The sequence below is a fragment of the Coenobita brevimanus genome, chromosome 61 (assembly GCF_032717465.1).
Source record: "Coenobita brevimanus isolate Jiangsu-jjx chromosome 61, ASM3271746v2, whole genome shotgun sequence".
In the NCBI taxonomy this organism is placed as follows: domain Eukaryota; kingdom Metazoa; phylum Arthropoda; class Malacostraca; order Decapoda; family Coenobitidae; genus Coenobita; species Coenobita brevimanus.
Genome location: NC_137014.1, coordinates 12,147,758 through 12,436,115, shown reverse-complemented (window position 1 = coordinate 12,436,115; position 288,358 = coordinate 12,147,758). Strand labels below are relative to the sequence as shown.

The 288,358-nt window shown below is 41.9% G+C and overlaps 1 non-coding gene and 1 pseudogene across 1 annotated transcript; both read left to right on the top strand.

The window, feature by feature from the left end:
• Positions 1–9,513: 9,513 nt before the first annotated feature.
• On the top strand, positions 9,514–9,632 carry LOC145403884 (5S ribosomal RNA). Its single transcript, XR_013898077.1, has one exon. It is a non-coding gene; the product is annotated as a 5S ribosomal RNA (ribosomal RNA).
• A 132,639-nt stretch (positions 9,633–142,271) lies between these two features.
• LOC145403690 (uncharacterized) lies at positions 142,272–144,213 on the top strand (annotated as a pseudogene).
• The last annotated feature ends 144,145 nt before the right edge of the window (positions 144,214–288,358 follow it).

The window sequence follows — 288,358 nt, the reverse complement described above, 5'->3', positions numbered from 1 at the left end:
GACCAGGAGTCTGAAAGGTAGGTGAGAAGATCGCCAGTGGAGCGTCCCTGACGGAACCCATACTGACGATCAGAAAGAAGGTTGTGATAGGAAAGATGCTTTAAATTTGTTTTTGTTAAGAGTAGACTCGAAAACTTTTGAGACAGGATGTTAAAGCAATTGGGCGATTATCAGAGGGTTGGGAATGGTCACCCTTCTTTGGAATTGGCTGAATAAGAGCAAACTTCAGCAAGAACGAAAGGTACAAGTTGACAGACAAAGCCGAAAGAGTTTACCTAGCAGGGTGTAAGCACAGAAGCACAGTTCTTGAGGACAACAGGAGGGACCCCAACATGTCTTGTTAGAAATTTTATCCAAGTGAGAGCATATATGGGAGTGTTATACTGCCGTTATTAACATCTGTTTTATTATATTTTAGCTTCTGCCAGGTTGACAGAATGTGAGCCAGAAGCAGTCCATTCAGGTGGGAACAAAGAGAGAGAGAGAGAGAGTTACCAGGGCACTCTCCTCGTCTAAATAATATTCTTCTGGTATTAGCCAGATTAAGATGTGTAAGACGTAACCATAGTGACGAAGTTGAGAGGAAATACTTGAAGGTAGATAAGAGATGAAGGAAGGGAGGCAGATAAGAGATGAAGGAAGAGAGGTAAATAAGAGATGAAGGAAGAGAGGTAGATAGGAGATGAAGGAAGAGAGGTAGATAAGAGATGAAGGAAGAGAGGTAGATAAGAGATGAAGGAAGAGAGGTAGATAGGAGATGAAGGAAGGGAGGCAGATGAGAGATGAAGGAAGAGAGGTAGATAGATGAAGGAAGAGAGGTAGATAGGAGATGAAGGAAGAGAGGTAGATAAGAGATGAAGGGAGGCAGATAAGAGATGAAGGAAGGGAGGCAGATAAGAGATGAAGGAATGGAGGTTAGGTGATATAACTATACTACATACGTAAATAATGAGAGTTTTTCACACAGCGCCCAAGATGTGCCCGTTAAAGGCAAGTAGAGTTAAAAGATGTGGAGTCAAGGGAGAGTGAGAGACTGACTAGAAAAGTATGTGTGTGTGAGGTGGAAGGGGAGAGGAGGAGGGGGTGACCAAGAATGAGATGGAGGGAGAATGAGAGACTGACTAGAAGAGTAAATGTGATTGAGATGGATTGGGAGAGGAGGAGGGAGTGACCAAGGATGAGATGGAGGGAGAATGAAAGACTGACCAGAAGAGTATGTGTGTGTGAGGTGGAGGGGGAGAGAAGGAGGGGATGACCAAGGATGAGATGGAGGGAGAATGAGAGACTGACTAGAAGAGTATGTGTGTGTGAGGTGGAGGGGGTGAGGCGGAGGGGGTGACCGAGAATGAGATGGAGGAAGAATGAGAGATTAACTAGAAGAGTATATCTGTGTGAGATGGAGGGGGAAAGGAGGAGGGAGAAACCGGGGATGAGATGGAGGGATGGAGTAAAGAGATATTAGGAAGGGGTGTGTGAGCTGGGGGGAGGACATCCAAGTAGCAGGGGACAGAATGACATGGAGAGGATTTATTTGTGGCCACCCTTTCCGGGATTAAGGCGTCTGGCAATAGATAGATAAATAGATAGACAGATAGATAGACGGATAGATAAACAGATAAATAGACAGACAGATAGACAGACATACAGGCAGACAGACAGATAGATAGATAGTCCATTCCCTCACTCACCTATGGGGTTGGCGTCCATCTCCATCACTCCCAACGCTGCTAGTCTGAAATAAAAAACTGAAATGTCGTAAATCCTCTCCCTTAGCGATTTAGTCTACTAATGAATAAAACTGTGTCGATATTTGACTTCCACAGGTAACGTACATACTGAGACGTGAAGTGGAGAATAAATAAATAAATAAATAAACAAATAAATCACTATGGAGGAAGTGCTAAAGGTTTTCCGTGACTAGACCTGAGAAATGATTTTTTTTTTTTTTTTACAGTACGGTATCCTGATTCACAAACTTATGATGAATTTCCTCTCGTAACTCAGATTATTGATTGCAGGAAGGACAAGGAGACTAGAATCTCTCTCTCTCTCTCTCTCTCTCAACAAACCTCACCCGACAGCAGTTATTTTAATGCTGTTAAATACTGATTCGGCTCAGCCATTTAGTGTCAGTAAACCAGTAAAGTCGCAACTAACTTCCGTTTCATCTTGCCCTGTGAAACTAGTAATTAAAGTCTACGGTAATGGCGCAACTAATTTCACATTCAAGACCTCGACCTCAGAAACTCCTTGAAATTGCATTTCACCTTTCAAACTTGAAGACATTACCTCTCAAGTTAAATCAGCTCCTTTTGGGACCAGTGCCCACATATCCTGAAAGTTTCACGTAATTTTATTCAGTCTTTTTTCCGAAATGTTGCTAACAAAGAAAACAAACTCGACCAAAAACAATACCTCGCCGAACTCCGTCCGGGCGAGGTAAATATCAAAAGTCGTTTTCTGTTGTTTGCAGATGATACTGTGTTGTTGAGTGAAGATGAAGGGGAGCTGCAAGGCTTGGTGAATGAGTTTGGGAGAGTCTGTAAGAAACGGAATCTAAAGGTGAATGTAGGGAAGAGTAAAGTGATGGTCTTTGAGAGAGGTGAAGTCAGTGAATGTACAGCGAGGTTGGATGATGAGGAATTGGAAAATGTGAGTACGTTTAAGTACTTGGGTAGTGTGATGAGTAAGGATGGAGGTTTGGAGGGTGAAGTGCTTGAAAGGGTACAGCAGGGAAGAAAAGCTGCTGGTTCTTTGAAAGCAGTGATAAGAAACAGGGAAGTGAGCATGGAAGTGAAAAAGTTACTACATGACAGTATTGTGATACCAACTCTAACGTATGGACGTGAAGCTTGGACGTTGTTGGAAGGACACAAGTCAAGAGTGAGAGCAGTGGAAATGAGTTATTTAAGAGGAGCCTGTGGAGTCACATGGAGAGACAGGCTGACGAATGAGGATATAAAGGAGCGTTGTGCTGTGGATGTGGATGTGATAGGAAGCGTTATGAGGAACACACTGAGGTGGTTTGGCCATGTGGAGAGGATGGAGGGTGAAAGACTGACGAAGAGGGTGTATGTGAGTGAGGTGGAGGGGGGAAGAGGGAGGGGGAGGCCGAGGATGAGATGGAGGGATGGGGTGGAGAGGTATATGAGAGAGGGGAGTGTGAGTTGGGAGCAGGGCAGTGGAATGGCGGGGGACAGGGCGACTTGGAGGCGATTTGTTTGTGGCCACCCCAAACGGGATTGAGGCGTCTGGCAATAGATAGATAGATAGTTTTCTGTTTTGGCGGGAAGGACATGAGGGGAAGCTTAAAGAAACTTTCTATAGCTGCTAGTTCTTCCTACAAATAAAAAATACGAGGTCCGAGAGGGATTATGTAATACTTCTTGGAAAATCCCCCCCATACCAGCAGGAAGGAGTGGATGAAGTGTTGGCAACGTTTACTCACAGCAGCAGCATTGCCAGCGTCTTGCGCATGGTGGTGGTCTCTTGTTCCCGCGTCCTGTTGTCATTTTCCCGCCAAGAGTCCTCTTATATATACCCCTTCAGTCTTGCTTGATGTCACAGTCCACGGCACTTTCGTTTGCTGTAATTGGCCTGTTTGAATAAGTAATTGGTCCACCTTTGCATTCTGGTCACGATGTTTTGTCTGTATACACGCCACAAGAATTCAGACACTTAAGTAAATGATGATGTATTTCGAAAGCCGCATTCTCACTCATGAAATCTTGTGGTTTCTGACGATAAGGGGAAAAAAAAAACAGCAACAAGCAGTAAATTGGCGACGAGAGGTTTTCTAACAGCAAAACATTTTAACACACACACACACACACACACACACACACACACACACACACACACACACGCACGCACGCACGCACGCACGCGCGCGAGCGCGCGCGAGGAAAACGCTAGGAAACATTTTAAATCACTAATTTTCGGCAATACTGAAGCCCTAGTAAGTCGGCATGTAAAGTGTGTGCGTTTTCTGAGTGACGTTACTGAGAGCATATAAGAGCATTTTAACACAACAGCTGTTTCTTGACGTTACATATAGTTTTTTTTTTTTTTTTTTTTTTTTTTAAGTACAGAGCATTCAAGAATAAATTAGCTACACCACAGAAGCTTTTGTGTCACAGTATCCACACAAACATTAAATATCCACACAAACGTTAAATATCCCTTTCGGGACTTTGGCGAAAGCTTTGCCATTGCACTTGACATCTCAAAGACTTTCGATCGAGTCTGGCATAAATCTTTAATTTCCAAACTGCCCTCCTACGGTTTCTATCCTTCTGTCTGTGCCTTCATCGCTAGTTTCCTTTCTGGTCGTTCTATAGCCGCTGTTGTAGACGGCCATCGTTCTTCTCCTAGATCTATCAACAGTGGTGTTCCTCAGGGCTCTGTCCTATCACCAACTCTCTTCCTTTTATTCATCAATGATCTTCTAAGGTGTACATCTAACCCTATCCACTCATATGCTGATGACTCCACCCTTCACCTTTCCATTCGGTTCCCGCAACGCCCATCTCAACAGTTACTTCAACAAACAAGGGATGAGGCTATGGCACACCTAATGTCTGACTTGGCTCGTATCTCTGACTGGGGTAAAAATAATATGGTTGTCTTTAATGCATCTAAGACTCAGTTCTTACACCTATCAACCTGACAAAATCTTCCACAGGTATACCCACTAATGTTTAATAATATTCAGCTTAATCCTGCATCATCCTTGAACATGCTTGGGGTTTCATTTACTCGGGACTTATCTTGGAAAAATCATATTACATCTCTTGTAAAATCTGCTTCCAAGAGATTGGGTGTGCTAAGCCGACTCCGCTCTTTCTTCACCCCTGCACAATTGTTGACTCTATACAGGGGTTTTATCCGCCCCTGTGTGGAGTACAACTCTCATGTGTGAGGAGGCTCCCCACATACAGCTCTTCTCAATAGGGTGGAGTCAAAGGCTTTTCGTCTCATTAACTCTCCTCCTCTTACTGACTCCCTTCAACCTCTGTCTCTTCGCCGCTCTGTTGCATCTTTATCTCTTTTCTATCGCTACATTAATGGTCACTGCTCCTCTGAACTGTCTGCTTGCATTCCTCCACCTCTACGACGGGCGCGTAGCACCCGTCTGGCAGCAAACTCTCATCCCTTTTCTGTCCAACTCTCTAATGCAAGAATTAACCGTTACTCCCAGTCTTTCATTTATGCAACAGGTCAGCTCTGGAACTGTCTCCCTCTGTCTGTATTTCCTGCTTCCTATGATCTCCAGTCTTTCAAACGCAGTGTGTCCAGGCATCTCAAAATGATCGGATCTTGAATTTGGCTCTCTATTGTATTTTGTTTTTCTCTTGGAGGGAACTATTACTGAGGGCTCATGGCCTTTGGTTCCTTCTTCCTCGCATAAAAAAAAAAACACACACAAACATTAATTATCCACACAAACATTAAATATCCACACAAACATTACACAAACATTAATTATACACACCAACATTAAATATCCACACAAACAGTAAATATCCACACAGATATTAAAAACCCACACAAACATTAAACATCCACACAGTATTAATTATCCACACAAATATTAAATATCCACACAAACATTAAATACCCACACAAACATTAAATATCCACACAAACATTAAATATCCACACAAACATTAATTATCCACACAAATATTAAAAATCCACACAAATATTAAATATCCACACAAACATTAAATATCCACACAAACATTACACAAACATTAATTATCCACACAAACATTAAATATCCACACAAACAGTAAATATCCACACAAATATTAAATACCCACACAAACATTAAACATCCACACAGTATTAATTATCCACACAAATATTAAATATCCACAAACATTAAATAGCCACACAAACATTAAATATCCACACAAACATTAAATATCCACACAAACATTAATTATCCACACAAATATTAAAAATCCACACAAATATTAAATATCCACACAAACATTAAATATCCACATAAACATTAAATATCCACACTAATGTTAATTATCCACAGACATTAAATATCCACACAAATGTTAAGTATCCACACAAACATTAAATATCCACACAAACATTCAATATCCACGCAGACATTAAATATCCACACAAACACTAAATATCCACACAAATATTAAATATCCACACAATATTAATTATCCACAAAAACAATTATTCACAAACATTAATTATCCACACAATATTAATTATCCACACAAACTTTAATTATCCACACAAACATTAAGTATCCACACAAACATTCAATATCCACGCAGACATTAAATATCCACACAAATGTTAATTATCCACACAAACATTAAATATCCACACAAATGTTAATTATCCACACAAACATTAAATATCCGGCGCCCTCTTGTGGTAAACAACGCCTCCCCAGGGTCACCTTCACTATGGAGAGGTGGTGGGAAGTATGATGAAGTTTGCCTTATGGGTGGACGCCGCTGATGCTTCGTTCCACCCATTGTACACAGCACTAACACGTTTTGGCTCCTCCTCAGCACCATTGACTGAGGTAAATGACGAAAGAGATCTAGGAGTCATTATTATTTCTTTACACAGTGGGTGACAGCAAATAACAAGGCTAATAAGATAGTTTAGTCGCAGTGAACTTTGATTTAAAAAAAAAAAAAAAAAAAAAAAATCCGCACAGAATATTGTGTACAGAACAAGTCCCTGAACCGTATTAAATCGAAAACTGGGAAGAGAACAGCGAAGTCTTTAAATGTGAAAAATAAAAATTTTCATATCTGTATTTCAAGGAGTTAGATAATGCAGCTGCCTCTTTGACCAGCCTAACCTTTAGTTGTTAGGGTGATACTGTACAAGGTAAGAATTCATCACCCTTATTTCATAATTACAAAACAATTTTAAGCATCAGACTGGTGCTCGTGACTGTGTAGTCTCATACCAGGGCGGCAAGCTGCTGACACAGCTGTTTCTTCACCACCACACACAGCTGCTCTGTGTTCCTTCTCATATCTCACAATTTCCAGAGCAGATATCACTTTCAAAACATTACTAGTATAGGTCTAAAACGATCAAAATACCTTTTAGGGGATTAGAAGTCGATGCACCAACTCATAATGGGGCTAGGAGAAGAAAAGCTCCAGGCTGGTGGACATGACCTTGCCCATGAGAAATCAAACCAGTGCGAGTGAGCGTCTCCCCTCACAAAGCGCTCAACCTCCCCTTAGAAACCCTATGATAAAACTCGTAAACATATGACATTTCCTTTCAGTAATGTGGATAAATATCACAAAATAAATAGGAACTCTGGTAATATATCAGTTTCAGTTGTCATCGTTCAACTGGAAAAAAAAAATACTAAATCAACGTAAAGAACACACATCATCATGGTAAAAATATATAAAACAATGGTATATTACAGAGTAAGGCGTAGAAATATTACTGGCATTTATTTTCAACCTGTACACAATTGAAAAAAATAGAGTTCACAATCAGCTGAGGTTACAACACAATATATATGCTGGAGAGGGACCCAATGACAAAATGACAACTAAGTATCTATATATCTATATCTATATCCATCTATCTATCTATCTATCTATCTATCTATATCTATATCTATCTATCTATCTATATCTTTATCTATCTATATCTATCTATCTATATATATATATATATATATATATATATATATATATATATATATATATATATATATATTAAATAGGAATACAAATTATAAAATATTAAAAGGAATATAAATATGGTTGTAAGGGGGTATATAAAAGCCCGCGTTGCTAAGAGACAAAGCGGGGATCCTCTATTTGGCTCAGTGGTAACGTGCACGCCTATGAAGCGCAAGGGTCTGAGATCCAATCTCGGCCAGGACAGTGTGATAAATTTGTTAAGTTTCGGTTCGGTCATTACATTGGGTGGCAGCGTAGTGGGATGTGAGGCGAGGCTTGGAGGGAAAGGATGTTGTTGACAGCATCTTAAGCCTTACATCCCGGGGGTGAGCTGTCCAGTGTGGTCCGCAGCGCCCCCAATGGTGGCCTCCAATGCTGCACTACCACGTGTGTTCGAAATTGCCCAAATTAATCACCAAGGGAAGAAAGCGTGATGTGATGTAACAGGGTGTATAAAAGCCCGTGTTGCTAAGAGCCAAACTGGGGATTCTCTCTTTGGCTCAGTGATAACGTGCACGCCTATGAAGTGCAACGGCCTGAGATTGAATCTCAACCGGGACAGTGTGATTAATTTGTTAAGTTTCATTCCGTCATTACATGGTGATATGAATACTAAGTATACAGTACTACTTTTTGCAGGTATATGCACAGATGACACGAAACAAGACTTTAATATGTGTTATATATATATATATATATATATATATATATATATATATATATATATATATATAATATATATATATATATATATATATATATATATATATATATATATATATATATATATATATATAGCCAGACGCCTCAATCCCGTTCGAGGTGGCCACAAACAAATCGCCTCCACGTCGCCCTTTCCCCCGCTATTTCACTGCCCTGCTCCCAACTCACACCCCCCTCTCTCATATACCTCTCCACCCCATCCCTCCATCTCATCCTCGGCCTTTAGGTTCTTTAATCACCATTCAGTACAAGCCCCAACAACTGGGGAACATTGTTGCTGAAGGCCAAGCAAAGAAGGGCGCGTGAGAGCAAAGGGTTGTGGCATAAAAGTTATAGAAGTATTATCATTAGAAGCACAGTAATGAACAGAGATACCATTACACATTCACGGTATAAATTTGTTGCAGTAATTATCATTACAGGTTTAGGAATGAGCAAATGTATACACCGACACACACTGGATAGCTCACCCCCGGGATGTAAGGCTTAAGACGCTGTCAACAACATCCTTTCCCTCCAAGCCTCGCCTCACACCCCACTACACTGCCACCCAATGTAATGACCGAACCGAAACTTAAATTAATCACACTGTCCTGGCCGAGATTGGATCTCAGACCCTTGCGCTTCATAGGCGCGCACGTTACCACTGAGCCAAAGAGAGGATCCCCGCTTTGTCTCTTAGCAGCGCGGGCTATTATACATCCCATTAGATGTAGCCATAGACATACTCTATGTACAGGATTGGTATGCATGTATAAGGGTATGGGTATGTGTACAGACGTGCATACATATATATATGCTACATGTACACCCTCTAAAAAATTTTTCGGCACCATTTGCTCTGATACCTTTCGCAACGATCACTGTTACAGACGGCGAGAATATGTGGTATGGTTGATACCCCTGTACCTCTCTCACTCTCCCACTGGATTTCATCATTAGCGGACGAAGTAACACACACCAGCAACACAGGGCCATGGATACCAAGCACACACCGAAATTCAGGAGATGATTCAGAATGCTTCGTGTGGTGTATCATAATGTATCGTGTCGTAAGGGTGCCGAAACTTTTTTTATAGCCTGTAACGGCCATGCCACGTTGAGTACACCGCTTCCCATCCGATCAGCGAAGTTAAGCAACGTTGGGTCTGGTTAGTACTTGGATGGGTGACCGCCTGGGAACACCAGATGCTGTTGGCATCTCTACGTCGTGGGGTTGGTGGAGGATTAGTGCCCCTCCCTGTAAAACAATTAACTCTGAGCCGTTGGCCACCCCATTTGGGATACATGGCGTCTGGCAATGGATGGATGGATGGACATATTCATACAGTGGTAGAGTGTGTCTCCACGCTGGTGGACTCCGGTTCGCCTCACGCCAGAGTTGTAAAAACTTTGGGAAGCGTTCACTGAGCCACTGACAGTTTTGGCGGACATAAAGGGTGCTGTGGTTGAACCAATGTTACATACTAGTATGCTTGCGCCCATTCGGCTTAAGGCGGGCCGATTACACTTGGTTCACAGACTACACACACATCCAAAGCCACTCCAACATGAGAATTACACTCACAAGCACTTCTCATCCTACTGTACATACAGTCTCTACCAGACAGCCTAAGCCACTGGGTAGACATATTTTGGCTGTACGAAGTATCGTTCCTGCTTCGGGAGGGATAGGCCGGTTCTGCAGTGGACCTCAACGGCTGATGATGACGATATATATATATATATATATATATATATATATATATATATATATATATATATATGGTACTCCAAATAGATATATATACATAGTCACAAACACAGGTAGATGAATAGACAGAAACGATACACATTATTATATGATCTTTTGATTCAAAATCCTTGCACAAGGACAATACATGCACATGCACCTTACGTATACGTGTGGACAAAACACACACACACACACACACACACACACACACACACACACACGCAAAAGTGAAACGTGGGAGAGGGCAGACCTGTCACTGTGCTCTGCTCAGCTGCATCAAATACCTAAGTGTATCAAAAAATTAGTCAAGCTCTGTACTAAGCTAAATTATAGATAATTTAATATTGTACAGCAAGTAAAAGTCAAAAAGTGAAGTCCAAAGAAAGTATACTGTTACATCCCCGTCCCACACTGCTACAGGCTCCAACAGCAATAGTTAGGTATAGGAGGGACGTTGCCCCGTGAGTTGTTCTTATGGTCAACCTTTCGGTGTGCAACAACGAGATCAGCTCAGGCGTTGTAAATAAACACTGGCTTCTTAAGTTCGCTGTCTTTTTTTCCAAAAATTACACTTAATGCTTGCCAAATTCACTTCACTGTTTTCACGGGTACTGGAGCTATACAATCTACACTAGCACTGGACTGACACTGAACTAAACTCAAATTGAACTGAAGCTCCTCTAGTCCCTTCCCGATCCTTATATAAGCTCGCATTTCATCAGATCTTCTAGTTGTTGTCGTTGGTGTTGAGATTCTCTTCCCGTGGGAGGACCGGGCCAGTTTTTGGGCCCGTCAGAGTATTTCTAGTCGGTTGAGGGGGGCTCAAAATGAGTTTACGTAAGGTTCAGTGGAACTGTCCACTTGTGTGGTTTGAAAGTGTTGTTTGTTGAGGTGGGTGGCGCTAGTGAGGTGGTGGGTAGGCTGAAACTATGTCAAGGAGGGCTGAGGTAGAAGTAGGGGCAATGATCTCTGCAGCTGTTGCGGAGGGAGAGATTCTTCTGACTAATCTGCACCCTAAGGTGGTGCAAAGGGCGGCGGTGGAAGGGCAGTCAAGTAAACAGTGGAGGATCTAGTTTACTCTAGCACCTACAGTTACCAAATCAGAGACACTCAAAACATGCCAGAGTTTTCTTAAATCACATAACACCCTAAATGCTTTTCCATACAAACTGAAATAAAATTACATTATTTCACAATCACATAGATAAAAACATTATAGAGAAAAAGAGCATAAAATTTAATGCATAATTTATAAAATACCCCTGCTCACAAATAGCAGGATAACTGGCAACTCTCACTTGTAACTAAAAAATACGAGAAATACTGAGAACCTTCCAGTACTTCCTAACCAGCATATCCTGCTTCTCAGCACTACCCCCTCCCTTGTCCTTTGTTGTCCCAACAAAACTACACAATGTATACAAACGTAATCCTTATCCAAACTACGCATTTAATTATACATAAATTAATCCTTCAACTTATCAAGTCTTCTATGCAGCTTCCAACAACGTCCCTGCTCCTCCACACAGTCCACTCCTTCTGGAATGTCTTGGTCCTCTGCCTGATGCACTTCTCTTGGGAAACTGTCACCATCCTCTTCTACTTCAGGTCCTCGGTCCTCAATATCCTCGGTTGTGGGAGAGCACGATTCCTCGGAGATGTCCCAGCTGTACTGTCCTGGACCATAGTACTGCCACAGACGATTCACGTGTACCACCTTTGGTCATGACTTCCTGCCTCCTCGAATCCAGTATGTTACATCTGATAGGAGGTCCAACACAGTGTAAGACCCGTCCCACGGGCTCTGCAGTTCCGGTGACTGTCCCTTCTTCCACTGAGGATTGTATAACTAAACTTTGTCACCATCCTTGAAGCTCAACTCATTTGCCCTGACATCATACTTCTTGCACTTTCATCACTTCGCCTGATAACTTCAAAGTTTCTTACAGTTGATGTAGGCAGCTCTCCACCAAATGGTCTTCCCATTAACAAGACGATGGGTAAATGTAACTCGTGGCCCACCATCAGTCTTGCAGGGGTGTAGCCAGTAAACCCGTGGGATGCAGACCGATATGCCATCAGCAATGCAAGTAGTTTCTGGTCCCATTCCGTCTGTCCCTTTACGTAGTACGTGTCTCAGGGTCCAGTTGAATTTCTCCACCATTCCATCTGACTGTGGCTTCAGTGGGGTTGTCCTGGTCTTCTTGATCCCCAGTAACTTGCAGTACTCAAGGAATACAGCAGACTCAAAGTTTCTACCCTGGTCTGTATGTAGCTCTTGTGGCATACCAAATGACAGAAGAACTGGTCAACCAACATCTAAGCAACAGTTGCAGCCTCTTGATCTGGGATGCCAGGGGCTTCTGGCCACTTTGTGAAGTAGTCCATGATGACTCATATGTACTGGTTTCTTCTTTCAGTGAGTGGCAGAGGCCCAGCAATGTTCACTGCGACTCTTTTCATTGGTGTACCCACTTGGTACTGCTGAAGAGGAGTGCAATCACGTTTCTTGGGTCTCTTCTTGGCACAGCATACATTGCAGGCCCAACACCACTCTTCAACATCCTGCCGCTTGTCAGTCCAGTAGAACCTCTGTTGCAGCTAACTTAGAGTTTTCTTCACTCCCAGGTGCCTACTAGTGATTTGGTTATAAGACTCGTCCAAGATCTCCGCCCTCATTTTCTTCAGAACCACCAGTTGCCAATACTTGCTGAAGTTATTGGATATCTCCCACTGACACTCCAGCAATCCGTTGTTCAAACGAAGAAGGTCCCATTGACTCCAGTAGCTCTTAGTCACAGGGCTGAACCAGGAAACCTCTTCTCAAGATGGTCGCATTGTGCTCAGCTGCAGCAACTCTAGCACTGGTTGTAAATCTGCATCCTCCATCTGCATCCTCTTCCGTTCTTCTTCAGCTGACTCTGGCCCTGTCACCGCAGTATGGCTGCATATGTTGCTACAATCTTCTTTTTTATTGTGCTGCCAGCACTCTGGGTCACAAGGCTGATGACTCAGGCTGTCAGCATTGCCATGTACCCGTGCAGGACGGTGCTGCACCTCATAGTTGTGCAGGTTTAGCTTCCCAGGCTAGCGTGAGAGTTGTCGTTCCGGATTCTTTAATGTCTTCAGCCACTTGAGCGCTGAATGGTCTGTACTGATAATGAAGTAGTACCCACAGAAGTTGGGATAGAAGAAATCAAAGGTCTTCATCGCTGCCAAGAGCTCATTATGGGTCACACTGTGGTTCCGCTCCAGTGGGCTGAGCTTCTTGCTGTAATACGCCACCACATACTCTTTTTCATCCTTCTGTGACAGGATTCCACAAATACCATGGTCACTAGCATCACAGTCCAGGATGAAGGGCTGGCTCTGATCTGAGTATGGCAGGACTAGAGAGCTTGCCAATGCATGCTTCAGTTCATCGAAGGCCTTCTGAGTCACTGCAGTCGAGGTAAACTTCTGCCTTTTCCCCAACAACTTGTGTAGAGGTGCAGCTATCATTGCAAAGTCCTTGACAAAACACCGGTAGTAGGTATATAAACCTGGGAAACCCGTAGGTTCTTCAAACAAGTTGGAACCGACTAGTTTTTCACAGCTGCCACCTTCTCTGGATCAGTATGTACTCGCCCTCGCCTACAATGTGTCCCAGGTACGTAACTTCCTTCTAAAACAAGTAGCACTTCTTAGGGTTCAGCTTGAGGTGTGCTGCTTGGATTCTGTTAAACACCTCCGACAGCCTCTCTGGCTCCTGGTCGAAAGTCCGTCCAAACACAATTACATTGTCCAGATAGATGAGAGCTTTCTGCCAGTGCAGGCCTTCCAGTACACAATCAATGCGATGCTCAAAAGTAGCTGGGGCACTGCATACTGTAGGACAAATGGCATCACTTTAGACTGCCATAAACCCTGCCCATACAAAAAGGCTGTTTTCTCCTTGTCCTTCTCTGTAACTTTGACCTGGTGGTATCCTTCGTTCATATATAGGATGAAGAACCATTTGGCACCTGACAGAACATCCAGCGTGTCATCAGTCCTTGGTAAGGGGTATGCATCCTTCACTGTTACTTCATACAGGGTTCAGTAATCTACACAACACCTTATTGAGCCATCCTTCTTCCTTACAAGAACCAATGCTGATGCCCAAGGACTGCTAGACTTTTCTTTCACTCCTTGACTTTGGAGATACTCCATCAACTTCTCCATTTCTTGCCGCTGAACTGGCATCATCCTCTGCACTAGCTGTTTAATTGGGCTGATCCCTGTTATCTATACAATGCTCCACCAGATCAGTGCACCCCAGGTCTGGGTCTTCGGTGGGAATGACATCAGCAAACTTTGTGAGCGGCTGCTTCAACTTCAGCACTTGTGAGTCATCCAGGCATTGGCAACTCCTTGAACACAGGTCTTGCAAGTGGTCTGGCAGATACCCATCCTCTTTGACTACACTCCGTTTACAGGCTTTTCTCTGATACAACATAGGGTCCACCATCTGGCACAGTCCTACAAGTTATCCCTCGTTCATCTTCTGTGGCTTACATGAGAAATTGGCCACCACAACCAGCACTTCACCTGCACCTGTTTCCACCAAAGTTCTCCCCACCATCACTCCGCCCTTCGTCTTGCACTGTACACCCGGCTTCACCACCCCTAGACAGCTGTCAAAAGAGCCACTCACCTTACACTGGAGAAGTAGTTCTGATTTTGGAGGGTATCACTGTAGTGCGCAGCCCCCTCACCACATCACCAGAACTGGTACGTCTCACTGCTGTGACGGGAACCGACTTTCCTCGGACCTTGAGTCTCATGGAGCAGAAATTCAGCTCACATCCCATGGAAATCAGACAGTCCAGGCCAAGAAGGCAAGGATCCTCCATGTCGGCTATGTAAACTGGAAGCATAGCCTCTTGCTCTGCACTTCAATCCGGACTTCCAAGGGTCCCTTCAGTTCTGCACAGTTCCCAGTTAGGCCAACCAGTTGTTCTGATGACTCAAGCAGATACAGATGAGGTAACACATCAGGCCTCACAAAAGTCTGCTCTGAAGCTGAATCAATCACCTGGGAACACCTCTTGCTGTCTATTCTTCTGTGTACTCGCACACTGCAAATCGCAGTTCTCTTGCATTGTCTGTTTCTTTCCTGTCTTCTGCAGCCTTCTTCTTGTCCTCCTTTTTCTTCTTAGGACACTCAGAACTGAAGTGTCCCACATCACTACATGTCCAATACACTTTTATTACAGTTGTAGATTTCCTTGCACTGCTCTGATGTTGCTCTTCTTCCATTTTAACAATCCTCCTTTTTGTGTCCTGGCTTCCCACAGCACCAAAACCTCCTCTGGTCTTCTGTTCCCTCTTGCCCTTGTAGCAGTCCTCTTTCCTATGTCCTGGCTTTTCACATTACCAGCAACATCCTTCATATTTTTCCGCTTCATGTTCCTGCCCCTTTCTTGCCTTGAATCCCGCACTACAACCTGCCTGAAAAGTGAATGTACTGGATCTGACGTAGTACTCAAATTCCAGAGCCCTGGCTAGTGCATCTTGCATGTGTCTGTGTTGTGCCTGCTTCACTTGCTCTTGCATCTCTGTACTCACAAGAGCATTGATGAACTGGTCCCTCAGAAGAATAGCCAGCAGGTTAGGTGCTGCTCCTTGTATTCCATACTCTCCAGGTCATGAGCAAGCTGCCGCAAGGATTCGTCTCGAGCCTGTATGTCAGGACACTAAAATGTCATAACACACTACATAGTGGCTAGTGACGTATATATGTAAGACAGAGGTTAGAAGAAAGTCGTGCCTAAGCGAGAGGGTTAGAGGAAATAACGTTCGCACATTCGCTAGTTAGGAGTTTAACACACATCACAGCGTGATGTCTGATGGAAACTCCCCAGGCTTGGAAAGTTCCACACATCCGTGCCCTTACGCGTGACACAACCAGTCATATACAGGGGAAATGAGAGAGACAGGGCAGATGGGGTTAGGAGAGAGAAGAGAGACGGTAAGGGGAGGCAGGAAGGAGCGTGTGAAGTTAGCAAGCATAAAACCACTCTCACCTCAGTACTGCTCTTGCGAGACACTCCCTCTGAAGAAATTCTCTGAAATCAACCCCCAGAATCATCTTTATCTTTCTCCTGCCGTCTACAAGTACAACGAACATTCTCTACTTCTTAAAATCCCTTCAATTTAACACTTTATTATACACGATATTATATTTGGTGGCAGTAAGCCTACGAACTACGTCTACAATTCTACAGTTGAGTCTATTGTACATTATCAACACGGGGAAAAAAAAAAAAAACACCACAAGTTCGAGCCATACGAGGCCTCACAACTTTATACTGGCAGTGATTTGACGATGTCCAATTACAACCAACCTGTCAATCTCTTTCTACCTGCAACTGCGTATTGACATGGGGGGCAAGCAGCGAACCAAAGAACCACATTACAATCTACGCCTCACGATTTTATCAACATTCATCATTCAGCTACGACAATTCTGTTCAGCTGCGAGCTTCAGTTCTACGAATCACGGTAAACTACAAATATCTACCATTGCCAGGAAACAAGCTCTACAAACAACGTTGATCATGCAAACCAACCTACGCTGGAGAGAGTGAGGAGGCGCTGCTTCAGTGGTGACGGGAGACACAATGCATCAACTACCAGAACCAGCCCTGACCCACCACTCACCTCACTCACCATTGCTCACCGCTGATCCATCACTACGGCACTGAGTCTCCGAGGGTCACATCATTCTACATTTGCTAAGTGGGTGTATATACTTTGACTTTATTTTTACCAGAGAGCTTAAGCATACAATCCCTTTTTTTGTTTACAACTTCACAAATGAATATCACTACTGTCCTATAGTAGTGATATTCATAGTATTGCTAATACAAGAGTGATAAGTAAACACTTTGCACAAGATATGCAATACAATTATCGTATTTACAACAATCAAACTAAGTAACAGTTAACATAGAGTTATTGAGGATAACAGGGGTAGGACAAAAAAAAAAAAAAGGAAAAAAAAAAGACAAACAGTGAGTGACGTTACGACCTGAGGTAGCCTTTCACACGCCATTTAATTCTTTATTTTTTCTTACCACATTTTACTATTTTTAGTAAGAAACACCACTTCATCTATACACAGACTTATGTACACAGACCTTCTTCAGTTATCTATATTAAGTCTAATACTAATTACTAATACCAACAGTAACGATTATATATATATATATATATATATATATATATATATATATATATATATATATATATATATATATATATCCATCATCCAATCCTACGTTGCCCCATGAGAAGCGTAGGAGCCCGGGGCTAGGCAGTTGGTCCCTGACATTTAAGATGAGAGTGACCAGCCTCACTCATCCCTGAGTGGCATTACGTGAGCAATAAACCCCAACCACCCCTTAGATATAAACCTTCACCGGCTCAATCCGATTGGAGCACAATAATTACCAACTAAACCACCAGGCGCCAATATTTGGTTATATGGTTACCACCCAGCGTAGTAAATGGTTTCCTGGTATATATATATATATATATATATATATATATATATATATATATATATATATATATACAGAGAGAGAGAGAGAGAGAGAGAGAGAGAGAGAGAGCATTCATTTATTCCTAATCGTTGTCGTTATCTATACAGTCAACACATACATAAAATAAGTGTTTCATGACAACATTCTTTAGCAAAATGTGCCTCTTGATTAGTGATTAGTGCTATACGGGATGTTCTCAACACCTCCAATTTTATTGCCAGAGGAGACAGCATCTGAATTACCCAATGACGATTCACAGTTAGTAGAACGACAGGAAAACGTAACATAGCCTAGTTCTCCACGAACAAAAGGTCAAGAAACAAACACATCTGTGAGAGGAATTGAGGATACTGACGCCTCTTGGACAGTTTTCTCTGATGTAGAAAGCGAAGATTATAGATCTGGCATACACACCTATGAAAACTTACTCAATAGGGCATATAGGTCCGGAAATATATACTCAATATTTCCTTCCCATAATGACAAGGGACTTCAATTGAATCTGACCAAACAAACAACCACCATGGTTAGCGGATCTAACACCACAGCTTCAACTTCCCCACATCAGGTGTTTGTGTACCATGAGGATAAATATCTCACAAAATTCTCAGGCACAGACAAGGACCGCATCAATATCATGTCCCATATAAATCAGTGTGAGCAACTTTTTGTTAAAAGACATTTAACAGATGAGAGTGAAAAAATAGCTGTTTTTTCATCATGGATTAACCAAGAAAGATTCGCAGCTGGTAATCTGCTTAGATCTGATAAGCTCTTACGAATTCAGACATATGATGAGTTTAAGACAGAATTCCTAAAGAAATTTTCTGGAGGTATACATTTTTTGTCAGGTGTAATTCCAGAATTAGGCTACATAGGATCATGGATCTTATGAGACAACATACCACAAACCCTGTCTTAGGTGAAATAACAGCAGATATGTCCACAGTTAAGAGAACATTTAGCCACTATAGAGAACTCATTTTGGGTAACAGCTGATGGGCAGATGTCACCAGTGCATGTCGTGGACATCCATGGTTATGTAGTTGCACTGTGTAAATTACCTGATAGGGTTTTAAGATAGCAAAAACAGTTGCCTATACCCCTGGAATGTGTTTGTTAGATTTTATGAACCAGGTAGAGATGAATTGCAGCAAAGCAGGGGTGAGTGAATAACACAACCCAGTACAACCAGTATGAGAATTACAGTCACTGTGGCAGCCATGAAAACATCTAGCACAAACACAGAACAAAAACGATCACGCCTCGAGAAAGACAAACCAGACAACAGCTGACATCGAGGCAGCGATCGCAAACACCAGGCCAAAGGCATCGTCAAAAATTTGCACGTAGTCCAAACAGAAACCGTGCAACAGAAAAAAACAAAATATGGAAAGTCATCTCGTGGGTCACATTCGGGAGATACAGGTAGGTCTACTGTATGTTATTATTGTGCGAATCCTGGTCACATGATCTGAATGTTATATTAAACTTTGGGAAGACAGAGATAAAGAAAAAGGGATGCAACCATATTGCAGAAAGCATAAAAACACAAGACACTGGACGTCACATTGCAAAACAGTTGAAAGGTTAGTATTTGTTTTTAAGTTGGGGGAAGGGCATGGCATGACAAAAAACGACCATTCATAGAGAAAAACAAGCCTGGCGTGCACATAGGAAGCATACTCGGAAACGAGTGTATCTTGGTGTCCGCTTCCTGCGAAGATCAAAAGATTTCATTATTCTTGGATTCAGGTTCTACAGTGAATTTAATAAAACAAGAGGAAATAGAGAGGATTTTTAGAAATAAGAAGAAAGTAACCTTCGTGGAGGACTCTGATTTAGACATATGTGCTGTAGATGGCAAACAAATAACCGTAAAGGGCATGATACAGTTATAGACATCATTTTACAGAGGCTACGAGACCAATCCCTGCTTATTTCTATGTAGGGGAGGGCGGTGAAGTGGGATGGTTCGGACTGTGCATTCCCTGAGAAACGTATGGGACCTAGGGCAGCGTGGTCTTGCGTGAAAGTGGGAGAGTTTGTTAACTTCGACCACACGGAACCTCCAAGCTAGAAGCCCCTCACTTTTTGATGCAGGTCAGATTTTATGTTTTTTTTGCATCTCCTATGTAATAATATGAGTGTATATCGTAAGCTCCACCTTTATGAATATGTCAGGCATCGAACTGTGCATTATCAGGGCGAATCTGTGTTGCATGTTTTTTTTTTTTTTTTTTTTTTTAATCCGACTCTGGGCAAAGGCTTCAGGGCCTATATCTTAGGGGCAGTAGCCTATCCCAAGGCCCAGTAATCCTCCTACACCTCCACATGTCACCACTTCGGCGCTAACACCCACCGTCCTTATTGAATACATGCTAGGGCTGCCTCATACAGGAATGGTGTATTGGTATTAGCGGGGGTTCTTCTATGACATGTCGGCGGGTCGTCTGGTAGATCAGGAAAGTCTGCTTTTATGAAATTCAAATCCTTAAACTGTTCCCTGCCCCAGCCAGGATTCGAACCTGGGTCCATAGAACATATTGCTATGAAAAACGAATGTTAAACTCTCTCGGGTGAAACTTGAGAGTACTCGTCAATTAATTACACAGGTTCGGGATGATTCGGACGGTTGAGAAGGGGGATGGTTCGGACAACTGAACTATCCCTCCACTACTACCAGGTCATGACCTTTTCAAATGATAACGCTACTTTTGATCATTTATATTCGAACACATAGAAAAACATAATTCTTCATAGTTATCAGGGAATATATGTTTATAGTTTCGTTTATATAATTCCTAGAAAGTGAAAAGTGAAGTCAATAGTCCAGAGAGAGAGAGAGAGAGAGAGAGAGAGAGAGAGAGAGAGAGAGAGAGAGATGGCCAATTATGCATAATTTTGAAGCAGAAAGTAAGAGGTTAAGCGAGTTATTAATAAATCTGGTGAAGATCATTTCAGTTATATTAGTTTTTTTTTTTTTTTTTTCAAATATCAAGTGGTTCATTTAGATTCTGAAGTTTGATATTGTACTTTAGGAAACTGAAATGTCTTTGAATTAATAAATGTTTGTTTTTATCCAGGTAGGATGGGACTGGAGTGTATTGGTGTTGTGATGAGGAGAGGTAGATTGAGATGGTTTGGACATGTGGAGAGGATGGGGGATGATAATTGGGTGAGGAAGGTGAGAAGTGTTAAGATTGGGGGTGGGGGATATGAGGGGTAGACCGAGAAAGACATAGGACGAGGTCATTAAGTGTGACCTCAGGGTGAAGGGACTGAACAGGGAGGTTGCAATGGATCGTTCAGCATGGAGAGCCGCCATTAGGTGACCAAGGCCGACACATGCAAGCATGTTGGAGCCTTTAAAAACTAAAACGAAAACAATCCAATTCACATAATTTTAAGAATATGCCGAGTAATACATATAGCCGAACCATCCCACTCTTCTGTCCGAACCATCATCACTGGTAGGGATGGTACGATTTAGTCACTTGTGTTTCGTTAAGTATAGCTTAAAGCTGAAGAGAGCTAAGAACTTCATATTATCAGCCTAAGGAGCGAAATGATGTGCCAACATTTTAACATAAGCCAGATTACTCTCATGCTTAAACCTGAATTTTTATAAATATATATTTTTTTAATGTGTCCGAACCATCACCGCCCTCCCCTAGTAAAGAACTTAGCAATAAGAGCTAACATGTTATTGGGTTTGAGAACTATGAGGAAAGAGAATAAACTATTACTTCCACACATGAATGGGATACAATACGATAACGATTTCATAGAGGAAATTTCACCAGAATAGGCACCCAACAATGGTAGAAGACCGAACGGAGTTGGAACGATCAAACACCTTAGCAGAATGATTCAGTCTGACGAGGGTACACATGCACTCACACCATCCCTCCCATCCCCCCCATCCCCTTTGCCCCGGGACCGAGGTGACAGTAAACTCCCAACATTATTCCCCACACATCTCACCAACGATTTAGTTATTCCGCCTAAATTCATATATGAAAGTCACCATAAAGATTAAATTGAAAAATGGTACTGTTCTTATCTTAGAATCATGTAAAGTGAAAGGACTCTCGGTGGTAAACGCCTTATGTCAGGTGAATAACGACGGGGAAACTTATGTGTTCCTAATAAATCAGATGAATGGAGAAGTGCAGATCAAAAGGGGGACTATATGCACTTTAGAGACTTGTCCTGCTCCTTTAGCTGGAACTTCAAGTATGATAAAATCGACCGACAAAGAGTACATAAAGGAGAATTTGATTCACTCAGGATATTTTGATGTGGAAAATGATCTACTGGATTTATTATAAAAACACTGACAGACTGTTGCATTACCTGGAGAACAATTAGGGTGTACTAACTTGATTAAACACAAGATTAACGTACACCAGGACACACAACCAATATGTGTACCAGCCTATAGAACGGCACACTCACAACTTACCCTTGCAAATCAATATGTCGATGAAATGTTAAAAATGGGTCTTAATGAGCCATCACTCTCCCCATGGAATGCCCCATTATTTTTCGTGCCCAAATGAAATGGGGAAATGTGTGCGGTAGTCGATTCCTGTAAATTAAACCAACATACAATCCCAGACCAGTTTCCAATGCCATTGTTAAGTGACGTCTTGCAAAATATTGGACCAAAAAACAATGTATTTTCCACAATCGATTTGCTTAATGGCTGCTATCAAATTTCACTCGATCAGGAGTCATGCAGATAAACTGCTTTCTCCACAAATACAGGACATTACCAATATAAAAGAATGCCGATGAGGTTAAGGACAGCACCAGGCACATTCCAACGATTAATGAATTGTGTGCTATCTGTAATGTTAGGAAATGGTATATTTGTATACCTTGACAACATCATAATTGCAACACACACAATAGATGAACATCTACAGAAACTGGACCAGCTCCTACACAAGTTAACCAATGCTGGTTTGAAAATTAAGCTGTCTAAATGGATCTCTTGCTTTCAGGAAATAAAATTCTTAGGCCACAGACTAGATGCAGAGGGGATCCACACATCTCACGACAAAATACAAGCAGTAAGGGATTTCCCTGAACTCACAAATGTGGATGAAGTAAGACAATTTTTAGGTCTGGCAGGCTACTACAGATCTTTCATACAACAATTATCTCACATAGCAGAAGCATTATTCCACCTATTGAAAAAAACAATTTGTATTGCACTGGGAAGAGGAACAAAAATTAGCATTTAATGAATTAAAAGATAAACTTACATGTGTACCTTGCTTGGCCTATCCCAATTTCTCAAAATCATTTATAAGTTGCACAGATGCATCTCTTAAAGGATTCGGGGCCGTATTGATGCAAGAAGATATGCGTGGAAAAAATCAACCAATTGCATTCGCTAGCAAACAAATAAAAGGTGCTGAGAAAAATTATTGCACTAAAGACCAAAAGGCACTTGCAGTGGTCTTTGCAATACAAAGTTTCGAGATTAAGTACGTGGTTGCAAAATGCACCAATTCACCGACCATAAACCACATGTGGACATGTTCCAAGAATATCTCCTCTCTGGGAGGAGAGCAAGATGGAAATGTACGGTTGAAAATTGTGATGTAAATATTCACTACATCCAGGGCAAAATAAATTTAGCCGCTGATGCACTATCTAGGAACCCGACGACAGTTCAGATTGCGACAGGTCTAAAAGAAAGCATACCAAATCATGATGAAATCTCGAAAGCACAGAGACTTGTTCCAACTTGGTCTAAAGTTATATACCTACAAGTTGGAATGTGGCGAGAACATGCAATTACCCAAGCTACATTATACTGTAATGCTAGGTGTTTAAGGCTCGACTTCCCGTTCCTAAAACACCTAACGTGTAGCGGGGTCCTCTTTCAAGACCGGGGCTTAGAACAAATAAGAGAGAGGCAGGACACAAAAACTCCAGGCAATAACCTTTACACGTGTGTTACTCAGTCAGACAAGGGACAACAGCAGATATTACAACACAATATTTGGTTAATCACAAACACTTATATCTAGATAATCAGTATCTCACAGGATACGATGGGAGAATGCACTTAAAATAACACTCGAGGCGGAGTATGCAGAATTAGTACAGTCCAAGGTCTCTGAGTGCGTGGAGGAGTTAGAGATGAGGCTCACTAGAGGAGGGTGTAAGGCACTGGGGTCTAATTGTGATTATGGTAGTATGAGGCGGAGTTTACTGATAGTGTGTTCACTTTACTATTTTCTGAGAGCAAGGGACTTTTGGTTAATTATTAATACAAACTCCATGGCTTGGGTGTTTCTCTTACTATAATATGAAGGGTCTTGCACATGGGTCTTATTCAGTATCACCTTGATTCTGCATGGGTTATTCACTGTTCCGCCTTGTTGTATATTAGACCATTATTATTCCAATTTCACTTAAACACTTGGTTTGGTACTACGAATGCACTTTATCGCCTCGCCACTGTTTTACTACACTAGGGGTGCAGTCACTGTCTTATGGGTCACTGGGTGGCGGGTGCGGCAGGGAGACACGCCAGCTACAGCTCTGCTGGGGGAGGGGCACCACCAGGGGAGGCCGTGTCGAGAGGGCATGGGATCACGAGCAGGGGTGTCTTCTCTCGTCCGGGGCTACAGGTGGCGAAGGGGCCCGTACTTTCCGGGCTGGGGACAGGAGTGTGGCCCTCAGGACTGGGGCCAAACAATTGCCTGAACCTCTCGTTCAGGTTCCTTTCAGAGGTAGAGGTCCTCCGCCATCGGGGCGTAGAGAGGTCCAGCCCAGGCGTTCTGGGGAGGGCCTGGGGTTCCTGAGGGCTGCGGCCCCCGGAGCTTGGCGCCACCATCAGGGAGGGGCTGCGGCACCGGTCTGCATCAGGGTCCGTCAGGTGGGTCTTCTCCAGGGCCAGTCGTAGGGAGCAGAGACCAGGGGAGGCTATAGGGCCTCTCCAGTACTCCTCTACGTCCTCTGCGTCGGGGGTCAGGAAACTCGTCTCATGCTGGGGCGGTGGGGCTGCTGTCTGCTGCTTCCAGCTGCGGGGCCCGGCTACTGGCCGTGGCTTCCCAAGGGCGTGACCACAAGGCACCAAGGCCCGGCTACTGGCCGTGGCTTCCCAAGGGCGCGACCACAAGGCGCCAAGGCCCGGCTACTGGCCATGGCCGGAGAGGGTGAATGGCTACCAACGAACCCAGGGACACCTTCGGAGCAGCTACCGGCCGTCTGACGAAGGCAGGAGCGGCTACAGGCAGACTCCTGCAGGAGCGGTTTGGTGCAGCTACAGACCGACTTGAGGGCAACACCTTCGGAGTGGCTACCTGCCGTCTAACAAAGGCGGGAGCGGCTGCAGGCTGACTCCTTCAGCAGGAACGAGGAGCGGCTACAGGCCGACTCAGGGGCAATGCCTTTGGAGCGGCTACCGGCCGTCTGACGAAAGTGGGAGCGGCTACAGGCCAACTCCTTCAGGAGTGGGTGTGGAGCGACTACAGGCCGTCTCCGGAAGGACACCTTCTGACGAAGGCGGGGGCGACTACAGGCTGTCTCCTTATTACCCGCAGGTCGGCTACTGGCCGATTCCTTAGCGAGGGGCGGGCGGCTACCAGCCGTCCCAAGAGGAAAGACACCTTTGGAGAGGCTACTGGCCGACTCCTGAAGAAGGTGGGAGTGGCTACAGGCCAACTCCTTAGGGGTGCTGGTAGGAGCTGGAGAGACAGCTCCACCCCGAGATTGGTTGGTGGAAACTCGCCCAGAAGGTAGTGCAGGATTCCTGCTATGGCGACGGCGGGAGGGCTCCGAGTCATAGGGGCGTACGGCCCGGGCTGACTTGTGCCGTTGTCGCGCCGAGTCTCGGTGCACCGCTGCTGCTCCTCCGTGGGGTCCTTGTGGGGGTGTCTGGGAGTTTACGGGGGCACTATGCTGAATCCCTGGTGGAGGTGGTTGGGCGTTCCAAGGGACACTATGCTGTATTTCATATACCACTCGAACATTCCACAATAATCAACAATGCCTTGTATAGGATCAACCCGGGACAACCAAATCATAGAAGATATAACGAACAACTATACTCATTTTTTTTTTTTTTTAAATCGAAGCGAAGATGCACTTGACAGATTGGTGATGACTGGCTGAATGCAAAACTACTTCATAATCTCTTTATTGTTATTTGAGAACATATATCTGATGGGGAAATTTGGGTTAGTAAATGTTATTCGGACATGTTGCATTCAGCCAATCGTCACCAACGTATCAAGAGCATCTTCGCCTCAATAAAAAAAAACTGAGTATACTGGCACCTAATGAAATGATACCGCACGTATGAGGGATGATACACGATAGTCCACATGCAGGGCATCCTGACATAGACAGGACGGTCAGACAAGCCAGGATGTTATTTTACTGGCCATCATTACGAAAAGATATATATACAATCATATAGACAGATGCGAGTCATGTGCAAGACACAAAGGCTACACGTTAATACCTGCACCTATAGGGAAATATCCTGTACTTAACCAACTGTGGGACGTTGTCCTGGTTGACTTACAAGTCTGTAGGAGACACACCACATTTCATTGTCTACGGGACAGACAAAGAATTACCGTATGAAATTCTGGAAGGTGAAAATTTGCCTATATAGAATTATGACGATTATCCTAAACTCCGTTTGCGTGAATTCCAGGAGATACACAAAAGGGTGAAGAAACAGTTATCGATGTGCAATGAAGAAATGACGGAGTCATTCAATAAAAAGGCAAAAGAGTCAACTACCTGCTTAGGAGACATTGTCTATATTATCGTTCACACTGGAGACAAAAGACTATCACCGAAATTTGAAGGCCCATACAGAGTAATTAAGAATACAGCCAACAAGGTAGTAATTAAGTCACTGTCGAGTGATGAAGAAAAGCAAATTCATGTTGATAATTTAAAAAGGGTCTCAAGGAATTTTGTCAGCAATTATGCAACCTCGGATGCCACCGAAAAATGAACACAAACGATGAAAATAAACTAGAAGAAATCAATACATACAAAAATAAATTAAAATCGTACAACAAACAAACAAAAGTAGGTGCAACTGTTGCTACAAATGCCACAATAGATCTTTTCCATGTGACGTCACGAGTCATATGACTTGTTTACAGCGCCACATTGGACAGCAAATTATCGGAAGTCTAGAGAGGGAGAGAACTGCAGATTCCACAATGGTATTCCACTGCTGTGACTTCGGCTGTAAGACAAGGCAGAAAACTGGAAGTGGGATACACTCCTACCGGTTTCCAGCCATTGGGTATAGGCGACATAAGTGGATAGGTGCTGTGAAGAGGGAGAATTGGCAGCCGACGGCCTACACCCGGCTCTGTAGCAAGCATTTTATATGTAGTGAGCTGATGATTTGTAAGTAGATACGGGCATATTTATCATGCTTTGCAGCTGCAGTTGTAATGGGATATCCTAACTATGTTAATATCACAGAGTGCAAGACCCACATGGCCATGTGTTGTGGGGGGGAAAAGAGAGGGAGGGTCCATGTCACAGGCCTTGTTTTGGTATTATTCCCGAGTTTCACCCAAACGAAATCGGACCTAATATATATTCTCCATAGTGATGATCAAGAATGTTAGATGCGTAAGTAAAACTGATTAACTTACAGGTTAGGTCACACTGAAGGTTAGGTTAGGTTAGGTAAGATTAGGTTAGGTTAGATTAGGTTAAAACTTAAATTTTTATTTTTTCAATGTTTTTCAGTGTGATTCATTTGAAACTGATATTTGTGTCATGGTGGATCACTTTAACAGTAGTGCAGTACAGAACACTATTGAAAACGTCAGTGTAAACCTGTAATATACCACTGTGGGTCTGTATGCTACACTACAGTATGTTTCAGTTACATGATCATCATCATCATCATCCGGACCTCCTTTCCCACCCAAGGGCAGGGTGAGGAGCAGCAATGTCCAGGTAACACAAACTTGCCCAGAACAATAGGCCACGCTTCCATTCACTCATCATTCAAGCCCCCGGAATCCTGGCTCTACCGGATACGCCAAAAAACATTCACCACATTGTGTAGCTTCACACAACGTATCCGATTGAGTCAATCCGGACGTTGCCACGCTCACAAGGGGTGCCAAAATCCCTGATCATGCACTTCTCCTCACAACATTCATCCAGTCAGCTCAATCTCTTCTCAGTTCCCTAGCCTCACCGACTTCCAAACCTCTCTTCCTCAAACACTCATCCATCATAGCTCTCCACCTTCTCCTTGGCCTACCTCACCTCCTCCCTCCTTCAAATCCGCTCAGATATACCTTTTTCACCACTCTATTGTTATCCATTCTTTCCACATGACCGTACCACATCATGACACTCTCTTTGATTCTGGTGTCCACCGATTTCCTCACTCCACACCTTTCACGAATCACATTATTTCGTATCCTATCCACCCTCTGTACTCCACATACATTCCTCAGCAGTCCCATGTCCACTGCTGTTACTCTTGACTCTTCATTTTCATGCCACGCCATAGTCTCACACCCATATGTTAAAGCTGGCACTAAAACTCCGTCATGTAAGCTTCGTGCAGGTGCAACACTCAAGCCTCAGTTTTTTATCAAGGCCTTCATTGCACCAACTACTTTTCTTCCTTATGTCACTCTAATTTCAACTTTTGCACATTTTCCTCCCTCTTCCATCACTGTACCCAAGTATTTGAACTCTCTCACCATTTCCAGTTTCTCTCCATTCACTGTGACATCACACTGGGAGTCACCTTCTCTCTCAGTAACCATCACTTTACTGCTCTCTACATTTACTGTCAACGCACGACGCTCACAGACATCAGCAAAACTCTGCACTAGCCTACCAAGTTCTTGTCCGGTACTTGCATGCAGTACTGCATCATCAGCATACAACAAATTCGAGATATTCCATCCATCACCATTCATTACCAACGCCATCCCTCTCCCCATTACTCGTGTTTTTACTTCTCTCATCACCCCATCCATATACATATTAAACAACCATGGGGACATCATACAACCTTGTCGCACGCTCACACCGATCGTGAACCATTCACTTAGGTGCCCATTAACCCTTACACAAGCTTCGCTACCATCATAAAAACTCTTGACATCACCTAGCAGCTTACCATCTACACCTTACATGCGCAAAACTTTCCACAATCCCTCTCTGTCTACTTTGTCGTATACTTTTTCCAGATCCATGAATGCCATAAACACCTTATGGTCTTTCTCACAAGCCTTCTCTGCTATCTGTCTCACTGCAAATACTTGATCAACACATCCTCTGCCACTCCTAAAGCCACCCTGTTCATCACTCACTAGGACCTCTGATATCTCTCTTACTTTCTCTATAATAATTCTTCCATATACCTTCCCTACCGCACTCAACAAACTTACGCCACGAAAATTCTTGCACTCATTTCGCTCACCTTTATTTTTGTACAGGGGTACAATCACAGCCTTTTTCCACTCTGCAGGCACAGTTTCACTCATCCATGCCTTCTTACATATCTCCAACAAGCACTTCATTCCACTCTCTCCACTACACTTAAATTAAGCATCATTGCATACACCTCATCAACCCCAGCCGCTTTCCCATTTTTCAGCCGCTTCAAAGCACTCTTCACCTGTGCGAGTGTCACGTCTCCTGGCACTGCATTTCTTCTCTGCACAGCCCCAAAACCAATCATGTTTACAGTTACTATGCTCTCTCTATTCCCATTCATCAGGCTTTCAAAATATTCTTTCCATCTGGTCCTTACTTCATATCCATTGGCTAATAATCTTTCATCTGCATCCTTCACAACATCACATATCTTTCCACTTTCACATCTACATTTCTGCACATCTTTCCAGAACAACTTCCTATTTTCAGAGTAGTTCACATTCATTTTTCTTCCCAGATCATCATTTACCTCCTTCTTTTTCCTCTTCACTAGTCTCTTTACGTGCTTCTTGCTCTCAACATACTCAGTTCTTATTTCAACTGAACCCCTATCCTATAACCACTTTAGCCACTTCTTCCTCTTTTCCTTCACCGCTCTCTTAACCTCCTCACCCCACCATGCCGTACCTTTCTTTTTTGTTGATACTCTTGCCACACCACACACCGCTTTAGCATTCCGAACTAAGCAATCCCTATGTGCATTCCACAGGCTGTCCAGATCCAATTCATTCCAGTTCACTGATTCTAACTCGTCCTCTACTTTGGTCCTGTAATCATCTGCCATTTCTTTGATCCTCAGCTTCTCAACTTTCAGTCTTTCTCCTTGATTGCTCCTCTCTCTCTTGGTCCACCTCACTCCTCTCAGCTTGATCTTGCATACCACAATCATATGATCCGACAGACCTCCACATCGTCCTCTCATGGCCCTCGTATCAGCAACCATTCCCATCATCGACCCCTCTACAAGTACGTAATCAATCAGGCTTCTTTCAACACGATCCCCGTTCCCTCTATACCATGCATATTTATATGCATCTTTGTATTTGATATACGAATTACAAATGCACAACCTCCTCTCTTGACACATCTCCTTTAGTCGCTTCCCATTATCATTTTCTCCTGGTACTCCATAACAACCCATTATGTCATCCTCAGGACCAGTGCCTACTCGTCCATTCATATCCCCCATCACGAACACTTCATAGCTCCTGGGCATTTCTCCCACAACTTCACCCAGCTCATCCCAAAACCTGTCTTTCTCTCTCTCACTCCTATCCTCACACGGTGCATACGCTACAATGACTGCCACTTTCACCTCCTAAAACTTGAACTTGACATACATACACCTCGAGCTGACACATTTGTAGTCTCTCATTCTACTCTGCCACACCTCATTCATCAACAAAGCAACTCCTTCCTTACATTTTCCTCTCCCATTCATTCCCGATCTTACACATTTCACACCCTCCCACTTCTCCACTTCGCACCCTTTCATCTTCGTTTCACACAATGTCATCACAGCATATCTCGCACTCTTGAACGCATTCACCACTTCCACCCTCTTGGTCTTCTCATTCACACCTCTCACATTCCACATGGCCACGCGGGTCTGCCCATTTGGTTGGGGCCCTGGGCAGGTATTGGGCCCTCCGAGGCTCTCTGAAGCGACTGCCATGATTAAGTGACTTTGGAAAGAGGAATCTGGTGGACACTTAACCCTGCCAGAAACCCCGGTTATATGGTTACCACCCAGCGTAGTAAATGGTTTCCTGGTACAGGAAACCATTTGGCTTGTCACTCGTGTAGAGCTCATATGGCATCACTCTACACTGAGTGAGTGGATGATAGGAGCCCCCACCTACAACTAAAGCATAAATACTAGTACTACTATGTACGATTTTCAGTTTTATTGCTCCACTGAATGCCAAACTGCCAATACAAGCTCCAGTTAAATATACATTTTTCACAGTACAAAAATACTTTAATCACAAATAAGACAGAAGTGAAGTCAGTGAATGTACAGTGAGGCTGGATGAGGAGGAAATGGAAAATGTGAGTGCATTTAAGTACTTGGGTAGTGTGATGAGTAAGGATGGAAGTTTGGAGGGTGAAGTGCATGAAAGGGTGCAACAGGGAAGAAAGATTGCTGGTTCCTTGAAAGCAGTGGTAAGAAACAGGGAAGTGAGCATGGAGGTGAAAAAGCTACTACATGACAGTATTGTGATACCAACTCTAACGTATGGAAGTGAAGCTTGGACCTTGTTGGAGGGACACAAGTCAAGAGAGCAGTGGAAATGAGTTATTTGAGAGGAGCCTGTGGAGTCGCATGGAGAGATAGACAAATGAGGAAGTGAAGGAGTGTTATGGTGTGGATGTGGATGTGATAGGATGCGTTAGGAGAAACACATTGAGTTGGTTTGGCCATGTGGAGAGAATGGAGAGTGAAAGACTGACGAGGAGAGCGTATGCGAGTGAGGTGGAGGGGGGGAGAGGGAGGGGGAGACCAAGGATGAGATGGAGGGATGGAGTGGAGAAGTATATGAGAAAGGGGTGTGTGAGTTGGAAGCAGGACAATGAAATGGCGAGGAACATGGAGGCCATTTATTTGTGGCCACCCCTTACGGGATTAAGGCGTCTTGCAATAGATAGATAGATAGAGACAATTGAGAGGATAAATACTGTACTTATATCTACAGCCCTTTATATTTATCTTTACCAGGTATGTACTATGACTTTCTTGTGAATGTAAAATGTAAAATCATAAAAATTATATTGTTGAAGTCTTAAAGTTTTATGTTGTATTCATCATCATGAAATATATGACCTTAATTCAAATTTGCGCCAGTGTTATGTTTCAGGTGCAATGTAAAAGTTAACGACAGTTTTGACATATACTGTCAGTTGTGCATTTTATGTTACACTATTTTAAACATATATATATATATATATATATATATATATATATATATATATATATATATATATATATATATATATATATATATATATAGGCGTGTGTGTGTATCTAGGCCTTTAAATGCTGAAATTTCCAAAACAGGCAATTTTTTGGCAGATTTCGAGAATTATACCCAACTCACACTGAAGCTTAAAATTTTCATTCTTCAGTGTTTTATAGTGTGATCAATATCAATCTAATATTCATTTCTGTCGGAAATTACTTTTTTTTTTTTTTTTTTTACACCAAACCAAGCTAACCCAACCAACCTAACCTAACCTAACCCAACATTGGACCTAACTTGAAGATAAGAAGAGAGAATAACTGCATTACGCCAATAGGCCTATGCTAGACATCTCCCAGAAAAGTGTGACTTATCTACCCTTCCTACAATAGCCCATGCAGGCCCATGCCAGGCAGCTCTCACAGGAGTGTGACCACAAATTTTATATGCAACCTATACCTGCCATATGCTTATCTAGCCTATGCTTGAAACTTTCTAGAGAAGGGGCAGCAACTACGTCACTGGATAACCTATTCCATTCACCAACCACCCGATTCACAGTCAATGTATACAATCCCTTCCCCCTTGGCCCCCAAAATGTACTGATTACCAAGATAATTTACATGTATGTACTCTATGTCAATTGCAGCTAGCTATATTACACATATGCAGTGTGACATGTCTATTTACCTTGAGGGATGCCCCGGTGAACTTTGACGGGGTGTTCACCAAATAGTGATAAAGATCGCCATATCTGAGATCTGGTTTCGGTCCCCAGTCCTTGAAACTGGTGAATTTCTCACTACATATGGTGTAAGGATCCAGCTCCAAACACTGTATCTTGTTCCTGTACCAGATTTCTGCATATATCTGACAGTTCAATGTCTGACAGCCCTGTCTGGACAGCCACTACTGCGAGGAGTTTGCTGTCCAATGTGGAGTCGTAAACAAAACCATGTGATTTCTGTGACGTCACTGGAAAAGGTCTATACAGCATTTACATGATTTAGGTATCGATCTAAATTCCCTCTATAAGTGAAACAACGAGCAAAGTTATTGTTCTCCAAAAGCCTGTTATTAATTTAATGTGCATCATCACTATCATCGACCTCAGCATGACTGGATTAGTTAACTAATAGATTTTTTTTTTTTTTTCGGTAGGTAACGATGAGGAGACTTATACCATGGATTCTCATCTGTATAGCAAAAGGATGAGCTCACTTAGACCCTCAACATGTAATAAAGCAAGGATGCCTCATAGCCCCAGCAGCCTCGACAACAATCGTGAAAGATATCATGAGTACTGAAATTACTGTAGTTTAGACATCTTATGAATTACCGGTACTGTTGGAGAACATTGCTAAACCACTGAGGACACTGGAAACAATGATAATAAGTTCTGCTTTAGAAGCTCATAACACAAAGGAAGTGACTGAATTCATGAACTTGGCAAAATGGAAATTAGATCAAGCAAAAGCTACCATGCTCATCATGATCCAAGATATCCCATCTCGTGGAACGGAGGCATTTAGGGACATGAACATCACACATACTGTACACGTGAGAGGCGCGGTTTGTTAGACCTGGGTGGTGCAATTCCAGTGAATGTTTTTGGATTGGCTACAGAAAATCTTCAAGAAATAAACAACAAATTTAATAAGATAGCTCAGGTATTATATCAACAGAAGCTAGTTGACAATCAAAACATGACAATGATGATGATTGTGAATAATCTCAGAAAGGCAGAAAGGATAAGTCACCAGAGTGTTGACAAAATAAATGGAATGAAAGGAAATATGACACTTTTTTAACACTTCTCAATAATCAATGAACATATCGACATAAAAATACTCCAGTTAGACAACACTAGAGCTCGTTATCAAGCTTTGATGAAAAGTATTGCGAATGCTGGTAATGGCAAGATTACCATTAACTTACTTCCAGTTCACGATCTACGTCAAATAATCAGTCAAGGCATACATAAACATGGTTTTAAGCCTTTGTTTCAGGACAGGAATCTCATTCTATACCATCCAAACTTAGAAGCGACTCTAACACCAACATCAGTAATAGTTCATGTACCATTCACAACAGATAATCTGTTCACAGTCTATCAAATATACCCTTTTCCTTCTAAGAATAATGACAACATGGTCATCATCAACATCATCACCAACACCGAACTCCTCATGATCTCCAAGAGACAGGACACTTGGTTTTGCTAGTGAATCAACGATTGAACGAGAGTGCCGTACATCCTTACATGCTGTTCACCTTTGTCCTGCTTACATTTTCACGTTTCAGCCAACTGGAACAGTCCCTTGTGAAATGGCTATCATAAGAAATCATGACATTCATCAGCACTGCAACTTCACATTTGCTCCAGATAAACTTACCCTCCATCAACGCATCGGGCATTCACAGTTTTTGTACTTTACTCATAGCACATCAGTTTTCGTAATTTGTCCAGATACTCCACCATCTCATACTTCAGCATCAGAACTATACATAGTACCTGACTGTTGTGCTGTTCTTACACCACCTTTGTCCACCTTAGCTACAAACAATCACTAGGCCATCGTTAATCACACACACAAATACATCCAACCACTTCCTGAGATGGATTTAAACATGAGCACAAATATTAAGTTGACTTCACCTAAGTTTGAAACTAAGCAATTTATCAATCAAACAATGAAACCCTGGGAAAAACTGAGTATAAGTATGTTCAATCCATGTTATGTGTATAGCCCAGCTCCAGTTGTCTTTATAATCTTCTCCGTTGTATTTAGTATATTAGTACTGGCTGTGCAAAGAATTCAAGCATGGATTGCAAACTTAGAGTCAGTATTTAGGGGAGGAAGACTAAACATTCAAGTGAGACCCGCTGAGTGAAATGTGTACAATATGTAAATAGAGTAAATTATATATACAAAGAAAAAATAGAAAAATGAAGGAAATCTGGGGTAACGTATTAAATAATAATAATCTAATCATGCATGAATGGTAAACTGATATATGGTACATGTATCCATTTCATAAAACAATATTAATTTATATACAGATATATATATATATATATATATATATATATATATATATATATATATATATACAGTTTATTAATTTCATATAACAATATATATATAAATATATATATATATAATTTATATATATATATATATATATATATATATATATATATATATATATATATATATATCAATCAATCAATTTATCTATCTATCTATATATGTCTACATTTATTAATTCATGTGGGGAAGAAGGAACCAAAGGCAATGAGCCCGCAAAACTGTTCCTTCCAAAAGAAAAACAAAATACAAGAGAGAGACAAATTCAAGATCCATTCATTTCGAGATGCCTGGACACACTGCGTTTGAAAGACTGGAGATCATAGGAAGCAGGAAATACAGACAGAGGGAGACAGTTCCAGAGTTGACCTGTTGCATAAATGAAGGACTGGGAGTAACGGTTAATTCTTGCATTAGAGAGTTGGACAGAAAAGGGGTGAGAGTTTGCTGCTAGACGGGTGCTACGCGCCCGTCGTAGAAGTGGAGGAATGCATGCAGACAGTTCAGAGGAACAGTGACCATTGAAGTAGCGATAGAAAAGAGATAAAGATGCAAATTGCGCCGAAGAGACAGAGGTTGAAGGGAGTCAGTAAGAGGGGGAGAGTTGATGAGACGAAAAGCCTTTGACTCCACCCTATTGAGAAGAGCTGTATGTGGGGAGCCTCCCCACACATGAGAGTTGTATTCCACACAGGGGCGGATAAAACCCCTGCATAGAGTCAACAATTGTGCAGGGGCAAAGAAGGAACGGAGTCGGCTTAGCACACATTTGCGCCACTGTATTACTACATATGCGCCACTGTATTACTACATATGTTATACAATATTCTAAATTCAATTTTACAACCACGTATTTACTCCATTACATATACATACAATATATTACTACAATGTGTTATGCTCCTACAATATTATTGCGTCTACAATATTGAGATAAATACCATGTATTAGTAGGTTATAACAGATATGTAGTATGTTACTACACGCCGTCGTAAGTACGCCAGCTAGGCTTGACCGAGCATTGTCAGGACTCTAAAATATCATAACACACTACATAATAGCTAGCAACGTATATATTTAAGACAGAGGTTAGAAGAAAGTCGTGCCTAAGCGAGAGGGTTAGAGGAAATAATGTTTGCGTATTCTCTAGTTAGGAATTTAGCACACAGCACAGTGTGATGCCTGATGGAAACTCCCCAGGCTTGGAAAGTTCCACACACCCGTGCCCTTACACGTGACACAACCAGTCATATACAGGGGAAATGGGAGAGACAGGGCAGAAGGGGTTAGGCGAGAGAAGTGTGACGGTTAGGAGAGGCAGGAACGAGTGCACGGAGTTAGCAATCATAAAACTGCTCTCACCTCAGTACTGCTTTTGTGAGACACACTAAATGCATTAGCATACAAACTGAAATAAACTTACATAATTTAACAATCACAAAAATAAAATCATTGAGAAAAAAAAAAAATCATAAAAATTAATGCATAACTTTACAAAATACCCTCGCTCACGAACAGCAGGCTAATGGCAACTCTGACTCGTAACTGAAAAAATATGAGGAATACTGAGAACCTTCCCCTACTTCCAAACTAGCAAATCCCGCTTCTCAACAGTAGCCCTAAGGAATTTGCGGTCTTAGCAGATAGGCGCCGTGCAGGGTATCACAACAGACAGGTGCCGGGTAAATGCCAACACTGACATAATGGAGAAGCTAAACTAAGTAGAAAGTATACTGTATTTCTATAAGATGGCGTACTTTCAAGAAGTGCATCTAGGTAGGAGGAAGGGAAACAGTAAGAAACCAAATGAGCACTATACAGACCTGGTGGAAATAGACACATTTAATATAAATTAGCAGAGAAAGTTAATAAACTGGAGGAAACTTTCAATCTGGAATTGGATGAAATAAGGAAGGAACTGTACCATCTATCTATCTATCTTTATACCTAGGCTGCTTCCCCCAAGGAAAGGAAAAAAAATGAGGAACTGGTAAAGGAATTAAACAGAAAAGATGCAACAATAGATGAGCTACAAGCTGAGGTAGATATTCTGAAGAAAATGAACGAAATGGGAAATATAGACACCACCCACGAGAGAATTTTGAAGGAATTCAATAATGATAAAGACATAAACACACAAGCAGGCAATCTGATGGAACAAAGCAGAGACATCGATGAGAAGACAACTCAGGTAAATGAAACGATGAGAAATTACACAGAAGTACAAAATACATGGGCAGAAGTGGCAAAAGAAAGTCAAGATCTAAAAAACAAGGCTGAAGTAAAAGACATGACAAGAAAAGTGAAAGACTTCATAAGAAAAAAACCCAAGGCTGATAAAGGAAACAGCTGGGATTAACAAATCTATAGCCATCAATGGTAAAGATGAAGGAGAAATAAGAAATAGAATCACCATAGATAACAATGAGATGGTAAATATAATGAACATATTGAAAGCAGTATCAGAGGAAATCTATGAGAAAGATGTCGAGGAATTTAAGAGATTAGGGAAATATGAAAGAAAGAAGTCAAGGCCCCTAAAAGTAACCTTCGAAAGTGTGAACACTGTGGAAGAGGTATTCACAAATGCCGACAAACTTATGGAATCAGAGGAATACAAAGAAGTGTGGATAAAAAGGTACCTATCTCAAGAAGAATGGGGACTGCTAAAGGAAAAATGGGAAGAAGCAAAACGGAAGAATGATGCAAGGTCAGATGAAGGGAGATTTTTTTTTTTTTTTTTTTTTTTTTTACAAAGTAGTAGGACTGCACGTAACAAAATGGCACCTAAACAGCAAGGACTAATTAAAAGTAAGATAGCAGACTCAATCAATGTCAAATATGTGAACAATAAGGCAAAGTTGATGTATTCAAATGTAGTTGGAATGGTATCCAAATTATTAGAGATAAAATACTGCATGAGCCTCATATTATTTATCTAACAGAAACAAAATAACCCCAAGGATATCAAGTGACCCTTTAAATTTGGATGAGTTCAATATTTGGCGCAGAGACAGAAATTAGAAGAAAGGAGGAGGAGTTCTGATCCTAACAGAGAAAAGATTCCAAGTAAAAGAGATAGAAATAGACATACCTTCACAAATAGAATTAATTGCAGTAGAGATCAGAGTACATCAGAAGGGAATATAACTGTGGCAAATTTATTTATAATATGTCACCCAAGACAAACACATGGGATTGAGGCGAATTTGAAGACCTGGCAGAAGAGACAGTTTAGAGTTCAATAATCCTACTATACTGTACAGAATGGAAGAAAAATCTGAATTATAGCAATGGGAGATTTTAACACAAATATAAACTGGAATGCTTTAGATGTAAGAAACTATATAAGTTGTTGGGATCAAAAGCCCCTGGATCTTATAAAGGAGTTTTTTTCAAACACAACGTGTAATAGAGAACACCAGAAAAAGAGGACCAGATTTCCCCTCATTATTAGATCTCTTATTTACAAGGCTAAAAATGAAATTGGCAATACAGTATAATCTGCTGCCACCGCCCCATTTGGCAAAAGCAACCATGTAGTATTAGATTACAATTTCAGGATAGCATATGATATAGAGATGATGACCTTAAGAAGTACTTTAAGGATATTAATTGGGAAAAGGAGCTAAGAGGACAAGATCTAATGTTGTATATAAAAAATTCTGTGAATATAATAAAACAGGAGTCCAGAATGTTTTCTCACAGCACAAAAAAAAAAAAAATGGAAATAAAGATAAAGAATTGGTTTAATACTGTCTGTAAAAAAGCAAAAGAGAAAAGAGATTTGCTGTGGATCAGATACAGACGACATAAAAGTAAAAGAGCATATAACAACTACAAACAGGCAAGAAATTATTAAACAAGGATAAATTTAACAATCTTTCAAAATACTCTGCCCATCTCTTCCTTACTGCATCCATCTCAATTAACATCCTTCCATCCTCTGCTTTTACTCGTTCTTCCTTCCCAGACTCTCCCTTTCGCACCCTTTTCACCTCCTTCCAAAACATTTTCTTATTCTGTTGAAAATTCTCTGTCAGCCGCCTACCCCACCTCTCTTATTGGTGGTATTGGCCATTTTTAGAGTATCAGCAACGTTGGGTCTGGTTAGTACTTCGATGAGTGACCGCCTGGGAACACCAGATGCTGTTGGCATAACGTTCTCCCTACGTGTCGAGTGGGGTTGGTGGAGGATTAGTGCCTCCCTGTAAAACAATTAACTCTAAGCCCTTGGCCACCCCGTTTGGGATACATGGCGTCTGGCAATGAATGAATGAAAATAAGAGGAGGAGCTCAAAGGCAAATTGAGGAAGTCATTATAAATAAAAGTACTGAGCAGCTTATTTTACAGCTGCATACGAAGCAAAACAAAAATCAAATATAAAATACAGTCCATCATGGATGAGGGGAAAATCTATATTAATGAAGAAGATATTTGTGAAGTACTAAACAAAAATTTCCAGCCAGTTTTTACTGAAGAAAGTATTTTGCGAGAGAGAAAAACAAGGAAGAAACCCACACATATTAACAAATATACTTATACCGAAACAAGAGGTCCAGGAAGAGATGAGGAAATCAAACAGAGGAAAAGCTAATGGCCCTGACGAGATTTTGTGTTGGATATTATAGGGATGTGCAAAAGGGCCAAGCAGTCCATTACATTTAATATTCAGGGAATCCCTAAGACAAGGTACTCTATCTGGTATATGGAGGAAAGTAAACATTGTGCCCCTTTTCAAGGAAGGAAATAGACAAAAGGTCACCTAAATACCGACCAGTATCACTGACCAGCATCGTAAGCAAGATTTTCGAAAAACTGATACGAATAATTTAGGTAAATCACCTTGAAAAACACAATATGATAGCAGAAAGACAATTTGGTTTTAGAAAGGGAAAATCATGTTACTAACCTATTAAGCTACATGATAGAGTTGCAGATATGCTACAGAAAAGAGATGGCTGGGTAGACAGCATATATTTGGATTTCAAGAGGGCATTTGGCAGAGTATCACACGAAAGACTTTTATGGAAACTGTACCATCAAGGAGGAATCCAAGGTAATCTGTATGCTGGATGCAATATTTTCTCAGTAAAAGAGAAATAAGAACAGTGCTAGGAGGAAATTACTCATCATGGAGAGAAATGACTACACGGCTCGGTGCTGGCACCAATTTTGGATTTGGTATATATTAATGACATAGACAGCAACACTGGAAATGGAAGCTATCTAAATATGTTTACTGATGATGCAGAAATACAAAGGAAAATTACAAACACAGGCTCTTGCATAGAGCTACAAGAGGAACTAAATAAGCTTCATGAATGGAGCAACAGATAGCAAATGGAATTCAGTGTGGACAAATGTCATGAAATAAAATTTGGTAAAAGTGAAAAAAGACCAGACTGGGACTCTAAGTTAGGAAGTTCAACCCAACACACTTCAGAAAAAGAAATGGATTAAAGAGTGATTATCAATAAGAGACAATCACCGGCTGACCACATAAATGAAAAAGTAAGTAGCATGTACTGTATACACTGCTTGCTAATATGAGGGTAGCATTCACGTTTACAAATGAAGACATGCTAAGAAAGATCATTACATCATTCATCAGACCAACTCTGGAGTATGCATCAGTAGCCTGGAATCCACATCTCAAAAAACACATAGATAAGACTGAAAAAATAAAAAAAGGGCCGCTACAAGATGGGCGCCAAGCTTAAGGGATCTAGCTATAAAGAAAGACTCGAAAAATTAAACCTGCCAACATTACAGGAGAGAAGGAAAAGAGGAGACATGATTATATTATATAAATGCATTACAGGAAAAGAGCAAATAGACGTAAATAACTACATAACCTATGGGGACGCAACATCAAGAGGACACTGCAAAAAAACTGTAGAAAGAAAGAGAAATGATAAAGACGTAAGGAAATTCAGTTTCCCAAACAGAGCAATTGATTAATGGAATAACAGCGATAACATGAGGGTTGTGAAGGCGTGGCATTTACGAAGGTACAGGGGGGTAAGATCATACCAGAGGTCGGGAAGGGGGGGGGGCCTCTCCTTCCCATACAACAATGGCACGGTTGATGGATTCGCCCAGAGTTGTACAGGCTCCGTGCCCGCTCGACACCTGGTACCAGATATGTTGTATATGACAGTTACAGAACAGTCAGCTGCCAGGCATCTGAGTAGGTACTCTGGTAGTTTTTTTTGGGGCGAAGAAGAGCATCATGAAGCACAAATCTGACTCCATAAAGCCCCTCAGTTGTTAGGATTTAGATAAGATCGGGATACTTTCTGTCGACGTGGATGTTAGTAGGTGCAGGAGACCTAAGGCGAACAGCTTCAGGGTGTTGAGTGATGAGGTGGTGGGCGGATGCACGCTGGCGCCAGGCACGGTGAACAGCAAGTGTGCATGTGGAGGGTATTGCCAGGCACGCAAACTGGTCTTGTGGTATGACGAGAGGGAGCCGGGGCCGGGGAGGGGGATACGGGGCCACAGGAGGGGTGCTGGTGATGAGGGCAGAGGCAGGGTCATCAGGGCTGGAGGGGTGTAAATTTATGGTGGAGAGTCATTCTGGGTGGTTGGCACTCGGCGCCAGGATGTTGGGGTTGGTGACCGCCAGTTCAGCACGCTCCCTTGTTGGGAAGCATGAGGCACTATCATCATCATCATTACCACGAGCACCATCGAGCTTGAGGGTGCGACGAAATACCGAATCGGCAACGAATCGGTATTCTTAATTGGAAAATATTACCATTTTTATGACCAAATAGGTTCAAACACACCTAATTACTGGAAATCCGGTAAAAACTTTGTGTTTCATTTAACTATTAATTTTTAAAAATCAGGATTTAGAGCGTAACCGTGCTAAAGTTAGCAGAAGTTTCACCTTCAGCTCACCTACTTGCTGTGGCAGACTTCTATTTTGCATAAATACTGCTTTGAAATGAAAATCAATGTATTTGTGAGCGTATTTTAAAACATTTATAAATATTTTTGTAATTATCCACACATATTATCCAATATAAATTTTTCGGAATTTCCGTGGGGAGGTTTGGGCTATATTTAGAGGAGTAGTGCGATCTCTGGGCTATTTTTTGGTGTCCGGAATATACTCCGGCATTAGTGTAGATGATGTTCTTTGAACCATTTAGAGAGTTTCTTTTACTTAAACTGGGCGTAGAGCAGGTAAAGAGAGTACATTTAGTGGTGGTTGGGAGACGGGCCGAGGTGAAACTAAAAATTTGTCCTTTAATTGGAGTCTCCTGAGATTTGTCTCACGACACCTCACGTCTCTCTCTCTCTCTCTCTCTCTCTCTCTCTCTCTCTCTCTCTCAGAAAATATACTACAGTATGTGTTAATGCAGTCTGTATCCTTTACAACAAAAAACATTTCATTTCATCAGTATTTGTTGCAGTTTTTATGATCCTAAGTAAATCACACTCCAATCAATGCTGCACTATTTTTCCTCGTGGATATCTCTGTGGTAAAGGCACTTTCATTTGGACATTACAACAAGTATACGAAAGCATTGGAAGCATAGGAGGCCAGAACGATGATATATATATATATATATATATACATATATATATATATATATATATATATATATATATATATATATATATATGGAGCCTCAGTGGTACAGTGTGCGTTTCGCACGCTGGTGAGCGCGGGTTCGCCTCCCGCCAGAGTTGTAAACATTTTGGGAAACGTTCACCAAGCCACTTGCTACTTTGGCGGACACCAGGGGTGCTGTGGTTGAACCAGTGTCGCATACTAGTATGCTTGCACCCAATCGGCTTAAGGCGGACTGATTACACTTGGTTCACAGACTACACACACATCCAAAGCCACTACAACACTACAATCACACTCACAAGCACTTCTCACCCTTCATACAGTCTCTACCAGACAGCCTAAGCCACTGGGAAAAGATACATTGGCTGTATCGTCCCTGCTTCGGTAGGGATAGGCCGGTCCTGCAGTGGACCTCAAATGGCTGATGATGATGATGATATATATGTCTATATCTATCTATCTATCTGTATATATACACATATATAGCTTTGTGATGTGTGTGTGTGTGTCTGCTAATAGACCTTTTCCAGTGACGTCACAGAAATCACGTGGTTTTGGAGTAAGTGATTTTGTTTATGACTCCATACTGGATGTCAAACTCTTCGCGGTAATGGCTGTCCAGACAGGGATGTCAGAGATGGAAATGTCAGATATATGCAGAAATCTGGATCAATGCCACTAAGATCTGTACAGGAACAAGATATAAAGTGTCTGGGGCTTTATCTTTACACGACATCTAGAAAGAAATTCACCATTTTAAAAAATTAGGGACCAAAACATGATCTCAGATATGGCGATATTTATCACTATTTGGTGAACACTCCGTCAAAGTTCACCGTGACATCCATCAAGGTAAATAGACATGTCATACTGTATATGTGTAATGTAGCTAGCTGGAATTGACATACAGTACATGTAAGTCGTCTTACTACTCAGTAAATTATTGCCGTGAGGCCAAGGGGGAAGGGATTGTATGCACTGACTGGGAATCGAGTAGCTGATGAATGGAATGGCCTACCACTGACGTAGTTGCTGCCCTCTCTTTGAAAAGTTTCAAGCATAGGCTAGGTAATGGGTTCCACGTAATATTTGTCTTTCTTGTAGTCACACTCCTGTGAAGAGCTGCCTAGCATAAGCCTGCATGGACTATTGTACGCAGGGTGAATTAGTCACACTCTTGTGGGTGCTGTCTAACATGGGCCTATTGGCCTACTTCAGTTATCCTCTCTTCTTAACCTTCAAGTTAGGTCCTATGTTAGGTTAGGTTAGGTTAGTTGGGTTAACTTGGTTTAGTATAAATAATTTGCTACAGAAATTAATATCAGAGTCACGTTAATCACAGTACCGTTTGAAACACTGAAAAATGAAAATTTTAAAGTTCAATGTTAGTTGAGTGTAATTCTGGAAAATTACCACAGAATTTACATAATTTGGATATTATCAGTAATTATAGGTCTAAATACATACACACAGCCTATATATAAAGTACTTTTACTAAAATGCATACTTGACAGTATTACTGTTGAAGTTAACTTTTACAACTGGAACATAACATTGGCACAAATATAAATCAAGGTCATTTATTTCATGCTGTTGAATACACAACATAAAACTTAGACTTAAACAATATAGTTTTAATGATTTTACATTTTAAATTAACAAAAGTCTTATCACATACCTAGTAATGGGTAAATGTAAAGGGCAGTTAATTTAAGTACAGTATTTATCCCTTCATTTGTAATTAAAGTATTTTTGTGCCCAGTGAAAAATTTATTTTTAACTGGAGCATGTATTGACAGTTTGGCTTTTAGTTGAGTAACATTTGTTTTTAAATAAAACACAAAGTTATACAGACCAGCACTAGTAATATTATGCTTCAGTTGTAGCTACTGTACTTGAAACATAGTTTAGCACACAGTTTCACAGTGTTATACTGAAGTGTTGAATAGTATTCTCTACTGCAGTACTATCAAAATAATCCACCATGACACAAATATCAGTTTCAATAAAATAACACAGAAAAACATTGAACAAGTATAAATTTCAGCTTTGACCTAACCTAACCCAGTCTAACCTTACCTAACCTAACCTAACAATAAGTACGGTATGACCTAACCTGTAATTTAATCAATTTTATTTATACACCTAACATTCTTGATCATCACTGATTTGGAGAATATGCCGTAATTTATGTCCGACTTCGTTTGGGTGAAACTCGGGAATAATGCCAAGACAAAGCCTGCGCAGGCAAGTAATTTTCAACACATTTCTGGGGAGGCTAGACAAAATGTATAGGGCTAGTCAAAATTTATATACCTCCGTACTAGAAACTTATAATTAAATCGAAATGCTTAAGTTTGCAGACCATCCGATATTTTTCAGTTTGATTCTGCCTAAAAGTTGATGATTAATGATGCTTGTATGTTTAGTGATGGAGCTGGGTGTGTAAATAAAAGGCTTCACTTTCTGCCAGTCTGAACTTTCAGCTCAGACTGTGACTAAGTTTAATAATTTGGCCATTGTACATTTTTGGTGTAGTATGCTGCACCCTTATCAATATTGTTCCTACACGCGTGCGGTAGGATTCAGGCTGAAAAATACCGCCCTGCCTATATTCTTTTCGAAACGGTAAGATAATCCAAAACTAAGTACTATTATGATTTAGCTTATGATCAGTTTGGATCAAATTTGGAAATATTCGATCAAACACACGTAGAATTGTTTGCATTTTCAACAAAACCACTCCAAGTTTTTCTATCTTTTTATTTTTATGTTCAGCCTTAAAAGCCCAACGTTGTTTTCTGTCATATTAAAGGTCACTCAGCGTCCATAACATAACATGTATTTGTCCCCCTCCATCCTACACACACACATTTGCATTCCATCATAAAAACCTTGATCTTAAAATATACAGATTCCAGCATACGGTGTGCACAAAATATAAACATTTGTTCAACATGTTAGACAGGAGCAAACATGCTGTTCTTCTCTCAGTCGTGTCAATAATTTCGTTCAGAACCGCCTCCAGATCAAGTCTGTCATGTCTCGTAGAGTGAACACAGCATGTGGTTTAGCAGGTTGTGGGTCATTGTGCTCCTCAAGCAAGTATCTCAGTCTCTAGATAGAGTTACGATAACAAAACATAGAAGTATAATTAAACACATTAGAGAGAAAATAAATTCACAGGCCAGAAGGCGACAGAGAGCTATTGACAACGCTTGGCGAAGGACAAGAACAGCATTGCCACGCTACGTAAACATTGAAAAGCATATAACACTACCAAGGTGCGTCTCCAATAGTTGTGCCAGCAAGATTTAAGATAATATTCGACATATAGTATCATATTTTACTTACGAACTTGATCATTTTCACGAGTTGTTATTCAACCTTCAATCTTAGTTGAAGTTTTGACTAATTAATATACAAAAAAACACTGGGGAGGCTATAGCCCCCCTAGCCCCCGGGAAATTACGGCCCTGCCTGTGACATGGACCCTCCCCCTCTTTTCCTACTCACACTTATGGCCATGTGGGTCTTGTACTCTGTGACATTAACATAAGATATCCCAATACATCTGCAACTGCCAAGAATTATAAATGTGCCCGTATCTACTCACAAATCATCGGCTCACTTGATATAAAATGCTTGCCACAGACCCGGGTGTAGGCCGTCAGCTGCCAATATTCCCTCTCCACGGCAGCTATGCACTTCTGTCGCCTTTCCTTGTTGGCTGGAAACCGGTAGGAGTGTACCGCACTTCTAGTTTCTGCCTTATCTTACAACCGAATGCACAACAATGGAATACCACTGTGGAATCTGCAATTCTCTCTCTCAAAACGTCCGACAATTTGCTGTTCAATGTGGCGTTGTAAACAAAAGTCGCATGACTCATGACGTCACGTGGGAAAGATCTATAGTGTCATTGAACGCGCATCTGTGTGTGTGTGTGTGTGTGTGTGTGTGTGTTTTGGTGGGTTTGCTTTAAGGACTTTTGCCCTACGGGGCTTTTGTCCTATTGATCTTTGTCCAACACGAGAGAGAGAGAGAGAGAGAGAGAGAGAGAGAGAGAGAGAGAGAGAGAGAGAGAGAGAGAGAGAGAGAGAGAGAGAGAGAGAGAGAGAGCGGAGTGCACCTTTTGTAATTATAGGATCAAGGATAAATATGGTATCACTGGGTGGAACAGGTGTGCTTACTGAAGGGTGTAAATCCCAGCACATTGGTGTTAATGATGCTGGCCAGTAAGGAATGAAGGAATGGGTTTCACACACACACACACACACACACACACACACACGATAACCACCAGGCGGTGGCTCAATATATATATATATATATATATATATATATATATATATATATATATATATATATATATATATATATATATATATCCTATTGGATCCCAGGGGTGCTGGGCGAGGCATTGCACTGGGAGGGTGCTAAGTGTACCGCCCTCCGCCTATGGGCTCATAGTCGCGAAGCTCATAGGTCCCTACCAGGGGGTTCCCTACTTTATAAAGACTTGAAGAATCCCAGTTCTGTCCAATATCCCGGACACTGGGCTCCAATGGGTTTTATATATATATATATATATATATATATATATATATATATATATATATATATATATATATATATATATATATTATATATATATATATATATATATATATATATATATATGTATGGAGCCTCTGTGGTACAGTGGTAAAGTGTGCATTTTCATACACGGATAAACTAGGGTTCACGCCCCGCTAGGGTAGTAAACTTTGGGAGTGTTCTTCTGGCCACGTACTGCTTTGGTGGACATAAGGGGTGGACATAAGGGTGGTTGACCCAGTGTCACATACTATAAAGTATGCTTGCACCCAGTCGGCTTGCACGAGCCGATTACACTTGGTTCACAGACTACACACATCCAGAGCCACTCCAACACTACAATTACACTTACAGGCACTTCTCACCCTACATACAATATCTACCAGACAGCCTATACCACTTGGAAGAGATACATAGGGATTATCGTCCCAACTTCGGTCGGGATAGGCCGGTCCTGCAGTGGACACTCTGATGAGTATATATATATATATATATATATATATATATATATATATATATATATATATATACTGTATATATATATATATATATATATATATATATATATATATATATATATATATATATATATATCTATATATATATATATATATATATATATATATATATCTATACATATCCTCGTGCTGGCCTTCTATGCTTGTCAGATTTGGCTCGAAATGTCTGACTGCAAGTTGCAAATGTCCAAGTGAAAGTGTCTTTGCCACAGTGATAGCCACCAGGAAAAATAGTGCAGCACTGACTGGAGTGTGATTTACTTAGGATCATATAAATTGCAAAAAATATTGATGGATGCATCATCACGTAGTAGGTTATATTTTCAGAGAGAGAGAGAGAGAGAGAGAGAGAGAGAGGACGTTAGGTGTAAGACAAGTCTTTGGAGACTCCAAAGGACAACTTTTTAGTTTCACCTCTACCCGTCTCACAACCACCATTAAATGTACTCTCGTTACCTGCTCTACACCCAGTTTTAGTAAAATGAACTATCTAAATAGTTCAAAGAACATCATCTGCTTGCATGCCACAATATTGTCTAGACACAAAAAAATAGGCCAGAGATCGCACTACTGCTCTAAATATAGCCCAAACCTCCCCATGGAAATTCTAAAAAAAATTTACATTGGATGACAATTGTGTTAAAATATGCCCCCAGATAAATTACTTTTCATTTCAAATTAAAATGCCGGGAACAGCGACTGAGAGCAACTCAACACCCCCAGGAGGAGCCTACGGAGGGGCAGACAGAGCACGACCCGACCCTGGGCTACTGGGACATATGTCTGCCCGTGCTGCGAACCCCTACGACCCGGAACTCGCCCGCCACCATCATAGCAGGAATAGGAGACTACCTTGTGGGCGAGCTGACCCTCGACAGGATCGGGATGGAGCTATTACTCTAGCTCCAGGCAGCACCCCAGCGACGGCCTGTAGCCGTTCCCTTTTTGAGATGGCCTGCAGCCGCTCAACCCTTCTTCAGGAGACGGCCAGTAGCCGCTTCCGCCTTCACCAGGAGACAGCTGGTAGCCGCTCCAAAGGTGCCCTAGAGACAGCCGGTAGCCACTCACCCCTCTTTCATGAGACGGCTGGTAGCCGGTTCGAAGGTGCCCCTGAGATGGCCAGTAGCTGCTCACCCCTCCCTCAGGAGACGGCTGGTAGCTGCTCCCGTCTTCGTCAGGAGATGGCCAGTAGCTGCTCACCCCGCCCTCAAGAGACGGCCGGTAGCCGCTCCTAAGGTGCCCCTGAGATGGCTGATAGTCGTTCACCCCTCCCTCAGGGGATGGCTGGTAGCTGCTTCTGCCTTCGTCAGGAGACGGCCAGTAGCCACTCCGAAGGTGCCCCTGAGAGGGCCGGTAGCCACTCACCCCTCCTTCAGGAGACGGCCAGTAGCCAATCCCCCGCACGGGCCACGGCCAGTAGCCGGACCCTAGTGATGGTTGGAAGCCGTGCCCCTAAAAGGCCACGGCCAGTAGCCAGGCCCTACGGCAGGAGACGGCCAGCAGCCGCTCCTCCATCAGGTTCTGCCACACCCTAACGACGTGACATCCTCCAGGAGGAGGGTCCCAGCCCCGAGGACCTGTGAAGAGGCCCTGTCCTATCCCCAGGGTTGTACTCTGCCCAGCCGGCTCCAGAGGGACCCTATCTGACAGACTCCGACGACGACCGACGCTGCAGCTCACTCCTGACAGCATCCCCGACAGCAGGAGGCTGCACCCACAGGGCCCTCGAGGCTGCCCCCAGGACCCCCAAGTGAGGTCTCCTCCTACCTCGACACAGACGACCCTTGTCCTCCATCAGGCGCCTAAGTTCGCGCTTCAGGAGGCTGTTTGGCCCCAGCCCTGAGGGCTGCTCTCCGACTCCCAGTCCTGCTGCCCCCAGCCCCGGACGAGAGAGGACGCCCCTACGAGTGATTCCGTGGCCGCTGGATACAGAGGCCACAGGCGGGACTCAGCCCCCATCAGGAGTCGGGCTGTGAGTCCTCTCGCCGCCCCCCACTGATCACCCCGCCGTCCCACTGACCATGAGTGATAGTGAAGAGTGCAATGACAGTGTAATAGTGACCGGAATATCGGGCAGTATATTATCCAAGGGAACATAAGTACAAGGCCTAGTAATGTGTGATAATTGTGATTTGGGCAAACAGTGACATAGGAGAGTAAGGAGAGAACTAATAACAGCGCTGTGATTTCAGTGAACAACAGACTCGGCCTTCATAGTGTAATTCCTCTGCACTGCAAGACCAGTGAAATACTTGCCCAGCCTAAATACCGTTTATATTCCCCTCCAAGTGACAGTGATCTCTTCCCCTGGCCGAAATATTACAAACACTATTTATTGTGCCATTCACCTGCTATCCTGAACATTTTCTAAATAGTATCCTGTGTGATACTTCGATACTAATACATGACTTATAATTACCCAGATTCCTGTTGTTGTGACATCTACCTGTTCCACATATAGAATTAGTCAATACACGCGTAAGGTTGTCGCCTTGAGTTTTTGTGTCCTGCCTCTCTCTTATTTGTCTAAGCTCCGGTCTAGAAAGAGAACCCAGCTGCACACTTGGCATTCAAGGGACAGGAAGCTGACCCTTAAACACCTAGCATAACACTGGTGGAGAGCGGTGGTTCTTGACCCAGACATACGAGAGAGGCATTCAGGAAATACCGGCAAAATGGCAACCAAACCACACGTGCAACTGCCTAAATTTGACCCAGAACAGTATGATCTCCACACGTATCTGGCGATTATTAAGCCATTGCTAGATATTGGGTTTGAGGATGACAAACAAAAAATAGCAGTAACACTCCCACTACTGGGCAAAGCGGCAGCAAATATCACACCAAAAATGTCCTGGGGCTCACATGGCAAATCTTGATGAAGCTCATGATCCAAGCCATCACACCCTCACTAGGAAAAGTAATGGCACTATCCCAGTTGGACAGCTTGACATACAATGGCAATCTTGATGATACTTCAATCCAGGCCAGACGCCTGGTTACTGCTGCCTACCCAGAGGTGGATGACAAAACCCGGGAACAACACATCTTCAACACCCTCCTCAGAGACCTTCCCAGCATGGTCAAGGAACACTTCACAATCCACTACCCAACAGGAGACCTGGACAGGGACATCCAACTTATACAATGCCTTCTGACCTCCCGCCCTACCCCCAACAAGTCATCTTGGTGAATAAGTTCCCCACCAACAAACTTACACCTCCAGTCAAGCCTAGTCCACCTATGCCGCACACCAGCCCCACCCCAACTCCCATTGCGCACCCCACACACAGACGCCCCAGCCACACGGAGAACCCTAACCTCATCCTGATTAATCCCTGGGAGTTCTTGGTGTACAGCTCCAGGTGCCCACTCCACGACATCAGGGACCAACTTAAGGCTGCTAGATGCAAGCCAACCACCCCAGGTTGACGTAAAGTCTCCTCCTTAGAAAACAAGGAGTCAGCTGACCAACCTGCACCCACGGAGGAAGCCGAATATGGAACCAGAAGAGGAAGAAGGCGGTCTTCGACAGTTGGATTTTTAGGATTGTCCCCGCACCTCCCCACGGTGGTGGGGTCCACTTCCCCCAACTATCGCTCCCAGTCTACAACAATATGAGGCTGAACAGGATGAAAGCCTGACTTCTGGTCGACACAGGAGTGGCCAGATCCTGCTTGTACAGTCATTTTTACTCCCGTCACAAGTCAACCTTTGGCCCTCTTTTCCCGACATCAACTCATCTTGTATTCGCAGGGGATAGCCCCCTGCCTATCTGTGGGGAAAGTCGGGCCCTTCGTGTCAACACCCACCAACCTGCATTGACACAACACAAATTCATCATATTCGACTCCACCTGTCGCAACTATGATGGATGTCTGGGCTGAACCTGTTACAGAAATTAAAAACTACCATCAATTGCCACAACAGACAGCTCCAGTTCCGGAAGTCCCCTGACCCTTCCCCCCCAGCAGTGTGCACTTGCATGCCCCGACCCCAGCCGAAACCCCCCTTCTCTCTCTCTCTCCCCCTTCCCTCCAACGTTCCCCGCCATCACCTCCTCCACAGTGAGTTCAAATCCTGCTGGGGCAGGGAACAGTTTAAGGATTTGAAAATCATAAATATCAGACTTTACTGATCTACCAAAAGACCCGCCGACATGTCGTAAAAATACCCCCGCTAATACTAATACACCAGTCCTGTATGAGACAGCCCTTGCATGTATTCAGTATGGATGGTGTGTGTTAGCGCTGAAGTGGTGACATGTAGAGGTGTGCGGTACATAGGAGGACTACTGGGTCCTGAAAGCAGGCTGTGAAGCCTATGCCCAGAGTCAGTCACATAAAAAAACAACAACAACAACAACAACAATTTCCCCCCACCACGAAATCTGGTTGCCCCTGAACAGGCCCACGGGTATGTCCATCCTGTTCTCCCCCCATCCGCCAATCGGGACCCTTTCGGCCTGCCTTTTGTCTCCCACTTTTCTCCCTCCTCATGTCGCAGCAGTCCGGATTGCTAACCTTGCTCCCTCCCCCCTAACACTACCCAAAGGGCTTGTAATAGGAGAAATGGAAGAAGCCGAGCCTTGCTCCTCCCTCCCCAGCTCCCCCTCCCCCCATCCCCGACCATCTCTCCCCCCACCAATCCGACACCCTCTGCCGCCTTCTCCTGGACTTCCAGGACCTGTTCGTGGTGTGACACACCGACATTGGGCATACCACCTATCTCGCTCACGAAATTCACATGACAGGTCCACTGATCCGTCAGCCATCCCGGCGAAAGAATCCCAAGCAATGGGAGGAAGAAGACTGCCAGGTCCAGGAAATGATTGAGGCCAGAGTCGTTTCCCCTTCCACCAGCCCCTGGTCCTACCCCGTCGTGCTCATGAAGAGGAAGGATGGCACCATGCAGTTCAGCGTCGATTATCGCCGGCTCAAAGACGCCACCATCAAGGACGCCACCCCATTCCCCAGGATAGACGACTCCCTTGACTCCTTATATGGCACCTCTTGGTTCTCCACCCTTGATCTCCAATTGGGGTACTGGCAGGTACCAGTGCGGCCAGAAGACAGAGGCGAAACTGCTTTCTCTACCAGCAATGGAAAGCACTATGAGTTTTAACGTCCTGCCCTTCGGCCTCTGTAATGCCCCTGCCACCTTCTCGTGATTGATGGAGTCTGTCCTCAGTGGCCTCACCTAGGAGATCTGTTTGACCTACTTAGATGACATTATTGTGTTCAGCAGGACCTGGGCCAACTACCTCCAGTGCCTCCGAAAAGTCTTTTCCCCCATCCGACAAGCTGGCCTCAAATTACGGCCCTCTAAGTGCATCCTAGCCACCAGAACCATCTCCTTCCTAGGGCACGTCATCTCCCAGGATGGCAACTCCCCCGACCCAGACAAGCTCCGTGTCATTGTGGACATCCCCTCTCCACAAGACGTCCACGGAGTCCGAGCCTTCCTCTGCCTGACCTCCTATTACCTACGCTTCGTGAAGGGATTCGCCCACATTGCCAAGCCATTCCATGACCTTACCCGGAAGGGAGAACCTTTCCTCTGGACGGATGAGAAACGAGCCGCCTTTCAACAACTAAAGGGCAAACTCGTCTCTGCCTCAATTGTGGCCTTCCCCGACAACTCCTTTCCATTCCATTTCTACACCGACATCTCCCTGATAGCAATAGGCGCTGTGCTAGCCCAAGTCCAAGAGGGCTGTGAACACATCATCGCCTGTGTCAGCCACACCCTCAACCAGGCGAAGAAGAACTATGCCACCACGAAGAGGGAATACCTGGGCATTGTCTGGGCTTTGGACCACTTCCGGGCATACCTGTCGGGGACCCAAGTTACCATCATTACCAACCACCAATCCCTCCAATGGCTGCAGCAGTCCAACACCCACAACTCCCAGCTCATCAGATGGCGCAAAACACTGGAGGAGTTTTCCTACGAGATCTCCTACTGCTCCGGGAAACTTCACACAAAAACGGATGCTCTCTCCCGGCTTCCCATCGATGCTGTACAGCCCAAGCCCGATCTCCTCCGACAGTGGCAGTATAAGGAAAGACCCCCCTTGGATCCCCCAGCACCTCTTCCAAAAATTACACCACCAGGGCGACCACCTGTTCATCCGGTTGGGGCACATAGTCCTTGCCCCTGACACCGCCCTCGATGCCCTCCGACACCTACATACCCACAGCGGGATCCACCTGGGCACGAAGAAGCTCCTGCAGCCTTTCACTGATGCATAATGGACCCCCAACCCATTCACCCTTGCCAAGGATATTGTCCAGTCCTGCCAGGCGTTTGCCCTAGGAAAAGACATCACCCTCACTGCCTGCCCGTCAGGCCACATCACTGCCCACAAGCCCTGGCAGTTACTATACATAGATATAGTGGGGCCCCTGCCACCAAAATCAGGATATCTGTATGTCATCACTTCTGTCGATACATACTCAAAATTCCTCGTCACCTGCCCAGCAAAGGAACATCATGCTATTGCAGTTGCTGACGCAATGATCCGTCATGTTTTCCAATATTTTGGCATCCCCTAGGCTATCCACTCCGACAACGCCCCGGAGTTCACAAATAAAATCTGCCAGGAGTTAGCTCAACTCTTTGGTTATCACATCTCCCACTCGTCCCCCTACTGGCCACAGGGCAATGCCATTTGCGAACTAAGCCATCGCACATTAATGAACCAGCTCCGCACCCAGATAGAAGAAACAAAGTATGACAACTGGCCTGCACACGTCAAGATCGTGCAATGGGGCATAAACTCTTGCCTACAAGAAGATGGCATATCACCCTATGAACGAGCATTTGGGGAAGCGCCTCTCCTCCTACCAATACAGCGACACCTACAACCCCCCGCAACCTCCCCCACATCTGACCCCCTTCAACCATCTTAAAAGGCGGCTTTCTCACCTGCATAGTAGCTTGGACCTCCAACCTGACACTGCCTTCAGCCCGTACAAGCCGGGTGACACAGTCATGATAGCACAGCTTCCTACACCCCACAAGCTTGCACCTCACTTCACAGGACCCTACACCATCACCAACATCCCCAACCCCTACCAAATGACGGTTGATTATCATAACACACCCTGCACACTCAGGAATTGCCATGTGGACCCATTCCGTGCCCATGCTCCCCCAAACCCCACCCCGTGCCCCACGCCACCCTCCAAGCCCACCCTACCTTCCCCTACCCCCTACAAATGCTACATATTCCCCTCGCCCTCCCTCTCAGCCACCCCCTCCCCGTCCTCTACTACCCCTCCCCCCATCACGCTGCATCACACCTCACCTGCAGACTCACCAATGCCGCAAATTCCCGACCTCTCCCCCACCCCTTCCCCGCTGTCCTCCCCATCCCCCACACCTGCTACCACCTGTCCCACCCATGTGCCTGTCTGTCCACCCAGCCTTCACCCCACCCACCACCCATTCCCACCACCAGCCCTGTCGCCGTCCCTCCACGCTAACGTTCCCCAGCTGCCTCCCCATCCCCCACGCCCATCACCACATGTCCCACCCATGGACCAACCTCTCCTCCACCTGCCCACAGTGCACCCCACCCACTGCCCATCACCACTCCCAGCTCCGCCACTGCACCACCGCCATCACACAAAATGCCCACCGCCCCACCACCCTCAACTCCACCACACTGCCCGCACATACCCAACTCACCACCCACACCCACCCTAAAAACCACCATCACACGATTCGGTCACCTTTCCCGCCCACCCGTCCGATATGCCCCCACCCCTACACCACCCACCTCACCACAACACCACACTCCCCCTCCTAACACAGTCATGCTACACCAGGCCCAAATCCCAGCCACCACCACTCCCCAGAGAAAACCCCCCGCATTGCCCTGTCATAAAACCCCATGCTCCACGGCAATCTCCAGCATTCAGTGCAGCTCGCTACAGGAGACAAGACCTACCAACAAGAGAATCTGACGAGCCACATGGGTGCCGCCCTCTGGACACAACCATCGCATCCGTGGCCCCCTCCACCTCCTGCGACTCCTCCGCACCACCACCGACACGTCCACCCTTTTCATCACCTGTGACACCCAGATGGATGAAAACCCAGCCACCACAGCATGGAAAGCCCTTCTTCAACACCTCCAACCCGTGCACCACACCAACACCACCAAAATCTATCACCTCCAGTCACGGGGACGTGACTTTCTCCCTGACAATGGTGGTAAAATGCAGGGTATAGTGACAGAGGGCAACTCAACACCCCCAGGAGGAGCCTACGGAGGGGCAGGCAGAGTGCTACCCGGCCACGGGTGGCAGGGACATAAGTCCGCCCAGGCCGTTTGCCCCTACGACCTGGAACTCTCCCGCTGCCACCATAACAGGAAAAGGAGGCTACTTTGCAGGTGACCTGACCCTCGACAGGATCAGGGTGGAGCTACTACTCTAGCTCCAGGCAGCACCCCACCGACGGCCTGTAGCCGCGCCCTTTTGAGATGGCCTGCAGCTGCTCACCCCTTCTTCAGGAGATGGCCAGTAGCCGCTCCCGTCTTTGTCAGGAGATGGCCGGTAGCCACTCCGAAGGTGCCCTAGAGATGGCCGGTAGCCGCTCACCCCTTTCAGGTGACGGCCGGTAGCCGCTCTGAAGGTGCCCTTGAGACAGCCAGTAGCCGCTCACCCCTCCCTCAGGAGACGGCCAGTAGCCGCTCCCGCCTTCATCAGGAGACGGCTGGTAGCCGCTCCGAAGGTGCCCCTGAGACGGCCGGTAGCTGCTCACCCTTCCCTCAGGAGACTGCCGGTAGCCGCTCCTGCCTTCATCAGGAGATGGCTGGTAGTAACTCTGAAGGTGCCCCTGAGACGGCTGGTAGCCGCTCACCCCTCCCTCAGGAGACGGCCAGTAGCCGCTCCCATCTTCATCAGATGGCCGGTAGCCACTCCGAAGGTGCCCCTGAGACGACTGGTAGCTGCTCACCTCTCCCTCAGGAGACAGCTGGTAGCAGCTCCCACCTTCGTCAGGAGACGGCCGGCAGCCACTCTGAAAATGCCCCTGAGACGCCCAGTAGCCGCTCACCCCTCCTTCAGGAGACGATTGGTAGCTGCTCCCTCACACGGGCCACAGCCAGTAGCCGGGCCCCAGTGATGGCCGGAAGCCGCGCCCCTAAAAGGCCACGACCAGTAGCTGGGCCCTACAGCAGGAGATGGCCAGCAGCCACTCTGTCAGGTGCTGCCACACCTCCACGACGTGACATCCTCCAGGAGGAGGGTCCCAGTCCCGAGGACCTGTGATATCCACAGGGTTGTAGTCTGTCCAGCCGGCTCCAGAGGGACCCTACCTGATGGACTCCGACGGTGACCGATGCTGCAGCTCACTCCTGGTGGCGTCCCCGACGGTAGGAGGCCGCACCCACAGGGCCCCTGAGGCTGCCTCCAGGACCCCCAGGCGAGGCCTTTCCCCAGCCTGATGCAGGCGACCCTCGTCCTCCATCAGGAGCCTAAGTGCGCGTTTCAGGAGGCTGTTCAGCCCCAGCCCTGAGGGCGCACTCCGACTCCCAGCGCTGACAGTGCAGGGCCCTTTGCCGCCCCCAGCCCCGGACGAGAGAGGACACCCCTACGAGTGATCCCGTGTCTGCTGGATACAGAGGCCACAGGCGGGACTCAGCCTCCATCAGGAGTCGGGCTGTGAGTCCTCTCGCCGCCCCCCACTGACCAAGCTGCCGTCCCACCGACCGTGAGTGACAGTGAAGAGTGCAATGACAGTGTAATAGTGACCGGAATAACGGGCAGTGTATTATCCAAGAGAACATAAGTACAAGGCCTAGTAATGTGTGATAATTGTGATTTGGGCAAACAGTGACATAGGAGAGTAAGAAGAGAGATCTAATAAGAGTGCAATGATTTCAGTGAACAACAGACTCGGCCTTCATAGTGTAATTCCTCTGCACTGCAAGACCAGTGAAATACTTGCCCAGCCTAAATACCGTTTATATTCCCCTCCAAGTGACAGTGATCTCTTCCCCTGCCCGAAATATTACAAACACTATTTATTGTGCCATTCACCTGCTATCCTGAACATTTTCTAAATAGTATCCTGTGTGATACTTCGATACTAATACATGACTTATAATTACCCAGATTCCTGTTGTTGTGACATCTACCTGTTCCACATATAGAATTAGTCAATACATGCGTAATGTTGTTGCCTTGAGTTTTTGTGTCCTGCCTCTCTCTTATTTGTCTAAGCTCCGGTCTAGAAAGAGAACCCAGCTGCACACTTGGCGTTCAAGGAACTGGAAGCTGACCCTTAAACACCTAGCATAACACAATCAATTTCTATGCAAAATAGAAGTCTGTCAAAAGGGAGTTGGCGAGCTGAATGTAAAACATTTCCGCTAACTTTAGCACGGTTACGCTCAAAATCCTGTTGTTTTTAAATAATTAAATGAAACAAAACTTTTACCGGATTTCCAATAATTAGGTGTGTATGAACCTATGAGGTCGTAAAAATGTTGATTTTTTTTCCAATTAAAAGTGCCGATTCAGTGGTGATTTGGTGCGAATTGATAATGGCCGCCGATGCGTTTAATTGTTCCAGTAGTAGGTTCGTTGGATGGAACAGGATCACCAACAGCCGGGGCTGAAGTGTGCGAGGGCATCAGTGTTTCGAGGGGAGTGTGTGCGACCGTGTACTGAACTCAGGGGAGCAACACTGGTTGTAGTAGCAGTTTGTGTTGTGGAACTGGGGGGGCGGGGGTTGGCACCCCACTTAAGTTTTTGCTTTGCGTTTCCCCTTACGCATAACCCTGGCCTTACCGGGTATTAATATTACTAACAATGCACAACGAGTAGGGAGGATAGCCAAGAATGCCACATTAATGTCCGTGGTAGGGGGCACACACGTCTGCGCGCCACCAAAGCAGGGCAAAGACTGCACACACCATTCATATTTTTTTATTAAGGTTCTTTATTTACCATTCAGTACAAGCCCCAACACTATGGGGAACACTGTCACTGAACGCCAAAAAGGGAAGGGTGCATGAGAGCAGGGAGGGGGGGGGGGAAGAAAGAGAGAAATCGGTATCTTTAGGGCATTCCTTTTTTATTTATTTATTTATTTTTTTATTTAGGTTATTTATTTACCATTCAGTACAAGCCCCAGCACTCTGGGGAACACTGTCCCTGAAGGCCAAGCAGGGAGGGGTGCATGAGGAAAACAAAATCGGTATCACAGGGCATAGAAGGTACAGAAGGAATTATCATTACAAGCACAATAATGAACAAAGACAGTGATACATACATGGTACAAGGTTGTCACGGTAATTATCATTGCATGTTTTTAATATGAGCAAGGTGGTATATAGATACACACGTATGTACATTCATGTGCTGACTGAGAGGCACATATGGACACATACGTATATATCTTTACATATATATATATTGTTACATAGCCTATGATTTCATCATCCTTTGTGTAATTTTAACGCACAGTATGCTGCATGTTTGATCACGAGCGTGTTCTGCCTCAGTCCCCCCCTTCTACCGTTATAGTAGAGTAAGTCGTCCTTTCTGTTGTTCAGTGCGGGATTTTCATCTCTTTGTCCCCATGGCTTCATTTGCGCGTCCTTCTTACAAGTTGTATCAAGCTCTGCTGGCCCCTATATAATGAGCTCAGTCTCTGCATCATTGCCACTTAGATCTGCTCCTCATTTTGTTCACATCTCTGTCCTCCCCTGTACAGTTATTATTATTGTGAATTTCTCAGGAAGTCTCCAACCATCTAGCAGCTGTGTGATTTGAGTATAAGTGTTATTGCATTTTGTTCTTGTACTGTATAGCATAAGGTTAATTCTTAGGCCTGGAAAGTTTTTTGTAAATTGTGTAGAATTCATTTTGTCAGCCAGTGGTAATAATAGTTTGTATCTGTAATTATTTATCTTGCATTAACTGAGCATTACCCAGTGTTTTTCATTTCATCAGGGCTGACTTAGATAAATTTACTCATGCTAATTTCGTGTTAATAGAGGCTATTGCAGTTAACCATATATTTAACCTGTTTTTGCCATTACATCATCCTTATGAGTCCTGAATGTTTTGTTGTTAGTTTGAGCATTAAACTTTAACTTGTAATTTTACCTAACTCTTTTGTTTTGAACCTGGAACTTTACGGGACAGTAGTGATTTTTTTAGTATTCTCACTTAAAGTGTACATTATCTTTCTCTGTTCCGTAACATAAATTTGGCGACCTCATATCAGGATATTCAGGATATTTTCATAAGGATATTGCTTGATATTTTGTGACTGTTACTTATTCATGGTGTCTACTATTACTACACTTGATGAAGCCAAAGATTTTTTGTCAAATGTGCAAACAGTGTGTGATATAGAAAACAGAACAAAGAATGAACTTAAGCTCGTTGCTCAACAGTTGGAAATTGCTGTTCGCTCTCATCATTCTAAAGATCAAATTGTTGACATGATTAATGAAAGCTTGTTTAATGTAACTCCTCCAAATGAGCAAACGCAGATTGAATTAGCTAAGTTACAGCTAGCCCTGCAGGAGGCTCGTGTGAAGGAAGCTGAATTTCAAGCACGTGCTAAGGAGGCTGATGTTAAGGAGGCAAATGCTCGTATTCAAGAGGCACAGGTACAGGCTCAGGTACAAATTGAACTTGCTAGGATTCAGGCAGACCATGAGTATCGCATGAAACAAGGTGGAACTGGATCATCTAGCTCTGATGATTTTGATGTGGCTAAAAATGTTAAACTTGTCCCTCCTTTTAATGAATCTGATTTAACTAAGTATTTTCAGTTGTTTGAGAGGGTAGCTACAGGTTTTAATTGGCCCAAGGAGTATTGGCCGGTACTCCTTCAAACTGTTCTCACCGGTAAAGCTCAAGTAACTTATGCATCTTTGCCTCAGGATCAATCTGATAATTATGATGTAGTTAAGAGCTTGATTCTTAAGGCCTATGAGCTTGTTCCTGAAGCCTATAGGGTAAAATATAGGACAACTTACAAGCAAGATAAGCAATCCCATGTTGAGTATGCAAAAATCAAAGAAGATCTGTTAGAGCAGTGGTTAAATTCTAAGAATGTGGATTCTGATTTTGGTAAATTTAAGCAGATGATTTTGCTGGAGGACTTCAAGAGGTGTATTTATAAAGATGTAAGCCTATATCTTGATGAGAAAAGAATAGATAATTTGTCTGATACTGCAGTTTTAGCTGATGAATATGTTCTTACTCACAAGAGATATTCTAGAGGAAAAAGGAAAGCTGAGAGTAAGTACGTTGCCTCTACTCAGAGTACAGGTAACAGGAAAGAGAATAAAGATGATGTTTCTCAGGAAGTAAATACCAGCTTCACCTCTAGATTTCAGAAAAGTAAATGTACTTATTGTAGTAAGCTTGGTCATACTACGGAGAAATGTTTCAGGAGACAGCGTGATGTGAACAAAAAGGAGTCTTTAAATATTCAGTCAATTGGTCTAGTGTCCACCCTTGAGAGTTCCCAGAATTCTTTAACTGAGTTAACTGAACCTGCTTTGAGGGGTAACTTAAATTCTCATGATGGAGCTCCTCTTTTGAGCAGTAACGTGGGTGACACTCTCAAGAGTTCATGTGCTAATTTCCTGTCTGATGGTTTTGTCAGTCCTCTGGGCAGTAATGACAGGAAATCAGTAAAAATATATCGTGATACAGGTGCTTGCCAATCCCTTATGCTGACCAGTGTTCTAGGCTCTAATGTTAACTCCTCTGATGAAACTGTAATCTTACAAGGTGTAGGGAATAATTACTTCTCTGTCCCTCTGTGCAGAGTGAATTTAGAGTCTGGTTTTGTTAATGGTTCCGTTATGGTTGGGTTGGTTGAGACACTCCCAATGTCAGGTGTAACTTTCTTACTTGGAAATGATATTGGTGGAAGTCAAGTGTGTCCAGCTCCTCAGTTGTCTAGTGAGCCAGTGGCTGCGTCCCAGGATTGTGATGTCCCTGATGTGTTCCTGCATGTGCTGTCACTAGGGCTAAGTCTAAAGTTACTGGTGATTTAGAGGATAATGATGATGATGATGTTATCCTAGCTGACACTTTTCTTGCTAATTTGGACCACTCACCAGATGAGGCAGTACCCCGTAGTGTTGATAATTTGTCTCGTCAAGAGTTGGTTGAGTTGCAGGTTGCTGACCCTGAGTTGAAAGGTCTAGCTAACTCTGCTTACAGTGAAGAAGAGTCAGCCGGTGCTTCTACTTGTTATTATGTAAAGTCAGGAGTACTTATGAGGAAGTGGAGACCCCCAACAGCATCAGCCGACTGTGAATGGGAGGTTGTACATCAAGTTGTCATCCCTCGTGTTTGTAGGCAGGATATCATTAGAGTGGCTCATGATTCCAGTTTGGCAGGACACCTTGGAGTGAGGAAGACTGTGGCACGCATTTTGAAACACTTCTACTGGCCAGGTATCTTCAGGGATGTTTCCTGGTATTGTAAGTCTTGTCACACCTGTCAAGTTGTGGGGAAGTGTAATCAGACCGAAAAGGTTGCACCTCTAGTTCCCATTCCTCCTTTTGAGGCGCCTTTCACCCGTGTGTTGGTGGATATTGTGGGCCCTCTTCCTAAGACTTCTTCAGGATTTTCTTGTGTTGACCCTGATTAATATGGCTACTCGTTATCCTGAAGCCATTCCACTTAGAAATATCTCAGCAAAGAACGTGGTTAAGGAAATGTTAGGGTTCTTCACAAAGTTTGGTCTGCCCAAGGAGGTACAGTCAGACCGGGGAAGTAATTTCATGTCAAATGTTTTCAAGCAGTCTCTGAAAGAGTTGGGCATCTCCCAGATCACGTCTTCAGCTTACCATCCCCAGACCCAAGGAGCGTTGGAGAGATATCATCAAACACTCAAATCGATGCTCAAGAAATACTGTTTGGAACATCAGAAAGACTGGGATAAAGGTCTTCCATTTGTTGTATTTGCCGCAAGAGAATCTCCAAATGAATCACTGGGCTTCTCACCTTTTGAACTACTGTTTGGCCATGAAGTAAGAGGACCCCTTAAGTTACTCAAGGAATGCTGGCTGTCGGAGGAAGATGACGTCAACCTGCTGGAGTATGTGATGAAGTTCAAAGAATGGCTGTCCACTGCTTTACAGCTGGCGAGAGAGAATTTAGGAGCTGCTCAGGAGAAGATGAAGACTTGGTATGATAAGAAGTCCAGGTTACGCCACTTTCAGCCAGGAGATCAAGTTTTCATTCTGCTACCAGTACATGGGCAACCTCTTCAAGCCAAGTTTAGTGGTCCTTATTTCGTGGAGAAGAAACTCAGTGATGTCAACTATGTCATCGCCACACCAGATCGTAGAAAGAACAAGCAACTATGTCACATCAACATGCTAAAGTTATATCACAGGCGGGACGAAAATAATCCAGTCTGCACTGTAGCTGTTCCACCCGAGTCTGCAAGTGAAGCTCTCCCATGCAGCATGAGCCTGAGTGATAGTTTGGGGAAGAATCCTGATATCATGAATGATCTCCAGACTAAGCTTTCTCATCTACCTCCCGAGGAAAGGCAGGAGTTTTCGGCATTACTGCAGAAGTACCCACAAGTGTTCCGTGCCACTCCAGGAAGAACCATTGTGTTGATGCATGATGTCGATGTTGGAGACGCAAAGCCAATTAAACTGCCTCCTTACCGTGTGAACCCAGTGAAAGTTCCTCTCATCCAGAAGGAGCTTGGCTACCTGTTGGACCACAAGATGATTGAGCCCTGTCAGAGCGAGTGGAGTTCTCCTGTCACTCTAGTCCCTAAGCCAGGTGGGTAACAGCGTCTTTGCATTGACTACAGACGTGTTAATCAGATAACCAAAACAGACACTTACCCTCTCCCTCGCGTGGAAGATTGCATAGACAAGATCGGAAAGGCTAGGTACATAAGTAAGTTTGATTTGTTAAAGGGATACTGGCAAGTACCTATGACTGAACGTGCTAGGGAGATCTCATGTTTTGTAACACTAGGAAAGACTTTTGCATGTTCTGTAATGCCATATGGCATGAAGAATGCACCAGCCACATTTCAGAAGCTCATGAATGTTGTAACAGAGGGTTTGGCAGGGTGTGTTGTTTATATTGATGATGTATTAATCTTCAGTGACAACTGGAAAGATCACCTATGCCATGTCAGTAAATTTCTTGAGCGTTTGGTTCATGCTAATCTTGTAGCTAATTTATCAAAGTGTGAGTTTGGTCAAGCTAAAGTTCAGTACCTTGGGTACGTAATTGGTGATGGACATGTTGCACCACCAGCAGCTAAGGTTCAGGTTATAAGTGATCTTCCCAGACCTAAAAGTAGGAAAGAGCTACAAAGATTTTGGGAATGGTAGGTTATTACAGGAGATTTGTTCTTAACTTTTCTATTCTTGTATCACCACTTACAGACCTACTGAAAAAGGGAGTTAAATTTGTCTGGACCGATAACTGTGAATCCTCTTTCAACAAACTTAAAGCTATTCTATTAAGTCAGCCAGTGCTCACTACTCCAAATTTTGCTAAGCCTTTTAAGATGGCTGTTGATGCAAGTGATACAGGAGCTGGGGCTGTTTTGTTGCAAGAGGATGATCAGGGTATTGAACATCCTGTATCTTATTACAGTAAGAAGTTCACTCCACCTCAAAAGAACTACTCAACTATTGAGAAAGAGCTTTTGGCCTTGATTTTGGGTTTACAGCATTTTTCATTTTATTTGTGTTCTGGTTTTGACCCCATAGTCATTTATACCGATCATAACCCACTGAAATTCCTTAGTAAGTTTAAAGATAAAAATCAGAGATTGACAAGATGGAGTCTACTTCTTCAGGAGTATTCATTAGACATACAACATGTCAAGGGGAAAGAAAATGTTATTGCAGATTGTTTATCTAGACTTTAGACAGATTGTTTTAGAGTAATAAGAAATTTCCTTTGTAAATTTCTTTTTCTTTGTGAGGAGAGGTGTTACATAGCCTATGATTTCATCATCCTTTGTGTAATTTTAACGCACAGTATGCTGCATGTTTGATCACGAGCGTGTTCTGCCTCAGTCCCCCCCTTCTACCGTTATAGTAGAGTAAGTCGTCCTTTCTGTTGTTCAGTGCGGGATTTTCATCTCTTTGTCCCCATGGCTTCATTTGCGCGTCCTTCTTACAAGTTGTATCAAGCTCTGCTGGCCCCTATATAATGAGCTCAGTCTCTGCATCATTGCCACTTAGATCTGCTCCTCATTTTGTTCACATCTCTGTCCTCCTCTGTACAGTTATTATTATTGTGAATTTCTCAGGAAGTCTCCAACCATCTAGCAGCTGTGTGATTTGAGTATAAGTGTTATTGCATTTTGTTCTTGTACTGTATAGCATAAGGTTAATTCTTAGGCCTGGAAAGTTTTTTGTAAATTGTGTAGAATTCATTTTGTCAGCCAGTGGTAATAATAGTTTGTATCTGTAATTATTTATCTTGCATTAACTGAGCATTACCCAGTGTTTTTCATTTCATCAGGGCTGACTTAGATAAATTTACTCATGCTAATTTCGTGTTAATAGAGGCTATTGCAGTTAACCATATATTTAACCTGTTTTTGCCATTACATTATCCTTATGAGTCCTGAATGTTTTGTTGTTAGTTTGAGCATTAAACTTTAATTTGTAATTTTACCTAACTCTTTTGTTTTGAACCTGGAACTTTACGGGACAGTAGTGATTTTTTTTAGTATTCCCACTTAAAGTGTACATTATCTTTCTCTGTTCCGTAACAATATTCACGCACATGTAGCCATAGACATACTGCATGTACAGGATAGGTACACATGTATAGAAATATGGGTATGTGTACAGGTGTGCATACATATGCATATGCAACACACACACACACACACACACACACACACATATATATATATATATATATATATATATATATATATATATATATATATATATATATATGTGACTGTATATGTATCTACTTAGGGTGTATATATATATATATATATATATATATATATATATATATATATATATATATATATATATATATATATATATATATATATATATAGACAGGGAGACATATATATACATATACACCCTAAGTAGATACATATACATAGTCACATACACAGGTAGGTAGATAGAAACACACACACACACACACACACACACACACACACACACACACACACACACACACACACACACACACACACACACGATATGCATTAGAAAATTACTTCTTGATTCAAAATCCCAGGACTAGGACGATACAAGCACATGACCTGATGTGTGCGTGTGCGCGTGTGCGTGGACAACACACACACACACACACACACACACACACACACACCAAAAGTCCGATCATTGTCCTAGTGCCAGACCATTACAATGAAAGGAAGTCGGGGTGAAGAGTGAGAATGTTTTCGAGTACATCAAGATATGTGATGAAGTAGGTACACAAAGCAGAAAACAAGAGTCCAGAGGGTCTGAAGGGGGCAATAACTGGGAAGTTAACGATATGATGTGATAATGCTTCATCCATTGGACTGTGACAGTTTACATGGCGGGTTGGCGATCGGTCGTCCTGTGATTTCCTGGGGAGAGATACCCCAGGCTAATGCGGGCGACGGCCACATCACAGCGGCGGGTGAGGGTGGGATGCTTGCCGAAGGTGTGTCTCACGCTACGGTGGGTGTCATAGTGCTGGATGGTGACACTAGTGGGACGTTTAGCATCGGTACGCAGGGCTAGGTCCTCCATGGACTCCTCGAGAAGGATTCTCCGGACAATTGTCGTGGACACTGGGAGGCGGATGGCATGTCATTTTTTTTATCTTTTTATTTAGGTTCTTTATTTACCATTCAGTACAAGCCCCAACACTCTGGGGAACACTGTCCCTGAAGGCCAAGCAGGGAGGGGTGCATGAGGAAAACAAAATCGGTATCACAGGGCATAGAAGGTACAGAAGGAATTATCATTACAAGCACAATAATGAACAAAGGCATACAATGATACATACATGGTACAAAGTTGGCACAGTAATTATCATTACATGTTTTGATATGAGTGAAGTGGTACATAGATACACACGTATGTACATACATACAGTACGCAGAGAGAGGCACATATGCACACATACATATACGTATATATCTATACATATATGTATATATTCATGCACATGTAGCAAAAGACATACTGCATGTATGGGATAGGTACGTATATATAAAGATATGGGTATGTGTACAGGCATGCATATATATACATATGCAACATGGACATGTATATGATATATTCATATTGTTATGAAGGGGGATTTGCCAGTTAGGTAGTCTCGTACCTTCGAGACGTTTCTGGTACCGTAAGTTTCGGTACGAGTCGTCAGAGTTGCCAGTTAGCCTGCTGTTTGTGAGCGTAGTTATTTCGCAGGTTGTACATTAATTTCTGTGCTCTTTTTCTTTATAATGTTTTATTTAAATGCTTGCTTGTTAAATTATGTAATTCAAGTTCGTATGGTAAATGATTTAGAGTGTTATGTTATGTAAGACAACTCTAGCATGTTTTGATGTCTCGTAGTTGGTAACTGTTGTTGCTAGGGGCTGATGCAAGACAGTATGTCCTAGAATGTTGGAGAAGTGGACGTTTCTAGAACAATGCAAGCTTATATAAGGATGGGGAAGAGCTTAGTTAGTCAGTCAGTTTGGAGTTTAGTCGGGTTTCAGGTCAGTTTGTGTGAAGTGCAGTCAGTGTCAGTGAAGATTGTATATTTTGGTACTTGTGAAAACAGTGGCAAACAGTGATGGGTTATTGAAGTTTGTATATCAGTGGAACTTGAGAAGACAGTGAAGTGTATTAAGTGTAATTACCGTCAATGAAGATTATTTTCAGTACTTGTGTAATAAGTGAAGTGTTAGCAAGCGTTAAGTGTACTAACTGTGAAGTGTTGTTAAGCAATAAGTATAATAGCAGTTAGTAAAGTGTGTATACTGTAGCTCCAGTGCTTGTGAGAACAGTGAAGTTGAAAAGCATTAAGTGGAATTATTTGGAAAATAAAGACAGTGAACTTTAAGGAGCCAGTGTTTATTTTCGCCTCAGCTGATCTTGTGTACTGCACACCTAAAGGCTGACCATAAGAACAACTCACTGGGCAACGTCCTTCCTATACTGTACTACTGCTGTTGGAGCCTGTGGCAGTGTGGGGACTGGGACGTAACACTGGTGTCAGGAGTGTGATTATTATTTAGGGCTGCAGTGAGTCTAATCTTTAACATGGAGCAAGAAGGTGTCCAGACAAGAGGCCGAGCAGGGCAGGAAGACAAGCAGACATTAGTTGCAATCATGAAGCTATTGGAAGCACGAAGTGTCCAACTACTGGCAATGATTGAAGGAGAGAAAGAACTCAAAGAACTAATAGAGGCACGAACTCTACTAGTGAAGGCACAAAGGGAACAACTAGAGGCACAATGTGAAGAACAAAAAGAACGATATGAACAACTTCAAGAGGCATCAGAAGAACAACAGAAGAAAGTACAACCAAGGATGCAAGAGCAGCTAGATGCATTCATGGGGGAAATCAAAGAAGAACAGCAGCAGCTTGAGGAGGAAGTAGATTCCGAGCTAGAGCAGTAGAAGTATGAGGTAAGCAATAATGTGACAGAGTGTAAACAGCATGTAGATGAACAACTGAAGACAGTTAATGAGGAAATAGTGACGGAGTGCAAACAGCATGTGGAAAACCAGCTGAAAATTAGTGAGGGAATAGCGACAGAGTGCAGACAGGATGTGGACAACCAGCTGAAGGTTAGTGAGGGAATAGTGGCGGAGTGCAGACAGCATGTAGACGACCAGTTGAAGTCAATTAGTGAGGAAATAGTGACGGAGCGCAGACGGCATGAAGATAACCAGTTGAAGCATGTAGTCGATCATGAGAAGATAATTAGTAAAAATATGGAGGCTGCAGAGAAATCTTTCACTGCTGAGCCTCAGTTTAGTGTACAGAGAGCATATGAAAGGAGTGGATAGTGTATGGTGAATCTTGGCGAATCCCAGGCATCTGATGATGGCATTGCAGGGTTGAATAATCAGAATGTTGGAGTTCAAGTCCTGGACTTAATTATTATGCCTCAGTTATTAGGCCCCAAATCAGTGAAGTGCATGGCTATAATGGGGATCCAGTTAAGAAGAAACCTCAAGAAAGTGATGGTAGTGTATCTTGGGAAGCTTACTGTGCACAGTTTGAGTTACTTGCAGATCAGAATGGTTGGGATGATAAGAAGAAGGGTGCAGAAGACCCACCATTGAAGAAATGCGAGAGAACCTTGATGAATAGTGTGCGAGAAGACAGGACAGATGACATGCAGTGTAGCAGGAATGGGAATCATAGGAAGAAATGCAGCTGTACTGTAGTGACGGGGCTGGCGTCAGACGAAGAAGACCTGGGTAGGATGCAGATGGAGGGTGCAGATTTGCAACCGGTGCTGGAGTGGCTGCAGCGGAGTGCAGTGCGACCATCATGGGGAGGAGTTTCCGAGTTAGGCCCTGCGACCAGAAGCTGCTGGAGTCAGTGGGACCTTCTTCGTTGCAACGGACTACTGGAGCATCAGTGGGAGAAGCCCAGTGGCCTCAGCGAGTGTTGGCAACTGGTGGTTCCGAAGAAGATGAGGCCTGAGATCTTGGATAAGTTCCATAACCAGATCACTAGTGGACACCTGGGAAGCCGGCTGTGACACAAGTTCTACTGGATTGGCATGCGTCAGGATGTTGAAGAGTGGTGTCGGACCTGTGATGTGTGCTGTGTCAAAAAGAGGACCAAGACCTTCCTGGAGGAGTGGACTGTGCAGAAGAGCAAGGACATCGTCAGAAACGGCATAGAAGACCTGATAAGTTGAAAGATTATCTTGTGTATTGTTAAATGTTTCATTAGAATTAGGGTTTATGTTTATGTTTGTGTATACTGTGTAGTTTTGTCGGGACGACAAAGAACTAGGGAGGGGGTAGTGTTATGAAGGGGGATTTGCCAGTTAGGTAGTCTCGTACCTTCGAGACGTTTCTGGTACCGTAAGTTTCGGTACGAATCGTCAGAGTTGCCAGTTTGCCTGCTGTTTGTGAGCGTAGTTATTTCGCAGGTCGTACATTGATTTTTGTGCTCTTTTTCTTTATAATGTTTTATTTAAGTGCTTGCTTGTTAAATTATGTAATTCAAGTTCGTATGGTAAATGATTTAGAGTGTTATGTAATGTAAGACAACTCTAGCATGTTTTGATGTCTCGTAGTTGGTAACTGTTGTTGCTAGGGGCTGATGCAAGACAGTATGTCCTAGAATGTTGGAGAAGTGGACGTTTCTAGAACAATGCAAGCTTATATAAGGATGGGGAAGAGCTTAGTTAGTCAGTCAGTTTGGAGTTTAGTCGGGTTTCAGGTCAGTTTTTGTGAAGTGCAGTCGGTGTCAGTGAAGATTGTATATTTTTGGTACTTGTGAAAACAGTGGCAAACAGTGACGGGTTATTGAAGTTTGTATATCAGTGGAACTTGAGAAGACAGTGAAGTGTATTAAGTGTAATTACTGTCAGTGAAGATTATTTTCAGTACTTGTGTAATAAGTGAAGTGTTATCAAGCATTAAGTGTACTAACTGTGAAGTGTTGTTAAGCATTAAGTGTAATAGCAGTTAGTAAAGTGTGTATACTGTAGCTCCAATGCTTGTGAGAACAGTGAAGTTGAAAAGCATCAAGTGGAATTATTTGGAAAATAAAGACAGTGAACTTTAAGGAGCCAGTGTTTATTTTCGCCTCAGCTGATCTTGTGTACTGCACACCTAAAGGCTGACTATATGAAGAACAACTCACTGGGCAACGTCCTTCCTGTACTGTACCACTGCTGTTGGAGCCTGTGGCAGTGTGGGGACTGGGACGCAACAATATTTATATAGAGACAGAGATATATATATATATATATATAGATATATATATATATATATATATATATATATAGATATATATATATATATATATATATATACACCCTAAGTAGATACATATACATAGTCACATACACAGGTGGGTAGAGAGAGAGAGAGAGAGAGAGAGAGAGAGAGAGAGAGAGAGAGAAAAAAAAAACACGATATGCATTATAAAATAACCTCCTGATTCAAAAGCCTTAATCTGAAAATAAAATAGTTTGGGATAAAATGCACGGCGCATGGATTAAGCTTCGTTAGAGAAAACAAATTTTTGTGGGCTAACTATAGTAAATGAGAAAATTAACAAGCCCCTCTCTCCTTCTGTGTGTGTGTGTTTGTGTGTATCCACACACGTACCCATCAGGTGCATGTGCATGTACTGTCCTTGTGCTGGGATTTATAATCAATAGGTAATTTCATAATGCATATCTTTTTGTCTATCTATCTACCTGTATGTGACTATGTATATATATCTATTTAGGGTGTATATGTGTATATATACTTCCCTGTCTATGTAGCCTGTATATCATACAGTATATCTGTGCATGTAGCATATGTACTGTATACAGTATGTATGCATGTCTGTACACATACACATATCGTTATACATGCTTACCTATCGTGTACATAAAGTATGTCTTTGGTTACATGTGCGTGAATATATACATATATGCATAGATATATACGTATATGTATGTGTGCATATGTGTCCCTCTCTGCATACGTCGCTCGTGTTCTTGCTGGGATAGATTAAAAACTGCCTGTCACTTGCCGAGTTGCTCGGGGCGAGCAAGAATCCTAATGTGTTGTGATTGAAATATATCCTCCCATAATGGATTTACCTAGTTTGTCAAAAAATTCAGATAACTCAGCCTTTATTACACCAAGGTGTAGTGGGAACAGTGCCTGACTTTCATAAAGAAGTCTCGGGTTCCATTCTCGGTCAGGAGTGTAAAAAACATTATTTTGTAAACACGCGTGTAATGTGTGTCTCTCCAACATATAAAGACGCTCGTGTTGTGGCTGATAGAGATTAAAAACTGCTCTGTCACTTACGGAGTTGCGTGGGGTTGAGCAATAGTTTGTGACTGAAATATATCCTCCCATAATGGATTATCCTGGTTCGTCAAAAAATTCAGGTAGCTCAGCTTTTATCACGCCGTGGTGTAGTGGTCAGGAGAGTAAAAAATGGTTGTACACACGCATGTAATGTATGTCTCTCCAAAGTATGTCCATATGTGTGTATCAGTGTATCACTTTTCCCATCCCTAAACTTGTAATGATAATTTCTGCAACAACTTTGTACCATGTATGTGTCATTGTATGTCTTTGTTCATTATTGTGCTTGTAACGATAATCACTTCTATAACTTCCATGCCCTAAGGTCTACCTATCTATCTATCTATTGCCAGACGCCTTAATCCTATACGGGGTGGGCACAAACAAATCGCCTCCACGTCGCCCTGTACCCCGTCATTTCACTGCCCTGCTCCCAGCTCACACCCCCCCCTCTCTCATCTACCTCTCTACTCCATCCCTCCATCTCATCCTTGGACTCTCTCTCCCTGTCTCCCCCTCCACCTCGCTCACATACACTCTCCTTGTCAGTCTCTTCACTCTCCATCCTCTCCACATGGCCAAATCACCTCAGTGTGTTTCTCCTAACGCTTCCTATCACATCCACATCCACACCACAACGCTCCTTTACATTCTCATTTGTCAGTCTGTCTCTCCATGTGACTCCACAAGCTCCTCTCAAATAACTCATTCCCACTGCTCCCACTCTTGACCTGTATCCCTCCAACAAGGTCCAAGCTTCACTTCCATACGTTAGAGTTGATATCACAATACTGTCATGTAGTAACTTTTTCACTTCCATGCTCACTTCCATGTTTCTTATCACTGCCTTCAAGGAACCAGCAACCTTTCTTCCTTGTTGTACCCTTTCAAGCACTTCATCCTCCAAACTTCCATCCTTACTCATCACACTATCCAGGTACTTAAATGTACTCACATTTTCCATTTCTTCATCATCCAACCTCACTGTACATTCAGTGACTTCATTCCTCTCGAAGACCATAACTTTACTTTTCCCTACATTCACCTTTAGATTCCGTTTCCTACACACGCTCCCAAACTCATTCACCAAGCCTTGCAGCTCCCCTTCGTCATCTCTTAACAACACAGTATCATCTGAAGACAACAGTACAGGGAGTTTCCAAACACTGCCCTCTCTCACTAGGGCCACTCCAACATCCACTGCCATACCTTGTATCCTTTTTATAACCCCATCCATGTACAGATTGAACAACCATGGAGATGACTCATCCCTGTTTCAACTCAACCTTCAAGTAGAAAAATTCGCTCACTTCACTATCCACACGCACTGCAGCCTTAACACCATCATACATACTCTTCACAGCATTCAGCAACTTCCCATCTACTCCATATATTCTTAATACTTTCCTCAATCCTTGTCTATCCACCCTGTCATATGCTTTCTCCAAATCCATGAAGGCCGCATACAACTTCTTTCCCTTCTCTAGAAACTTTTCCACTAAAGATCTAAGAATGAATATCTGATCTACACAACCTCTTCCCTTCGTAAAGCCTCCCTGTTCTTCTCCAACTAATTCCTCTGTTATTTCCCTAACTCTGTCAGTAAGTAACCTATCGTATACTTTTCCTGTTACACTAAGAAGACAAATGCCCCTATGATTACCACACACTTCTTTTTCCCCTTTCCCTTTGTACAAAGGAATAATTATACCTGATTTCCTACTGCCCTAAAGTACAGATGTATTTATTTATTTATTTATATTTTTTCATGCACTCTTCCCTGTTTAGCCCTCAGGGACAATGTTACCCAGAGTGTTGGGGCTTGTACTGAATGGTAAATAAAGAACCTAAACAAAAATAATTATCTTTTTAATTCCCAATCAAATTTGCTTCCAGACCATAGGTCCGTAGCCAACTGGGGGGGTGAGTCGAGGCGGTCGGACGACCCCACACCCCAACCTGAGGAAAGGTTCATTTTCTCAGGATGTGTGTGTGTGTGTGTGTGTGTGTGTGTGTGTGTGTGTGTGTTTAAATATCAGAGCCAAAAGGGTCACTCTCCATTGTTCAGAAGTTTTGTGTTGCTTCTCAGTGTCGCTTATGCATACATTCAGATCCCCATGGCAAACATGCAGGAGACCTTTGACCAGCCGGCTGCTATGCAAGTCCAGATTAAGCAGAATACGACCTCTACCCTCTCGAAAAGTCTGGCTACGGGCCTGAACCACGAATTTAAACTAACATTAAACGTATGTGGGTGCCAGGTACAAGTGTAGTACGAGTATAAGCTAAAGAATGTTGGAGTAACTAACCAGAATATGTCGGGTTGAATCTTGAATTTCTTGATGTGCTCACTACTCTTCTCTATAGACCTATAGGGCAGGGCTATTCAACTACTGAAGTAGGGCCGAATTATGAAACTCTTATTAACAAAAGAGCCATACATTATTTTACTTGTATTTTTTCCCTCTGTCTAAACACTTGCACACAGAAAGAAATGAGAAATTCATTTATTATTTGCGTTTACATTTTCCGGTAAGTACACAAATAAAATGAAAACCGCAAAACTTTCTGTTTGATACTTGTTTATGTGTTTATTTTCATTCTTCTGAGTCGGTCAAAGGACCTAACGAAAACGGCTCAGGGGCCGGATTTGGCCTGCTGGCCGCCAGTTGAATGGCCATGCGATAGGGTCTCTATAGATACAGCACTACCATATCACCACCAGGAAAAAAAAAAAAATCACACACACACACACACACACAAAATCCTTGTTAGAATTCACACATCAGGAGACTGATGAAGTTGTCACCAACCCTCCTCAGGAACACCTAAGGTCTGTGTACACCTCAGGAACACCTAAGGTCTGTGTACACCTCAGGAACACATGGGTCTGTCAGACCCAGGCATATAAAAATGCTGTTTTTGCACACACGTTTCATTTAATGAATTCTTGAATATCTTATCATTTATAAGGTCTTATCAATTACAAAATTAAGCAAATAAGTTTAGATTTACTTTACATATTTTTACGTTATTTCTTTGGAAAACCATTGCCTCTCTCTCTCTCTCTCTCTCTCTCTCCCCCTAAAGTTTAGATTCACTTAACTCTACATATTTTTGTTATTTCTTTGGAAAACCATTGACTATATATATATATATATATATATATATATATATATATATATATATATATATATATATATATATAGGCGCCTGGTGGTTTAGTGGGTAATTATTGCGTTCCAATCGGATTGAGCCGGTGAAAGTTTATATCCAAGGGTTGGTTGGGGTTGACTGCTCATGTAATGCCACTCAGGGATGAGTGAGGCTGGTCACTCTCATCTTAAATGTCGGGACCAAGTGCCTAGCCCCGGGCTCCTACGCTTCTCATGGGGCAATGTAGGATTGGATGATGGATGGATATATATATATATATATATATATATATATATATATATATATATATATATATATATATATATATATATATATTCGTTCATGAGTTTATGAAACTGCATTTATGAATTGCCTCGCGAGCCTGATCAAATGGTCTTGCGGGCCTTATACGGCCCGGAGGCCGGATGTTCCCCACCTCTGAACTAGAGCATGGACAAGTTGACCAGGTCTATCAGACCCTGGTGTTCCTGAGGAGGGATGACGATAAATACAGGAATACAGGTGATGTTAGTAGAATCCAGAGACAGAAGTCCTCAGCACAGCAATACAAAAGCAGTTATCACACTAAACACTGTCTTGTTGTACAACAGGAACAGGCAATGTCTCAGGTGCAAAATGTGTGATTTCTAGAAGAATGCTGCGATTCCTTGTTACGAATCCCACGAGCTTTCCACTAATATTTAGCAGGTTGGTTATTAGTGAAGTCAGTACACAGGTTTGCCATAATGTATGATGAAATAATGCACTGTTATGAACATTTACTATACGCATAATTATTAAGAATGAATATTTGCATAAGAAATGGGTTTTATACATTAGGATCAATATAGCTCTTTCGGATACCTCAGCCAATCACAGCAGCTTTATGAAAATACACTTAGGAAGTGTCTGCCAGTCACGAAACTGCATTTGGTATTAGCTGCCGGAGGTAAGCAAAACATCAATTGAGGGTGCAACGCAGTAGTCCTGACTAATTTCCGCTTTCGTAGTGATATTTCGTGGGACTGGCGAATACACATTAGCTTGGATTCGATCTCACTGACTTGAAACCTCTATGCGAGACCCATAACTCATTGGATAAAAGGATACTGTGTATCCATGTGAGTACAGTCATGGTCATAAATAATCACCTGTCCTCCGGTACCCCGTGCCACAGGCTGGCTCCTTTATGCGTGGCTAGACACAGTGGAGTGAGAGGGGCTGAGAGGAAGGGACCAGCAAGAGAAGGGAATTGGGTGGGGGGACGAGCGATGGTGCGGGGGTGGTGTGAGGGAGGAGAGGGAGGGAGAATGAAATGCAAAGTGGTGATGACATTATTTGCCTATTTTCTTTCATTCAGGGCATAATACAAAGGAGTTAATATTTGATATATAATGCTGTATTACGCCTTGTATAGTGACGTCATATATCAAGCATTTGAGTCGTCATAATTATCAAGGGCTGGCTCGAGCATTTCAGTTTTCAGTCCAAATTTTCCTTGACTTTGTTTGTCGTGTAGTTTATGGGCCCATCTACAACATCAGGTCTGTCACATTGTATGCATAATATTTTCATAATACTGTCATAGATGATTTACAATAATTAGGTTGTTAGTTTAGGTTGGGTTCAGTTGGTATAACCAAGGAGGAATTTGGAGAGTAAATTTGTACTTTTGGACAAATCCTAACATAACCTATCCTAACTTAACCTGCCAGTATCCTAAACTGACCTAACCTATCATAACCTTGGCTATCCAGATCTAACCTATCGTTATCAAAGCATATTGTTAGGAAGGCCTTCATGGACGGATTTTCCGCTGCTGCATGTTAGTGTAGGTGGCCTTTGTACATGCAGGTAAGGTGCCACGCCCTTAGCTTAAAGTTGAATGGATAATAATGGGAAAAAGTGACTGACCATCTAAAAAATCATATATGCTAACGACACCAAAGTTAGACAGCCATAATCTTCATTCCTGACCACATACTTTACAATACTCACGTAGCAACCTGTAATGTTACAGGAAATCTGTGAAAATAGTAATTTTGTGAAATCTCTAGTCGGTCTGCGAAATGAATTTTATTTAGATCGGGATGATTTGGGTTAGATTTTCCTAAAACTCGCGTTAGGTCTGATTAATTGCGGCTGTTTGATTAGACCCGAATAATCTAGATTATGCTCTGTCTAAGTTATCACAAATTAGTCATAACCGTTATTAAACAAACCTATACCAGCTAGACCAATCATTATTCTAACAGTACCTGGCCCAACCCTGTTTATATAAATAATACTGTTTATTAACCTCACCTACTGCCACCTTCATTTATGCTATAACCGAGATCAACGCAACGGAAGTTAAATTAAATCCATTTCACAAATCGAGTAGGGATTTCATAAAATGACAGATTTGACAGGTTCCCTGTGATGTTAAATTATACTTCTGAATGGGCAATCCAACTTACTTCAAGATATCAGTAAGTATAAGGGTAAAAACGATTGCATCTACAATTAACTTAAGTACTGTACAATAGTGATGATCTGAATATTCGCCTTTGCATTCGCAAATATTTGCATATTATTTCGATATTTGCATTCGCATGTTGTCATGCAAATATTTTGAGAATATTAATAATGTAACTTTATTTATAAAGTGGGTAGAAAATCAAATAAAAGAGTTAAAAGCATGAGTTGAGTGAGTGTTCCAGGCTAGTGTTGCTAACCAAGCAGCTATGCCAAGCTAGCTAGGGCTGCTTGCGGCATCATGCAATGTTGCTAAATTTTCAGAATCTCTCATTAAAAAGTGGGTAATCTCCAGATTTTTAGCTTATAACAAGAAAAATACTCTAAATCTCAAAAATTTCAGAGAAAGAGAGAGAGAGAGTGAGAACGCTTATCTGACGTGTTCTGTTCTGGGTCCGTTTGAAGTTCGTCGAAGACGCGTCTGATACTCCCGGGGGCCTCATCCCGCATCCTGGTAACATAGGAAGTTGATAGAAATTTATACATTCAATTTTCTGAGGCTGAAACTCTTACAGTGAAATTAATGGGTACCAAAAATATGAATATCTCAAGTTTCTATATCATCAAACAGATTATTCGCATTTGTATTCGCTAATATTGAAAATTCATATTCGCATTCGCAATCGTGAATGTTGAAAAACATACATTTGGACCATCTCTACTGCAGTATACCTCTAGCTTAAAGTGGTGGATTCGACTTAGAATAAGAGTGACTGATCCAACAAAAATTACATTGATTTGTTCATATATCGCTGAATATATTAACTATATGTATTGAACAAACAACTGTATCGTTAGACACACATCGGTGAGGAATGAATTACCATATTAAAGCTACATGTATTCAAGAAGCAGAAATCAACAGCGAGTGCCTCTACTGCTGAGTTGGCTACTTCCAGATGCCATACATATTTCCCCATTTACTTCATTATTACTAGTATATGATATCATGCTACCCAATAACTACTTTTGACGCAAACCGACACAGTAGTGAGGCAGTAATTCATATAAATACGAGCAAGGAGCAACACGCATATTATCCACGAGTTGTTGTTGTGCATCAAAGGCGCCATTCCACCGCTAGGGCAGCTCCGACCCATCTTTCCTCAAAGGCACTAAAGTTGACTTTTCAAAGATGGCCACGGCCAGTGGGGCTTCTGAGTGAGAGCCTTTCGAGAAAAGGTGACATGCAAAGGTGTCTTTGGCACAGGTGCCTTCAAATGCTTTGAGTATTGGGCAACAGATTGAGTGTGAAGGCCATCAATTAATACTAAATAGCCTAAATGGTTCAGTTTCTTCTGGATGGCACTTACTTCTTCATTGGATCAAAGATGACCATTCAGAACCTGCATTGACAAAAGAACCTTGGCCACTCTCTGAACGTCACCAATGAGGAAGAATGGATGCATGACACGTCCTGAACTGATCAATGAGCCACTTTGCTCACACTTAGTTCATTGATGTTGTTGTTTATTAATTAAAAGTAGACGACTTGATAGTTATACCTGCTACCGATAACGCAGACTGACGTTCATACATGCACAATGGTTAGCCTACTGTATGTCGGCATGACAGGTACATGGTCCGCGAACGCGCCTGTTCCTGAACACTCCTATCTTTGTTCCACCTTTAACGAGAACGTAAATCCTTACCACATTAAGTCATCATCCATCATAATTTTACCCATGCACTAATAATGAAGATTACCAGTCTTAAATATACGCCTAACCATATACTTGTCGACTGATCACTTTGGCAATTTACTGTGATTAACTCCACACGATTTTATTTTACTGAGGAATAATCCTTCACTAAGCTAATGTACTATTCTGTATCGTTCTCAACATAAGTTTCCTGGCCAGTAAGACAGAAACTAACAGTGTCACACAATATGTACTGTATAATTATACCCGTCGACGAGACACCAACTCTGTGACTGGGGGAACGAATAAGCTTATTTTGCAAGATTGAAATTTAAAATGACATTCCGGTGCTTTTGTTTAAAAAAAAAAACTACGTACAACATACCCTCATAACTGCCCTGGTGAAAAACAAACGCGCTACACGTATTCGCGGATCTGAAAAATGAAAATAAATATACTAAGGTATATAAGAAAAAAGGAATCCCTGCTGGGAAAGTTTGAATTAACCGAGAGAGAGAGAGAGAGAGAGAGAGAGAGAGAGAGAGAGAGAGAGAGAGACGCAACACTCGGTCCTCTTTTGCTACTCCAACAGTGCAATATATATATATAGTTTTTTGGCCTATCGACCATTGGGGCCAAAGACCCTGGTCATTAATGGCATATATATATATATATATATATATATATATATATATATATATATATATATATATATATATATACAAACTAACCACAGGAGAAATGAAAGGAGCGACAGTAAGTACTTTCGTATATTAGACCTTCAGACAGAGTGAGACAGAAACATAAAGGGTAGAGGTCTTTTATACACACCCGGAGCAGGTAGTGGCACACAGAACAATGGATGACCTGAATTTTTACCTGCGGCTTAACTTATGGTCACCTGCAGCAGGGAGTGGAACACAACAAAGGATTACCTAAATCTAAAAATGCACGTGACAAAGGAGGAGGGAGTAGGAGGAGACGAAAGGGGAGTGGGAGGGAGGGGGAAGGGGGAGGGGAGGAGGGGAAGGGGGAAGGGGAGAGGGGGGAGGGAGGAAGGGATAACTACTGCTGATTAACTTAAGACCTAGAGGACTAATGCTAGGTGTGTCCCACACAGGTGTGACTACACTACCAGGAGACGACAGGGAATAGTCAGTTGTTAGTCTGGGGGATACTGCTTTAAAATTAATTCAGTTAACAATTTATCACACTTAAAATGACCATAGGTCATGTTTACATGCTTTTCATATGTGCCAGAAATTAGACAAGATTCTATTACATTTCCTTCATCTAAGCTTTTTGATCTTGCTAGAATCTTGGAGCCTGTCCAGTCAATATGGTGATCACTGCATATATATATATATATATATATATATATATATATATATATATATATATATATATATATATATATATATATATATATATATATACTGTATATACGTACACACATACACACACATCCTTGCATATATATACATACACACTTTCATACACACATGCATACGTACCCCATATATATATATATATATATATATATATATATATATATATATATATATATATATATATATATATATATATATATATATATATATATAATACTTTTTAGACCTTACTTTACTTATTATAAAAAAAAAGATAAGATCCTAAAACTAAGAACCTAACAGACAGATCGCTAATCTATACTAAATCCTAAAGAGAAATAGCTAAACCTACAGTATTGGTAAAATACCTCGACCAAGAGAACAGCATCGACTGCAGATATGTAATGCCTTTCTACATTGCATACCTTCACTCATCACCTGGTGACTGTCAGTCAAGGCACAACCCAATATAGGGGATATCGATATATGAAAGGGAACCAGACGAGTCAAGAACACTTCCACATACGTCAGCTGTTGGCCCTAATTAGGACAACTTAAACAAGATGGTATATTTACATAATGTGTACAAAACGTGAAGTACCTCGCCCAGCAGACCACCATCGACTGAAAATGCCCAATACCTTTCTATATTGTACACTTGTATTCATCAGCTGGTGACTGAGGCGTGGAACGGGGTTTAATGTAGGGGACATCAATATTACAAATAGAGCAGTCGTAAGCAGGAACTATTTAAAGTCCGTCAACTGTCAATCCTAATTAATAGTACAATATATACTGTACATATTTACAGTCGATAAAAACCATAACCATATAGTAAAAAGGTCACGTCACACTGATCAGTCCGGTCTCTCTCAAGAAAGCCATCAATTTATTAGTCATAACAATATCCCCATCACCAAGGATGGTGGAAAGGGTGAAGGGGACATCTGCTGCGCCGCAGTAATTTATAAGTGAGGCATGTTCATGAATTAATCGCCGACAGCGCAGAATGATATGACTAATAGATAACACCGTATTACAGATGTCTCAGTGCTGTGGGAATGGTCTCTCTATATACGGTTTCATATGAGTTAAAACGGTGACATTAAGGCCCCTAAAGCGCGGCCGTCGACAGCCGACCCCCCCGTGTGGCGGGGTTGTATCGCGGTCGAGTACCTGTAGGAAAATATTTGCCAAAAATCAGAGATTAATCCTAGAACATTATAATTTTCATGGCAGATAGTACTTACATTCAGCTTTCTCCAGAGAGAGGTGTTGAGCCTTCGTGGACTACCCAAGGACTTGTGGAGACTTGCAAAGTTGGGTAACAAAATCTTCACTTTCACACGTCCAGCAACCCGGTTTCCCCTCTACCACAGCCTCAGTCTGTCACAGTACACTTTATACTACAACTTAAAGGTAGTTTGGAATCCGTATTTGTACAATAAGCACTGAAAATAAGGCTAAAATCAACGGAGCGTACGGCCGACATGCAGCGCGGCGGCGGTCTTCCCGTCACTGAACAAACATTTCCCTTTTCACAGCTAAAAACACGTATACTACATTATTTTCCATCATAGTACTTCCCAAAGGCTTGGATGTCACTATTACGGCCATAAAAATCACTGTCACTGCCAGTATTGTGAAGCGGGAATGAGAAAGATCACCGCGGCGCGATTTTATTCTGCCTTACGCCAGTCACTTTATTCTCGTTCCTGTGGGCCACTCGCACTTCATTTCTATAGCTCACTTTCACTCTCGCTGTCAGTTTAGTGCCTTATTCATCACTGTCACTGTCATTACTTATAAAAATAATATTTCCGACACACCAAACTGTCACTGTCATAACATAGAATAGAAGAAAATGCTTTCAACTTCTTACACTGGAGTGACTGTCACTCTCAATACTTATATTATTACTATGTACAATAATTTACACTGAAATCACTGTCACTGTCAGTGCTTTTACAACTACATACACTAAATTACACTCAACTAACTGTCACTGTCAGTACGTACAAGAAAACTAAGCACTAGTATCACTGTCACTCTCAGTATTATTTACATATTTCCACCCTTATTTTCAATATCTACTCAGGCTGTGGTAGTCAAAGAAACACGGGTAAGCGCACAGGGGAATCTGAAACTCTTTGCACTGCAAGGAGGTGCGTCTAAAACTTCGTTCTTGCCGGTTGGTGTGGCTGGAAACATAGCACCTCCTCAGTGCTTTCCCCCCTCTTGGCAGTGCTAGGCAGTGGCTCGGGGCGGTGTCGCTGAAGGTAGTCCTGGCACTGTAGGCGGTCTGGACGTGTCTGTGAGTGGCGCCTGGGACCTGATGGCAGTACCTGTCCAAAACGCTGAAGCAGCTGGTAGACACAAGTCTTTGAAAACCGCCTGAGAGAGTAATTAGCTGGCTTCCTGTTCTTGATCTTATACAGGATGAAGGCGTTCAGCATACACATATCAAGCAAGTGCAAGAACACCTTCCTGTACCAGCGCCGGTTCCTCCTCAGGCAGTCAATCTCTCCGATCATCATATCGGACTTGTCCACCAGCCGCATATTGACGTTGTTGTCAATTACAGCACCAGGCTTCATCACAGGCTCGCCAGTCCTTCTGTCGACCTTCCCTGTGGCTTGGATTTCCCCCTTGTGTACTGTGGTGAGTATATTGACGATCCTCTTGTCGTGCCACCATATCGCCAGCATCTTCTCCGATTTCTTCAGGTGCACGTCTCCCCACTTTGATCTTGCAGCCTCGGGGAAGGCAGGGTAATGTACCCTATTGCTCCTGACAGTGCCACAGGAGCCGACGCCGTGCTCTGAAAGGTACTTGGCGAGTTTCGGTGCTGTATGATAATTGTCAGTATACAAGACATGATTCCCGCCGAAGTACTTTTCCAGAAGCACTTTCACCACAGAGCCAGAGAATCCAAGGGGGTCGGTCTTGTCGAAGTCCACACTGCTGGCGGTGTAGATGACGAAGTCTAGGATGAACCCCGTCTTGCAGTCGCACAGCACGAAAAACTTTATTCCAAAACAGTGGCGTTTGTTAGGAATATACTGCACGAACCGAAGACGGCCCCTGAACAAAACCAAGGACTCGTCGATCACTACTTTCTTGAAGGGCCGAAGGAACGTCATAAACTTGTCCTTGATCATGTTCAGGATTTCCCTCACTTTCCATAGGGGGTCAGTCTGGGAAGGCTCATCGTTGTTTGCGAAGTGCAGGTACGTCATGAGTTGCCTGAAACGATCCCGAGTCATGTACTTGTTGAAGATGGGTGTGGGGCACAGGCCGTCAGCACTCCAGTACTCCTCGAGCTTGTGCTTCCAGTTATGTGGCATGAGAAGCATCAAGCCGATGAATACAAATAGTTCCCGGATCGTCACAGGAACCCATGCTGCCATCCGCGACGTGGATGGCGTTGCACCTTCACCTTCACGAACTGCAGCATATTGTCCTTCGTACCTGTTGGTCTCGGTACAAATATGCTGCATGACTTCATCATCCAGGAAGGCCAACAAGTAGTCCAAACATTCACCACCCTCGGGGACAGGGAAGTCAGCCTGGATCCCACACCCAGTTGAATCAAAGGGCAGATCCTCTGGCACAAAATCAGAGCCCTCAGACCACACGAAGGCGTCCAGAGTGCCCTGCCTAGGCTGGGAGTGGGTGGGTGCGTCGGAGGGTGAGGCAGGCCGTGTGGCAGTGGGTGAGGCAGGCGGTGAGGCAGTGGGTGAGGCAGGCCGTGTGGCAGTGGGTGAGGTAGGTCAGGAATGTGCGGTTGTGGTGGTGGTGGGGAGAGTGGGAGAAGGTTCAAGGTCACTCACAGTAGGCTGGGTGGTGAGTTGCCTAGTGCGATAAACCTTACCACTAATTTTAGCACTAGGAGACACTTTCCTACTCATGCCAGCACGAACACGGGGCCTACGGAAACCTCTACGACTACCAGACTGCCTACTTCCCTTCCGAGGTGGTGAAGGAGACTCCGAAGACTCTGGAGAAATCACAGCAGATGATGATGACGAGAGAATGGGGCTGGGGGTGCGAGGCGGTATGGCGGCGGCCTGACCTGAGGTTGGGGACAATGGCCGGCCTGCGGAGAACAATGACTGGGAACCGGGGTCACCACTTCGCTTTCTCTTTGCCCCCTTGCCATACGCCACTCCCTTCTGCTGTGGAACCTTGCCTGACGAGGTACTAGGCACAGCAATTGCCTCTTCCTGCACCTCAGACTCAGCACTCGATGATAAAGTGTCTGATACTGCAAGGCTCGACCACTCACCAACATCACTACCGTAGTCCATAGAGGCTTTCAGTAGTTCTGGGCCTATAGCAGACTCACTCAGGCCCTTTGCACTCCCTAGTAAGGGTTTAGAAGGGGTAGAGGTCACAAAGCCCTTTTTCGGAGGGCTGGAAGGCACTGACTCGGAAGAGCTAGAATTCACCATAATGTCACCTTGAAAGCCTGCAGTAAACTGACGCTAAACAGGGGAAAACCGCGCGAAAAGAAGCTAGTGTGACAACTGGGGAAACAAGCGTTTCCAATTAGCATAAACTGCTTGCAAGAGGAAAGCGCAGATTGACATTTCTGAGCAGTCAGCGCGCTGCCATATACCACAGCCAGGGTGGCCGGGCCGCGGTGGGGGGGTGGGTAAAAAAAGCAATACTTGGCAACAACGGAGGTCAGTAGTACAAAGGTCAAGTATGCTAATAGTAGCTAAAGGGTGGCGGTACTGATAGACAATACCAGCTTGAACCTGCTTGCCCGCGTTTATTCAAAATTAACTCGAATCGCAAACGCGACGATCTGCCATTATGTCCTTTTCGGCGAGCGTCGCAAATGCGATGACCCGTGTTTTAGGGGTTAAGCCGTAATCTTGCCAGTACTTCTTCCTCAAGGCGACTGGGACGATTGACAGTATCCTAGTCGCCCAGGTACAGCTCACATGTTGGAATATTAAGTCTGGTCCATTGACCTTGCCACAGAAGACTTATTGATTTCCTTCCGAGAGAGAGACTCGACTGTAGATCACGAGGAACGTCCCAAGTCACCTCGAGCTCCACAGCCGACTTTGCAAGTAAGTCAGCCTGCTCATTGCCGTAGATACGACAAAGACCAGGAACCCAGATCAGCGTGAAGGACTTGTCGCACGAATGCAATTTATTAATAATGCGGCCCTGGATCTCATTAGAATCCGTAGTACATAAAGCAATTGCTGAAGGACTGATTTGGAATCAGAAAATATTACAAACGAGTTATGCCTTGAATTTTGAGCATAGTCTATGGCCTTGTCAATAGCAAAAAGTTCGGAGGTAAACACAGATGTATGATTCAGCAGCCGATACTTGCAGAAACATTCAGTTGACCATTCACTTGCATCCACACATTCACTCGACTTAGAGCAGTCGGTGTACAATTGGTGGGACCCCAAGTGACGAACTATGATGTTATGAAACAAGTGGTGGACCTATGCCTCCAGTGCCTTGGTCGTAGGTGCTGGGAGCCATTAAACATCAACATTAAAGCCAGGTGGTTCCCAAGGCGCTATATTTTTTGACACCAACTTGTCACAGTCACTGAGGTCCACACAAAGCTCCTGAGTCAGTAAGTGGAGGCGAATGGCAAGTGGCCAATGGACCCCCCGCATAAGATGATGGTATTGACACAGAGGGGTACAGGCCACATTGCCAATATTACACTTTCTTGATGTTCTCAACACGGAGGGGAGGCAAATTCGCCTCCACTTCCATTTGAGCTACACATGTACACCGGACGGCTCCAAGACACATTCGCAAATATTTGTTCTGTAACACATCCAACCTTCTCAGTGTCGCATCGGATGACGAGCCATACACCTGTGTGCCATAGTCTAGCTTGGATCTAATAAGGGACTTATACATCATTAATAAAGATTTTCTGTCGGCACCCCATGTAGTACCTGCTAGGTACTTGAGGATATATAACAGTTTATCGCAACGAGCAAGCAAGTTATTAACATGAAGTTTAAAATCTAATCTGCGATCAGAGAGGAGGCCCCAAAACTTTACAGAATTTTGAAAAGGTACCACTTGATTATCCAAAAATAAACGCTAATCAGGGACATTACGATTAGTGAAAACTACAGCGGCACACTTAGGGATGGAAAATTTATATCCCCACTGCAAGGCGCATTGGTGGACAGAGTCAAGGGCTACTTGAATCCGCCCAGCCGAAAATTGTGCATTACGGGAGGAGTGCCATACTGCACAACTGTCAGCACAGAGCGAGTATTTAACCCGCCACGAGCCGGTGCCGTTTGAAAACGGTCTGACATAATTCCGCGGCCAGTGCCAGTGCCGTTTTAAAATGGTTACTGTGACTGCATTTTTCAAGATTCACGGGAAAAAATTGGCAGGCATGTAAGGTAACTGTTCCTCTACCATCGCCGAGGCTGTCAAGGCCATACACTCCCTTGCTCCCCCCCTCACGCTCGCTCTGCCTCACTCTGCCTGTGTGCCTCACCCAGTGCTGTACATAGTTAAGGCATTTTGTAAATATTTTCATGTAAGTGTAAGTTGTAAATATTTTCTTGTAAGTGTAAGGACTATATAGTGAAGTCAAGTTGTAAATACCTTCTTGTAAGTGCCAGGACTGTACGTAATGAAGTCAGGTTGTACCTATCTTCAAGTAAGTGTAAGATAATGCATTCACAGTGAGAAAGACGTGCAAATTGTGATAGATGCTGAAGTAATTAGTAATCAGAAAAGTGTACTGAACATTGCTATACCTTCCCAGCATAAATACCTTACATAGAAAACGGCTTTCTCTCACGTACAGTTGGAGAAATTTCCGCACGGGACACTGTGTAGATGGCAGCAACAGCGATAGACAGAAATGATCTGGTAACAGTGCTGGGGGTGAAGCAGGGGGTGGGAGTTGCGGGGAAGATGAATGTTGGGGGAGAGGGGTGGTGGTGGTGGGGGTAGGTGAGTTTTAGGGAGAGGTTAAGTAGCCATTAATTGTGTCAATAAATTCTGCGTAGATAATCATTCCAATACGATTTTTCTGTTAATTATAAAAAGTAGTGGCAACAAGCTGCTAATGATGGTTCAGTATTTGATGGAATAAGTTCAGTACCTAAGCAAACAGGTATCGCCAATACGTAACCTTATTTTATTTTTCGCCTCCGTCATTCGTATCCTTATCGGAAAGCTTTCTATTGTTGACTGAGAATTTACAAATATTTTGAATTGACTTCAGCTGCTTCTCATGCAAGTCGCTTAACAAAGATACTGTAACTTGCATGGGAACTAGTACTGAATACCGAATCTAACATCCTGTAATAGTCCAATCTATATTGTATAAGTCAACTACTGTTAACTTAAGACCGAACGCTGGCAGAATAAGGAAAATACATCCTTTAGACTGACGGCATAATTTGTAATCCTTTCATAGTCGTGTAGGCACTTACCTGGCTTACAGATGGTTGAGCCTGGCCTTCATACAGACTATAAATTCCAGTCAGCACTTTCTTAGAGCCAATTCCTCATAGCTTAATAGGCCTATATAACTTCATGCTTTAGTGCATGGCTGTGTGATTATACGAGTATTAAACGTGCATAATCTCTCTCTCTCTCTCTGACACACGCACTAGATTACCTTATAGACAGTCACATTGGTAACCTTCAGGTTGACAGGAATTAGATACAATCAGTCTATCTTTCAGTTGTCATCTAAAGTGAATACAGACGTAATTCCGCTATTAAAAGATGGTGATATATTTGACAACATACACACGACACTCACAAAATTACCAGCACTATGTAAGATTTGCACTGCAACAAACTGTGCATGCACCTAACGTTTTACGAAATCGTCGTAATGTGATATCTACAAATGTGCTAGCCCAGCCTCTAAACACACACACACACACACACACACACACACACACACACACACACACACACACACACACACACACAACTGACGTAGTGGTAATGTTTTCGCCTGCCATCTAGTAGGACGGGGGTTCGCGCCGGATCGGGTGCAAAAAGTTTCACGAACGAAGTGGGAGGTTACTGTTCCTCTTGAGGGAGGGAGTGGTTGTGTGTGTGTGTGTGAGGGTCACAGCCTTGCTCTACATCGGACTATATGAGCCCTCAGCTCTCTTCCTGGAGGGTAATGAACTTATGATCACGCCCATCACGTTATCCTGACCGACCCGGTGAATTACACACACTCACCCAAACGCATTAAATTTTGGCAGGCAGTTCTCCTCTCTGCCCACTCCTTCCACACACACTAAGAGATAATATCATATTCTTATTGTCTCATACAACTCACAGTTGAGGAGAATATAGCTGAATAATGTTTTTTTCTGGGAATTAGGTCGAAGGAAGGACTTATTTGTCCCATTCCATTTAAACAAGAAGTGTTTCTCAACCCAACTATTCTGTTTTACTCAGTTTCTGATAAACTTCATGCACTACGCGTTCTAACATTTGTCTGGATAAACAAATGTTATTAACTGAACCAAGAGCAAAAAAACATCACTTATGGAAAGTATTAGTACCAATGACTGTGTTGGGTTAGCACTCGGTTGGCAATGTTCTATCAATAGTGGTGTTCCTCAGGGCTCTGTCCTATCACCAACTCTCTTCCTTTTATTCATCAATGATCTTCTAAGCTGTACATCTATTCCTATCCACTCATACGCTGATGACTCCACCCTTCACCTTTCCATTCGGTTCCCGCAACGCCCATCTCAACAATTACTTCAACAAACAAGGGATGAGGCTATGGCACACCTAATATCTGACTTGGCTCGTATCTCTGACTGGGATAATAATAATATGGTTGTTTTTAATGCATCTAAGACTCAGTTCTTACACCTATCAACCCGACAAAATCTTCCACAGGTATACCCACTAATGTTTAATAATATTCAGCTTAATCCTGCATCATCCTTGAACATGCTTGGGGTTTCATTTACTCGGGACTTAACTTGGAAAGATCATATTACATCTCTAGTAAAATCTGCTTCCAAGAGATTGGGTGTGCTAAGCCGACTCCTCTCTTTCTTTACCCCTGCACAATTGTTGACTCTATACAGGGGTTTTATCTGCCCCTGTGTGGAGTACAACTCTCATGTGTGGGGAGGCTCCCCACATACAGCTCTTCTCAATAGGGTGGAGTCAAAGGCTTTTCGTCTCATTAACTCTCCTTCTCTTACTGACTCCCTTCAACCTCTGTCTCTTCGCCGCACTGTTGCATCTTTATCTCTTTTCTATCGCTACTTTAATGGTCACTGCTCCTCTGAACTGTCTGCTTGCATTCCTCCACCTTTACGACGGGCGCGTAGCACCCGTCTGGCAACAAACTCTCATCCCTTTTCTGTCCAAATCTCTAATGCAAGAGTTAACCGTTACTCCCAGTCTTTCATTTATGCAACAGGTCAGCTCTGGAACTGTCTCCCTCTGTCTGTATTTCCTGCTGCCTATGATCTCCAGTCTTTCAAACGCAGTGTGTCCAGGCATCTCAAAATGATCGGATCTTGAATTTGGCTCTCTATTGTATTTTGTTTTTCTCTTGGAGAGGACTGTTACTGCTGGCTCATGGCCTTTGGTTCCTTCTTCCTCGCATAAAAAAAAAAAAAGTGCTTTCTAAACTGGGGAACGCGCCCCCCTTTGGGGTGTGTGAGGTAGATGGAGGAATGACCTGAAGCCATCTTCCAAAAGTTGCTATTATATTGCTGTATGGCACAGAAGCCTGCGCGTTGAGGAAGAATGAAGAGAAACAGCTGGAAAGGACAGAGATGAGGATGCTGCGATGACTGATGGGAGTGTCACAGACAGAGGAGTAGGAATGATGACATCAGAGCAGAGGCAGGAGTTGTGCCAGTTGTGGAGAAGGCAAGAGAGACACGTTTGAGGTGGTATGGGCATGTGACTAGGATGGAGGAAGTATATCCTGTGACGGTGGCATGGAGGAGTCAGGTGGAAGGGAGAAGAACGACGGGAAGACAAGGGATTAGACAGAGAGATGGAACTGAGAAAGAAATGAGGCAGTTAGGCCTGGAAGACGAGGACAGAAGTTACTGATGACAACATATAAGCGCGGCCGACTCCACCAGGGACTAAGGCAACGAGTATATGTATGTATGTATCTATCTATCTATATCTATCTAACTATCTATCTATCTACCTACCTATCTATCTGTCTATCTATCTATCTATCTATCTATCTATCCATCTATCTATCTATCTATCTATCTATCTATATCTATATCTATCTATCTATCTATCTATATCTATCTATCTATCTATATCTATCTATCTATCTATCTATCTATCTATCTATCTATATATATATATATATATATATACATATATATATATATATATATATATATATATATATATCCCAACCACAACCAATTAAGCAGTATATAATTCACTATGATCTGATGGATATTATGACTTTAAATATTATTACAGGTTGAAGAAGCTATAATACCCAGGGAATTTCAAAGTATATGCCGTATAATTAAACAAAAAGTAGGAATATGCACTGACGCTCATAAATGGCAAGAATATGCATTTGCATATGCACATATGCAAATGCATGATTATTCTAAGCCTACTTATGAGTCTCTCTGAGATAAACTGAGAGAGTTAGACAGGGAGAGACCCAGTATTATACACTGCACAACACACACACACACACACACACACACACACACACACACACACACACACAGACGCTATTGATTGACCTGAAAAGGTCTAGGTCTGGTTTATGCTTAAATTAGTTTGTGCCATGCAGCCAGCATGTGCTTACAATTTAGGAAATATTTCAAATTCACATTGACAGCTAACAAAGATGAATTTGTCGTAAAATCTGACATACTTTAATGCCTTCTGGGGTAATAAATTCTAATGGTTGACTGAAACAAAGAAGGGATGGAATATTATAATTGTGTACTTTATTTTCCATACACTACATATCTACGTTACAATCAATAATGTATGAGCAACCTTTCTTAGCCGTATCTGAGGTAAACGTCTGATATTAGTCTGTGTTACAATACGAATGTTATAGATACTGAAGGGGGGCGAGTCATTATATAAGGTTACTTGTTAGTGATGTCTGTGTGTTATATCACCCTTGCATGATCACTGAACTGACCCTTTTTCATCATGTCACGAACCATCATTTTACAGTTTGTTGCTACTTCGTGTGTTGCCCTATCATAAAAACACGTTCATTTAAAATCAAAGCAAATTATGTTACGACATTAAATGGCTACTAAGCCTCTCCCCAACACTCCGCTACCCCTACTCTCATCCCTCCCACCACACAGCTACCCCCACTACCCTCCCAAACCCTCACCTACCCCGCACGTTCCACTCCTCCTTTACCCCCAACACTGTTACCGGATAAAATTATTTGCCGCTCCTGTTGTCTTCTACGCGGTGTCCCGCGCGGAAATTTCTCCAACTGTACGTGGTGAGCGTGAGAGAATGGCTATACCTGTACACGAGTATGCAGAACTCAATAAAACTCATTTCCGAGCCTCGGTGAGCATTTTAATGGTGAAATTCGTTGTTTCCACATCAAAATCTCTCATTTTAGCCCCCCCCCCAAAAAAAAAGTGTCGAAAAATGGCCGGCACTAGGGTGACCCATAGGGCTAAAAATAGCCGGCATGCGGCGGGTTAAGATTCCTCAGGATGGGAGCTGATGATAGAGTATCATTGATCATAATACTAAATGAGGTGGGACTAAGAACACTTCCCTGCAGCACCCCGTTTTCCTGGGTAAATATATCCGATGTTCCGTTATGGAGCAATTTGCCAGAGAAAGTCCTATCCCTTAGGAACTTTGAAGTAAAAAGAGGCAAATTTCCTCTTAAACCATAAGCACAGAGCTTCATTAGTATACCGTGTCGCCATGTCATGTCATAGGCTTTATGGGTGTCCAAGAACAGCCCTATCATGAATTCTTTATTGGCAATTGCCTCTGAAATACAATGCTCCAAATTCATTAAATGATTTAGTGAACTTCAGTATTTACGGAAGCCACATTGTTGATCACTTAACAAATTCTTTGACTCTAAAATAAAAAGAAGCCTATTGTTTACCATTCGTTCCATGACCTTACATAGACAAGAAGTCAACATAATAGGTCGAAATGAAGTGGGATTCATAAGATGACCAGCCTCTTTGGGTATCGATATGACGTGCGTAAAGTGCCATGAGTTTGGGAACATTCGAGATGCCCAAATCTCATTGTACAATGCTAACATCTTAATCAGGCTGTCCTGATTAAGATGCTGGATCATACCGTACGTGATGGTGTCTGGTCCAGGGCTGGAGTCTTTACAGGATTTAAGGGCAAGGAGCAGTTCACGTAGGGTAAACTCTTGGTGGTATGGAGTCTACATCTTCTGTGGCAAAGTCTAATATCTGTAGCTCAGCCGTGCATTTATGATGTTGAAAACGCCGATCGTAATTGGCTGAGCTACGTACTGTACATGGGAAAAACTCTTGGCGAGGATGTTAGCAACGTCCATGGGATCGTCATATATGATGTTCACCTGCAAGGTGGTCACAGGGATATATGGGCATTTATTGTTTAATATTCTAGTTGTGGACCAGACTTTAATGAGTGGAGTAGTTCGAGTCACCGTGGACACAAAATTCCGCCAGGAATCACGTTTGGCCCTATTTATAATTCTCCTTGCCTCAGCCCTGTTTGTATGCAATGGAATTTTCCTCAGTAGGCTGACTATCAAAAATCCTGTATCTCCTATTGCGTTTCCTTAATGCTTGTTGGTAATCCGTTGTCCACCAATGCTATGCTTTGCATGAACTGTAGAAGTCTTGGGAATAGCAGCCTTAGCCACGTGTATGATGGAATTAGTTACATTTTCGACTTTAACATCTATGGTCTCCCCAGATATATCTAAATTGGGAGTCCTTGAGAAGGATCCCCAATCTGCTTTCTTATAGTTAAATTTTGGGGGTGGAGGGTCCGAAACAATGTCGCGTGAATGAGAAAGACAGATGGGTAAATGGTCACTTCCCAAGGAGTCGTCATAGGGATCCCACGAGAAATCTTGATGTATACCTGGGGAGGCCAGAGACAAGTCAATGGCCGAAAAGGTACCAGTATGATCATACACAGGGGTCGCTCTACCATCGTTCAGAAGACAGAAGTTGGACTGTAGTATTTCGTCGGCTATTTGCTCCCCACGACCATCGATCCTCAAGCTACCCCATTGATAGTGATGGGTATTAAAGTCGTCCAAGACTAATTTATTCCCTGAAAGATGTTCAAATAGCGAATTCAAAGCATCACTATCAGTAGGGCCGTGTGGAGGACAATAGAGAGATCAAATAGACAGATACATGTTATTAAATTTTACTCCACACGTGACAGCTTCCAAAGTAGAATTTAAAATCACTTCCATTTGTGGGTGTGACTTGTGTGTGTATATGGCAACTCCGTGACTTTCGTATCTTCTATACAAGTGGTAATGTTTGAACTGGGGAGGATCAGGGTGATCCATTAAGCGCATCTTCTGTAAACAAATTATGTCTGGCCTGTGCATGGAAAGCAAGATTTCTATGTTATGTAATTTATTCCCAAGAGTCCTACAGTTCCACTGTAACACAGTGAATGCGACGGTTTAAGATTTACGAGGGTGGCCAGTGCCCTTCATTTTTATTATGCGGCCGCCAACGGGCGAGCAACTACCAGGGGACCTATCCCGGTGCTTGCTGTCGAAACTTCCATATTTTCGTCAATAACTAGGCTCCCAGATTCCACCGGGGAAGAGCTACCCTTTCTCTCCCTCGCTGGACCAGGAACAGGAAGAACATGAGGACGTGACTGTTTTGTGAGGGTGGTGATAATACTCTTACATGAGTTGTCTGGCTTCGTTTTAGGCTTGACTGACTGAGAGGCAGCAGCAGCCTGGGAGTAGGAAGTTGCAACAGGGACGTCAGTTTGAGAGCTGGATCAGACAGGAGGCTGAGATGGAGAGGTAGAGTGCGTGGCAAGAGGAACAGGTTCAGAGTCAGTCTGTGTTTCAACAGAGCATATCACGGGACGGGACATCATCGCCGAAGCATAGTACCTATTCGGCGTGGTAGTTGCATGCAACTCCTTCACCTTTTTCCTAGCTTCGTAGAAGGAAATGCCCTCTGTTGCTTTCACCGTGCAGACCTCCTTCTCCTCCTTCCACTTGGGACAATCCCTAGAGGAAGTGAAGTGTGTGCCCTTGCAGTGAAAACAACGTCTCCGATGTGCAGTGTTCAGCATCATATCCCTGTGTTGCACATTTGCCACACACTGACTGGGAGGCCCGAATTGGTGCCCATATAATTGACACTTTAAACAGTAAAGTGGATTAGGGATGTATGGCCTTACGTTCGTAGCCAGTTTTGAAATGGGCTGGAAGTGAAACTTTGCCAAAGGTCAAGACAGTAGTGGCAGTCTTCGTCCTCAAGCCTTCGGAATATCTAGTAATAAAATGGGCATCGATTACGTCCTGCTGAGCAAGTTCCCGTATGATCTCGTCCTCTTCCATAACCATGAGATCCCTGCAGGTGATGACACCTTTGCAGGAATTCATGGCGTGCAGGATCCTCAGCTCGACATTATATTTGTGGAACTTACGCAGTTTCATTAAGTCATTTACCTGGGAGAAGTTGACAGTTTTTACCAAGAGATCCCCATTTGCAAGTTTTTTAACTTGTTCCACCTCCCCAGCCCAGCCACCAATCACCTTGACGAAAGGATTGAGGCTGGTAAGGGAGTGGAACCTAGAGCATGTAGGGTTACAAATTGAGCGTTATGTACAGGGATGTCCATTGGGGTACGTGTCAGGGTCCGTTCAGTCTGGAGGCGGTCAGTCCGTCTATTGGTAGGGGTTTCGTCAAGACCACCTTCCCCCCTGAAAGGGAGAGGGGAGGCGGCAGGGGCGTCCGCCATAGCAACCACCGTCCCCTACCGGGGGAAGTGGGAAGAAGGAGAAAAGACGAGCAAGGGACAAACAACCCGGGACCAAACACCTAAGGCTGAAATTGCACCCTCAAACCACTCCAGGGAGGTCCATCGGTGTTAATTCACGCCCCAGAGCAATGAGTTGAGGGGAACCTCTGCAGGCAGCAAGTAATCTCAGTGTATAGGAACAGACACCTACTGTTCCAAACTAATGGGGAAGGGAGGTAAATGAGTACTAACTACCCTATCGTCACCAGAAGGGTGAAAAAAAAAAAAAAATAATGCCGGTTAGGAAGCCCTACAAAGCTAGAGGAGAGAGCACAGTGAAACACGTCTACATCCTCCGCGACCATGCATCAAAGGCCCAGTGCAATATTTTTTCTTTTCTTTTTTGCCTATCCACCATTGGGGCCGAAGCCCCTGGTGATTAAGGCAAACATTTATATGTACACACACACACACACACACACACATATATATATATATATATATATATATACACTTTCATACACACATACATACGTACATATATACATAATAATTTTTATTTTATTTTACTTTTTGGTATTTTTATATTTTATTATTTTTATTTTTTAATGTTTTTTGTTTTGTTTTTGTAGACCTTACATTATTTATCAGAAAAACAAGATGCCTAATCTAAAGACCCTAAAACTATTAACCTAACAGCCAAATCGCTAATCTATACGAAATCCTAAAGAGACAAATAGCTAATCCTACACTAATGGTAAAAATACCTTGACCAAGAGAACATCATCAACTGCAGATACGTAATGCCTTTCTACATTACATACATGCACTCATCACCTGCTGACTGTCAGTCGAGGCAGAAAGTAATGTAGGGGACATCGATATATGAAAGAGAACCTGAGGAGTTAGCAACTATTCTATATACGTCAGCTGTCAACCCTAATTAAGATAGCTTATTCAAGATGATGGAATTCATTTACACATGTACAGAAAGTGTAGTACCTCGCCCAACAAAACACCATCGACTGAAAATGCCCAATACCTTTCTCTATTGGACACTTGCACTCATCAACTGGTGACTCTCAAGAAGGAACGTGGACATTAATATTAGAAATAGAGCAGTCAGAAGTTGGAGCTATTTCCAATGCGTCAACTGTTAACCCTAATTAATAATACAATATATACATATATACATTAGATAAAAACCATAACCATATAGTAAAAAAGTCACATCACTCTGATCAGTACGGTCTCTCTCAAGAAAGCCATGAATTTATTAGTTAAAACAATATCCCCATCACCCAGGATGGTGGAAAGGGTGAAGGGGACGTTTGCTGTGCCGCAGTAATTTATAAGTGAAGTATGTTCATGAATAAATCGCCGACAGCGCAGTACGATATGACTGATAGATAACACCGCATTACAGATGTCACAGTGCGGTGGGAATCGTCTTTCCATGTATGGTTTCATGTGTGTTATGACCGTGGCGTTAAGCCGTAAACGCGCCAACACTTTTTCTTCCAGGCGACTGGAACTGTTGGCAGTATCCCAGTCGCCCTGGTATGGTTTACACGTTGGTATATTTAGCCTTGTCCACTGACATTGCCACAAAAGATTTATTGATTTCTTTCCAAGAAAGAGACTCGACCGTAGATCACGAGGAACGTCCCAAGTCTCCTCGAGCTCTACAGCCGACTTTGCAAGTAAGTCAGCCTGCTCATTGCCGTAGATACGACAATGACCAGGCACCCAGATCAGCGTGAATGACTTGTTGCATCAATGCAGTTTATTAACAATGCGGTCCTGGATCTCATTAGAATCCGTAGTGCAAGAAGCAATCGCCTGAAGGGCTCATTTGGAATCTGAATATATGACAAATGAGTCATGTCTAGAACTGAGAGCACAGTCTATGGCTTTGTCAATAGCAAAAAGTTCGGAGGTAAATACAAACGTTTGATTCGGCAGCCGATACCTGAGGGCACATTCGGTCGACCATACACTTGCACCCACACATTCACTCGACTTGGAGCCATCAGTGTACAGTTGGTGGGCCCCCAAGTGACAAACTATGATGTTACGAAACAAGTGGTGGACCTTGGCCTTTGGTGCTGGGAACCATGAAACATCCACGGTAAAGCTGGGTGGCTCCCAAGGTGCTATATTTTCTGACACCAGCTTGTCATAGTCACTGAGGTCCACACCAAGCTCCTGAGACAGTAAGTGGAGGCGAATGGCTAGTGGCCGACAAACCCCCTGCATAAGATGGTGGTACTGAGACAGGGAGTAACAGGCCATGTTGCCGATATTACTTTTCCTAGTTGTTATTACTCCATAGGACAATGCAAGATGGTTTTGGCGAATACAGAGGGGAGGCACATTCGTCTCCACTTCCATACGAACTACACGGGTACACCGGATGGCTCCAAGACATATTTGCAAACATATATTCTGCAATACATCCAACCTACTCAGTGTGGCATCGGATGCCGAGTCATACACCTGTGTGCCACAGTCTAGCTTGGATCTAATAAGGGACTTATACACCATTGATAAAGATTTTCTGTCGGCACCCCATGTAGTAAATGTTAGGTACTTGAGGACATTTAATGGTTTATCACAATGAGTGAGAAAATTATTAATATGCAGTTTAAAATTCAATCTGCTATCAAAGTGGAGGCCCAAAAACTTTACAGAATTTTGACAAGGTACCGCTTGATTATCCAAAATAAACGCAAATTGGGGACGTTACAATTAGTGAAAACTTCAGTGGCACACTTAGGGAAGGAAAACTTATATCTCCACTGCAAGGTCCATTGGTGGACGGAGTCAAGGGCTGCTTGATTCTGCCCAGCCGAAAATTGTGCATTACGGGAAGAGTGCCATATTGCACAATCGTCCGCGCAGAGCGAGTATTTAAGATTCCTCAGGATGGGAGCTGATGACTGAATATCATTGATCATAATACAGTACTAAATAAGGTGGGACTAAGAACACTTCCCTGCAGCATCCCGTTTTCCTGGATAAATATATCTGATGTTACGTTTTGGGGCAATTTGCCAGAGAAAGTCCTATCCCTTAAGAAATTTGAAATAAAAATAGGCAAATTTCCTCTAAAACCACAAGCATAGAGCTTCATCAGTATACCGTGTCGCCATGTCATGTCATAGGCTTTATGGATGTCCAAGAACAACCCTATCATGAATTCTTTATTGGCAATTGCCTCTGAAATACAATGCTTCAAATTCATTAAATGATTTAGTGAACTTCTGTATTTACGGAAGCCACATTGTTGATCACAACAAATTCTTTGACTCTAAAATAAAAAGAAGCCTATTGTTTACCATTCGTTCCATGACCTTACATAGACAAGAAGTCAAGAATAATTGGTCGAAATGAAGTGGGATTCATAAGACGACCAGCCTCTTTGCGTATTGATATGAAGTGCGTAAAGTGCCATGAGTTTGGGAACATTCGAGATGCCCAAATCTCATTGTACAATGCTAACATCTTAATCAGGCTGTCCTGATTAAGATGCTGGATCATACCGTACGTGATGGTGTCTGGTCCAGGGCTGGTGTCTTTACAGGATTTAAAGACAAGGAGCAGTTCACTTAGGGTAAACTCTTGGTTGTACGGTGAGTCTACGTCTTCTGTGGCAAAGTCTAATATTCGTATCTCAGCCATGCGTTTATGATGGAAATGCGGGTCATAATTGGCTGAGCTACTTATACGAGAAAAACTCCTTGCAAGGATGTTAGCAACGTCCACGTGATCGTCATAGTTATGATTGACCTGCAGTGTGGTCCCAGGGAAGTATGGGCCTTTATTATTTAATATTCTTATCGTGTACCAGACTTTAGTTAATGGTGTTGTACGAGTCACCGTGGACACAAAGGACCGCCAGGAGTCACGTTTGGCTCTTCTTATTATTCTCTTTGCCTCAGCCCGTGCCTTTTTGTATGCAATAAAATTTTTATCCGTAGGCTAACTATAAAAAATCCTGTATCTCCTATTGTGTTTCCTTAATGCTTGTTGGTAATTCGGCGTCCACCAATGTGCTCTATGCTTCGCATGAACTGTAGAAGTCTTGGGAATAGCAGCCTCAGCTGCGTGTAATATGGAATTGGTTAGATTTTTTACCTTAACATCTTCTGTCTCCCCAGATATATCTCAATTGGGAGTCCTTGAGAAGGATCCACAATCTGCTTTCTTATAGTTAAATTTTGGGGGTGGAGGGTCCGAACAATGTCACGTTTATAAGAAAGACAGATGGGTAAATGGTCACATCCCAATGAGTCGTCACAAGGATCCCACGAGAAATCGTGATGTATACCTGGGGAGGCCAGAGACAAGTCAATGGCCGAAAAGTTACCAGTATGATCATCTACATGAGTCACTCTGTCATCGTTCAGAAGACAGAGGTTGGATTGTAGTATTTGGTCTGCTACTTGCTCACCATGATCATCGATCCTCAAGCTACCCCACTGATAGTGATGGGCGTTAAAGTCACCCAACACTAACTTCTTCCCTAGAAGATGTTCAAATAATGAATTCAAAGCATCACTATCAATGGGGCCATGTGGTGGACAGTAGAGCCAGCAAGTAAGACAGATACATGTTATTAAATTTTACTCCACACGCAACAGCTTCCAAAGTAGAACTTAGAATCCTTTCCGTTTGTTGGTGTGATTTGTACGTGTATGCCTATATGGTAACTCCGTGACCCTCATATCTTGTATACAAGTGGTAGTGTCTAAGCTGAAATCAGAGTGATCCATCAAGCGTGTCTCCTGTGAACATATTACATCTGGCCTGTGTATAGAAAGCAAGATTGCTATATTATGTTGTTTATTCCCAAGAGTCCTACGATTCCATTGTAATATAGTGAATGTGATGGTTTAAGATTTACGTTTGGGGTCAGTGTGCTTAGTCTTTTTGTGCTGCCCGCCAGCAGGTGAGCGACTACTGAGGGACCTATCCCGGTGCTTGTTGGCAGAAACCTCCATATTTTCATCAATAACTCCCAGACTCCACCGAGGAAGAGCTACCTTTTCTCTCCCTCACTGGAGTAGAAGCTGGAAGAACATGGGGACGTGACTGTTTTGTGAGGGTGGTCATGTTACTCTTAATAGATTTGTCAGACTTCGGTTTAGGGTGCCCTGATGGAGGGGCAGCAGCAGCCTGAGAATATGTTGAAGCCTTAGGGATGTCAGTGAGAGAGTTGGAGCGGATAGGAGGCTGAGATGGAGAGGTACAGTGAGTGGCAGTAGGGAGAAGGACAAGGTCAGTTTGTGTCTCGACAGAGCACATCACAGGACGGGACATTACCGCCGAAGCACAGGACCCATTCGGTGAGGGAGTTGCATGCAACTCCTTCACCCTTTTCCTAGCTTCATAGTAGGAAATACCTTCAGTTGCCTTCACCGTGCAGACCTCCTTCTCCTTCTTCCACTTGGGACAGTTCTTAGAGGAAGTGGGGCGAGTACCCTTGCAGTGATAGCGGCATACAGTCTCGGATGTGCAATGTTCTGCATCATGACCCTGGCTTGCACACTTGCCGCACACTGGCTGGGAAGCCCAACAAGCTTTGTCACTATGCCCATACAGCTGGCATTTCAAGCAACGTAGAGGGTTAGGGATGTACTGCCTTATGTTAACAATTTCGTATCCAACTTTGACATGACTAGGAAGAGAAACTTTGCCAAACATCAAGGTAATAGTTGTTGTCTTCGTCCTTGTGCCTTCCGAGTGACAAGTATTGAATCTAGCGTCAATTACGTCTTGCTGCTCCAATTCACGTACGATTTCGTCCTCGCTCATCACCATGAGATCCCTGCAAGTGAAAACACCCATGCAAGAATTCATGGAGATTGGGATTCTCGGCTCGACATCGCAACTGTGGAATTTACGCAGTGTCAGCAAATCTATCACCTGTGACGAGTTAACAGTTTTGACCAGGAGATCTCCGTTCGCAAGTTTTTTTACTTGTTCGACCTTTCCCACACAGTTGTAAATCACCTTCTTGATAAGGAAGGGATTAAGACTGGACAGGGAAGTGGAACCTAGAGCATGGATTGTCACATAGGTGGCATTCCCTATTGGAACATCGAGTGGGGATCGAGTCTGGCGTCCATCAGTCTGGAGGCAGTCAGTCCCGTCAATTCTATTGTCGGCAGGACCACCTCACCCCCTGAAGGTCGGGGAGGCAGCAGGGACGTCCACCATAGTAACCGAAAGAGAAAAACGAGCAAGGGACAAAGTACCCGGGGAAGACACACCTAGTCTGAGATTACCCTCTCAAACCACTCTTGGGAGGATGTGCCTGTGTGTAACTCACACCCCAGAGTGATTAGTGGGGGGTACACTTCGGTGGCGAGTGAGCAAAGACAATCTCAGAAAGCAGATATAGACACCTACTATATCTCTAACAGGGCTGGGAGGAATATGAGAACTAGCTAACCTAACTTTATTAACTCTATGTACAAAACTAATGCCGGTGAGGCAGCCCTAGAACGCTAGAGGAGAGATCAGCGAATACTCGTCTGCACTCTCCACGGCCATTCATCAAAGTCCATATCAGTGCAATAAGTACAGCCAACCGCATTTATAACACGTACATAAATGAGACTGAGAAAATGATTGCTGGAAATCCTTCACAATACACCCCCCCCTTCCCTCCCTCCCATCCCAACTCTAAGAGAAGGACTCACTGTTTCGGTCGAATGTAGGAAGCAAGAACTCATCCTTCCCACCACCCCTCTCACTCTCTCTCTCCCTCTCTCGAGTTCGGGTCAAGCCACGGTGGCAAATAGACGGCCCCGACCACCTCTCCCACAAACTTTGTCTTGCCTTGCCTTGCTCTTCGCTTCTGATGCTGGTGACAGGTACAAGGCACTATGGAGTACTCGGGCCCAGCTTCCCTTTCTGTTTTGGAGGAGGACCTTGTGCTGAGTGATGACGAGGATGATGACACAGCCAACAACCACTGGCCCCCTGTTTGCCTCATTCAACTGCAACGGGGCCGTCAACCACTCCTGTACTTCCCGACCCGCCCTCTATACCACCTCCTGGCTGTGTCCCTAAGACTGCCTCCTCCTCCAAGTGATCCGTGGATGACTTTCTCAACAGTAGTGGGGAGCATTTATCGCCTATCTCTAAAGTCTCAAGGTGGAGGGAAGATATGGACTTTGAGTGCAGTGATTACCGTGACACCATACCCCCTCCCAGGCTGCTGCCTCCACACCCTCCTCCCTACTTTCCAGCCTTTGCACCCTGGAATGAGTACATCAAACTCATGATTGAGGACAACCCATCGGTTGATGTCAAGTTGCGATGGCTGGCGGAAGTGAATCATGCATACCACCTGGAGCGCACCCTGGCTGAGGTCAAGATGTCAGCAGTGACTTCTCGTTTTGTATACATCTCTAGTAAACATTTGGACATTGTGCAGAGTGCAAAGCGTGGTGATTTTCTTGCTCTTAAACTTACCCAGCAAGACTCTTCTGACAGGCCTCGCAAACTACCGACCTACCTTGTTACTCGTTACCCCGTTGGTGTTGACCCCTCCCTCAGTAAGGAAATGGATGGTGTTTACTCTGCACGTCGCTTCTTTCAAGACGGTAAGTCCATTAACAGGATAGTAGTGGTTTGGACTCTCCAGGACCCACCACCGTCATCTTTTGCTTTTAGTTTCCTGCCGTGTCTCCCGCCCTGTGGGGTACATCAGGTGGATAATGACAAGCCATCGTGTTACAAGTGCTGGGGTATTGGACACATATCCCGCTACTGCTCAGCCCCAGAAAGGTGTGCATATTGTTCTGGGGGTCATGACTCCCGCACCTGCCCCCACCTCGCCCCACCACCCCCACCCACAGATGCAGAGGACCCCACCTCAAGGCCCCCACCACCACCTGAGGTCACTAAACACTGGAGGTGCCCTCGTTGCCAGCAGCCGGGAGTGAGTGTCTGGCATGGTTGTGCTAGACGTAAGGCCACTTCTACATTGTTGCGCACCTCGCCACCACCACTACCACCTCAGCCACGCATCACCGTGTCATCGTCACCTACTCCTGCAACTCCTTCTCTGCAGGTCCTAGCTCTTCGCACCACTGTAGACAAGCTTATGACTAGGTGTGCCTCCCTTGAATCACAGCTTGACAACATTGAGGCCCACATGGCTAGCTTGACTGCCAGCCAGGCCAACACTGAGGCCACCCTCAACACCCTCGTGGAGACACAGCAAGCCATGATCGACTCAGTCACGTCACTCACAGAGAAATTGGACATTTTCACCTCACTCTGAGATGAAGTAAGTGACCAAGCACCCTCTTCTCACAAACCAGTTCGTTTGGCAGGTTCGTCCACACCTAGTTCATGCACTTCGAGGAAACATCCCATTCAGTGATATGGCCAAGCAATTACATGTCGTTCATGGAATGCTTGTGGTATCACGGCATTTGACAAACTTGCTTCCCTTCAGTCATATGTGTACAGTCATCATCCTCTAGTGGTCCTCATTCAAGAAGCTTTTGTTGGCCCCCTTCAACACCTTGATGCCCCCATGCTTAAAGGATATATTTCTTATGTTAATCATGTACGAAATGGTCTCATTACATACATTCACCCTTCCTTGCAGCACCAATTTCTTCGCAACCCCGATGATCAAGACACCACCTACCAGCTGTTTGAGGCAAATGTGGTCAGCAGCAGCATCCAGGTATGCAACGTATACTGTGCCCCCGGTAAGTTAGATATGGGTGTCCTTCCTCCTCCAACAGACCAAGGTATTCTGTACATGGGGGATTTCAATGCTCATCATCCAGACCTGGGAGACCTGTCTACGATGAACCGAAATGGGCTCCACCTTCTACAATACATTCAACGCAACCACCTTACTTGCTGGAACATGGGAGGGGCTACTCACTCTTGCAGAGGGACGCTGGACCACATCGTCATAGCCAGTCTGGTTGCAGCCCACGTCAGGAGTAACTCCATCCCGGCTCTCTTCTCCGATCATGTGGCTGTCTGCTTCCAGTACTTACTCCCAAACAGACACCCCCCCACTCGTCCATGTGTCCGCATTGCTATTCCTTCTAAGTATTGTCCTAACTACATTGCCTACATGACCACCCTTTTCCCTACTTTTGATCTGGTGTCACCTGAGGCATTGTATTCCTCTTTAGTTTCTGCAACACATGATTTCTATCCTAGATATGTTTCCAGGCCACACATACAACACAGAGAGGGTGTGTATTCATGGACTCTCGACCGCCGCATCTGGCAAGCCAAGAGGACAGCATTGGAGGCTGGCCTTCTCTTTCAAGTGGACCCTACTGCTGACCATCTTCACCGATACCAAGCCTTGAGGAATGAACTAATACAAATACAGGGCTGCGTGAGGACCGAGTCTTGGCAATATTTCACAGACAAAATCAACCAACAAATAAGTGTGGGGACCATGTGGCAGATGATACGAACTGTAACAAGAAGGAAGCCCGCCACTGCCCTCCACCACAGCCCTGGTGTGTATGCCCAAAGCTTAGCTGATGAGTGGGTCAGACGGTTGCAAGTAGACAGTCTCCCTGGGCATGTTCAAGTGGTACTGTCGGGAGGTGCCGGTCATCGTGCACTACGGTTGATGAAGGCGCTGCTTGAGGAGGATGTTGAGGACACCACAGCCATCACAGAGGATGAACTGCGATGGGCTCTTGCTCAAGGTAAGTCTACTGCTCCAGGGGATGACGGGATAACATACTCTGTTCTCCGACAGCTTCAGCGAATACCAGGTGACCCTTTACTTCACCTGTTCAACCTTTGCTACAAACTTGGTCACGTGCCTACCGCTTGGAGTTGCAGCACCAATATACCCATCCCCAAGCCTGGCACAGACGAGTTTAGGCCTAACCTCTTGTTTCAGCAAGGTTATTGCTCACTCGTCTCATGTTCAGGCTATAATCCGTGTTGTCTCACAGACTTTTTGGCTTCCTCCCACAGTGCTACACACACCACTGCCTCCTAGAATTATACTCCCGCCTCTCCCCAAACAGTGTGGTTGCCTTCATTGATCTGAAGAGCGCCTTTGATGTTGCCAATAGGGACATTATCCTTGATCAGTTGGTGGACTTCGGCATCAGAGGACGACTATTGAAGTGGGTACGAGGATATCTCACCAACAGGTCCTCCCGGGTCCTTTTCAAGGGTACGTACATCTCTACAAAAGCCTTCAATTTAGGAACTCCTCAGGGTGGTGTTCTTAGTCCCTTCTTATTCAATGTTTTAATGCACCGACTACTCTCAAGGTTACCTGACATCCCTGGTACCACCATCACCTGCTATGCTGATGACATATGTATACACTCTACATCCCCACACAATCTCCAGCAGTTACTCACCTCCTTTTCTACGTCTGCCTCTGACTGTGGTTTGATTATATCAACAGAAAAAAGCAGACTCTTTACACTCCGGAACCCGAGGCTGCTTCCAGTGTTCACTGTTGGTGACTGCATTGTGCCTCTTTGCAGACAGTACCTCTACCTGAGTGCACTGGTCTTCATCCCCTGCGCCACTCGGGCACAGCGCACTCATCCCATCGTTCAGGATCTTTTGCATAGGCTACAAAAGCGTCTCTCTCCTCTCACGTGGCTCGTCAACAACACTACTGGAATCTCCATCCCTGTGGGTAGAACCATTTATAGTACCTTCATGCGTTCTGTTATAGATTACCTCTCTCCTACCTTAATTCAGCTTCCCCTGTCATCCCTGCAACCCCTTGAGATGTTTCAAAATAAAGTAATGAGAGTAATTTTGGGCTGTCCAATGTCTACAAGGATTGTCAATATGCAAACTGAACTGAATTTGCCATCCATTATAGACAGAATTTATTCAACAGTTACACGTGTCACTCTTAAATGTCTCCATTACCCTCAAGTTGTCCCCCACTATTCCACTATAATTAGAAATCCCTTGCAGCCCTGCCTACATGTACCTCCCCTTCGGGCTGGCAGCCATGTCCTCATTAAGGCTGTCTCTTCTCTCATTCAGAGGCTAAACATCGACATTCCAGAGGCTGAAGTTTTTCCTTGTCTCCCACCGTGGATGATTCCCGCCCCGTCAGTTCACTACACCCCCACCTCCAAGATGGCTCTGCCTGCTCTACAAAGACAGCTGGTGTTGGAGGCCATTGCTATGGCGTTGTCCTCGGACCCACACTGAACCACTTCTACACAGATGGGTCCCTGCAGCCAGATGGTGCAGCAGGATGTGCTGTCTTCTCCTCTGATGTCGCTCTGCCACCAGGGGGATGGGTAGGTCGCAGACTCCCAGCCCCCGCCAGTTCCACTTACTGTGAGTTGTGTGGCATACTGGATGCAGTCAGTCTCCTCTGTCAACGTGGTCTTAATGGTTTGGTGATTTGTGACTCTAAGTCTGCCCTTCAGGCTCTTTCCTCCCCTAAACCGAAAGACATTGTTGTGCATAGAATATTGTCCTTTTTGGCCCTAGTCCTTCAACGTGCACTGACAGTAAAGTTTTTGTGGATTCCCTCCCATATAGGCATTATTCACAGTAAGAGTGTTGATAACTTAGCGAAAGCTGCCTGTAGACTACCTCCCCATGGTGCTGGTCCTTCACCTTCACTCTCCTGCTACCTATCCAGGGTCCGTGCTCATACCTTCAATTCTATCAGCCATCACAGAGACCATCAGAGAGCCAACAGCGTCTCCATCCAACATTATGACACATTCCTCCACCACTGCTACAAGTCCCGTCGTCGGGGACTCAGGGTGAGGAGGCACAACGTGATGGCTGCCAGGTTATGCCTCGGCTACAGGCCAGTGTGGCAAGTCGCAGCGTGGAGGATGCGCCCCACTTCACCTCGTGCCTCCTGTGTCACTCCCCCAACAGTAATACGCTGGAACACTACTGTCTGCACTGCCCTCAAGTCGAAGGTTTGCTGCCCTGAGTATGCCCACTGGTGGATATCTGTCGGTATCTGCTGTTGGGCGACAACTTGGATGACCTTCTCGCTCGATACCCACGTTTTGGTGGGTGCTGAGGATGCTGCCATGCTGGCTGGCCCTGCCTCACATTATTTACTGTACATACATATTTTTGCCATAATCCTCTAATGTGTTACTGTTAACTTTTTTTTTTCTATTGCTACTTTTGACTAATTGATTCTGATGTTATTAACGTCAATTTGTCGATGCATTGTACATTGTACATTGTACATTGGACTGACGCCTTTGGCGTATTAAATTAATTTAAAAAAATCTCTCTTTCTCTCTCTCTCTCTCTCTCTCTCTCTCTCTCTCTCTCAGACACACGCAAGTTTAAATGAGACAGTCATTACTTGAAGCCAATCAATCTGTGGAATGCAAACAGTGGATGCAATATATATAACCGTCTAGACTGGCCTAGGAAAGGAGCCGGCATGAATCCCATCGACAACCTCATGGGTTCAGTTGTGAACACGTGAGAACCAGCTTGGGAGAGGTCGAGGGTGAAGCTAATGGAACACAGTTGTGGAAGATTTTCCGCGGCAAGCCGGACATGGTTCAAAACTAGGCCGAGAACAAGAGCGATCGACTACAGGCCGTCATAGAAAAGGAGGGTGGATGGACAGGTTACCAAATAAAGTGTGATAAGAAATGTGTCATTTTATATCCCTTTTAATTTGTTTCTATATTTTACTCTAAGATACCGTAATAATTACACCTAACTTATCTTAAACTTGCGAAATATTATTATTCGCGGCAAATTTCGTGATTTCTTTACATTACGAACAATATGAGCAAATGGCTCAAACTCTTACATGGAACGATTAAATTCTATTCATGGTGTATGTTATTTGTTTTAAACCCCGTATGACTGAAAATTATTAGAAGAGCTACATTACGTATCACAAAACTAAACCATTTTACCATTATTTATGAGTTCCTTTTGCCTAGGTATAACAAGCGCTGAAAGAGAAATATATAATACCTGCCTATTTCATCTGACATAGTCGATCATCGAGTAACTGAATTATTTCAAACAGAAAACTTAGTAAACTGTATCATAGGTTGTGATTCTAATATCCCTTGATGATCACTGCGTGCTCCATTCACCGTTAGTAGTAGTAGTATTACTAGTGTTAAGTTAATAATACTTTTAAGCGGGAGTTTTGGGAATAGGTTCAGAATATGGTTTCATACAAATAATGTTACTGTAGAGTTTAATGTATCATCATCATCATCATCATCGTCATCATCATCATTAGTAGTAGTAGTAGTAGTAGTATAAATCGCTAGGTGGGGCTGGAAGAATGCAAACATTATAAGATCCTGGCGGCAACACCAGCAGATCATAACATTAATTCTTAACGTGTATGGGAGACTGTTTTGACCATGCCACAACATTTTTTTTTTTTTTTTCATCTTAACGTGGTGCACTATATATCTAGTTGCATATCTTAACACGGCGACTATTATGCACATTATGTAGAAACTTTCCAACCATTTTGTTCCGCAGTGATTCTTATTTACTGTACACCATCTATGGCGCATTCCTGCGGCGCTCGTCTCCGACACCTCACCTCTGGAGCCTGTGGTAACTCCCCCAATGCAGGGGTGCTACAGTATATTTCAAGGGTTACCACAGTTTGTCACCCCAGATGGGACATCACAACCATACATTTATACCACACTGCTGTTTCACTGCTAGCTGAACAGAGGCATTTGGGTGTGAAGAGACTGTCCATCAATCTCGCCCCGCGCGGGACTGAACCCTCGACTTTATGAATTTGGGTTCACTACACCACGGGTCACCATCTACAGATCTCCCTCATAATTATATTAATACAACAACCCTGTTGTAACATTACAATTTACAATAACAGAAAATAAGTAAAATAAGTTTAAATACATTTATAATCAATATTCCTATTCCTCCTCTCCTCCCTCTCTGTCCCTCTATTACTCGGTAATCTCTCTTCTCAGACATTCACCTTTGTCACCCTAGAGTAGCGTGGCAAATCCAGAAACAATATATTAGGCAACAACAGTATTTCAAACATTCAGTTCATATGTAAATTTTACGAAACTGCAACATTAGGTTTGGTATGGTTTTGCATTTTTTCCCATTGATTTTGAACCTTGTTGGCAATGGGGTGCTTTCAAAGCTAGTATTCCGGTAGATGTCCACCCTTTGAGACAAACACATCCCCGCGTTATTTATAAGGCATATTTTCCTTTGTTAAATATCTACACTGTTGTGTGAAACTGTGAATCATTATAATGTTATATACCGTAATATAAATAATACAAATAGAACACGTATATATAACGTAGCGTGAATTGTTTATATTTATCATAAACGGACATTAAAATATCATTGATGGCACGTGATGGCAACTCGCCATTTCAGTGGTCCTATATTATTTAATTTCTGCTGCATTTAGTGGAAGTTAGGTTCTTAAAGCATAGTTTGTCCAGACTGTAAATTACGCCTAGTGGGTATCTTGACTCATTCAGTCTCTATGTGGGCAGAAATTTAATGTTGAGTAAATACTGGGACTCAACATTTTGCTCACTCCCTTCACGCATGCGCACAAGACAGTCCAATGTTTAAGTTTTTTTTTTTTTTCACAACTGATTTGTTTTCAAAACAAACGCATGAGGATTAATGCTTAAAATTAAACAATTTAGACTACTTGTGGTCTAGTTGGGTTAGATAAAGTAAGGTACTGTAATTGCTTTGGAGGATCTGAGGGGGGCAACACCACGACCTTTTCAAACCGTGGCAAAACGGGTCTTGTGGTGTGTATGGGTTAAGGGAATGAGCAAAATGTTGAGTCCCAGTATTTACTCAACATTAAATTTCTGCCCACATAGAGACTGAATGAGTCACGATACCTACCAGGCGTAATTTACAGTCTGAACAAACTATGCATTAAGAACCTAACTTGCACGAAATGTAGCAGAAGTTAAATAATATAGGACCACTGAAATGGCGAGTTGCCATCACGTGCCATCAATGATATTTTAATGTCCGTTTATGATAAATATAAACAATTCACGCTACGTTATATATACGTGTTCTATTTGTTTTATTTATATTACGGTATATAACATTACCATGATTCACAGTTTCACACAACAGTGTAGATATTTAACAAAGAAAAATATGCTGTTTAAACAGTGCGGGGATGTGTTTGTCTCAAAGGGCGGTGACATCTACCGGAATACTAGTCTAGGCTTTTCAGAAGCACCCCATTCCCTGCCCTTGGGTGGGAAAGGAGGTGCGGATGATGATGATAATGTGACCAAGAAAATTAGTTGTATGCATTATTTTATCATATTTAATGTAACCTATTACAATTTTAATGGCCAAATATTGTAACAGGCCTATCAAATCATTTCAGAATAGGATCTGTATACAGTATTTAAGGTAAAAATTTGCAAATTTATCCTATCAGTTGTTTCTAATTTGCCTGCTTTACTCATAATAAAAAAGGTTGATCATAATAACACACACGCATACTATCTACTCATCTGTCTATATCTAGATAGATAGACATATATAGATAACTAGATATATAAGTAGATATAGATATATAGATAGATACAGAGACGGAGAGGGAGAAATAGGTAGTTGAATATATATTTATATTGTGTGTGTGTGTGTGTGTGTGTGTGTGTGTGTGTGTGTGTATAAACAAGCTTGAGAGAGAGAGCGAAAGAAGGAGTCTCGGTTCATACTCGAACCAGCGACTACTTAGTGGAATGGGTGTGAAGGGTGGGGGGAAGTAGAGGAGTTTTTAGACTTGCCAGTAAATATTTTTTGCTCTGACTTGTACGCGTTATGTGTGCGGTCGGCTGTGCCTTTGGTAGTGTTGGTACATTGATTTTTGTTAAATTGAAACATCTGCCACTTATCTGACCTAACCACGGTATCCTTCAGAGTTATAGGAAGATAAAAAGTTAATTAGCTTTTACACAAGTTTCCGATGCATTCAGGTTATCAGGACACTGTGGCTATAATATCGCATATAATTGGCCCAAAGTGGAGGCATGATGGGCGGAGTCTTCTGAGCCGCACGGCCCTGAGTTGAATCCAGCCTTCCTCACGTCGGCATGGGGTATGTACCACACAGACCACTATGATATAAGCACTGATTCTACATTTTGCCTGTAAACTCGCTGATAACATCCCCTTACATTAAATGAAATTATTATCATAATTTCAGTCATTTATTATTTATTAATAGGATGCTGAAACTATGTTTCATACATACTACTGCATATTCCACGAAACAATACCAGCTTACGAGTATTCATGGTAGTTTTATTCTTCAACAGCTTTGAGATGTATTTCGTGCTGTGAAATGTCTGCATGTATATCACCTGTAAATAGGCTTCAGCCATTGTTTTGATCAGAGGTGCAAGAAGGTTGTGCAGAGGACTTTCAACATATGACTTGCTAAACCTGAAAATAGTTTTTCTTCTGGGACTATGACAGTTTTTTTTTGGCAAGTATATGATGATACTTTTGAGTAAATGTGCATTTCATTGCCAAGAAAAACTTTTTGCCTTGAATTTTATTTTCACAAGATATACAGTGATATCTTTAGAGGAAAAAGATAGACTCCCTTTGCCTTTCGCAACGAAAAATGCATATCATGAAAATTATGACTGCAACATGCTTCACAGTTCAAAGACGTCAGTTTCATACAAACTATCTATCTACCTATCTATTGCCAGACACCTCAATCCCGTTTGGGGTGGCCACAAACAAATCGCCTCCAAGTCGCCCTGTCCCCCACCATTTCACTGCCCTGCTTCCAACTCACACCCCTCTCTCTCATATACCTCTCCACCCCATCCCTTCATCTCATCCTCGGCCTCCCCCTCCCTCTTCCCCCCTCCACCTCACTCACATACACTCTCTTCGTCAGTCTTTCACCCCCTCATCCTCTCCACATGGCCAAACCCCCTCAGTGGTTTTCAGCACAAAGGGATATCACACTGCCTGAAAGAAAGTTTTCATTTCTCTGAAAACACATCACACTTCTCTCCCTTATCAGTGTCATCATGCTGTAGGACCTGCTTGTATCAGTGGTGGAGTTAACGACATTAGTAGCTGGAACAGTTGCACTAGAAGCCTGTAAACAATAACTAGAGGCTGTTATCATAGGAACTGATTCCAAATGTAAACACTTTCCGCGAGTTATTTCTTTAATTTCATTGTGAGTTAGCATCTTTCTGTCGGCAGCAGAAAATTGCTGTGCTCACAATTTGCTGCTAAACTCCCCCAGTACTTCTATTATTGCTACTGCATTGTTTTGTATGGTCTTTACTCATCCTGTAAGTTAAGAGTCTTAAGCTGGTTTTGTTGGAACAATTAGCATTTCACTTCGTACTTACAGACTTGGGCAACAAATGAGTAATCCAGTCAATTCTGTGTTTCTTCTGGATTTAACAAGAGGCACATCATCAGGTGGTAATGTTAAAGAAACAAAATATTGCTGCGCACTTGCAATGAATGTCATTACATCTGCAGTGTTGTAAAGGGCGCTTCCAACCATTGCTACACAAATTCCGTGAATTCATGATATCAAATAATGCACTGAGGGTACAAATGAATCTTACTGTCCCTAGGTAATTCTGAAATCCAGGTATATTCTGGTCCAAACAAACTGAAGGGTGTCAGCAACTAGTCCATAAACACTCATAACTGACTTGGATATGGGAGTTTGGGTAGAAATTTAGGGGAGAGAACACCAGGTTACTTGACCTTGATAGCGGCATTGTCAGGTCAGTGGCTTCAACCTCTCAGGCTCAGGACGACTGCATCCTTCCTACCTTCATGGTATATGCCAATTAAAACATAATTATGTTCTTTCATTAGGTCACAATAAGAACAGCCTGTAATTTACACGATAATGGACATAGTCTTGGTAGCCTATCAGTTCCTTTACTGGGAGAGGTTTTATGTTTATCTTATATACGAGTATATATTACGGTAAGATGAGTATGCTCTCGGATAGCGTATTCTTGGGGGTATTAATAATGTATGTGCGCAAAATATTTGAGTATATTGCACCTATTTTTATAATGGCCAGATCACCACTTAAAGCAAAAAGAATGTATAGTAAAACCCTGGAACTGCAAATGATTCCGAATTGTGCTCATATCTCATCTGAATGCGAACCCTGTGGACTACAGGCTTGTTACCCCCACCCCCTTCCTGCATTCACCTCCCTTTTTGGGGGGGCCAAGGACTTGCTGAGGGACGTTTGCATAACCAGGCATCAGAGCAGCTGGGCTCTATCCGTTCCACTGGGTGAAAGAGTTCCTCTCCAGCACCTGAGTGCAAGCACAAAGCAGTTTTATGGAGCGCATGCAATGATGACACAAGCAGATAATCCCGTACCACGAATTCTCACTTCCCATGTTCATAATCTAAAATACCATGCATCTTCTTTTACTCCCTAAATCCCATACACATGACAGTTATGTTTCGAAGGAAATATTACCATAAACCGTTGTTGTAATAGGTAGGAAAAAAGTACCTGCCACCTGTCTCCATGTTTGGAAACTGCGATGTATGCCTGGTAGTTCTGAAACATCGAACAATATGAGCTAACATTTGATGATGAAAAATGGACCACTATAACATGTCCAGAATTATATGAAAAATGTATTAATACAGAAATAACTCATTAGGAAATCTAGTGTAACGTTTAGTAAACACATTTTGCGATAAATGGATTTTGCCTAACTTAAGAAAGTGGCATGAATATTTCTCATCAGCTGTTCATCCCCAGTGAATTTGTGTGTCAGCATCCAAGCTCTCCTTATAGCTCGGTGTTGGTGTGGGGACATGTGTGAGGGTGGGTGACAGCAGCAGCAGTTGGGTTGGCGAATATATGCATAAGTGATTGGGTGAGGTGTGGAGGTAGGTTTGGTGGGTAGGTACGTGAGGTTCGTTGGGAGACACTGTAGGATTGGCGGGTAATTAGTGAGGGTCGTTGGCAGGTACAGAGGTAAGGTTGACGGGTAACGTGTGAAGACTGGTGGCAGACACAGAGGTAGGATTATTGGTGGGTAATGTGTGAGGGATGGTGACAGACACAGATGTAAGGAGCGTGGGCAGCTGAGCGAGCAATAGTAGGAGACACAGTGTTGGAGTCAGCGTATGGTTGCGTGAGGGTTGGTACCAGACACAAAAAACCTAAGTCTACTAATACCAAGTCGGATCACTTCCATCTAAAACGGGTCCAAGCTGGCGCAGGGGGCGGAGCATCGGGTTGACGTCAGCTGGCACGAAATCCAAGTTCGGTTGACGCCTGACCGTGGTGGTGAGTGGATGTATGCTGGACTCTCCAGATCATGACACATTTTCAGTCGGAAGAGAGGGAAGGGACTGAAATGTGCGAGGGAAGGTATGAGGGTGTGAGGGAAGGCGTAGGGGTGTGAGGGAACCTACTGCTATGTTATACGGTTAAATGAGTCCGCACTTCTTCCCTTTCTTCGTTTTCCCTTATTATAAATGTTTAATTTGAGTCTGCCCTTTTATACATTTTCTGTTCCTTAAGCCAACTGACGTCACACACAAGCCATGCCTCCCTGCGCCCTGAGGGAAAGTGAACCGACATGGTATTAGTAGACTTATAGTAGCCGCAGCGAGAAATGAACGCTGTGGTGGGGCAGCCGGGACGACCCGGGATTCCCCCACTGTAGCCATATTTACATGTCACCGACCATCGGCCACCGCTGCAGCCCCGCTCCATGATCCTTACCCTGTGTCTCTGGCCTTCTCTTTCTCTCTCGGTTTCTATATAAACTGCTGTATTTCCGAAACTAATTATGAAATTATTATGACTTTTGTTCCACACCACCTTTGAGGTAAAAATCAAGGAGAGTTTTCTGTATAAAGGTTTCCCCCCCCTCCTAAATGTGGCATATGAGCGGGGGAGTGCGGCCTTGCCGATACCTCTGCCTGACCTATAATTATACACTCGCCAGAACTGACCTGCCCTCAGACAAGGGGGGGGAAACCTTTATACAGAAAACTCTCCTTGATTTTTACCTCAGTGGTGGTGTGGAACAAAAGTCATAATAATTTCATAATTAGTTTCGGAAATACAGCAGTTTATATAGAAACCGAGAGAGAAAGAGAAAGCCAGAGACACAGGGTAAGGATCATGGAGCGGGGCTGCAGCGGTGGCCGATGGTCGGTGACATCCTACCTCTATGGTCAGTGACATGAGGATATGGCTACAGTGGGGGAATCCCCGGATGACCGGCTGCCCCACCACAGCGTTCATTTCTCGCTGCGGCTACTATAGCAAAAAACACTATTAGAATACAAACGGGGGAATGTAAATATATTAGTATCGATATGTATTATTTTGACTTTTTCTCCTGTTATCAATTTTCCTGCAGTGTCTCATATATTTTCCAAGCTGATAATTGTTTGAGTCATTATATTCTGTCTAAACCCAAATGCTTTGTTCTCATGATGAATGAATTTGTTGATATGATAAATTGAAAGCTTGTGTAGATTATATGTTCCATATCTGAATAACACTTATTTTTCTTAATGATCCATTTTCGTATTATTAGCGTAGAAAAAAAAGATTATGTTGATGCAACAGAAATACTTCTGGGACTGACACAGTTCATAACTTGGCTAGTGTTCGCCTTACATAATGTCTACCAGCTTCATGAAGAGAGCACGCTTATATTCAAGTAGAGGGAAAAATGCCTCATGGGCAATGACCTTGACCTTGAGTGCAATGACCTCTGTGCTTTATACCCAATGACCATTGACCTTTATGCCACCGACCTTTGACCGTTTTATTAATGATCATCAACGGCTGAAACGTACCAAAAGTTTGAGTTATCCAAGCCCCAATCATATGCGGTTGTACTGCCCCCTCCCCATACTCCACCCATTCATAACCGGAAGTGTGCTTTCATGCAGGAATGTGTTGAATGAATTCGGTTGTAACATACACCGAGAAGTTTGAAAACGGGACAGAGGGTCAATGTCCTGTGTGAAATATCGCATCACGTTTGTTAATGCTTGTGGTAGGTGGTGGCGACCATCATCCACTCACTTGATGTAGTGCTGCCTACTTCTTCCTTAGCCTTTATCATTCGTTTTCTGTGCCTGTCCTCCTCTCTTCCTATTTCTCCCATCTTTCCTGTCACTTCTTATTGCTTTTCTTTCCTTTACAGGTGGCTTTACATTGAGTGACAAGCCAAATGGTTTCTTGTAAGCTAGGAAACCATTTACAACGCTGGGTGGTAACCATATAACCAAACCATACGTGCTCCCTACGTGTCAACAAGTGGGTTGGTGGAGGGTTAGTGCCCCTCCCCGTAAAACAAATACCTCAAAGTCAAATGGCCACCCCTTACGGGATTATGGCGTCTGGCAATAGATAGATAGATCGTTTGTTAATGCACCGTGGGGTTGGGGAGTGGGAAGGACTCCCCATTCAAATGTATGAAAACAAATGTTCCAGTGTGGTACAATTACATAGTTTATGTCACATCCCCATTCAGTAACGTACAGGCAGAATTTGAATACAATTTATAACTGATAATATATTCTCAGACAGAAGAAAACTTTGCATCTGTGGTATAGGGGATCATGATAACGTACTTCCCATGAATTTGACTGGAGATATTGCATCATGGTGTTGTAAATAATAAATTCTTCAGTCCACGAGTGGAGGTGGGCACAATGACAGGAAAAGAAGAGGGACAAAGTTAAGATATTACGTGATGTTTAACACACGTTGGGGTCGGAGCATGTGTTAACGTATCAGGACATGTGTTTTCTTGTTACTGGTAGTTGGTATATAAATAAAAAGTCACATGGCTTTTTGCATCCCAACTAGCAAATTTGGGTTGGGTCTGACCCTGATCTTGAGTGAATCCAGCCTGGCCCATTATACCCGCAGGGAACCATACGCGTCAGTATTACCTGGGCAAGGTCTGTCCCCACAGCGGCTAATGTGAAGAATAGTGAGAGGGTTTTGCGTATCAAATCTAGGACTCTGTATTTGAAACCAGTCCACAGAAGCTGTTGTAGTCACCACCACCTCCAGTGTAGGAAGGGGGACTACATTCAGTTAGTCAAGTGACGTGAAAACTTTACATTACCATTGTTGGCGATGCTGATAAATACGGTTGCCAATAATTAACTGTTTGTTTTCCTGTGTTCAATGTAATCGTTGAAGGAAGCAATACATACGGCAGTGTATCTATGTTGTCACCAAGTGTTATTCTGTATACTAGCGTATGTGATACTTTGTAAAAGAAAAAATTCAAAGTTGGGGGGAGGGTAGTCAAATGGTGGGTGACAGCGACTTGGAGGCGTTTTGTCTGCGGCCACCCTTTGCGGGATTAGGGCGTCGGGCTATAGATAGATAGATAGATATATTTCTCCATCCACCGCAAAATTCTGGGTAAAATATTCCGTCCTCCAACCTTTGGCTTCTGTAGCACCTGTATTGTAAAATATAAGTAAATGTGTGTAAAACCTGCAAGAAAAGAAAAATACATGTGTCTGACCTTTCACCCTAGCACCGAATTTATTCATTTTATCCCCAACTGTAGAGGAAAATATATACTTCACTAGGGTGTATGTTGCGGCTTCATGGCTTCATGATACCGACTACTTAACTACTTAACCCCATATCTCTCCCCCTTTTCCTTGGCTTACCTCGCCTCCTTCCTCCTTCAAATTCGCTCAGTTATACCTTTTTCACAACTCTATTGTTATCCATTCTCTCCACATGACCATACCATCTCAGTACACTCTCTTCGATTCTGGTGTCCACCGACTTCCTCACTCCACATATTTCACGAATCACATTATTTCGCATTCTATCCATCCCCCGTACTCCACATACATTCCTCAGCAGTCCCATCTCCACTGCTCTTACTCTTGACTTTTCATTTTCATGCCACACCATAGTCTCACATCCATATGTTAAAGTTGGCACTAACACTCCTTCATGTAAGCCTCGTACAGCTGCAACATTCAAGCCTCTTGCTCATCAAGGCCTTCATTGCACCAGTTACTTTTCGTCCTTGTGCCACTCTACTTTCAACTTCTTTTGCACATTTTCCTCTCTTTTCTATCACAGTACTCAGGTATTTGAACTCTCCCACCAATCCCAGTCTCTCTCCATTCACTGTAACATCACACTGGGAGTCATTTTCTATCTCAATAACCATCACTTTACTCTTTTCTACAGTTACTCTCAAGGCACGACACTCACAGACATCAGCAAAACTCTGCACTACCCTACCAAGTTCTTGTCCGGTACTTGCAAGCAGTAGTGCATCAGCATACAACAAATTTGAGATATTCCATCTATTACCATTCATTACCAACGCCATCCATCTCTCCATTTCTTGTGTTTTTACTTCTCTCATCACCCCATCCATATATATATATATATATATATATATATATATATTTTGAACAACCATGGGGACATCACACAACCTTGTCGTACGCACACACCGATCGTGAACCATTCACTTAGATGCCCATTAGCCCTTAGAGATGCTTCACTACCATCATAAAAACTCATGACGGCACCTAGCAGCTTACCATCTACCGTACGTGTGCAAAATTTCCACAATACTTCTCTGTCCACTTTGTCGTATGCTTTTTCCAGATCCATAAATGCCATAAACACCTTATGGTCCTTCTCACAAGCCTTCTCTGCTATCTGTCTCACTGAAAATATTTGATCCACACATCATCTGCCACTCCTAAAGCCACCCTGTTCATCACTCACTAGGACTTCTGATATCTCTCTTACTTCATAATAATTCTTCCATATACCTTCCCTACCACACACAACAAACTTACGCCACGATAATTCTTGCACTCACTTCGCTCACCTTAATTTTTGTACAGGGGTACAATCATTTACAATATTTACATGGATGGTGTTGTAAGGGAGGTGAATGCAAGAGTTTTAGGTGGTCTGAGTCTGGTAAATGTTGATGGAGGAGAGTGGAATCTGAAGCAGCTGCTGTTTGCAGATGATACTGCACTGGTGACTGATTCAGAGGAGAGATTGAGACAGTTGGTAGAGGAGTTTGGAAGGGTGTGTGAAAGGAGGAAATTGAAAGTAAATGAGAATAAGAGTAAAGTGATGAAGTGTACGAGGTTGATAGATGGTAGGAGGATGAATATAGTTTTGAATGATGAGTTGCTTGAGGAGGTAGATTGTTTTAAATATCTAGGGTCACATGTTGCTGTGGATGGAAGAATAGATGCAGAAGTGAAGTTTAGAATAAATGAAGTAGGAAAGGTGCTGGGAGGAATGAAAAAAGTGTTTAAATGTCGTTCGCTTAGAATGGATGTAAAGAGAAGGCTGTATGAGGGTGTTGTGGTACCGACTGCATTATATGGGGCTGAAACATGGAATATGGGTGTAGCAGAGAGGAAAAGTTTGAATGTAATGGAGATGAGATGTCTGAGGAGTATGTGTGGAGTGATGCGTATGGATCGAGTGCGAAATGATGAAGTGCGAAGGAGAACTGGAGTTGTTCGGGAGATGGCTGGTAGAGTTGAGCAGAGGGTGTTGCAATGGTTTGGGCATATGGAGAGAATGGATAATGAGCGATTGGTGAAAAAGATAACTAGATCTGATGTGAGAGGTGTAAGGCTGAGAGGAAGACCACGAATAGGATGGATGGACAGTGTGAAGAGAGCGTTGGATGCGAGAGGGATGTCTGTTGAGCAAGGAAGAGTGGCTGTGCGTGACAGAAATAAATGGAGAGAAATTGTGAATGAATAAGTGATGACGCAGCCCTGAGGGGATATTCTCCCGCATTTGGTCTGATCAGCTAGTCAGGTCAGGTGCGGGTAAGAGGATGGGTCTGTTATGATGTGGCAGGGGTAAACCAGTTCTGCTGTCGGGCCCTGCTGCGGATGTCACTGATTGCATTGCGCAGTTGACCCTTGTGCGGTGTGATGCGGTGAGGATCTGTCCGTTCTCCCCTTTGGAGCTAAGATGCGAATGAATGTGTTTGAATGGATGAGTAAATGGAGAGTGAGTCGTCCTGTCTCGGCTACCTCCCTTTCCTTGGGGGAAGCAGCCTAGGTATATAGATAGATAGATAGGTACAATCACAGCCTTTTTCCACTCTCCAGGCACAGTTTCACTCATCCATGCCCTCTTATATATCTCCAACAAGCACTTCATTCCATTCTCTCCACTACACTTAAGCATCTCTGCATACACCTCAGCAACCATAGCTGCTTTCCCATTTTTCAGCCGCTTCACAGCACTTTTCACCTGTGCGAGTGTCACGTCTATAAATAAATAAATAAATATATATATATATATATATATATATATATATATATATATATATATATATATATATATATATCATGGGCAGCCTGAGTTCGTCCACATCAGGGCAAAGGTCTCTCCCAAACGCTTCCACTCTACCCGGTCAGATGTTAACCTGTTCCAACCCAGACCAGCAAACATTCGGATTTCGTCTCTTCATCTGAATATCGGTCTACCCCTTCCTCTAGTTCCATCTCTTGGTTCCAATTGTGTTGCTGCTTTTGTCCATCTGTTGTCATTTCTTCTGTATATGACCCGTCCAGTCTCATTTCCTCTTTTTTTTTTTTTGTAGTGCTGAGATTATCATCTACTTTTGTTCTCTTATCCAAGATGTCTTTTTTTGTCTCTTCAAGTTTGCCCAACATTATCCTCTCCATTCCTCTTTGTGCACTTCTTAATTTTTGCTCCAGACATTTTGTTATACTCAAAGTTCCTCAAGCTTAAGTAGTACAGGGAGGACACATTGGTTGTACACCTTCTCTTTTAGTGAGAGGGCCCATCTTGCTCTTCATAATGGAGTTTTGTTTTCCGAACGCGCTCCATCCCATACCAGTTCTTCGTTTAATTTCTCTAGAGTGATCTGGGTTTATCTTTATGATTTGGCCTAGGTATATAGCTTCTATCACTTCGTCTTCTATCTTCATCTCTTGTGGTTGCATAAACTAATTAAACATAACCTTAGTTTTCTTTCTCTTCATTTTCAGTCCGACTTTAAGTCATTCTCTGTTTAGCTCTTCCATCATTATATGTAACTAATATTTGTAACTGATTCATTATTTGCAATAAAAAATACAAAAGTAATCTTAAAACCAACAGACAATAACACAAAGTAGAAAGAACGAATTATCATCAGTATCAGAGAAAAAAATGGTTTACAACTATTTACTTAGGTAAAAAACAAAAATCCAACTTAATCATCCATAGAAAAACTTAAACGAAGACTTAAAGTTATTGTAGCAAAATAGGTTGAACACAAACAGAATAATACAGACTATCCGTCTATCTATTGCCAGACGCCTGAATCCCGTAACAAACAAATCGCCTCCATGTCACCCGCTCCCTTGCAATTTCGCTGCCCTACTCCCATCTCACTCCCTCCCTCTCGCATGCCTCTCTACTCCATCCCTCTATCTCATCCTTGGCCTCCCCCTCCCTCTCCCACCCCTCCACCTCAGTCACATACACTCTCCTTGTTAGTCTCTTGCTCTCTATCCTCTACACATGGCCAAACCAACCTCAATGTATTTCTCCTAACGCTTTCTATCACATCCACATCACAACGCTCCTTCACTTCCTCATTTGTCAGTCTGTCTCTCCAGGTAACACGCCACAGGAAAAAAAAAAAAAACACTAACAACTATAGGAAGGAAAATCATGAAAATAATGCATCTTCTTCTCTTTTTCCTTCTTTTCCCCCTCCTTCTGCTCTTGCTAGCTCTTCATCACCTACTCTTGCTGTTAATAAGTACAAACAAACTCGCCCCTCTGTTTCGTCCCTTTGCCTGTCAGGACCATATGGCTGATTTAAACATTAATCCGGATTTCTTTTATAAGTAAGATGTTTCAGAGAGTGTGGATAGCCTAGCTGGAGTTTGCTGTCCTTGGTTCTTTTCTGGGTGGTGGGGATAGAGATGGGGTCCTCCGCCCAGGGGCATTATTAAAGCCCCGGGGGGAAGTATGTTAGTGAAGGACGTCATCTCCGTTGCTATGTAATACTGTTACACATATGTATGGAATAGGTATGCAATTGCTCAAAAATATGGATGTCATAGTGAAATGGTAAGATAATTGTTATTACAGAAGTATTGTATATCATCTTCCATCTTATATCGTTGTCTCTGTCCCTCCAGTAATTTATGTTGCAAGGGGAGGATTTGTTCACTTATTAGTAGATACTGTCAGTAGTCATGTTACCCTAGGATCTAGAACTTATCCCAGTGTCAGATCTTCGTATAGTTTTGGAATTGGCTCTCACCACTTTAATCTTGCTTCTATTTTTCCTTTTTTCGAGTCTAGAATTATATTATTCTGTATTAGATGCTACCCTCCTTTCCACGACTCTCATGGTCCATATTCCTGTTCGTTCTACAGTCACCCTTGATCTCTTCCAACTAATTCTCTTCTCTCTACCTTTCACTGCCTCTCTTTACACTGCATTTGTGTACTCCGAATTCTTCCTCTGTCTCACGACCACATGTCCAGTCTGATCTCTTACATTCGTGTTCGTCATCTGCTCAAACCCATCGTCTTTGTCCTGTGTTTCTCCTTAGTATCCTTCCTGTAACAGCTATAGTCCAGATATCTCACTTCCTCCATCACTCTTTTTTGAACCCTCATTTTTACTGTATATCCTCCTGTTGCATTTATTCAAGCAGGATTTTTTATCATAGTGGTTTGCTTCCATTGCTGTGTTAACGTATGGAAAAAAGACACCATGAAAGTAGAAAACAAATCAAGGAAAACTTGTTATATCTGAAAGTGACATGAAGAAATTGGAACCTGACCCTGAAGTTGAAGAAATTTGTGTGGGAACATGAAGCAACTGATAACTACACCAGCATCCACTCCACCTTTATTATACAGTGTGGACATCGAACTAATTATGTGAACATTATTTATTACGAGATATTATTCTCTCGCGATACCATTGCAAATCCTGTATAGGCAGCTATTATAGTAAAGTAGTTTTGCTATTCAGCATTACAACATATATCAGTATTTTATAATTCTCTTATGTATGTACATCTTGCAGGCTTCTAGCTTTTGGTTCCTTCTTCCTTACATAAAATATTTAACATCTCCCTATTAGCTAGTATGCTCCTGTTATTAGCACAGTATGATGTCACATAATTTTCTTATTATCAACCTATAGAATCAGTGTTGCTTTATTATTTGGATTTTCTTCTCTTAATCTCTACTTCTATAATATGTCGGGAGACATCTTATTTACCCTGGGGAAGGCAAATTTAAATGAAAACATCTTTAACCTCTTTGCGACCCGTGTCCCCAATATGGGATGGAACTGGGCGTTTTCAAAATTTAATAAAGAAGGGAACCCTTGGTTAGGGACCTACGAGCTTCGCGACTATGAGCCGACAGGCGGAGGCCGGTGCGCCTAGCAGTCTTCCAGAAAAAATCTCTCGCACAGCAGCTCTGAGAACTAAGGGGTTAATGATTAGTCTTCACAATTCAGATGCTACATGAATGCACTGAATTGACGTCGACCATTTCTTCTGGACAAATTTGCAGACTCAGGAAGGGAATGCTAAGAATACTGTTTTAAGTGTACACACCTGAGAATTCCTTAATTCAGCGTAATGTGATGGCGGTTGAAGGGAAACTCACTTACCTCTCTTCGAATGAAATTAAGGGAGACACGAGATCAACTTGACTCCGAGAGTGTAACATAGCTCTCTTCCAAGAAAGTATCCAGTCGTTGTACAGTCTTTAAGAATAACCTGAATTCCTGATGCTATGTCTGTGGGCTTACATTTGACATTCTTCTTACTTGAAAATCAGCTAAATATTCATAAAACACGCATTTTCCTGCAGATGAGTGTATTTCTTTCTCTGTGCGAGATCAGGTAAAATATCCACAACTGCGGAGGAATGGAAAAATAATCCATCATAAAGGATAATAAAAGTATAGGCACAAATCCTCGCCTGCGTTGGGTACAGGACAATCAATATTCACATTACTGGGAAGAGAGCTTACTTTTGTGTTTAAGGAAGAAAGTGGATAGATTTATATTTACAATTAGGATACGAGACTTGCATAAAAAGTATAGTTTACAGTATTAGCTCATTTGTTACTAACTTAGAATGAATTTGCGACTGCCTATACAAACTTTAAGGTAAGGGAGTGTAATGGGAACATTACACCTTCAGAGATGATGTACAGTTTTTGAGCCATCCTGTAGAGAATGCCTTCCTAGTTGCTTGGTGATGTCTGGGCATGTTGTCAAGTTTAAGAAAGTGGGACTCATAGTAGAAATAGCAGTGGAGATACTTCAGTGAGCGATATATGAGAAAGCTTACTATTGTTCTATTATGATGAATATTGTCAGACACAAATATTTACTGGCTGAGGGTCTTAGATCTGATACAGAACCTCCATATCGTACTTCTTACTCTGAGCATGGTATTTCAACGCACTGAAAACAAAGTCTGCTGACTTACCTTGACACCAGTGAACTTCGTAAGGGTTATACCTGCGTCTATGACACCGTGGACAGGCTTCCTGTTTCTACATTGCTGGGCAGCAAACTGTTTGAAAAAAAGAGTCTCGCCGCAGGTCGCAGAGCAATTCTATTTTTTTTTTTTTTCCGTTGCGGATAAAGCCAAAATCAACCACAAGTTTTGGTGTAATTTTCATATCGTTCGGAGCTCAATGAACTGAGCGATCAGTTTTGAGATTGATTTAGTACACACAGTGGGCACCGTTATTTTCTTTTTATCAAATATTCGTTTTTTTTTTCTGGCCTAGAATTCTATCTATCTATCTGCCTATCTATAGCCAGACGCCTCAATCCCGTAAAGGGTGGCCACAAACATATCGCCTCCATATTGTCCTGTCCCTTGTCATTTTGGTGCCCCACCCCTCCTAAAGTTTCACCCCCTTCTCTCATATACATCTCTACTCCATCCCTCCATCTCATCCTCGGTCTCCCTCTCCCCCCCTCTACGTTTAGTTTTTGTTTTCGTTTTTAAAGGCTCCATCATGCTTGCATGCGTCGGCCTTGGTCACCTAATGGCGAGTTTCATGCTGTTCGATCTCTGGCAGCCTCGCTATTCAGTCCCTTGTCTTTGAGGTCACGCTCAGTGACTTCATCGAACGTCTTGTTCTTTCTACCTCTCGCAGCCATACCCCTGGCGTTAACACTTCACAATTTTTGCACCCAGTTTTCATCCACCATCCTCTCCACATGCCCAAACCACCTCAATCTACCCCACCTCATCACAACACCAAGAAAGTATCTAGTCACATCCTACGTCTTAATTCTTCCATCGTCAACCTAGCCCCCTTAGGCTTTGCACTCAGGGACGCACTGCACATCCGCCCAATCAATGTCATTTCTGTACGTTTGAGATTGCGAATATCCGCTTCCTTTACTATCCAGGTCTCACTACCATACAGCACTACATTTCAAAAAACATGCCACATACAAAGATCCTTTAGCATGGAGGGAGGGCCCTTTCAGTGTCAGGACAGACAACAGCTCCCTGAACTTTTTCCAGCCACTTCTCACTCTAGTCACAGAGCCAGCTCCAGACCCACGTCCAGAACTTAACATGTCTCCCAAATAACAAAACTCTTCCACACACTCGAGAGACTTACCAGCAAGATCAGTTCTTTCACGCCTGACAGTCTCCACAAGCTCTCCCCAACACACTGCACACATGAAATCAGCATTATCTCACAGTCTTCCTGTAATACCACTACATCTCTTGTGCATCCACTTATCACAAACACTGCACAAGATGGAGTTGCTTCCTACGCCCTTGTGGCAAATCACACATGGCCGCTCCACCTCTTCTTTGACAGCATCGCCACCAGCCCTAGATATCATCACCTTTGTTTTTAGCTGCAGCTATTCTTAAGCCCTTGTGTCTCATATCATCTCTCCACTTCCTCAATCTTTCTTGCGCCCTCCTTCCATTCTCTGCAATCAACACCAAATCATCGGCATACAACATCTCCCGCAGGAGTCCATTTCTGACGTCACGTGAGAGGGCTTCAAGTACCATGATAAACAACAAGAGGCTCAAGACTGACCCCTGTTGCAGACCAACCTTCACAGAAAACTCATCGCTCAATTCTCCATTCACTTTTACTTGGAAGCGAGTACCCACATGCATAGCCATGACTACCCCAACCAGCCACTCCTCGATCCCAAGCATTCTCACTGCCCACTTTACACATCCTTAGGGACTCTGTTAAAGGCCTTCTCCAGGTCAACAAAAACAAAGTACAGATCTCTTTTCCTTCCTATGTATTTTTCCTGAAGCTGTCGAACAATGAATATGGCATCAGTCCCTTTCCCTGGCATAAACCCAAACTGCATCTCATCAATGTTCAGTCTTTTTCTAACCATACCTTCTAGGACTCTCACCATTACCTTCATTATCTGGTCCAAAAGCTTTATGCCTCTATAATTTCCTCTTTCCAGGGCGTCACCCTTCCCCTTGTACACATTTACAGATACACTCTTCAGTCAATCACCTGTGACAACACACTCATATATATATTCGTATTTATCAAGTCAGCAACTAACACCACTCCTATATCTCCTGAGGCTTTTTAGACCCAGACACACCTGCTGCCTTCCTCACCTGCCTATTGCCCTGCTCACAGTAGCAGCATCACTCAAAGGCCAAGGGCCAAACACTGGATCTGCTGCCTCCAAACCATCCCTGTTCCTGTCAAATTCTTCACTCAACAACCGGCTATAATGCTCTCTCCAGGCGTCTTTAATATCTCCACTGTTCACCACTATCTTTCTTTCATTCTTCACACACTGCTCACCTATGATACCCTTGTTTTCCCTCCCTTTTCCATGTCCAGGAAAGCCTTCTTTTCTCCATCTCACTCACATAAACTCTCCTAATTAGTCTCTTACTCTCCATGCCCTCCGCATGGCCAAACCACGTTACTGTATTTCTTCTAATGCTTTCTGCCATATCGACATTCACACTAGATGTATGTCCCATTACATATATATATATTGTTACGGAACAGAGAAAGATAACGTACACTTTCAGTGAGAATGCTAAAAATCACTACTGTCCCGTAAAGTTCCAGGTTCAAAACAAAAGAGTTAGGTAAAATTACAAGTTAAAGTTTAATGCTCAAACTAACAACAAAACATTCAGAACTCATAAGGATAATGTAATGGCAAATAAACAGGTTAAATATATGGTTAACTGCAATAGCCTCTATTAACACGAAGTTAGCAAGAGTAAATTTATCTAAGTCAGCCCTGATAAAATGAGATACCAGATAATACTCAGTGAATGCCAGATAAATAATTACAGATACAAACTATTATCAAAAATGACTGACAAAGAACCCTACATAAATTACAATTTCACTAGGCCTACAAATTAAACTTATGCTATACAGTACAAGAAAAAATGCAATAACAGTAATACTCAAATTACACACAGCTGCTAGATGGTTGGAGATTTCTTGAGCACTCACAATAATAATATCTGTATAGGGGAGGACAGAGATGTGAACAAAATGAGGAGCAGATCTAAGTGGCAATGATGCAGAGACTGAGCTCATTATATAGGGGCCAGCAGAGCCTGATACAACTTGTAATGAGGACGCGCAAATGAAGCCATGGGGACAAAGAGATGACAATCCCGCAAAGTATAACAGAGATGTCGACTTACTCTACTATAACGGTGGAAGGGGGGGACTGAGGCAGAACACGCTCGTGATCAAACATGCAGCAACTGTGCGTTAAAATTACACAAAGGATGATGAAATCATAGGCTATGTAACACCTCCCCACAAAGAAAAAAGAAATTTACAAAGGAAATTTCTTATTACTCTAAAACAATCTGTATATGGCATTACAGACCATGCAAAGGTCTTTCCCAATGTTACAAAACATGAGATCTCCCTAGCACGTTCAGTCACAGGCACCCGCCAGCATCCCCCCAACAAACCAAACCCACCCATGCACCCAGCCCTTCCGATCCTGTCCATGCAATCTTCCACGCGAGGGAGAGGGTAAGTGTCTGTTTTGGTTATCTGATTAACACGTCTGTAGTCGATGCAAAGCCTCTGTGACCCACCTGGCTTAGGGACTAGAGTGACAGGAGAACTCCACTCGCTCTGACAGGGCTCAATCATCTTGTGGTCCAACAGGTAGCCAAGCTCCTTCTGGATGAGAGGAACTTTCACTGGGTTCACACGGTAAGGAGGCAATTTAATTGGCTTTGCGTCTCCAACATCGACATCATGCATCAACACAGTGGTTCTTCCTGGAGTAGCACGGAACACTTGCGGGTACTCCTGCAGTAATGCCGAAAACTCCTGCCTTTCCTTGGGTGGTAGATGAGAAAGCTTAGTCTGGAGATCATTCATGATATCAGGATTCTTCCCCAAACTATCACTCAGGCTCATGCTGCATGGGAGAACTTCACTTGTAGACTCGGGTGGAACAGCTACAGTGCAGACTGGATTATTTCCGTCCCGCCTGTGATATAACTTTAGCATGTTGATGTGACATAGTTGCTTGCTCTTTCTACGATCTGGTGTGGCGATGACATAGTTGACATCACTGAGTTTCTTCTCCACGAAATAAGGACCACTAAACTTGGCTTGAAGAGGTTGCCCATGAACTGGTAGCAGAATCAAAACCTGATCTCCTGGCTGAAAGTGGCGTAACCTGGACTTCTTATCATACCAAGTCTTCATCTTCTCCTGAGCAGCTCCTAAATTCTCTCTCGCCAGCTGCAAAGCAGTGGACAGCCGTTCTTTGAACTTCATCACATACTCCAGCAGGTTGACGTCATCTTCCTCCGACAGCCAGCATTCCTTGAGTAACTTAAGGGGTCCTCTTACTTCATGGCCAAACAGTAGTTCAAAAGGTGAGAAGCCCAGTGATTCATTTGGAGATTCTCTTGCGGCAAACACAACGAATGGAAGACCTTTATCCCAGTCTTTCTGATGTTCCAAACAGTATTTCTTGAGCATCGATTTGAGTGTTTGATGATATCTCTCCAACGCTCCTTGGGTCTGGGGATGGTAAGCTGAAGACGTGATCTTGGTGATGCCCAACTCTTTCAGAGACTGCTTGAAAACATTTGACATGAAATTACTTCCCCGGTCTGACTGTACCTCCTTGGGCAGACCAAACTTTGTGAAGAACCCCAGCATTTCCTTAACCACGTTCTTTGCTGAGATGTTTCTAAGTGGAATGGCTTCAGGATAACGAGTAGCCATATCAATCATGGTCAACACATAAGAAAATCCTGAAGAAGTCTTAGGAAGAGGGCCCACAATATCCACCAACACACGGGTGAAAGGCGCCTCAAAAGGAGGAATGGGAACTAGAGGTGCAACCTTTTCGGTCTGATTACACTTCCCCACAACTTGACAGGTGTGACAAGACTTACAATACCAGGAAACATCCCTGAAGATACCTGGCCAGTAGAAGTGTTTCAAAATGCGTGCCACAGTCTTCCTCACTCCAAGGTGTCCTGCCAAACTGGAATCATGAGCCACTCTAATGATATCCTGCCTACAAACACGAGGGATGACAACTTGATGTACAACCTCCCATTCACAGTCGGCTGATGCTGTTGGGGGTCTCCACTTCCTCATAAGTACTCCTGACTTTACATAATAACAAGTAGAAGCACCGGCTGACTCTTCCTCACTGCAAGCAGAGTTAGCTAGACCTTTCAACTCAGGGTCAGCAACCTGCAACTCAACCAACTCTTGACGAGACAAATTATCAACACTACGGGGTACTGCCTCATCTGGTGAGTGGTCCAAATTAGCAAGAAAAGTGTCAGCTAGGATAACATCATCATCATCATTATCCTCTAAATCACCAGTAACTTTAGACTTAGCCCTAGTGACAGCACATGCAGGGAACACATCAGGGACATCACAATCCTGGGACGCAGCCACTGGCTCACTAGACAACTGAGGAGCTGGACACACTTGACTTCCACCAATATCATTTCCAAGTAAGAAAGTTACACCTGACATTGGGAGTGTCTCAACCAACCCAACCATAACAGAACCATTAACAAAACCAGACTCTAAATTCACTCTGCACAGAGGAACAGAGAAGTAATTATTCCCTACACCTTGTAAGATTACAGTTTCATCAGAGGAATTAACATTAGAGCCTAGAACACTGGTCAGCATAAGGGATTGGCAAGCACCTGTATCACGATATATTTTAACTGATTTCCTGTCATTACTGTCCAGAGGACTGACAAAACCATCAGACAGGAAATTAGCACATGAACTCTTGAGAGTGTCACCCACGTTACTGCTCAAAAGAGGAGCTCCATCATGAGAATTTAAGTTACCCCTCAAAGCAGGTTCAGTTAACTCAGTTAAAGAATTCTGGGAACTCTCAAGAGTGGACACTAGACCAATTGACTGAATATTTAAAGACTCCTTTTTGTTCACATCACGCTGTCTCCTGAAACATCTCTCCGTAGTATGACCAAGCTTACTACAATAAGTACATTTACTTTTCTGAAATCTAGAGGTGAAGCTGGTATTTACTTCCTGAGAAACATCATCTTTATTCTCTTTCCTGTTACCTGTACTCTGAGTAGAGGCAACGTACTTACTCTCAGCTTTCCCTTTTTCTCTAGAATATCTCTTGTGAGTGAGAACATACTCATCAGCTAAAACTGCAGCATCAGACAAATTATCTATTCTTTTCTCATCAAGATATAGGCTTACATCTTTATAAATACACCTCTTGAAATCCTCCAGCAAAATCATCTGCTTAAATTTACCGAAATCAGAATCCACATTCTTAGAATTTAACCACTGCTCTAACAGATCTTCTTTGATTTTTGCATACTCAACATGGGATTGCTTATCTTGCTTGTAAGTTGTCCTAAATTTTACTCTATAGGCTTCAGGAACAAGCTCATAGGCCTTAAGAATCAAGCTCTTAACTACATCATAATTATCAGACTGATCCTGAGGCAAAGATGCATAAGTTACTTGAGCTTTACCGGTGAGAACAGTTTGAAGGAGTACTGGCCAATACTCCTTAGGCCAATTAAAACCTGTAGCTACCCTCTCAAACAACTGAAAATACTTTGTTAAATCAGATTCATTAAAAGGAGGGACAAGTTTAACATTTTTAGCCACATCAAAATCATCAGAGCTAGATGATCCAGTTCCACCTTGTTTCATGCGATACTCATGGTCTGCCTGAATCCTGGCAAGTTCAATTTGTGCCTGAGCCTGTACCTGCGCCTCTTCAATACGAGCCTGAGACTCCGCCTGCTTAGCATTTGCCTGAAATTCAGCTTCTTTAGCACGAGCCTCCTGCAGAGCTAGCTGTAACTTAGCTAATTCAATCTGCGTTTGCTCATTTGGAGGAGTTACATTAAACAAGCTTTTATTAATCATGCCAACAATTTGATCCTTAGAATGATGAGAGTGAACTGCAATTCCCAATTGTTGAGCAACGAGCTTAAGTTCATTCTTTGTTCTGTTTTCTATATCACACACTGTTTGCACATTTGACAAAAAATCTTTGGCTTCATCAAGTGTAGAAATAGTAGCCATCATGAATATATCACAGTCACAAAATATCAAACAATATCCTTATGATAATATCCTGAATATCCTGATATGAGGTCGCCAAATTTATGTTACGGAACAGAGAAAGATAACGTACACTTTCAGTGAGAATGCTAAAAATCACTACTGTCCCGTAAAGTTCCAGGTTCAAAACAAAAGAGTTAGGTAAAATTACAAGTTAAAGTTTAATGCTCAAACTAACAACAAAACATTCAGAACTCATAAGGATAATGTAATGGCAAATAAACAGGTTAAATATATGGTTAACTGCAATAGCCTCTATTAACACGAAGTTAGCAAGAGTAAATTTATCTAAGTCAGCCCTGATAAAATGAGATACCAGATAATACTCAGTGAATGCCAGATAAATAATTACAGATACAAACTATTATCAAAAATGACTGACAAAGAACCCTACATAAATTACAATTTCACTAGGCCTACAAATTAAACTTATGCTATACAGTACAAGAAAAAATGCAATAACAGTAATACTCAAATTACACACAGCTGCTAGATGGTTGGAGATTTCTTGAGCACTCACAATAATAATATCTGTATAGGGGAGGACAGAGATGTGAACAAAATGAGGAGCAGATCTAAGTGGCAATGATGCAGAGACTGAGCTCATTATATAGGGGCCAGCAGAGCCTGATACAACTTGTAATGAGGACGCGCAAATGAAGCCATGGGGACAAAGAGATGACAATCCCGCAAAGTATAACAGAGATGTCGACTTACTCTACTATAACGGTGGAAGGGGGGGACTGAGGCAGAACACGCTCGTGATCAAACATGCAGCAACTGTGCGTTAAAATTACACAAAGGATGATGAAATCATAGGCTATGTAACAATATATATATATATATATATATATATATATATATATATATATATATATATATATATATATATATATATATATATATAATCATCAATCAATCCTACGTTGCCCCATGAGGAGTGTAAGAGCCCTGGGCTAGGCAAGTTGGTCCTGACATTTAAGATGAGAGCGACCAGTCTCACTCATCCCTGAGTGGCATTACCTGAGCAATAAACCCCAACCAACCCTTGGATATAAACCTTCACCTGTTCAATCCGATTAGAGCGCCGTAATTACCCACTAAACCACCAGGCTCAAAAATTTGGTTGTATGGTTACCACCCAGCGTAGTAAATGGTTTCCTGGTGTACAGGAAACCATTTGGCTTGTCACTCAGTGCAAAGACCACCCACAGGCAGAAGGAAGAGGAAAGAATGAAGGAAAGAAAGACACAAGAGGATAGAAGGAAAGAAGGATAGAGGAGAGGAAAGGGCAGACACCTGAGAGCACCACTACATTGAGTGAATGGATGGTGAGCGCCCCACCTTCCACTGTATATATATATATATATATATATATATATATATATATATATATATATATATATATATATATATATATATATTTACACACACACACACACACACACACACACACACACACACACACACACACGAGATTTCACTCATCGGTCGTGTTGGAGATTTGCTAGTTGTTCGAAAGTTGTAATTAATACTCGTACCGACCTCCCCGTTTGCGATGTCTTCCGACGTGAAAATAAGCCTATCAATCTATCTATCTATCTACTGCCAGACGCCTAAATCCGGTACGGGTTGGCCACAAACAAATCGCCTCCATATCGCCCTGTCCCCCTCCATTTCACTGCCCTGCTCCCAGCTAACACCCCTCTCTCTCATATACCTCTCCACACCATTCCTCCATCTCATCCTTGGCCTCCCCCTCCCTCTCCCCCCTCCACCTCACTCATCTACACTCTCCTCGTCAGTCTATTGCTCTCCATCCTCTCCACATGGTCAAACCACCTCAGTGTGTTTCTCCTAAAGCTTCCTATCACATCCTCATCCACACCACAGCGCTCCTTCATTTCCTCATTTGTCAGTCTGTCTCTCCACGTGAGTCCACATGCTCCTCTCAATTAACTCACTTCCACAGCTCTCACTCTTGACTTGTGTACCTCCAAGAAGGTCCAAGCTTCACTTCCATACGTTAGAGTTGGTTCACAATACTGTCATGTAGTAACTTTTTCACTGCAATGCTCACTTTCCTGTTTCTTATCACTGCTTTCAAAGAACCAGTAACCTTTCTTCCTTGTTGTACCCCTTCAAGCACTTCACCTTCTAAACTTCCATAATTACTCATCACACTACCCAAGTACTTAAACGCACTCACATTTTCCATTTCTTCCTCATCCAACCTCACTGTACATTCAGTGACTTCATTCCTCCCGAAGACCATAACTTTACTCTTCCCTACATTCGCCTTTAGATTCCGCTTCTTACACACTCTCCCAGACTCATTCACCAAGCCTTGCAGCTCCCCTTCCTCTTCACTTAACAACACAGTATCATCTGCAAACAACAGTACAGGGAATTTCCAAACACTGCCCTCTCTCACTAGGGCCGCTCCAACATCCACTGCCCTTCCTTGTATCTCTTTTATAACCCCATCCACATATGGATTGAACAACCATGGAAACATGACTCATCCTTGTTTCAATCCAACCTTCATGTAGAAAAATTCACTCAGTTCACTATCCACACGCATTACAGCCTTTGCACCCTCATTCATACTCATCACGGCATTCAACAGCTTCCCATTTACTCCATATATTCTTAATACTTTCCACAATCCTTGTCTATCCACCCTCCCATATGTTTTCTTCAAATCCACGAAGGCCGCATACAACATCTTTCCTTTCTCTCCAAATTTTTCCACTAAAGGCCTATGAATGAATATCTGATCTACACAACCTCTTCCCTTCCTTAAAACTCCCTGTTCTTCTTCAACTAATCCCTCTGTTATTTCCCTAACTCTGTCAATAAATATCCCACCATATACTTTGCCTATTATACTAAGAAGACAAATTCCCCCATGATTACAACGCACTTCTTTTTCCCCTTTTCCTTTGTACAGGGGAATAATTATTCCTGACTTCCAATCCACACACACACACACACACACACACACACACACACACACACACACACACACACACACACACACACACACACACACACGAGATTTCACTCATCGGTCGTGTTGGGCATTTGCTAGTTGTTCAGAAGCTGTAATTTGTACTCGCCTGTATGCCAAGAAAAAATTCCAGGCTCAGATAATTTGATTTACTGCCCTGTTCCTTGAAGGTGTAGTGGCCATTTTCGAAATGTTCGTTAATTGGGCTAAAGAGAATATAAGTAAAGATACAAAATGTAATATGTTTCGTTGTGGATGAATCGTTTGTGAAATGCACTTTTTCATGGAGGAAAGAGTAGTTCTCGGCATTTGGAGTTCATCTGACCGAACAATCGAATTTTTTCTGTTTTATCATAATCATGAAGGCGAAAGTTTACATTGTCTAACACCCCATTTATTTCTGGCACAGAGTTGTTCCCCACATACTTCTCAACGTTTGCTTGTATCTCCTAGTGAAACTGGAGACCATTTGACCGAGTTTCACATTTATGGTTTCCTGCCGTATAAATTTGGTCTTGGTAGTTTTTTCTTTTTGTTTTATTTTGTTTTATTTTTTATTTTTTTTAATGAGTTACATTTCTCTAGACGAGTACTGCCTTTCCAATTGACACTATCATAAAGGTGGAACTTGTTACGCTGGTTGCGGGATAACTTGTGAGATTTTATGTTAGGTCTGAGGGCAGGTCATGAAGTCTGAAGTCGGGAAGCGGACTAAGGATTGATGGCGTGTATTAAGGTTTGTGGGTCGGTATTTAGACTGCGGACGAGTAGTGAGAACTAAGCTTAAACAAGAGGAGGGTAACAGGAGGGGAGGGTGACGTCGGATAAGTGGAAGAGTGTGAGAGGGGAGGGTTGCAGGCGGAGAGGGGTTGCGAGGGCTGAGGGCGCGAGGATTGATCAGTGTGTGTGGCGGCGTGGTTGAGAGGTGAGGTGCGCCGCGAGTGAGTGAATGTAGTGAGTGAAGTGAAGTGAAGCGCGAGGCTACCATGATCTCCACCTCTGCCCTGCCATGATTCACAGTCCCCGGGGCCATGCAGCCGCCCACGGTCCCCGCCCACCACAGGCTGGTCAGTGAGAGTGGGCGGCAGTATGCGCCCACCCGCCCACCCATCAGTTCCGCCCTTGTTGCTGCCGCTGTCGTGTCCTACAGGTATCTATAGGTGTGTGCATCTGCTGCTGCTACTGCTACTGCTGCTGCTGATACTTTCGGGCGGAACAGCACGGGCGGGGCGTGGGCGTCGAGCGCCGTCCTTGGTGCCGCATCTGCTACCACCCTGGCTCACGCCCGACGACCTCATGGCCAAGGCACTTCAATTGAAAGTGCCGGACCCGGGGGGCGACTGCGGCCATAAAGAGCATTGTCCCAAGGGCGCTCATGTGCGGCACCATGGCCGTGGACATTGTGTGCCCTGGCCACACGAGCTTGTCTCGCACGTGTGCGGTCCCCACCACTGGCAGCAGCGGGTGCGCCGCCTGCGGGACGTGCGGCTGGCCACCTGCGGCATCTGGGTGCAATCTGAGCAATGGCAGAAAGAGGTGGGCATGTCGCAGCAGCGGTGTCGTTCAGCTTTACGGCACCTCCTGCACGTGGACCACTTGGCAGCAGCCTTCACTTGCAGCTTCAGGAGTCTCCTGTCGCGGTACGATTGTTCAGCCGCTTCCAGCTTCACCGCTGCTCATCTCACACCTCACCACTCCATGTGCTCTATTTGTCAGGTAAGTTGTCAGCTCGACACTGCATTAGAGCAGTTGAAACTGAGGGACGGTAGAGGTGGGCATTGACAGAAGAGTTATTTGGGCGGGGAGGGGCAGCGGGTGACGGGCCCACAGCCGAACCAAGGTTACCAGCACAAATAACCTGGGAGTCTAATTGCCTGGTGTGCCGTTGCAAAGGCAATACCTCCGTAAACACCGTACAGTACCGTACCTCGACCTGCTGAATGATCAAGGATAAAACTGAAAAACAGTTGTTTAACAAATCTGAAAAACTTTTTGCAAAAAAATGCAACGGTTAAATTTGGAAACTTATAAGTTAAATAAATAGAAATGTGCATGTGTGCAACATTTATTTTTAGTGGAGAAGTGTAAACTGAAGCGTAATAACTTTTTTTTTTTTTAACCGTCTTTCATACATCTATACGAAAGTCGTCTCCAATTATTTCGTAGTGTTTTGCCAAAGTGAAGAAACATGTACTGTGTACATAACTACAGAGAATACGTGAATTAGACGAAAATGAAATAGTAGCCTAATTAGCCTTGAAACTCAGGTAAGGGTGAAGTACAGTGTTCACAAAGTGAAACTTGATCTCTGAAACACCTATAAGGAATAAAAAAAAGGAATAAGCTGAAGAACCGAAATGAAGTTCACTGATAAAAAAGAAATGAAGAATACCTGTGCCAGTAAGCGCTTATGTCACAAAGACTGATGTGTTATATACAGTACTGTGAACTTTACGTTTTAGGAGCAATAAGAGTGTTAGCAGTTGGTCGCTTTTTCTACATAACATGAAATATGTCGATTCAGTAGTATGGTTTATACAATTATGTGGTGCATTACGGTACATTATTAAACTAAATTGAGAAGAATGATGATTATGCTTAGGAGAGTGTTAATTCTGTTGATGGCATATTTGAAACTTATCAGACTGAGGACACAGGGTGATAGGAAGATGGACTGAATGAACCTGCTGTATTGCTATTACTCGAGTGCTGAGAAAGGTTGTCTTCATTCGGTGGCACGGATATTATCATTCTACTGTCCCTCAGCTCCCACCCAGTCACCCGAAAGGAGGATGGTGGACTGTAGGAAGGAGCAACGTTAACCTACAGTTCACATGGTTCACGCCCAGATGAGCCTGAGGCCGCAATAGCAACAATAAACAATTACCATTTGGCTTCAGTGACTGGTGATGATTTAGAATGATTACCGACTGGATGCCTTATGCGTCTAAACTAAAGAGTATTTAGTTGAACAGTGAGCAACAGTAGTCGTGTCGCATTTTTGTCCGAAGATTAAATGTAACTCGTGAAACATTATGAACCGTCCGTATGACAGACGGCGGAAATACCAGACGCTTAGCCCGTTAGCTTATGTTTTCACCAAATTTCACGACACGATTATTGTTGCTTACTGTACGCGGCCAAAACGCCGAGGGAAGTGAACTGATCCGGCGGCTCGAATATAGGCTATATATACCGGTACTGCATATATTATATATATATATATATATATATATATATATATATATATATATATATACGACATTATATATATATATATATATATATATATATATATATAATGTCGTTAGGTGGCAACAAAAAAGTTAAAGCCAAATCGGGCACCACTGCAGCATCTCTGCCGCTCGTTTTAAAAGCTCAGTCTGCTACACTGAATTAAAGGATTTATTACATAAATACATAAACATTTTATAATATTTTCTGAGTTACAGTTTTACTGTTTTTAAAATAAATGCATATTCAGTGTAAGAGCTGTAAGCGTATTAAGGTATATACTTGTAGGTTTAACTTTGCATTTATTCTGGATTACGAGAGTTGCAGGGGGGGGGGGGGGAGGATGATTATATACATATTACCTCCGGCCCAGTTGTGGTGTGGTGGTGGATTTACCACACTTTCCCTCCTACCATATACGCCCATCGCATCAACAGTAAAGAGTTCCTGCCTTTACTATGGAAGTCCAAGACAATCGCTACTATACATACATTCAAGCATACATACAGTACAAACATAGGTTCCAGGATAACGTAGATGTATAAAACGACTAATGAGGCAGTGTTTGGTGCAGCAGAGTTACTTGCCTTATGCTCTCATATAGTTTTCTCTCCCAAGTATCTAGCGTAAAAGTTGTCCGGTTTATCAGCTTGGAAACATTATTATTTGGTTTGTATTTTTCCACGACTATGATGGTAAAAATGCATAACCGGAATATATAAAAGCCGTATCCGTATGACAGAATTTTGATTTTCATTTTTTCCTTGACTTGCATAGAAGTGGGAAGGTTTTACAGGTTTGCGACATTTCGTTTCTTTACTACAATTTAATGGTGCTGAAGAGAGACGCCTTCACACTGTGGCACCAAAATAACCTGGTGGTGGAAATGCTCCCTCCCTAAACCCCAAAATAAGAATACTATTCTGTAAAACAAGAGCGGCTTCAGTCTGCAGTTCGCTGAGTTTGAGTTCAGATGAGCCTGGGGTTGCGCCTGCTACTGCTGTTATTACTACTAATACTGTTGTTGCTGCTGCTGCTGTCCCTGTACTATTACTACTAGCACAGCTACTACTGCTACTGCTGCTGCTACTACTCTACAACTGTTACTACTGCTACGGTACTACTCTACAACAACAACAACAACTACTACTACTACTGCAACTACTGTTGTTGTTAATACTGCTGCTGCACTACCATTTTTTTTTTTTTAAATGCAGTTTTACTCCCTGTCCCCTTTTTTCGATGAAGGCTAAGGCGTTGCTCCTGGGTAGAGGACTTAGGTTTTGAAGCGTGTAGCACTTTATGACCGGATGTCCTTCCCGATGTCTACCAATGACCCTTGGGTGGACTCGAACCTCCGACCCTTCGGTCAGACCGCTTTAACCCACTGAGCCACGGCTGCTATTTCTTCATGAATATTATATTATCAGGATGTACTCGTATCTATCTACCTATATGTCTATCACTCTATCTATCTATCTTATATACATTATATACATATAATGTGTGTGTGTGTGTGTGTGTGTGTGTGTGTGTGTGTGTGTGTGTGTGTGTGTCCCCTCGGTATCGTACCCTCCCTGCACCGGTATATGGGTTTAAACATGATAATGGTTACTTGAGTCTGTGATGCAGGTGGGAGGCTGGCGTAGATGGGAGTGATGTAGGTGAGAGGGTGGTGCAGGTGAGACGGTGGTGCTTAGATGGGAAGGTTGTATTGTTGGGTGGGTGTAGATAGATGGAAGGTGTTGGTGAGAGGTAGATTGTTATAACTTACTCGTACTGTACACTGGATCACAAAAGTGTCGGTGCACAACATGCGTGAAACATTTGGGACCACAGAACGAAGGTCACTGAAATATTAGTATCCGACCTACAACACGTTGGTAGTCTTGATGTCGGGAGGTTTTATATATCGCCAACTAGCAATATCCTCTTGCAGACATGTAGCAAATGTAATGTTTATATAGACAGACACTGATGATACACAATGAGACGTTGGTAATGTCAGCAGTTGTTCGAACCTTTTCGGTAGGCATCGCACCCCCTGTGCACCGACACTTTTGAGATCCAGTGTACATCAGCCCTAGCAAATGAAAACAACTGTCTTATAGGCGAACGGTTAGGCAGGTAAGGGAAGGAAGGACAGAAGATAAGGAATACGGCCAGAGTTTATTACCTAGGAAATAAAGAAATGGATCGAGGTCGACCTACATCCCAAATAGGTTTTAGGAAGAATAGGACAATTTTTTTTAATGCGTTCTACACTGGATATGGGCTTTAATAGCCGATTCCCTGAAGACCAGCAGTCCTACTACTTATAATGCACCTTCACATGTCATCATTTCGGCGCTAACACCCACTTTCCATATTGGGTACATACTGAGGCTGTCTCATGTAAAAGACAGGAGTACTGGTATTAGCAGGAGTGCTTTTACTTGTCGGCGGGTCTTTCAAGAGACCAGCAAAGTCTACTTTAAAAAATTTAAATCCTGGCCCCAGACGAGTTTCAAACCAGCATCCATTGGAACAGCAGACCACCTCTCTACCGACTCGACAACTACGCCACCATGAATTCTAAGCTCAGATACATTACTAAATCACATTTGAACGCCTTCTAAGAATGACGCCATCATCCGAACCTACACGGAACACATCTCTTCTTACAAAGAATAAGCATGAATACTACTGAACATTATACCCACATGAAACAAATCAGAAAAACAAACTGAACCTTACACCCTCATGATTGAGTCAAAAAAACAAACTTTTCTGCATAGGCAGTCCTTTCCGTTCGACGATAACGTAACTCCATTCATTCTTGAACAAACACGTAACATTATCAAGAATTTTCAAAATGACAATGAAATCTGCTAATACAACGGCCGGAATGACTCAGGAGCCTACACCTGAAACATTTAAAACCACGCGGCATCCAGACCCTTGTAAACATCAGCAGCTTCTCATACGCACATTATAGCATTCCCAACATCTGAAAACATAGAGCAATCATCACTATACTTAAACGAAACAAGGACTCAGCACCCATTCTTGATACAGGGCCATGATTATTCAGTCCACCATCCAGGATAACCAAATGCCTAATTGTTAACAGCTACACCTTGTATACCCCTTGCACCCTCACTGTTAGGGTTTCCTTCCCGGGATCCCGGGATCCCGGCCGTAAATGGTAATGTTTTTTTTCCCGGGACTTAGGTTCAAATCCCGGGATTTTAGTTGTAATCATATGTCTCTGATTTGCTGTTTTGTAAGAAGAGAGAGAGAGAGAGAGAGAGAGAGAGAGAGAGAGAGAGAGAGAGAGAAACTCAATTGATAGACGGTAGTCTGACAGTCCCGTAGTGTCCCCGTACCGATCCTGTACATTTCTGCTGCTGGCTTTCTCCACCTCTTGCATGGTTTCTGGCTTTAGTCCTATTCATATCCCTGCAGAGGTGTGTAATGTTGCGTTTACTGTTGAGTAATCTGTCTGTGTAAAAGACAGAAATGCAAGCCATGATGCACTGGTGTGTCTTGGCTTGCATTTACGGAAATTACGGATGTGTGACTGGTATGATGAATGACGTAGTGCATTATTTTTTGTTATGTTTTTCAGGTGATTTTATTTGATTTTACGAAAAAGGATAATGTCAGATTCTTCACAGAATAACGAATCATATGCATGGGGATACTTTGATAAACTGAAAAAAGAAGAGTCATCAAAATGTAGAAAATGCAATGCAGTGATAAAGTGCAGGGGATGGTCCACCACTGGTATGATCCGTCATTTAAGAAACAAACATGCAATTGATAAAGTTGAAGAACTCAAACGTCCTGCTGACAAACAGGACAGTCAGGACACTGATGTAAGTGGTGTGAAGAGAAAGCCTATGCAACAAAAGATAACAGTATTTATGAAAAAGGAGACAAGGGAGGAAATCATTGGTAAGCTGGCAGCAGTAGATGGATTCTCCATAAATGCCATCACAAAGAGTGAGTTTTAATAAGAAATTCAATGTTTGAAAAGGGACACACGTTGCCTAAAAATCCGTCTCTTGTGATGGATCTTGTGCACAAGCAGTATGCAGTTACAAAGGAAAGACTGGTATCTGATATAAAGCAAAGGCAAAATGCTGGGCTTAAGTTTGGATTATCTCTTGATCAGTATACTTCATTGAAAAACAAGCGTTACTTGAACATCAACTTACATGCTAGTGAGACCTTTTGGAACGTAGGAATGATTAAAATTGTGGGTTCACTGCCAGCAGAGACTGCAATTGAGTTAGTTGTGAATAAGTTAGCTGAGTTTCATGTAGACTTAGAAAGAGATGTAGTAGCATGCGTAACTGATGGAGTTAGTGTCATGGTTAAATTTGGCAAACTTATCAATGCAGATCATCATATGTGCTATGCTCATGGAATACACTTAGCTGTCTGCGATGTTCTGTACAAGAAAACTGAAGAGATGGTAGTTAGTGTGGAAATGGAAACCCTTACCGAGCTCCAAAATGAGGAAAATGCTGATTTGGAATCTGAGCAAGAGGAAGAGGACTTAAGTAGTGTGATAGAAGTGATATCAAATGATGATTTGGAAAATGTTAGGGTAATGGAGCTGGAAAATTATGAAATGCAAAACATAAATTTGTCTGCATCAATCAACAAAGTTAGGAAAATTATAAGAATGTTCAGAAAGTCACCCACAAAAAATGATAAACTACAGATTTATGTTGTTAGTGAGCATGGGAAAGAACTGATGCTGAAACTAGACTCTAAGACAAGGTGGAACAGCTTGGTAGACATGTTGAAGCGATTTCTGAATATAAAAAGTTCAATTGCTAAAGCTATGATTGACTGTAATATTGAAATGAATATTACAAGCAGGGAATTTGAGGTACTGAATGACATAGTAATAGCACTGCAACCTGTGAAAATAGGGGCAGAAAGGTTGGGAGGCAGAGGTACAACTCTTCTTAGTGCTGAGGGTGTATTTTCATTCATGTTAAACGAACTGAATGAGCAAATTCTCCATTGTCAGTGAAGTTGAAAAATTCCCTGTACAGAAGAATAAATGAAAGAAGGAGTAAGGTTCTTGTAGGCCTTGTGAAATATCTGCATTGTGGAAAGCAATATAATATTTGTGAAAGAGGACTGCCAACCTTGGCAGTTACGTCTACCCTAGTGAAGGCAGCTAAAAAGATGCTATCAAGAATGTTTGAAGTAAGTAATGAGGAGGAATCACCAAACTGGCAACCAACAGCTAATGTTGATATGGAAGCATCTGTAGATGAGGAAATGACACTCACAGATAAATTCCAGGCAGCTATAGAACAGGTTCAGAGTAAGAATAGAATAGTGAATGAATGCAAGCATGTTCAGAAAGAGTTTGATGTGTTTGAGGCAACAGGAGAGAGAACACATAATCTAGAGAAACTGTACCAGGCCCTCATCACAGTACCAGCAGCTTCAGTTGAAGCTGAAAGGGCATTTTCAGCTGCTGGTCTATTTATCACAAAACTCAGAACAAGGCTCACTGACCGCAGTATTGACTGTTTGTGCTTTCTGAAGAGTTATTTCAAGAACAATTGTTAGTATGTGCATGATTGTGTGTTTGGCTTGTGTAAATAAATAAATTTACCTTTTTTTCCCACAGGCCATTCAAGTGTTATATTTACTGTAGGTTTTCGTAAAGTATGGCTTCCAAATGGCATTATATATGAAATTCTTATTTTGTGTAATAGCTCGCTTTGAATGCCATGCAATACTGCAATTATGTTCTATTGTGGCTAAAGAAGCTAGTGTTTCTTACAGTGTGTTTTATGAACAACTTTTAATGTGTGTATTGTGTAATGATTACTAATGAATGATAATCCACTGTTTATTGTGTGTAGGATGCTGGGATCTCTTCAGTGTGTTAACTGATTGTATTATTTTTCACTACCATTCAAGTTTTCTTTAGGTTTTTGTGGAGTATGGCTTCGAAATAGAATGATATATAATTATTTTGCTTATAAAAGATAACTTTTAATGCCTTTACACAATTATTATGTTTGTTTCTTTCACGGATATAGCAATGAGATTGATTAATATTTGTACTTATACTTGCACCAGTTTCCAATATAATAAAAAGAACTGTTCCCCAAGTGTCATATTATTTATGAAATTAATTACTTATCAAATAATCTACAGATACTACACTAGAGAAGTTTGTAGCATTAGCAAATGACATCACTTGGTACAAATATTACCTGTTCCGGGAAATCCCGGGATATACCCAGATTTTTCCCGGAATCCCGGGATGCTAAGAAACGTACAAAACAGGAAACCCTACTCACTGTGCTGTATTAGAACACTACACTCTTCAAATACTTTAATAACCAACCTCAAAAAACATGCATCGAATGGCATCAGTTACACTCAACCCGCACAATGTACACATTCTTTACAACAGTAGGCATTAGAAGAGCCTCTGATGCCATCCCTTGATGTAATCTATCACCAAAAAACCACAGCACAAATATGGAGAACATCAAACTCTGGCTTGCCAACAACTTATCTGGGAAACAAGCACATTACCTTTCAGGGCAAGCCATCAAGAACACGAAACTTTCCTAAGGGAGTTCCACAAGGCTTTGATCATTCATCTATATTCTTCAAGTAATACATACAAGGCATTCCCACACCCCAACTGCCCGTAATCATTACCTTATATACATATGATAGTACCATAACAACTCACTTCACATCGTTGACACAACCTGCACACTACAACTGAACTACCTCACACACTTCAAGCATGAGTTAAGGACACAGGAGACTACCAATCGCTCCAGCCATATCCATCATCTCGATTACCACCGGCAGCAAGCATGAGTACAGGTACTCTCCTGACATCACAATAAATTTACCTTTTTCACTAAAACCTCCATTAAGATTTTTACAGTGGAATCACCTTCAAGGACCATGCACAAGACATCAAGAGACGGTGAACCCACAGACTCAACGCCCTCAGAGCCCTTTCAGGGACAGACATTAGGCAACAAAGACATTCGCCACTCTACATACAATATTTTAGATCAGTGAAGTCGTATGCCTTCCCAGCATCAACCCCCCCCCCCCGCCACTCCCATCCAATCCTCAGATACCTTGCACACTGTTGATAACAACCCCCAGGGCTCATGACTGACTGCACCAAAACTAATCCCAAGCTTCCTTACACTTTGAAAATAAAATCCTCCTTTTTAAAGAGCATCTTGAAATGATAGGTAAGCAGTCTATGCGACAGCTTGTGCTAACACACAACATCCCTGTCATTACATGACGCAGTTTCACAACTAGGCACATAAAATTATCGCCACTCAGATATAACCAGATCCTCATCATTACCAAGCCACCTCCAGACATTTCAACACCAGCGGTGAGGAAACACGCGAAGTGTAATTCAGTACCTAGATTAGAACACTGTATTACAAGCCCCCCCTTCACTTTCCAGATATTCATCCATAGGAGTTATCCTTCAATTTAGCTGACTGCGTACACCTAGGTAGGCTTAGACCAGGACATAAGCCTGCACTCCTCGGTTATTAGCTTAGATTCGGGTTGGGTGACTTGTACTCCGCTTGTAGAAATGGACCACGCAACATAGCGCTTATAATGGAGCACTGCACAGCACATGCCACACTGTGACGCAGCCACAATATCAGCGTGTAAGGAACCTTTGAACGAACCCCTAGGGCAGTAACTTACCTGCAGTCGACGGGTCTCCTAGGCCAGGCATGTCGTATACTTGAGAGGGTGATGTAGGTGGACAGGTAGTATGGGTGGGAAGGCAGTGTAGTGATAGAGTGGTATGGATGGATAGGAGGTGTTGGTGAGAGGGTGATGTACATAGGAGGGTCATGTGCGTGCGTGACAGGAAGGTGCAGATGGGTAGGTGGTGGTGAAAGTGTGAGGTAACTCTTATCAGCTGAAGTGAATAAAAAGGTTAACATAATAAAACAATGCATTGGAAGATAATACAAGGAGGAAAAGGGAGATTAGGAATGTAGTGATGACAGTGGTAATGATGTAGTAGTACTGGTGACAGATATGATGTTGCTAGTGATGAATATTGTAGTGTTACTTGCTGTAGTAATTAGACTGGTTGTTGTGACAGTGGTAATAGTGTCAGGAGGATAGTTTTTATATTTCTTGGGAAAACGAAATTTGCCACAGTAGTGTTCGTCCAACTGGATCAGGTTTCATTCAGGGTCCCGGTATAGGCTACCCACCCCGCGGGGGTGATCACTGGGGGTCCGGGACACTGCAAATATGAACGGTCTTAATTTTTCACCAAGTCATTGTGTCACACTTGTAATTTTATTAATATCTATCTATCTGTAGATAGATATGCTATAGATATATATTCATTTGGAATTTCCATGTGCATATTGGTTCTAAGCCCTTTTATATTTGCTTACACTGAGGACGTCATGCAGTATAGAGGAAAGGTGGATGATCCCCATCCTTTGATTTTCCTATGAGCTATTCGACACACACACACACACACACACACACACACACACACACACACACACACACACACAATCAGAAGCATAAGAAATACAGGACAAAAACTGGATAGTTAAACATTAACGGCATTAGCATAAAATTACAAGACAACATTCTCCACACACACAAAGTTGACGTAAAATTGATATAAGAAACTAATTTTATAATCAAGTTCAACGTTCCACACTCCACACACTACACTACGGTCACAGGCGACAGAACAAACAAAAGGGAAACGAATGGCCTCATCAATCTTTTACACAGAGTCATCCCTTTCACAAATACAACACAACACACAGAACAACACATACCCGGTACTCAATGAAAGCACCATAGAAATAACATCGGAGAAATCGAAATACATAATGAAACGTGGAGCACCGTCAACATTTACATGCCTCGACTCATGTCAAGTCTCCCAGGATACACCCCATCCCTCACTCCCAGGCACAGAAATGAGAGGAGAGAGGCGTGGGTGTGTGTAGCCACCCTATTTTTGACAGACCAGTGACTATTTTCAATAAAAAAATATTATTCTTTACCAGAACACTTGCAGAAAATACCTTACATAAATGTTAATAAGTACTTCAGTGAAAAGAGGGATTCAGGACTACATTTTGAGAACTTTAGTAATCAGCGGACATTAAATAAAACGTTTGACAATTCCTTAGCAAGCCATGCCCCCCTCTTCCAGAGTGCTGGATCAGGCCCTGACTTTGCCTCAGAATATCCCCACTACAATAACAGCAAGAGATTTAAATGTAAAAGACCCCTCAGAGCTATACACTCAGAACGGGTCGACTAAATATTCTAAGAGTGAGGCCTCATAGCCACCTCGCCATTGCTGGTCTAAGAGGTGCAAAGCCTTCACTTATGGTAGAGATTCCTTTTGGACTCTCACACCTCACCCCATTACACTGAGGGTAAATGCAGCCAGTCGTGGCTGCATTAAGCTTAACTTAAACTCGCTGTCGCCCCCATTGCAATAAGTATGGGTGTGAAAATTCGAAAGGAGGCATCACTTTATGTGGTGGCTTCACATCTTTTAGACTCAGTGTGGCGAGGAGACGATAAAGCCTCGCTGTTAGAGGTGCTTAATCAACCTAATGGTACATTACAAACTGTCGTTCCGCAAATATTCAAAACAGTTACATCAACACATAAGTTCCACACAAGGGCAATGAGACTGCTTCCTTCCCCGACATTGCTTTGTGTGCCTATACACTAGCCATACAAATTTCCTGGAAAATAGTGCACGACCTCTTATTAGACCACCTCTACAGCATCCTCATCATTATACACAAAAAAGGCAAGATACAAGAAGGTGAAATGAACAAAGGTCACTCAAGACTGAACAAGCGTGAGATAATTTTGTCATAGATTCGTTTGGAAACACTGACACGACAGTCACCAGGTTTAATTAATTATTACAATCGTCAACAAATCTCGTACCCCTAGTGACAACACAAAAGACTTTTAACTTTTTCCCAAGGATAAAACGATCATCAGAGACAGAAACAAATAAAAGAGTTAGACTCAACTTATTCTGGCAGAACACGAAACCTTGCAGAACCTAAACAACACCATAAATGGAGTCGTTATGACATAGAAGCAAGAAAACTGGACAAATTTTGTGGACACCATTAATCTTGGAACAAACTGCATCACGTTGTGGCAAACAATAAGAATATCCACACATTCAGTACCTTGCACTCACCAGCTTATGAAACCCAACCAAACAGTGATGGAACTACCCTCAGCAGAAAGGAACGACCAAGCAATCAGCTAAACTGTTTGGCATCAAGGGCATATAAAGGCATGAATTATGAAAAATAGCCATCTAAGATTATAAAAAAAAATAAACCAGAAGTCAAGTGAAACGTAAACATTGCCTCAAGTCACCTCACAATAAATACTGTACAGCAATTAACCAAATCAACAGATAAATCCAAAGTTTTGGATCTTGATCAGAATTGAAATCTTTGCATAATACTGCTTGCCTTAAGAGCGTTAAACACCTTTATTGAAATTTTTAGCTTCTGGACCCACAACCAAATCTCCAATATCTGAAAGAAAGCAGTCACTGTCCTTATGCTCAAATCAGGAGACCTTCTTAGTTGTCCCGCATCATACAGACCAATATCCCTACTTCGCACACCTTCAGAAATCATGGAAATGTTATTTTTAAGGAACATTTTCACTTTCCCTTATTTAACTCCTAGTGTAAATTCCATCTTAAGTATTCGACCACCACCCACCTCTCCAAGTTAAATAAGCTCATACTTGATGGTTTCAACATGAGACAAAAATATTTTATTTCTTAATAAGATTATACGATCGTGGAGAAATACATGGAAAATAAATGACTGGTCAACTTTCTCGCAGGGAGACAAGCCCAGTCACTAACAAACCCAAAGTTCTAAATTCAAAATACTTTCCAACTCGGTTCCACTGGTCTCAGCCCTTTCGTCCACTCTCTTTTTATACTTTTTCCTCCATGGCCTACCAGTCCCTCCCCCTTCAGTCATAAGAGCTGGCAATAGCTTGGCAACGTTCCAACGCTCAGCAAGCAGCAGCCCAGCTCCACCGATACCTATACTCACTAGAAAATTGGTTCAGACAAAATTGAATGACTGCCTAGCTCTAACTAATTCAACCACTGTCCTCTTCACTCCAGATAGACACTAGTGTCAAACACATTCCCACGTTTCCTTTTTCGAGCGAAAAAAAAAAAAATCCATCTGGAAAGACATCGAAAAATTCTAGAAGTTGCTTAGGATAAACACATGACCTTTCCTCAGCATACTCTTAACACTGGTGTAAGGGCATCTCGCAGACTTAATACCATGAAGGCACTCACAGGCACTACCTTTTGACAGCAGAGAGAATCCCTGAACACTCTAGAAACAATTCATTACACCTGTATCGAATTTTGCTAGCCCAAGCTAGACCCAAACCTTAAAAAAAGGTTTTGCGTAAGAAGCGCAAAACAAGGCTTGGAGAATAGTAATGGGATGCCCTAAGACCACAGGAACAGCTCACGTACATCTACAAACAAAGATATTTCCAATCAAAGATCATAAACATGAATATGAGAAGCATGCATTTATTTCTTCAGCTTAAGATCGGTCTAAGCCTTGTAATATCACGTTTCATCACCCCTCTGCAAAGAAAGATGAAACCAACAGCCTCCTAGAACTGTGTATAGCGTCTCAGCAACATCCCTCCTCCTTTCAATATCATACTTCATGAACACAGTCAATTACACACCCACCACAGCCATTCGAAACCTCCAACCAAATAGCATCCTTCATGAATCTCCACCAGACATACACATGCCAGAAAATGCCACCCAAAGAGACACTACCACACCTAACCAGTCTATGTTGCGACCACCACCCTTCCCCACTTTAGAACCTACACACAGTACCAATCACAAGCAGTCCATCATGTTTGCATTGCTGTGCAGCCCACACAACACATCTTATGCACCACACATTCACGACACAATTCTTCAACATAACCTCAGCAACAGATTTCTGGAAGCGATCGTTAAACTCGCAGGTTCCTTGCTGTCCACTGGGTTCACGACCATATGAGCCTGGAGTTGCAACAACAAACACAACAACAACAACAACAACAACAACAACTACTACTACTACTACTACTACTGCTACTATTACTACTTCAAGTACAACAACAACTACAACAACATCTACATCAAAAACAACAATAAGCCTCTTGAAATGCATGAAATGCAGTCTTTTTATCTCTTGAAGGAAAACCTTTCTGAGGTGACGAACTTTGACAACTCACAACAATACACTCAACGCTTAACTGTTTAGAGTTTTCCCAGTGAAATACTTGAAGCTTCTAAAAGTCAGGAAAGATACAATAATATCTACACCTTTAAAGTGAAGTAAATGCATTCTCTTGGTCTGACTGCACTGGGTTTGTTAATGCTCATTATAGACGGTGGCTCAATCGGTAGAGAGGTGGCCTGGAGTCCTATCAGATCCAGGTTCAAATCCCCGCTGGGGCAGGGAACAGTTTAAGAATTTGAATTTCATAAAAAAGCAGACTTTACCGATCTACTAGAAGAGCCGCCGACATGTCTTAAAAATACCCTCGTTAACACCAATACATCAGTCCTGTATGAGCCTTAGCTTGTACTCAATACGGACGGTGGGTGTTAACGCCGAAGTGGTGACATGTAGAGGTGCATGATATGTAGGATGACTACTGGGCCTTGGGAGCAGGCTGTGAAGCCTATGCCCTGAGTCGGACACATAAGAAAAAAAAAATCACCTTGAAGGCACTGACACTACACTGTAACAGTAAATACACATAGTCTCACAGAGAACACTAGGTCTTCAGTCCCCTTATAATATACTTGATTGTGCACTTTGCAACCGGCGGGGCAAAGGGGGAGGGGTGCTTGTCCCATTGAATCTTACCTGTGCACGTTCCTGCCAACCAGTACACTTGACAGCAGTCTGCTGAATAAGGAGGCTGAGGCATGAGGATGATTTTTCTTTACCTCAAAAAACTTCATGTTGGCCCATTGTTAAAACTGAGACATGTGCGAAAGACAGCTTAGACATTCATTCACTTAATTTACATTAGCATAGTACTGATGAGGTTTTGCTTGCTACATCTTTATGCACATGGGCAGAAAGGTTCTATCTAATAAACTTTAACTTCGCTGTGTTGCCATATCACATACCGTGAACTTTTTGTTTGCTCTCTCTCTCTCTCTCTCTGTTTGTTTATTTATTTATTTGCTTATTCTTAAATTTCTCTCTATGCCTAATGTATTTCTTTAAGTAAATGATATAGCCTGAGTAAACTCAGAAAGTATCTACAGTCTACACTGATGTGAAAGTACATTTGACTCCGAACACTTCTGGTGAAAGAGGTGAAAATAAGTGAAAAGAAACATCGATCGACAAAAGTGTTATTGAAACACCAACTATATCTGAATAAGCAAAGGTAATGGAACAATTATTATTTTATGCAATATCTGGAAATATATGTAATAGCATCATACCACGAAGCACCCTCATCTACGTGTCCATTACATAATTATGACGCTTTTCCTGCCGATCCACACACCGACCTATTGCAGTGAGGGCAGTAGTTAATACAGATCTTCCGGTCATGATGGCTGGCAGCTGTATATAGTATACTAACGAAGCTTGTCACAACATCGCCGTCTCTCCTGGTAAATCTGGCCACGCGGAATGACTTTACAAATACAGTACAATACACGTAAACACATCAGCTCAGCACTACCGCTCCTCACTAAATTCATTGCTCATATTTTAGTGTGTAACTATCAGTCTAAACAATTGATCTACACATCCTGTAAATGTAATTACCTTATACTACTTGAGGTCATGTAATAACTCTGTATTGTTTTAAGTCAATAATCACTGCCCTGTCTATTTCTTTCCAACACATGTGTGTTTATCTATCCTTACTATTTGCCTTGGTGTAGCCCTAGTATAATATACCCATAACTAAAACACTACAGGTGTAATACTTCGTATATCTATATCTATATCTATAGCTATCTATCTATATCTATCTATCTATATATATATATATATATATATATATATATATATATATATATATATATATATATATATATATAAATAATGTATGTATCGTATCGTATCGTTTCGTTTCGTTTTTGAAGGCTCCAACATGTTTGCATGCGTCGGCCTTGGTCACCTAATGGCGGCTCTCCATGCTGCACGGTCCATGGCAGCCTGCCTGTTCAGTCCCTTAACCCTGGGGTCACACTTAATGACCTCGTCCCACGTCTTTCTCGGTCTATCCCTCGCAACCCCATCCCCAATATTAACGTTTCTCTGCACCCAATTATCGTTTCCCATCCTCTCCACATGCCCAAACCACCTCAATCTACTTCTCCTCATCACAACACCAATACACTCCAGTCCCATCCTACCTCTCAACTCTTTCATCGTAAACCCAGCCCCCTCCCCCCAGCAGGGACGCACTGCAGGGACGCACTGCACATCCACCTAGTCATTTTCATTTCTGTACGTTTAAGCCTGCGAATATCCTCTACCTTTACTATCCAGATCTCACTACCATACAGCATCACACTAATGACACATGCTGCATACAAAGACCCCTTAGCACGTAGGGAGAGTCCTGTCAATGTCAGGAGAGACAACAGCTCCCTGAACTTCTTCCAACCACTTCTCACCCTAGCCACAGAGCTAACTCCAGCCCCACCTCCAGCACATAACATGTCTCCCAGATAACAAAACTCTTCCACACACTCAAATGACTCACCAGCAAGTTCATTCCTTTCACGCCTGACAATCTCCACCTGCTCTCCCCTACACGATTAACACATAAAATCAGCATTATGTTGAAGTCTACCTCTAATACCATTACATCTCTTGTGCACCCATTTATCACAAACACTGCACAATATGGAATTACTTCCCACACCGTTGTGGCAAACTGCACATGGCCACTCTCCCTCTTCTTTGACTGTACTGCCACCAACCTTAGATATCATAACTTTTGTTTTATCTGCGTTCCCTTAAGCCCTTGTGCCCCATACCATTTCTCCACTTCCTACATCTTTCCTCCGCCTCCCTTTCATTCTCTGCAATCAACACCAAATCATCAGCATACAACATCTCCCATGGGAGTCCGTTTCTGTAGTCACGTGAGAGAGCTTCAAGTACCATGATAAACAACATGGGACTCAAAACTGACCCCTGATGCACACCAACATTCACGGAGAACTCATCACTCAAATCTCCATTCACTCTTACCTGGGTGCGAGCACCCACATACACACACATGGCCATAACCACCCTAACCAGCCACTCCTCCAACCCAAGCTTTCTCATTGCCCACTTCACCACCTCTCTAGGGACTCTGTCAAAGGCCTTTTCCAAATCAACAAAAACAATATACAGATCCCTTTTCTTCCCAATATATTTTTCCTGAAGCTGTCGAACAATGAATATGGCGTCAGCGGTCCCCCTGCCTGGCATAAACCCAAACTGCATCTCATCAATATTCACTCTTTCCCTAATCATACCTTCTAGAACTCTCTCCATTACCATCATTATCTGATCCAAAAGCTTTATACCTCTATAATTTCCTCTTTCCGGGCCATCACCCTTCCATTTGTACACATTTACAATTACACTTTTCAACCAATCATCTGGGACAACACACTCATCTATAAACATATTTATCAGGTCAGTGACTAACCTCACCCCTATATCTCCTGAGGCCTTCAACATTTCGGCAGTCAACCCAGACACACCTGCTACCATCCCCACCTGCATCCTACCAATTGCCTCACTCACAGTAGCAGCGTCAATCAAAGGCCAAGGGCCAAACACTGGATCTGCTGGCTCCAAACCTTCCCTGTCCCAGTCAAACGCTTCATTCAACAACCGGCTATAATGCTCTCTCCATGCATCTTTAATATCCCCACTGTTCACCACTACCCTTCCATCATCATTCTTCACACACTGCTCACCTATAATATCCCGATTATCCCTCTTCATCTGATTTCCCACTTTAAATATCATATTTTTCCTTTTCCCATATATATATATATATATATATATATATATATATATATATATATATTTGTGGTAGGTGAGGACATAGCACCCACTCACTCGATGTAGTGCCGTTCTCGGGTGTCTGCCCTTTCCTCTCCTCCGTCCTTCTTTCCTTCCATCCTCTTCTGTCTTTCTTTCCTTCAGTCCTTCCTTGTCCTTCTGCCTATGGGTTACTTTACACTTCCTCTTCCATCTTTCTTTCCTTCATTCTTTCCTCTTCCTTCTTCCTGTGGGTGACTCTACACTGAGCGACAAGCCAAATGGTTTCCTGTACACCAGGAAACCATTTACTACGCTGGGTTGTAACCATATAACTAAATTTTGGCGCCTGGTGGTTTAGTGGGTAATTATTGCGCTCCAGTCGGATTGAGCCGGTGCAGGTTTATATCCAAGGGATGGTTGGGGTTTATTGCTCACGTAATGCCACTCAGGGATGAGTGAGGCTGGTCACTCTCATCTTAAATATCAGGACCAACTGCCTAGCCCTGGGCTCCTACGCTCCTCCTGGGGCAACGTAGGATTGGATGATGGATGGGTGGATGGATAGAGAGAGAGAGAGAGAGAGGGAGAGACCGTAGATAGATGGATGGATAGATGGATGGATGGATGGATGGATAGATAGATAGATAGATAGATAGATTATTTACATAAAGAAGGGTTATGAGATATCTGTCATATATATAATAGGAAAAAAATATATGGAAACCGGAGACTAATGGAAGGTTTTATCCTCTGACGGTTAGTGCAGTTAGACCAGGTTTAGAGAGAAAGGTAAAGGAAAGGAAAGGAATCTGGGAAGGTTTAAGGGAAAATGTGCAACATTTTACAGAGAGAGAGAACAGTGCATGTTGTAGAAGTTTTAATTACAAAGATGGATAACGAGACAGAAGGCATAGATGGCGCATTAGATGGCCCGAGTAAATAAAACTTGGAAGTGTCTTATAAAACTCTGCACGGAAAGTGGGCTGACGGCTGGAAACACTTGTTTTAAGAAAATATAAATTCATAAGTGTACATTGGTCAAGTTTATGGACACATGGCTTTGGTTGATTACATGATGGGGGATATGCGTGTGAAGGAAAGCTTGCCAGATGTGAGTGCTACTGTATTTGGAGGGCAGCAGGAGGGATACCGTACCGCTTCATGGAGAGCTGGTTGTGAAGATGTGTAGTGGTTTTGAAAGAAGCAAGAGAAAAGTGAGTCGGGAAAAAATAAGGTGTGTACAGTCAGATATCAGGAATGTATGAGAAAATGGTGACAGAGCGAGAGATCATGTGCTCAGAGAAGTGGATGAAATTTTGCAAGAGTTAAAGGATGTTAGGAATGTGTGTGGTATGAAGACTGTTAGTAGAAGGAAATAAAGGGAAGGATACTGAGTGGTGAAGTGAACAAGTCAAAGACCTAGTGAAGCAGAAAAAGACGGTTTATATCCAATATGTGCAGGTAGGAAGTGTACATGATTGGGAAGGGTATGGGCAAAGAATGGCAAGAAACTATGAGAAACGTGGGAGAATGAAGGATTGGATGACCAAGTATAAAAGACTTTCTGGAAGAGTAAGAATTTGATCTGAAAGGAGGTAAATAATGCGCCCAGAACGGCAGCAATTGGACGAAGTAATATGGAGAGCAAATGGAGAAGTAATAACAAACTTAGGTGGGGTGAAAAGAGATGGAGTAAATGTTAAAAAAAAAAAAAAGATATATAGCCTATATATACTATAACTGATGCCCGAGTTTCCGAGATGGTAAAGTTCGTAAGGAGGTCGTTGAGTGTGAATGGGTGGATGGAGAGGACGTAGAGAAAGCATGGCAGAAAATTAGGTGCGGAAAGGCATCAGGAAACGATGGGATTGCACCAGAGTTTCATGAGAAAGGGTGTTTGATACTGTTGTGAAGTAGTTACCCAGGATTTTAAGTATATGCTTGAATGAAGGTGAGATACAGGAGGTCTCGTAGAGTACAGTACATGTGGTGTACTGCTGTATAATGGCAAGGGTAACAAAAAGGAATGTTCAACTTTTTGTTTAGGTATAAATCTCTTAAGCATATAAATTAACGTGTATAGACAAGTGATGATTACATACGGAACGCCATATTAGGCAGGAATATGGAATAGTTAGATTTAGCAGGATGTACTGTATATTTATCCAGCTTTTGAGGAGAGAAACATGCATGAGAAAATGTAAAGACGGGGAACGGGGAGAAATTAATTTGTAGCTTTTATGGACCTCTGGTATAATGATACATTTCCATCAATTAGGAGTAGAGGATGTGCGATGGTGTGAAGGCAAGAGAATGGTCTGAAGTAAAGATGTGGTTGCATCAGAGATACGTTACGTCTCCGTGGTTGTTCAGTCTGTTCATGCAGTGCTGGTGAGATGGGTATATTTTAAGACAGAAGACATGCGAGGAGAGGGGGAAACTAGGAAATAAAAAAATGTTGTCTGAAGATGTTACAGCATCGTTCTTAAACTCAGTAGTTAACATCTGCAGTCTGCGAAAGAAGGAAATTCGTAGTGAATGCAAACAGAGCAAGATAATGAGAAATAATAGATAGACTGAGTTGAATTATATGAGAATAAGTCCAAATGCGAAATAATTGGAGGGAATAAATTCTCTTATATATGTAGGGAAGGACACAACGAGGCATAGCTCCTGAGTTTATATATGGGGGCTTCCCATACAAAGCTCTTCTTAAAAAAAAAAAAAAGTCAAAGGCTTTTCCCATCTTTAACTTTTCATACTGACTCCCTTCATCCCCCCTCTTCTCTCTCTCTCTCTCTCTCTCTCTCTCTCTCTCTCTCTTTCTCTCCGTCGCAGTGTTACAATTTCCTTATCATTCATATTCCAATGGCCGCTGCTCTTCTGAAATGTTTGCTTGTATTCCCCTTCCTTCACGTGGGGTGCGTAGCACTCGTTTAGTGGCACACATTCACCCCTCTTCTGTCCAGTTCTTTAATGTAAGGGTTAACCAATACTCTCTGTCATTCATGTACGCAAAATTTCATTCATGAATTTGTCTTCCTCAGCATGTATTCCCTCTGCCGTAACCCTCAGTTTTATGAACACAAAACCTTCAGGTATTCCGAAATGATGAGATCTGAGTTTCTTTTTCATTGGTCCAGTTTTTATTGTAATGGATACCTTTTTATGGGCATTTCGTCTTTGGTGCATTCTTGGTGTCATAAAACTAATAAAGTGCGCTTTGTGAGCGCGTGATGAGCGAGCGAGCGCCATGTTATGACTGTTTCCCTCTGATATAAAATTATAAGCGGAATATCCGATATTTAATTGCCAGAGTTGATGTAAAAAAAACACACTGGTACGACGGAAAATCTGTTTTAACATTGTTAAGTCAGTGAGGCGTTCACCAATTAGAGACGAACACTCCTGTAGAAAACTCAAGAACCCAAGGGGTTCCGACGTCTTTATGGGTGAGTTTTTAGTTGATAAAAAAATTTATTGAATGAATGTATCATATGCAGAATTTCAACTGTACTTCACATAGGAGTAAAGTTATTAGCTTCTGCTTAGCGTGACGGTCGGGTCGGGTCAGGTCGGGCCGGGCCGCTCATTTCCAAACTTAACTGAGAGTAAACATCGCTAGCTCGCTCGCAGTCAAAGAAAATTTGATCTGAGGGACATGAAGAAAAAAACTTCTTTATTTTTATTACTTCATTTTCATATCAATCATTCCGAACACCACGCTCGCCTTTCTTGCTCCATGTTCCTCTCGGTAACACCTTGCATACCAATCACATGACCGGATCATCCTCCACGTTGTCCGCTCTTGACCTCCATGCCATTAACACACCCAAGCACCCTTTTTCTACGAATATGCTATATAATCGGTGAGTTGTCTATCAACATTCACCATCATCTCTTCATGTCACGTTATTTACGCCGTTCTTTGTGCATCAAACACAAATACTGTAACTAACGCACAACTTTTTTTTTTTTCTTGTCACATACCCTTCAGTCGCCGTCAGTCACTATTTTTTCCTGGTAGCCCAACACAAAAAGAACCACTGCATCTTTCACAGGATCCATGGCAAGTCTTCCATTTATACTGCTTATCACCATGTGTTCTATCATTTTACGTGGCTGAATCCAAAACCTATCCTAATCTTCCACACAGAGCCAATTCCAGTTATATACAGTTCCAACAGAATATACTTCTTCCCAGACACAACACAACCTCCTCAGCTCCGACCCCCGCACAGAAAGAACAAAAAAGCACACATCATAAAAGAATATATCTAAATAATATAAGTTGTATAATTCTGAATTACTTTCGGTGATTATTTTAAGGAAATTACGTCTGTCAGTAACTCACATGTGTCCAAAAATATGTGCTTGAAAAACATTACGTCATAGGACTGGAAGTAAGGAAAAAAAAAAGCTTGCACATGGCCTGGGTAAACAGTTACTGAACGCCCACAGTAATCACACCATGTTCTCATAGTACCGCTAGATTGTCATGTGGTACCTCTGAATTGGATGACAGCTTAAAATTAATGAGGATACTGCTGGGCACAGTCCTCTTACCCATTATGTGCAGTCATATAGTGGGCTACATGCGTTCCATTATGCTTCTATTATTTAGGCATATAATCTTTATCAAATATATACAGTATTATTGTCGAACCATGACCGGGGCAGGGTGCTGTCTACTATCAAATTTGTCTCTGAGTCACTTAAATTACCGTATCCAACAGAGAACTAGTCCAAAGTAAAGCCCTCAAGGCTACCCCAGCAATCTTCATTGTGTCTTAACAGGATTGTAGACGATATTTCCTGATAACACCTCTGTGTAGGGTCCTCTTTAGGCCATATTTAAGCCCCAACCAATTCGGTGACCATCAGAGAGACCATGCCTATATTGTTGTACTGTAGTATTAGATCTCTTATTTGAATGGTGCTCGTACTCTCCAGAAGTGTAACATACGTATTGCATACATGTCACAAAAAGATACAGGTAAAAATTAAAAGTAACTGAATTAAAAATATGAAAATTTTTTTCATCTTGGAGATGTCTGATGAGTACCACGGTAACCTTGAGACGTTTATCAAATATGAAATATATACTGACGTCCCTGTAGCCCTGAAATACAGTAGATGCTCAAACTTAGTCCTTCCATTTTTATATGGATAACATTAGTGTTGGTGGAAGGTGAGAAATTTTTCTTTCGGAAGTCACTTGGGAAAGGTAGTTAAAAGGATACACCAATATGGTCTCAAGTTTTATACTGAACTGTGTAAGCTACATAGAGAAGGTAAAATTTTCCCTTTGAGGAGAAGAAATCATAGCAGTGGTTCAGATTATGGATCTCAAAGAAGCTCCGTCTCTCCAAAGACGTTTGTAGTCCATTGCCAAGCTAGCCAATTACTTCCGTAAACTGTTTAAAGAGAGAAACTCGACAAACTATACGAACAGTGACGAGAATTGTTGTATGTCATGTCAAGATTGAGACTCAGCAATTAAGCAACGTCTTTCCAGCATGAACCCAGTGGAGTTAAAGATGTTAACAACCATACCAAGTCCGATAAGCTCTTAAGGTTTATGCGTGAAATTATAGTTTTACCACATTCTTCGGTAGCAGTTGAGAGAATGTTCTCTCAACTGACCTAATTAAAACAAGTAAGCAGGCTGATTGCTGGCTAGCACAGTCGCAAGTAGGCTTTTAGCAAGCCAGGTTATCGTACGACAGAACCTGCTTTGTTATGAATGGGAGCCATCATAAAAAAGTTGATAAAAATGATGTACTAAGTGGCTTGTGTCCATAGTGCTTCTGTGAAAGATTCAGAAAGACCAAACAGACAAATCTACATCCAGGTGAGGAAGAAAGTGCCAGTGAATCTAAGGAGAATCATCTGCAACTCTATTTACATTCAGTTCAAACAGTATAATAATTATTTTCCCTTCTTTTTTTTTTTTTCTTTTTTTTTTAATGATAGGTATTAATCTATGTATGTAGGTATCTCTGATTTTTTTTTCGAGTAATCTTAAAGTTCTTAGCGAAATCATCTTGAATTTTCTTCATTTTCCTCAGTGACGACACTGACTACTCTCAGTGTCTTTGTGGATCAAGTGTAGGGTGTATGTGACCCCTTCACCAATGTTGTAAGAGAAGGAGGGGAGAATAGTAGTCTTGGTCAAAGGTCTATGTCCCCTTAGGTGCTTGCCTGTTCAAAATTGTAATTCTGTACAGTAACAGTCAGATTTTCTTTGTCATAGCTATTTTCCTTTATTTCACCTCCCCCCTCATCCTTTTTTTTACATACGTACCTTCCATCTTTCTTTTGCTGTGGATGTCTTCCATCCTACCTGGTTACCATATTATTTATTTATATTTCCCTCCTACCTTACTTAGTTTTCTTCCCTGTTCTTTGCCTCGTCTCCCATCCAGTCTACAACATTAAACCACCATTAACATTGTTAACTGAGTTTTCTTCTATTCCCTTCATTTCTACTTCTCACCTTAGCCCATTTTCTCTCATGCAAATCAACTAAACATATATATATTTCTTCCTGCTTTCTTTTCTCTTGCCTGTTGGATCGGTATAATTGTTTCTGATGCCGACCTAGATTTTCTTTCTCATGCCTACTAGCTAAGCCTACTTTCTCTTCCTTTTGCCGTATTGCTAACAAACTGGCAATATCGTTTCTCCTGTCTGTGAACTATCCCACCCTGCTCTCTTCTTCGAAAGTTGGTATATGGTAGTACCTCCTTTCCGTCGCCAAGTACATCTACTAACATAATGCAAGTCTGTACTGTCACCAGTTTTCCTACCAGAGCCCCCCCCCCCTTCTCTCTCTCTCTCTCTTGTTAACTTCTTTCACTGCTGTCAGTCACGGTCTAACCAATATACCTCTGTTCCCTTGTATGTGAAGGCTAAGATTTCTGCGTCTATTGTTTTGCCCGCCACTCTGTTCTACGTTTTTTCACGTTCGTGCGTTATTTTTGAAGCATCGTACCTCATTCCCTTCCATCATCTACCTTAACAAATCTTCCCGCCGCCTACTTTCCTTAACTCGTCTTGTCTGTCAGCCTAATCGCCTTTCATATTGGCTGGGTAGTAACAATCAACTATCTTGTCTGCCTGCTATTTTAGTCGAAGTTTTCCATCTTGACTTTCGTCTGCTAGCCTATTCTACTTTTCATATTGGCTGGGTAGTAACAATCTACGGTCTATCTTGTTTGACTGCTATCCTAGTCGAAGTTTTCCATCACCTACCTGTCAGCTCTTTCCATCTATCTTCTCCCCAGTCAGTTAATATAATTTACTTTCCCCACCTTTTGTACCTATCTACATAGCATGTCATCCCTGCCACCTGCTTGCCAGTCTAGGTGAATGAGTGTGAATGCATGTAAGAAACGGATTTCAATAATATTGTAGATAAGACTAAACCTATGGTTCAAGAGAAAAAGAAAAGCCACAGAATGCAGAGTGAGGCTGGATGGTGAGGATATGAAAAATGTGAGTGACGTCAAGTACTTAGGTAGTTTGATGAGTAGGGATGGAAGTTTAGAGAATGATGTATTTGAAATGGTACAGTACAACAGGTTAGAAGGGTTCCCGGTTCACTGAAAGCTGTGGTAAGGAATAGGGAAGTGAGCACGGAAGTAAAACTTTCTCTCCATTACGTTATTGTGATCTCCGCTCTAGCATACGGAAGTGAAGCTTTGACCCTGCTGGAAGGACATAAGTCAAGAGTGAGAGCAGTTGAAGGAGCATGTGGAGTTGCATGGAGAGCTACACTCGTACAAACAAATAAAAAAGTAAAGGAACGCTGTGGTACTAAGTGGCTGAAACTGAAAGTGTTAAGAGAAACAACCTGAGATAGTTTGGCCATGTGGTGAAGATGTAGTATGAGAATGTGGCTGGGAGTGTATGTGAGGGAGATGGAGGGGTAGAGGAGGAACGGATGACCAAGGATGAGACAGGAGAATAGAGTGGAATATGAGAGAGGAGGTGTGAGCTAGAGGGATGGTAGCCAAATGGCAGAGGAAAGGGCCATGTGGAAACAGTTTGCTCGTGGACAACCTATACGGGATTAAGGCGTCTGGTAATAGGCTGGTAATCGGGAGAGAGAGAGAGAGAGAGAGAGAGAGAGAGAGAGTCTGACTTCCTTCTCTGCTTCCTGCTTATATAGCGTGTTTTCCTTCACTCTCGCTCCTTTAAGTAACTTACATTATTTGTTTGCATGCTGCGTGTCCTGACCTTCCTTTTTTCCGAGTGTCCCACCTGACGTAGCCGTGAATCATTTTTTGGACGAAGGCTTATCTCATGAGCTATGTAATTAACCTCCAAAATATCAGTTCCTAAGCGACCAAGGAATATTTCCCACTGTTGTTTGATGATATACCATCCGCTCTCATTTTCCGTTCTATATCAACCTTGGTCTATCTTTTCATCCTCTTACCACTTCATAGTTATACCAAGGCCGTCTTGATTTGAACAGGCCCGGGTCTCCCGCCAATATCTGACTGTGACATCACAATCGGTGGCCATTGTATTATTCCGCCAGCCCAGTGACCACCCGCCACGTTATAAACAGTGAGGCACGCCTGCAATTCACCGACTTATTTCAAATTTTTCCTCTCTCCCATCAGGATTTCTTCCACGGTAAGCCATACACGTATTATTATATATGTATAGCCATATTAGACTGCATGAAAAGCATCATTGCTATTACTGAAAGCATTTTAAAAGAGAAATTAGAGGTATCAGACTCAACAGTGGACATCTTCCAGTAAAGTAGTTCTCGTAATACGTTAGGCAACGAAATTACAACACAGCCTAAGTTTCTCATTGTTCTTTATTAACTGTGCATATATTTTGGTGGCTCACAGTCGTATTGAGATGTTAATTTGGTTACTGATGCCTTCATTCCATGCAAAATAACCTAGGCTACTCACTGGTAGCTTGATTTATTCTTTTAATTCTATGTATTCAGTGAAATATCTAGGTAACAAGGATATCAACCGAAAAGTATAGGCCTAGCCTAGGATAAGAAGAAACATTTATAAGCCCAGCCCAGGCCAAGCAAAAACATTTATGGGCCTTGTCTAGGCAGGAAGAAACGTATAGGCCTAGCCCATGCCAAGAAAAATGTGCATAGGCCAAGCCAAGACCAGGAAAAATGTGCATAGGCCTAGCCTAGGCCAAGAAGAAATGTGTATGGGTCTGCCCAAGGCCAAATGCAATGCCTCTGCCTAAATCTTATGCCTAAATAATGACAAGAATTGTTAGCTAAATATGAATTTTAGCCAGCCCGGGGTCTATTTTATTGATACTCATGTTTCCTATAGTTTGATGAGAGGGACTTGAAAAGAGATTTGCGCCGGTTAGAGCAAAAATAGAAATGAATATATGATACAAGAAAACTTATTTAAAGGACAAATATCAGTTTGGTAAAATTGCTGTCTTTAATACCCATTATTTTGTATAAAATTAATTTAGTCCCCATTACAGTTAGGTAAAGTTGTTGCACTGTTTTACAGCAGAAGCTGTTAGATGGATGATAAACTAATCTGACCTTATCTCACAAGGAGAGGAGAAAAAAAATACCGATGATTGGAATATACTTAGATAGCAATATCCTTATATAATTATATAGCTATATTTACCTACACCTAGCTTAAGAAAAAAAAGGCACATTATATATGCGATGCAATTCAATGGTAGATAGAAGCTTAACCTATACAATATTGGCTGATTATGTATATACGTATAGTGTCTATATTTTCTTCCTTTGGTGTACTGTTTCTGCTTTCTTCAGCAATTCAGTTTTTTAACTGTGTGTAGGTTATTTATACCTTATTTTTAAAATTCCCCGGGAGTTCATGCATATTTATTGTTAACAGATGCATTAAAAACAGTAAAGTGGACATAATATTGGGTGTATTCAAGTGGGCTTATTCAAAATCCAGGTGCACAAAAGGTGGGCCACCGACGTTGTTGCCAACCCGGATTTGTGTGTATTATTTTATCGTGCAAGTAAAATAGTTATTTTCAGTTTGTACAGTGATAAATAATCTTTACATAGACAGATATTCTAATATCTTATAAAATTTACATCAACACATCTTTTCATTACAATGTTTTAGGCCTTAAATTCGGGAAAAGTGTAATTTTTAATGTTTATCATAATAATAAATAATAATAACTAATATTAGTATTAACACCAATAATCATCAAAAAATAATAATGGCCATACATATGTAAGCAAATATTAAATGTGTACGCATGAGAGAGAGGTAAAGACAGGGGGAATTTGTGGCCACCGCCTGTGACATCATCAGCCTCTCCTCCGGGCCGTATACCAAGACGGCCTTGGTTATACTCGTACAACTTGCTGTGCAGTTTCCGGCATCCCATTTGAGCTACAAAGCCGAACCACGCTGTTATAGTTATCCATTTCTGACAAATAAGTCAATACATTGCGTTCGTAGAAAAAAAAATCCGATAAATTGTTCGGCTTAGCGTTTCTCATAAAATAAATTAATTTGTTCACCTTTACCTTCATCAATAGTTCTCGTACCTTCCTGTTACTCCAGAATCATATACTCTCCTTCCTAATGTTATTTATTTCAAAGAGTATTTCACACTCCTTTCATATAAGCTAAACATTTAGTAGCCTTGCTTTAAAATTTAAAATGAACTCTTGCTCAGTGCGCATTTCCGTTATATTTGTTCATCCATCCATCCATCATCCAATCCTACGTTGCCCCATGAGAAGCGTAGGAGCCCGTGGCTAGGCAGCTGGTCCCAACATTTGAGATGAGAGTGACCAATAAATCCCAGTCACCCCTTGGATATAAACCTTCATCATTTTGTTTTGAAATATAAATACAGTCTATACAAGTCATATAGTGGGTATTGCCGTAAAAAAAAATAAAAAAAAAAAAAAAAAAAAAAAAAAAACTTCAACACCCTAGTCCACCATCTAGTCTAAGAGCCAAATACTTGACACTGCCCTGTGATGTTGACCTTTGACTGATCACTCAAACTCGATTCAATGCGTTTTTCCCTAACCGTTAACTCGGCTACTAAGTCTGGCTTAAATCAAATCAGAACTGTTTTTATTGGCTAGGCACAGTGACCTTGACGTTCGATCTTTTCCTGTGACCTTGACATTTGACTGGTTGCTTATAGAATCGGATAACTGTAGCCTTGCCGTTAACACGAACTCCTGTACATAGTTTAATCTGACCCGGAAAAAAACTGTTTAAGTTGACCTTGTCATAATAAGGACGCTGAATATAACCTATTGTTAAAAAAAAAAAAAAATGGTCAACGTCTTGGGAGATTCTCAACCCATTCACCGTTTCCAAAAAGCAGCATACGTTACAAGTATTCCAAGAGGGATAAACAGTATGAGCGGATGTTAAATATATCTTGTAGTATAACTGCATGATAATGTATCTAGTACTGTCGGACTGATGAATGTATGACAGCATATTTTGTATGTTATAAATTTTTGTTGGAACTTCACTGTACCCATTGCATTACATGGCCTACAGCATCTTCATTCCCAGAGCAGGATAAATCTGTAATAAAATTCACTGATTCCTCTACTGGCTGGAGATTTACGTAATTTGTATTGACTATTAATATTTCAAACAAAATATAATAGGAACAGTAGGAAATATATGTGGGACTACATTATGCTGATTCATGTAAAGAATGAAAACTGATAAAACATTGTATGAAATATAACCTCAGCAAATATTATCGTTATGTTAGTAGCGGGAACAACAATAAATAATACAATAACAGAAACAACAAAAACAACTATAAAATACTACTAATACAACAACAACAATAATTACTACTACTACTGCTTCTACTACTACTAATAGTACCGGTATTAATAATAATAATAATAATAAACTAATAATAATAACACCACCAATAACAACAATAATCTATCTATCTATCTATTGCCAGACGCCTCAATCCCGTTCGGGGTGGCCACAAACAAATCGCCTCCACGTCGCCCTGTCCCCCGCCATTTCACTGCCCCGCTCCCAATTCACACCCCCCTCTCTCATATACCTCTCCACCCCATCCCTCCATCCCATCCTCGGCCTCCCCCTCCCTCTTCCCCCCTCCACCTCATTCACATACACTCTCTTCGTCAGTCTTTCACCCTCCATCCTCTCCACATGGCCAAACCATCTCAGTGTATTCCTCCTAACGCTTCCTATCACATCCACATCCACACCACAACGCTCCTTTATATCCTCATTTGTCAACCTGTCTCTCCATGTGACTCCACAGGCTCCTCTTAAATAACTCATTTCCACTGCTCTCACTCTTGACTTGTGTCCTTCCAGCAACGTCCAAGCATCACTTCCGTACGTTAGAGTTGGTATCACAATACTGTCATGTAGTAACGTTTTCACTTCTATGCTCAGTTCCCTGCTTCTTATCACTGCTTTCAAGGAACCAGCAACCTTTCTTCCCTGCTGTACCCTTTCATGCACTTCACCCTCCAAACCTCCATCCTTACTCATCACACTACCCAAGTACTTAAACGTACTCACATTTTCCAATTCCTCACCATCCAACCTCGCTGTACATTCACTGACTTCACCTCTCTCAAAGACCATCACTTTACTCTTCCCTACATTCACCTCTAGATTCCGTTTTTTACACACTCTCCGAAACTCATCCACCAAGCCTTGCAGCTCTCATTCGTCTTCACTCAACAACACAGTATCATCTGCAAACAACAGTACAATAATAATAATAATAATAATAATAATAATAATAATAATAACAGCAACAACAACAATAATAATAATAATAATAATAATAATAACAGCAACAACAACAATAATAATAATAATAATAATAATAATAATAATAATAACAGCAACAACAACAACAACAATAATAATAATAATAATAATAATAATAATAAAATAGAACACCGTAAAATTGTTCAAGCACAATTTTGATGAGGAAAACCAGCCACTGTCTACTACTGTAGAAGTCGTGCTATAAAAGGACCTTGAGGTCAAGGTCACTGATATTGTGCAGGTTGCCTTAGGTCATCACAGTCTATACGTTTACCAAGTTTGGTGGCTCTAGCTTTAATTCTTCACGGAAAATTAGGTGACATGCCGAATGTAAGGAAAGTCCTATTTTTTTACCCCAGGCGAGGTCAGTGTCACTGATCATGTGCATGTCACCTATGATCATCACAGTCTTTAAGTCCACCAAGTTTCATGACTCCACCTTCAATCCTTATTGGAAATATGGTGACATCCATAATATCCGTAAGATCTCACTTTTTTTTTTTTTTTTTTACTCCTGGTGATCTCAGCATATAATCAACTGATTGGAGCCATACTCCTTCCCGCACTGCGTCCGTCATTAGGCTATATTGTTGTAAAATTTTAGTTTCCTAGTACAAGCAGTTCTTGAGATACTCACTTTTCTGTGCTGTGGATAATATACGGAGATCAGGTTGATGGACCGCCACCACATCTGTCCAAAAGAAGAGGATAGCCGTCCGAATTAGTTGGCCAAGTTTAAAAGTTCTAGTCCAAATTGGTTTTGAAATATTGAATTTAAAAAGGTAATTAAAAAAATAATAATAATAAAAATAATAATAATATTCCATCCATCAACCAATCCTACGTTTCTCTATGAGAAGCGTAGGAGCCCGGGGCCAGGCAAGTTTGGCCTGACATTTAAGATGAGAGCTACTACTACAACTACTACTACTACTACTACTACTACTACTAATAATAATAATAACAGGAACAATAATAATAACACAGTAATAATAATGATAATGAAAAAAAGAAACTTTCCCTCAGGGATGTGGGAAGTTTTAATAACTAGAGGACCGTAACTGTCAGAGAGAGTTACTGATGACCACCTATGAGCATATTGCTGAACTTACTTTTTTTTTTTTTTTTTTATAACTTAAATACTGAAAGTCAGACTGCCACCAAAGAGTATACAAACCTGGTCCAGGGCCATACAAAACACCTAGGGCCAAGATGAGCCTCATTTATGCTTTGTTTTTTCCTGTTTGGATGAACAATTAAAAAAGGTTGAAAAGGAGGTTGTCCGAAATATCGTACTGTTACCCATGAATGACCCCTCCTTTTTCTTTTACCATACAAATGAGTGTAAAATAAATTAATCATGGTATTTCCTACCATGTTCATATATCTATAATAGTTCTGAAGTAAACTGAAGTTGAAAATTCATGATTTTGGACACTTTTGGACTTGTGACCTTAAAAAGTATGTGAAAGTCACTATACTGGGTTAGGGTAATAGGGCCATGGTGCTGTACATTCTCAATCAGTATGATGAAATCCAAGATGAAAAGTGACGGAATAATAATAATAATAATAATAGTAATAATAACAACAACAACAACAATAATAATAATAATCATCATCATCATCATCACCCGGGCCTCCTTTCCCAACCTAGGGCAGAATGAGGAGTAGCAACGTCCATACAGGTCAAATCTGCCCATTCCAATGGACCATGCTTCCATTCACTCACCATTCACGCCCCCGTATTCCTGGCTCTATCTTATACGCCAAAAACATTCACCATGTCCTGTAGCTTCAGATAAACGTATCCATTAGAGTCAGTCTGACTGAATAATAATAATAATAATAATAATAATAATTATAATAATAATAATAATAACAATAACTAGAAGCCGTCTCACGATAGGATCTCACTACCCGCGTAACCGGGGAGTTTTTCCTCGGTACATAGTTTTGCACCTGCATTTCTGATTTGACGCGAATTCAGGATGTAAAACGCACACAATCAAAGCCAGCCAGCCAGCCTCGCAACTGAAAGCATTACCACTCTGCTCGCTTCGCAACGAGGGTGGCAAGCGAGCGGAGTGGTCGTGTTTGTAGTTGTGAGGTTGGCTGGCTGGCATTGTGTGTGTGGGGGGGGGGGTAAACAAGATATCTCATGAACGGCTTGAACTATCAACATGAATCTTTCAAGGTATCAAGATATGGCCAAAATCTTTGACGAGTTCGAAAATGGGTACTCAGGGTCAAGATCGAGGTCGCAAAAGGTCAGCTAGTTGGCCAATGATAGCCATTTGGGTGGCTTTGACCTTGATCCTGAGTGCCCATTCTCGAACTCGTCCAAGATTTTGGCCAAATCTTGATACTCTGAGAGTTTCACGCTGATAGCTCAAGCTGTTCATATCTTGTTTACCCACACACAAATAAAGCCAGCCAGTCAACCGCATAGCTGAAAACATTACCACTCTGCTCGCTTCGCAGTGCAGGTGGTAACAATAATAAGAGGAATAATAGCTAGAAAACTGTAACTGTCAGACACAGTTACTAACCTCGAGCTATGACAATATATATTTTTTCCAGTAACTCAAAAACTGCTTGTCAAACTGCACCAAAAAGTATACAGATGTCGTTCAGGACTAGAAAAAACTTCTAGACCCAAGAAGTGCCTCGTTTATGTTTTTTGCTTTTGTTTTTTCCTATACAGAGGAGCAATTGAAATTTTTTGAAAAGTGGGGAATCCTTAATATTGTAGTATGACATGTGAAAGACCTTCAAACTTTCTCCTTACAAAAATTTGAAAAATAATTTCATGACGAGATTTCCTTCCATCCCCACGTGTTTGTGATATTATTGGAGTAAATTAAGGTTGAAAATACATGATTTTAAGACATTTTTGGACTTCTGACCTTGAAAAGTAGGTGAATGGCACTGAAACTGGTTTAGGATACTATGGTCATGGTGCTGTACATCATCAATAAGTATGATGAAAATCAATGGTGAAAAGTGATATACCGGTACTACTATTACTACTACTACTACTACTGCTACTATTACTACTACTACTACTAGTACTGCCATGATTAAGTGATTTTGGACAGTGGAATCTGCGGGACACAACCCTGCCAGAAACCCTGGTTATATGGTTACCACCCAGCGTAGTAAGTGGTTTCCTGGGTACAGGAAATAATTTGGCTTGTCACTCAGTGTAGAGATCATATGGCATCTCTACACCGAATAAGTGGATGATGGGTGCCCCCATCCACCATGTGAAGCTAAAGAACGTGGTGAATGTTTTTGGCATATCCGATAGAGCCAGGATTCCAGGGGCATGAATGATGAGTGAATGGAAGCATGGCCCATTGGACTGGGCAAATTTGGGCTGTCTAGGCATTGCTACTCCTCACTCTGCCCTAGAGTGGGAAAGGAGGTCCAGCTGATGATGATGATGATGATGATGTTGATGCTGATAATAATAATAATAATAATAATAATAATAATAATAACTAGAACTTTGCAACTGTCCTGGAAACAGTCATTAGTTTCCACCTACTGTTTCATTCAATGGCCTTGACCCGATGGGGGAGATTCACATTTTTTCTATCAGCAATGGCTCATACCAGGACACATAACCTGGGCCTTTCAGATTTCTTGCATAGGTCACACTGAACTCTCCAGTAGACACGACCAACTTATTTACAACAAAATACTGATATGACTCTTTCTGACATACCATTCTACTGCACATAAAGGCTTTGGATTTTTTTCTATAAGCAATGACCCATGCCACGACACATAACCTGGGCCCTTTGGATTCCTTGCACAGTCTCCGATTCCTCTGGAATCGTCGCGAGCCTCTAAGGCGGGAATAATAATATTAGTGATGACAATAGCCTCCACCTGTGTAATAGGTGGAGACTAACTAGAAGACTGTATCTGCCAGAGACAGTTACTGATTTCCACCTACGAAAATATATACATTTTTTCCAATATTTAAAAAACTGCTTGCCACATTGCACCAAAAAGTATAAAAACATCGTCCAGGACCAGAAAAAACTTCTAAACCCAAGAAGTGCCTCGTTTTAGTTATTTCCTGTATGGAAGAGCAATTGAAAATTGTTGAAACGTGGGGTATCCTAAATATCATAGTATGACATGTGAAAGGCCTTCAAGTTTTTTCCAAACAAATGTTTGAAAAATAATTTCATCACGGGTTTTTCTTCCATATTCATGTGTCTAAAATAGTTTTGGAGTAAACTAAGGTTGAAAATACATGAGTTTTGCACAGTTTTGGGCCTGTGACCTTGAAAAGTAGGTCAACATCACTGAAGCTGGGCCACTGTAACAGGGTCATGGTGCTGTGCATATCTCAGTATGTTGAAAATTGAAGATGAAAAGTGACCGAATATTGATAATAATAATAATAATAATAATAATAATAATAATAACTAGAAGATTGTGACCGTCAGCTACAGTCACGATGAGATTGTTATTGACAGGCACAACCTATGTTTTTTTTGTAATAACTCAAAAACCATTGGTCAAACTGTCACCAAAAGTATACAGGCCTGATCCAGGACCAGAGAAAGCTTCTAGGGCCAAGAAGTTCCTCATATATGTTTTGTTTTTTCCTGTTTGGAACAGCAGTTTAAAAGTGGGGTGTCAGAAATGTCATAATATCATGCATGAATGCCCTTCAAAAATAGTTTTTCTCACGCGATTTCCCCTCATGTTCATGCATCTGTATTAAATTAGGAGTAAAGTGAGGTTGAAAATTTGTGATTTTTGGACATTTTTGGATGTGTGACCCTGAAAAGTATGTCACTGAAACTCATTTTTTTTTTTTAATAACTCAAAAAACGTTGGTCAAACTGTCACCTAAACGGATACACTCCTGGTCCAGGACGAGACAAAAATTCTAATATCAAGATGTGCCTCTTATATGTTTTAATTTTTCATGTATGGAAGGGGGAATTGAAAATGCGGTGCCCGAATTATCGAACTGTCACGCATGAATTACATTCAATTTTTTCCCCATACAAATGTAGGGAATATGATTTTATCACGGAATTTCCTTTCGTGTTTATGTATCTATAATGATTCTGGAGTAAATTGAGGTTGAAAATTCATGATTTTAGGACCTGTTACCCTGAAAAGTAGATCAATGTCACTGAACCTGGGTCAGTGTAATAGGGTCATGGTGCTGTATACCCTCAATAAATATGATTAAAATCGGAGACAGTAAGTGACGGAATAATAATAATAATAATAATAATAATAATGATAATAATAATAATAATAATAATAAATACTGATGGATACAATGCTATCACGTATGCTAATAGATGCAGATCAATAATAAATATAATAACAGAATAAATTTCACCTGTGGTAACAGATGGAGTTCAATAAGAAGAAGACTGTAATTGTCAAAGACAGTTACTGATCTCCATCTATGAGAATATTGCTGAACTTAAATTTCTTGTAAAACCGAAAACCATTGGCCAAAATGCCACCAAAAAGTATACAGACCTGTTATGGGACCAGACTAATTTTCTAGGGCCTAGAAGTGTCTCAGTTATGTTGTCGTATTTCCTGTATGGATGAGCAACTGAAAAGTGTTGAAAAGGGGGGTGTCCGAAATATCGTTATGTCACTCATAAATGACCTTAAAATGATTTCCATACAAAGGTTTGGAAAATAATTTTGTCACAGGATTTCCTTATATGTTCATGTATCTAACATAGTTTTAGAGTAAAGTGTGGTTAAAAATTCATGATTTTTGGACATTTAGGACCTGCGACCTTGAAAAGTAAGTCAAGTTCACTGAAACTGGGTCTGTGTAATAGGGTCATGATGCTGTACAGCCTCAATGAATATGATGAAAATCGAAGACGAAAAGTGATGTAATAATAATAATAATAATAATAATAATAATAATAATAACAATAACAATAATAATAATGATAATAACAAGGACAACAACAACAACAACTGCTACTACTATTACTGGAAAGAACTCAGAGAGCTCATACCTCCGTCGACGCCAGATCCTGATCCGCCCCAAATAACTAGAACACTTTAAAATTCTCCTAGGTCAATTTTCATAAAGAATAACTTCCCGCAGCCATTCTCTATTAGAGGTCAAGATATTATGGGACCTTGGGGTCAAGGTCACTGATTTTGTGCATGTCATTCTAAGTCACGCGCTTTGGATAATATCCTGAGACCTGGTTAACGGATTACCACCATAATTGGCCATGAGAGGTAGACAGCTGTCTGAATACGTTGACCAAGTTTGAAGACTCTAGGATCTGGGGTCTAGGTCAAACAGCCTATGAAATATCGGAATTTTAAAATAAGTAATAACTATTATTGTGGCAAAAACAACAGTAATAATAATAATAATAATATTAATAATAATAATAATAATAATAATAATTAGAACACCATGAAATTGTCCAAGGACAGTTTAAAAAAAAAAAAAAAAACTTTCCAAAGCCATTGCCTACTATATTTGCAGCGCACAGCTCTTAGGTTGTCATTATCGTGCCCTGGCAACCTATCCATCAGCAGTGCTTTCGATTTTGTGTATAATACTACGTGCTTGTGATTCGTGTATGATATGTTCGTGTCTAATACACATTTGTGTGAAATATATTCGTTTATAATACAGTAGTATGATTCGTATACAATATGATACGAAATTGGACACACTGTTGAAAGGTAGGTTGCCAGGGTACAATAACGACAGCCTCAGAGTCATGCACCGCGATTATAGAAGCCAAGCTATAAAGGGACATTAAGGTCAAGGTGACTGATCTTGTGTGTGTCACTTTAGGTCATCATAGTCAATAGATCCACAACGTTTGGTAGGTCTAGCTTTAACCCTTTATGGAAAGTTAGGTGACAACTGGAATATCCGGAAAAGTCAATTTTTGACCTCAGGCAATCTCAGAGAATAATGAACCAATTTGAACAATATACTCTTTTTTGCACTGTGTCCGCCATAAGGCTATATTGTAGTAAGAGTTCAGTTTCCTAGCTTAAGCGGTTCTTGAGACAGAGTGGCTGACTCACTTTCATGTGTTCTGGATAATATTGGGAGATAATAATGATTGAAAGATTGCCACAATGTTTGGCTACAAGAAGTATACAGCTGTCCAACTACGCTGACCAAGTTTTAAGGCTCTAGGCTAAACAGCCTTTGAAGTATCACAAATTTAAATTAAGTAAGAATGAAAGAAAAGCATTCGGAAGCCGAATGTTAATCAGTCGCCAAAATATGTTGTTGGCCAAGTCCAAGATTTTGGCCATATCTTGATACCCTGAAGGTTTCATGTTGATAGCTCAAGCCGTTCATGAGATATAATGGTGCTAAAGGCAGGCGATAAAAATTATTTGACCTTTGGCAGCCATTTTGCTGATCTTACCTTGACCCTGATTGCCCATTTTCGAATTCGGCCAAGATTTTGGCCATATCTTGATACCCTTAGGCTTTCATGTTGATTGCTCAAACCGTTCGTGAGATATAATGGGAACACACACACACACACACACACACACACACACACACACACAGAGAAAGGCAAAAATATTATCGCTCCGCCTCCTAACGCGGCCGATAATAACAATAATAACTTCAATGACACTCAATAGAGCACATACCTCCGCCAAATCCTAACATGCAAAATCGAAAATGTCGAAAAACTCCCTATCTCGCAATGTTAAAGTGAAAAAAAAAAAAAAAAGCCTGGATCCGCACCTTTATCTGGATCCACACCAAAATTTAATGAAGTTTATTCTGGGCCAAGGCCCATTCTTCTGCCAAGTTTCGTGGAAATCCGTCCAGTAGTTTTTGTGTAATCTTGCTTACAAACCAACCAACCAACAAACGGACAGGGGTGAAAACATAACCTCCTTGGCGGAGGTAATAAAACTCCCCTGAGGGATATGGGAAGCTTTAATAATACTAACAAAAACAAGAAAACTTCCTACAGGGATATGGGTAGTTTTAATAATAATAAGTAATAATAATAATATAATCATGCCTCTGACCACCAACTTGACATCTCAAAGGCTTTCGATCGAGTCTGGCATAAATCTTTAATTTCCAAACTGCCCTCTTTCGGTTTCTATCCTTCTATCTGTGCCTTCATCTATAGCTTCCTTTCTGGTCGTTCTATACCCGCTGTTGTAGACGGCCATCGTTCTGCTAGATCTATCAACAGTGGTGTTCCTCACGGCTCTGTCCTATCATCAACTCTCTTCCTTTTATTCATCAGTGACCTTCTAAGCTGTACATCTAACACTATCCACTCGTAAGCTGATGACTCCACCCTTCACCTTTCCATTCGGTTCCCGCAACGTCCATCTCAGCAGTTACTTCAGCAAACAAGGGATGAGGCTATGGTACACCTAATGTCTGACTTGGCTCGTATCTCTGACTGGGATAAAAATAATCTTGTTGTTTTTAATGCATCAAAGACTCAGTTCTTACACCTATCAACCCGACAAAATCTTCCACAGGTGTATCAACAAATGTTTCATAATCTTCAGCTCAATCCTGCATCATCCTTGAACATGCTTGGAGTTTCTTTCACTGGGGACTTACCTTGGAAAGATCATATTACATCTCTTGTAAAATCTGCTTCCAAGAGATTAGGTGTACTAAGCCGACTCCGTTCCTTCTTTACCCCTGCACAAATGTTGACTCTATACACGGGTTTTATTCGCCCCTGTGTGGAGTACAACTCGCATGTGTGGTGAGGTTCCCCACATACAGCTCTTCTCAATAGGGTGGAGTCAAAGGCTTTTCATCTCATTAACTCTCCTCCTTTTACTGACTCGCTTCAACCTCTGTCTCTTCGCCGCACTGTTGCACCTTTAACCCTTTTCTAGCGCTACATCAGTGGTCACTGCTTCTCTGAGCCGTCTGCTTGCATTCCTCCACCTCTACAACGGGTGCGTAGCATCCGTCTAACAGCAAACGCTCATCCCTTTTCTGTCCAGCTCTCTAATGTAAGAGTTAACCGTTACTCCCAGTCTTTCATTTATACAACAGGTCAACTCTGGAACTGTCTCCTGTCTGTATTTCCTGCGTCCTATGATCTCCAGTCTTTCAAATGCAGTGTGTCCAGGCATCTGGAAATGATCGGATCTTGAATCTGGCTCTGTCTTGTATTTTGTTTTTCTCATGGAAGGAACAGTTATTGCGGGCTCGTTGGCCTTTGGTTCCTTCTTCCTAGCATAAAAAAAAAAACTATGGAGGATACTTTAAGTGACTAGCCTGTCTATCGGCGTGTCCGTGGGTGAGTGCATGCTTGCCTGGGTCCATGCGTTCACCACACTATTGTGGACGCGATCTTCCCTGAACCCATCGACAGATATTCACCAAGCTTTTGTTGAAGATGCAATATGAAAAGGTGATGAACTGATTAGGTCAGGTAGGTCAAGGGGTGAAAGGTGAAGTTCATATGGGGTTGACTTATTTATTGATTGATTGATTTTTTATGTGTCCGACTCTGAGCATAGGTTTCACAGCCTGCTATCAAGGCCCAACAGTCTTCCTACATACCATACACCTCTACATGTCACCACTCCGGCGCTAACACCCACCGTCCATATTGAATACATGCTAGGGCTGTCTCATACTGGACTGGTGTATTGGTTTTAGCGGAGGTATTGTTATTACATCTCGGCAGGTCTTCTGGCAGATCAGCAAAGTCTAATTTAATGAAATTCAGATAATTAAAACGTTCCCTGCCCCAGCGCTGATTTGAACTTGGGTCCGGTAGGACTGCAGGCCACCTCTCTACCGACTGAGTCACTGCTTCGCCCAGATTTATCGCCTTAGGCGTAATATCTCCTGAATCCCTTGATAGATTTCAACTCTTTTATCCGTGATACAATATGAAGGGACAATGAATTGATTCGGTCTGCAAGGTCAAGGGGTCAGGGGTCAAGGTCATTTTGGGCAGACTTAGTTCATCCTTTTGGGAGCGATATATACTGAATCCCTTGATGGATTTCGACCAAACTTTTGCCAGTGATACAATATGAAAGGATGATGAACTCCTGACGTCAGCAAGGTCAAGGAGGTGCATGGCGAGTCCGTGTGCAAGGTTTCGCCGAGGCATACCGAGCTACGTTTAGTGTTGATAGCTCAGGGTCCGAGTTCTTGGCGTTTCGTTAGTAGCAGTAGTAGTAGTAGTAATAATAATAATAATAATAATACCGTATCATTCTACGTTCATAACTTTCATAGAAACCGTGGAAAATGCAAACCCAATTCTGCGATATGTAAGACGATTTGAAAATTGAAAAAAAAAAAAATACAAAATAACACTACTACGTCATAAAAGACGCCCGTGACCACTTAGGCATGATGGAGTAACTGTCAAGGCGAATGAAAAATCTTTGCTGAGAAGGAGTAATATCCCAGGATACACACGGTGAGTCATAGCACCAGCACCAGAAGCTGTAGCAGCAACAACAGTAGTAGTAGTAGTGGTAGTAGTCATTTCATTTCTTAACTTCGTAATATAATTATATAGACTGAGTACGTAATATATAGTATACATACTGTTAATATCCTTCACTCTGTACGAGTTTAAGATCAGTGCTCAGCATACTGGGTACGGGGTACATGTATGTGGATATGCTAAACAGTATTTTACAATGCAATTTTTCCTTAAAACACCTACACACTCATGTTCAGTATACATACATAATTATATACACATTCATGCATATACACTGACATGAAGCAATGTAGGTATAAACACATATGGTATCCACGTACAAATATACATGAAAATTAAGTTTACAGTCCTTTAAGAATTGTTTTTGTCTATCTATCCACCTGTAACTCATGATAACTGACGCTACATTATGATATGTAGTGTGTGTAAATAAACCACCCCTCGAGTGCAAAAATATAAATGATTATTTAAAACATACCCATTAATAAAAAATCGCTAATATTAACAGTTGCAGAATGTTATGATCTTGAATTAAAAATCCACAGTCAATGGGTAAAAAAAAAAAAAAAAAGTTAAACAAGGCTAAAAACATTAAAAAATTCATAAATAATTTAAGATGCAACTGACTATAATAATAATAATAATAATAATAATAATAATAATACATAACATACCGTATATATGCTATCTATCTATAGCCAGACGCCATAATCCTGTAACGGGTTGCCGTTTGGCTTTGAGCTGCATGTTTTACGTCGAGGGGCAGTAACCCTCCACCAAACCCATAGTCTAAGTAATACTGTATACAGTCGTCTCACGTGCAGGAGGATGACGTCACAAGGTCTCCCATAGAGGGAAAATGAGAAGTAATGGGATAACTCAAGTGTGACAAGTATACCCTATTCACTCAGTCTGCTTGCTGGAGCCAAGAAACATTTGAAGTAAAGGTTGCTCATTGGTTAATGCAACACTGAGGGGCGTGGTAAATCTACAGCTTTTCATAACACATATATATTTATATCTGTAAACTGCTTGCAATATAAGCAGCCAGATGAAATATGGAATAATTTTCGAAGCTAGAGAGGTCAAAGTTGGCTTTAAAAATTTACTGTTATCAAAGAAAATTAAAGTTGATTATAAAGTTTTATAAAACGATGAGTGATGTTTGAAGTAAATGCAAGCATGTAATATAGAGCAACATGCGGATGTACAGTAGGTGTACACCATGGTTGGATAATTTACCCCAAACGTCACTCATCGTTTGATAAAACTTTATAGGTTTTAATTTTCTTTGATAAAGGTAAACTTTAAAAGCTAATTTTGACCTCTTTAGCATCGGACATTATTCCATATTCAAACTGGCATGTTTTCAAATGCCGCACGTCTGAATTTCCCGCATGAGTGAGAAGAGACTGAGGGGAGATACACCTGCACCCTGCCGCTGGTCCGAGCCAACTGACGTGACGACTGCGGGACCAGTGTTGCCAAGCAGAAATCTTCAAAACGCGCTAGATATAGAAGAAAATCTAATATTTTTGGGCGCTAAATTATTATGAAAAGCACTAGATCTAGCGCCAAAAGCGCTAAGTTGGCAACTCTGTGCGGGACCCTATGACATCATGCGTGGGCTGCTCCAAAATTTGAACCAAGAGTGAGATGACTGTGTATACTTAGACTGTGCACCAACTTACATGCTGCCACGTAGGGAACACGCATGTTTTGGTTATATGGTAACCATCCAGTGTTATAAGTGGTTTTCTGGCTTACAGGAACACATTAGGCTGATCACTCAATGTAAAGCCACTTGCAAAGGAAAGCAGAGTAAGACAAAGCGACAGGAAAGATGGAAGAAATAGGACGAGAAGATGGCAGACACAGAAAAAGAATGATAAAGGTGAAGGAGGAAGTAGGCAGCATTACATAGGGAGTGGATGATGGTCGCCACCACCTGCCACAATAGTAGTGGTAACAGTAGTTACGAGCGAGTGAACGAAGTTTACTGCTGGTGTTTGGCCGGAAAATTACGTTGAGCGGTACAACCCTACATGGCCCCACTCGATCTTCATGCATCTCAGAGTCTAATAACTTTTTGCCTAATAAAGCAATGGCAGTGATTTCTTCTGTAGATGCTAGTTCAATCATTTCAGCATTATATGATTCACAAAACTATTATCACACCATAACACTGAGCAATTTGCAATAATAATGATAAAAAAAAGTTTTAAAAGGTATGTATGTTTAATTTGCATTTAAAACTGCAGTCTGGTGCTTGCACACGTGCGCTGGACCAGAAATCATATTCGCAACTATTTTCCGAGCGTTATTCTGCAAGCAGATTTAGTCATATCGTTATGAAACTTACGTCATGAAACGTGACAAAGGCCGAGTTTTCGAGTGTATGCCCCCAGAAATGCGACAATTCAATAAACAAAGACCATTTTGACAAGAAGACAAAACAGCAGAGTAGTGCTAAATTCCCACTCTTCCTGTATCATCACCAATTGATATATGTGTACAAATCTGGTACGGAGAGCGAGAAAAATTGCCTCCGAGCACGACGCAACAAACAGATAAGAGATAAGCCCACTATTCGGGAGCTATATAAAAGAGTTGCAAGGAAAAAAAAGTTATGTGCAAAATGTTTGCACACACCACTCTCAGCTGGTTTCTGTCAAAAGATTTTTGAAAACTGTGTTTTTCACTGCAGAAACGTACAACGTTCTATGAAGAGTGAAAAACAACTAAACGTTTCTATTATAATTATAACAGTAGAAATGGAATTTTTAAAAATTACACTGAAAGCCACCAATTTTGCTTGCTTGTTTAAGCACACTTAAGCGCTTCACAATGGTAGCTGTAGTTAGAGATTGAGAGCCCAGTCTGCAAAATGTACCAAGATATCTGAGCGTTACCAGACCTCCTTTCCCAACTTTGTATCCTTTGTAAGTTATAGATGGGGGCTGGTCCCTCTTAAATAAATGATGGAAAGTTTTATATAGTGGAAGGCATTATCAAGGAACGATATGAACTGACCTGAGAAGTTTCCTGGAAATCTATGTGATGAATTTCCCTTATATCTGATTGTTTTTAATTCTGGGAGGAGGATTGACCCCCCTCCCTATCCATCGATCACTGAGGGAACTCATGATCCCCAAATATCCATTTCGGATGAGAGTCCATCATACAACACGTACTAAGATATCAAAGCCTTATCTGCTCTCCTTTCACTAATTCTAAAAAAAAAATTAATTTGATGAGCGGGGTTGACTGCCTCCATAATAAAAAAAGAATCATGGTTGGAAAATTGTATATACGGTAGTGTAAGACCTTTAGAAAAGTTAGAGAAACTCACCTGGGAAGCTTCAATCAAATCCAGCCAAATAGACAAGGAGAAATTAAAACACACACACACACACACACACACACACACAAACACACAGAATCTCGCGATGTAGGGTGAGTTGACAAAAAATGATACAGATACAATACTGCTTCACAGGATTGATAATAATAATAGTAGTAGTAGTAGTAGTAGTAGTAGTAGTAATAATAATAATAATAATAATAATAATAAAATAAAAGGTATTAAGAATATATGGAGTGGAGGGGAAATTGTTGAGTGCTGTGAAGAGTATGTATGATGGAGCTAGGGCTACGGTGCGAGTGGATGGTGAGCTGAGTGAGTTCTTTGATCTAAATGTGGGACTGAAACAGGGCTGTGTGATGTCTCCATGGCTGTTTAATATATACATGGATGGGGTTGTCAAGGAGGTGCAAGGTAGGGCAGTGGATGTGGGAGTGGCTCTAATGAATGAGGGTGGGATGTGGAAGAGTCCGGTGTTGCTGTTTGCTGATGATAAAGTATTGTTGAGTGAAGATGAATGGGAGTTGCAAGGTTTGGTGAATGAATCTGGGGCAGTGTGTCGGAAGAGGAATCTGAAGGTTGATGTAAACAAGAATAAAGTTATGGTGTTTGAGAAGAATGAAGTCACAGAATGCACAGTGAGGTTGGATGGTGAGGATATGGAGAATGTGAGTGCATTCAAGTACTTGGGTAGTATGATGAGTAAGGATGGACCTTTTGGGGATGAAGTGCTTGAAAGGGTACAGCAGGGAAGGAAGGTTGTTGGTTCACTGAAAGCAGTGATGAGAAATAGGGAGGTGAGTATGGAAGTTAAAAAGTCACTGCATGATAGTATTGTGATCCCTACCCTGACGTATGGAAGCGAGGCATGGACCTTGCTAGAGGGGAACAAGTCAAGAGTGAGAGCAGTGGAAATGAGTTACTTGAGAGGAGCATGTGAAGTGACATGGAGGGACAGGTTGACGAATGAAGAAGTGAAGGAACGTTGTGGGGTGGAAGTGGATGTGGTTGAGAAGATTAGGAGAAATACACTCAGGTGGTTTGGACATGTGAAGAGAATGGAGAATGAAAGACTAAGAGGGTGCATGTAGGTGAGGTGGGGGAAGGGAGAGGGAGGGGTAGACCAAGGATGAGGTGGAGGGATGGAGTTGAGAGGTATATGAGGGAGGGGGGGGATGAGTTGGGGGGAGGGTAGTCAAATGGTGGGTGACAGAGAGACTTGGAGGCGTTTTGTCTGCGGCCACCCTTTGCGGGATTAGGGCGTCTGGCTATAGATAGATAGAATAAAAGTAATTAACATCATCATCATCATCATCATCATCATCATCATCAAAATCGTTAGCGTAATGGAAACAAGATCATGGATAACAGTAGTGACTGATGAAGACACTACTATTATTACTGCTATTACTATTACAACAGCAACAACAACAGCAGTAATAATATTAATAATAATAATAATAATTATTATTATTATTATTGTTATTATTATGTTGTTATGGTAATAATAAGCCGATAGGTGACAACAGCCAGCATTGAAGTGGACCAAGTTTTGTCAGTGACCATAAGTGAGTTTTGGTAAGAAAAGTAACTCCCGTATGGCAGTACCAAAGGGCAGCATCTCACCCAAGAATCAAGGCCCTAGCTTAATAATCTTCGGAGTCTTACCAGTTTGCGCAAGGAAGGTCGTAACTTTAGCGCTTTTTTGTATTGTCTGCACTTGATGACCTTTGACCCCCGACCTGGTGGATATTGGTCGTGCATGTACAAAGCACACTTGTGGTATGTACTCATTAGAGTCAATACGCATGCAAAGTTTCATTTGATTCCATCAACCCACTGTGGACCTAGGGAACTTGAAATTCACAGAATGGCCCACCAGAGGTACAAATTCTAGGTGGCACTGCCAGCAACTGGATGTGTGTTTTGAAACTAAATGTCATTTTTGTATGGAGGCACTCCAGTGCAACATTCCACCCAAGAATCATGGCCCTGGCTGATTAATCTTCGGAGCCTTAGCATTTCATGTGAGCATAGTCGTGATTATAGCTGTTTTCACCGTTTTCATATTTGATGACCTTTGACTCCTGACCTGGTCAATGTAGCACATAGGTGTACTATGGGTCACAAAAGTACTGGTGTACAATATGGTTGAAAAATCTGGGACTACAGAAAGGTTCCTGAAATATTTGTGTCCAACCTACCACTCGTTGGTAGTCCTGATGTCCAGAGGTGTCATATTGTCAAGTAGAAATATCCTCTTGCAAACATAAAGAAAATGTTATGTTAATATAAACAGACATTGTTCATACACAATATGACACTGGTAAACATCAGGAGTTGTTCGAATGTTTTCGGTAGGCATCGGACCTCCTGCGCACTGATACATTTGCGACCCTTAGTTCAATAGAAAGTTGCAGCACTAGTCAATGTCTATAAGCATACAAAGTTTCTTTCATTTCCACTAAGCCACTGCTGAGCTAGGGGTGCATTTTTGAAAACTGGTATTGGTTGTTAGGGATACTGAGGTCAATCTTTACAGGGCTGCCACTCAAAAACGAGAGAGGAAATGGATGGTACACTTGCGATAGGGAATGACCTCAAGATTAAACCTGAAGAAGTCAGAGCTTTCTACGCCTATTACTAATGCTTGTACAGCTCAAAACGTGATAAGTATGAAAAAGGAGGTTTTTCGGCCGTCGTTAGGAAACGGGTAGTTGCCTAGCAACCAAAACCTTGCGGACACAACTAGGTCATAGGCTGTTCATTGTTATCAAGTTTGGTAGGAATCGGTTAATTCTGAAGGGTAGAAGTGACTGCAACAATTAAACAAGAAAGAAGGGAAGAAAATGCGATTAACACTAAGGGCACCATGGAGCTGGCCAAAAGAAACCCAAAGAGATAATGCGACAAAAAATGAAGGGAGCATGAACTGGCCAATAATAATAACGATGATAACTAGAAGAATGTAACTGTCAGAGACAGTTACTGTTCTCCAACCAAGAGAATATTGCTGATGGGACAACTTACGTTTTCTGTAATAACTTAAAAACCGTTGGTCAATATGCCACCAAAAAGTATACAGAGTTGGTCCAGGACCAGAAAAAAATTTAGGGTCAAGAAGTGCCGCATTTATGTTTTGCATTTTTCTGTTTGGAAGACAACTGAAAATAGTTGAAAACTGGCGTGCCAGAACTATTGTAATGGCACAAATAATTGACCTTTAAATGTTTTCAATACTTATGTTCGGAAAATAATTTCATCACAGAATTTCCTTCCATGTTCGGGTATTTATAATATTTTGAAGTAAATAGAGGTAGAATTTTAGGACATTTTTGGACCTGTGACCTTGAAAAGTAGGTCAAGGACACTGAAACTGGGTCAATGTAATGAGGTCATTGTGCTGTATATCCTCAATATGTATGATGAAAATTGGAGATGAGAAGTGACAGAATAATAATATTAATACTAATACTAATAATGATAATAATAATAATAATAATAATAATAATAATAATAATAACAAAAACAACAACAACAGTAACTAGAAAATGGAAACTGCATTAGCAATTTCAGTAACTCACCACATGACAAGGTCACCCATCTTGTGCATGGGTCAGTACATAAAAAATAAACAAATTTTGAACTTTGACCTTGGCTGTGACCTTGAGTTTTGGGTCACGGTCATTCATACTTGGTTGTCGTGCATGGCACATCAAGTTCTATAACTGTACCAAGATTGGTGATTGTAGCTAAATTCTATCTTGGTTTTTTAAATTGTGCACTCAATGACCCCAAACTACTTTCCATTGAACCCTGGGCGATTTCAGAAACTACTGGTCCAAATGGGCCCATAGTCATTCCAGACCTGCTCCCTGAGCTTGGCTATGTTCCACAAAAATTTCTAGTCTGTACATTTAGCTGTTTCTGAGAATGTGCAAATAGATTATTTTTATACTGTAGCTTTTTGGGTGCAACTGGAAAACCAGTACTGGGAACTGGATGATACTGGTTCACAGGAAGCCGCCAGCTGAGGTACTCAGATGGTCAAGTATAATGGCCATAACATTGAAACTGAGCGAATACGAGCAATTTACTTCTTCATAATAATGATAATAATAATAATAATAATAATAATAATAATAATAATAATACGGCTACTACTACTACTACTAATGGTAATAATAATAATAAATAATAATAATAATAATAATAATAATAATAATAATAATGTCTATTGAGTGTTGTAGGGAAGGTATACGAAAGAATTATTATTAAAGAAAGTATGAGAGATATCAGAAGTACTAGTGAGTGATGAACAGGGTGGCCTTAAGAGTGGCAGGGGATGTGTGAACCAAATATTTGCAGTGAGACTGATAACGGAGAAGGCTTGTGAGAAGGACTATAAGGTGTTTATGGCATATTTGGATTTGGAAGAAGCATACGACAATGTAAACAGTGAGGGTTTGTGGAAAGTTTTGCGCATGTATGGTGTAGATGGTAAGCTGCTAGGTGCCGTCAAGAGTTCTCATGATGGTAGTGAGATGTGTAAGAGTAAATGGGCATCTAAGTGGATTGTTCACGATCAGTGTGGGCGTGCGACAAGGTTGTGAGATGTCCCCATGGTTGTTCAATACCTATATGGATGGGACGATGAGAGAAGTAAAAACACGATTAATGGAGAGAGAGATGTCGTTGGTAACGATTGCTGATGGATAGAATATCTCAAATTTGTTGTATGCTGATGATGCATTGCTACTTGCAAATACTGGACAAGAGCTTAGTAGACTTGTGCAGAGTTTTGCTGATGTCTGTGAGCGTTGTGCCTTGAGAGTAAATGTAGAGAAGAGTAAAGTAATGGTTATTGAGAGATAAGGTGCCTCCCAATGTGATGTTACGGTTAACGAAGAGAGACTGAAATTGGTAAGAGAGTTCAAATACCTGAGTACAGTGATAGAAAAGAGAGGAAAATGTGCAAAAGAAGTGGCAAGTAGAGTGATACAAGGAAGGAAATTAGCTGGTGCAATGAAGTCTTTAATAAGAAACAGATGCTTGAGTGCTGCAGCTGCGCGAAGCTTACATGAAGGAGGGATAGTGCCAACATTAACATTCGGATATGAGACTATGGTGTGGCGTGAAAAATGAAAAGCCAAGAGTAAGCGCAGTGGAGATGGGACTGCTGAGGAATGTATGTGAAGTACAAAGAGTGGACAGGTTACAGAGTAATGTGATTCGTGAAAGATGCGGAGACCAGATGTGGACACCAGAATCGAAGAGAGTGTACTGAGATGGTAAGGTCATGTGGAGAGAATGGATAACAATAGAGTGGTGAAAAGGGTACACCTGAGTGAATTTGAAGGGGGGAGGAGGCGAGGTAGGCCAAGGAGAAGGTGGAGGGATATGGTGGATGAGTGTGTGAGGAAGAGAGGTATGGAAGTCAGTAAGGTTATGGAACTGACAAGAGATCGAGCTGGCTGGATGAATTTTGTGCGAAACGCGTGACCAGGGATTTGGCACACTTTTTTTACTTGACAGCGTTTGGATTGGCTCTATCAGTTAGGTACATATGAAGCTACAGCACGTGGTGAAATTTTTTTGGCCTATCTGATGGAGCCAGGATTCCGAGGGGTTGAATGATGAGTGAATGAAAGCATGGCCCATTGAACTGGACAAACTTTGGCGGTCTGGACGTTGCTACTCCGCACCCTGCCCTAGGGTGGGAAAGGAGGTCCGGATGATGATGATGATGATGATGATGATGACGATGATGATAATAATAATAATAGTGATAACAACAATAACAACAACAACAACAACAACAACAACAACAATAATAATAATAATAATAATAATAATAATAATAATAAACTAGAAGACTGTAACTGTCAGGAGCAGTTACTGATTCCACCTATCAGAATACTGGTTTTTGTAATAACTCAAAACCCTTTGGTCAAACTGCCACCAAAAAGTATACAGACCTGGTCCAGGATCAAACAAAACTTCTAGGCCAAGACGTGCCTCATTTATATTTTGTTTTTTTTTCTTTTATCGAATAGCAATTTAAATATCTTGAAAAGCAGGTTGTCCCAAATATCATAATGTCAGACATGAATAACCTTCATTTTTTTTTTTCTATATTAATGTTTGGAAAATAATTTTATCTCGGGATTTCCTTCAATGTTCACGTATCTATAATAGTTTTGGAGTAAACTGAGGTTGAAAAATCATGATTATTGGACATTTTTGAACCTGCAGCCTTGAAAATAGGTCACTGAAACTGGGTCAGCGTAATAGGGTCATGGTGATGTACATCTTCAAGAAGTATGGTGAAAATCGGAGGTGAAAAGTGACGGGATAGTAATAATTTTAGCAACTTAAGTACTTGGGTAGTGTGATGAGTAAGGATGGAGGTTTGGAGGGTGAAGTGCTTGAAAGGGTACAGCAGGGAAGAAAGGTTGCTGGTTCTTTGAAAGCAGTGATAAGAAACAGGGAAGTGAGCATGGAAGTGAAAAAGTTACTACATGACAGTATTGTGATACCAACTCTAACGTCCGGAAGTGAAGCTTGGACTTTGTTGGAAGGACACAAGTCAAGAGTGAGAGCAGTGGAAATGAGTTATTTAAGAGGAGCCTGTGGAGTCACGTGGAGAGACAGGCTGACGAATGAGGATATAAAGGAGCGTTGTGGTGTGGATGTGGATGTGATAGGAAGTGTTATGAGGAACACACTGAGGTGGTTTGGCCATGTGGAGAGGATGGAGGGTGAAAGACTGACGAAGAGAGTGTATGTGAGTGAGGTGGAGGGGGGAAGAGGGAGGGGGAGGCCGAGGATGAGATGGAGGGATGGGGTGGAGAGGTATATGAGAGAGGGGTGTGTGAGTTGGGAGCAGGGCAGTGAAATGGCTGGGGACAGGGCGACTTGGAGGCGATTTGTTTGTGGCCACCCCAAACGGGATTGAGGCGTCTGGCAATAGATAGATAGATAGATAGTGTAGCCACAATGAGGCTTCATCGTAACTGTTTATGGTATTGATTGTCATTGTAAGCGTGGGGACCTTTTACATTTTCTCTCAGTAACTGGCTAACTGTATGCTTAACTGTAACCATATTCCTTTCAGATTATGAGAGGGTCCATAACTATAATTCTGTGAAGTTATAGATTTACGGCTTTTGTGATTTTCTCCAAAACGAGTTACAAAGAAAACACTGAGCAGACTTCATTTTGGTTCTTCCCACTGGGCTAAATGGCAAAATATTCACCTAAAATCCTCAGCAATCTTATTTATCACAGGATTTTAACAAAACAGCTATATCTCAATTAGGTTCTGAGATATTTCAGTTTTAAATTAGCAGTTCTCGCATCAAAAATGAGTACATGATCTTCGAAAATAGGTCAAGGTCATTTATATTGGGCACAAGTATTTGGGTTACCCTCGGGTACCTTCCCGTATATTATCATCAAGATCTAAGAAAAGAAAGCACAAAGAAAAATAATAATACGAAAACAGTAAGCTTCGCCATATATTTGGCAAAGCTGAATAATAATAATAATAATAATAATAATAATAATAATAATAATAAATAAATAAATAAATAACGATAATTAATCATAATAAGAGAGTGTAGCACCAACAATGAATTTTTGGTCTAGGCGATCATTTTAGTTGGTCCTGTGGTCTTGATATTCGACCGATTGTGACTCTTCTCAAAATCGAATTACGTTTTCCTTGCCTGACCCCCAGCACTTCCAGCAAACACGTTCAACTGGTGTGAAGCTGTGTAAGTTGACCTTGTCATACGACTTCCACCTTGAACTTTATTTTCAAGCCAAGCTCTCTTCATTAATGTCTTCCTCCAAGTTCTGTCTAAATCGAATCAGCATAGCTCGAGTTATATGATCGAACCTTTGTCCTTGTTCTGTGGCCCTGACCTTTGATTCTCCTTCAGATGAAGACACTGCAGCCTTGCCTTACCGTCACGTCTCCCACTATGGGTCAAAATTTACCTTGTTTTGTGACCTTGATCTTTCACTTGTCATTCTTAAGACAACAGTTAACTACAACAGATAACCTCTGGTTGATCCTCAATCATTTAACAATTCAAAACTTTGAGTTACGCAAAGATGAGAGAGAGAGAGAGAGAGAGAGAGAGAGAGAGAGAGAGAGAGAGAGAGAGAGAGAGAGAGAGAGAGAGAGAGAGAGAGAGAGAGAGAGAGAGAGACTGGACACTGAAATGCAGGGAGACAGGTAGTCACACACACACACACACACACACACACACACACACACACACACACACACACACACACACACACACACACACACACACACACACACACACACACACACTGAACAAAACAACTGACAATGCTTTGCGTGCGTGGGTGGAAACAATACTATTCATGGACTACTTTATGGTCATCCAGTTACGAACTGCCGTGGACAATAACACAACCTACATATCAATCATTGTAATAGGAATGGACTGTATACAAGAATTTCAGGCTGTAGTCGACATAAGAACATTGCTTTGGTAATATAAATTAGAAATACCGTGGTGCATTACAGTAGCTGCAATGTCTTTAACAGAACTTTGGCAATTATCTTTGAGACGATGAGAATTTAATTTAGTGCTTAACACGTAGGATATGTATGCTGTTCACAGCCAAAAGGTGTGCACAAAAAACAAATATATTTTATTGATCGTTTTGGACAATTTTGTATATTTGCACTGGTTGTTTATAAATCTGAAGTGACTTCTGAACAAAATTTTACTTACCAAACTGAATATTATATCATTGTGTGTCAAGCTCCTTGGTGTAGAGGTCCTGAGATTGCAATGCATGTTGGCCATATCGTGGAAGATAAACAGTAGCACAACTTGGATCCAACTCCCACCTGTGGTTCCAAGTAATTGTCAGACTAGGACAGCGGCCACACCCCGAGCAACTATCCTCGCCAGTGGGCTAAAGCGGAGGAGGGGTACTGTGGACAAATGTTCATGGTATGGGGGATGCTGCCTCTGCTAGGCAGAGTCTGGCACAACAGATTCAGCAGAGGAACCTAACAAAGGCCAATGACGGTGAAAGTTCGACAGCAAGGTGTGTGACGAGCTATGGGGCAAGCTTGGCACCTGAGAAGCTTCGGCCAGTCTCCGTGGAAAGGAAGTGGAGCCCTTGTCATATATCTATCCAAGAAAACTATGGAAAGTCAAATACAGAGAAACAAGAACGGTGTGAATGAGTGGCACTGCTGAGGGCAGTGCAGCTGTTTCGTCCAGCCAAGGAAGTCATGTGCAACAGGTGGCACATGACCGTCCGCAATTTGGAATGTTGGAACCAGTTACCAAAGAGGGAAGCTGGCAGATGTGGAAAGGGAGAGAAAACGTACGAAGACTCATATTCTGGGAGTGAGTGAAGTGAGATGGAATGGAGTGGGGTCCATCCAATGTGGGGATGCGTCCTTTGGATATTCAGGATGCAACGTAAATGAAAAGGTTTAGGAGTATTGCTGGGGCGAGATATTGACCGAGCAATGATGGTATTTCTGGGTACATCAGAGAAAATAATTTTCGTCAAAATAAAAGGCTAACCTTTAAACATTAGTATCATACAGATATATGCTCCTACAACAGACAGAAAAGACAATGAAAATGATCAGTTCTATGAGGACGTGATGGAAGCGAGGATGCAGTGTATCGCATAAGGTCATTATAGTGATGGGAGATTTGAACACCAAAGTGGGTGAAGGAAGAAAAAGAGAGGCAGTGGCGCATTTGGGCTGGGACATAGAAATGAGCAGGGAGACATGGGTGCAGTGTTGTGAGGCAAACGGATTTATAATAATGAACATATGGTTCAAGCATCACCCAAGACACCTTTGGACATGAAAAAGCCCAAGGGATCAGACAAGAAATAAAACTTATCATATACCAATAAATACAGATTTAGGAATGCACTACAAGATAAGATGTACCCGGGGGCTGACTGTAACAGTGACCATGTGCCTGTTGTGACCAAAGTGATGATAAGACTATAGAAACTGAAGCAGGCCACAAGGAAACCTAAGAGGTGCTTTCAGGTACCGAAGAGAGAGGAGACGATGAGGGAGATACAACGCGGAAGTGAGAAATATGTACGAAGTACTGAGCAGAAACATGGATACAGATGACGCAGAACAATAGTGGGGTAGACTGCAGTGAGTAATTGAAGGAGTAAAGGAGGAAATTATCCCAGTACAAAGGAGGGCAGCCAGAAGAGTATGGATGACTGACAAAATACTGGAACAGATGGACGAGAGAAGAAAATGTAAGATACAAGACCTGAACCAGTATATTCGAATTAAAAATTAGTTTCGAGTGCACCAAAGCAAAGGAAAAGTGGACAAAATGATCATTGTAAAGAGAAAGAGGATCTGTCAAGAAGGGACAACCAGATGATGTACGAGGAAATAAAGGACACAACAGGAAAGAGAACATAGAGGAAAGGAATAACCATAATTAAAAACAACGGGACAGTTGTTACGGAGGTGGACGAGGTGTTGGAAAAATGGAGGGAACATATTAAAGAATTTTTTTCATGATCACATAGAGGAAATGACTGACACATTCGGAACAGAAGGACCAGAAATAACAAAAGACGAAGTGATGAGACTGAAGCCGTGAGAAGGATGAACACAAGAAAGGCAAAGGGAGAAGACGGGATTTCAGTGGAAATGTTGAGAGCACTGAGGGATTTCACTGTAGACAAGATAACGAGGTTGGCTTATCTATCTATCTATTTATCTATCAATCTATCTATCTATAGCCCAACGCCCTAATCCCGCAAAGGATGGCAGCAGACAAAACGCCTCCAAGGCGTTCTGTCACCCACCATTTGACTGCCCTCCCCACAACTCACTCCCCTCTCCCTCATATACCTCTCAACTCCATCCCTTCACCTCATCCTCTGTCTCCCCCTCCCTCTCCCTCCCTCCACTTCACCTACATACACCCTCTTAGTCAGTCTTTCATTCTCCATTCTCCTCTCATGTCCAAACCACCTCAGTGAATTTCTCCTAATTTTCTCAGTCACATCCACATCCACCCCACAACGTTCTTTCACTTCTTCATTCGTCAACCTGTCCCTCCATGTAACTCTACATGCTCCTCTCAGGTAACTCATTTCCACTGCTCTCACTCTTGACTCGTTCCCCTCTAGCAAGGTCCACGCCTCGCTTCCACTCGGCAGGGTAGGGATCACAATACTGTTATGCAGTGACTTCTTAACTTCCATACTCACCTCGCTATTTCTCATCACCGCTTTCAGTGAACCAACAACCTTCCTTCCCTGCTGTACCCTTTCCAGCACTTCATCCCCAAAGCTTCCATCCCTCCTCATCACACTACCCAAGTGCTTAAATGCACCCACACATACTATTTATAATGACGTAGAGTTGACAGACATGATGTGTAAGTTGATATTTTTGGCAATACCAAAGGTGCAGAAAACACTAGAACGTATCAAACATAGCTCAGTTTGCATAAATGCTTGATATCGAAGATTATTTTATGAACCATAATGCAGAGGATAAGAACGAAGATCAGAAGAGAAATAGCAGAGGAGAATTATGGTTTTGTGAAAGATAAAGGAACGATAAATACAATACTGGTGTTACGAATGTTGGGAGAGCGGGCTAATCAAGTACAGAAAAGAACATATTTTTGTTTTATTGACTATTCAAAAGCTCTTGGCAAGGTTCGACGTGATTTAGTGAGGATGTTACAAGAGATTAATGTTGATGGGAAATATCTCAGAATGATTGCAAAATTATACTGGGGGCAGAAAGCAACAGTTAAGATGAAGGGAAGTCTGTCTGAGTGGCAGAACATAGAGAGAGGGGTAAGGCAGGGGTGTGTGTGTTGTTCCCATGTCTCTTTACCTTGTACGGAGAAACTATAATGCCAGAGATTAATGAGTTGGAGGGAGCAAGAGTTGGCGGCAGGAACATTAATAACATAGCTGGCGATACAGTGCTGGTGGAAGACTCAGAAGACAAACTCCAGAGAATGGTAGATGTAGTAAATACTGCAAGTGAGAGAAGGGGACTGAAGATAAACAGAAAGAAGAATGAAATAATGGTGGTATCGAAGAAGGTAAATATTCCACGGTGTAGGATTACAGTAGGAGGAGAAAGTGTGGAGCTAGTGGAGAAGTTTTGTTGTAGTACGGTTACATGAAATGGAAGATATGACGTAGAAATAAGAAAGAGGAAAAAATTTAGAAAAGAAGAAAAAAAAATCTTTGACAGGATGAAGTGGATGATATCAAGTCGGCATCTGTCCATAGAAACGAGAAAAAGAGCTGTGAAAACATATGTACGGTTCACCATACTCTTTGGTAATGAAACATGGTGAGTTATTCGGGCACTGGAGAGGAGACTAGAGGCGGTGGAGATGCGGTTCTGGAGAAGGCTACTAAGGGTGACCTGGACTAAGAGGATGACAAATGAGGAGATACTTGCAATGATGGGAACGAGGAGAGAATTGACTAGAACTTTGGGACAGTAACAGAGGAGGTTTGTGGGAGAAGTGATGAGAAGACTGAAACTGGAAAACAACTGCTTAACAGGTAAACTGGAAGATAACCGAGCAAGAGGAAGACAGAAGGAAAAGTACAAGGACGGATCGGTGAGGAGCGTTGGGGGTGGTGAATGGACAATGTCTCGGTTACTGCAGCTGACCGGGAACAGAGAAGAATGGTAATCCATGGTCGCCAACGTGTCCAGTGATACGGCACTGCGGTAAAGGTAATGGTAATGTCAAGCTCCGCGAAGTTCAAGTCCGACTTAAGCGTACTGGAAAGAAGCTGGGCTTGGGGACTTACTTGCAGAATAAGAGAGGCTCAAGTTTTGTTTTCAGTGGCGAACAGGCCATCATGGCATTTAGGCAAGGCCTGGTGAGCCGGGTCTCCAATGGGCCGGTATCTGTTGGTGTGTACTTTCATGCATTTTCCATTTCCGTAGAATAACTGGACGCCGGTCTTTGAAATTCTTGAGGCAGTCTGTGTTGATTGATCAAAAGGTTAATCAACACAGGGACTATCTCGAGTTTTAACCACAATCGAAACAAAAAAATTTTGCCTTTGACGCAAACTCAACCGTAGCCCACGCAGGTAGAAGGGGTGTAACGTCGTCATAATACACAACAGACTGAAGGAGGGATTATTCAGAACTGGCCACAAATGGTGAGGTGTCGAATGAGGTCTAATTAATTTGAAGATGTAGAAATAAACAAATATAATAAATCTGATAAAAGAACAAATGTTAGGTGAGGTACGTCGACGTGGCAAATTCAGCAACAACAAATCCAGATGAAAGAAATTAATGGAGTCCAAAGACAGGCAAGAGCATAATAGCTGGGCATTCCTCTTGAACTGTACATCTTTTCCCCTCTGCATTCTTTTCACCCCCCCCCCCCCACGTCTCCTTTCTCACCTCACCTTCTCCCTGCTCTTTCTCTCCCCGTATCCCCCATATCATTTTCCCTCCTCATTCATTCGCTCATCACTCAAACACCATTCACTCGTGTAATCATTCACTGACTCCCCGGTCACTCAGTCGCTCACACACCTCCCTTGCATTCATTCACAGTCATTTCCCACTCATTCATTCAATCACTCCCCACTCAGTCACTCACTTAGTCGCACTCACTCATTCATTTATTCACTTTCTACTCACTCATTTATTCATTTACTGACTCCCCACTCATTCATTCATTCACGCCCTACCTACTCAATCGTTCGCTGACTCACACACTCACTTCCCATTCCCTCCCTCCCTCACTAGCTCACTTTTGTTCACTCACTTACTGCCCACTCACTCATTCACTCACTCACGCAGTCTTCCACCACTTGAAAATGTGGTCCGACCTGACTGACCAACTCATCCTGTAAATCCGACTTAAGCCCCGTTCTAGCATTTGAGCCTTAGAACTTTGAGAATATCACAGCACATAATTAATAATGCCACTAATTAATCTCAGTTTTACATTAACTAATTCAAATGATGAAGTCTTTTTTTATTATCATTTTTACCTCTACCAGACGATTTCATCCAAAATAACGAAGATTTCTTGCAGGGAAAGTGTTAAAGGAAGCTCTTTATAGTCAATTAAAATCATTTCTATTAATATAAACGAAATCTTCTGGAGATAGCAATACAAAACAGGAACTTCGTTCTCAGGCCAAAGGCGTTATCAAATATTTTGAGGCCAAGATTCTTTTCACCACCACGCTGAAGGTCACAGTAACAATAAGACACATTAGGTGACTAACCTTTCGTGAGTCGGGTGGTAAAAACTAACATCTAAAACCTACCTGAACCCTAATTTATAGTGCATTTCTGCCTAATGCACAATATGATGACAGACAATTTTGCAAATATAGGTGTCTAAAAACTGATTCCACAACCTCACCTACGCCACCTACACAAACGCTGCCTCCATAGCATCACGTTCATAACCTCTGTCTCCATAATTCCACTTCCACAACCTCACCTCCACAGTCCGTTCCTCCTCATCCTCACCTCCATCACAACTCCCACCTCCATAACTCTACGTCCACACCAGTTCCAGCCTCCACAAACCCACCTCTACAACACCTGCCTTTACAACCCCACCTGCACAACCCCTACATTGACACTTCCACCTACAAAGCCCTGCCTTCACAACCCAACTTGCATATCCCCAGCCTTCCCAGTCCAACCTGCACAACCTCTGCCTTCAAAATCCCACCTTCAAACCCCAACTCCATAACCCCTGCTACTACAACCCCATTTCCACAACTTCTGCCTCCAGAATCTGATATCCCCAACCCCACCTACACAGCCGCTGCCTCCGCAGCTCTCCTCTATAACCCTCGGTCCATTCACCACCAGATCTCCACAATCCCACCTGCTTAGTCTTGCCACCGCAATTCATGTCTATACCCCACATTTGCAGCCTCTGCCTTTCCATTCCCTCTTCCACAGCCTCGTCTCCATAACACAGCGTCCTCAGACATGTTTTCTAACGTAATTTCACCATGTTTTCTACCTCAAGATCCTGGTGTGAAGTATATAGCCCACCAACGTTTTGTGAATACAGTAATTGAGAACGGCAGTCTCAGTTTGAACAAGAAATGGTGCCAAGGCACAGCAAACCCGTTCCTGGTAGTCATTTTAGTGTTAAGTATAAACGCGACAGGATATCTAAAAGATGTCACATATTAAATTTGGAGTAAATCGTATGAAAATTGACGACGTTATGTCCATCCGAAATTTTAGGCCCGACTCACCTAACATTGACCCCCCTACTGCTAAGTGGGGGGTGACCCCTCTGATGTAGTGAGGCATGAGATTTGAAAGATGCACCTTTAGGTTTTGATTTCATGTCGATGTGACGAATCTGAAAGGGATTATGGCGAAAGAACGATTTGTACCCATCCCCATTTTTTCGTCCATTATTTGAGCCTACAGTAGAGCCTGGGCCTTGGCCCAGTTTGCCCCAAAATTGAATCAGGTGATCAGAAGGTCATAGCCCATCATTCCTGTAATTTAAGTTAAAATCGCACCAGTTGTTTTCGCGTAAGTTGTTAACAGACAGACAGACAGACGGACAGACGGATAAACAAAGAAACAGACAAGCCGAGTGAAAACAATACCCGTCCCCGAGCCTGACCGGAACAGGGACGGGTAATAAAGTCCAGCGATTATTTATGAAACGGAAGGTGGCTCTCAGAGCGATGAACAACTGAATGGAGACTAACTTGATGTCATGAAGAGATTAACTTTGCTATAACACTAAATAGAAAAGTGCGAATAGGAAGTGGACAATCTACATCCTAGGGAAGGAAGATGCTTGATTTTATCAAGGCCCTGATACGGAACAGGACAGTGGCACTGAAACTAAAAGAGAAGTGCATAAGAGAACAGTCTTACTCAGAGGAGCTCCTGAATGTGAAGCCTTAACGGCATAGTAAAGTATGAATAGACTACACTGATAGTAGCGGAATCGGGTCTTTGAAGAATGTGAATGTGGTGTGTACAATGGCTAAGATGGGAAATGCAGAAAACTTCATGTGGGCATATGAAAAATTGAGAAAATAACAAAGAGGACTCTAGTGCGGTGGTAGTGCTAGGAAAAAAAAATAGTCAAAAAAGCCTGCAACCAAGATACATCACTTCTGAAAATTTCAAGTAGCAATCTGGAACGGTCCTGGAATGCTAGCCTTCTGGATCTCGTCCCCCCAAAGAAAAAAAGAAATAATATCTACAATATCAATAATAACTCCACAGAATGTGGAGTTCATAATAATAATTAAAAAAAAATAATAATAATAATAACAACAATAATAATAATAAAAGCAGCAGCAACAACAATAAGAACAGCAGCAGCAATAACAACAACAACAACAACAACAACAACAACAATATTACTACTACTACTAATGCCTAGGAAGGGTACCCAGCATTGATTGGCTAAGACTCTTTGATCATGCATTACCTGGGACTCTGAATGGCCACTCTTTGTGGGAAAAGACCTTTGGGTTCCCATTTTATCCTGGGGCCTCTTTCCCGAGGGTTATATTCTCCATGGACCTATTTTCTCACTACCCACCCACCCACCAACTCTGCCCACCCATCCCACCAATCCGTCTACCCATCCGACTCGCTGTAGCTAATATTATGGTTATAGAAGAAAAAAAATACAACAGTTATTGATTACCATCTTTCCACCATGTTGACTTCAGTGTTTCTGATTAATTATAATCCTTGGCCATCAGAGGAGCCACTTTAGGTTATGTAATGTACACGTTTAAACTTTTAATTCATCGTAAAGGTTACACTTGTCAGAGCTATTAAAAGAGTTGTATATGCATCCCCCTTGATTTCCATAGAGGACAGACAGACTGCCAGACAATCTCTCTCTCTCTCTCTCTCTCTCTCTCTGCAGAGACAGGAAACTCCACGCAAATGCTCCGCCACATTTACTGCGTAATATAATGGATGTGTGTTAATTAACAGTATTTTTGGTAACCTGAGGCCGATTGCACCCGTTTTTTTTTTTCTTTTATGCATTCTATAAGTTAACGTATTTTAGGTACGTTGAATCAGATATTGTTGCACTGTAATACACCGTTTTGGCTAATTACAGGATACATACAAACAGATAATCAGAATGGAAATTTCAGTAGTATGTAGATAAAACTAATAGTAATATTTAATAATAACAGCAGCAACAACAAAACAACAACAACAACAACAACAACAACAACAACAACAACAATAATAATAATAATAATAATAATAATAATAATAATAATAATAATAATAATAATAAAAATAACAATAATAATAACAATAACAATAATAATAATAGGTATACTCGTAATTTGGCAGCCTTTTGGCCGAAAATATACGAGTAGGGGAAAGTCTTTACAAGCACTAGTCCTTAAAATTACTTGAAATGATAAACACAAGTCTTAGCTTGAGAAGATGATATGGGATGGCACTTATACCGCTATACTGTGAATATTATATACAGCGATTTTGCAACATGTACAACAAATGTGATGGGTGGTACTGCATAATGAACTTCAGTATTATACAAAACCTGATTTTCTATACTTATAAATATTTTCTTATCTATCAGTTTATCTATCTATCTATTTATCTATCTATTTATATTTATCTATCTATATATATATCAATCTATCTGTCTATGTATGTATAAATTGTATTTTTCATGTTTCTTACCACTGAATCATGGGTATTTACTGTGTAGTATATAACCAACGTTACTTCTGTAATACGATAATGCTACCTACTGTAATAAAATACTTTAATATTACCACTATTGTACTATACTACAATAATGCATATAATGCAGTTGTGCCATAATGCACGGTAATATATCAGTAGATGATGGTATTGCTAAGTTTACAGTGATTACTGGTATAATATTTTCACACTTGTATAGTTCAGCATCAGTGATACCGGGGATGTCCATTATACCTATCATCCGCATGATATCATATTCTTTGTAACAAAGTATGCTTCTCTTACCTTACTAAGTGCATTTTGAATATTGTAATGGCTCACCTTTGCTGTGAGAAACCTCTCACATATTTAATATGTTTTAACTGATGACAGTGGATCACACTTTCATTACACGGTCATTTCAATAGAAACATCGCTGTATTTTATACATCGTTTGGTATTATAACACTACAGTGGTTGATCATATGGCATACACCTATCTTAATCATACATTACATACTATAAGTATCTTATTGTCCATTTTTATTATATCACATTCACTGTTCATCTGATAATGATAGTATTTCTTATAAATAATATATATATATATATATATATATATATATATATATATATATATGTGTGTGTGTGTGTGTGTGTGTGTGTGTGTGTGTGTGTGTGTGTGTGTGTGTTCATGTAGATTAGCAAAATGTATTATTTGTGTAAACGGGTACTTCTTTGGGTGAACAGATAGGAGTGGACAGTCATACCAATACCCCTCGGGCCTGCAGAAACCCAAAACTATAATAAAGAAGACAGAGGAAAAAAAGACCTTTAAGAGTTTTGTCATACTAAAAACTAAGGCATCAGATAAAATGTTTGAATCAATCACTGTTTGAAGTGATATTTATTTTCTGGGATACAGTATATCTATTCACCAGTTCAACTGTAAGTGTATCCCGCAATCATAATTACGAAATACCTGTGGAATGTTTCACAAAAATGTCTATCTGCCTGTTTGTCACGAATGGTCATTGTTTTCAAGACAGAGAGCTGGAAATTCTTAGTTTCGCCTAAATAGGTTGTATAGAATATAGAGAAGCCCATAGACAAGCGTTCCCCACCATACTGATTTTGTTTATTCTTTGACAAGATGCTCCCACTGAAGCATTAGAATTTTACTGCAGTTTGGTGAAAGTAATACACAATAATATTTTGAAGGCTTCAGAAAATATTTTCATTGCTCAAGAATTCAGTCAAGGAATAAATTCTTGGGAAGAGTGATTTTGAGAGCAGAAATCCTTGTCTTACTCCTACGGTATAAATAATAAATGACTTGCTTTGATATAATAGGTAGATTTCTTTCAGAACATAATTTTCATTTCACGCAGAATGTAGCCCTGTTAAAAGTAATATTTTCAAATGACTGTAGACCTAGCGACTTCTTCAAGTATGAGAAGCTCTTTGCTGTTGCACACTATTAAAGGGGCATTGACATAGATGACCTACATTATTAACTTCCTGTACGAAAAACGTCAGTTCTGAGCAACACTGAAAAGTCAAAGAATATATCTGACTAATGTGATGAGACAATACCTCGAGTGTACTCACTAGGAAATAATGAAACGAGTTACGATTGGTATTATGCATCCAGTAACTACAGCCGGCAATGAGCAGTTGTTTTCAGTTCTGAGTTCGGTTAATATGTATTAAAAACCCTCATTAATGAATGATCGCTTGGCTGATTTGCTTTGTATGGTTTCCAAAACGAAACTGGTAAAAGAATTAATTCAATGATTTGGTAGGATGCAAAGCTGAGGTCACGTAGGTTCCCTTTATTGCACTAGCTCACTTTCATTTAGAGGCAAAATTTCCTCTAAAAGAACTGCTTGAGATGTCGTGCTTATCGCTTAGAGTTCCACGATATTAGGAGTAATGCATGAGAGCGAGTTAAGATTTGTGCAGTGCATCAGTCCAACGTTCACATGCTTCATGAAAAACTGCAAGGATATACGTTTACATTAAACAACACTTATTCACAGTTTAATGTGAAAGGCTATACTTTTGAACTCACTGAATCATCCGCAAGTTTCGATATCATGGAAACATGATGTAAGGCAAGGCCTAAGTTGTATTCTTTAGGCCTTGATGTAAGGGAGACAAAAGTGGGGTGGAAGAACGCATAAGAATCAAGTACCATTCATGTACGGGCTTTAAGAAATTTCACAAGTAGCTCCAGCCCTCCATAGTATTATTTTCTCATTCAGTAACACATTCAGTTTGTGTCTTTTTATTCTAGTTAGTGTCACATGATTTCATTCACTTAAGGGAAAATGCATGTTTTGCTAAAGGCAATTAAAACTACCCAATTTCAGGATCTTCTTTATTATGCTGCAAATTAGGCAACTGGTACTTCATTCTGGGTGACACCAGTCGGTTTTATTCGGCTAAGGGAAAGGCCTCGTCGTTAAGAAGGGGTTAAGGTACTATGGTATGTATTTTTTTTTTACTGGTGCAGTAACATGGAGAAATAATGGAATTTATTTTCAGTCAAGCTCCGAAAAAAAAAAAAGCATTATATGTTCAGTTTATAAGAAACTAAATTTTTAGTCCTGTCTTTATAACTACTAATCCGTAATGCATATGTCATAACAGAATTAATAACTCACAAACTTATCCATGGCATTCATTCCTTGATTTAATTTCTCGCGCATAAAGTGACTTTCACTGCACTATACAGTGGGGTCTCCCAATATGTGGGATCTCAATATGCGGAACACCAAATATGCAAACTAGACTCAGGAAGAATATAAAATTTTCAATATGCGAAATGTGATCTACAATGCTAATCCGTCATCTGAATGCAAGGGAAAAAAAAGGGTGTTCCCGCTCAAAATGGTGGTATCCAAAGCCACCACCAGATGGCTGATTGGTTTCTCGTCCTTTCCCTCCCTCAGGGCGTCTCTCAAGTCTCAAGACTCCCAGTTTGTATATGCCCACGCCGCGCTTGCATACTGTGATGTTTTTAGCATTGTACAGGACCCGCTCTTGCTCACTTGTTACACCATGACCCCACCGCTTTATTCCAAGAATAAGAGGATCATAGTGATGCTGAATATGAAGGTTATAGAACCAAATAAGCCAAGTAAAAAGAACTCAAACACTGGACTTGAACTTGGCTAAGGTGAATCGAGAGTGAGGAACATTCTCAAGAATGAGGAGCAGATTTTACAAACTGTCAAGACTTATAGAGGCCAGCATGGACGGTGCAGTGAGGTTGCTAATTCTACAATTATACAAATGGAGCGCTACCTAGCACACTACATTCACAGTTCTATGATCTTTCTTTGAACAAAAATCTTTCTTAAAATGATAGTCAGTAATAAGAAATTACAGTACAGTAAATGGCAAAGATAGGGTGAGGTGGCGACCACATACATTTATTTCCACTGACTCTGATATGCGGAATTTCCATTATGCAGCGCACTTTGTCGACCTCATTCTCACATCCTGGTAGACCCCATTGTACTGGCAGTTATTATGAAAAAGAAATTCCTCAATCACCGTATATTACTATACAGATCGCCAGCGCTTGTTTAATTGAAGCAGTGAAACTACGCCTTGTCTACTTACAGCGCGGAAAAAAAAAAATCTCAAGACCAGTGACTCGGGTAAGGCAGTCTACAGCGCCCTATGCTCGTTTGGCCTGTCATTGTTTATTTTTCAGAACTTGAAATCAAGTAAATATATATCAATAAACCAGTTTATGGTAAGGCTCGAAGAAAATGGATTTGACTCTTTTGACTCCAGTACAGAAATACAACTATTGGTGGGTAATTTTTTGTTAATTTTGGAAAAAAATTCTGAAAAAAAAAAAAAAAAATCTGGGACGATAGGGAGTGTTCCTGAAAAGTTTAATCAGAATCGGTCCACCCGTTTAGGAGTAGCTGGATAAATCCATAATCGACAAATACCCTTAAGTACTGTATATAGATGATATACTTGCCAATACGGTATACAACATGTGGTGATGATTATGGACAAAGTGTGTGTGTGTGTGTGTGTGTGTGTGTGTGTGTGTGTGTGTGTGTGTTTTCTAAGATATGAAAGCTAAAATAATACAGTCTTATACAGGAAATGCACCGTTGATAAGAGGGAGCCTGTTGAAGCATTCTCTCATGCTGTGTGATCCTAACATGACACTCAATAGGTCCCTGGTTGCTGACTTTGTCCCCACTTCCTCCCACCAAGGAAAACTGAAATGATGCCCCTGTCCTTGGAGCCAGGTACAGTGAATTCTGAGTCATTTCCCATGGTCACTGTCCCTTCTGTCCCTCCAAAGAGTTTAATGATAGATAGTGCTGTAATGTGATCCAAAGCTATATTTTGGCATTGAAAGGAAACTTGACCTCAAACAGTTTGATCAAATGTGATTTTTTTTATGCATGGAAAGAGAAACTAAAGGCCAGAAGCCCCTAAGATTGTTCTCTCCAAGAAAAAACAAAAACAAGAGAACAGAGAGCCAAATTCAAGATCTGTGCATTTTGAGATGCCTGGACACACTACGTTTGAAAGACTGTAGGTCATAGACAGTAGGAAATACAGACAGAGGAAGCAAGTTCTACTGTAGAGTTGACCTGTTGCATACATGAAGGACTGGGAGCAATGGTTAACTCTTGCATAAGAAAGTTGGGCAGAAAAGGGATGAGAGTTTGTTGCTAGATGGGTGCTATATGCATGCTGTTGTGGTGGAGGGATGCAAGAAGACAGGTCAGAGGAGCAGTGACCATTGATGTAAGGAGAGCATAGAGATAATTCGCAACAGTGCAGCGAAGAGACAGAGGTTGAAGGGAGCCAGTAAGAGGTGGAGACTTTATGAGACGAAATGTCTTTGACTCCACCTTGTAGAGAAGTGCTGTATGTGGGGAGCCTCCCCACACATGAGTGTTGTACTCTACATAGGGGCAGAAAAAAAAAGTGTATAAAGTCAACAACTGTGCAGGGGTAAAGAGGGCACAGAGTCGGCTTAGCACACCTAATCTATTGGAAGCAGATTTTACAAGAGATGTAATATGATCTTTCCAAGATAAATCCCGAGAGAATGAAATCCCAAGTATGATTAATGATGACGTATTATTGAACTGAATATTGTCAAAAATTTGAGGATACTCCTGCGGAAAGTTTTCACAGGTTAAAAGATGTTAGAACTGAATTTTTGAAATATCAAAAACAAGATTACTTTTACCCCAATCAGAGCCAAGTCAGACATTAGGTGTGCCATAGCCTCATCCCTTGTTTGTTGAAGTAACTGCTGAGACGGACGCTGTGGGAAGTTGATGGAAAGGTGAAGGATGGAGTCATCAGCGTATGAGTGGATAGGGTTAGATTTACAGCTTAGAAGGCCAGTGATGAATAAAAGGAAGAGAGTTCGTGATAGGAGAGAACACCACTATTGATAGCTCTAGGAGAAGAAGGGCTGCAATCTACGACAATAGCTATCGAACGACCAGAAAGAAAGCTAGAGATGGAGGCACAGATAGAAGAATAGAAACCGTAAAAACGCAGTTCTGAAATTAAAGATTTATGCTAGACTCGAACGAAAGCCACTGAGAGGTCAAGTGCGGTGACAAAGCTTTCGCCAAATCCTGAAAGGAGGATGGCAAGGAGTCCGAAAGATAGGTGAGAAGATCACCTCTGGAGCGTCCCCGGCGGAAGCTATTCTGACGATCGGAAAGAAGGTTGTGATAGGAACGGTGCTTTAAAAATTTCCCTAAGAATACACTCAAAAACCTTTGAAATGCAGGATGTCAAAGCAGTTGGACCATAGTTCGAGGGCTAGGAATGGTCGCCCTTCTTTGGGACAGGCTGAATGAGAGCAAACTTTCAATAAGTAAGAAAGGTACAAGTTGGCAGACAAAGGCGAAAGGGTTTTCCTAGGCATGGTGTAAGCACAGAACAGTTCTTGAGGACAACAGGAGGGACCCCATCAGGCCCTTATGCCTTGCTAGTATCGAGACCAGTGATAGCAGATAATACATCAAACGAATTTCATAGACCACTGAGCGTGATGATGGCTTATTTATAAGACAGTGGGACACGGGAAATTCATCAGCATTTACGAGGGTTTAGTGGTTGTGGCTGGAGCCGTGGAGGAAAAATGGGTAAAGGGAGTCAGGTCTTGCAAGGCAAGTAACATGTTTCACCTGGCAAACAGGTTCTCTCTTTGCCAAAGCAAAATCAGGTTAATGAACATAACGCTAATGATGATCATCATCATCGTCACCGTGAATCAGTCCACTGTAGGACAAAGGCCACTCCCATCTTTTTCCACTCTGATCTGTTGACCGGTAGCATGTTCCATCCATTCCCAGCGAATCTACGAATCTCATCTCACCATCTCGTCTTATATCTGTCTATTCCTATCAATCTCTGGGCTGCCACTCAGTTACCCTGGTTGTCCATCTGCTGTATGTTCCACGAAGGACGTGACCTGCCCACATCCACATATGCTTTTTGACTGTAGTGATTACATGCTCTACCGTACTTTTGTCTGTTCTGTTATCCATGAAGTTCACTTTTTATCTGTCAATTTAACTTTTTATTTGTCCATTTGATTTATAATCCTTTACATTCCTTTCTGAGCACTCTTGAGTTTGCGATCCAGGGATTCTGTTAGGATCCATGTTTCCGGTCCTTAAGTTAGAAGAGGAAAGACACACTGATTATGTAACTTTTTTTGCATAATGGTAATTGCTTATCCTTCACGTAATTACTTAGTCTGGCAAAAAGCCCCTCCATTCTGCTCCAGTTCTTTGATTTTATTGCCATGGACTGGGTCTGTTAAAACTGCCTGCCTAGATATATACTGTATATTACTCGGCACTTTCTAAATCTTCTCATCTCCAGTTTTTACTGGATGGGTATAAGCGTGTCTGTTAAAAATAACTTTCATATTTTTCATATTCATTTTCAAACCTGCCTTCAGACTCTCCCTGCTCAGATCACCTATCATTTCTCGTATTTCCTCCCCGGATTCACTGAAGACAACATCATCTGCGGATCTAAGATTGTTCAATCGCTCTCCATTTATGTCAATTCCTTTGTCATCCCTATCTAAATTTCTTAAAATATTCTCTAAGCACGCAGTGCATAATTTGGATGAAATTGTGACTCCTTGTCTAACACCTTTCCTATTTTTATTATCTGTTTGTACTGACAGTGTTTTATGATGGTCGGGCTATCTCTGTAAATATCTTTAGGTACTTTGTAATAAGTTTCTTTTACACATTTTCTTCTAATTGCTTTCATCACTGCAGCACGTCCAACTGAATCAAATACATTCTCATAATAAATGCCGTGCACAAAGGTTTCTTTTATTCCGATGTTTTCTCAGTCACCTGATTAAAAAATTGAATATTTTAGGACTTTTGTGAAAGGTTTGTTCCAAACAGGTATAAGATTAATTGGACGAAAGTTCTTTGGGTCTTTTGTGAAGCAGAATATTAGACGCATTTTCCTAAGACCTGGGTGCACCTTTGACTTCAAAACATTTCCTAAAGAGATTTCCTGGTTTATTTAATGGAAAGTCACTTGAATCATTAATAAGATGAAAATTGATGCCACCATCACCTGCTTCTTTACCCCTCTTCATTGCTTTCAAAGAGTTCTTTACATTTAGTTCTTCTAATATAACGCCGGGGATGACGTTGATTAATATTTCTCATTCTTGATCTTTTTGTTCGACCAGGGTACTGCTTTGTGTTTGAATTTCTTCAGCTATTTTCACCATTTAAGTTCTGTTGTTTGTTTGAAAGGGTGCAACAAGGAAGAAAAACTGATGGTTCTTTGAAAGCAGTGATAAGAAATAGGAAAGTGAGCATGGAAGTAAAAAAGTCGCTGCGTGGTAGTATTGTGATACCAGCTCTAACGTATGGACGTGAAGTTTGGAGGTTGTTGGAAGGACACAAGAGCGACAGCAGTGGAAATGAGTTATTAGAGAGGAGCATGAGGAGTTACATGGAGAGACAGACTGACAAATGAGGAAGTAAAGGAGAATTGTGGTGTGGATGTGGATGATTTAGAAAGTGTAAGGAGAAATACATTGAGGTGGTTTGGCCATGTGGAGAGAGAGAGCGAGAGAGAGAGAGAGAGAGAGAGAGAGAGAGAGAGAGAGAGAGAGAGAGAGAGAGAGAGAGAGAGAGAGAGAGCGTATGTGAGGGAGGTGGGGGGGGGGGTAAGGGAAGGGAAGACTGAGGGTGAGATGGAAGGATGGAGTGGAGAGGTATATAAAAGAGAGGGGTGTGAACTGGAGGAGGGCAGTGTAGTGGCGGGGGACAGAGCGACATGGAGGCGATTTGTCTGTGGCCACCCCTTACGGGATTGAGGCGTCTGGCAATAGATAGATAGATAGACAGATAGGTCCTGTTGTTTGTTACTTTTCCTTGAGAGTGTCTGAAGCCTCTGAGAGAATACATTTGGTTTCTTCTTATATCAAGACTCAGCTTGGTTGCTTTGAGGCTTTATCCATTTCTTAAAGTTTCTTCAGTTCTGTTCATGTTAAACTTTCGAAAATCTTCACTTTTTCCTGCTGATATTATTCTTTATTTCCAGGCATGAACGTGATGTCTTCTTATCCTTACAATCATGTTCCTTCTCTTCTTTGGAAATTCCTTTGTAATCTCTGAGAGCGCGTGCTGCTGCCTTGTGGTTTCCTGTCCTCCCATGTCAAGAGCAGCTCCATTTACTGTCCCATGGAATTTTCGTTCATTTGACGTCTGTCGGTATTTACGTCATCCGCTAACTGTTTGTATATATTCTGATCCGCTACCTACATTTACTATTTTCATTGCAGTGACATTTCTCACTGTGCCGGCATATGGTGTATCAGTGAAAATGAAATCTTATATATGTATATATATATATATATATATATATATATATATATATATATATATATATATATATATTTTGCCAGACGCCTCAATCCCGTTTGGGGTGGCCACAAACAAATCGCCTCCAAGTCGCCCTGTCCCCCACCATTTCACTCCCCTGCGCCCAGCTCACACCCCCTCTCTCATATACCTCTCCACCCCATTCCTCCATCTCATCCTCGGCCTCCCCTCCCTCTTTCCCCCTCCACCTCACTCACATACACTCTCTTCGTCAGTCTTTCACCCTCCATCCTCTCCACATGGCCAAACCACCTCAGTGTGTTCCTCATAACGCTTCCTATCACATCCACATCAACACCACAACGCTCCTTTATATCCTCATTCGTCAGCCTGTCTCTCCATGTGACTCCACAGGCTCCTCTTAAATAACTCATTTCCACTGCTCTCACTCTTGACTTGTGTCCTTCCAACAACGTCCAAGCTTCACTTCCGTACGTTAGAGTTGGTATCACAATACTGTCATGTAGTAACTTTTTCACTTCCATGCTCACTTCCCTGTTTCTTATCACTGCTTTCAAGGAACCAGCAACCTTTCTTCCCTGCTGTACCCTTTCAAGCACTTCACCCTCCAAACCTCCATCCTTACTCATCACACTACCCAAGTACTTAAACGTACTCACATTTTCCAATTCCTCACCATCCAACCTCGCTGTACATTCACTGACTTCACCTCTCTCAAAGACCATCACTTTACTCTTCCCTACATTGACTTTTAGATTCCGTTTCTTACACACTCTCCCAAACTCATCCACCAAGCCTTGCAGCTCTCCTTCGTCTTCACTCAACAACACAGTATCATCTGCAAACAACAGTACAGGGAGTTTCCAAACACTATCCTCTCTCACCATGGCCACTCCAACATCCACTACCCTACCTTGTACCTCTTTTATTACCCCATCCATGTACAGATTGAACAACCATGGAGACATGACACATCCCTGTTTCAACCCAACCTTCAAAGAGAAAAATTCACTTAGTTCACCATCCACACGCACTGCAGCCTTCGCACCATCGTACATACTCTTCACAGCATTCAACAACTTTCCATCTACTCCATATATTCTTAACACTTTCCACAATCCTTGTCTATCCACCCTGTCATATGCTTTCTCCAAATCCATGAATGCCGCATACAACTTCTTTCCCTTCTCTAGAAACTTTTCCACTAAAGATCTGAGAATGAATATCTGATCTACACAACCTCTTCCCTTCCTAAAGCCTCCCTGTTCTTCTCCAACTAATTTCTCTGCTCTTTCTCGAACTCTGTCAATAAGTATCCTACCATACACTTTTCCTATTATACTAAGAAGACAAATGCCCCTATGGTTACCACACACTTCTTTTTCCCCTTTTCCTTTGTACAAGGAAATAATTATACCTGACTTCCAATCCTCCGGGACTCTACCTTCCTCCCAGGCCAATCTGCACATCTTCCACATCCATTCTACTACTATCTCTCCCCCATGCTTCAGCATTTCACCACACACTCCATCAATTCCTGGGGCTTTCCCCGATTTAACTTTCTTCATTGCTTCCACAACTTCTATCCTACTGATTTCTTCCTGTCTTCTCACCTTCCTCCTTCTCCCAGCCATTCTCCAGCCACTTATACTCGCATTACTTCCATCCTCTACGTTCAACAATTCCTTAAAGTGTTTTCTCCATCTGCTCACTTTTTCTCCCTTCTCCACTAGTAATCTACCATTTTTATCTTTCACTCCCCTGCTAACTTCACTTCCACCCTGCCTTACTCTTTTCACCTCTCTCCAGAACATTTTCTTACAGTCCCTCCACTTTACACTCAAATTTCTTCCAAATTCCTCATCCACTCTCTTCTTACTCTCTCTTACTAATCTTTTCACCTCTCTCTTCCTTTCTACATATAACTCTCTCTTCCGCCTCTCAACTTCTTCCACGCCCCTATTTCTCATCCATTCATTGTATGCTTTCTTCTTTTGTGCCACAGCCTGTTTCACCTCTTCAGTCCACCACGCTGTTCCTTGCACCCCCCTCCGTCTTCTCTTCCTTCCACACACCACATCACATGCTGCACATATTTCTGTAAATATTCTGTAAATATTCTACACACACCTTCCACGTCTCCCATCTGCTCCAATTCATATTTGCCCAATCGTTCCTCCACTTCTCTCTTATACTCTGCCTTTTTCTCATCCTCCTGTAACCTTTCCACTCTCCTTGCAACTACTCCTTCCTCTCATCTTTCCCTTCTTCTATTCCTCCAACTTTCTTGTACTTTAATTCTGGCCATCACCAAGTAGTGGTCAGAAAGTCCACTCCCCCAACCTCTATACACTCTTGCATCCATTACACATCTTCGCATCCTTTCATCCACACACACATAATCAATCATTGCCTTCCTTTCATTCAGTTCACCACCCACCCTTCTCATCACTCGCCATGTATACCTGTGAATCATTTTATGCCTGAAGAGGGTATTGGCTATCACCAACCCCCTCCCAGCACAAATGTCCACTAACGCACTCCCATTCTCATCTATCTCAGCAGGCACACCCCACTCACCAACTATTCCATCCACCTTCACATTCCCAACTTTACCATTCATATCACCAATCAAAAACACTCTCTCATTCCTTCCAAACTTTTCCATGGACACTTCTACATTTGTCCAGAACTCTTCTCTCACTCTTCTAGCACGATCTTGCGTTGGCGCATACACACACAATCGCCCACATTTGTATTCCAACTTTCAACTTTACCCACACAATCCTTGACCCAACTGATCCATACTGTCTTATGCTCCTCTTCCATCTTTTACTCACAACTATACATACTCCTTCCTTTGCCCTCTCATTCTCACCTACTCCTGCACATATACCCCATCCATACTCCCATTCTCTCACACTTTCTCCTCTCCATTTTGTTTCAGTTATTCCACATACATCCACTTTCGCATCCTCAAGCACCTGGACAATCTCTCTCTCTTTCACCTCATCATTCGCTCCCCTTGCATTCCAGGTTCCAATTACAATGTCCTTTGTCCGGTCCTTGGTCGTCATCGTTTGGTCAGTCCTTGTCCGAGGCTTATTGTTTGTTTTTTTAGTTAGTTGTTTTCCGGGGAGGGGCACTAACCCTCCGCCAACCCTTTTAGTCGCCTTTTACGACAAGCAGGGATACTGGGGGAGTATTCTTGAAAACCCCCCCTACCCCCAGGGTATATTCACCATTTGGTCCCGTCCAAGTCCACTTCTTTTGAAAGAACGTGTTCATCACCCTATGACTATTCCTTTCAGCTTATACCACTATCCTGTCACTCATGCATTAATATTACCCATTCTAAAATGCCACAACTACTGACTCACCTGCTATTTCTTGCCAACATTTGCATAAAAGTCTCCCATCACAAATGTATATTAGTGTTTTTCATTGCTTCCTCTGCATCTTCATAAAGTATTCTACTTCATCAACATAACTTGATTTTTACACATTGACTTGGATTGAATTCAACCTTTATATCTTGTTCAGTTTATCAAGGCCTGCAACCCTCTCATTTATACCAAAGAATACATCAGTATTGCCACTTGGGTGTCTGTTGACCAGAAGTCCTATACCGTGCTCCTTCTTTTCTTCTTTGTCTCTGTAGTACAGTATGTAACCATCAGATTATTATATGAATATCCCAGTTGGGCTTCTGACCTTGCTAAGACCCATGATACCTTAATTAGTATATCTCAGTTCATCAAGAAGAATGCTTAACTTGACTTTACAGTACTCTTTTTTTTTCCTATCTTGGCCAAGCTTTTCATCCTTTCCTGGCTAATATCATATTGCTCAATGGCAGAAGGAGACAGTACAACAACTCTACGTCATTCCCATAGCACCTTTTCGTGACTGGCATCATATTCGAGTAGTAATCCACTGTTACAACTGAGCATTCAAGATGGAGATGTGGCAGTTTTAGATAAGTTAGAGTAAAGCGTGTATAGCCTGAGTTTGGCTGTTATTCGGTGTGTCCTAAAATTCAATTTCCACAGACAGCTAGATTTGCTTCCCCAGCAGTTCTTAGGACCCATACCTTGGAGCAGGTCTGACCCCCGTCACGGTCAGCAACCCCATTGATGCTGGATACTAAGAGCCATGGCTTGGTATACTCTTATTTCATTAATTTGGCCCAAATTTTCGTCCTTTTGCATCTTATTAACTTAGATGTACCTCAATACAATATTACGTCACTGTATCCTTCCCACAGTACGTCTCCGTGAGTAGCATGGTATTCTAATGTATAGTTACAGTTCAGCATTGAAGACTGGGAGAGGGCAATTCTAGGTCAAGTTAGAGTAAAAAGGTTATAGAACTAGTCACTGTTGTTTGAAAAGGCAGACTGAGCAGAGATCTTGTAATACCGACTCATATTACTGCAAGGGGAACACATTTTGTTTGATCTCTGACAGTGAAATTGCTTATAATGATTGCACCTGATCAGTACAGCTTCAGTGATTGCTGGGATGCACGAGCTTCTTCGTGAAGGTAAGGCAGTGTTCCTTCGTAAAAGGATATAGCTGACTGACAAGGCGCTAAATTTTTGGCGTATCAGATAGACCCAGGATTCCGGGGGCATGAATGGTGAGTCAATGGAAGCGTGGCTTATTGGACTGGGCAGATTTCGGCTGTCTGGACGTTGCCACTCACCCTGCCCAAGGGTGGGAAAGGAGGTCGGATGATGATGAATGATGATGACTGTTCTGCAGTCCCATTCTGTCCTCGGCTGCTCTGCTGGTGTGATAGAAATCTAGGTCATGCAGCGTCAGGCTAGTGACCTATAAGGAATCGATACTGTCAGGATCAATATCAAGAGGTCGGCTGTCTTGTGTATGTTCACCACTCAAATCACAGTCTGGCTTGACAGTGTGTCTGAACTCCTTAACCCTTCAGTTCCTGGGATTCCTGTGTGAGGGATTTTGCTGGAAGAATACCAAGCGTACCGTTCTCGCCTATCAGCTCATAGTCATGAACCTCATAGCCTTGTATCCTGGGATTCCCCCCTTTATTAACTTTTGAAAATGCCCAGTTTCGTCTGCTAATTAGGACACTGGACATAATTCAATTAACCCAGTGATGAACGTGCCGACCACCGTAGGTTAGGATACTGTATTTAAAGGGCCTTGTTTATTTTGAAGCACTGTCTTCCTTTATTTAATGAAATCACAAGGGCTAGAAGCTCTGTTATGTCATAATTTTAACTTAGTGAAGCTTGGTAGGCTTTTGGAAAGCTTCACGAACATCCACGAACATTCATGGTCAGAGTATTGACCCCTGTAGTTTGGGACACTGTTGATTTTTTTTTTTCCGGAGAAGAGGGAATCCTGCACTCACTGACGGTAATGAAAATATAAACTAACTAATTTGCGTATTCATTTCACACACACACACACACACACACACACACACACACACACACACACACACACACACACACACACACACACACACACACACACACACACACACACTTGTGCGTCAACTTTGCAGTGGCTGTTTTCAAACTTAGGTCAGCAAGTTTGCACTAAGTTTAACTTGAGACAGAAAAGGCACGTTGATTCTCCAGTTTTCGTTTCCGTAAAAAGTGGTAATGTGATTAAGACATCAGTGGTCGCACCCGGTTGTCTGTTCTAGCATAGAGAGAGAGAGAGAGAGAGAGAGAGAGAGAGAGAGAGAGAGAGACTGTTGCTGATTTCCTGTGTAATAATTTATCTAGCCACGTAATTACTTCCAAGTGACTCCACCTTCTCACTCTGCGCACCCTTGGTTCACCCCTGCCTATCTTTTAACCTCATCCATTTTCTAACGCTGTCTCTTCTCACTCCTTCCTTCCCATACCTTGTTATTCTCCTCTTCTGCCTCACTCTTTCTGCTGTCGAACTTCCCCCGCCTACCAAATATCACCACCTTTTTTCTTTCTCCCCTTCCTTCCTTTCGTCTCCTCACTCCTGACCTCTGCTACATTTTCTCCCTACCCTACTTAACTTTTGCACTCTTACCTCACTGTATCCTTCGTTTTTTTCACACTTCCTGTCTCCATCTTTCCTTCACTAATTTTTTGTCATATTATCATTTTTTCCAATTCACAGTCCTCAGATTTACCTCACTTCACTTCTTGCTCAACTAAAACTGCATACTCTTTCGTCGCTTTATCACTTCCCTCCTTCCTTCCCTCTATTTTGTTTCCAATTTTACTTCGTTTTGTTATCTTCTGTTACATTCTATCTCCTGATCCCACTTTTTCGTTCTGAGGATTTTTGTCATACTCGACATTATTTTCTTCCTCCCACCTTCATTCTTCCATTCGTTTAGTTTTCTTCTCAGTTTACTGTTTTTTCACTCACCTTGTTCCATCTGTTCAGTCTTTCAGTACCTCATTTCCTCAATTCTGACTTCTCCTTTTCTTTTCTCCATCCCTCCAAAATACCCTTCCCTCTTTCTTCCACACTGGGCTCCATGCCGTCATTCTCACAACATGTCACTCACTGATCTACTCATACTTACTATTTGTCACCATTCTCGTCTTTCGTTCCTCCTATCTTGCTTCCATTTTTCTACCTTTACAGCTCCAGGTCCACTCTCTCCGGTATTGTATCATTAGCATTCTTCTATGCCTTCCTCCTCTTTAACACTACTTTTCCCTCGCCTTACACAACAGGAACTTAGAGAAAGAGAGAGAGAGAGAGAGAGAGAGAGAGAGAGAGAGCAAGACGTATGCTGGCTTGGATGTTCAGTATACCGCAAGGGTGTAAAGTGACGTCATGGCTTGGAGTGCCGGGATGAGAGGGGAGGGAAGGGAAGGGAGGAGGTAGAGAGAAGAGAGGGGAAGAAGGGAAGGAGAGAAGCTAGGAGGACAGAGGCATAAAACTAGAGTCTGTTGGGTAGAAAAGGAGAATTATTGCACTTTGCTGGGGAAACAGAGGAAATGTGTAATGGGGGAGATATTGGGAGGGGCATAAGGACAAGGTATTGAGGACACTGGGGGGAGGATATATTTATAGCCTCAGCAGGGAGGAACTTTGAGTAATGCATGTTGACATTTCCTAAAGAGAAGGTCACACTCTCTCTCTCGTTGCCTTCCAGTTCTCAGTACGGACCCACTGAACTATCTTTGCACTTCATTTCTAAGCCAGCGAACCGTCCTCAAGCTTCATACCTCAGCCATTGGTATATATTCACATTAAATTTCCTCTTCCTCCTTGGACTGTCCAAAGTATCCCGTCTGTACTTCCCTCAGGGGCAGTCCTTCTTCGTCTGTATATGATGTCTACCTTAATTCCCCTCACCCATCACCCCAGTACCTTTCATCCTGATTCGCTCTTCCAACTCGTCATCCCACTCTTTCCCTCCACCTTTCACTCCAATTAATATCCTCGATCTTTACTTTTTCTCTCCACTCACCACAATTTTGACGTTACTCATAGCACTCAAGCCTCGCCTTTTCCCTCCACCTCACGTTTCACCTCAACTTTCTCCTCTATAGATGACTGCACCCTCTCCCCTTCCATGCCGGGTTTCTGTTGCTCATAATCAACAGTAATCTTTGTGCAGGGTGAGACACCGATGAGGACAGGGAGAAGGAGAGGACAGAGGGGCATAAGAAGAGGAGAGGAGGTTGTAAAGGCTGTTGTCAAACACTGTAGTTATTTGGACAAGGGTGAGATGCACTAGATATCTGATTCTTTATCGGTTCTGTACGGGTTAATGTCCTTAAACGTAGAGGACGCTGACCTTACTCTTCTGAACTAACTGAAACAAGAAGCAGCAGCCAGAGGGGGCAACACCCTCGGCTATTAATTGGTCTGAGTTAACATCTCGTTTTGCCTTGTGACTTAATTTTTTGACTGATTGCACTCAAAATCGAATTACTTCATTCTTGCTTGACCTTAAACATGTCCAAATCGGATGAAAACTGTTTGAGTTAACCTTGCTCTGTGAACATGGCCATTGAGGTGTTGTTTTAAAATGAAAAATTTTTCATTCTTGGTTTACTTCACCTATTTAGTCAAGATCGATCAAAAGTTAAACACAGTAGGTCAGATTTCTTTGTCATACGACATTGATCTTTGACGAATTATTTTCAGTATCAAGTCCCTTTATTCTTACATTAACTTAAACCCAACCACAAAATTTGGACTAAATCACACAAAAAAACTCTTTAAGCTGATATTGCCATGTTACCATGACATTGATCTAACGTTCTAAAAAAAAAAAAAAAAAAAAGTCATCCTCATGGCTGACCCTCAACCATTACACCAAGTCCAGCCTAAATCATATCAAAACTGTTAGAACTGTTTTGCTCACAGGCAGGCATAAAAGTCGAACTTTGACCTTTCCTTGTGTCCTTGACCATTGACTGATTGTCGTGAAATCGGATGCCTTCGGTCGTGCTTTACTCTCAACCTTTCCACGAACCTTAGTCTAAATCAGGTCAAAACTGCTTAAATTGACTTTGCATGTTACCTTGACCCTTGACTATTCTCAAAACCGATTCACTATATCATTGCCTTGAACTTATCCACTAAATATGGATTAGATTAAATACAGAGTATTTAGGTTGACCTTGACATACGAAATTAGCATTTGACTTACATTTTTAAATTTTGTAAGTCAACAGCTCATCCGAAATTCAGCTCCTGAGCCAAGTTTGTATCAAACCACATCAAAACTGTTTTTCTACACACACACACACACACACACACACACACACACACACACACACACACACACACACACACACACACACACACACACACACACACACACGTCAAACTGACCTTGTCCTATAATTTCTACCTTTGAACTTTTGATCTAAAACTTGAATCTCTTCATTCTTGCATTAGCACCAAGTTTGGTCTCAGTGAGATGAAAATCGTTTAAAGCAAGCAGCTGAAGCTTAGATCAAATTTAGAGTTAGTCGTGTGACCCTAATTTTTGAGCTAGTGTTCTGGAAAACAATTGATCATCCCCTTCGTTATCCTTCAACCCCTCCACCAAATTTGGTTAAAATCTGCTTAAAATTATTTGAGTTGTTTTGTTCACACACACACACACACACACACACACACACACACACACACACACACACACACACACACACACACACACACACACACACACACACACACACACACACACACACACAAAACAAGCGTGCGCATTGAAGAGAACATATCACCCGCCTAGTTATTGCCAGCTGGCGTGTTACCATAGAGGATGCTCAAAGGACACAGCTACCCATTGTCTGAATTTTGGCCTTGACCTGTGACCTTAGCCTTTGATCAATGTGCACTAGAACTGAAACACTTTCTTTGCGCCTTCAAACTAAGTGCCAATACTGCTACAAACAGATAAAACAGTATCCAACAAGACAGCAATGCCTTGGCCAAAATTTGACTTGAACAGTTACTGTAAACTTTGATTTGGCACCAAAATCGAATCTCCACTTTCTATTCTCACAGAATGTAGAGTAGTAAGCCTGATGCATACGATTTCAGGCATTTATGAAATAATTTCCACACTCTTAAAACTTACTTTGACCAGTGGCCTTGAATTTTTTTTCTATCTGCAACAAGTCGAGCCACGTTTTCTCAGTTCCCCAAATAATGCATGTGCCAGTTTTGATCATACATGCTTACATAGACATACCTATAGTTCATTCATACATTCATTCATACATAGCGATGTACATACATGGAAACTGACTCATTCAGAATAGATACGTCTTCAACGTCGCTAATAAAACTACACTATTTGCTAGGAGGGCATGTCAGTATCAGTCTGTTTGCAGCAGTCATCAGCCGAGCAAAGAAAAATGATCATTTGTAGTTTCTGGCGACGATTTTCTTGAATAACTGCCAATAAATGTCTAATATATCAAACTGCACTGGACTGAAGTGTGACAAGTCTGCTTCCATGGCTAGAGCGAGAAGAAAACATGCCTCATGGAGATCTGTGAGTTTTGAGTTTTCGAGAGCCAAAACCATTTGACTAATATTGAATCATACGTTTGAATAAGATGGTTAAGAAGGCAACGTATAAAAATAAAGAAAAAATACTTGGTAATGAAAGCCTTGCTGTAGTATAATAAATACCTCTTCATAATGCACTATTGTGTCGGTGGGTATGCTAGCTCAGCCTTAGGCATATGGAAATTAGTACAAGGAGATGAAAAACAGTATGTCGAGATAAGTGAAAATAAGAAATCAGAAAATGCTCCTCAAGAAGGGGACGCAACAAATTTGAAAGAAGGCATAGAAAACAGTGGAGAGAAAGAGAGAGAGAGAGAGAGAGAGAGAGAGAGAGAGAGAGAGAGAGAGAGAGAGAGAGGCAAATGGAACGGCTCTTGACAGCACTGGATAATATATAATGGGAGTCGCCTGTGGGCTTGTGAAAATGGATTTTGCCACGAAGCCGAGCGATAGATGTGGTAAGAGACTGGAGCCAAGCGTGATGGGATACCGAAACAAAAGTGGCGAGAACCTTGATATAGCAATGGCAAGAGGAGCAGAAATGGCCAATAGCTTACAGTAAGGCACCAAAGTCACTATGAGTTGGCAGGAGAGCTGGACTGAAAATGGAGAGAAGGTAGTTGTTATACAGTGCAATGACCGCCGACAAATGTAGAGGGGAGTCCAGAGTGTGCGGTTGCAAGAACACTAAAAAATATCTCTGCTGCCAGTTATAACATTTTCTGATGACAAATACAGTAATTCAAACTACTTGGTTCCATGATTTCTGGGTCTATGGGCTGACGTTCTTGATGGTGGACCATTTGTAGTACTTATCCTTATATTTCGAATTTGGGGGTGTGCTTTTGAATGTACACCGTAAGTTCATATAGGTGACACTGAGGTTGAGAAAGAGAGGAAGGGAAGAACTTGTACCTGGCAGATTCAAACGACAGGTGATGGTTGATTACTTTTGGTATTGCTGTGGATCCCTTCACAGTATCAGGTCAGAAGTGGACCCGAATTAGATATTTGTAATCTGAAAACAAAAACCTTGGTAAGGACAGAATAAAGAATAGTTTTTATTTCACTGAAAATAATGGATAAGTTCTTAGAGACAATTGTTTGGAATAGGTATGTAATTAGACGGATGGAAATTAGTGTATGAAAATGTTCTGGGAAGACAGTAGAAATAATTATACTAAAGGTTTGAGGTGGATGTCAGTGCAGGTTAACTTGGTTTGAGGTGGATGTCAGTGTAGGTAAGCTTAGTAACAGAGTCTGTACGATCAAATTTTGAGAAATGATTTTTTTAAATGGTTGCTGTTTCATGGAAAATAAGTAATCGTTGATACATTACCACTTGAAAGAAAATGTGAACTGTAAAGTGAAAAATGGCCAGAGCGTAGCGGCTCAACATCGGCTGATAGTTGTGGATTGCGGAGTTATAGGCGTGAGGAAAGGGAAACAACAGGGAACTGCACAAATTTAATGGTGGAAGTTGAAAGAGGAGGAGTTAAAGAGTGAGTTTAGCACTACAGTTATGAGAGAAATAACACCAGGAGAGAATATAAATGAGTGGTGGGAGAAAAACGAACAGGCTAATTAAACAGTTGGGGGAAGAACTGATGGGCAAAACATCCGGCAAAAGCTCCCCACAAGATAAGGAAACAGGGTGGTGGAATGAGGAGGTGCAGGAAAGGGTAAAAGAGAAGAAAGAGGCGAAGAAACAAATTGACAGAACTGGGAATGAAGAAGATAGAGACTAAAAACAGCAAATAAAGCAGCCAATAAAACGGTAGCAAGAGCAAAGGCAAGAGCAGTGGATCAGCTCTGCGAGGAACTGGAAGCACCGGAAGGACAGAAAAAGATAATTTGCGTTGGGAAAAAGAAAGACCAAAGTGACAAAAGATCTTATGCATATAAAGCGGATAAAGGATGGTGGAGGTAGGGTACTAAAGATATGTATGTTTATCTATCTATCTATCTATCTACAGTATCTACCTGTCTGTCTATCTATTTACCTATCTATCTATATCTATCTATCTATCTATATATCAAAAATATACTCGCATCCACAGGCTCGTCACCAGGAGGAAATGGCACCGCACGTCACTGCCACCAACCGTCCCTATGATGCAAAGCAGAAAACATCAAAACTTGAGCCTTTCAGCGGATGTTTTGACTAAATTTCAGGACACGAATTTTGTTTCCAGAGATGGGAAAGAAGATATATGCGGGCTTCATGGATTTGGAGAAAGCATATGACACGGTGGATAGAGAAGGAATGTGGAAAATATTAAAAAATATGGAGTAAATGGGAAGTTATTGAATACCGTGAGGAGCATGTATGAGGGTGCTAAGACTGAAGTGCGTGTCGATAGTGAACTGAGTGAATTTTTCTATCTGAATTTTGGGTTGAAACAGGGATGTGTCATGTCCCCATGATTGTTCAACTTGTATATGGACGGGGTATTAAAAGAGATACAAGGTAGGACAGTGGATGTTGGAGCGGCCCTAATGAGAGAGGGCAGCGTTTGGAAACTTCCTGAACTGTTATTTGCAGATGATACTATATTGTTAAGAGAAGACGTAGCGGAACTACAAGGCTTGGTGAATGAGTTTGGGAATGTGTAAGAAACGAAATTTAAGGGCGAATGTAGGGAAAAGTAATGTAATGGTCTTCGAGAGAAACGAAGTCACCGAATGTACAGTGAGGTTGAATATGAGGAAATGGAAACTGTGAGTGCACTGAAAGACTTGGGTAGTGTGATGCGTAAGGATGGAAGTTTGGAGGATGAAGTGCTTGAATGGGTACAACAAGGAAAAAAAGTTGCTTGCTCTTTAAAAACAGTGATAAGAAATAGGGAAGTGAGCATGGAAGTAAAAAAGTCGTTACACGATAGTATTGTGATACCATCTCTAACATATGGAAGTGAAGCTTGGACCTTGTTGGAAGGACGCAAGTCAAGAGTGAGAACAGTGGAAATGAGTTATTTGAGAAACATGTGGAGTTAATGGAGAGACAGACTGACAAATGAGGAAGTGAATGAACGTTGTGGTGTGGATGTTGATGTGATGGAAAGTGTTGGGAGAAATACACTGAGGTGGATTGGCTATGTGTAGAGGATGGAGAGCGAGAGACTAACGAGAAGAATGTATGTAAGTGAGGTGGAGGGGGAAGAGAGAGGGAGAGGCCGAGGATGAGATGGAGGGATGGAGTGGAGAGGAATATGAGAGAGTAGGCTGTGAGCTGGGAGCGGGGCAGTGAAATGGTGAGAGACAGGGAGACATGGAGGCGATTTGTTTGTGGCCTCCCCTTACAGGATTAAGCCGTCTAGCAATAGATAGATAGATAGACGTTTTTCTTTGACTTTACAGCCACAGTCAATCAACCACAAAGAACAGTAGGTTAGCTTACTGGGAGTTCGATTATTCAATGGAGTAATGTACGGTTCATCAATATCTACAGATTTTTCCTTCTAGAATGAGCAAATTATTATTAAATCTAGCTAAATCAAACTTTCTTCAAAAGCAAGCATCAAAACTACTTAACAACCCTAATGACAATAGAGTATTCTGGTCAACTCTTAATTCTTTCAATAATAACTTTAACAAGTCATCTTCCATTCCCCCACTAAAATCTTCAGATGGCAACATTACAAATGACCCACGTGGGAAAGCAGATATTTTTGCCAGTACATTTACCAGAAACTCTACCATAGAAGATACCAGCCAGAATGTCCCAGTACTGGAACTTGAATCTCCCGAAATTGCCCCACTTAAAATACAGACAAGATACGTAAAATCATTCCTAGACAATTTATCTACCAACAAAGCTCCAGGTCCAGATGGAATTCCTCCAATTGTTTTGAAAAAGGGTTCCCCTGAACTTGCCTCTGTTCTAGCTAAATTATTCAGACTATGCATACGTACTTCTTTATTCCCTAACTCATGGAAAGAAGCCGATATCCACCCAATTCCGAAGAAAGGAAGTTTCTTTGACCTCTCTGATTACAGACCAATAGCTGTCACATCTTCTCTTGGTAAGGTATTTGGAACTTTAATTAATAAGCACTTAGCTAAACATCTTGAATCCAACAACTTAATTAGTGATAGACACTATGGTTTTCGCCACGAAAGATCCACCATTGACATACTCAATCTCCTAACTCAAACCATCCATCAATCAATTGATCTACATGGAGAAACTCATGCAGTAGCTCTTGATATTTCTAAAGATTTCGACAGAGTATGGAACCGTTCTCTGCTGTCCAAACTCCCTTGCTATGGACTAACGTCTTTTGTTCCTTTGATTTCTTCATATCTTAGTGACAGGAAAATAAGAGTAAAAGTAGATGATGTTTCCAATTTCCACTCAGTTAAAGCCGGCGTGCCGCAGGGGTCAGTTCTGGCGCCAACCCTATTCCTGGTTCATATTAATGGTCTCTTATCTGTCACCCACAATCCCATCCATTCACACGCAGATGACTCAACACTACATAGTTCATTCACACTCAGACACACATTTACAAAGTCTAATATCTCTACCTCTCAACTCAGTACAGCCATCTCCATAAATCAAGACCTATCTACGATCAGTGAATGGGGACAAAACAACCTTGTCTCTTTTAATGCTAGTAAAACTAAATATATACAATTTACTAATAGACAGATATTGCCACAATTCCTACATTACCTTCAGTGCCACTAATATTCCCATCCCCAAAAGTATTGAAATTCTTGGCGTCTCAGTTAACAATGCCCTCAGCTGGACCTCTCATGTTAGATTACTTGCTAAAACCTCCTCAAAGAAACTTGGATTATTGTACAGAGTCCGTTACTTCTTCGCTGATGAGCAGTTGGCTATAATTTATAAGAGTCATGTGCACTCTCAGCTTGAATATTGCTCACCCTTGTGGAATGGATGTGGAGAGGTTGCATTAAAACAACTAGATAAAATTCAGAACAAAGCTGTTAGAATTATTAACAACCCTGCCATTACAACTAAACTACCTCCCCTGCAAGTAAGAACGAATGTTGCCTCCCTTGCATTATTTTACAGATATTTTTTTGGCAAATGCTCAGACGAAGTTGCGTCCATGGTGCCACCTCTCCATGCCTTCCCTCGTGCTACTCGGGCATCTGGTAGCCCTCATGACTGGAATGTCACTCAGGCATATTGCAGAACTTCTGCCTATCAGAATTCTTTCATTCCCCGAACTGCATCTATCTGGAACTCGCTTCACCAGAGTTGTTTCCCTCCAAGTTTCAACCCACAGCTGTTCAAGTCTAACTGTTACAGATGTTTTATGAACAGAGGACACCAGTAATCTGGTGTATGGATTATTCTTTTTTATTCATTTGTTTTTCCTTCCTCCGTTCTGTTATTTAAAAAAATAAGATGCTCTGAACATCATATTGATAAACCTCCTATCTGTCACAGGTTGAAGGTGACCGGCGTTAATATCCCGAATCTTACTGAGTAGAGGAACAGCATGACAGAGGATTTCTCTCAGTAACATTTATTATGGCCACTCCAACGAAATTCTGTCCAGTTGCCCGCCACTGTCATTGCACAAAAGGAATCACGAACTCATACACCTCACACCATCACAAACGGGGAGCCACAGCGCAGACCCACGACTTCGACACCACCAATCAAATCACACGGATACCCTGAGGCACACCTTTCACTAAAGCTTTTGTTGCTGCTCAATCCATGTCATACCTGATCCATAAACCTCAGGTTAGTAACTGCCTCTGTGGGGTCATTCCTTGGGTTCCCTACACTGCTGTTTTTGTGTCTGCGTTCTAGTGTGGCATGTATCATGCAGTGCTCCATAATATGGATTATGTTGTGTTGGCCTAATCTACTAGCAGGGCACATGTCATCTGCGATTCCAACCAACGAAATCTAAAGGTTACGTGATGTCGTGATCTATTCCTAGCGAGGTGAGCTCGATCAGCTGTGTTTTGGGATACGTCTGATGGGTGAATATCATATAAAGATGTATTGCCCTGCAAGTGAAATGGGTATGTGCGTGTTTCTTTTTTGTTGCTGCTGGGGTGTTTGCAAGTACGATGTTACTGGAAAGTGCTTGATAATATTTGTGTGGAGGTTGTTTTATGTATATAGTTGTGCTGTGTGGCTCTGTCATATGATGACAGAAGTGTTGTATGTTAGCACAGTCTGCCGTGTAGAACTGTGTGCCTCTCTTGTCAGTATATAATCTAAAAGGGAGGACTTATATTTTAAAGTGAAAGTGAACATGGTGGTATTGGTGCTGCCAGTCGTGATGCATAGAGATTTGTTCTGTATGGACTGCAAGGTGTTGTAGTGGGTGGTAGATAGGATGGGGGACCATGCTGGCAAGGTACAGGGCATCACCGATTGCGACCTATGTCTCCAGTATAGGACGGAACTGGGCATTTTTAAAATTTAATAAAGAAAGGAACCCCGGAATAGGGACTTATGAGCTTCGCGACTACTAGCCGACAGGCGGAGGGTGGTACGTCTAGCACTCTTCCAGTAAAATCCCTCGCACAGGAACTCTGGGAGATAAGGGGTTAATGAAATGTTTGTAGACTAGGGAACGTGTATCATTCTGTTGTCGAAAATCAGTCACTGCAATTGCCCTGAGTATGTTGACTCCGGGGGTGCACTGCCTCTTGATACCTTGTATGTGATCCTTGAAGATAAATCAGATATGTCACTTCAGGGAGCTTAGTGGAGGGTGTGTGCGGCACGGATACACTGTTAAATGTGATGTTAGGGTGTACTTTCTCTCGTGTTTTCTGCTGGTGACGAGTGTAGTGTAGTGGTGTACTTAGACTGGAGACCTCCAAACATTTTCGGCCATCAACTCCTCCATAGAATATGTGATCTTTCATTACACTCTATGTATTTCTTAACACAATGTAATGCGATAAAATGAACAAGAAAAAGAAGAAAGAAGAAAAAGAAGAAAAAGAAGAAGAGGAGGAGGAGGAGAAGGAGGAGGAGGAGGAGGAGGAGGAGGGCGGAGGAAAGAAGAAGAGGAAGTCCAAAAAGTAATATTTGGTCCATTAAAAAGAAAGAGAACGACACTGACAGAGTGCAACATTGCCACCCTACAACTGGCATAAGACAGAACCTTTGACCCTGCCCTGTGCCCTTGCCCTTTGACAGATTATGCTCAGATTTGAATGAATTCATCCTTACTTGCCCGTAAACCACCTTTTAAGTTTGGTTTAAATCTGATTAACAGTGTTTAAATTTACCTTGCTATTTGACCTTGGCTTTTGACGTAATGCTCAGAGAATCAGTTCATCCTTGACTGACTTTAAAATCTTCAAAGTAATTTTGCAGAAAAGAAGGAAAGAAAATAAAAAAATGAATTGATCTTGTTCTGCGACCTTTACTTCTTGATTGTTTATTTTCAAAACTCACATCATTCGTTCTATCTCCCAGCCCTGCAATTACGTTTCGTAAAAATCGGATCAAAATTGATATTATCCTTGTCTTAGATCTGTTACCCTTTTTGGCCCAAAAATTAATCACCATTCCCCTGGTGATCCACTATCAAGTGACTTGATATGGTGCAATTCCATCCTATATGTGCTAACAGACTGACAGACAGGCAAACAGAAAACCAGGATCAATGTATAAAAAACCCACAACAAGCACATAACCTCCACATGTGCTTTTGCAAATGGGAGTAATGAATAAACATGACCTTGTTAGTGAAGCCATTGATAGCATTAATAGGATGGATGTGCTTGATCATCATAAACAGGACATTGATATTTGGTTTGAGATTAATGAATTTCAGTTGTGCAGAAAGTTATTACACTCTTCCAAGTTCAGACTGTTCCTTTGCTATCCCCACTTATCTACTCATTAGGCGTTTATCAACCGTTTTTAGACCTCCCAGGCGTTTCCTGGCCTCCTTTCAACACCCAGGCGGTCTGTACCCTCTTTCGACCCCCTAAGTGTTTATGGACCATTTCAGGGGCCTTCGATTTAGACAGAGCGATTGTCGGCCTGTTGCCCCTGATCCATACCTCAAGTGTGTTGTGGATGTCTTGATGCAGTGTGCAGGCTTGGACTTCGACATGTGTTTGTTTGTTATGGTAATGCCTTCTGCACATGAGACAAGGTTTGTGGGCGGTTGGGGTGTAGGAATGTCGTACACGTGCAGGTTTAAAGGTGTGCATGAAAGAACAGTACCTTGTGGAACTCTGTTAGGGAAGGTTCGTGTTTTTGATGACTTACCATGGAATGTTACATGTGCTTGTCTGATAGAGAGCTAGAGAAGAGATGAAAGACTTGGTACCTTCAGTATCTCTGCACACCTACCGTACAGCTCTGGAAGGAACCATGGAACTCTCCTTGGGAGCCGAACAGGGCAGATAGGCTCTGCAGAGAGACCTAAATTTTCCATAATCTTCCTGACCCTGTAACCAAAAGGATGCGGAGTGTGAGGATGAAAATCTTAATGCCGGTAAAATGACTGCTGTGACACAAAGAGTTGTAAGAGATTCTGGCACACCGTCACACGGTTCCAGCAGCGAAAGATTAGTAACTTGCATTTTAGATTTACGAGAGGCATGTCAACCTCCACCAAAAAACTACGACTGGGGAGGGTCTGAAAACACCAGTAACAAGATGCAAATCAGCGTGATTCACAGGATTAGGAATACCAAGCCGCGGCACAGTAGCAGAGATATACACCTTGCAACCACAGGCAAGTTTAGATCCTGCTAAGACTTGATATAGGTGTGAAAGTGTGCTTCGATCAGCAACCCACGAGGTGTGAGATAGTACCCACAACAAACTTATTGCTTGCAGGCAAGATATACATAGATGTTTCGAATGCAAAACCCTAGTAAGCCGGTTGTCAACTGTTAAATCAAGAAACTCGGTCTCCATCACACACTGTAGTTGGCACCCACTTAGAAATAAATCAGGGCCTGGAAGAACCCCCTTATCCTAAAGAAGTGATAAGATACAGTCTTGTTTGAAGAAAAAGGGAAAACCTCTCCGGTCCGCCCAGTTTATGACCCTGTCCTGCACTAGCTGCATTTTCCTCTCAACTGCACACAACCAACAGTCAGCAAACCATATTGCTAGGTCATCCACGTAAAGGGAAGAAGACACTGCCTCAGGCAGGGAATCTGTTTTGCCATTGATGGCAACAGCAAATAAAAGAAAAGCATTCGGGAGCCGAATGCTAATCACCTGCCAGAATATGCTGTTGGCCAAGTCCAAGATTTTGGCCATATCTTGATACCCAGAATCAAGTTGATAGCTCAAGTCGTTTATGAGATAGAATGGTGCTAAAGGCAGGCACTAAAAACTAGCTGACCTTTGGCAGACATTTTCGTGATCTTGACCTTGACCCCGAGTCTCGGCCAAAATTTTGGCCATATCTTGATACCCTGAAGGTTACATGTTGATGGCGCGAGTCGTTCATAAGATATAATGATGTTGAAGGCGGGCAATAAAAACTAGTCGACCTTTGGCAGCCATTTTGGTGACCTTGACGTTGAGCCCGAGTGGCCATTTTCGAAGTCGGCCAAGGTTTTGGCCATATCCTGATATCCTTAACGTTTCATGTTCATACCTCAAGCCATTCATGAGATATAATGGGAAAACACACACACACACACACACACACACACACACACACACACACACACACACACACACACACACACACACACACACACGCACACACACACACACACTCACAGAGGCAGGCAAAAACATTATCTCTCCACCCCTTAGGGCGGGCGATAATAAAGGAACACGGAGCACACTCCCCTGTGGAATACCCTCCTCCTGATCTCAAGAGACAGAGCGAGGTGCCCCACGGTCTTGAAACCTGTGGTTTGACAAGAGGTCACTAAGGAACAACAGCAGGCGAACAGAATGGCATGGCATGTATTATGCCTGTCTCAAGTCAAAGAACACATCCACAAGATATTTTCGAGATGCAAAAGCCTCTCAGACTGCTGACTCAAGTCTGATGAGGTTGTCTGATGCACATTGCATCCTACAAAACCCACTTTGTGCCTGAGACAAGAAACCATTTTCTCAAGATATCAAACAAACCTTACGCTAACCGTCTTCTTAAACCGTTTGCATGCACAAGATTTCAAACAAATAGCACGGCAATCAGAAACATTAGAATGGTCCTTACCTAACTTAGGAAACGAGAGGACTATCTACATCTTCCAGTTATTATCCTATTATATGGATCCTATGAAAGCAGCGAAGAATCATAAGGCAAATGGTGAATCATAGCATAAGGGATGCCATCAGGTCGAGGAACCGTCAATATATCGCTGGAGAGCAGGATGCACTTCATGGTAAAGAAAGAAAGCATTATATGGTTCCCCTCTACTAGACAGAAAGGAAATACCTAACTTCTTTTTATGTTGGAAACAGCTAATGACTTGGCAGAATCTGATTGAGAAACATTACAAAAATGCACAGCCAGGGCTGAAACTACCTCAAAGGCATTGGCTACAAAAGACTCCTGAATTTTAAGTGCGGAGGGAGAAGGTGAATACTTGCCAATTATTTTCCCCACCTTCTTCCAGACCAGTGGTAAAGAAGTGGATGAGGTGACAGATGAGACACAGGCTTTCCATGAGGTGTGACAGAGACAAGCCAGAGAAAGGGATGGGGGATTGAGTTATCTCCGTACCATGAAGATTGGGTCTATGAATGTGCGAGGATGTAGTATGATTGAGGTTAAACGGGAGGAGATTGGGTGAATGTTTGTGAGAAGAAAGTTGGATGTGTTAGCTTTGAATGAAACAAAGATGAAAGGGAAAGGTGAGCCTAAGTTTGGAAGTGTGAATGGAAGATTGTCAGGTGTTGATAGAGGGAGGGTAAGAGAGGGTGTGGCCTTGCCAGTGAGTCCGGAAGCACAGCAGTGTGTGACTGAATGGAGGGAGGTGTCGTCGAGACTGATGTGGGTGAAAGTGAAATTTGAACGTGAGTTGTGGGTATTTGTGAGTGCATATGGGCCTGGTAGTGAAAGGGATGAAGAAGAGAGGGAGTTTTTCTGAAAAGATGTTGATGAGTGTCTGCAGAGTTTTGGAGCGAATGTGAATGTGGTAATGATGGGAGATCTGAATGCTAGAAAGGGAAATTTAGCAGTTGGAGGTGTAGTTGGTATGCATGGTGTGCCTGGAAGAAATGAAAATGGGGAACGAATGATAAGGATGTGTGTTGAGCGAGAGATGATGATTGGAAATACCTTGTTTGAGAAGGAAGATATCTATAAATATACATGGGTGAGACAGGAGGGTGGAAAGGTTGTTGATAGAGCACTGATGGACTATGTGGTTGTGTCCAGGAATGTAATAGGAAGATTGTTGGATGTGAGTTTTGAGAGGAGAGGGTGGAGGTACGTCTGACCACTACTTGGTGGAGGGAAAGTTAAGAGTAGGTAGGAGATGGGTGAGAGCTAGGAGAGTTAGGTGTGGCAAGAAGGTTTTAAAAGTGAGTGAGTTGGATAAAAGAAAGAAAACGATAGAGTATCAGTAGAAATTGAAAGATAAATGGAATGCAGTGAAAAATCAGGAGAATGGCAGTGTGGGGGAAGAATGGCAGTTGTTTCAGAGTGCTGTGGTGGGGCATGCGGACGAGGTGTGTGGTGTGAGACGAGTGGGTTGTGGTGTAAGAAAGGGAAATGAATGGTGGTGCAAGGAAATAAGTATGGCTGTGGCTGAGAAGAGACGTGCATATGAAGTGTGGCTGCAGAGGAAGGATGAGGTATCATATGAGAGGTATTAGGAAATGAGGAATAGGGCAAGAAGTGCTGTGCATGATGCTAAAGTGGCAGCAGATGAGAGGTGGGGTAGGCAGTTGACTGGGAATTTTCAACAGAACAAGAAAATGTTTTGGAAGGAGGTGAAAAGGGTGCAAAAGGGAGATTCTGGGAAGGAAGAGTGAGTAAAAGCAGAGGATGGAAAGATGTTACTTGAGATGGATGCAGTAAGGAGGAGATGGGTGGAGTATTTTGAGATCGTTAAATGCAGAGGAGGAAAGGGAGGCTGAGATTGTGGCGGATGGAAGTGTGCAAGGAATAAATGTGTTGGGAGAGTTGAAAGATTTTTGATTATGAAGGAGGAAATGCAGGAGACAGTAAAGGAGATGAAAACAGGGAAAGCTGCAGGTATACATGGGTGTGCTGTGGAATGTCTGAAAGGTAGTGGAGCGACTACTGTTGACTGGTTAGTAAGATTGTTGAATGTGAGCTTTGTGCAATGTATGGTGCCAATTGACTGGTCAAGTCCTTGTGTGGTCCTGTCTTATAAAGGTAAGGGTGATAAGTATGAATGTACTAGCTTTAGGGGTATAAGTCTGTTGAGTGTTGTAGGTAAGGTGTATGGTAGAGTGTTATTTAAGAGAGTTAGAGGGGGTACAGAGGGAGTGATTGGTGATGAGCAGTGTGACTTTAGGAGAGGGAGGGGATGCGTGGATTAGGTGTTTGCTGTGAGACAGGTGTGTGAAAAGTATTTAGCGAAAAGTAAGGATGTGTTTTGGGCGTTCATGGATTTAGAGAAAGAGTATGATAGAATTGATAGGGAGGGTTTGTGGACTGTTTTAAGATTGTATGGACTTGATGGCAGGTTACTAAAAGTTGTGAAAAGTTTTTATGCAAACAGTAGAGAGTGTGTAAGAATGGGAAATACTGTGAGTGATTGGTTTCCTGTGAGAGTGGGGCTGCAGCAGGGATGTGTGATGTTGCCTTGGTTGTTTAATATTCATATGGATGGTGTTGCAAGGCAGGTGAATGCAAGAGTGTTAGGTGGAGGTCTGAGTCTGGTGAATGTTGATGGTAGAGAGTGGAATCTGAAGCGCTGCTGTTTGCGGATGATACTGCACAGGTGGCTGATTCAGAGGAGAGGCTAAGATAGTTGGTAGAGGAGTTTGGAAGGGTGTGTGAAAGGAGGAAATCGATAGTAAATGAGAATAAGAGTAAAGTAATGAAGTGTACGAGGTTGGTAGATGGTAGGAGGAGGAATATAGTTATGAATGATGAGTTACTTGAGGACGTAGAGTGTTTTAAATATTTAGGGTCACATGTTGCTGTGGATGGAAGAATAGATGCACAAGTGAAGTTTAGAATGAATGAAGTAGGAAGGGTGCTGGGAGGAATGAAAAAAATGTTTAGATGTCGTTCGCTCAGAACGGATGTAAAGAGAAAGCTGTCTGAGGGTGCTGTGGTATCGACTGCGTTATATGGGGGCTGAGACATGGAATATGGGTGTAGCAGAGAGGAAAAGTTTGAATGTAATGGAGATGAGATGTCTGAGGAGTATGTGTGGAGTGATGCGTATGGATTGAGTGAGAAATGATGAAGTACAAAGGAGAACTAGAGTTGTTAGGTAGATGGCTGATCGAGTTGAGCAGAGGGTGTTGCGATGCTTTGGGTATATGGAGAGAATGGATAATGAGCGATTGGTGAAAAAGATAACTAGATCTGATGTGACCACGAGTAGGATGGATGGACAGTGTGAAGAGAGCGTTGGATGTGAGAGGGATACCTGTTGAGCAAGGAAGAGTGGCTGTGCGTCACAGAAATGAATGGAGAGAAATTGTGCATGAATAAATGATGATGCAGCCCTGAGGGGATATTCTCCCACATTTTGTCTGATCAGCTGATCAGGTCAGGTGTGGGTAAGGGGATGGGTCTATTATGATGCGGCAGGGGTAAACCAGCTCTGCTGTCAGGCCCTGCTGTGGATGTCACTCTGCGCAGTTGATCCTCGTGCAGTGTGGTGCGGTGAGGATCTGTCGCTTCTCCCCTTTGGGGCTAAGATGCAAATGAATGTATTTGAGTGGATGAGTAAATTGGGAGTGTGTCATCCTGTCTCGGCTACCTCCCTTTCCTTGGGGGAAGCAGTGTAGGTATATAGATATAGATAGTGACGTGAGTTTTTGAGAACCCACTGATGGTGGGCATGAGCTTTCTTTAACTGAATTTTTAAAAAGACATCCTTATTCATCCTGTATCTCCGACTAGCAGCTTTGTAGACACTCCTAGCCAAAGCACACTCCTCATTCCACCAACGCACAGGTCTCATGCAAAACTTTCAAGATATTTGAGGAACAGAGGAAAGATCAGCCTGAAATACAGTAGATGTGAAATACCATTCTGCATCATCAACAATCTGAAAGTCAAGATTATTAGTCAAGGCTACATTGTTCTGTAAACTCTGCCCAGTCAGTCCTAACCAAACGCCAGTGAGGGACACAGGCCACTGGCACTGAGTTGCATGCTTTAATCACAGACGGGTAATGATGAAGACTGTGCAAAGCAAGCAAAGTCTCACACTAAAAGATCAATGAGCAATCGGGGTAGATCAATGTAAGATCAATACCAATAAAATGTAAGTTTGTACATGAAAATCCATTGGGTCACCCGTAGTCATAAGAACCAGGCCTAAATCTTCAAAAAGATGCCAGGAGATTATCACGGGAGTTAGAAAGAGTAACACCCCACAAAGCACGACATCTATTTAGGTTACCTAGAAGAAGTTAATGGTCTAGTATGTTGACGAATAAGGTGATGAAGATCAGCACTTGATACAGGCACAGAAGGAGGTAAATAAAGGCAACACCTTATGTTATTCCTCTCTAGATGTAACTGAACAGCCTCAACCTGTAGGGGAGGACTGGACAGAAAAAAGTGAATGGGATATGTGTATGTCTCAGAACAGCACAGCCACCATGAGAACCACAGTCTGCAAGAGGCAGTGAGTAGAAAGCTGTATATCCTGTAGGAGCAGGAAAAGGCCTGTCTCCGTCCATAGTTTCCTAAAGGGAAATACAGAAGGGCTGAAACTAGGACAGGAGCAGTTGAAGTTCTTTCCAATTGGCTCTAACACCTTTACAGTTCCAGGCAGAGCAATGTTTAGCGGACCAGGCGTGACTGATAATTTCAACCCCTTAGTGGGAGGGACACTTGACCCACCTGGATGAGGAACACTTGAAGGAGGCCATTCACGCTGTTTAACAGCACGGTTCTGTTTATTAGAGCAAACCAGATTGGCTATAGGAGCCAGTTCAACAGATCTAGGTGCCATAGATTGTTAAAGGGCGTGGGAAAGGGCACAGCAATTCCCTCATGTAGCGACCTCCACCACATCCATGGTAGAGGAACCCTTAAGCTCCAGACACACACACCAATGACTCAAGGTCTGACCATCGCACAACTTAGGGTCATCTCTTAATTGGCTCCCACACCTCCCGACTGACCCCGAATCTGCTATGCACACGACTGCCTCATGACCAGTCGTGACGTCCTCAAGAACGTGACAAGATCATGAGGCGACCGTGAGGTGATGGAGGTACGATTCTTCAGATTTTATATTTAACGAATTTTTGTCAGCCACGACCGTGACATGACTACCCACGAATGAAAGACAACTGCTTGACACATTTGGGGAGTGCCCTGCATGGGGCAGGACATCACACCTGGACCACAAATGACACCCAGCACATCACCATGGACCTCTCCTGTGTCTATCCAGTTGATGAGGGACAGGCAGTTGTAATGGTTCTTTGACGGCGATAGCATCACGACATGCAATGACCTCATGACGATGCATCCGATTGAGCCAAGACTGCTTCACGACCGATGTACGACACTCCCACCTGCAATGCAACAGTGACACGACTTTTGGGAAGTTGTGAAGTGGCCACGATTTTTTAACGCAAGCGTTAAAAAATCGTGAGACCCGACGAGTTGTCCCAGCGGCTCATGATTGCCTCAAAGAGTCCGGGCTTTGCCAGCGAATCAAGGGACGATTGATGAAAAAATGCATTACGACTGTAACTCGCGCAGTGGTCGGACCTTGAGTTGCTTGTGTGTGACCAAGGCTTCAGATGCAGCGGTATTCAGTTACCCCTAACTGGTTGCTCTGACTGGGAAGTTACTTGGAGGGGTGTCCACCGGGAGTGACTTTGATGACCCCATAACATATCTTTGTGCAATGAAAGAATTGGTCACAGCAGCAGATTTATATAAGTAGGTAAAGGTATACCCAAAATTGCGTAGATGAGCAGACGCGGATACTTCTCCTGATAATGTGACACTTTCCAGTGTGGTATGTTGGGCAAAAATTAATTCAGTCCCTGATGAAGGCTTTGTGCTGGATGATGGTGATGATTCATGAGAAGGTTCACAAGTAAGTTCAGCAATAACCGTGACAGGAGAGGACATAATAAATGCTTAACCAACAATTGAAAAACAGGGAACTGCACATTCAGCAACTGAGGAAGTGAAAGTGACATTGGACACTAAAACAGGGAATGGCTCTGACGTCCTTGCAACAGGAAAAGTTTAGGACGAGACCTTGCCAAAACGGATGCATAAGTAATCCCCAGGCTTGGGAACATGGGTAGGACTTTTGTCTTAGCTTCTTTAAATGAAATCTCTCTGGCACGAAGGAAGAGAACCTCCAACTCAAATTTGTACCTGTCACAAACTTTTGAGGAAGCATAATAAGACCACAGTGAACACACACAGGAGGGGAGAAACACTCAACATCCTCATGGACATCCCCACCCACGATGTAGATTTTCTGCAGGCCACAAGCAAGAGGTCTACATGTGTGGCTGATGTGACCAAACTGCCGGTAATGGAAGCACCAATTGGAGAGAGGTACCTATTGCTTCACCTTGTAATGATGCCATGCAGCTGTCACGACATCAAGCAGATGGACCACATAAAATGTAAGAATGAGGGTGGGTGTTGCAGACAAGGTGCCCTTTACTTTCTTATGGATACATTCAACTTTCACTTCACTTGATCAGCTAGTTCCCCCTGGAAGACTTCCATATCATAAGTGAGAAGGTCCTTGGCTTAGACTACAGAACGAGACTAATTCAGAGAAGCATGAGAACAGCATGAGATAGGGAGGCTATCAACCTCGGAAATGGCCTGAAGGCGTTCACTCTGGGTAGCATCACTGACCTCAACAAGTAAACTGCTTTCAGCCTGGGGGACAAACTTAGGAGTAGCGTCATGTGCCTGAACTAGAGTACGATCCACCCCCAAATATTTTGCTGATGTAGATTGAGGAAAACAGTACTGCGGGCAACAGTAAACTTGATGATAATAGTGGACTCCTAATCACAAGGTATTATCCCCTGAACACTTGCCAAGGGCTGAGTAAGACGCCGGCCACGTCGACGAGCAGCAGCTGAACAGTGGCTGATAGGGACATATGGCTCCAGCATGGCCAGTGAAGAGGAGCCAGCTGAAGATCCAGGAACCTCATCCAGGAGAGTGCTAGATATCATTAACTTAGTTGGCTGTATAAAAGAATGAGCCAAGGACTGCACAAAATAACTTTCTCTCCCCCACCCCTCCACCTACCATAGAGCACAGTAAGGGGAGGTCATATGGCAGGGATAACAACGCTGTCAACCCCAGAGGTAGTGAGGGAGTACACGCAAGTAACCACTGGGAGATCCAGACAAGGGTGACTCCGTGATGACAGGAGCCACCACATCCCCCAGTACCTACTTGACACAAGCCAACAAGTCACCAGCTGATTGACTTAGTCGGCCCCAACCAGGTCATCCATCTAACCAGAATAGAGGACCTAAGAGGTACGTTGCTAGGTGTAGGGTGCATTGTGCAGTGTCACTCAACCCCAGGACTCCTGTTTTCCAGCATGATGGGACACCACGTAAGGCAAACACGTGGGGAGGCAAAAACTTCTGCCCAAGATGGGGACTGGGCAGGGATGAGCAACGTCCTCAGCAGGCCTACTTTACCAGTGATGTGGGAGGGGGGGGTACTTGGTCCATGAGGCCGATAGATGCCGAACCTTACAAAGATAAGAAGGTTTCTGAAGTAGGTGGCATTGTCAGCCACACTTCAAGGCCCACCACCACACCAAGGTGACCCCCCCTTCCCTCAGTGGGGTCTTGTTTGTGACCAGATGTGTCATTGAGTGAATGTATTTCCAATGTGATGTCATACTGGAAAAGTTATACTGTTGTCTGTGCTGGTAAAGACTTCACAAGGTCACGCTGTTACTGTGAGTGCTGAGGAACATATGCAGCCTCTACTTGGAAACCAAACTTCCTCATCCTACGCTGCGTCCTACGAGCAAGACCCCAGTCCTAATGTTATAATTATCGCTATTATTTAAGAAAATATAGAGGCTCACCTCGTTTAAAGCCAATATATCATATTCTATGGAAAAATTTTATTGCATGTACCGTCTGCAAACCTCAGTAACTACAAAGTAGGATCTATATGAAGGCTTAAACTCCCTTTCCATCCTCCATTTAATAAGCTCTTTAGTAGACTCTTTCCATCATCACCAGTAAGCTGCCACTACCCGGCTGCTATTTGCATGCGGACTCAATACCGCCTGAGGCTTGAAATTTATCCCTCTCCATTCCACAGTTATCCAAGTTTCCAGCTTTAACACTTATCGATGCCAACGTATTCCTTTTGCGAGATTTTAACTCCAGGAATTTCGATGCTTGGATCGAATCCTTGACAGCTGAGAGGAGAGGGAGGCAGGGAAACGACCGCAGATGACAGTGGTATGGTGTAGGGCAGGCATCGACAACTTATGGCCCGCGGGCCTGACCCAGCCAGTAAACCTAATCTGACCGGCCCGCCAGTATGCTCCAGAAATTCACAAAAATATCTCAGCAAGTGAAAAACCAGTAAGTCTTACTGAGAAAAAGCATCAGATATCACACTGACTCTCAATGCCTGTTGGTTGGAACTATGACTACACTGAATTATCAAAGTAATTAGTAAGTACTGTGAGTAAATATTTCTGTCACGCAAGGTGATAATTGTTTTAATGAAAATTATTCCTTTTGTTTCTAATCCTTTAATCTTGTAACAAATGTATTCAATATACGTTCTAAAAAATTCTTTGAAAATTTCTATTACCCATGGTGATATCTGTTTCAAAGAAAGTTATTTCCTTGGATTCTAATGCATTAATTTTATAGAAGTATAGTCAGTTTAATTTTAGGAAATATACTTTGAATAAATGGTATATACTCTTATTAACGTTTATTCTTTTATATTTACATTCATATTATTATTATTATTATTATTATTATTACTGGAGGAGGGAGGGTGTAGTCTTTAATAAGCTCAAAACGTCTGGCCCGCCACCTGAGTAACAGCATTTCCGGCCCCTCAGTCCATCAAAGGTTGCCGACCCCTGGCGTAGAGGATAAGGTGGGCTTAGTTATATAGAGAAGATGGATGGAAGAGGGCACAGAATATGATGACGTTGAAATGTATTATTACACAGTAGGATATGACTCCAAGCTTATGATACATTCTTATTACATTTACGGTTATGATTGGTGGAGAAATATCACGACACTAATCGCACCACAGCCCTTCATCACCCGCATAGCCACCTTCCTATCCCATACAGAATGTTTTCCTTCCCCTAAATTATTGCATTCTTTGTTTTTCAGATAACACCCTTGTTACCCCAGCAGTAGAAATAGGGAGATTTCTTCACGCCTCTGAATATGGGTTCCTCTATGACACGGTGGCTATCGCATGTAAAATTATTTACTATTTACACTTATGTATGAGACTGAAAACTGGGCACTGAGTACAAGCTAAAATAAATATTTAATTCGGAAACTCCTCAGGTACAGGCAGGATAAACGGTAAAAAGTAACAGGACATTGTATGAGTGTTATGGAATGGAAACAACAGCAATGGGAGTGAGATCTGGAAATTCTGAAAGGAGAGAGAGGGATATAATGCAATGGCAAAAACCATGAAAATAAAATCCACATAAGTAAGGTGTCATAGAAAATATTTTGAATGATATGAGAAGAGGCAGAAATTGTATGACAGCGAAGAAGAAAATTGAGTTTCATAATCATGAGAGAGAGAGAGAGAGAGAGAGAGAGAGAGAGAGATATTGGTCAGGAGATAAGGTAATCATGGTCATTCCCTGTCAGCGAGTAACCACAAGTGTGCAGGGCGTCAGATTTGATAATGATACTCATGATTATATGTTTTGAATGCGTTCGATTGCATTTCCTGAAGTGGCAATTTAAAAGAAAATATAATATATCACGTCAGCAATCATTTATCAATCTTGCCTCCTGGGTGAGAATGGGGACAATATTTTCTCAGGTTCGACTACCATTCACGCCCTCATACCATGAGTATGGGAGTGGGTCATGGCCAGAAGAATATACGAACTGTCGGAGGGCTGAACTGAGAATGTAGTGAATGAATGTAAATTATGAAAGTGAGACTGACGAGTAGTGAATGAAACAAGTGCGAGACTAAGAAAGGAACTGAATGGGCTGGAAAATAAAGTCGGTGTGGATCGGTAATTATTAAAGTACATGAAATGAGGGATAATAATAAAGTGAAAATGTGAAAGTCTTAAGAATATGTGACAGTGGAGGATATGAGCGACGCTGCAAGAGTAAGGATGGGACAGTCAGGAGTATGTAGGAGTGAACTGAATATGAGATTATGTGAGTATAGTAATGAGGTCAATGAATCTATGTAACTGTGTGCGAGTATTAAAGTGAGACAAAGTGATAATAGGCATGAGTGGCAATAAGAGCGAGAGTGAATGAAAAAGACAAGAGGGAGTAAAAGAGAACTTGCACGAACGTGAGTGGGGGAGCGAAAAGTAAGAGCGAGAAGTAAATGAATTTAGGTGAGAGTTTGTCACTGTGAACGTGTATGTTAATGTCAGGCAAAGCGAAGAAAGTGACCAAGCAACAAAAAATTAGTGAAGCATAAACGGAGTGAGTTACTGAGTACCCGTGTGTGAATGAATGAACATGTGTGTGAAAGAGAGTGCTTAGGCGACAATGAGGAAGTGAGAGGGAGTATGTAAATGGAAACGAGTGAAAGTGCAAGAATAACAAAGTGAATGTGAGACGTTTTTCTTTAACTTATTATTGTTATGAAAAAGTGATTGAACTAATGTCAAGGAACCTGTAAAAGTTATATTCCCCAGAGAAGGTTGACAAATCGCCACTGTCAACAACTCTCCCAGTTAAGGTGGACAAGGTAGAGGGTAAAGACCCAGAGAGTATGGATAGTGTCGCTAAGGACGTCGATTTCACTGAGCTAGTCATGTTTGTTTGATTTTCATGGCGACGTGACACCAGATGACTTACATTCATAGTATTGCAATATATTGTTCTGCTTGCTAAGCTGCCATAGCAATCATCTATATACCTAGGTTGCCTCCCCCAAAGAAGGGGAGGTAGCTTAGACAGGACGACACACTCCCAATTTACTCACCCAGACACACACTTTTATTCGTATCTTAGCACTCATAAAGAGAATTAAGCTTAGTGTAGACGAGTAGTAAGCTTAGTGTAAAGTAGTTCCTTTTTCTTCCTTAGGATTGAGTAGGCTATTATCTGACCCGATGAGAGAGGTAAGTTATAATGAGATATAGGTTCTTTTCCCCTATGTGGGCAAAAGAAAGTGTATATCAATGCAAATCATACAACTACTGTATATATCATACGTTACTCAATTATCTCTGGTATAATGTTATCTTCTCATTACTTGATATCCTCCAGTCAGTTCAGTATGTCGCAACAGAAGAGTCCGGAAAAAAAAAAAAGCCGGAATGGTTGTTACTGTCGCTAAAAGATTTATTCATCTGAAATAAACGTAATGGTGACTGAATCATTCTTGCATTCCAGCTATACACATACGTACGGTATTGCACTTAGTTGTACAAATATCATCACTGAATAAACTATGCTATAAAAGCAACTGTCACTCTGTTAGCTGAGTGGATGAGGTGGGTTTGTGAGTGAGTGGGTGGACCGGTGAGGTGGGCTGTGTGGGTGTTGAGGGTGGGCTGACAGGTGGGGTGGGCGGGTGGAGAGAGCGGGGTTGTGGGTGTGGTGAGCGAAGTGGGTGGGGTTGGTACGCAGGGTGAGATTGGTAGACGGGTGAGATGGGGTGGGTGGGCGAGTTGGTTCGGATGGTTGGGTAGGCGGGGTTGGGTAGGCTGGGCACTTCGATCTGGATGTGTGACTTCTCGGAGAACTAAACCAGGAGACGGGGTTACTGCACCGGGTGAGTGGGTAGGCACATAGATGGGTGGGTTGGTGGATTGAAGGGTAGATGAGGACTAGGTCTATGACTAAAACAGGTCCACTGGGGATACTTAAGGAACTGGGATCAAGTGGAAACGTAGGTCCAATGGGTAAAAAAGGTCCATGGAGGAAACAGGTCAATGTGATAAAACAGGTTCATGTGGGGATGTGGTGTGTCCCCTCAGGAGGAAAATACGTCACTGGGAAAAACAGGTCTACTGGGAAAATAGAACCATGGGGGGAGTTAGGCTCATGGTGAAAATAGGTCCACGAGGAAGACAGCTTATTTAAGAAAAAATGTGTTCATGGAGGAAAACTAGGTTAGTGAGGAAAAACAGATCCAAGGAGGAAAGAACGTCCATTGGAATCATAATTTCATGGACGCAATTGGCCCATACGAAAAGAAAGGTCTCCGGGATTTAAAAAAAAAAATACTGGTCCAAAGAGTAGACTAGTTTCATGGAAGAATATACTGTAGCTCCAAGGGGGATTTGTATTCATGGGGGAAAACAGATGTAAGGGGGGAAAAGGCTCGTGGAGGAGAAGAGGTCCCTGGGGGAAAACTGGCCCAGGGAGGAGAATAGGTTCATGGGAAAATTATTTTTCCAAGGGTAATTTAGTTCACTAGGGAACATGTGTCCATGAAGGAAAATAGGCCAGTGGGATGAAAATTGGTTCATTAAGGAAATTAGGGAGATGGGGAGATTATCCCTATGGGCTGTTGCCAGAGATGGACTGGTGTGCTAGATACTTTAATATGTGAAGGAACATCGGAGCTTATTCACATTAACATTCTGAGTCTCTCTGTCTCTGTCTCTCTCTCATTAACACACACACACACACACACACACACACACACACACACACACAAATATATATATATATATATATATATATATATATATATATATATATATCTTTCTTTCATTCCTTTTCTCCGTCTCTCTCTTCCTTTCATTGTCCATTCATTCCCTCCTACCCTCTCTTCAATTTTCTTTCTCTCCCTCTGTATATCCATTTTTATTACTCTTTCTCTCCCCCTCTGTCTTTTTCTCTCTCCCTCTCCTTCTCTTTCCCTCTCCCTCTCTCTCCTCTGTTTTTCTTCCCTTCCCTGTATCTCCCTCTCTTTCCCCCTTCCTACCTCACCCTCTCACTTCATATTTCCCTCTCTCTCCCTCGTCCTCGCTTTTCCCTCACCTATCCAACATTTCCCACTTCCCTCCAAACTTCTCCCGTTCCCCATCCTCCACTCCTTTTCCTATTTATCTTTTTCCCTCTCCTCTTCTTCCCCTCTCACACTTCCTGTCTCGTCCTCATCTCTTCTCTCTCCTTCCCCCTCTCCCTTTCTGTCTCTCATTCCTTCCCCCTCCCCCTCTCCTTCTCTCTATAACTATCCCCTTCCCCCATGCCCTGTTTCCTCTCTCTCCTTTTCTTTTCCCCTCCCCTTCCCCCTGCCTCTGTGTGTGTTTGTGTGTGTGTGTGTGTGTGTGTGTGTGTGTGTGTGTGTGTGTGTGTGTGTGTGTGTGTGTGTGTGTGTGTGTGTGTGTGTGCGCGCGTGCGTATTATTACTTCTCATAATCCTGTGTCTGTGTGGATAAACATAAAGGTAGAAGATGGCCAGCTGCTTGTTGCATTTGCACACAGTGTTGCACTGTGTTGCCACAGAGATTAAAATCAAACAGAATAATGGCATAATCATGTTACCCACATCATTATATAGGAGCACATATTCAGAGGCGTAAGGACATCCCTCTATTACGGCTGCAGGGGCAACAGAAGTGTTACCTGAACAACAAACAGTGCAATAATTTTGGGAAAGGAAAACATGAACATCACGATAAACTAATATGAGAGCCTCTATATGTATGGGATGGGAAGGTGGCTAGGCGGGTGACGGAGGTGAAGGGTTGTAGTGTAACTAGTGTCGTTATATTTCTTCATATATCATAATCGTAAATAAGATAAGAATGTATAGAAGCTTGGAGTGAAATCCTACTGGGCAATAATACAGTCCAAAGGCATCATATTACTTTTTTATGCAATTAAGAGGGAACCAAAGGCTAGAAGGCGGCAAATTGTTCCCTCGAAGAACAAATAAAAACAAGATAATAGAGAGCCAAATTCAAGATCCATTCCTTTCGAGATGCCCGGACACAATTTGTTTATAAGACTGGAGGTCATAGGCAGTAGGAAATATTGACAGAGGAAGACAGTTCTAGACTTGACCTTTTGCATACATGAAGGGTTGGGAGTAACGGTTAACTCTTGCATCACAGAGTCGGACATAAAAGGGAAGAGAGTTTTCTGCTAAGCGGCTGCCATAGTGGTGGAAGGATGCAGGCAGACAGTTTAGAGGAGCAGTGACCATTGAAGCAGCGATGGAAGAGAAATAAAGACGCAACAGTGAGGCAAAGAGACAGAGGTTGAAGGGAGCCAGTAAGATATAGAGTTAACGAGACAAAAAGCCTTTGACTCCACCTTGTTGAGAAGAGCTGTATGTGGGGAGCCTCCCACACATGAGAGTTGTACTCTACACTGGGGCGAATATAACCCGTGCCTAAAGTCAAAAATTGTGCAGGGGTAAAGAAGGCATGGAGTCGGCTTAGCACAGCTAAACTATTGGAAGCAGATTTTACAAGAGAGATAATATGACTTTCCAAGATAAATCCCGAGAGAATGAAACTCCAGTTATGTTTAAAGATGATGCATGATTGAATTGGCTACTGTTTATATTAGAGGATATTCCTGTGGTCGATTTTGGCTAGTTGAAACATGTAAGAACTAATTTTTTGATGCATTAAAAACAACAAGATTATGTTTGCTCCAATCAGAGATGAGCCCTCTTCCACCCTTCTTCTTTATATACCCAAACCCACCTCATCCCCCCCACCATATCACTATCATCTGCAGTCATCCCCATGCCTCCCTCTCCTTTCAGTCGTGAACGATTCGATCTGGGCATCGAAAGTCCTGGACTACAGACCTCACACAAGGAGTGTGTTGGCAACTCAACGTGCTAAACCTGGAAACTTGGATAACTGTAAATTTTATGATGATCCATTGTTGGTCTTAGTGATTTCCATCCCATGGTGATACCTCCAGACACTTAATGGGCCTACCTGAAAAATCTTGGGACAAAAGCATAGCAGTACTCCAAACCTTTTTTGCAGCAATGATAGGACAGCGTCCGTGCTTGAGCGTGACAGTGTCTATGTATGCCAACCTTACCCACGTGAAGGCCAGATCTAGTTTCCTAAAAACGCTCCTGACTTCTGGCCAGCTGACAGTAAGACAGCGGAGTAACAAAAAATACCTCACTGTATCAATCACCAATGATATATAGGGTAAAGGCCGGTAGACCAGTTGCATACAAACCAGACATTACATTCCCCAAAGCACTCAGCATTTGATATAATAAAAATTATAACACAAGCCAAGTTTTTTATGCTAAACTGGGCACTTACAGATGAAGCCAATCAGGGAGAGTGGTGCTACAAAGAAAGTGAGAGTTAAAAATGACACGAATGCTATCTGAAATGGAAGCATCTGAAGATGATGGAAGGTCTGACCCAGGTTCAGTTTTATACGGGAAGTCCGGTTTACTAACATCAACTCTATGATAGAATCAGACCTTGACCCCTGAAGGCCCTGAAGATATCCGCCAGGTTGGCATTATAGCATAGAAATGTTCTAAAACGTCACTAATGAGATAAAAAGAAATTCTTTGTTATGACAGGTAGTTAAACTGGTAGCATTAATAACCACGCAGACTGCTAATAAAACCGTGTGATCTGTGTGGAGTCATCCGTGGTAGCCCGATGCACGAGAACCATTGCTTCAGCAGTATGAGGCGAAATGGTGTAACATGGACAAATGAAGATGAACACTGAGAAAGAAGCAACGCAGTGCTTTGGGCATAATTCCTGTGTACAGTCCCTGGCTATCTACACAGTAGTGAGGGCAGAAAAGTAGGAGTATGCTTTGTTCTTATAGCAGCAATTGTCGGACAGTTGCTGTGTTTGAAGGTGATAGACGGTCTGACCCTGGTTCGATCAGGGGTGGGGCGGTGTGTCTATGAACTACAGCTAAAGGTGTGTGAGTACCAAATCTCCTAATATGCTCCTGATATATGACCATTTGTTAGCATCACAGGCATAAAATATGCAAAAATCACAACTATGACTTGGGTAAATACCTCACCTCGACAAGGCATTAATCAATCCAACATCTGATTCTTCACTGGCTCATGTGTAGGATTCCTGTGCTAGGCTATTCGGCCGAAACATATAGGATGAGAGTGACCAATCGTATAAGTGAGGTTGAAATCCTTGGATATAAACCCAAATGGACCACAGCCAGCTGGGGCGCCTTAATTAACAAGATCACCAGGCGTTCATTTGGCTGTAATGTTACTACGGATTTTAACAGATGGTTTTCTGGGCTAAAAGAGGTCATTTCTCTTGACACTTACTGAAGTCACATGAAGAAAGTGAATGGATGATGTATATCCCCAGATATTACTAAGTATATAATAAATATACGGTATTATTAGTACGGAAACAGGCCAGAGACCATCTGGATACAAACCAGCCACCACATTTCCCAACATTCTCATCCTCTGACAAGTAAAATCTACAACCTAAGTCATGTTTCTGTTGCTAAACCAGGCGCCTGTAGGTGAAGCCAATTAGAGGGAGAGACAACAAAGTAATTGAGAGCCAAAATGACCCACAAATGAAGTGGAGACATCGTTATATGTATCTCGATGAAGCATGTGTGCAATGTGCGAGACTGTTCCTGGCAGCATATCACATATAAACAATAGAAAGAAAATGAAGATAACATAAAGTAAGAAATATGGACATGGATGGCAGGACGGAGTTGCGAAAAACGAAGAAAAAAAGAAATGGAAAGGGGAGAGAGTTAGACAGAAGGAAAAAGAAAAGAACACAGAAAAGAGAAGCATAAAGTGCTGGTGTCAAGAACAGATATTGGCTGTGAGGGAAGAAAAGGAAAGGAAAAGAACAGAGGAAAAGGTACAGGACACCGGAGATACCAAGATTATTGAATATTATTGCACCAGTTTCTGGAACATCGTCATTTATAATTACTGCTACAAACAGAGTGGGTAGAATCTTTACATCTAATGGTCCCACTGATGTGTACAGTATATTTACAACAAAACTTTATTAATATTCATTCACAGTCATTGTAATGTATACAAATGTGTTTATTATCTGTCCATGCATTATTTCATCATAAGTTGTGGCAACCCTGTCTACTAGTTCAGTTAATTACAGATTTTACTAAGCTCAGCATTTTAGTTCAGCCCTCTCTCACGCCCCAAAGCAGGGCAGACTAGCACAAATCACCAAGGCATACTGTGCTACTGTGCCGTCCTGGCTGAGTCTTGTATTCCTCAAGGTTTGTATATAATTCAAGAATATAATCTACAAAATCTCACTGCAGTTTACTTCAAACCTCAAGATAGACTGAACCTGCAAAACTTAACATTTAACCATGCCTTATATCAACCACTACATACTGGTGACGAGCTGGTGGGATTCGTAACGAAAACTCACAGCATTCTTCTAGAAATCACACAGTTTGCACCTGAGTCATCACCTGTTTCTGTTCTCCTACAAGAAGAGGAGGTTTAGTGTGATAACTACTGCTGTGTTGCTGTGCTGTTGACCTATAGTGGTTTCCGGATCTTCCTTACATCACCATTGTTCCTGCATTCATCGTCATTAGTGGTGGTTATTTCTTCGTCAGTGTCCTGGTGTGCAACTATGAACGAGGATATTCCTGAAGATTTCTCGTGGTGCTGCTTGGTGTTCTCTGAAGGACTCCATCCCACGCCCTGACGTCAAGTCTCGACCTACGTCATCGATTGGCAGTACAGGGACGGCCTGTGCTCTAGTCAAGACGGACAACGCCATACAACTATAAGGGTGCATCATGGGTGCATCACTGACAAACTCCATTCAGCTCCCTTCCTCTGTTGTGTGGTGATGCAGAGCCTGCTAGCCAGACCCTTCTCGTGCCCACTTGACCCCAAGCCTGAGTAGTGGTCACATCAATGATTTCAAGATTCAGACCAACATAACCTGATTATTTGTCGCAAAATTCATTAGCTCTATACTACACTTAAACTTGGCAGTCCACACACATTTAGTGTTACTTCAAATTCGTGGTCTGCAAGTAATTTTATTCGCAAAATACGACGACTTATGTTTTACCCTCTTACTACAGTCAGCTGCTGTTTGCAGATGATACTGCACTGGCGGCTGATTCGAAGGAGAGATTGAGACAGCTGGTAGAGGAGTTTGTAAGGGTGTGTGAAAGGAGGAAGTTGAATGATAATACGAGTAAAGTGATGAAGTGTTTGAGGTTTGTAGATGGTAGGAGGAGGAAAGTGGATTTTAATGGTGAGTTACTTGAGGAGGTAGAATGTCTGAAGTATTTAAGGCCACATGTTGCTGTGGATGGAAGAATATGTGTACATGTAGAGGTGAAGTTTAGAACGAAGTAAGTAGGAAAGGTGCTGGGAGAAATGGAAAGGTGTTTAGATGGCGTTCGCTTAGAATGAGCGTAAAGAGAAGGCTGTATGTATAATAATACGAATAAGAATAAGAATACACATTAATAAGAACAACATTTCTTCCAAGTATATTTTCTAAAAATGTACTAAATACAATATTTATAAAATTAATGCATTAGAAAAAAGTGGTGCCAGGCACAACAAACCTCGCCCGACAGCAGTTATTTTATAGCTGTTAAATACTGACTCAGTACTGCCATTTAGTGTCAGTACACAAGTAAAGTCTAAGATAATGGCTCAAATGTTTTTAAGTTATGCTCTCTGAAATTCGTGATCTTGCATTTGACTTTTCAAGGTCACTCAAGGTCAAAGGTCTATCTATCTATCTATTGCCAGCCGCCTTAATCCCGTACGGGGTGGCCACAAACAAATCGCCTTCACGTCGCCTTGTCCCCTGCCATTTCATTGCCCTGCTCCCAACTCACACCCCCCTCTCTCATATACCTCTCCACTCTATCCTTCCAGCTCATCCTTGGCCTTCCCCTCCCTCTCCTCCCTCCACCTCACTCACATACACTCTCCTCGTCAGTCTCTCGCTCTCTATCCTCTCCACATGGCCAAACCACCTCAGTGTGATCCTCCTAACGCTTCCTATCACATCCACATCCACACCACAACGCTTCTTTATATCCTCATTTGTCAGCCTGTCTCTCCTTATGACTCCACAGGCTCCTCTTAAATAACTCATTTCCACTGCTCTCACTCTTGACTTGTGTCCTTCCAACAACATCCAAGCTTCACTTCCATACGTTAGAGTTGGTATCACAATACTGTCATGTAGTAACTTTTTCACCTCAATGCTCACTTCCCTGCTTCTTATCACTGCTTTCAAGGAACCAGCAACTTTTCTTCCTTGTTGTACCCTTTCAAGCACTTCACCCTCCAAACCTCCATCCTTACTCATCACACTACCCAAGTACTTAAACGTACTCACATTTTCTATTTCCACACCATCCAACCTCACTGTACATTCACTGACTTCACTTCTCTCAAAGACCATCACTTTACTCTTCCCTACATTCACCTTTAGATTCCGTTTCTTACACACTCTCCCAAACTCATCCACCAAGCCTTGGAGCTCCCCTTCATCTTCACTTAACAACACAGTATCATCTGCAAACAACAGTCCAGGGAGTTTTGAAACACTACCCTCTCTCACTAGGGCCACTCCAACATCCACTGCCCTACCTTGTATCTCTTTTATAACCCCATCCACGTACAGATTGAACAACCATGGAGACATGACACATCCCTGTTTAAACTCAACCTTCAAAGAGAAAAATGCACTCAGTTCACCATCCATATGCACTGCAGCCTTAGCACCATCATACATACTCTTCACAACATTCAACAACTTCCCATCTACTCCATATATTCTTAATACTTTCCACAATCCTTGTCTATCCACCCTTTCATATGCTTTCTCCAAATCCATGAAGGCAGCATACAATTTCTTTCCCTTCTCTAGAAACTTTTCCACTAAAGTTCTAAGAATGAATATCTGATCTACACAACCTCTTCCCTTCCTAAAGCCTCCCTGTTCTTCTCCAACTAATTTCTCTGTTCTTTCTCTAACTCTGTCAATAAGTATCCTACCATACACTTTTCCTATTATACTAAGAAGACAAATGCCCCTATGATTACCACACACTTCTTTTTCCCCTTTTCCTTTGTACAAGGGAATAATTATACCTGACTTCCAATCCTCTGGGACTCTACCTTCCTCCCAAGTCAATATGCACATCTTCCACATCCATTCTACTACTATCTCTCCCCCATGGTTCAGCATTTCGCCACACACTCCATCAATTCCTTGGGCTTTCCTCAATTGACTTTCTTCGTTGCTTCCACAACTTCTATCCTACTGATTTCTTTCTGTCTTCTCACCTCCCTCCTTCTCCCAGCCATTCCCCAGCCACTTATACTCGCATTACTTCCATTCTCTATGTTGACAACAATTCCTCAAAGTGTTCTCTCATTCTGCTCACTTTTTCTCCCTTCTCCACCAGTAATCTACAATTTGTATCTTTCATTCCCCAACTAACTTCACTGCCACCCTGTCTTACTTTCTTCACCTCTTTCCAGAACATTTTCTACAGTCCCTCCACTTTACACTCAAATTCCTTCCAAATTCTTCATCCACTTTCTTCCTACTCTCTCTTACTTATCTTTTCACCTCTCTCTTCCTTTCTACATATAACTCTTTCTTCCGCCTCTCAACTTCTTCCACGCCCATATTTCTCATCCATTCATTGTATGCTTTCTTCTTTTGTGCCACAGCCTGTCTCACTTCTTCATTCCACCATGCTGTTCCTTGCACCCCCTTTCGTCTTCTCTTCACCCCACACACCACATCACATGCTGCACATATTTCTTCTGTGATTATCTTGCACATGCCTTCCATGTCCCCCATCTGCTCCAATTCATATTTACCCAATTGTTTCTCCACTTCTTTCTTATATTCTGCCTTTCCACTCTCCTTGCAACTACTCCTTCTTCCCATTCTTCCCTTCTTCTATTTCTCCATTTTACTTAGATCTTGATTCTGGCTACCACCAAGTAGTGGTCAGAAAGTCCACTCCCTCAACCTCTGTAAATTCTTGCATCCATTACACATCTTCGCATCCTTTCATCCACACACACATAATCAATCATCGTCTTCCTTTCATTCAGTTCACCACCCACCCTTCTCATCACTCGTCATGTATACCTGTGGATCATTTTGTGCCTGAAGAGGGTATTGGCTATCACCAACCCCCTCCCAGCACAAATGTCCACTAACGCACTGCCATTCTCATCTATCTCAGCAGGCACACCCCACTCACCAGCTATTCCATCGACCTTCACATTCCCTACTTTACCATTCATATCACCAATCAAAAACACTCTCTCATTCCTTCCAAACTTTTCCATGCAGACTTCCACATTTGTCCAGAACTCTCTCACTCTGCTAAATGAAAGCCCATATGCAACTTCCAGTATCTTGATAATAGCAATTATGTCTATCTTCAACTAGTTTCGAGTTATAACCACCTGAATATCTGTGACCTTGAGATTGACCTTTCACTGTTACTCACGGTCAAAGGTCATGGTAGCAATTAAAAAACCCATATGGAACTTCCTTTATGTTGATAATAGTAAATATCTATCTTCAACTAGTTTTGAGTTATAGCCCCCTGAATATCCATGACTTTAAGTTTGACCTTTCCAGTTCACTCAAGGTCAAAGGTCTTGGTGCCAAATGAAAGCCCATATTACAAGTTCCTGTATGTTCATAATAGTAAATATCTCTGTCTTCAGCCGGTTTCAAGTTGTAGCCCTCTGAAAATCCATGACCTTGATTTTGACCTTCCATTGTCACTCTATTACCTAAAACATTTAATCAATTTCTTTTGGGACCAGTGCCCACATATCCTGAAAAGTTTCATGTAATTTCTTTCTGCCGTTTTTCCGTAAATTGCTGACAAACAAAGAAACAAACTCGATCAAAAAAATACCTTGCCGGATTCTGTCCGGGCGAGGTAACAAGACACAACTTTCATTTCAACACAGTAAAAATTGATGCAAGTTGCTTACCCAAGCCTGCTGACAGAAAAACTCATCCATCCTCTCTAGCGACTGGTAGATTGATGGGTGGGCACCAATATCATCTTGTGGGGGGGAGGGCAGCGTTTTTGAATTATCGTTTTTTGAGCAAAAATATCGCACCAACTTAAATAAAGGCATTTCTTTTAAATAAACATTTGTTAATAAATATATCGCATACATGTTATCGCACTGGGCAATAATTTTTACACATCTGGCAGTGCCGGATCACTGAGCGCAGGTTGCAGCACGTCATTGCCTCGTAATCTGAGTCCAAGTCTGTTTGTATGCGCACTTTTTCGAACAAACTAACTCTAGAGTTTCCCACAGTGATTAACAGCCAGTAAGGCTTACTGGATTTCACTCACAGAATAAATAAAAAACAGGAATATTTTTGCGAATATGTGGAGCATAGCCTGATGGCGGGACGGTCAGATTAGGTTTAGGGGCATGGGCAGGCCCCGCGGGCCGTAGGTTGCCCACCCCTACCTCAGAGGCTTAGATACGAGTAAATGTATGTGTGGATGAGTATTTTCGGTGTGTGTGTCGCCCTGTCTTGGTTACCCCCTGTTAGAGGGGAAACAGCCTATATATAGAAGTAGATAGACAGACTATAGTAAAACTTCAATAGTTTGTTTTCTATAATGAAGTCCACTCCATTTTCTTTGCAATTTATCATACTAGTTTATTTACATAATATTTTGCTCTCTCTCTCTCTCTCTCTCTCTCTCTCTCTCTCTCTCTCTCAATATAGATAGATAGACAGACAGACGACATATAGAAACGAATAATTCTGAGAAGTAAAAACACCAATCATGGAGAGAGGTATGGCGTTAGTAAAAAATTGTGAAGGGTGTAGTAACGCAAATCGACTTAGGCCTACGCAGATGATGGAGTGGTGTTTACAAACAGCAGTGACGAGCTTGGTAGACTGGTGCAGGGTTTTGTGGATGTCGGTGAGCGCTATGCCTTGATAGTAGATGTCTAAAAGAGAAAAATGATAGTTGTGGAGGAAGGTGACTACCAGGGTGATGTTGCCAGTAAAGTGAGCTTTGTGATCGCGTGACGAGCGTGTGAGCTCCATGTTATCACAATTTCCCTCTGATATTCAAAGTGTTACGGCGGGAAATCTTTATAAACTAAAATTTCGTAATAGAGGAATTCACAGATTAGAACACTCCTTTGGAAATTTCGATATTCCAAGAGGCTCCAGTAGATTTATGGGTGAATTTTTAGTTGAAAACAAAATTTCCTGGATGAATGTATCACATGCAGAAAGAATTTTAACTCTACTTCCCACAGGAGTTAAGTTTTTGCTTCTGCTGAGTGAGACGGCCGGGTCAGGCTGGGCCGCTCATTTCCAAACTTAACTGAGAGTAATCATAGCTCGCTTTCTTCGCTTGCTCAGTTGTAACAATCAGTGAAGAAAGACTTGAAATGATGAAAGAGTTTGAGTACCTGGATGCAGTGACTGGAAACAAAGGTAAATGTGCAAATGAAGTGGAAAATAGAGTGGCAAAAGGGATGAAAATGGCTGATGCTATGAAAGGCCAGGAAAAGAAGTAGAGGTCTGATTGTGGCGGTTGCGTGAGGCTTGCATTGAGTTTTAGTGCCCTCTCGAACATACGGGTGTGACACTATGGGGTAGCATGAGGATGATAATTCAGGATTAAGAAGAGTAGAAAATAGGGCTGTTGAAGACTGTGTATGAGTTCATAGAGTTGAAAAGATAAGGGATAATGATATTCGTGAAAGGTGCTGAGACAAGAGGTCTGTGGACATCAGAGTGTGAGAGAGTTTGCTTTGATGATGCGGTGGCATGGAGAGAAAGGGTGTGGCTATCGTAGTGAAGAGGGTATATCTGATCGATTTTGAGAGTGTGAGGAGGCGTGCTAGGCCAAGAGGATGGAGGACAGATATGGCAAATGAGGGTGTGGTAAAGTTATGGTAGTTGATGTGGCCAGGGAATTAACAGTGGATCGAGTTGGCAGGATGAATTATGCATGTATGAGTCTATGAGATGGGCTTGGCACCAAATAATTACCTTGATAGCTGTCGGATTGTCTCTGTGTGATAAGTAAATATGAAGCTACATATGGCCAGCTGTACCAATCACATGGAACCAGGATTCAGGGAAAAATAATGGTGGATTAATAGGTGTCTGGTCCATTTCGTTGGTCACTCAATTTATTTGCTCTCCTGCTTAAGCCTTTTTTTTTTCTTTTTCCTCTGCCCAACGTCGTTTGAGGTCTTTATTTCTACGGTTATAGTCCGCCCTCATTACAGAAAACCAAACAACAGCTCTGCCAAGGCAAATAAAATTTAGTACACTGTGCAACAGACAATTTGTTTATTCAATTTTTTTTGTCCTGTTAGACTCGGTTTTCCACGCTGATTCCAAAGGTGTATGTTTTGTTTGTCCATCTCTAGGTTTTTGTCAACAATTGGCAATTGATTATTTCCAGTCTTGTTACCACGCGCCGATGTAATGGCTGGCGTAATGGCTGACCATGAGGACATCATCGATGACGGAGGGAGAAGTGATGATGAATTGTATGGTGGAGAATTTTCTGGAGACATTCCACACTTTCCCAATCAGCAAAAACTGGATGACTTGGTCCGAGATTTTGGATTCACCAATGCAGAGCTGCTGGTATCGTGTCTAAGTGAATGGAACTTGCTGGATCCCAGTTGCAAGTTGAGTTATAGGAATCGCCACGGCAAGTTTGCATCCTTCTTCAAATTTTGTGAAGAAACCTCGTTGGGTTATTGTTTTGATGTTAAGGGGTTGTTCCAAGCCACGGGAGTGGATTACAAGGCCTCAGATTGGCGACTCTTCATAGACAGTTCCGTGAAGAGCCTAAAAGTTGTATTTTCGCATAACGGCACCGAACTCCCAAGTCCAGTTGCACATTCTGTGGAAATGAAAGAAGGCTATGAGAATGTGAAGATTTGTCTGACAAAGATCAAGTACTCAGATCACAACTGGGAGGTTTGTAGGGAATTCAAAATGATTCCGTTTCTACTTGGAATGCAGGGCAGTTGTGCGAAGCAGCTATCATGTTTATTATGCTTGTGGGACAGCCAGAGCGATGCAGAATATTTCGTGAGGAAAGACTGGCCTCTCAGAGAGAAAGTCTCACTCCAGGCTCGTGCAACGTTCTGAGAGCTTCACTGATCTCCAGAGAGAAGGTATTGCTACCGCTGCTACACATAAAACTTTGTCTTGTGAAACAATTCTTGAAAGCCATCGACAAGGATGGCTATGTGTCTCTGCATATTGGATCAACGTTTCCCAAGTTGAGCGTGGCAAAGGTGGCGGCTGGCATATTCACCAGGTCGCAGGTTCAAAGAATGCTTGCAAGTCGTGAACTCCAGTGTGACACGACCGATGATGAAAAACGTGTTTGGAATGCTTTCAGGGGGGTTGTGGAAGATTTTCTAGGCAACCAGAGAGCAGATTCCACAAAGCTCGTCGACGACCTGATCGGCGCATTCCACAGGCTTGGATGCAGAATGTCGCTCAAATTGCACTATCTACATTCCCACCTTGATTTCTTCAAAAGCAACTTGGCTGCAGTAAGTGAGAAGTACGGCGAGCGGTTCCACCAGGACATTCTGCTGATGGAAACTAGATATCAGGGCAGGTGGAACGAGGCGATGGAGGGCGATTATGTGTGGTGATTGTTGCCCGATTGTCGTCACAGCTACAGAAGAAAGTCAAGATCAAAAGTGCATTTCTAGATGTTCCTGTTTGTGATGTTACTGTTTGGTCATTTTTTAAATTCATAATATACACCCGGAAATATATAAATTATTTGACATTCTCAACATTCTCGAAATGGTAACGATATATATGGTGTTCCATAATTCATAAAACTCTAGATTTACACAAAAACAAATAGCATATTCAGAATCTACGCATTGACATTGATCAGAAATAGCGTAAAAATCAACATGAACAAAAAATTGATTTAAGTTTGTCACACAGTGTTATTTATCGTATAGGATGTAAGAATAAATAACACTGCCTTGGGAGCACGAAAACTAGCAAAATGCGTCTTTTACAGGGCAAAAACCGATTTTTCAGGAAAAATTCTTCTGTTGGTTCATATATTTTAAATAATGCTAAAGTTATTTGGATCCTCAAATTGTTGAGAGTGTATTCTCCTTAATGTATGAGGATAAAGAAATTTAATTGTTTTTTGTAGCCTGTGCTGAAGTATAGGGGTGAGATTGTAGTGGAGTGGATATGGAAGTTGTGTAGATTGGCTTAGGAAGAGGGAAGGGTTCCGGAGGACTGGAAATCAGGTATAATTGTTCCTTTACAAAAGAAAAGGGGAGACAGATGTATGTGGTAACCATGGGGGTATTTGCCTTCTTAGTGTGACTGGAAAAATATATGGTAGAATACTCACTGATAGGGTTAGGCATATGACAGAGGAGCTAGTTGGAGAAGAACAAGGGGGATTTAGGAAAGGAAAGGGGTGTATAGATCACATATTTGTTCTAAGATGTTTGGTGGAGAAGTATCCAGAGAAGGTAAAGAAAGTGTATGTTGCCTTCATGGACCTGGAGAAAGCTTATGACAGAATAGATAGGCAAGGTATGTGGAAGGTATTAAGAATGTATGGAGTGGAGGGGAAATTGTTGAGTGCTGCGAAGAGTATGTACGAAGGAGCTAGGGCTACAGTGCGAGTGGATGGTGAGCTGAGTGAGTTCTTTGATCTCAGTGTGGGACTGAAACAGGGTTGTGTGAAGTCTCCATGGCTGTTTAATGTATATATGGATAGGGTTGTAAAGGAGGTGCAAGGTAGGGCACTGGATGTCGAGGTGGCTCTAATGAATGAGGGTGAGGTATGGAAGATTCCGGTGTTGCTGTTTGATGATGATACAGTATTGTTGAGTGAAGATGAATGGGAGTTGCAAGGTGTGGTGAATGAATTTGGGACAGTGTGTAGGAAGAGGAATCTGAAAGTTAATGTAAACAAGAGTAAAGTTATGGTGTTTGTGAGGAATGAAGTCACAGAATGCACAGTGAAATTGGATAGTGAGGATATGGAGAATGTGAGTGCCTTCAAGTACTTGGGTAGTGTGATGAGTAAGGTTGGACCTTTTGGGGATGAAGTGCTTGAATGGATACAACAGCGCAAGAAGGTTGTTGGTTCACTGAAAACAGTGATGAGAAATAGGGAGGTGGGTATGGAAGTTAAGAAGTCACTGCATGATAGTAATGTGATCCCTACCCTGACGTATGGAAGCGAGGCATGGATCTTGCTAGAAGGGAACAAGTCAAGAGTGAGAGCAGTGGAGATGAGTTACTTGAGAGGAGCATGTGGAGTGACATGGAGGGACAGGATGACGAATGAAGAAGTGAAGGAACGTTGTGGGATCGATGTGGATGTGGTTGAGAAGATTAGGAGAAATACACTGAGGTGGTTTGGACATGTGGAGAGAATGGAGAATGAAAGACTGACTAAGAAGGTGTATGTAGGTCAGGCGGAGGGAGGGAGAAGGAGGAGAAGACCGAGGATGAGGTGGAGGGATGGAGTTGAGAGGGATATGAGGGAGGGGGAAGTGAGCTGGGGGAAGGGTCGACAAATGGTGGGTGACAGAGCGCCTTGGAGGCGTTTTGTCTTCGGCCACCCTTTGCGGGATTAGGGCGTCGGGCTATAGATACATAGATAGAACAGTGATACATACTCCTCATTCACTATTAGTGTTTACGTGAATAAAAAGCTGTGCGAGATATTTTAAGCATATAAATCTAGGTATATTAAAGAGCTGCGTTGTTTGTTTGTTTATCCTTCAGTCACTCTCAAACCAAGGGTCAGTGACCCCCAGACCTATATATATATATATTCTGAATCAGGGTGACCCAAGGATGGTTTTAGGGGGATCAAAATTCAGATCTGGGTCATTTGAGGTCACCAGTAGAGTGTTCGCCTTTTTGGTCCGGGCAAAGCCGGGTACTCCTGCAGCCCATTTATTGTCATGGAAACTCACTTGACCTCTAGTTCGGACATAGGCTATGTAAGGCTGACCTCTGAGATAATTTGAGGTCACCAGTAATACATGCTCGAACGACTGGACCCAGCAGCCCAGTTTTTGAGATGGAGACTCACATAACCTCCAGTTCGGATATAGGCTATGTTAGGTTGACCTCCGAGGTCATTTGAGGACACCGGTAATAATAAACAGGTGCGCACAAATACTGTGCGTTAGTCTTCGAAAGCTGAAATAGAAAGTTCCTGGACCTCTAATCTCTCTTCCGAGGCATAAGAAGTACATGTCTTTCTTGAGTAGAAAGAGTAAACTAGAACAAATGAGATTAGAGTGTTCGCCTTTTTTGGCCCGGGCCTCGCCTGGTACCCCTGCTAGTTCTTTATGTATGTATCTATAACTATGTGCTTAGTCCCTTATGATGTGACCATAAACAAATCACCTCCAAGTAGTCCATCCTCTGCCAATTGGCTGCCCTCCTTCCAGCTCACACTCCTGTCTCTCGTATATCTATTCACTCGTCCCTCAGTCTCATCATTGGTCTCCCCTTTTCTCCCTCTCCACCTCACTCACGTACAATCTTTTAGCCAGTCACTAGTCTTTCATGCTGTCCACATAACAAAAGCATCTGAAAGAATATTTTCATCTAACATATTAGTCACATGTGAATCAACACCACAACCATCCTTTACTTCCTCACTAGTCAAACTGTCTCTGTGTAATTCCACATGCTTAACTAATGTTCAGTGCTCTCACTCATGACCTGTGTCCTTCTAACAGAGTCCCAGCTTCACTTCCATATGTTAGAAGGGGAATCACAGTATTATCGTAAAACGACTTTTATTTTCATGCTGTCTTCTCTGTTCATTATCACTGCTTTCAATAAACCAGAAAACAATCAGCCCTTCTATACTGTATCAAGCACTTTATCCTCTAAACCTTCATCATTACTCATCACACTAACTAACAAGTGGTGCCAGGCACAACAAACAGCACCCGACAGCAATTATTTTATTGCTAGTAATACTTAATTGTTTCAGCCATTAAACGTCAGTGCACAATTAAAGTCTAAGGTAATGGCACAAATGTTTTCAAGCTATGTGCTCTGAATATCCGTGATCTTGTATTTGACCTTTCAAGGTCACTCAAGGTCAAAGGTCATGCTGCCAAATTAAAGCCCAGATGAGACTTCCTATATCTTGGTAATAGTAAATATCTCTATCTTCAACGAGTTTCGAGTTATAGCCCCCTGAATATCCGTGACCTTGAGTTTGACCTTTCACGGTCACTTATGGTCAAAGGTCAAGGTACCAATTAAAAACCCATATGGAATTTCCTATATGTTTATAATAGTAAATATCTCTCTATCTTCAACCGTTTTTAATTTATAGCCCCCTGAATATCCGTGACCTTCAGTTTGACCTTTCATGGTCATTCAGGGTCAAAGGTCTTGGTGACAAATGAAAGCCCAAAATACTAGTTCCTGTGCGTTCCTAATAGTAAATATCTCTACAACCGTTTTCAAGTTATAGCCCTCCGAAAAACCGTGACCTTGATTTTGACCTTTCAGGTTCACTCGAATACTTCTAAAATTCACTTACTTTCTTTGGGAACCAGTGACCACATATCCTGAAAGTTTCATGTATTTTTATTCAGCCGTTTTTTCTGTAATGTTGCAAATAAACAAAGAAACAAACAAAGAAACGACCAAAAACAATATCTTGTCAGACTCCGTCCGGGGGAGATAATTACTTGAATGCAGTTACATCCTCCATTTACTCGCCATCCAGTCTCACTGTGCATGCTGTGACTTCATTTCTTTCAATGACGATAACTTTAATATAAATTCGCTTTTAGATTTTCCCATTCCTAAATACACTCTCAAACCAAGCCTTGCATCTCAAATTCATTTTCATTTCATTTAACATATAACTCAACAAGTGGTGCCAGGCACAACAAACCTCGCCCGACAGCAGTTATTTTATTGTTGTTAAATACTGACTCGTTTCTGCCATTTAGTATCAGTGCATAGTTAAAGTCTAAGGTAATGGCACAAATGTTTTCAACTTAGGCACTCTAAATGTCCGTGATCTTGCGTTTGACCCTTCAAGGTCACTCAAGGTCAAAGGTCATGCTGCAAAATGAAAGCCCATATGAGACTCCCTATATCTTGGTAACAGTAAATATCTCTATCTTCAACGAGTTTCGAGTTATAGCCCACTGAATATCCGAGTTTGACCTTTCAAGGTCATTCAAGGTCAATGGTCTTGCTGCCAAATGAAAGCCCATATTACTAGATCCTGTATGTTCATAATAGTAAATATCTCTCTTTTCAATCGTTTTCAAGGTATAACCCTCTGAAAATCCGTGACCTTGATTTTGACCTTTCAGGGTCACTCGATTACCTCCAAAATTTAATAATTTTCTTTGGGGACCAGTGCCCACATATCCTGAAAGTTTCATTTGATTTCATTCAGCCGTTTTTCCGTAATGTTGCGAACAATGAAAGAAAGAAAGAAAGAAAAAGGTAAAAACTACCGAATCGCTCAAACGAGTTAATGTTGCTAGAAACGATACAAAGGCAGTAATAAATCTCGCCACAGCGTACTTTCTTCACAACCAAACAACCATTAACTATTAAATAATCCTAGTGACAATTGAATATTCTGGTCAGCCCTCATTTATTCCAATAATAGCTTTAAAAAGTCATCAATTTCCCCACTAAAATCTTCAGACGGAAACACTGTAAATAACCCTCGTGGAAAAGCTAACATCCTTGCCAGTACCTATGCCAGAAATTCTACCTTTGAGGAAGTCACCCCAAATGCTCCTCCTATACTAGAACTTGACTCTTCCGAAATGGTTCCATTAATGATACAGACTGCATACGAGAAATCTAAACTAGAATATTTACCAACCAACAAAGCTCCAGGTCCAAATGGAATTCCTCCAGTGGTTTTGAAAAGGTGTTTTCCAGCACTTACTCCCGTCCTAGCCAAATTATTTAGATTAAGCAAAAGTACTTTTTCATTTCAATGTTCTTGGAAGCAAACGAACATCCACTCACTTCCAGAGAAAGAAAGTTCCTTTGATCCCTCAGATTACAGACCAATAACTATCACATCTCTTGGTATAGTATTTGAGATTGTCTTTAATAAGCACATCTTGTATCCAACAACTTAGTGACAGAAAGTATTGTTTTAGCCACACAAGATCCACTACTCATATATTCCATCAGTCAACGGAACTACATGGAGACCCCCATGCAGTAGCCCTTGATATTTCTGAAGCTTTAAACAGAGAGTGGCACCATTCCCTGCTATCCAAACTCGTTTACTACGGTCTATCATAATTTGTTCAACTGATTTCCTCTGAACTGAGCAACAGAAAGATAAGAGTAAAGGTGTGTCACAAGGATCAGTCATGGCTCCAGCCACACCTCGTTTATATTAATGATCTCTTGTCTGTCACCCATATTCTCATTTACTCATATGCAGAGGATGCAACTCTTCACAGTCCCTTAACGCAATTCAGTACAGTAATATCCATAAATCAAGATCTATCTAAGATTTCTGAATGGAGACAAAATAACTTTGTCCCATTTCATGCGAGAAAAGCTAAAATATCCACTTTACTAATAGACAGATATTGCCTTATTCCTATATTACCTTCAATTCAACCAATATTCTTATCTCTAATAGTATTAAAATTCTCGATGTTTCGTTTAACAGTACCCTCAGTTGGACCTCTCACATATGATCTACCTACTAAACTGCCTCAAAGAAGTCTGGATTATTACAGTATATAGAATCCGTAACTTCTTCACTGACGAACAGTTAGCCAAGTGTCATGTGCTCTTTTCAACTCGAGTACTGATCACCCTTGCGAAGTGGATATGGAGAAAGGTTGCACTAAAACAACTGAACAAAATTTAGAACAAAGCTATTATAATTATTGATAATCCAGCAATTTCAAATGAACTATCCCACCTACAATAAGACGAAATGTTGCCTCCCTTGCATTATTGTGCTGGTACTTTTATGGCAAATTTACAGACGAAGTTGCATCCATTTGTCTTTGTGCCACCTCTCCATGCGTCCCCCGTGCTATACGTGCATCTGGTAGCTCCTATGACTTGACTCACACTGCCATATTATAGAACTTCTGCCTATCATAATGCCTTTATTCCCAGAACTGCTTCTCTTTGGAACTCACTTCCCCAGATTAGTTTCCTTTAAACTTCAACCTAAAGCAGTTCAAGTAAATCTTAAATATGTTAAATGATAGGAGCACACCTGTAATCTGGTGTATGAAAGTATTTATTTTTTGTTATTCTTTCCTTTGTTCATCTTCTATATATATATATATATATATATATATATATATATATATATATATATATATATATATATATATATCGTCAACAAAGAACAGTACAGAACGTTTCCACACCCTACCTTCTCTCATTGGAGACACTCCAACATACACTGTCCTACCTAGTATCTTTTTTATAGCTCCATTCGTATACAGACCAAACAACCATGGAGAGATGACAAACCCCTGCTCGCTAAATTCGATATCCACACGCCATGCAGCCCAAGCGCCCTTAGTCAAAAACTTATCACCTTCTCTGTATGTGTTTAATACCTTTCACAGACCCAGTCTATCCACTCTGTCTTATGCTTCCTCCAGATCCAAGAAGGCAGAATACAACTTCTTTCCCTTCTCAAGATGCTTTTCTACTAATAATCTTAGAATCATTATTTGGTTTATACAGCCTCTTCCCTTACTAAAGCTCTTTGTTCTTTTCCAAGTAATTCCTTGGTTATTACACAACCTCGATCGGTAAGTTGCAGACAAATATTTTTCCTGTTACAGTGAGTAGACAAATATCCTATGATTGCCACACACTTCTTTTTCCTTTTTTTTTTTTTTTTTTTTTTTTCTTACAAAGGGAAGAATTGTACCTGACTTCCAATCATCTGGGGCTCTTCTATCCTCTCTCCCAGGCAAATCTGCACATCTATACCCACTCTGTCGCTGATTCTCTTCTGTATTTCATCATTTCACCATACACTGCATCAGTTCCTGGGTGTTTTCGCATTTTGATTTTTTTAGTTGCTTATGGTGCTTCTGCTCTACTAAATATTTTCTGGTCAATATTCTTTTTCTCCCAATCATTCCCAAACCACTTATACCTGCGCTATTTTCGTTCTCTATATTTAAAAATTTTCCACCGACATTCTGCCATTTTTATATTTCAGTCGTCTCCTGCTTTATACATCATTCTGTCTTGCCTTCTTGGCCTCCTTATAAAGCAGTTTCCTTCATTCTTTCCAATTTACCCCCAGATTTCTTCCAAATTCCTCATCCAGTCTTTGTTCATTTCTTTTGCCGATCTTGTCACATATCTCTTCTGTTCTATATATACAGTATAACTCATTTCTGTTTCTCCACATCGTTTATTCCTCCACTGGCCATCAAGTCATTAGATGCTTTCTTCTCTGTCACGGCTTGTTTTACCTCTTCATTCCATCAAGCTGTTCCTTGTATCCCCTTACGTCTCCTCACTCCGGAAAATATTTCACATGCTGCACAGATTTCTTCTGTAAATATACTACACATAACTTCCGCCTCTTCCATGCGCTCCAAATCATATTTAGCCAATCACTTCTCAATACGCCTTTTTCCCATCCTTCTGCAGCCTTTCGACTTACCTTGCAGGAACTGCTTCCTCCCATATTTTTCTTCGTCTGTTCACCCAGCACTTTTGCACCTCTATGTGTTGGCCAGATCGTCCATTCCTCCAACATCATTGCTCGCTCGTGTCCAACACAGACCTTTTCATTAGTCCAGCCACACACACAAGAGCAATCACTGGCTTCCATTCATCCGACTCACCATCCATCCTCCGTATTACTTGCCATGTATAACTGTAGATCACTGTGTCCCTAAGGATGGTATTGGTTACACTGTTCGACAATGAAATTGCTTGAGAGGTAAAATCTTTCAATTCTGGGAAATATTGGTCTGCTGATTACGAAAATGATAATTAAAATGCTCAGTTATTTGCGGTTTTTGAGATATGGTATGCTGTTACATACTGAGGCAGGTACCCCGAAAAAAATAACCAACGTCAGTTTCCGTAAAATTCAGACATATTTCATTTTCTAGAACTACAAATTTGGGCTTATACTGGCTCTATTGATTATTTACACCTATAAATATTGAATAAACAATCATTACGTCTATTTTTCTTCACATTATATATAATTTTTTCTTTAAGATAATTCATCTGTGTATGAACACGCTGGAAATGTGGAAGTGCGTAAATTCTGCAGGTAACTTTTGCTACACATGTGGCAATGTCGCACTGAAATCACAGAAGCAGACAATCACGCCTATGATCAAGAGGCCTTACAAGGTGTGCAGTAGGGGATCAGGACAAGAACTGGGTACTGCAATTTTGTTGTAGTGCATGTGCTGAATTCAAACTTCGGCCAGTGACTAAATGAAATGAGGAAGTCGATGCTTTTCGCGGTTCCTGACCACTCAAGCAGTTTTTACTTTTGTTTGATGCCTCGAGTGGGTGAGTGTTTAGGCGTGAGAAAAAAAAAAAAAAAAGGCTAGACAGTTTGACTACCCGAATATTCCGTCTGCAATAAGACCAGTTCCCCATGGAGATCAACTTCCTGTTCCACAGCCACCGGATAACTACAGTTTGGACTCTGAAGATGAGCAAGATGAATACGATGATCTTGAGACTTGTACATTTGAGGATTCCAGTTATGCTTCTGATTATTTTTCTTTTTATGTGTCCGACACTGGGCATAGGCTTCACAGCCTGCTCCCAAGGCCCAGTGGTCCTCCTACATACCATACACCTCCACATGTCACCACTTCGGCGCTAACACCCACCGTCCATATTGAATACATGCTAGAGCTGTCTCATACAGGACTGGTGTAGTGGTATTAGCGGGGCTATTTTTACGACATGTCGGCGGGTCCTCTGGTATATCAGTAAAGTCTGCTTTTTATCTTATTCAAACCCTTGAACTGTTCCCTGCCCCAGCGGGGATTTGAACCTGGGTCCGGTAGGACTGCAGACCACCTCTCTACCGACTGAGCTACCGATTGTACATCTAAACCTCATATGATCACAGAGAGCGAATTGAATAATCTGGCTGGAGATCTAGAGCTTCCTAGATGCAAAGCGGAGCTTCTTGGATCACGATTACAAGGATGGAACCTGCTCGATAAAAGCAGTGGTGTGTCCATATTTAGAAATCGACACAAAGAATTTACTCCATTCTACAGAATATTTGTGAATCTTGTTGCCTGTGACGATGTAAATGGACTGACAGATGCTATGAATATTGGTCACAAAGCCGAAACTTAGAGACTTTTAATTGATTCTTCAAAATACAGCTTGAAAACCTTTCTTCTGAGCAGTGGAAATCAGTTGCCGTCAATTCCAGTGACACATGCAGTCAGCATGAAAGAAACATATGAAAACTTGAAAGAGTTGTTGCATTATGTTAACTATGAACAGCATAATTGGTTGTTTTGTTGTGATCTGAAGGTTGTCTCCATTTTACTTGGATTGCAACCTGGCCATACAAAATACTGCTGCTTCTTCTGGGAATGGGATAGTTGGGCAAGGGAGTCTCACAAGAACAATAAAGATTGGCCACCCCACAATGCTTTGAATCCTGGAACGAAAAGCGTACTGAATCTTCCTCTAGTTGATCCTTATAAGATACGTCTACCCTCTTTACTTATCAAGCTGGGATTACTGAATGTCGTCAATGCCTAGGATAAAACTGGTGCTGATTTCCAGTATCTAAAAACGAAATCCCCCAAACTCAACAAGACAAAAATCAAAGAAGGAGTGTTTTTAGAACCTCAGATAAGGGATCTTCAGAGAGATAAAAGATTTGATGAAATATTGGAAGATGCGGAAAAAGAAGCATGGAAAGCCTTTTGATTGGTGCTAATTGGGAAACTAGAGAGATGAAAACTATCAACACTTCACTGAAAACATGTTGTAAGCATACAAGCAATCGGGATGCAACATGTCCTTAAAAATACCCTGCTTACATTTGCTCCTCAACGTTTTCCCAGAAAATTGTGGTGCAGTAAGTGACGAGCACGAGGAAAGATTTCACCAGGACGCCTAGAATGATATATGTATCTATCTATCTATCTATTGCCAGACGCCTCAATCCCGTTTGGGGTGGCCACAAACAAATCGCCTCCAAGTCGCCCTGTCCACGCCATTTCACTCCCCTGCTCCCAGCTCACACCCCCCTCTCTCATATACCTCTCCACCCCATCCCTCCATCTCATCCTCGGCCTCCCCCTCCCTCTTTCCCCCTCCACCTCACTCACATACACTCTCTTCGTCAGTCTTTCACCCTCCATCCTCTCCACATGGCCAAACCACCTCAGTGTGTTCCTCATAACGCTTCCTATCACATCCACATCAACACCACAACGCTCCTTTATATCCTCATTCGTCAGCCTGTCTCTCCATGTGACTCCACAGGCTCCTCTTAAATATCTCATTTCCACTGCTCTCACTCTTGACTTGTGTCCTTCCAACAACGTCCAAGCTTCACTTCCGTACGTTAGAGTTGGTATCACAATACTGTCATGTAGTAACTTTTTCACTTCCATGCTCACTTCCCTGTTTCTTATCACTGCTTTCAAAGAACCAGCAACCTTTCTTCCCTGCTGTACCCTTTCAAGCACTTCACCCTCCAAACCTCCATCCTTACTCATCACACTACCCAAGTACTTAAACGTACTCACATTTTCCAATTCCTCACCATCCAACCTCGCTGTACATTCACTGACTTCACCTCTCCCAAAGACCATCACTTTACTCTTCCCTACATTCACCTTTAGATTCCGTTTCTTACACACTCTCCCAAACTCATCCACCAAGCCTTGCAGCTCTCCTTCGTCTTCACTCAACAACACAGTATCATCTGCAAACAACAGTACAGGGAGTTTCCAAACACTATCCTCTCTCACCATGGCCACTCCAACATCCACTACCCTACCTTGTACCTCTTTTATTACCCCATCCATGTACAGATTGAACAACCATGGAGACATGACACATCCCTGTTTGAACCCAACCTTCAAAGAGAAAAATTCACTTAGTTCACCATCCACACACACTGCAGCCTTCGCACCATCGTACATACTCTTCACAGCATTCAACAACTTCCCATCTACTCCATATATTCTTAACACTTTCCACAATCCTTGTCTATCCACCCTGTCATATGCTTTCTCCAAATCCATGAATGCCGCATACAACTTCTTTCCCTTCTCTAGAAACTTTTCCACTAAAGATCTGAGAATGAATATCTGATCTACACAACCTCTTCCCTTCCTAAAGCCTCCCTGTTCTTCTCCAACTAATTTCTCTGTTCTTTCTCTAACTCTGTCAATAAGTATCCTACCATACACTTTTCCTATTATACTAAGAAGACAAATGCCCCTATGGTTACCACACACTTCTTTTTCCCCTTTTCCTTTGTACAAGGGAATAATTATACCTGACTTCCAATCCTCCGGGACTCTACCTTCCTCCCAGGCCAATCTGCACATCTTCCACATCCATTCTACTACTATCTCTCCCCCATGCTTCAGCATTTCACCACACACTCCATCAATTCCTGGGGCTTTCCCCGATTTAACTTTCTTCATTGCTTCCATAACTTCTATCCTACTGATTTCTTCCTGTCTTCTCACCTCCCTCCTTCTCCCAGCCATTCCCCAGCCACTTATACTCGCATTACTTCCATCCTCTACGTTCAACAATTCCTTAAAGTGTTCTCTCCATCTGCTCACTTTTTCTCCCTTCTCCACTAGTAATCTACCATTTTTATCTTTCACTCCCCTGCTAACTTCACTTCCACCCTGTCTTACTCTTTTCACCTCTCTCCAGAACATTTTCTTACAGTCCCTCCACTTCACACTCAAATTTCTTCCAAATTCCTCATCCACTCTTTTCTTACTCTCTCTTACTAATCTTTTCACGTCTCTCTTCCTTTCTACATATAACTCTCTCTTCCGCCTCTCAACTTCTTCCACGCCCCTATTTCTCATCCATTCATTGTATGCTTTCTTCATTTGTGCCACAGCCTGTTTCACCTCTTCAGTCCACCACGCTGTTCCTTGCACCCCCCCTCCGTCTTCTCTTCCTTCCACACACCACATCACATGCTGCACATATTTCTTCTGTAAATATTCTACACACACCTTCCACGTCTCCCATCTGCTCCAATTCATATTTGCCCAATCGTTCCTCCACTTCTCTCTTATACTCTGCCTTTTTCTCATCCTCCTGTAACCTTTCCACTCTCCTTGCAACTACTCCTTCCTCTCGTCTTTCCCTTCTTCTATTCCTCCAGCTTTCTTGTACTTTAATTCTGGCCATCACCAAGTAGTGGTCAGAAAGTCCACTCCCCCAACCTCTATACACTCTTGCATCCATTACACATCTTCGCATCCTTTCATCCACACACACATAATCAATCATTGTCTTCCTTTCATTCAGTTCACCACCCACCCTTCTCATCACTCGCCATGTATACCTGTGAATCATTTTATGCCTGAAGAGGGTATTGGCTATCACCAACCCCCTCCCAGCACAAATGTCCACTAACGCACTCCCATTCTCATCTATCTCAGCAGGCACACCCCACTCACCAACTATTCCATCCACCTTCACATTCCCAACTTTACCATTCATATCACCAATCAAAAACACTCTCTCATTCCTTCCAAACTTTTCCATGCACACTTTGGAGTCATGATAAACATGCTTGTTTGCTGTTATTTTTCCTTGTAGTTTTTGCATTAATATTGGTTCTGATAATAAAACATTGAATTTTAAAGTTATTTTCAATATCATGTTATATCCTTCAATCATATACATTCGAGTCACACGTAAATTATGACACCACCTTTACACGAAAACCTTTACCAATCATTAGTTTTCTTTATTATATTATTGTATAGAATTCAGTTTTATTCTAAAATATATACAATTTTGTTGAAGAAGCCAATCACGAGTATTCCCATCCACTTCACTGCATACACCCCAATTACCAGTCAATCTGTCTAAACTGTTATGCCCCACATTTTCATTCATATACCCATAACACCCGAGATTTGACTGATCACTACTCCCTTAAATTTTGTATTCACATATCTTGCATACAGCAGTAAATGCACGCTCCTTTGCCCTCTCATCCACATCTACTCTCCACATATATCCAATCAATACTCTAGCTTTCTCACACTCATCTCTCCATGTGGTCTCAATTAACCCACATATATCAATTTCTGCATCCTCAAGCACCGGAACACTCTTTCTTTTAGGTATCTTTCATATTCCAAATCGTCATCCCTGTCGCTTACCTCGTCCAGTCCTTGGTCGTCAGTTACGTATACGTCCCTCCAGATCCGAGATTTCTTTGTTGCAACATTATCGTCATGTCGGGAACACGTCTGGCTTGGGTATATATTGTAGTTACCACCTAGCAGAGTAAATTATTTCTTTATATATATATATATATATATATATATATATATATATATATATATATATATATATATATATATATATTTATAGACAGTATGTCTAAATTTGAAAATGTTTTTGTGTGGCGAGAAATATTGTATAAATATGTCTGCAAACTGAAGTGTTCTGCATGACAACCAACAATGTCTATACATAAAAACGAGACACGTTTACAAAATTTGTATTATTTATATATTATTTATCAAATGAAGATAGTCATTAATAAGTAAGGCTATCTATAAAATCCTTTATTTACTAAAGTTTAGCTAGTTGTCTGGAAATTAACCACTATAAAATATTTCTATAGTGGCTATGGGAAGAAGTATGCTTCCAGTAACTGAAGGACAGTCCAGTTTCCCTATGGCCTACGCAGTGAGGATGGTGGCCACATAACTCATTTGGTAAGCCGGTGAATCCACATACTTAAAGGCACTGGTTCAAATCCGCGTAGTTTCTGAAAAAAAGTCTTTATTTTATTTTTAAAATCTATTTTTTTTTTTTTATTTATGACTTGCTATTTGTTTTATATGCCTGATTTATTTTTTTTGTTACTTTGGAATGAGAAGCTGTTTGAACATCCAGAAATGTTTTTTTCGTAATTCGAAAAGTGTTTGAAGTTATAGATTCATAACTAAGACTGGTGGTCAGTTTTTCATGGGCCTCTAATGAATTATGGTTAAATTTATTTATGAAGTATTTTTCTTTGGATTTCCTTCATATAGGATTATCTCTTTTTTTTTTTTTTTTTTACCTTGTAGAAGAGCATAATGTTAAACTTTGGGGAACATTTTTTAACGCAATTTGCTATGTGAGTGTTCACATTTTTTTTTACTGTGATTCATGTGATATCCGCGAAGGTTGGTATGGGGCCGGAAATCTGAAGTCAACTGCAGCAAATTACACAAATGCAATTTTGTGATGAACACCCAATATAGTCGTTAATTCGAGTGTATAATTTGCACAGGGAAAATTAAATTAGCTGCCTTGTATTATTTCAGTGTAAAGTTTGTATTTCTTGTCTACACATTCTTTCAATTTAAAACGAGACATATTAGTAAACACAGACATTATTAAAATACTTTTATGGTTCCTGGGTTGTTATTTTGCTTTAATCAGGGAGAAATCTCTGAGAAATCTCTTGTTTCCAGCGCTTTTTTAGGAAATTAACTGTACATGAGACTTGTTTTAAGTGGTCATCGAAATTGGGATTTTAGATAGCTATATGTGGTATTATTTGTGTGTCACCGGTTGTTTGTTTATTATTGGTGCTGCAGATAGAGTCTAGCACAGTGGTTCTTAACCTTTTTTGAGTCACGGACCCCTTCACGAATCTAGTGAAAGCTATGAACCCCTTCCCTACAAAAATGCACGTAAGCACAAACACAGCATTTTGCATGCAATGAATGTACTTTATTATATTGAAAATTGCCTCACTGACATACACGAAGTATAAAACTGTCATTACAAAGAACTGTTTTCCACTCTTTCATGGAAAAGCTAATGGCCACTCGATGAAAAAATGAAATACATCCAACTTGTGCAAATTAAACAAAACAAAACATTAATTCTGCTCAGAAGTTCATTTCAGTGACAGGGTTGTTTGGCTTGAATAAGAAGAATTTGTGGAGTGGTCTTTGGCAAGGAAACAAGCATGTCATCGTTGACATCCAGTTGAGTTCGACTTTTCGTTTTGATAGAAACAAGCGCTGAAAACCCTGACTCAAACAAGCACTGAAAACCCTGACTCACAAAGGTATGTCGTAGCAAACGGAATCACAGCACCCATAGCTCACTTTGCCAGACGGGGGTAGGGTTGTGTCAATGAACACCAGAATTCTTCAAGACTCTCGATTTTTTTTTGTCAGTTAATGATGCCAAACGGCATCACGAAATTGTTCTCAATTATTCTGACCTTCACGGACCCCCTGAAGCTCATCCATGGACCCCCAAGGGGTCCATGGACCCCAGGTTAAGAACCCCTGGTCTAGCAGTATATATATATATATATATATATATATGACGTTTTTTTTTTTTTTATTCCTCCGGAATACTTTTAGGGTATCCGCGTTGCTAAAATACAATACTCTGTTCACTTAATCTTGTCTCTTTTAACTGAGGGTCCGGAAGTACTGTGCAAATCCTTCGTGCTGTATTAAATGATATGTCGTTTTTTTTTTTTTATGTCTGGGGTGACGAGAATTGTAGGTAAGATACTTTGAAGTAATATTAACCTTATACTTGATGTTAGTACTTAATTATTTTTTTTAAATTCTGTTTAATAAGTTGTATGCCCACGAAAGTAGCTTTCTACATGTATCGCAAGGAAATGTTAGTTTGGGACCTTGTCTGTTCATGATATTAACGAATGTTGATAAATGTCACTCTCTCATCCCTATAGAAATAAATAAATAAGTATCTATCTATCTATCTACCTATAGATAGATAGATAGATAGATAGATAGATAAAGAGAAGGAAAGATAGAAAGATAGATATACAAGCAGAAACTTTACTTCATCGTGAAGATGAAGATGTGTATGCATACTGACCAAAGGGGAAAAGAAAATAGATGCAGTAAATACTTTCGTATATTACATCTTCAGACAGGGTGACAAAGAGACATGAGGGTGAAGGGCTTATGAACACACCTGCACCATGAAGGAACACAGAGAACGAAGGAAGGGAGGCTTTAAGTTTTGACCTGTAACATAGGACAAGGATAGCAGAGAAGGCTGTCCGTGCCCTTTTAATCTTCGTAAGAGATTAGTCATTAACTTTACCTTACTCGGAATCCTTTTACTTGCCTCTCGGTCACAATCCTTATCATATACGGGTCATGGATTCCTTGATTCTGAGTTACCTTGCTTTGACTGTATTCACTTCTTCCTACTGTAGCTCCTTTTATCGGCTATTTATCCTTCCTAGAGCTTCCTATCATTCTACGCGCGCATCAAAGCCGTCTTCTTTCTTTGGCTCCAGAAATAGTATGAGACGAAATGAATATAATCTGATCTTTTTGTTCGTCAGTTTCTCTCTCTCTCTCTCTCTCTCTCTCTCTCTTTACTGAAACCTAATAAAAGTGACAAGTTCATTCCTCCCTCCCCAACCCTTACATGCTGCATCGTGTTGATCATCTGTGTGTGTGTGTGTGTGTGTGTGTGTGTGTGTCCCTCTTAAAGACATGCTCTGAGATCTCCCAAGCCCCTGTTAAAATGACGCTTGCCTGACGATTCTCCTGCAACGTGTGTTCAAAGGAGCTTTTAACAGACTTCATGGTGAAACAGGAAGGTGAATGTACATGTTAACTGAAAACAGTGAGACAAATGACGCGTAAAGTCACAGGTTGAAATGTTGGGAGAATGAGGCTGGAATTGTAAGGGCTAAGGCAATGCCTGTAGAGTAAGTGGAAGCGGAAGTGTTAGGCAAAGTGGAACTACGCCAATTACGGATGAGACCGGACTGGATGATAGTGATGGCTTCCAGACACCCAAGGGAGGGTGAAAGACTAGCGTAAGTGACAGTGCTAGGACTGTGGCTATTATGAACTGGTTTCAGGTACTAGAGGACGAAGTATCGGATGAGCCTAGCCTCATACTCGCTGAGGATTCGTTGATCAGGTATCAGGAGATGGAGTTTTGTACTAAAGGTACTAAAAGGAATTGTTCTTGCATTCCTCAGTGTATGAAGGAGGACGTGACTAAGAGAGCTGACAACGTAGCAACACCTCAGAGGACTTTGATCTTTGTTAATGTAATAGAGACTAATAATGTAGTTACCTGTAGGTCAGAGGATATACCAAGGAAATATTGGAACCATAATGTAACTTCAGTAAATGTCGTAGGAAGTTAGTTTTCAGTGGTCTGTTACCAAGATTTGACACTGGTGCTGTAATTCTCAGTAGAATGATGGGATCCAAAAGTAGGCTGGAAGGTCTATATGAAAGAAGGGTATGATGTTAGTTGATGTTTGGGAAAGTTTCAGTCATTGACAGAGTTTTTATGGTAGAGGCAGCCTCGCGTCAATAGGGTAGGTAAGGCTAAGTTAAGTAGTGCTGTATGAGTAGGTAGTGATAAAGAGACAGGAAAAGGGACAGTTAATGGCGTAGCTGTTAATAATCCAAGGAGTGTGGCCAATGGAGGTGGTAAGTGAGATGAGATCAACTCACAAGGAGAGTCATGTGGATTTGGCCTCACCTCAGGTGCAAGTAGACAATCGGGGGAATAGTGAAGAGGGAGGGAATGTCAGGTCAGCGGCTTGGAAGTTTGTTGCCACATCTGCTGACGATTTAAATGCTTAAAGAGAGCTAATTTCAGAGTGTGTCACAGTCCCCTTACAGCCAGTCGTACAATGAATACCATGCATTTGGCTACTAGAGGTACTGTTTCAAAGTGTGATGAATTAATTACTTATGCAGCGGTCGACATCTCAACATAATTATGATTACAGAATCATGTTTATCCGCTCATAAATAACACGTTATTGGAGAATTATCTCCCAAAAATAGCGATTTCACAAAACCGGCAAGGGAGTTATAATATTTGTTAAAATACTATATAGATGCGATCCTGATCCGTAAATTGGATGTTGAAACATACGATTCTCTGTATGTCGAAATTTTCAGAGAGTAGTAAACCTATTCTCTTCAGTGCAATGTACAGACCGTACAAGATAGACAAGGAAAACGATATGAAACTGTATGATGAAATAAAAGTTGCACTGGAAAACAAGAGACTGCTTTACTGGGGGACTTTAATAATCCAAATATTGATTGAAAAAATTCTTGTGTAGACAAAGAACGGAACAGGTCGTTTAAAAGACATGACACCTGATGTGAATGCTGCGTGATAATTAGAAATCGGAAGCCTACTCTTCATTAATAAAACTACGAGACCACATGAATACAAATAATCATTCTACATGCTTCCTACCACAGAATAATCAACATTATTGATGACTACAAGGAAGATGACTAGCATGATATTATTGCCGAGTAATTAGAAAGTACTCATGTTAAGGTGAGCATTATGTCTATAATGTGAAAATATTGCTCTTTATTTACAAATTATTGACGAGGCTATAAGTTTTTGCTGATGAGCATTTTTTCAGAAGTACTGATATAACGTGACAGCAGATTAATGATAAAAAAAAGGAGAGTTTAACTATATTTAGGGATGGGGCCAGCAACAATTGAAAATTTGGGTTGGCAAACCTGAGAGATTATTAATGGCGTAGATGTTAACAATCCAGTCCCTGAGGGCAATGGTGATAAGGCAAGTGAGGTGAGTTCAAATCACCAGGCTAGTCAAGCAGATCTGACCTCACCAATGGTACATGCAGACAATCAGGGAATTTGGGGGGAGAAAGGAGCGTCACATCAGTGGGCTGTAGGGGTGCTGCAATTGCTGCCGAGGATGTAAACGATTATAAAGGGCTAATTTTAGTGTATCTCACAACCTTATTAGATCCAACTGTACTATGAATATTATGTATATGAATGTGAGAGTTATTATTTCAAAGGTAGATAGATTAATCCCGATGGAATCATGACTACAGAATCATGCTTAAACACTCTTGATAAGCACCTTGTTGGAGAATATCCCTACAAAACTATAAGTATTTGTAAAATCACAGCCACACAAAACAGTAGGGGAATTCTAATATATATAAAAACACATAAATGCAATATAGATCAGTGGACTGGATACTAAAACATTATAATTCTCGTATGTTGAAAATTTCACAGAGAGTAGTAAACCCATTCTTCTCGGTGCATTGTATAGAGAACCCAAAAGAGATGAGGAAAGAGACATATTACTGTGTGACGAAGTACAATCAGGCACGTTAAATAAGGACGGCATTACAGCCCAATAAGCCTAATGTTAGTATTACGCAATGTTATGGAAAAGACTGCTAGAGATAAATTACCTTTGTTCCTTAATAAGCACAATCTTTAACAGATAATGGGGACGTGTTTCATAATTATTGATCATGCCTTACAAATTTGCTTTTTTTTTTTTTTTAAACATATACGACAACTGTGATGCAAAAATGCCATCAGATATCATATACCTACAATTGCAGAAAGTGTTTGTAAGGTATCACATCTAGGACTGCTAGCAGAACTAAAATCCCATTACTTCTCTAACCAGTTTGTTCATGGTTTTTGTGACTGCTTAAAGAATCGCAAGCAGTGTGCGGTGATAAATGACGAACCATCATACTGGCAAGAAGTAAATGTGAAGTTCCTCAGGGGTCAGCTCTAGGCCCAGTTGTTCTTACAATTCACACCAGTTATCTAGAAAATTGACTGATTTCTAAGGCTTCGAACTTTGCGGATGACACAAAGATTTGAAGTAAAGTAATTACAAAAGCAGATTGGAAACCTATACAAAACGACCTGGATAAGCAAAAAAAACTGGAGTGAAAAACGGCATATGATATTAATGTTGATATATGAAAGATGGTGGAATTTGGCAACAAAAACATTAAATATGAATATTACATGTTAAGTGCTCCAGTGACGACAGTAAGGGACGAGAAGGATTTAGGAGTTATTATTAGTAACAACTTCAAAACTCAAAACAACGTATATATGGAGCCCAGTAACAAGGCAACAAACTGCTTTGCGTCATTGTAAGGAACTAATACGTCATTAGTTAGCCTACACCTAGAATACTGTATGTAACAATGCTCCTCAAATCTTTATAGATGGATACAAAATACGGAGAATGCAATGCAGAGCTAGAAAAGTGATCACATCCCCGTGAAATTACCCTACAAAATGCGACAAAAGAAACCAAATAAGTCTTTTATAAAACAGTGACGAGTCATAGAAGATCCAATACAGGTACTTAAATTTTTAAAACAAATTTGGCAACTTTAGATATAATAACTTGTTCGAAACCCATTCAAAAAAACGATAGTTTGATATAATGAAATGAAACCCCGAATCAGGAGATGCAACACTAATGTTAGGATAAAATCAATTCGCGTCTATAGTAACTATAAACAGCTTACTTGATTCAACATTCCCAAGGCCGTTTAGAATCTTAAAACAATCAATTATTTTTAAAGAGAGAAAAAAATAAACTCCTTAAGCCTCTCGAGATTCGAGTATGGTTTATTCCTTAGCAATGAGATACACTTGGTATCCTAGTGTTACACTGCTTTTGAGCTTCTCTATATCCGTGACCAGATATGGTGCCCCAAATTCTAAGCCCGGCCTAAATATACTTTTGTAAGTAGATATCCCATTATCATTGTTTTTCTGAGTAAAATGCCTTCTGAGGACTCCTAGGGCCTTGTTGGTTTGTTTGCGGTAGAAATGCACTGAATGGAAAATTTTTGATCATCTGAAATTATGCCTAAATCCTTAACTTATGAGGATTTACCAATTACCTGGCTTTCCATTCCGTAATAGTACTTAATGCCGTGTGTTGTGACAGGACTGAAATAATATAATGCCAAGTATCGTGTCAAGACTGAAATAGTATGATGCCGAGTAATGCAGCAAGACTCAACGATCTAGTGACGAGTATTGTGGCAACACTGAAATGATCTAATGCCAAGTGTTGTGGCAAGACTAAAATGATCTAATGCCGAGTGTTGTGGCCAGTATCATTCACGACAGAACTGTGTAAAAAAGCTGAACAAATTGACGTATGCGAAGTAGGAACGAATTTACGTCTGCGAAATGTGAACATTTGAAATACCGAAAGTGATACTGAGTACAGCAAGGCCGTGCAAATGAGGGGGGGGGGGGAGTTGGGGGTTTAACTCCCTCCATATTCGGAAAGAATGAAAAATTCGAATGAAAATAATAGTAAAAATTCAACTCATTAATTAAATCCTGTTAAGAATGTTAGGACAGAAAAATAGTCAAAGACGAGTTAAAAAGTTCTACAATATATAAGAAAGAACGGATTAAGATTTCACAAAGGTCCTAGAATGTTTTGTTACTGAAGAGAATAAATGGAAGGTCATGGAAGGCAATTGAAAAAAAAATGGAAGTTTGTAGAACGTAGTGGAAAGTTCTAGAATACTTCATAAGAGTATATAAACGGTACTTCTGTGCAGAGCCAGTTAACAGTAAGAAATCAGCGGGTGAAGAGGTGTTTTCTCTTGTTTTTTTCTATGCCTTTTAGTAAAAGATGTCACGTAAACGACCGAATTTTTTGTTTCACTTTCAAGTTTATGTAGAGCTTAGTATGTAAATTGCCCTGAGTTTGTACCCTTCCAGTACTTTGTCAGTTACAGTACCTAAGTTTACCTTATTGTGTTACTTGTTTAATGGGTAATTAAGGCGCGCCAATCGGATTGAGCCTGTGCAGGTTTATCCAAGGGGAGGTTGGGGTTTATTGCTTACGTAATGTCACTCAGAGATAAATGAGGCTGGTCACTCTTATCCTAAATGTCAGGAGCAACTTGCCTAGCCCTGGGCTTCTACGACCCTCATGGGGCAACACAGGATTGGATTATGAATAACAAATAAAGTGAATAAACTGTTATGATTCTTTTTTTTTCTTTTTTTTTTCTTTTTCTTTTACCCCCTCTCCTTTCAAAAATCCTGTGCATGGTCCTGAAGTTGAGTATGTGAAATTTTATTTTCATTTTAACTTGTGAGATGGGAACTGTGTGATCAGAGTGTGTGAAGTTTGGAATGTACCAGAATAAAAATGAACAGCATCTTGGTCCTCCTGGACGCTGGGCAATTTATACCACCGCCAGCCTCGCTATCTGGGGATTTTTCCAAAAATTGCTTGTTTTCAAACCTTAATATCTTGGAAAGTATAGAAGGAAGGGACACACGTTGAAAACCATATTACTCAACAACTCTTCTTCTTGCGAATAAAAGCATCCCCAGGTTTGTAAGTGCTTGTGCTGATGAGTTAAGGACGTGAAGTATATACATATTTTTTGCCGCGAGGCAGGCTGTGTTTGTGCCTGTGTTCATGGCCCTGACTTTGGCTTTGCTCTCAGTGTGATAACTTCTCCATTACTAGATAAACTAGACACAGTTGCATCCATATGCCGTATGGCACTTTCACTTAGCCCTTTCCTAGCATCCTTGGAAAGAGGCTTGGCAGGGGTGGATGAAGCAAGGGGTCCACATGAGGCGAGAACGGAATCGTACAAGAGGCTTAAGAAAACATCGTCCTACACCTGGCAGAGTCACAGACAACCGAGTAATGCTTTCCTCAGGTGCTGGAAGGCTATCCCCACCCTTTGGTGTCGAGATCAAGTGGCGGCCACTTCAAAGGGTGGTGGGAAAACACTTGCGGTTATAGCCATCCCCTGGTGTCCCTGGCCCATCAATTTCACTTTGGATGTAATCATCGCCCAGTGCTTAGGGGCTAGATAAGGCATGAGAATTACCATGATCAAAATGTATGAAATGGATAAAAATAAAACAAGCAAAACGGAATATAGTAAAAATGTACAAAGCTGGAAATCAATAAAATCATGCTAATATTAAATCAATAATCATAAAAAAAATTGAAAATAATGACAGCATACGAAATATGAAATTACAGTAATATTTCGATTATCCTTCATACTTTAGCCACTGTCATATCAGATGGTACAAATTGTCATCCATGCACTTGATGTAGTGCTGCCTAGTTCTACTTTCATATTCATCATTCATTTTCTGTGTCTGCCCTCCCCCCTTCCCATTCTCCTATCTTTCCTGTCACTTTTCATTACTTTTCTCCCTTTTCGGGTGGCTTTACACTGTGTGACAAGCCAAACGGTTTCCATTTACAATGCTGGGTGCAACCATATAACTAACTCATACGTTTCACCACGTGTCAACAAGTGGGTTGGCGAAGGGTTAATGCCCTTCCCGTAAAACAACTAACTCAGAGACAAAGGACCACTCTTGCGGGATTGTGGCATTTGGCTATAGATAGGTAGACAGACTTTCTGTCTTTTTTCCACATTGCAATACCTGCCAGTTATATGCATCAAAAGGCACTTGCCATTTTTCTGACCTTTCTGCAATTTTGTTAAGGTCGTTTTGAATGTAATTCTGTATTCTTTAGTTAGCATAATATTGAAGATTTTTATGCCATCTTCGAATTTTTAAATGAAGTTATGTAGCCTAACACTGATACTGTTAAACATACATTATGGTCAAACTAGTCCCAGCACTGATCCCTAAGGAACACCACTAGTTATGAGAACCCAGTCTGACCCCACCCTGTTTATTACGACACGTTGTTTTCAGTAACACAGTCGGCTACCTATGCACTATTGAATGTTACCGTCGATTCCTAGTAATCTGACTCTTCTTATTAATTTATCATGTCAAAGGCTTTCTAGAAATGTAAACAGAATTTATCTAGGAATCTGGTACTATCATTTATTCTAAAAAAGCTTATCACAAAATTAATATAGAATTTTAGATTTGTCATGCATGATCTCCTAGACCTAAAGCTGTATTGGGTGGTCCTAATTTCGTTTATGAATTATATGACTTCATGTATCCTATCTATTATTAATGATGCAAGAATTTTACCTAAGGCAGGTTAAGCTAACTAGCCTATGGTAACCTGATTGATCTCTACTGCCTTTTTTATATATATCAGAGTTAAATTGGCCAGTCTGCAATCTTCTGGAACCTTTCCCTGTTGTAGAGGTTTATTAAAAATGATTATGTTAGGTGATCACATTTTATATCCACTACAGTATATATATATATATATATATATATATATATATATATATATATATATATATATATATATATATATATATATTGTTACATAGCCTATGATTTCATCATCCTTTGTGTAATTTTAACGCTCAGTATGCTGCATGTTTGATCACGAGCGTGTTCTGCCTCAGTTCCCCCCTTCTACCGTTATAGTAGAGTAAGTCGTTCTCTCTGTTGCTTAGAGCGGGATTATCAGCTCTTTGTCCCCATGGCTTTCATTTGCGCGTCCTCTTACAAGTTGTATCAGGCTCTGCCGGCCCCTATATAATGAGCTCAGTCTCTGCATCATTGCCACTTAGATCTGCTCCTCATTTTGTTCACATCTCTGTCCTCCCCTATACAGATATTATTATTGTGAGTGCTCAAGAAGTCTCCAACCATCTAGCAGCTGTGTGTAATTTGAGTATAACTGTTGTTGCATTTTTTCTTGTACTGTATAGCGTAAGTTTAATTTGTAGGCCTAGTGAGGTTTTTGTAATTCGTGTGGGGTTCTTTATGTCAGTCATTTTTGATAATAGTTTGTATCTGTAATCATTTATCTGGCATTCACTGAGTATTATCTGGTATCTCATTTTATCAGGGCTGACTTAGATAAAATTTACTCCTGCTAATTTCGTGTTAATAGAGGCTATTGCAGTTAACCATATATTTAACCTGTTTATTTGCCATTACATTATCCTTATGAGTTCTGAATGTTTTGTTGTTAGTTTGTGCATTAAACTTTAACTTGTAATTTTACCTAACTCTTTTGTTTTGAACCTGGAACTTTACGGAACAGTAGTGACTCTTCGTATTCTCACTTAAAGTGTACATTATCTTTCTCTGTTCCGTAACATAAATTTGGCGACCTCATATCAGGATATTCAGGATATTATCATAAGGATATTGTTTGATATTTTGTGACTGTGATATATTCATGATGGCTACTATTTCTACACTTGATGAAGCCAAAGATTTTTTGTCAAATGTGCAAACAGTGTGTGATATAGAAAACAGAACAAAGAATGAACTTAAGCTTGTTGCTCAACAATTGGGAATTGCAGTTCACTCTCATCATTCTAAAGATCAAATTGTTGGCATGATTAATAAAAGCTTGTTTAATGTAACTCCTCCAAATGAGCAAACGCAGATTGAATTAGCTAAGTTACAGCTAGCCCTGCAGGAGGCTCGTGTGAAGGAAGCTGAATTTCAAGCACGTGCTAAGGAGGCTGATGTTAAGGAGGCAAATGCTCGTATTGAAGAGGCACAGGTACAGGCTCAGGCACAAATTGAACTTGCCAGGATTCAGGCAGACCATGAGTATAGCATGAAACAAGGTGGAACTGGATCATCTTGCTCTGATGATTTTGATGTGGCTAAAAATGTTAAACTTGTCCCTCCTTTTAATGAATCTGATTTAACAAAGTATTTTCAGTTGTTTGAGAGGGTAGCTACAGGTTTTAATTGGCCTAAGGAGTATTGGCCAGTACTCCTTCAAACTGTTCTCACCGGTAAAGCTCAAGTAACTTATGCATCTTTGCCTCAGGATCAGTCTGATAATTATGATGTAGTTAAGAGCTTGATTCTTAAGGCCTATGAGCTTGTTCCTGAAGCTTATAGAGTAAAATTTAGGACAACTTACAAGCAAGATAAGCAATCCCATGTTGAGTATGCAAAAAATCAAAGAAGATTTGTTAGAGCAGTGGTTAAATTCTAAGAATGTGGATTCTGATTTTGATAAATTTAAGCAGATGATTTTGCTGGAGGATTTCAAAAGGTGTATTAGTAAAGATGTAAGCCTATATCTTGATGAGAAAAGAATAGATAATTTGTCTGATGCTGCAGTTTTAGCTGATGAGTATGTTCTCACTCACAAGAGATATTCTAGAGAAAAAGGGAAAGCTGAGAGTAAGTACGTTGCCTCTACTCAGAGTACAGGTAACAGGAAAGAGAATAAGGATGATGTTTCTCAGGAAGTAAATACCAGCTTCACCTCTAGATTTCAGAAAAGTAAATGTACTTATTGTAGTAAGCTTGGTCATACTACGGAGAGATGTTTCAGGAGACAGCGATGTGAACAAAAAGGAGTCTTTAAATATTCAGTCAATTGGTCTAGTGTCCACTCTTGAGAGTTCCCAGAATTCTTTAACTGAGTTAACTGAACCTGCTTTGAGGGGCAACTTAAATTTTCATGATGGAGCTCCTCTTTTGAGCAGTAACGTGGGTGACACTCTCAAGAGTTCATGTGCTAATTTCCTATCTGGTGGTTTTGTCAGTCCTTTGACAGTAATGACAGGAAATCAGTTAAAATATTTCGTGATACAGGTGCTTGGCAATCCCTTATGCTGACCAGTGTTCTAGGCTCTAATTTTAATTCCTCTGATGAAACTGTAATCTTACAAGGTGTAGGGAATAATTACTTCTCTGTCCCTCTGTGCAGAGTGAATTTAGAGTCTGGTTTTGTTAATGGTTCCGTTATGGTTGGGTTGGTTGAGACACTCCCAATGTCAGGTGTAACTTTCTTACTTGGAAATGATATTGGTGGAAGTCAAGTGTGTCCAGCTCCTCAGTTGTCTAGTGAGCCAGTGGCTGCGTCCCAGGATTGTGATGTCCCTGATGTGTTCCCTGCATGTGCTGTCACTAGGGCTAAGTCTAAAGTTACTGGTGATTTAGAGGATAATGATGATGATGATGTTATCCTAGCTGACACTTTTCTTGCTAATTTGGACCACTCACCAGATGAGGCAGTACCCCGTAGTGTTGATAATTTGTCTCGTCAAGAGTTGGTTGAGTTGCAGGTTGCTGACCCTGAGTTGAAAGGTCTAGCTAACTCTGCTTACAGTGAAGAAGAGTCAGCCGGTGCTTCTACTTGTTATTATGTAAAGTCAGGAGTACTTATGAGGAAGTGGAGACCCCAACAGCATCAGCCGACTGTGAATGGGAGGTTGTACATCAAGTTGTCATCCCTCGTGTTTGTAGGCAGGATATCATTAGAGTGGCTCATGATTCCAGTTTGGCAGGACACCTTGGAGTGAGGAAGACTGACACGCATTTTGAAACACTTCTACTGGCCAGGTATCTTCAGGGATGTTTCCTGGTATTGTAAGTCTTGTCACACCTGTCAAGTTGTGGGGAAGTGTAATCAGACCGAAAAGGTTGCACCTCTAGTTCCCATTCCTCCTTTTGAGGCGCCTTTCACCCGTGTGTTGGTGGATATTGTGGGCCCTCTTCCTAAGACTTCTTCAGGATTTTCTTATGTGTTGACCATGATTGATATGGCTACTCGTTATCCTGAAGCCATTCCACTTAGAAATATCTCAGCAAAGAACATGGTTAAGGAAATGCTAGGGTTCTTCACAAAGTTTGGTCTGCCCAAGGAGGTACAGTCAGACCGGGGAAGTAATTTCATGTCAAACGTTTTCAAGCAGTCTCTGAAAGAGTTGGGCATCACCCAGATCACGTCTTCAGCTTACCATCCCCAGACCCAAGGAGCGTTGGAGAGATATCATCAAACACTCAAATCGATGCTCAAGAAATACTGTTTGGAACATCAGAAAGACTGGGATAAAGGTCTTCCATTCGTTGTGTTTGCTGCAAGAGAATCTCCAAATGAATCACTGGGCTTCTCACCTTTTGAACTACTGTTTGGCCATGAAGTAAGAGGACCCCTTAAGCTACTCAAGGAATGCTGGCTGTCGGAGGAAGATGACGTCAACCTGCTGGAGTATGTGATGAATTTCAAAGAACGGCTGTCCACTGCTTTACAGCTGGCGAGAGAGAATTTAGGAGCTGCTCAGGAGAAGATGAAGACTTGGTATGATAAGAAGTCCAGGTTACGCCACTTTCAGCCAGGAGATCAGGTTTTGATTCTGCTACCAGTTCATGGGCAACCTCTTCAAGCCAAGTTTAGTGGTCCTTATTTCGTGGAGAAGAAACTCAGTGATGTCAACTATGTCATCGCCACACCAGATCGTAGAAAGAGCAAGCAACTATGTCACATCAACATGCTAAAGTTATATCACAGGCGGGACGAAAATAATCCAGTCTGCACTGTAGCTGTTCCACCCGAGTCTACAAGTGAAGTTCTCCCATGCAGCATGAGCCTGAGTGATAGTTTGGGGAAGAATCCTGATATCATGAATGATCTCCAGACTAAGCTTTCTCATCTACCTCCTAAGGAAAGGCAGGAGTTTTCGGCATTACTGCAGGAGTACCCGCAAGTGTTCCGTGCCACTCCAGGAAGAACCACTGTGTTGATGCATGATGTCGATGTTGGAGACGCAAAGCCAATTAAATTGCCTCCTTACCGTGTGAACCCAGTGAAAGTTCCTCTCATCCAGAAGGAGCTTGGCTACCTGTTGGACCACAAGATGATTGAGCCCTGCCAGAGCGAGTGGAGTTCTCCTGTCACTCTGGTCCCTAAGCCAGGTGGGTCACAGCGGCTTTGCATCGACTACAGACGTGTTAATCAGATAACCAAAACAGACACTTACCCTCTCCCTCGCGTGGAAGATTGCATAGACAAGATCGGAAAGGCTAGGTACATAAGTAAGTTTGATTTGTTAAAGGGATACTGGCAAGTACCTATGACTGAATGTGCTAGGGAGATCTCATTTTTTGTAACATTAGGAAAGACCTTTGCATGGTCTGTAATGCCATATACAGATTGTTTTAGAGTAATAAGAAATTTCCTTTGTAAATTTCTTTTTTCTTTGTGGGGAGGTGTTACATAGCCTATGATTTCATCATCCTTTGTGTAATTTTAACGCTCAGTATGCTGCATGTTTGATCACGAGCGTGTTCTGCCTCAGTTCCCCCCTTCTACCGTTATAGTAGAGTAAGTCGTTCTCTCTGTTGCTTAGAGCGGGATTATCAGCTCTTTGTCCCCATGGCTTTCATTTGCGCGTCCTCTTACAAGTTGTATCAGGCTCTGCCGGCCCCTATATAATGAGCTCAGTCTCTGCATCATTGCCACTTAGATCTGCTCCTCATTTTGTTCACATCTCTGTCCTCCCCTGTACAGATATTATTATTGTGAGTGCTCAAGAAGTCTCCAACCATCTAGCAGCTGGGTGTAATTTGAGTATAACTGTTGTTGCATTTTTTCTTGTACTGTATAGCGTAAGTTTAATTTGTAGGCCTAGTGAGGTTTTTGTAATTTGTGTGGGGTTCTTTATGTCAGTCATTTTTGATAATAGTTTGTATCTGTAATCATTTATCTGGCATTCACTGAGTATTATCTGGTATCTCATTTTATCAGGGCTGACTTAGATAAAATTTACTCTTGCTAATTTCGTGTTAATAGAGGCTATTGCAGTTAACTATATATTTAACCTGTTTATTTGCCATTACATTATCCTTATGAGTTCTGAATGTTTTGTTGTTAGTTTGTGCATTAAACTTTAACTTGTAATTTTACCTAACTCTTTTGTTTTGAACCTGGAACTTTACGGGACAGTAGTGACTCTTCGTATTCTCACTTAAAGTGTACATTATCTTTCTCTGTTCCGTAACAATATATATATATATATATATATATATATATATATATATATATATATATATATATATATATATATATATATATATTGGGAAAGATTGTCTGGAGCAAAAGTTTTGTTACTAGTCATTTTACATCACTACTTCTGATATGCATATTACTTAATATTTTGTGTTTTATCTTGCTAAAAATAATAAAGAAGCAATTCCTTTATCATCCGAAATAAGGGCACCCTCATCGATAACGAGTGGGTCAATGCCGGTCTTCTGTCGTTTTCTGTCGTATATGTATCCATTAAAAAGCTTAGGATTCGTTGAACTTGTCTTAGCACTACCGATTTCAAATTGTCGATTAGCTATTCTAATAATATTTATATTATGTTATATTGTGTAATATAAGTAAAATGTGGAGACGATTTATTTATTTTATTGTTCTGTTAATATCCGCATTAAACAACAGTAGTTTGTTTTGCCCATTTCCCTGCCTTGTTTTCACTGGGGCACTTGTTTCGAGCAGACATGAATATATGCTAAAATTTTGCCCACATGTCTTTTACATCGTTCATTCTTTCTATGGAACTGAGGGCATTTTTAAGGCCATGAATATCGGCATTTTTATAATTCGGCATCATTGATTTACTTGTGTGCATATTGTCTGAAAGTTTCGTGGTGAATGTTATTGAGTGTATGCTCATTTAATTCTAAATGTTCCCCCCCCCCTTCCCCCCAACAGAGAGAGAGGGAGAGAGAGAGAGAGAGAGAGAGAGAGAGAGAGAGTGAGAGAGAGAGAGACGGGGAGGAGGGGGGAAGGGAGTATGCCATTAAAAAGTCATGCATTCTGACTACAAATAAATGTCGCTGCCTCCCTGGACAAGAATACTGATGACACCAATAAATTCCTGACACAGCAGAATGTGTAACTATGAGCAAAACATTGTATTACACCTCTCGTAGCTAGTCTTAATGCAAAACATGATACCTTAATGCAGTAATCTGTGGTACCCTTCTCATGCCCATCACAGTGACAAAATTTATGGCACCTACTTTTTTCTACAAACCTACTTCCCAGAGCTCACAGTGCCGCGAGAAGCAAAAAATATCAGGTGAGAGATTCTAGGCAGCTACTCTAACATCAGACAAGAAGGAGCACTCAGATGGTGTAATGCAAATGTCCACTAGTTGGTAAAGGATTTGAACATTTGACTGCCTCTAACCTTAATATTCAACAGATTTCTATTATAATTTTATTACGGTTCTAGTTTCTTGTCTAGCGCTTAACACTTCCAAAAAGTTTGGTCCAACTGAGATCAGAGCCGTCTGGGTTAATATATCTGTGTCTGTGACCTTTGTCTGGATGTCTTCAGAAACCTTTTGACCCTGTCCTATCTTCAACTTAAATCTGAATCGGATAAAAACTGTTTTTGTTGACCCCATCATGTGGCCTTGCCATTACACTTATTAGTTAGTACCTTGACTGATCCTTCCACGACTTTGATCCAAATCAGATCAAAAGTCTTTTAGTAATTTTGATTATACACAGACACATGGTTCGAACTATGACCTTGCAATGTTAGCTTGACCTTTGGCCGATTGCGCTGATAACCGAATCAGATTATTTTTTTTTTATCCTCAACCCTTCCGCCAAGTTTGGTCAAAATCGGACAGAAAATGTTAATTGTGACTGTGCTAGGTCGAACTCTGACCTAGCCCTTGACGTTGACCTTTGACCTATTGTTGAAAAAAATGAGTTTACTCATTGGCCATTCCACCAAGTTTGGTAAAAATTGGTTACAACAAGTTTAAGTAATGATGTCAGCAACACACACACACACACACACACACACACACACACACACACACACACACACACACACACACATATATATATATATATATATATATATATATATATATATATATATATATATATATATATATATATATATAGTATCATAGATAGATAGATTTATTTAGTTATGAAGACTACCATGATATTCCTTGAGACTTGAGAGCCATTGATGTCTTATTACATATACTCTGAAGCGAGTGTCTGGTACTAGAACAAAATACCTGTGATACGTCTTACTAAAACTGGCATCTAACCACGACAAAACAACGCAAGAAGCGCAGAAATCGATAGTGAGGGTTAATAATCTATCGGGTCTCACTGGTAAATGTGAGTACAGTTTTAGCAGTATTAGTTACATCTGCATTACATAAAGGTGACTAACGCTTAGGTCAACAAACAAGGAGAGATCTGAGTATAAAAACTTCTCTTATGTAACCAATGATATTACCTTTTAAATGCCACTTACTTTTAATTCACATCAGGGACATATAAAATACAATGGTGAGGCCCCTCCTGCTGCACAAATGTCGAAAATACCAAGAGATGCGGGCGCGCTCGCGTGTGTGTGTATATGTGTGTGTGTGTGTGTGTGTGTGTGTGTGTGTGTGTGTGTGTGTGTGTGTGTGTGTGTGTGTGTGTGTGTGTGTGTGTGTGTGTGTGTGTGTGTGTGTGTGCGTGCGTGCGTGCGTGTGTGTGTGTGTGTGTGTGTGTGTGTGTGTGTGTGTGTGTATGTGTGTGTGTGTGTATCTGTTTGTCTGTGTGTGTCTGTGTGTGTGTGTCGAGGCAAGGCGTGGTCGTGAGTCTCTCTACCAATACTATCGGGGGGTCGTGGGCCAAAATAGTTTGAGAATCACTGCCATTAGGCGGTACCTTCCCCAGTCAGAGAACTCTACCATTTTAGCTGCCGTCTTTGATCACATGGACTGTGTGGCAGTTTATGTAAAGATTTTTTTTTTTTTTTGTAATATAGAAGCAATATCTACACGGAGAATACCACTGCTCTCCCTTATCAGCACATCAGAATGACGGTTTAAGGTTGAAGAAAAAGAGCATTGCACTGACTTCTCCAAAACGTACACATAGGAGGACATAATGCAGTAGATACATTCTGATTATATGCAGAATATCTTGATGAAATATCGTAAAACTGCAGAAATTAATTAGCAAAGAAAATAAAACTGTCTACCTATCAACTGCGAGACATCATAATCCCTTGAGAGGTGTCTGTTTGTCTTTGAGTTAATTGTTTTACGGAAAGGGGCACTAACCTAGCGCCAACTCACTTGTTTACAAGTAGGGAACACATATGTGTTGGTTGTATAGTTACAGCCCAACTCTGTATGTGGTTTCCTGGCTTATAGCTCAATATAAAGTCAACTGGAAAGGAAAGAGGAGTAATAATAAGTGGCGGGAAAGATAGAAGAAACAGGAAGAAAGGTGGGCAGACACAGAAAAAGAAGTGATAAAGGTGAAGGGAAAAGTAGGCGGCTCTGAATCAAGCGGATGGAGGGTGGCCGCCACCACTTACCAGCAAAATAAAACTCACAGGCAAATTATATCACCGTAACTTTGTTACGGAACTTTATGTGAGTCGAGATCTACCTTCCTCTACACTGTCTAGATCTGCGTAAGTTGGAAGGTGATGTCAATAAATAAGTCTCAGTTTTGTTTTCTTCCTATTCAGTGACAAACCATCATCTTGGGCAAAACAACCGCCATCATGACGCTCTCCCACTTAGTTCCATCATCTCGCTTCGGGTTCTACCTACAGTACTAACCATGCAGCCCACTCAAATATACTGTCTAGGCCAGGACCTCATTTTTCACTTACTTTCTACGTGCAAACCAACTCAAAGTATTTATATATCATTTATCCACCTGTCTCTCCAGATCTCTTTATGGAAACCGTGGAAGTAAATTGTTTCACCGGTCCATACTTTTGACTTCTACCCGTCCAGCGCTCTCCAGGCTCCACTATTGTGCACCAGTGTTGGTACAAGTATATTAGCAATGTTCACTTGCCACCTTCCACACTCGGTTCCTATATCTTGAGACTTCTCATGGCACAGCCTTTCATTTTTATTGTTGCACCATTTTACTCAGAATTCTGTGGGTATTCTTATTTTATGTTTCCTTTTTCAAATCATAATTCGTTTCTTTGCCTCTGTGAAATAGCATCAATTTGTTTGTACCTACAATACTCTGAAGTACCAACTTTTGCATACGTATTAGATTTCTTTATCAGG